The sequence below is a fragment of the Dreissena polymorpha genome, chromosome 9 (assembly GCF_020536995.1).
Source record: "Dreissena polymorpha isolate Duluth1 chromosome 9, UMN_Dpol_1.0, whole genome shotgun sequence".
Taxonomy (NCBI): Eukaryota; Metazoa; Mollusca; class Bivalvia; order Myida; family Dreissenidae; genus Dreissena; species Dreissena polymorpha.
In genome coordinates, this window is record NC_068363.1 from 104,133,347 (window position 1) to 104,421,704 (window position 288,358).

Consider the following 288,358-nt stretch of genomic DNA (forward strand, 5'->3'; position numbering starts at 1 on the left):
TTCAGATATTGCTTTTATATTCGGTATGCATCTGTATCTGGACAACACCTTTCCATGCGCATACTTTTTTTGACACCCGTGACGTTGACCTTGAACTTGGGGTCAGTTTTCAGGTTTCGAAATCTGCGACCGCGATTCGAAAAAGGCTTATAACTACTGTGTCCCTTCATATATTGCTTTAATATTTGGTCTGCATGTGATCTGGACAACACCTTTCAATGCGCATAAATTGTTTGACCCCCTGTGACCTTGACATTGAACTTGAGGTCAGCGTTCAGGTTTCGAAATCTGCGACCGCGATTCGAAAAAGGCTCATACCTGATGTGTTCCTACAGATATTGCTTTCATGTTTGGTGATCATGCGTATCTGGACAAAACATTTCCATGCGCATGAAATTTTTGAGCTTGGTGTCCGCGTTCAGGTTCTAAATCTGCGACCGAATTCAAAAAATCTCATAACGTATGTCTCCCTTCAGATATTACTTTCATATTTGGTACGCATGTGTATCTTGACAAGACCTTTCCATGCGCATAAAATGTTTTACTCATCATTTTTCATAACTATTGCTCTGCTCTCTGTCTCTCTCTCTCTCTGTATATATATATATATATATATTAGCATATGTTGTATAACATGTCTGAACTTTATTGCTTTATACAATCACTGTGTTGTATGATCATATACATATTTACATTATATGTATGATATTGAATAAAAAAATAAAATGTTTTACACCTGTGACCTTGACCTTGAACTTAGGGTCCGCGTTTAGATTTTGCAATCTATTATGTGGTTAACTCCGCCGTCTGTCCGTCCGTCCTGGCCACTATCTCCTCCAACACTATTAGCACTACAACATTGAAACTCACACACATGGTAGCTATGAGCATACCGTATGTGCCACAGTGCACTATTTGTAATTTTAATCTGACCCCTGGGTCAAAAGTTATGGGGTTTGGGGTGGGGCCGGGATAGATATTTTCAATCATTTTTTGTAGGTTATTTAACATTAACTTCTTCATTTCTACACCCATTTACTTCAAATTTTGATTGATACTGAACATCTCTTATGACAATACGGTCAATCTAAACTATGCATGACTCCATTACCAGCCCTGGGGCACCTCTGGGTCATACCTTCGGCGTGGGGATACGCGTCGGCCTCTGCCGCGCCATTTCTAGTTGAATGTGTATGTATTCTTTAAACATTATCAATATTGTTTTGCTAAACAGTACTAGACGCTGCTGATAATAAGTAGTCGGAGGCATTACACAACATATTAACACGAAACGATCGCGAGGATGACAATGCAGTGCAGAGATATATGTCGCCACTTTTTTTTAAGCCAAACATTAATCGCTTATTCTTTCCAAATATAATACACACTTGGAAACAACACTATATTAATCCATTCTGTGTTGAACAATATGTTTGGAATTTATTAAATCTAGATTATTACTGATTTAAAACAACGCGGTGTTGTAACTTCTGATTGACACGACATCTTAAAAATAAGTCATGTCTTAAAAAAGAATAACATGCGTATTGAAACGAAAGTCCTGAATCTGCCGTTGTATAACTGTATTTAGTACTTGTATATTCTAATGGGGTTGTACATTACCGTTTATTTGTAATATTGACTGTTTTAAAGGTGACGGTGCGTACTTAAAACCCTCAACAAACACTGTCGACCGAGGCTTTAGGATTTTTGCCCAGGATTGACAAAACGCACTGTCATCCCTAAGTAAACCAATATAATAATAACATTATTATCAAATATTATTATTATTATTATCATCACCTGTACGGAAGGATGGATAATTTTTGGCACATGTTACATAGTATGGTTCACATAAAACAAAACAATATGGATAATTGATAAAGCACTGTGCATTTATTGTAAATAAGTAAAAGAGGTAATCAACTTATATGATTAAAAGAACCATGGCATGCTTCCTATACAAAATATGACACTCACGTGATATGTTATGAATAAATACACAATCTTAAATATACCTCAGATATATTTATAAAGAAATCACAGTATCAGATCGTTTCAAGATAGACATGTACATGAATATAGCAAGTCTCGTTTAAACAGACTATAGTTGGGCTAAGAGCTATAACACATGATTTAATCCGTGTAAAAAAGGAACACATTGAAGTCAACAATTGATGGCCATTCGTATTCTGTGCAAAACAGGACTAAAATAAACTAGAGATGCTTCTCAGAAAATGGGCGTTGATGGCCATCTTGAAGGACTGAACTTTGTAAATATGCGTCACACTGGTTGATAAACGATACACAAAAATTGGCACATGGGAAGATGACGTACTTGAAGCCTGTTTCTTTGACCCTGATTAGAGTGAAACCCCCTCTGTGGCTAAGTCTTGTGTTGTATTCAGTTAAGATCAACTGAATACAACATGTAAACGTTTAAAGTTTTAATTATGTTAATACACGTAACAATTCGACATTTTTAGTTCATGTATTATAAATATAAAGCTATAACCATTATATATACAAATGGATTTTATTTATTCGTGATTAAAACGATCCTATGCATGAAATTGAATTGACACATGATTATTTGATCAATATGAATTTGTTAAATATCTTAAGACATATCCGTCCTATAACATGCATACGAATGAACAAAATTTAAATACAATGCATAAAACCTCCAAAAATACCACAAGAAACAAACACATGATAATCATCGTGCAGCCAACACTATAAGATTGTCTTAAGATGAACAATACAAAATGGGTATGGGTGTTAATACACAACTAATAGCTCGGGTACAGCTCGTAAACTATAATAAACTGTTTTCAGTAAAGGAGACCAATAAGTTAATAACATTCACACCATTGACAAAACACACGAAATTTATATAACAAAAAATGGTCAACCACACTATGCTAAACATAAACGCATCCTAAATGCTTTTACACCACTGGTAACCTACAAAACTCGCATCCAGGTATATCAAACATGCTATGACTTTAGGATATCATCGTCATCGGACTTCTTCGGTTCCTCGGTGCTAAGTGGTTTGAAGTCGGGTGTCCGTTTGAAGTCGGGTTTCCGTTCCGGGGTTTCCCCGTCATCGAACTGCGACCCCATTAGGCAGGTTCTGGCCTTCATTAGCGAAGCGTTGGAAGCAAGGATGTTGTCGTAAAGCAACCCTCCCAGAACCCCTCCCGTGATCGGTCCGACCCAGTAGATCTGAAATAGAGAGGGGGCCGTGGGATATGTTGGTTATCTTATTGGTCGGAGCGATTGGATTGTTTTTGTTTTGCTTATTTACGAAATTGCGTTTAGGTTATCGCCATAAAAGGAATTTCTTTGAACCCATGTAAGCCTAGTGGACTCTCCCATCATTCTAAATTGGATCAATTTATTTCCAAAATTAGGGATGTCTAGTATATTTATTTCTATATTTAGAATATTTCTTACAGAAATTCCTTTAAGCAAACAGCGCAGACCCAGATGAGACGCCGCATCATGCTGCGTCTCATCTGGGTCTATGCTGTTTGCCAAGACCTTTTTTCTAGACGCTAGGCATAAATGGGTTAAACGCGATACTCGACAGTACGAAGATGATAACGCGAAATAAGGATACTTCGATAACGAAAACGCGACTGCTTAATGATGATAATGCGACGTGAGACAGAACGATGGTGATAACGCGATATAATGTCGCCGGAAGGGATTTTGTTAATTTACTTGTACCTTGTAGTACACTGCTATAAACGCATGCACGCAAATATTCATTACATTTTTTATTACTTTGCTTGCACTCTTTACTTATGTTAATCAGATCGTATTAAAGAGCGACTTGGACATTCAGATACCCCAATACATTAGTATGAACGAATAATCGGCAATGTCAGAATAATTTTTTATCGACAAAGTGACGGGAGTTATAATTTTTGTTGCGATAAAATATGTTTTAGCAAAATTGTGCTATATATATTACTGTTGTATTTCGGTTGCTTACCCAGTGGCTAGTCCAGATATTCATGACAACGGCTGGTCCCAGGCTTCTGGCGGGATTCATACTGGCCCCGGTAAATTCAACCTGTAATCAGGAACCAGAATGTGTGCATACATTAATTGATTCTACAATTTTAACCCATTCATGCCGTCTAGAAAAAAAGGCCTTAGCAAACAGCGTGGACCCAGATGAGACGCCGCATGATGCGGCGTCTCATCTGGGCCTGCGCTGTTTGCCTACAAGAATTTCCGTAAGAAATATACTAAATATATAGATATATATGTATACAAGACATACCTACTTTTGGCAATAAATTGGCCCAATTTACAAGAATGTTAGAGTCCACTAGGCATAAATGGGTTAAGTATTCATACTGTGCGCCAATGTACAGACGGAATGACGTTTACCATTTCTAAATCCATACGCCTTTCGACAGGGGATAATTGATGAACAAATAATTATTTATTTCGGAACTTTTGTTAAATGAAAATAAAGATAATGCTGTTGCTACCGATGCTGCTACTGATGATGATACTCATGATAATTGGCGGTGCACAGATTGCGTTATTGATGATTTGACAATTAACGAAAATATGATTATAAAAAATAGATTTCCAAACGAACTTTTGAGCTTTAATAAACCCTTTAGTATCGATATTCAACTGAAGATGTATTATTAGAAATAGGAGGACATTTACCCGTAGTTTATTTGTCGAATAAAATGAACAAATAACATGCTTTAATTAAACGATTGAAGTTACGTCCCTTTTACTGCAAAACTATTGATAAGTGACATCATCGTATTGCTTTAAGGTAGCGCACCTCTAATGATTTCCCGCGATTTCTTCGAAGGTTGAAGAGCCTACTATTAGGTGCCGTAGCCTAGTGGTTACGGCGATAGACTATAAATCTTTTGGGATATTCCCGCGCAGGTTCGAATCCTGCCGACGACGTATACTTTTTTGCGACGCGTTTTATTTATTTTCTTACGTAATTTGATTTAATTTGGCATATAAGCTATATTTATTGTTAAATATGTTGCAATTTTTATGCACATTCTTCAATTATTAAAATTAAAACAACGTTATGGCGAAATTGGGTGATTTACTGTTGAAAATACGAACCAGGCATGTTGCATTTTTATTTTTATTTCAAAAAGTAAACGGTAAATCTGTCTAGTTCTTGGTATTTTTGCTGTATATAGTGTTTCTATAAAAAACTAAGTTTAAAATATGACTTAAATGATACTATTTTGAATTTTATGACACTTTGTTTTTAACCGACCCAATTTTTACTTGGCTGAAATCACTTACATTTCATGGCGCTCTTCAATAGATAAAAAATTGTAAAAAATAAATGTCTGTAAAAGAATACTTATTTCATCTTGTTTAAACTTTAAACACCTTTACAGCATCTGTACACACCAACTGCATGCCCATATTTGGAAATTTGAATGAATTATGGAACTTTTATATACCCCAGGGATGAAAATAAACTGGACAAAAGCCGAGCGTGGGGGTGGTTTTGAAAAAATCGGTATATTTTTTTAAAAAGCATGGAAAGCCTACCTACAAATTTGCATGTAGTTCAGTGAAATGATGCTGATTAAGAAAATAATTAATTAGATTATGTTTGGATATGTGCCCATTAGAGGTGCGCTACCTTAAAACCAACGTTATTATGATTTTATGTAGCCGAGAGAGAGATACCTGATCGATAAAGAATGAACATTATAGATTATAATGTTTGAAAAAAGACATGTTATTGTAGCAAGTGTCATAAAATGCCAATGATAGGTTAGAATGTCAAATGCATATTTACTTTTAGGATTTCTTATAACCATTCCAGGTTGGCCATTTAGGTATATATATATGCTAATTTCTTACGCTTGACTAAATATCGAAGCCATTGTCACAGGTAACGACTCACTATCTTTAAACTCGATTATCAACTAACTTTATTTGCATAAGCACACAGAGTTGCAATGTAGTTAAATAAGTAATTGTACAAGTAAAGTAAGGACATTAGGCCATTTACCTTTTCGAATTGGACATTACTAGGCAATTAAACCCCGGTCGAATAAACTTGTAAACGAGAAAAATTTAAAATGATCAGTTGAAGCAAAAGGTAAAAAAATTCGCTTTTACTTAACCATGATGGTTTGAGTATTGTTTAACTAAAAACACGGCCTTTCAGTTGCAGTTACAATGTTTAGTTATCGGTATAGAATTTCGCCCTAATAATGAGAAGTAGCTTTTTAACGTTTCAAAATGCTGATTAACCTACAGGTGACCTACGATCGTTTGATCGTTCTGATAATGTCATAAATGATAAATCATTGGTCATGACATAAATGCATTTATTAAAAACAGGCTCTATATTTGTGAGGTTGTTCTGTTTTTTCAGCCTTGTGGCATAAGTAACCACATGATCATAGTGCCATTATATCTATGACTATTCGTATACATGCATGTGTACAGGGTTCACATAAATATAACTGCACTGACCGCAAAAAGGTGACCGATGGCGACGGCAAAGCCAATGGTGAGCGGGAAACTTCCGCCGAGGTCCGTCCTTTTGCTGTCACATACAGCGAACACCGTCAGTATCAGCACCATGGTAATAAGTAGCTCAATTCCGAGACCTTGAGCCTCGGTAACCCCTGTATTCAAGGTCGTGGTCCCAAGACCGCCAACTTGTACCGCGGGAGTAACCGCCTTCAGGATGCCGGCGCCGGAAATCGCACCTAAGCTCTGAGCGACCACAAACAGTATTGCTCGGACGAGACTTATTTTCCTTGTGACAAGCATGGCACATGTGACGGCCGGGTTAATGTGGCCGCCGCTGATGTGGCCAATGATCCATACGCTGGTGGCGACGCAGAGTCCGAAGGACAGGGAGATCTGAACAATGTCAACATGGTCCGCTGTCCAGCCTTGCACTGTAGAACCAATACCCGCGAGCACGAGTATGAAAGTACCAACGAATTCCGCGAAAACCGCCTTCCAAAATAGCAAGGAACGCACGTCGTCCAAACTTGTCTTCATTCTTCACAGTACTATACACTTGACTGACAATGTATATCAGATCTATAAGGTAACAATGTATATCGTCCGTTTCTTTTTTTACTATTGTGATTACTGAGCAGAGAGACACTGTCTTCTCTGACATACAAATTGTCCCATTCAAAAGGTCTTCAGACCGTCCAGTACGAATGCACGATGACCATCTACTTCAAAGGCAGTATCTGCAAATAAATAAACTAAAATAAGCTATGATTTCAAATTATTTATTTGCAATACCCTTCACATGCTATTACCGTTTTTATAGCGATTATAATTAGGATGAAAATAATGTTGGTCATATTTAAATCCATCAGTCAAATTATATACTTATAGACATCTAGTCAAATCTAAATGTATTCATTTTATATACAAGTACATAACATTATATATTACATGCTAGCAAATCGAAATTTACTGGTTTTTAAAGTTAACTATTCATGGTTTACGTTTTATATAATATGCATTTGAAATACAAGATTACGTTTTTGCTTTAGTAACATGAAGATACGCCACATTTTTAATAAAGAACTAAAGAAATATTTAATATTATTAATATATTAATTATTGTCAACGCTATTTGTTAATGTTGTTTCGCGAATTTCTAACACGGAAAAGTAAAACTGTACAAATGAGAAAAAAACATATAGCGACAAAAAGGTTCTTTATCTTTGTGAAATGCGATATAAAGGTCTGATGTGAAAGGTAAGTTTGTTTAATGAGTTTTCGATATGGCATGCGGACACTTAGGTTAAGCCTACACTTTCAACACTAAGATAGTAAAGACGTTTCTATCATGTTATCGGACGACTAAACCCTTTCCCTCTCAACAGCAAAGTGAAAATGGCTATGTGCAAATATCATAAAACCTGAACAGCCTGCGAGGAACTCGCAGTCTGTGCAGGTGTTATGCTGTTTGCTGCTCATCAGAATGTAAGAGTTGGGGATGAAGCCTTAAAAACTTGAATGTAGTAAGAAAGGTCTTTAATTGAATTTAATTTTCTAATGGACTACAAGTGCGTCAAAATCCGTATCTAAGTGGTAAATGGTTAAACTACCCCAAGTACATAACCTATAAACATTTAGTTTAACTTGTGTTTGACAATGGATTGCTTAAGTTTATTATTTGAATGGTTCGTTTTGAAATACATGTAGTCCTTTTCACGACCATGTTAATGAGGAAATATACGACACATGTTTTCAATTTGCGTATATTTAAAGGGATTTGAAAAGAAGATACACTCTTAATAGAGACGGTAAAATGATAATCAAAAAGGTAAACACCATATTCAAGAAGATATAAATGTACATCATTAAAGAGAAGGTACACGTGCTAATGAAGAGGGTTGTCATAATAAAAAGGTAAACACTATGATAAAGAAGACACTCCTCATTATACAGAAGGTACGACTCATGGCTTCGAAAGCGCTTATCCAACTAAACAGAATAGACATCATAATCACGAAAGCACTCATCATAAAGAAGAAATCACCCATCATAATGAAGAAAATACATCAAATTTAATAAACAGTTGGCATACGACAGCTGAGGGGTTATATAAACAATAAGGAACGCCTAACGAGATTCCCTTTAAGTATCCATCCGGATCACTCACCTTTCCGTTTTCGTATATCACAAACTTAAACAAACACCAATTTATGAAATATGACGTGTATCAATCCCACTGTAAATTTGTTTTACATAAACCGAGATCGATAAAATATTTACTCACTTAAACCGGTAAAGATTTTACCAACGGTATTGTTATACGGTGACTAAGGTAATACACTAAAGATCAAAGTATTTAAGGTGGTCATGTATTCACAAACATCGGTCATTGATTCAAAAACCAGAATAAACTAGTTCATGGCTAAGGGTGAGGCAAATCAGTCAACAATGGAATTTGGTATTGATATGTATACTTGCATTTTGACGTGGTAACACAATTTTTAGAATAGTTTTAATGCAAAGATTTGTAAATAAATATTTTATTTTGTTTTGATAAATCTTTGGTTTATGTTTTAAATACCCCCTGCGACCATCAAGTGTTTATATAATAATGTTGATATAAATGTCAAATAGCTTTCCTTTAAAGGGGCATTTTCACGTTTGGGTAAATTGACGAAATTGAAAAAAGTTGTTTCAGATTAGCAAATTTTCGTTTTAGTTATGATATTTGTGAGGAAACAGTAATACTGAACATTTACCATGCTCTAAAATAGCCATTATATGCATCTTTTGACGATTTAAAAACATGAAAATAATAAAGCGTTGCAACGCGAAACGAATAAGGAGAGTTCTGTTGCTGTCGTAATATTTTGTGAAACTACGAGGATTGCTTACATTAAGCATAAAATACCTCTGACATTGTATCAGGAACGATAGCCGAGTGGTCTAAGTAGTTTTTACTCCACGACTTCAGGGGTCAGTGGTTCGAGCCCTGCTGAGGGTACCTTTTTTCTTTTTTTTTTAAATTTTATTCTTGAATTTTGACTGAAGCTTTTTAGATCCAATGTTTACATTTATCAATATAAAGCATTTAATTACAAACTTCAAGACATGCCAAAAACTGTGAAAAGGCCCCTTTAAATGTATTGACCAAAACATCATTGCAACATATTTAACTGTTCGAGGGACAAATATATGTATTCATGCATGAAGTTAACAATATTTTGCGTGTTTGCCTTGTGTGTTTGTGTGAAGCTGCACGAAGATGCGCCACCAATTACAGTCTATAAACCTGAACCTTTAACCTTTTGACCCTTTGAAATAATAAAAACGTTTACAAAGCCAACATTAAGTGACAGCCGTGCTTAAGTTTGACCATACGACCTTAAACATCCGACAGCACGTATACACGGCATTTACACCTGTTTCATCATGTTCGTTATTTGTCAAACAACGCTGAACGAGTGACTTATTAAATCAGAAACGTATAACAACATTATCTACGACTCTGGTTAAACAAGCGTACTATACTTGTCAACCCAAACTTGCTCCAAACGTAATTTGCTGGTTCCATTAATGAGTATTTTTGTTTAACACTATTACTATATAAATATTGAATTTAATAACCGAAAAACTTAACGTACATACATAGAAGATCGACGCTTTATTTCTGTACAACTATTTGTATTTGTAGCCATATTCTGATATGTAGTATATTTAGTAGATCTAAATAGCTTGATAAGTTGATATCCATATATTTGTTATATACCATTCCTTATACATGCGTACGAATCACCTATATTCCTTTTGTATAAACTATGCCGCTTTGTCTTTATTTTGAAAATAATTTCTTTCTGCAAATAAACTACTTTATAAGGTATGGTAAAACTAATGAATACAAATTATTATGATAATGAAGTTTTATTTATTTAAGGAGGAATAGGCATATACCGATAAATTCGACACAATCAATACTTATATAGACGCCAAGCAACAAGCCATTACCAAAATAATTAACTACACATGACGAATTACGTACCGGTGAATATAGTATAGTTATAACACAAATACTGATATGAAACTCATTAAAATCAAGAGTATATATTACAAAATATTAAATGTTTTTTTTAACGTAACCATTACCTTTTGATCGTATTAATTCCCCGTATTTAACACCCAAGTGTACTGAATTTAATCGTGTTACATGTATATGAAATGTAACTCCTTCCTCTTAGCGGCATACCGGTATGTACCGATTTAAACATGTTTACGGTTAGGGTTAAAGGTTGTACCCTGTGATTTCCTGAGTGTTCTCTTAAATAAAATCTGCAAACCTAATGAAATATTTTCATTGATACAGACAAATGTTTTCTGGCCCAACTATTATCTCAAATAAATAGGAACGCTAGATAGGCTCTACTTTTTTTCGTTGGCCGTTTAACCCATTTATGCCTAGCGTCTAGAAAAAAGGCCATGGCAAACAGCGTAGACCCAGATGAGACGCCGCATGATGCGGCGTCTCATCAGGGTCTGCGCTGTTTGCTTAAAGGAATTTCTGAAAGAAATGTTCTAAATATAGAAATACATATGCTAGACATCCCTAATTTTGGAAATAAATTGATCCAATATAGAAGGATGGAAGAGTCCACTGGGCATAAAATGGTTAACAATACATTGTTATTTCTCACTTCAATACGGTCAAGGATATGCCTTGACATGCGTAAATCGTCTGAATACATTTTAAACATTATTATTTTAATCTTTATTTTTAGTTAATTGTAAGTTTATTGCGCGAATATAAACAAATGTTGCGCACAAAATCGAAAACCTATTCGTTAAATAAGGAAGTATTATCGAATAAAGCACGAATACTCAATAGTTATTTAGAAAATATGATAGAATGTAGCACAGTTATTCGAATACTCAATAGTTATTTAGAAAATATGATAGAATGTAGCACAGTTATTCGAATACTCAATAGTTACTTAGAAAATATGATAGGATGTAGCAATCAAAGCGCTGAAGGCTCCCGCAGTTATTAGCTATTGTGTAACCACAGGGCATTGTAGTGTCAACCTTGAGTGCATACTCAACACTTCGGTCTTCAAAACCAAAGAACGACCGCATTGCGTTGCAGAGAAACATGTATATCGTGAAACGAAACTCACTTTTGTTGTGACTTGTACTATGAGTACATCCTCATATCGTGACGTGAGTTCCATTATCATTATCATAGTCATCGTCGTTATCATCGTCGTCGTAGTCATAATTCAACATCATCAGAAAAAATCACCATCATCATTTATTAAAATACGGATTGGCATCAAAGTGTGGTGCAACAGGACATAATTGAATAAGTGTGTTTTTCAATGCATATAAAACAGCAACAAAGGACACGAAATTGCAAATGGTTGTACATTGCACTTTATTAAAGATTTATTGCAGATCTATAAAGTGGCATGATTCATAAGACACCACGTTTTTAAATTGCGTTAAAAAGTTGTTGTATTTATGTTGTTTTTTTTATTTCGTGATGTAAATACCGGTAATAGTTTTTCTAGAAATGAATAAGGTCAGAGATGATGATGCATTTGTTTGAATAGTATTTCGGTTTGATAAAACATGCGTTTTTTTACAGATGGACAATTTGACGACTTAACCCTTTTGTACTGAGCACGTGATTGCGATGTCCATATATAGTGATGAATGACCTGTTGTTGATTTCCTAAGTAGATTTCAGTTCGCGCATGCCGTGATTGAATATAAGCATCTAATTTACAGTTGGAGTAAAATATTACAAAATGTTAACTATATTTTAAAAAGTTTTTGAATGATTATACTTTTTGAGTTTTTATGTTGCTTAAATACAATTGATCTGCTGCTTGTGCAGCTGAAATTTCCCTTATTTTGCTTGAAGTCATTGTTTTGAACGATTTCGAAAAAATTTACTATGAAATAAAACGCTATTAATTCCGTTTACAAAAATGCATCAAAAACACTAGCGATGCTGAATAATCTGTGAATAGTAAGTTCCAGTTCCTTATAAACCTCTAAGATCCGCACAGAGAGTTGGCTAATATTAACCGTAAAGCGATATGAACAGGGGGTGGGTGAGGTAAATGGGAGGTAATTGCTGACAATAGTTGGGCTATATATGATCTATGTATAACATGACATTCTTAATTAATTATTTCCTGTGCAGCGACCAAAATACCACGTGGTTATGACGTAGAATAGTACACCATTTTAATTATGAATACATGTATGCTTCCGCGACAAGTATAAAAACTAATTGGTTTTTATAAAAAAAATTAATTACAAATGAGTGTTTTTCTATTTAGGACGAGTTCACACTTATTATGTAACGTATTATTTCCAGTGTATGTCAATTTGTGAATGAATGTGGTTGAATAACTGCAATCTCAACTACTACTTTGTGTGTAGAATCGTAGTTATTTCTTGCTTCGGTCCCATTTTCTGGTAACTAACAACCAATAATAAAACAAGAGCTGTTTTCGTAGGATGACATGTGCCCCCGATAAACGCGTTGATAGAAGTTATGAGCAGTTTTCGAAACTTAAACGCATTTTTCGAAACCTAAACGCGGATACAAAGTTCAAGGTCAAGGTCAAAGGGGTCAAAATTTGTGTGCGTATGAAAATGCCTTGTCCATATACACATGCGTACCAAATATGAATGTCACATCTGAAGCGACATAGAAGTTATGAGCATTTTTCGAAACCTAAACGCAAAGTGTGACGGACAGACAGACGGACAGATGGGCGGATAATGCGATCACAATATGCCCTCCTTTGGGGCATAACAATTAAGGTTATGCATACACAGTATTGGTCTGTCGGGTGAAACATACACCTGTTTTATTTTGAATAATTTCATATTTATAATGTACACTGTATGACACACAATCTGGTATATCCTTTGTTTCTATTTCATGTGGCCCAAATCAGCATTTATCACGATGAACTGATAATGATAAGGAGCATGAACATCTTAAATGTTTCATAATACCCATATACACCGACTTCGTTCAAGTACGTTTTGAAAAAATGTGACTAAACGGGCTCGAGCTGTGTGAGAACGGAATGATCGTAGTAGCAACGTGTTACGAACTGTCTTCGATCTTTGTGGACGGCCCGGAACGGGGTCGAACGGTAGAGGTGTTTCAGAACCTCAAGCCTACTCAAAATTTTCTTCCGATCACCCGTTTTACAATTAAACGTAGTAACAACGTACTGGAAACGGAATGGACGTACTAAGAACGGATAGTTCGTACTAAGGTCGCGTTAGCAACGAGTCAGAACGTAGTGCGATCGGACCGAAATTACCTGTACGATGCTACACCAATCGAGTCCGTTTCTAGTACGTCAAAGCCTTCTCAGACCCCGTCCGCACTACGTTTCAAGTACGATAATGTTTCGTGTAAATAAATAGAAACTAAAAGATAAGTTCTTACAACGTTTGCAACACGTTCTATAAGTTCTCAGTAAGTTCTACGTTGTACTCGTTTTAAGGAGTTCGCAGTGGGTTCCAAGTACGTTGTACTCGTTCAATGCAGTTGTTACAACGTTTAAAACGTAAATACAATACGTTCAGACAATGTGCATATAAATAAAGGTAGTTGTCTCAAAATTCATCATTTGTGATATTAAGTTGAAACAATCTTGGAGCTGTTTTTCAGTTGAGATATTGATTTGTATTTTTTTAATTGCGACAGCCTTTTAGCCGCACTGCTTATTCGGCGGCATTATTTCTTTGGCGGCATTACACATGTACGTCTGGTCGGCTCAATGCGTGAAACATAAATGAGAACTAGCACGAATGTAATCGGTTTTATAATCGCCGTGCAGAACGTGTCTGCAACTACGTCATAAACGTACTAAGAACGTAGTAGAGCGGAGTGAGAACTGCTTATGAACGAGTTACCACTGCACAGAGAATAAAGAAGAACTGCGTACGAACGTGATCGAACTGGCTCGGTCTGACTGGAAAAAAGGTTTACCAACGGGGACAATGGAAAAATTGACCCAATTTGAACTGGATAAAGACGGACTGGCAACGGGATAGGGCGTGATAGGAACGAGCTGCACTTAGCGCGCACTTAGTAGGAACGTCATTCAATCATATTGTAGATTTGTTTCTGACCAAAACTACACGTTCAGGTAAGTTCACATCCCGTTCTGCGTTTTCTTCAGAACGTGGTCGAACTGTCTAAGAACGTGCTTGGTGTATGGGCTCCTTAAATGTTTTTCGGCGAAACACCTTTAATACTACTCCTGTGACTACTGATGCGAATCTGCGTGTACGTGTTCGTTGAAACGTAAAATTGTTTATGAAAAATGATTCATCCAATGCGAAATAAAATCTTCCACAACTAATGCGATTAACGCACGATTGTCCTTATATTTGTATGTTTACGTATACATACAGTCATCTGTATTGTACTTGTTTTGTTACTTCCTGTATTTATTACTAAATTCAACTTTCACTTAAAAAGTAAACCTCGCTCACTTCTATTGTATGGACCGGAAACATGTATTTAAATCGTTATTTAAAATATTTGACATTGTGTGTACAATATGTACCAAAGTTCAATTGTATTGTATTACCATACGTTCAATAAAAATTCAATAAATGTTCTAGAAATACAGTACAGAGTTTGTTTGAATAATTGCTTTTGAAGGGGCATGTCGACGTGGTAGCATCGAAAGACAGAAGCATAAGTGTTTTACCACTGTTAACACATTCATCACTGCCCCAGATAATTATTTCGGAAATAGGGTTTTCACCCACTGATTTTGAAAAATAGGGTGATTTCATTCTTGGAATAGGGTGAAATGAGTTATAAGATGCATACAGTAAAACCATCGCTGCTTTACTTCTGTTGAAGCTGCACACAATTGTATTGATTCAATAAAACTGTAAACTAATATAATTAACTTTAATAAACTGATGTTTCATAACATCTTTAATCCTTGAAACTGTCAATAAAGTTTAAACTTAAAAAAAATCGATAACAGGAATGATTCGGCACTTATTGGCTCTTGCTTTCTTGGTTCGAAAAAGTTAGCGATCGACTGATATTATGGCGCAACAATTGCTGACGTCTTTCTCTTAGACATTTTTATTACGCATCGTATTAGAAACTGAAAGTACAGACACTTAACAAATACATGCACAATGAACGACGGATTAAGTCAGATTGAAAACGCATGTATGTCGTCGTAAATAATTTGGTCAGCCGCTTTATTTAACTATGAAATCTAGTCCGCAGAGCGTTTGAATAGCTTTGACTGTTTTATTGCTCCGTCATCCAGGCGCTTGCTGAATAAAAGCGTCGCCGCGTAACAAAAATAATCACAAAAAATACCGAAAATGAGCAAAGTATTTTCGATCAAAGCTATTGTATTGTACGCATCAAATAAGACGAATGTGCGTAAAAGGCAAATCGGGTGCGTTTTCAATACGCATGATATTGTATTTCTTTGCGTTTTTAAACATTTTAATAGGGTGAAAGACGCAGATACGCAGCTTATCTGGGGCACTGATTCATTAATTACTATTTCAAAACAAGACCCCTGCGAGATTCGAACCTTTGGCCTCCCACTCCGTCGGCTACCGTTCCTCTTACTTTTGGAGACAATCTTGTTATAAACATTAGCATAAGCTATAAGCAGATACTACCGTGTATAAAAATCGCATAAAAAATGCTCTTTTTTGTTTTTTTGCTATCAACGAAATAAAACGAGCATCATCATGTAGCGATGGTTATCGGTGTTTTTTACTGGTTGGTAAATGTTGAAATGTAAAAAGGCGAACTGTTAATTTCGAAGTCACAGGTTCGATCGCCGCTACATCTTACCGATTAATTGGACATTATACATATGTACCGTGCTTCTCACATGGCAAAAACCGTACATGATTGCCCTTACAAAGCTTTTCTTGTCGATGACAAAATGGGAGACAATTCATGCCGACTCGATACAAATAACGAGAGAGATTATTCAGTGTTCTTCATGAATCAATTAATCGGATGTGGTCACGAATACTTAGCAAGAATAATTAAGCATCCATTCGTTTATAATATCATCAGAATATCTACCTTATGACAACACACGGAAAAAAGGCAAAATAAGCTGTCATCGTTGGAAACCCTTTAATTTAACAAGTCATCATTTCTCTGGTTATAACTGGATCAATCGAGTTAAACCCAAGAAGTAGAACACTCATTGTGAGTAAGACTACTCGGCGTATTAAATTACTTATCGTTGTTAAATACCTCAAGTAAGAGCTGATTAACGTTCTAAATAACCCGCTTGTTTGATTTGGTTACAGGGGTTTTTCTGTCTATTTTGGGGAAAAGAGTCTGACCAAATTGGGAATTTTTTATCGACAAAATTGGCCATTTTGGGAATTTGTGCTTCGATGAAACGGCTCATTTGGGGAAAAAAATGTGAATTTATCATGCTTAAACAATGCAGTGGTTTAACAAATAAATTTGTTTTTATTTGTTACTTTGTCTTCTTTATATAAACAGATGCAGTATTGGGCATGTTCAACGTTTATTCAAGTACTGCAGTTTTGTTTTTCAGTTACAGTTACACTCTGAGATAAGAACTGTACAGTCAAAACCTTATAGCAGATATGCTTGACCAAAACAAACACTGGTTAGTCACACAAGTTATCAGACACTTCATTCTTAAAAAAAAAAAAAAAAAAAAAAAAAACAACATTTTTTTGGGGGGGAAATTGGGATTTTTTTTATAATTTCGGTTTGGGATCGGGTCCGTTTGCTTTAGGAGTGCCTCTGTTTTCCGGAGGCGCAGACAGTGCTGAAAAACCCCTGGGTTATATTTATAAATTTTTATTGAATTGGAGTCTAAAATTTAACGCAGAATTTATGAAAAGGCAGCGGTCATACACAAACCCAATTTTAAAATCGATTATTTCTATAAAAATGCAAATAGTACGCGAAGAACCGTGCAATAATATGGGCAGTCTTCACTCACACTGTTCGAATAAAGGAAAATGATGTTCTATTTTTCAGAGATGTTGACACTATGATTTGTGATATAAAGTGTGTCAAGGACATGGTGCACATCCCTTTGTTCTAACGGAACTTTAGTGTTGCTTTAATTCATAGCTTTAGTTGTCTGTTTTCAAGTATTTTGTTGAAACGAATGGTTTAATGGGAAGTACAAACGTAAAAGCGAAATATTCATTTTGTGTATACAAATTTGCTTTGTTCATTTTCACTTATAGTGTACATTCAACGATTATCACGTTGTGAGATATATATGTCCTTAAAGCAAAATGCAACCAACTCATACTTCTAGATAAAATATGAAAGGTATTTAAAAGGCTTTTGAAATTAAGTGCATTGAAGCATTTCTACCTCAATTAATATCTTCGATAAGTGTGATCTTTATGATTGCAAAGAAGTATTTAATTTTTGAATGACGTCACTCACTAGAAAGAACTAGTTCTGTAACCTCTAACACATCGACTATGAATCGTTAATTGCGATTTACACGATTGAACTTGCATTTTAAGTGCATACTTTATTAGGACTGTAAGTCAAACATTCAGAACAGAACAGGACAATAGCTTATTTCTTTCAGAAAAAAAATTCCTAAACTTCCAAAGAACGATTTAAATTTAAAAAAAATAAAAATGAATAAATTCTTGTTTGAAGAGTCGTATAGAGATATTTGTACAATTTATAATGACAGGATTGAAACGCTAGTTTTAATTATTATTTTTCTGATGGATAAATAACTTGGGGCCATTTATAAACACGTGATCGATTTTTAAATGAAAATCAAATAAAACAAATTATATGTGTGTACTGTAGTACTGCTATAAGTGCAGATAATCTCCACGTTTTTAAATTATAACGCACATGATCTATATGGCATACTTACAAGACTATACATGCCGGATGTAAATACATATTTATTGTGAAGAATATATTTGACATAAATCCTTATATATAATTATATTGGACAGGTCAATTCAGTATTTTGTTTAAAAGCCACCATGCAGTAATAAGAAAAGGTATTGCTCTGTCAGTCACTGGAGCAGAAAACAAGTGATATGAGCTTGATTTTGTCAAAATCCAATTACTGTTTGCTTTTTCATAAGAGCCGTGCTCTGTGGAAAGGTTTTTTATGCATGTGCGTAAAGTGCCGTCCTAGATTAGCCTAAGCAGTCCGCACAGGCAAATCAGGGACGACACTTTCCGCCTAAACTGGATTTTTGCAAAGAAGAGACTTTCCGTAAACGAAAAATACCATACAAGCGGAAAGTGTCGTCCCTGATTAGCCTGTGCGGACTGCACAGGCTAATCTGGGACGACACTTAACGCACTTGCTTTAAACCCCCTTTTTACAGAGCACGTCCCATATATAATTGAACTATACATGACAGCTTTATTCATCAAATAATATACATTTTGCAAACGTTTAGTGAATGCAAAATTACTATATACATGTTAATCTAAGACCGCCTTTATCTTGCGTTTTGACGTCAATGATTGTTTCCTTTAAATCATTAATTGTATTATTAGACAAACGATTATCACTTGCTGACATATAAATGATTTAGTGGCGTTCATGCCGAATAGCATTAGTTAAAAAGAAGCTATTTATTTCATTGTTTAATTTATTATATGCATCAATCACGGCTGGTTTTTATGCGTATATTCATTTTTCTTAGCATGCATTTTCTAAGTTTTACGAGATCTATTCACGAATACACGTATCATCCGTTTCCATGTATAGTATTGGTGACATCAGTGGTGATATGAGATAAATCAATCATAAACGTAGTGTTGACCATTTCTATTGTTGTCATAGCAGCACATGAGTCGCGCTATGTGCAAAGGGGGCTAAATCATGTGCCGTTTTTACAGGCTTATCTGGGCCCATTCTTTCCGATATTTTTTGTTTAAAGACATTCTCTTCTTAGCAAAATTTCAGTTTAAGAGGAAAGTTTCGCCTATGATTATCCTGTGCGGAATGCACATGCATATCTGGAATGAAACTTAAAGCACATGTATTAAACCCCTTTTTCACAGAGCGAGGCTCATATGTTCCTATTTTAAACGCAATTTGTTTATTTATTCCCATTTTAAAGATAAATTCAAATTTCAGGTGATGAAAATGTTCGTAGATAAATAATGTCTGTCGAGCTAAATCGTACTTAGTAATACGTCAAGATAAACTATGCAAGTAAGGTAATTAAATTGCATTCACAATTTATTTCCTTCAAGCATTTCTGCATACAAATGTAAATTTAATTGTGTTCTATATGATCGTAAATACGTATGTAACACAAAATTGACGTCATAAACTAGACACAACTATTTACATAACCACCAACACATTGGCTATGAATCGTTATTACCACTGCATATATTGTATATATTAAGACTGTTTGTCGAACATTTAGAAAAATGAGAAACTTCCAAAGATGGATTATAGTTTCAAGTTAAAAGGGTTTTTTTAATTCCAAGATCACTTTTGACCATTTACATACAAGTCAAACAAATATAAGTTGAGGGCATCAGTACAATACAAATACTACCATTATATATATATATATATATATATATATATATATATATATATATATATATATATATATATATATATATATAACTATAATTATATTATACGTTTACGACCGCTTTTATCCGGCGTTTTGTCGTACCGGTAATTTTTTTCCCTTTGAATTTTAACCTGCGTTCCACGCACACGTACACAAATCTTACAATTCTGACAGAGTCATTATTTAGAAGTGTATAAATCACATAGCATAATATATGTAATAACGTAAATGTAAATAACGTAATTGTTTAATTAATTATATGCAGCACACCATGTATATTACTTTTTACTCTTATACAAATATTTTGTGTCTATTATTTTGTCCTATTTTACGAGTGCAGACGACATAAATTGCAGACGATATGCTCCTTTTTGTCCTTCTGGTGTTGACTGGTGATTCTTAAAAGAAGAAAAAAATATTTTTGCTCATCCGGCAAATGTTGTGTATCTTCATTTTGCCAGAGATACCATATAGTTAGTTATATTGAAGGATCAACATGCTCTCGTCTCTGTCTTATCTTGGTGTTCTGAAAAGTTTATTGTTCATATCCTCGTTTGATTCAAACACAGAACGTATCTGACATTTCCATGACAACACTTGTATTGGTGACGTCAGTAATGATGTGAGGAAAATCTAACTCTGAGGTTCAGTTTCCCATATTTGTTGTTGTCACGTACAACATAAGCAAAAAAGTATCATTACATCAATCAATAATTAAACAAGTATGCGTTAATTCATACGTAATGAATAAATGACAAATACAATATAATTTTTTAAAGACAATGTTGTGTTGTGGAACAACTCATTTTCATATTTTATTTCAAAGGTAATCTAACGAAAGCTTGCTTTAATTAAGTATCCTTCAGTTTCATTGATTAAATAGACATTATTACTTAAGCATGTAGGGATTGTTCCGATGAAAACGTGAAACTGAGTATAATTATCAGATTCTTCTGTCTCATTCCGCGGGGAAATCGATTTCCCTGAATTCGTTTCTATTAACTGAAGTTTCAAGTACAAGTTGTATTAATTGCGCAATTGCATACTGATGTCGTAGTACCATTTTGAAATAACAAATTGCAAAGTCGTGTTGGCAATGGCTCTGAACTTGCATCAATATGAGAAATAAAAATAAAATATCGCAGCCTGGTCAGGGGCTATGCTGCCTGCTGTAAAGACACGCAATGTTTCGCTGTCTCATTAGCGATTGCGCAGGCTGATCTGGAGCTACGCTAGCCACACATGGCATAAGACTCACTTTCGCATGACGCGGGTCGTTAAATAAAAAACATTATATTCTGCATAGGTATTGCTAGAGGGCAATGCGATACATTGATATCATGAAAAATACATTTGACATTGGTCTGCTCTTCATCCGGATAACTCCGCTAATGTTTAGTTTTGTTAATATATTTAAATGCAAATGCTTTTACAAAGGCCATTGATCAGTGTTCCCAGCAAATGTTACTTGTGAAATACATGTTAATATTAAATAAACATTTACATGAAGATACTATCATGTTCATTTAGACACATGACACCGGTATTGTATGGTGAATCTGCCCAAGATCGATGTACACATGCCACGCTCGTTGACAAATGTATATGTTAAAGGCATCAACATATTAATGCTTCAAGCAATATGCAAATCGTTTTAGGAAGAAAGAAATCATTTTTTTAAAATCTCAATAAACTCTATGAAAATAGGCACAATAGAGCAAAATCCTTTTGCAATGTTTTAGTGGATGGAATCAAAGTGAAACATGTATAACAGCAACATGATTAGAATCAGTAACGAACATTTAAAATTAAACAAAAATGATCGAATACACGTTTTGAAATATCTAAAGTCGTTTAATTTTCAGAGTATTAAGGTTGACTCACACGTATTATATATTTTTTCAATAGATAATTTTGCACTTGATAATATTGCAAATGGATTCATAAACATGCATACCAATTATGGAACCATGAAACATTTCCAGCCATCATGTAGACGTTCTTTATTATAGAAAACAATGAAAGTTCAGTTGCACCATCAGGAGATAAAATAACTTTATCACGATGTCCTTTATGCATGACCAGTTGCATAAGAGTCCTGGTATAAACACATACAAACAGGGTTCAACGCCTTGGAACGGTCAATGCAAAGCTTTAGGGATTCAACGGAGCTCCGAACCATACAATTTGCACATAGCTGGCATTTTGTTCGCACTTTGTATTGCCATTATACAAATGAGCACTGCCGATGCGGGTACGATTAAGATTAATAACACACAGTCTTTTTATGAATAAATAATGCATTAAAAGGCTTTTGGGGGATTGCATACTATAATATTTTAATGCCATGAAAAGGCCATTGCATAAGCGCGCTTTATTTTCTATAGTACATGGACATTTAACATCAGCGCTATGCATATTTATACGTTACTTCAACATGAGATAGCATATTACCATCTGTCTGTGATGGTTTCCATGTTAATTCGAACGATAGCCAAGCTAGAGCCAACCATCAAATAGCTCCGTAAGAGCCGAGTGGGACTTTTTCTTACCTCGACCTGTAAACGGCACTGCTCGTGCATTCCGCACTGATTCATAGTAAAAGCCTCTTCAACCAGCTTTCAAGTAGAAAATCATTTTTCACTATTGTGTTCTATTGCTTCGTGCATTATATATGCACTGTATGTAAGAATAAAAATAGGGCATATGGCCTCCGCCTGTATTATGCCTGAGTCCTCCCTGTGGCATACCAACCCGGACATATGCCCTGCTGGTAATTTTGGGATTATGGGAATTAGTCCTAAAAGCCAATGATATAAGTGGGGATCTTAAGTAATCATTAACAATTTTAATCTTAAAATACAGTTTGTATAAAAGTATACTTTAATATTTAAATTGATTAAGGAAACTTTGTCGTTTAACGCTGATAACAATATGCGAATGACCCATTTGGGAGTCAGTTTCCGGGTTTGGAAATTGTTAGGTGGCGCACACGTACACGTTGCCACAAGTACCCCGCTGCTGATTATGTTATTGAAATGATAAGTTGCACGAGATGCGGCGTTCAACACATGCATATGCCCCAATGGATTCCTTGTTAATTTTGATCCATTGGCCCATCATTTAAGTTAGTCTACGCCCAAAATATGTCAATGTCAAGGTCAACATGTTGTCAGATAAGGTGAGTGTGCTGATGATTGGTAGGAAGTACCAAAGCTTTTCAGTAAGTAGCATTGACGTTAAATGAAAGGTCAATTTTAATTAAAAAAGAATTTTGAAATTCGGAATTAGTCCATGTCAAAAGTAGGTCAATGTCATGCTCTCATATGGTCAGGTGGTGTGTGTTTAAAACCGACTGACGGAAGTATGGGTCAATATTTGACTCCCGGCATCAGTGGAAGAGGCCATAACGCGCTCTTAACCTTTTAATGCACGTAAAATTGTACGTACAACTGCATATCATGCTTGCAAGTAATAATAGTGTACATTTCATACAGATAGTACATATTGAACAAGTTTGTGTCTACGACGAGGTAGACCTACGTTGTGAATCCAGCATACCACCTCTCCTTCGTTGCGGCGTTGGGACGGTGAAGGGTGAAGAGTGCATAAAAACGAGATTACGTAAACTGGTGATAGTTTCCAAAGAATTCTAACAAACAGAAAAGCAAACGCTTTTATGACATGCTACTTAAAAAAACACCGTTTTTAATCTGTCACATTAAAAACACGTACAATCAACGCGTCTGTTTTGATTAACTACCTTTGTGCGTATATAAACTACCGGTATTCATATTGTTCGCTTTGAGTGAAGATTGCATGTCTGACAATACGTCTTCAGGACTTAGCTTGAATTTTCTGGTTTATGAGACATTTACGCAGTTGGGAAGTTAAAGACATAATAACGTGGCGATGAACGCCCTGGACGTTCAATACATTTCTGTATTATACGACGCTGACATTTGCACGCTAGCGATGAGGCGATAATGGCGAAACTAAAATCACTTCCTTTGTATATTAAACTGCCTTATTTTGCAAGCCCATCAAATTGTAAGGTGAACATGACACTACGTAACACGGAAATATTATTTTGTGATGTTTACACATCGTTTCATTGTGTCCATGCATGGTGTTGATATAAGTGATCGTTATTATGTGATTTACCTAGGTCAAAATGTCATGTGTACATGTATTTAATCATTCGTCTTTATCATCAAGCAATGGCTGTATGTCATAAAGTTAAATGTGTATGCTATTTATGTGTTTGTATTGTTATGCAATGTAAGTATGTCATAATAAGATGTGTTAATGATATTCAGTGATGTCTCTATGACATTATGTGATGTGCCTATGTAAATATGCGATGTGTCTATACCATAATGTGATATGCCTGCGTCATTATGGGATGTGTCTCTGTCATTATGCACGAGTCTATGTTTTGTATGCGATATGTCTTTGTCATTATGCATGTGTTTATATCATTATTTGATGTTCCAATGTTATTTATATGACGTTTCTATATTATTATGTGATATGTCTATGTCATTATGTGTGGTGCCCATGCCATTATGTGACGTGTCTATGCCATTATGTGATGTATCTATATCATTAGGTGATATGTCTATGTCACTATGTATGTGTCCATGTCATTATTTGATGTGTCTTTGTAATTATGTTATGTGTCTATATTATTATGTTATATGTCTATGTTATTTTATATATGTCTATATCATTATGTGATATATCCATGTCATTATGTGATGTGTCTGCGTCATTATGTGATGTGTCTACATTATTATGTGATATGCCTATGATATTATGTATATGTCTATATCATTATGTGATATATTTTTTTCATTATGTAATGTGTCTGTGCCATTTTGTGCTGTGTCTATGTCAGTATGTGCAATGCTCATGTCATTATGTTATGTGTCAATGTCATAATGTGCTGTGTCCATTTCATTATGTATGTGTCTTCATCATTATGCGATATGTCTATGTCATTATGTGATATGTCTTCGTCAGCATGTAATGTGTCCATGTCATTATGTGATGTGTATATGCTATTATGTGATGTGTCTTTATCATTATGTGATATATCCTTGTCATAAAAAAGTTGTGTCCATGTCATTATGTGATGTGTCTATGTCATTATGTGTTGTGTCCTTGTCATTATGTGATGTATTCATATCATTATTCGATGTGTCTGTGTCATTATGTGTTGCGTCCATGTCAAGATGTGTTGTGTCCATGTCATTATGTGATGTGTCTATGTCATTATGTGATGTGTCCATACAATTATGTGATGTGTCTATGTCAGTAAGTGTTGTTTCCTTGTCATTATGTGATGTATTCATATCATTATGTGATGTGTCTATGTCATTATGTGTTGCGTCCATGTTATGATGTGTTTTGTCCTTGTCATTATGTGATGTATCCATGTCATTATGTGATGTGTCTATGTCATTATGTGATGTGTCCATACAATTATGTGATGTGTCAATGTCATTATGTGTTGTGTCCCTGTCATTTTATGATGTGTCTATGCCATTAGGTGCTGAGTCCATGTCACTATGTGATGTGTCTATATACAGTCGAAACTGACCTAACGGCCACCTAAATTTACCGGTCACCTGCAGACAACGGTCAGACTGGAATCCCCCTGACGAAAAACACTCTATATTACACTTGAATTAAACGGCCACCTGTCCATAACGGCCAACGGCCACTATATTCCACTCCGAAATTCATGTTTAACCTGAAATCAACGGTCACGCGTCAGTCGTCTTGAGTCGCGAAAATTAAAAACACACCACATCATTTGTCCGTCTATTTTGCGGTTAAAGCGTCTGAAAGCGGGTATTGTCTTTGATGTTATAAAAGCAGCCCGCTGCGAGTAAACAGATAAAAAGGTGTTGAGACGGTTTGTTTTCCGGGGATAATTGTGGGGGTATCTTCAAAAGAAAATATGTCAGAGTTTGTGACACATTAAAAGTTATTATCGCCTATCAAATGACCGCTAATTAGTACATGGTTCTTTCAACGGTACAATTACACCGTACTATCGGTATATGACAGCAAATCCGCTTTTTAGACTTGTACGGGATGACGTTAACAGCACGTGACAAACTTTATTTATCGAATGAACGAGATGCATGAGTAAACAATTATACCAGCGTTGATTAAAGTCATTGCTTTAGTTTAACAAGATGAAATTAAATCAATCTATAAGATATTATTCTGTATTATTCAATGTACACACGTAAGTTATTTCTGTTATTATGCTGAGTTAATGGCAATGAGCCTTTGTTTTACACTGTATGCAATCGACTGGGTGGGGTAACGACGTAGCAATACTACCAACTTACAAACCAAACCATCTTAAAATTGTGATCCGAATTCAACGGTCTACTGTGGACAACGGTCACTTTGGTCATTTCCCTTGACTGACCGTTGATCTCAGGTTTGACTGTACTCATGTGCTTAGTCTACATTATAAGTGATATGTCTTTTTCATTATTTATGTGTCCATGTCATTATGCGATGCGTCTATGTCATCCTGGGATGTGTCCATGTCATAATGTGATGTGTCTTTGCCATTATGTGATGTGCCCATGTCAGTATGTGATGTGTCTATGTAATTATGTGCTGTGTCTATGTAATAATGTGATGTATAGATATGATAATGCAACATGTCTATGTCAATATATGTGGTGTCCATGACATTATGTGATGCATCCATGTCATTATGTGATTTGTCTGTGTCATTATTTGCTGTGTCTATGTTCTGTTTTCATGTAATTATGTTCTGTGTTCATGTCATTATGTGACGTGTTCATGTCATTATGTGATGTGTTTATGTCAGTATGGACTGTGCCCATGTCATTATGTGATGTGCCCATGTCATTATGTGATGTGTCTATGTCATTATGCGATGTGTCTATGTCATTATGTGATATATCCATGCCATTATGGGATGAGTCTGTGTCAGTATGTGTTGTGTCTATGTCAGTTTGTGCTGTGTTCATGTCATTATGTGATGTGTTAGTCAGTATGGGCTGTTCCCATGTCATTATTTGATGTGCCCATGTCATTATGCGATGTGTCTATGTCATTATGCGATGTGTCTATGTCATTATGCGATGTGTCTATGTCATTATGTGATATATCCATGCCATTATGGGATGCGTCTGTGTCAGTATGTGCTGTGTCTATGTCAGTATGTGCTCTGTTCATGTCATTATGTGATGTGTTTATGTCAGTATGGGCTGTGCCCATGTCATTATGTGATGTGCCCATGTCATTATGTGATGTGTCTATGTCATTATGCGATGTGTCTATGTCATTATGTGATATATCCATGCCATTATGGGATGAGTCTGTGTCAGTATGTGTTGTGTCTATGTTAGTATGTGCTGTGTTCATGTCATTATGTGATGTGTTAGTCAGTATGGGCTGTGCCCATGTCATCATGTGATGTGTCTATGGCATTATGTGATATGCTTATATAATGTGATATATCCATGTCATTATGTGATGTTTCTATCTCACTATCCACGTTTACGATTAGTTAACTACCTGATAATAAACTGACTGCTGAAACCATATAGAAAGTTAAATGTCGACAAAACATGTTCAACGTTCATGTAACTAGTTACATTTCCTTGGCAACGTCACTGACTTCTAAAAGCTTAGAATGAAATGGAATGGATTAATGAGAAATGTAGGATCGAAATAACACAACAATATTGTAGACATGACTACAGTGAGAAATATAGTATAGAAGTAACACAACAATATCATAGGACCGAATACAGGGTGCAAGGTAGAAGCAAAGACAGTAACACAGCAATATGAGCCGCGTTCTGAGAAAACTGGGCATAATGCTTATGCGTAAAGTGTCATCCCAGATTAGCCTGTGTAGTCCGCACAGGCTAATCGAGGACGACATTTTCCGCTTTTATGATATTTTTCGTTTAAATGAAGTCATTTCTAGCAAAAATCCAATTCAAGCGGAAAGTGCGTTTACACTTTACGCACATGCATTATGCCACGTTTCCTCAGAACACTACTCATATAATCTCGATTCAAATTGTTCACAGTAACAACTGCATCACGCTGGGCGTCATTGTAGTCTGGTGATGAACAATCTGCAGGCAGTCGAGGATTCGAATCCGTGACCTCTACATATAAGGACGACGGTCTTCCGCGTATGTTGATCGCGTCGCTTACAAAGCTGTTTACCAATGCAGCACAAGTTCGGTACTGCGACAGACCAGAAGAAAAACTGATTTGCTTTTCTCCCGCTGATGTTTCTTTGGTTACATGATCTATATAACGATAACGTTATATCCCCAGCAATTGTAAATATAACTTACAGTAACTTACATCATGAAATGTTAAATTCATATCGCCTTAAAAGTGTTTTAATAAGCCCAGCCTGTCAATCGCCAGCATTTCCCATCAACGGGTTCTGATCGTTTCATTTCAAGTTGCATTTTGCTTGCACGATAAATTATAATTTCGTGCATGTAAATCAGGTAATATCATAGCTGACACATGTTGACTGATTGACTTGACTTAAACGTATATTTTTTTTTTAGAAAATGGAACTAATATGAGTTGATGTAAAACAGATGATTGTGAACGATTGGTCTTATTTTCACGGTGATTGATGCGCTTATAAAAATTGATGCTATTTTCGCACAAAGTCCTTTCTATTTGAATTTGTTGTTTATAAAATAATCAATGCATACCTCGTTACTTCAAAATGATAAATGTAACTGGTAATTTCATGTGAATTTGAAAACATGCAAAGTATCGGGGACGTTGCGGGGGTACAGTGAAAGTTGAAGTTTATAACTACTGTCTCCACTATAACCACCTTGCCCTAACGTATGTATGCCCGTCTGGATGTACGTCGCCCCTCAGTGACATTGACCCTCCAAAATTGTCATCACTACCAGCCATCGTTTTTTAGTCGGGACAATAAGCAATCACTGTTTAAAATGTAAGAATATTACTTCCACTTAATATGTTTGTCGTATTAAAAACATAATTATATTCAATTTCTTAGGCAGGGATCATTGTTTTATTTGTATCTCGCAGCGAAGTATGAAAACATAATTCGGAGAATGACTAAAAATCATTGCCGGAGTATGTCCGGAAATGCATATATCCGGGAAAGCGAATCTTCAATGGGGTGGGGGCGAATTTCCACAAATGATAAAAATTTTGAGAGGACATGTGTCCGGAAGGGCGTGCGTCCGATTTGGCATCTGACAGGGAATCTGTCCGGCATAAAATTTTCGAAGAATATACTTTATCACACAGCGCGGTCCTTATTATACAGTGCGGTCTTTTATTGTACAGTGCGGTCCTTTATTATACAGTGCGGTCCTTTATTATACAGTGCGGTCTTTTATCATACAGCGCGGTCCTTATTATACAGTGCGGTCCTTTATTATACAGTGCGGTCCTTTAGTATACAGCGCGGTCCTTTATTATACAGTGCGGTCCTTTATTATACAGTGCGGTCCTTTATTGTACAGTGCGGTCCTTTATTATACAGTACGGTTCTTTATTATGCGGTGCGGTCCTTTTTTATACAGTGCGGTCCTTTATTATACAGTGCGGTCCTTTATTATACAGTGCGGTCCTTTATCATACAGTACGGTTCTTTATTATACAGTGCGGTCCTTTTTTGTACAGTGCGGTTCTTTATTATACATGGCGGTTCTTTATTATGCGGTGCGGTCCTTTTTTATACAGTGCGGTCCTTTATTATACAGTGCGGTCCTTTATTATACAGTGCGGTCCTTTATCATACAGTACGGTTCTTTATTATACAGTGCGGTCCTTTTTTGTACAGTGCGGTTCTTTATTATACATGGCGGTCCTTTATTATACAGTGCGGTCCTTTATTATACAGTGCGGTTCTTTATTTTACAGTACGGTTTCTTATTATGCGGTGCGGTCCATTATTATACAGTGCGGTCGTTTATTATACAGTACGGTTCCTTATTATACAGTGCGGTCCTTATTATGCAGTGCGGTCGTTTATTACACAGTGCGGTCCTTAGTCCTGTATTAGTGGCATGGAGCCAATAACCGAATAGTGAGACCCGAAATAAATGCACTGAGACCAGACACACACGAGTTTAACACACGTACAGACAGGAATAAAATTGCGGTCAAAGCAAACAGGCACGACTGTCTAATAGGAAATGAACTTGTATTTCATGTACTGTATTTTATTTCCCTGTTTTGCATTTCTTCTTGATGACAAGGTTTCGAATAATGGGGAAACTATCTTTACAAATGCAGAACTGTGCGTCATCCATGTCTGTAATACCTGTACATCGGAGACGGTTAAAACATAGTTTTCATATTAAAACAAGAACTTTGAGATACATTACAAGCTGTCACATACGTGCATCTGTTATATGCATTATCAATAGATGAATAGTATTAAAACGAACGCGTAAGGTCTATGCTCGTTGTGCACATACTGTGGTCAAAATATGCGAGAAACTTGCCTCCAGACCCGCCTGTGCAATATGACCCATTTTCGCATGCATTTGCTCATATTAAAGCAGCGTTAAGATATTGCACGACTATGGCTGCCCTGCTGAGTATGAAATGAAACATTCCATCTGTTACCTTAAAATAAAACAGCATACGCGTCGACGCAAAAGACAAAATACATTATTTAAGAATGATATTTTCTAGTATTGTCGTATGTGTGATGGAAAAGACTTTGAGTGATGCCATAATAGTCATTTACACCCGGAACTTTAGTACCGACATTATTGTTGCCACGGTACAAGCTGGGTAAATTGAATACGAGAATACAAGATGACAACCTCTTAGCAGCGTATTCTTTGTTGTTAAGTATCTTATTTAAGTAACCAATGTCAAGGATGTCAATTCAATGTAGGAACCATTGTCAGGGTTTTCAAAAGTGTGTATGAACCAATGCCCGGATACCAAGTCAAACACGTATCTGTTATATTAGGTGTACATCGGTGTAACAAATTAAGACTTATTTTTGCCTGGTATGAAGCAACGTTGACTAATCATGGTCAAGTCTAAGGCCCAGTCTCACTATGATGCCGGTGGAGCCGCGGTGCGTGATACGGGATCTACCGGGATGAACAGGGGCTCCATCGGGAACGACCGGGATGAACCGGGGACAACCGGGGCTCCACCGGGTAAGTATTAAAATGTTTAACACCTCCGGAATGAACCGGGAGTCATCGGGAAGGACCGGCAACGACCGGCGCGGAACCGGGAACAACCGGGACGGCACCGTAGCTTCACTGGGGCCCATACAGATCTACGGCAACGCCCCAATTGTCGCCGGTGTTGCCCAGGTGGAGCCCCGGTGAATACTGACAGAGTCCCGGTATAGCTACGGCACATCGGTAAACCGGCGCTCTGCCGGGACGCCACCGGCATTCACCGGGGCTACGCCTGGGCATAACCGTCGACGATCGCGATTAAACCGGGGCGTTGTCGTAGCTCTGACGGGGTCTTATGCCGGTATAGCCCCGATGAGTGCCTGCGGAGTTACGGTAGACCGGTGCTCTGCCGGAACGCTGTCGGGACGCTTCCGGCTTTCACCGGGGCTCCACCTGGGCATTACCGGCGACAACCTGGGCTCTGCCGGGGCTTCACCGGAATTAACCGTAGCTAGTCCGAGGTTGACCGGGACTCTGCCGGGTTGTTGACCGGCTTCAACCGGGAGGCACTGGGAAATAGTGTGACCGCGTTAAAAAAATTCGACGACTCATCCGGGTTCTCGCCGGTCAACCGGCGTTAGCTAAACGGGAAGGGCCGGGGCTCTACCGGCAATAGTGAGACTTGGTCTTTACACCGAATCGCACTTCTAACGCAAAGCTTATAATTCTAATTTCTCAAACACGACTCAATATATGAACTTTTTATACAAATGGCATTGAAATAAATATTAGTGAAAATGGAAGTCTGCGAAAAATATTAACTGTCTTGTTCCATACTACTCTTTTCTGAGAACAAACTGAGCGAAAGCATGTATGTGTTATAATATTTGATTTAAAACCGTGTGCTTGCAATATGAAGATTTCAGAATTGTAAATCGTAAAAGCAGTCGTGTAGTTCAAAACAAGCTGGTAATGCACGAACACGGAACGTCTGCGATGCCATCAAAATGATCCTAATAAAATATTATTAAAAGAAATAATATGACTAGTTTAACGTGGGCGTTAAGCCAAGAAATTAAACTCGTTGTAGCCTACGGGAACTAGAATGGACCACCGTATTCGGGAATGGATTAACATTCCTCTGTGAGCAATCTAATGTTATGAGGACTCGATATGATACAAATATAAGTCGGTCATTGGAACATTGAGTATACATGATATTAAGTGATTGTTCGTTTCATGATAATACATCAAACGAGAAAAAAATCAGATAGTTGTAGTAGTAATAGTGGTGGTAACAGTATTAGTAGTAGAAGTGGTATGAGCAGTGGTAGTAGTAATAGCAGAAGTAGTGAAGTAGTTGTAATAGTAGTAGTAGTAGCAGTAGCAGTAGTAGCAGTAGTAGCGGAAGTCGTAGTAGTAGTATTAGTATAGTAGTAGTAGGAGTAGTAGTAGTAGTAGTAGTAGTAGAAGTAGTAGTAGTAGTAGTAGTAGTAGTAGTAGCAGCAGCAGCAGCAGCAGTAGTAGTAGTAGTAGTAGCAGCAGCAGCAGCAGTAGTAGTAGTAGTAGTAGTAGTAGTAGTAGTAGAAGTAGTAGTAGAAGAAGTAGTAGAAGTAGTAGTAGTAGTAGTAGTAGTAGTAGTAGTAGTAGTAGTAGTAGTAGTAGCAGCAGTAGTAGTAGTAGTAGTAGTAGCAGTAGCAGTAGCAATAGCAGTAGCAGAAATAGTAGTAGTAGTAGTAGTAGTAGTAGTAGTAGTAGTAGTAGTAGTAGTAGTAGTAGAAGTAGTAGTAGTAGTAGTAGCAGCAGCAGCAACAGCAGCAGCAGCAGCAGTAGCAGTAGCAGCAGCAAGAGCAACAGAAGCAGTAGCAGTAGCAGCAGCAGCAGCGGCAGCAGAAGCGGCAGTAGAAGTGGTAGTAGTGGTAGTAGTGGTAGTGGTGGTAGTGGTGGTAGTGGTGGTAGCGGTGGTGGCGGTGGTGGCGGGGGTGGCGGTGGTGGCGTTGGTGGCGGCGGTGGTGGCGGCGGTGGCGGCGGTGGTGGTGGTGGCGGCGGTGGTGGCGGTGGCGGCGGCGGCGTTGGTGGCGGCGGTAGTTGCGGTGGTGGCGGTAGTAGTGGAAGTAGTGGTAGTTGTGGTAGTAGTGGTACTAGTAGTAGTTGTAGTAGTAGTAGTAGTAGTAGAAGAAGTAGTAGTAGTAGTAGTAGTAGTAGTAGTAGTAGTAGTAGTAGTAGTAGTAGTAGTAGTAGTAGTAGTAGTAGTAGTAGCAGCAGTAGCAGTGGTAGCGGAAGTCGTAGTATTAGTAGTGTTTACAGTAGTAGTGGTAGTAGAAGTGGAAGCAGCAGCAGAAGAGTTGCAGCAGCAGTAGCAGTAGAAGAAGCAGTAGTGGTAGCAGCAGCAGTAGTTGTGATGGTGGTAGTGGTCGTGGTAAGATCGTAGCATGATCGAAAACTATGAGTGTCTGCGCGTCCTTTGTTCTCTTGTTTAGTAAAGCTTAACTCACATGTGAACCATCGACCGAGTTAAACCTTTGTAACGAAATATGGGCATACAATTGGTGCCTAGGTCGATATCCTTTTATTCCGGGCTCAATTAAACCTTTAAATTGACTGGTATTCGGTTTCAGCAGAGGTTATTCACCGGATCGTGCCACCAATCGGGTAAAAGAACTCACTGGGGTACATTATTTGAGTCAGTGTTCGCCTCTGGTCTAAGGTCGAAGCATACCTAATGGCTATTATGTGTACGTGAGAAGAGATACGGCATGTAATTTAAGGCGGGTATGTGTTTTATGAAAATTTAACATTACTTGCTAAATGTCTAAAGGGGAAAGCGACAACACGTCTCCTCTTTGATGTAATATCAAGTCCCCACTATAGGCTGCTTTTTGTATTGGTTAAAGATATTTGCGTATCGGCATGCTGATATCGTCAACGTATGTGTACCTTATCCAATTATAACTATATCATTCTACACAGGTATGCAGGGTTTGAAACAGGACAAACATAAATCGCTCAATCAGCTGACAAAAACGATTTCAGATTACGATAAGCAATTATCTTGTAGATAGTAACGTTGTGTGGAATACCCCATGGGGCGCGCATCAATTCTTCAAACTAAAATTCCGGCCATATATTCCTCAAAACTAAAAATCAATCTATGATTAATGACATATACTTTCTGCTTGATTTATGTATTTATTCTCACATAGTAAATATATAAATGGCAATCACAATAAATAACGAATGATAAGCACAATAAATATCGGCGTCCAATTAATGAAACAAAAATAAAATGTAACAACCGCAAATAAAACAATTTGCATACATGTATAAAATGTTGAAAATCGATTTAATGATCATCTATGTAAAATAAAACACAATTATTCACATATAAAACATACGTTTAAAACATAAAACATATTTTTAAACATAAACAATGAACATGGATATGTGATTAAGCGACATACTATAAAGTCGACTTAGGTACAACTAGGCATAATAACGTATACTAAAATGTCATCATTCAAAAGATGATACATTCACGTCAAATCCCAAATGTATTGGGGTTGACAGGCTACCAATGTATTTTACAAAATACGACACGCCTCATTTTTAAAATGAAATATACTGCGTTCATACTTATTTAATTGTACAACAATATTGAAAAAAGTACACATTAACAATAGTTAATGTTATTTACCATAGATTTTTTTATAATTTTGTTATAAAAATATGTTATATCCTTTCTTAAAGGAAATGTGTTTTGTGCTCAGATTGAGCATACACTCAATAGAGAAAGTACAGTTTTGTATCACATTCTATTAATGAGTGATGCGCAATACAGTGATATTACATAGCAATAAGTATATGTTACCATTTCGTAATATGTTCACTCATAATCAGTCATCCATTGAACATTCAACGCATGTTATGGTTTCTGCTTTCACGAAAGATATAAACATACTAAAGGTGACACATTATTAAATGCAGAATCGCAAAAAGTAAAAATAAAAGGATTGAGGTCACAGAGTTAATTGATTTGTAAATAGGCTTTTGAAAGGCTATGACATGAAATAAAATATTGAAATAATTCTTGAATGAACAAGATACAATGCTGTAAAATACAATCTTGATACACATTGTCGATTTCTGTTTAAATAAAGGTAGACAATTTTCAAACGGTGTTTGTCATAGCTTCAGCCTCGAACTCGTCTTCAATCACCCGAACTTTGGGTTTCACAGCCGGGTATTTCCCGTCGTCGAACTGTGATGACATCATGCAGTCTCTTGCCTTCCTTAGTGACGCGTTGGAAGCGAGGACATTGTCGTACAGAAGACCGGCAATTATTCCGCCTGTTATTGGTCCAAGCCAGTACACCTGAAATATTAATTACTCAAATCAATAATACGATCGATTGTAGGTCAACTTGTTGGAATACAATGGTATTATATAGCTTTTCCTAACTCGCAGATTTGTGAGTATTGGTAAAAAAGCGTTTAACTACATCGTTAAAACTCTGACAAGATCGGGGAAGATCGATCGTTATTGGCGACCATTATCAAAACTCGATTTACAAAGTGAGAATTATACATATTAAGTTTTTATTGTTCTATAGATAACCTACATTTGGCGAGGTTAAACAAAGCGACGCCTGAAAAATATTTAAGCGCTGACTAGTTTAACGTGGTTTATTTCTAATCTACGCAATACATCCATTATCTATTCTACTTTTGGTGATACATTACTTAAGACAATGTAATTACGTACGGTCTAGTTTGAATAATAACAGTTAAATAAACGTAATACCGGTAAAAGTGCGGAGCATAACCATTAAAGGTCATCAATTATGCAAACGGGGACATAAAAATATGCATAGACTTTTCTCTTGGTTTTATGGAGAGTCGTTTGCAACGCAAATTATTTGACCGACCTGTAAGTTACTGGCGAGGACAAATGAACAATTTTATTGATTAAATATACCACGTATTAACAAAAGCCGTTAATTGCACGTGCAATGCTATGTTGAAGATTAAAATATTGGAAGATAGAACTTTCTATGGTTATATTGATCCACTCTAATTTGAAAAGCTTTTCAATCAGCAGATAGAACAAATAAAATTCGTATTTATTATCCCATAATAGGTGCAATGATCTAGTTGCTTCGCTCAAGGCGCAAAACGAATATGGGACGCCCCTGTATCTCGTTTTATCACCCGTGACCCAAATAAGACTACACAAACTCATAAACACAGTGTGCGGCCGTTTCGGCCGTCATACCTACCCAGTGGTCAGTCCAGATGTCCATGATGACAGCTGGTCCCAGGCTCCTTGCGGGGTTCATGCTGGACCCGCAATACTCGACCTGTAACAGAACACAATGGCGATGCTCAAATTGTGTAACGTCATCACGAAACATTGCTATGTTAACAAAGTTATCGAGCTTTACATAAGCGAATGCACAGTCCTTACGTTCCTGTGTGTGTGTTGCAACTAAGCCTCATGAACCGCCATCATCATAACAGTACATGTATTTCTATTTAATTAGTACACAGTACAATTTTTCCTATTTATACAGTACATGTATTACCGGTACTATATATTGTACCTCACATGAGTGCCGTTAATGTATATGGTGGTTTCAGTTGTGTAAAACACAAAAGATGCAATCTGCAGTAAATGGACAAGTCACTATACTCTTACATGGGCCGCGCGTGCTTAATCTTGACCGAATGGCGTAACTACCAGGTCATAGGGCCCTCCGATGTTTGTTTTTCTTTAATGTGTATTTTTTTAGCAGCAGATCTTAATTTATTTGACCGACCGATTTCGACCAGATACCTATATTGATCTCACTGAAAATCATTGGGCTTACTGGACAATCTATCTCTTGTTATGTGTTTGTTCAATATACATTAAATATTCAAAATCTCGAAGTAAGTAAACTGTGAACCATCTCTCAGGGTGAACTAACCGTTATCAGATTGCCTAACGCAAACAAGATACTACACATACCACGAATGGCATGAAAAGGGTACGTGGTACACGCAAATAGCGCCTTTGTTTGACTAAATGCACATTCAGGGGAGTGATAAATTGTTTCAAAAAGTTGCTAGCGAAAACCGATTAAAGTGATTTCTATATCAAAAGTTATCTCATTAAAATCAAATTTGAACCACCTAAATATTTCATACGCAGCTGTCAAATCCGTAGAGTTGATTTGGTTTTTATTTTTAAGTATAGTTAATACGAATGGGAAAACTACATCGTTTTATACAAGTTCCAACAGTTTCAGAAATCAATGAGAATCTGTTCCAATGCCGTTAAAACAAAATCCACCAAATGTTTGGCTATCCGAGTCATAGGGACCGACAAAAGCATTGTACATGCATGATTTGTTATACTTAAAGGTAAATGAAAGCCGAAACATAAAGCAGGTTACGATATGTTCTTACCGCCCAAAGATGTCCGACGGTGACGGCAAAGCCAATTGTTAGCGGGAAACTGCCGCCAAGGTCTGTCCTCTTGCTATCACAGGCGGCGAACACCGTCAGCACCAGCACCATGGTTATTATAAGCTCGATTCCGAAACCTTGAGCAGGAGTAACCCCGGTGTTGAGGGTGGTCGTTCCCAAGCCGCCAACCACGGCGGATGGCGTAAGCGCCTTCAGAATTCCGGCGCCAGCGATGGAGCCAAGGCATTGGGCGATTATGAAAAGGATGGCGCGAATGAGACTGATACGCCTCGTTATGAGCATGGCACATGTGACGGCTGGGTTAATGTGGCCACCGCTTATGTGGCCAATGATCCATACGCTGGTGGCGACGCAGAGGCCGAATGATAAGGAAATCTGTACAATGTCCAGTGGATCGTCCTTCCATCCTTGGACACACGACCCTACAGCCGTAATGACTAGTATAAAAGTTCCAACAAACTCGGCGAAAACCGCCTTCCAAAAGTACAATGAACGGATATCTTCAAGACTTGTTCTCATTCTTATTTTAGCGCAAAACGACGTATCTTCTTCAGAGAGTCTAGAAGCATTAGCATCAGCGCTTTTTTTTCCAGACATAGGGATCCAGACTAGATCGTCGTCGTCACGGTCTCGGCCTCTGTTGTTCTTGATCAGAGGATAATCCTCGGGCAGTGTCCGAGTGGTCAGCTGGTAGGCTTCGTTGTCCTTGGTCAGCGCATAATCCTCGGGCAGTGTCCGAGTGGTCAGCAAGTAAGCGTCCGAGTCCGGCCGAGAGGTAGTGGTCAGTAGGTAGGTCTCGAGGGTGTCGCTACTTTCAGACGCCCGTAGCTGCAAGAACACCGAAAAAAAGAGTAAAAATACACTAGTTATTTTAGCTCGATTGCATCGAAAGCCGAATGCTTATTGAAACGCTATTGACTCCGCGTCCTGTGTAGAACCAGTACTGATTCTACCCATCAAAATAAGAGACAATTTCTTTAGGTCGTAAGGCGTGACAAAAATATACATTTGTAATGTTGGCTTAGAGATAACGTGGTTCGACAGTAATTACAAAATTAATCATATGTTGGAATTTATGGAATTTACATAATTCCTCAACCCAAAACGCCAGAAACAGCGTAACAACCATAGGGATGTTTAATATAATATTAAAACTTAAAGCTGCTTTATTTGCTTGATTGAATCGTACATTGTATGAAAGACCAGTTTTTGTTCAAGAGTTACATAAAAGAAAACTATGCCAAAATAACCGTAATCCATTAAGTATAGTACATGTGCACGTTCAATTCCTATCAATCTTAATGAAGGAATAAATAAGTTACAAAGAACAAAGAATCGTTTGAAGACCTGACATACAAAATGGACATAGTTTTAGGTGTTTATGAGTTTCAGGCTTGAAACATACACCGACAATCAGTAATATATTTTACATAGTCATATTCAGAACTGGTACTTGCTTTATTTTCTAATTTGTGTTGCTATAAAGATGTGTGTATCCCTTTAGGCTTTAACATATGACCACCGCGTGCTATCAACCTTTTATGTGCCGCGAAGCAAATTTTATTGAAAATGCTCCGCTTCTTTTACGAAAATTTAAATCTGCAACATCACTATCACAAATGAAATTTAATACAGGGTACACAAAGAACCTTAGCGTTTTTCACGCATCGTCAACTCGTTTTAAACGTAAACCTTTTGCACGTTTGAATGCCTTATTATCAAGTCGGAATGCCAATGTTAATTTTGCACCTGAAGCCCTGCGATTGAATGCAAGGTTGTTCACGGTTGATTTCCCCGTATCGTCGTTTAAAAAATACATAATTAATCTTCAATATTATACACAGAGCCGTTCTAAGCGACATGTAAATATCCCCTCCCTTTAAGACTTTATTTGAAACGTCATCATGCGAAGGTATTTCAATATTATATTTTTGTTATGAAATACTGTTTAAAAGCAGTTATATCGGGTACTGTATACTAGTTATGTCCGTAACGTGTCAATTTTCACAATTATAAGTACCGGGTAAGTACATATTTAAAATAAACATGAACAACACCCCTTCCATCCGTATTCCACGTAATCGTAAAACGATACACTCAAAGGAGTGTCAAGATCTTTGTATAATAACGCCCATAACCTCCATTATTATTTAATAATTATTATTATTATGTAATACGATAAATAAAAATACAGGTTAATCTCGAGAGAAATAAAACACAATAAATCTGACAAATATAAACAGAGACAGACTTATATTGTTTATAAATGATATTCCTATATTACATACCATGTCATACAATACAAAAACAAAACTCTGAATTCTCTTAAATTTAAATAAAATATTTTGTATTTAAATTAAAAGAGAGAGAAATAATTTTAACATTTTAATAAATGTTATTTAAACAAATAGTTAACGTATTACCCTGAGCTCGCCCACTATATTATTCAAACATCATTTTCACTGCATGTACTCATTTTCACTGTATGTATTTTCGCACGCTATTGGTAACTGACAGGTATTGAACACTTGTACTCATTGTCACAGCCGCACAGTACCGGTTTCAACCGGTTGTTTGCATTTAAGTCGATTTGCCAGCTGATCTCAGGTGAGTATGAAATTATCATGAATCACGTGACTATTAAAATGTGGTCATTTTGTCCTATTTAAAATTGATAAAATGCGGGTAAGTCGAATATTTTCACTCACTAGCTGCGGTATTTTATCTATGTGAATGACAACGCTTGATAACGCGGCCACTTCGAGTGCATTGTGTATTTGACCCTTGACTGAAATACCTCGCTACCTATGTATATCTCGTCTTTATGTCCTAATTTTAACTTATGGGGACATTAAGGCAAACACATGAAATAATAATAATTTATCTTGAATAAATATACATACTAAACAGAATATTCTTTGTTCATCAATAGATACAGCGAAATAAATTAGTTATACGTGCATGAAAATTAAAGATTAATTTACATCGAGATATTGTTATTGGAGCTTTTTTCAACCGTTTTACGAAAAACATGTACGTTTTTTGCGAGTTGCACATTTAAGTTATCATACTTGCTCTTTTGTTGAAACACATTACACGCATGACTTAATACATTTTCATTCAGTTCAGACTTTTTAGCACTTTCTCAATAGTCAAGACTATCTTACTCTTTCCCACAGCAAAATTAGCTATTTCCCCCAATATACTTACACGAAAAATCCCAATAAAAAATACTTTTGATAAATCAATTGTTAATGTTACTTTTTCATGTATTTTTTTAAATAAAATAAACAATTGACAAATAATTATCCGTTGAGATAAATATTCATATGAAGTCGACCTTTACACAAATTGTCAGTTTTCCGCATTAGACAGTATTCACAGCACTAAATTCAAAGTCTTAGCACATAACTTGTCCCCTAATTTGTGACAAAATGCCTGCATCGTTAACTAAGTACTTCTTAGTGGAATAATTATTTTACCGTACAAGGCTTTTGCTCCGCCAGGCAAAAATGACAACATAAAATACAAACTGTATAACTTTTTTGTCTTGTACATATTAACCTAAGCAAATGATATGTCTAAAGTGCATGTCATAAATTTAAGTATATGCATTTTTCGCAACGACGGAAACATACTGCAGATGTGCATTACATTAATTGTAAAATAATTAAATTATTCTTATTCTAGATTCTTCGTCAATGCTTAAGTATGACGCAATACATAACTCAAATTTACGAGAACTTTCGCTTCCAAAACATACCTTTATGGAAGGCGCCAGTTGTGTTTGCGTTCAGAAACGGAATGTGGTCCTTATTGGGATAAAAGCTTCAATCGCAACGAAGTTAGTGCAAAAGGTACTAACGTTAAATATTGAATCGGTAGAGATGTTTTGCATAAAGAGGTTACGTCGAACGTCACAATGACGCAGTTTGCCAATCAAAAAACGGAACTTACGTTAACTATGAGATCGGCAAAGACGTTACATACAATTAATCGTTATTAAATCGCATTTTACGAAAAACGTTTCCTGTCATGTTGACTAATTTAAAAAACAAGCTCACTGTATCTTAAATATACAATGTGAATGAGTACGAGGATGTCATTCAGAATTCAATAGCAGGTCAACATGCTGACCCATTTTGCAAACTTTGACACTAATTTATCGAGGAAATAATGTCTGAAGGTTACATTTAATGTAATTAAAACTAAACTTTCTGTATTAAAACTTTCAATTGTAAACTTATCCATCAGGCAAAACGATAACCACGAAAACAATCGGTATCATAAATTAGAACTGTAAAGTTGATGCTGAATTAGCTATTCAAGCATGCCCAATAATAACAACGCTAAGCATGTATGCTGATTCTGATGTCATGTAATAATAGACCGGTACATGCCGTTGAATGGGAAAGAAGAATGGAACGTGGATTAATTCATAGTATCGATAATATTAATACTGAAATATACTATGTTTTTGTGGGTATGATACAGCTCCGAAATAGCCAAATGTAGACTTCATACCCAAATGTACTTATGCAAACAGTGTTAAAAGACCGGACAAATATCTTCTTTGTGTTTTTGTGGATTAATTCATAGTATCGATAATATTAATACTGAAATATACTATGTTTTTGTGGGTATGATACAGCTCCGAAATAGCCAAATGTAGACTTCATACCCAAATGTACTTTTGCAAACAGTGTTAAAAGACCGGACAAATATCTTCTTTGTGTTTTTGTTGGCAATAAACATTTTATCATGAATTAATGAAACAAATGAGCTGATAAATGACCTCTACATACATTAATGTATACCAGACTTTGAGTATTCGAATTTCAAAAACGAAATAAGCTATTTAAAGCGAGAATATACGTTTTTATCTGTGTAAAATTGTAATATATTGATAAAAATATGTTACAATAACACAAAATAGGCACGAAAAATTATACATTGAAGACGAATTTCATAAAACGCAGCAAAGACACATTAGCGCCCCGAGCCGATTGTGACGAAGACATTTCGTACATATTTTCCTACAATATCATAAGCATTCGTCTTTTTATTAGGATCGGAGTTAGTTTTCGAGTTTTCGAGTGTCGTATGAATAGATATCGTTGCAGGAAATTAAAATGATCCGTAAAACTAAATTTAGATTCACATCGTACATGCATAATATACATGCTGGCGAATTTGACTGTACAGACATTTTGATTTTAGAATAAAATATCTCGCTGGTTCTTCTTAACTTTTATTATCCCCACGCTTTTTGAAAAAAAGGTGGGGATATTGTGGTTATCTCCGCCGTCCGTCCGTCCGTCTGTCCGTCCGTCCTGGCCACTATCTCCTCCTACACTAAAAGCACTAGAACCTTGAAACTTACACACATGGTAGCTATGAGCATATGTGCGACCCTGCACTATTTGGAATTTTGATCTGACCCCTGGGTCAAAAGTTATAGCGGTTGGGGTGGGGCCGCGTCAGAAATTATCACTCATTTTTTTAGGTTATTTTACATTTACTTCTTTATTTCTACACCGATTCACTTCAAATTGATACTGGACCTCTCTTATGACAATACGGTCAATCTCAACCATGCATGGCCCCATTCCCAACCCTGGGGCGCCCCGCCCACATAGGCCACACCCACCAAAAATTTCCATTTACTATAATTTTTTCATTTCTACACGGATTCACTTCAAATTGATACTGAACTTTTGTTATGACATTAGGGTCAATCTCAACTATGCATGGCCCCAATCCCAACCCTGGGGCGCCGCCCACATAGGCCACACCCACCAAAAAATTCCATTTACTATAATTTTTTCATTTCTACACGGATTCACTTCAAATTGATACTGAACTTCTCTTATGACATTAGGGTCAATCTCAACTATGCATGGCCCCATAACCAACCCTGGGGCCCCGCCCACATAGACCACACCCACCCAAAATTGCCTTTACTATAATTTCTTCATTTCTACACCGATTCACTTCAAATTGATATTGAACTTCTCTTATGACAATACAGTCAATCTCAACTATGCATGGCCCCATTACCAACCCTGGGGCGCCCCGCCCACATAGACCACACCCACCCAAAATTGCCTTTTACTATAATTTCTTCATTTCTACACCGATTCACTTCAAATTGATACTGAACCTCTCTTATGACAATACGGTCAATCTCAACTATGCATGGCCCCATTACCAACCTTGGGCCCCGCCCACATAGACCACACCCACCCAAAATTGCCTTTTACTATAATTTCTTCTTTTCTACACCGATTCACTTCAAATTGATACTGAACTTCTCTTATGACAATACGGTCAATCTCAACTATGCATGGCACAATTACCAACCCTGGGGCGCCCTGCCCACATATGTCACACCCACCCAAAATTGCCTTTTACTATAACTTCTTCATTTCTACACCAATTCACTTCTAATTGATGATGAACTTCTCTTATGACAATACGGTCAATCTCAGCTATAAATGGCCCCATTACCAACCCTGGGGCACACCTAGGTCAAACATTCGGCGTGGGGATACGCGTCGGCCTCTGCCGCGCCATTTCTAGTTTTAATTTATATTGAAATATATGAATAATAAATTTTTACACATTTATTTATAAATTCATAAATATTTGAGAAAAGTGTATAATCTCGCTTTAAGAAAATACAATTTTGTATGAAATATGACGACACAAGAAGTAATTTGTACCTTAGTGTTCTACAAAGTTTCTCCAACGGAAAGCACAAGCTGTCATCAATAGTTTTAAATCGTTTATGAAACACTGAACAAGGTGCTCTTTATAGCAACCAACTCTTTTCGAGTCACCATTTTACTCCATGAATTTTCGTGGAACCAGGTAACGAAAAAATGAACAAAGTACGACACAGGCAGCGCGAAAGCTGTCCTGAAAATGTTAGGTTTCTGTCCAAGAACTACCTTTTTATAACGGGAATTGAAGTACCGGATCAATCCAGCTATGGATATTAATCGATCCGTCGGCTGCGCAAAGCAGTCTCCTTGCCATTTTTATATCGTTTTTAGTGTGATATTGGGATTTGTGCATAGTAACTCTCTTCTACCAGGTGAGATTGCGTTCCGATAATTTATGAAAATCCAATACAACGTGTCGCGACTTACCTGAGTTTTCTAACATGGCTGGGGTTGGCTTAAAACCGTCACTGATTCTGGGAAAAGTGCATATTAAAGAGAGCTGTTGCCTGACGACTGACATTCGTGCATATTTTAAAACTTAATTGCTCGTTTTGAGAAGCAAAGAGGCTGGTTATGAGCGTTAAATGATCAATAACTCCCTGAAATATTAATAGGTTCATACTTTCGTACAGCTTTGACGCTGTAAGGTGCACATTTATGTCTACATAACTAGAATATAATCAATATTGCTTCAAAGTTATATTTAAACCTTGTTCTGAGAAAACTGGGATTAATGCATGTGCGTAAAGTGTCGTCCCAGATTAGCCTGTGCAGTCCGCACAGGCTAATCAGTGAGGACACTTTCCGCCTAAACTTGATTTTCGGTAAGGTGGGACTTCCTTTAAACTTAAAATACCATAAAAGCGGAAAGTGTCGTCCCTGATTAGCCTGTGCGAACTGCACAGGCTAATCTTGGACGACACTTTACGCACATAGTCTGCAAATACACATTTTAAATGGGCGAACATTTGAATGAAAAGATGCTTTTTATTAAAAAAACTATTCACTTGAAAATGCTATTGGTTAAATTACACATGCAATACACAGTTACGATACTTTGAGACAACAGACGTATTGTTGATATATTTTTTTTATACAAACATATTCAAGCAGCAAACAACGCGCTGTTAACGATTGCGTACAACCATTGTTTCCTCGTTTGCGTCAATTCTTGCAAAACAACTTAGCTCTTAACTTGATTAATACATAAATACAAAGAAACCCACCAATTTCGTCAGATATGCGTCAGTTGAATTCGTCTTAATTTGCATGCCTCGCTAATTATAAGCCACACTGCATTAATTCAACATTTACTTATAACGGCCTAGTTACCGTAGCATAACCGTTAAGATTGGATACACAAATGGTATGTCTGAAATACCAGCGGATCATATGAATTTTTCGGTAGTCAAAATGACATGGGTACATTCAAACACTTAGGACACGAAGTTGATCATATTCGGTATTTGTCGAAGGATTGCTCGGTTACCCAATGGGGTCGACACAAAGTGTGCTCGGGCTACACAATTATGTATGGCTCGTTAAGCAAATAATTTAAAGATAAAATTAATTAAATGTTTGGTGTAACTCAGGTGATCAAAAATCGCCGCGTGAAAAAAAATGTTGAAGGAATTACAGTATAGACAAATCGTAACTAATACACAATTACTACGATGGAGTCTGTCGTCAACAATAGTAGTTAAACTTTGAACCCGTTTATATGAAAGTCGGATTGTCAAAAAAGTATTTACCGAACTGTCTTTTATAATTCATTTACCACGTTTCTGCACGGGTATTTAAATTAGTTTATAAACACGTAAAACTGTTAAATCGGTACCTTGTACGTGATCGTGAGATATTTAACAACAGGAACTACCCGTTCCTGTATCGATATTCGATCAGCTGATGAAATCAATGCGGATTTCTATACCAAAAATCTATTTGAATACATGCTATTTAACAGTATACTTAGTGCTAACCGTTTATTGATAATGACGTTTTTGAATGTCCTGAATTCAAACAGGAAAATTCCACCCCAGACAGCTGATCGTTGGCCAACACAATACCAGAAGGTCGTGCCGATTGTTCTATTCAAAGACATTCATGGAGGTCATTGTATGATGCAATATTCAAACTTTTTTATTTACACACGTTTTAAGTCTTTTTGGAATACCATTTTTAATATTGGTCATTGTTTGATGCAACATTCCAACTGTTTTATATTGGAATACAAGATATTAGCCACTAATACGAAATAAAATTTGTCCGCTACAAATTATAATTTATTGTTACATAAAAAATGAAGACGTAAAACAATATCATTTACCGGTAAAGACCGTTCATAATGAGCAAACTCAATCGAATTTGGTTAACCCATTTGTGCCTAGTGGACCCTCCCATTCTTCTAAATTGGATCAATTTATTTCCAATATTAGGGATGTCTAGTATATTTATTTCTATATTTAGAATATTTCTTACAGAAATTCCTTTAAGCAAACATCGCAGACCCTGATGAGACGCCACATCATGTGGCGTCTCATCAGGGTCTACGCTGTTTGCAAAGGCCTTTTTTCTAGACGCTAGGCATAAATGGGTTAATTGGGACAACCCTTCTCTTCCCAATAAGTTGGTGTCGATGTCTTACTCAAACATGCAAAAAATAATATTTATATAAAACGATATGTACGCATCCAAACAGGGAGAACAGAGTCATAAGAGATCATTATACACGCCCTCTAATTCACTCTTACGAATCGGCGGAAGCAGCCACAATGTGAGGATTGTGTAACAACGGTTTCTTCTTACTTATAACAAAATCTATTATGATGAGCTTTCACCCCTGACGAATTTTTTAATTCCAGTGTGTTATATAAATGTACAACAAACTTCAACGGTGCCTTTCACTTCCAGTGTGTGATAGAATAGATACAAATCTGAACGGTATCGTTTGCTTCCAGTATGTTCTTGAATATATTACAATCTGTCAACGGTACCTTTCGTTTCCAAAATGTTCTATGTAAAAATATAGTATGATAAATCCAACAAAAACACATATTTTTCTTTCCTTTTTATCAACGTTGCGGCGTACGCCTTCATCAGGATAATACAAATAATAACAGAAAGCGGATGTTATGTTATAACAATCTGCCAACGGTACCTTTCGCTCCCAGTATCTTCAAGAAGTATAAAACAATCTTTAAAAAAAGTACTTTCGCTCCATTATGTTCTAGACAATTAACAATTTGTCAAAGCTACTTATCGCGTGTGATATGTTATACAAATCGAAAAATATGTCAATGTTTGGAAATTTACACGTGTTTGCTTTCGAAGGTATGTTTACCGTCGGCGCAATTAAAGATTGATTAAATAGTGTGTATTTTGTATGTGTTTTTTGCATTTTCTCTACGCTTATTGTAGTAGGCCGGCCCTTTTGAACTTGATTACGACTACAAACGTTGCCCACAAAATGCAACTTTCGGTAGGTAGAGTAAACATGATATGTCTATCTTTGTATTTCGTATATGGTGCATTAGTTTCTTTCATGTTCTAATCTTAGTCTAATCGTCGCTCTACAGTGCAAATTTATGTTAGTTATGTATAACCCGATAAATGAACTATCACGATTGTATTACACCAACTACTAAATATAGAAAAGAATTTTCGCAAAACATAAAAGAAACGAAACATAAGACACTTACACTCAATTTAACAAGACAGACATTATAGAACAATCAGAATAGTGTTCTATTTACTGATTTCATTTAAAGCATGAAGTCTTTTACTTCTTCGTTTACTACCAACCCTGAAACAATATCGCTGTTCTGCTGATCTATTTGTTTCGTATTTGTGCTGAGGCAAAAAAAGTCATTATTTCCACTTATATCACCAAGATAGAAGGGTCTATAGGTCGGTTATTTTTTTTGTCGATAAGTTTTTTTCCGAACGATTCCCAATATAATAAGAAGTATGCAATCACGTGCAGAAATCTTCAAAATATATATTTAACATTCAATTATAATTTTATTATATTTAGCGACTATGATTGACTGTAATCAATATAACTCTAAATATCTCAACTTTGCATTACATTTCAACTTGTACATTACGATTATTTTCATAAATGACAAAAAGTACTTTATATCACAACTTCAATCCAAGGACATGGTAAACTTTTTGGTTTAAGCGTATGTTTACACCCACATAACAGTATTTTCACGGCTGTTATTGTGTTCGCATGGCTGTTATTCTCATCAGTGGTAACCAGCATTTGAAACACCTAACTTCCCATAGTTTGCGGACAAGTTAATACAGGTTTGCGCTGACACAACGAAATACCATACTAATCGGATCGTGAAAAGCAGACATTTTTAATGGTTTGAACTTAATCTAGTACTTCACATTGAGCGAATATGGTTTACTTTAATAAACATGCTATATGTTTTCAATACCCAAGAAAATATAAAATGTTATACAAATCTTCATAAAATAAAAAGGAATCATAAAGCGGAGATTTTTAATGAAATTTACTTTTAAGAAAACATGGCGCATGTTTTTACAGGAGCAATTCAAATGTTTAGCTCCATCTCTTCAATATCTTTTTAAACTAAAATGAGAAAAAAAACGGGAACATTCATGAAAGTTTTCAGAAGAATAGTTAGATATATATAATTTTGTAGAACACGCTTTCTCTTAATGTAATCAAAAACAAACCTCGCCGTTTTCTAGGACGGTAACACATATTTGGGTTATTTCTTTAAATAGTTTACCCGTATACGGTACTGTACTTCTAAATCACCTTATTACACGAAACACGATAAACGCTTCAACTATACTTTTGAAGCACGAAGATTTGACATTTGAAATTTAATGTTAACCAGTGACCGGTAATTAAAAAATAAAATAAAATAAGACAAGGGACAAAATTGTCACAAAACCAGGTTTTCATTGTGAAAAGAAAATCTGATAAAGGGAGAAAACTCAAACTGAACTTTTGAAATGAACAAACAAAATTAACCCCCTTTGTAAGTTTGTTTTTAAAAAAATCTATTTTTAGTCGTGGCGACCTTGACATTGGAGATATTGACGTGATTCTTTCGTGCGACACACCGTCCAATGATGGTGAACAAATGTGCCAAATGATTTTAAAATCTCACAATGAATGACATAGTTATGGCCAGGACAAGCTCATTTATGGCCATTTTTGACCTTTGAACTCAAAGTGTGACCTTGACCTTGGAGATATCGACGTAATTATTTCGCGCGACACACCGTCCAATGATGGTAAACAAATGTACCAAATGATTTTAAAATCTGACAATGAACGACATAGTTATGGCCCGGACAAGCTTGTTCCGCCCGCCCGCCAGCCAGCCAGCCAGCCCGCATTCGCCAATCTAATAACCAGTTTTTTCCTTCGGAAAACCTGGTTAAAAAAGAAACGTAACACTCCAACTTATTGTTCGTGCTAAAAAATAAGGTCGGTGTGATTGGATACAGTTGATAACAAATAGAATTTTAACATACAGGTAACGTTTTAGTGGTTCTTTCCTCAAGCATGAAAATCACATTTAACTCACACGCCGTTACGACAACAACCAGTTAAATCTGGTTTTGAAAATAAGGCGTCATCCTGTTCATCGAATTGTTGATAAGATCAAAGACATAAAATCATTGAGCGCGGAATACTTATTTTATTACGTGGGTGTTGTTTTTTCCCGATAAAATATGCTCCTTTTACTACTTGCGATCAATTCAAAACGTAATAGCAATGTGACAAATAATTTCAAATTACATTCTTTCTTTTTAATCGGCCCAATGCATCTAACTTTAAAATGTTAAACACGTAACAACGTTTTTGAAACATGATTATTAACAACGTTAACTACACTATTAACCCATGTTTGCCTAGTGGACTCTCCCATCCTTCTAAATTGGATCAATATACTTCCAAAATTAGGGATGTCTAGTTTATTTCAATATTTAGAATATTTCTTACAGAAATTTCTTGAAGTTAACAGCGCAAACCCTGATGAGACGCCGCATCATGCGGCGTCTCACCTGGGTCTACGCTGTTTGCCAAGACTTTTTTCTAGACGCTAGGCATAAATGGGTTAATTTTCTTTTTCCCGAAAACCAAAAAAACAGTATATCGTTTATATAACTTCAATTTAACCCAAATAAGTACTTCGTAGTTTTATATAACCATTTTACATCTCGTGTACATTCGTACTCAAAATCAGAGACGTAGATAATTTACGTTTGTCAAAATGTTAAACAAAAATAATAATAAAGATTCCATTTCATTAAGCGTTGCTCTAACTAATTTCGTATAAACAAACTCTTTATCATCATGTAAGGAAACTAAATACAAGGGACACAATTGTCACAAAACCAGGTTTTCATTGTGAAAAAAAAATCTGATAAAGGGAGAAAACTCAAACTGAACTTTTGAAATGACCAAAAAAAATTAACCCCCTTTGTAAGTTTTTTTTTTTAAAATCTATTTTTAGTCGTGGCGACCTTGACATTGGAGATATTGACGTGATTCTTTCGTGGGACACACCGTCCCATGATGGTGAACAAATGTGCCAAATGATTTTAAAATTTCACAATGAATGACATAGTTATGGCCAGGACAAGCTCATTTATGGCCATTTTTGACCTTTGAACTCAAAGTGTGACCTTGACCTTGGAGATATCGACGTAATTATTTCGCGCGACACACCGTCCAATGATGGTGAACAAATGTGCCAAATGATTTTAAAATCTGACGATGAACGACATAGTTATGGCTCGGACAAGCTCATTTATGGCCATTTTTGACCTTTGAACTCAAAGTGTGACCTTGGCCTTGGAGATATCGACGTAATTATTTCGCGCAACACACCGTCCAATGATGGTGAACAAATGTGCCAAATGATTTTAAAATCTGACAATGAACGACATAGTTATGGCCCGGACAAGCTTATTCCGCCAGCCCGCCAGCCAGCCAGCCAGCCAGCCAGCCCGCCCGCATTCGCCAATCTAATAACCAGTTTTTTCCTTCGGAAAACCTGGTTAAAATTATAATAATTCGTATAAAACGACAAATATATGTATCACAATTAAGATCTATAAAGTTCTAATATCACGAACCTGTTAACGAAGACCGGATATTCGACGTTTTTCAATCTGGCCACGAGTGGCCAGTAAAAATGATCTACTCATTTAAACAATTTTATTTAACCGCGTCTTAAAATCAAACACTTTATAATAACTATTGCTGTTTTATTTGAATGTCAAATAATGAAATGTGTTTTTTTTTCAATTTAAGATATAATATAGAGCATCTGAAATAACACCCGACTATCACTCCGCACCGTTGTATGTACAATCATCGAATATTTGTTATACCGAACGCGCAACTTACGATTTCGAATTTTGCCAACCACAAAAATGTACATGTACTTACTAAAAATACTCGTATGACAAACGTCATGAAATGAGTACGCATCCGAAACGAGAAGGACAAAGAACTATTACAAAATACACGCAACCATGAATTGAGTGTTCCAGTTCGATCCGGACCGACAGGTAGTTTCCTTGTCAACCGATGCCAATCCCCGTATTGAATACATGTTTATACACATGTCCATACCGGAGATATATATCTTCCCGCTAATTTAATGTTTTGGATTGACAGTAGGCTTATTTGGGAGGAAAACAGGTAGTAAAAAGAAATGTGAGCATACATATCTTTATCGTATTTTTAGTATCTCGCCAGCATTTTATTACGTTATTTCCACTTTGTATTGTTGAAACGAATTACTTAAATATCACGTAGTGTTTTCGATATTAAAGAATTCGTGATTGTCAATATATTATTGACTTATGTTAAGTACCGGTATTGGTGCTGAATAATTCAACCTTTATGATACGCCGTAAACTTGTGTTATGCCTGTATAGAGCGTCAATATAGAAGTAGATAAAACATTGTTTGATCTTCATAAGAGGTTGAACCGACCACAGAGATAGTAAAACTTTGCCAAATATTGGCATACATAGAGTTATAGATTAACCCGAAATTTCAGTAGTTACGCCTGCATTATGGAACAATTTTATCAGTTGTAGTATTTAAAACTTAAGGTTAAATTTCAAAATTTATCAAATGTTCAACCACCCTGGTTGTACAGTGTTTCATATCTCTTGGGGGATCAATTATTACCAACAGATCAATGATTTTACTGTGAATTTATTTTAGATGATTCATTGATATACGTGAGTTACTTATGCGTGTTATTGGAATAATAATGTCGGTGTGTATTATAAATTATTGAACATGTGATGCACACGACTCTCTTTATGAATGACAACGTCGTCATGCAGACGTATCGTTATATTTTGAGCGCATGCGCATAGCAGTACTTTCGAGTACATTTCATTCATAACGATTTAACTATTACAGATATTGCCGCGCGCGAGAAAGTTTCCCGGGCACTTCTTTCAATAAGTTTAAATTATAACACATCTTAAAAACGCATCTTAAAATCCCCGATAGTATTTCACCCAATTGGTGCAAAAAGGTACCATGTGGCATTGAAATTAGAAGGCATATAGCTCCTTTTTGCAACAAATGGGCGATTTATCGACTTGGGACCGCACTTATCCACATACCATGATACCATGCGAACAAATATAAAACATATTATTCTCTCGGTTTGATAACTCGTTTGGGTCGGCCATCACACCTTTTTTATCAGACATCGTGTTCTTTTATCTCACTGCTATTTCTGCATTTTACTTTATTTAGCAGGCCACCAATGAGCATAAAAGGAAAGAAATTCCAACAAGCAAGAAAAAATAATGAAATAAATACACAGCGCCTTACCTGACCACCGGACGTCCCACTGTCCTTCATGATTTCCGTCTTTTTAGGCGTTTTCAAGCTTTTAAATTACCAAATGGTCACAAAAATGTCCCTCACTGTCACCTGCAATAATATTATCATCCGTTGACACTAGGTCAAAAAGAACTCATATTGGGTAATAAAATAATTGATGAAATTACAGCCATAAAGTTGCCATGTGAAGCTAATAAGAAATGTATTGTGCAATTTTAAAATCCCAAGCACAACTCCAAAATATTAAACGCATACCTTCAACTTACTAAGTTGCTTACAAAGAAGCGTGTATTCAGTGTAGGTTGAAAATTACACCCAATCTAGTTTAAAATAGGCACTTCTATATACACCAAATAAGCTCTACGGTTTACCTATATGCAATCGTCTTATGACAAAAGTATAGAGTAACGCGCGGTAAGAACACAATACTTATTCAAAAATGCCGTCCAAGCTAGTTAATACTAGACGAAATCAATCAATAGAACAGTCTATTACACGTCCATGTACACACACACACAGCTGTCAAATCTGGTATCGCAATCGATTTGACCTTTACCTGACAAAAGCGATTGTCCCCTCGGCTGGTTTCGAGCACAGCTCATGAATCCCTACTGCAATCACTAACCACGTGATCATGATCGATTCAACTATTATTTTAATGATCTAGGGTTTCAATTAGTTATTTTCTATTTTCTCTGTCATATTTTGACTAAGCGATATTTAAAATGACCAGGCATGCCAAAATACACTGAAAACAGATTAACGCTTTTCAGGCGACCTAATGAAACCAGGCTTAAACCATTATAGATTGGCTGTCACTCACTGTGAGCAACAAAACCACATATACAGAAGAATTGATGTTAATCGCGGATAAACTGAAATGATGTTTTGTGGGCACATTTTAAGATCAAGTTAGTTGATTAACATGTTGTTTCAATTAACAACCATTAAGCAATATTTTGCCATATACACATTTAGTTAAACGACAATGTACATATAAAAGGTAAGATATACGGGCAGGAAGAGGAAGAATGATGTTAATCTTTTATATATAAATCGTTTTTAACTAATTTGGGCTAATTATGGTCTCGTCATTAACTAGGACGACATGCTTCAACGAACAATTAAGTAATTTGAGTTAAGATCACAGAGTAATTGAGTTGCAATCGGATGCGTGTGATTCTTTAGTCTTTTATGACCCATAAGATCAGAACGATAATATGATCCTTGTATTACATAATCCTTATTATCTCTATGATCCATGCGATCCATTATATCATCATTATGATCCATATGAGCCTCATGGTCCCTATTATTCCTATAACCCCGATGATCATTGACCCTATTATTCCTATGACCCCGATGGTCATTGACCCTATTATTCCTATGACCCCGATGATCATTGACCCTATTATTCCTATGACCCCGATGGTCATTGACCCTTTTATTCCTATGACCCCGATGGTCATTGACCCTATTATTCCTATGACCCCGATGGTCATTGACCCTATTATTCCTATGACCCCGATGGTCATTGACCCTATTATTCCTATGACCCCGATGGTCATTAACCCTATTATTCCTATGACCCCGATGGTCATTGACCCTATCATTCCTATGACCCCGATGGTCATTGACCCCATTATTCATATGACCCCGATGGTCATTGACCCTATTATTCATATAACCCCGATGGTCATTGACCCTATTATTCATTTGACCCCGATGGTCATTGACCCTATTATTCATATGACCCCGATGATCATTGACCCTATTGTTCATATGACCCCGATGGTCATTGACCCCATTATTCATATGACCCCGATGGTCATTGACCCTATTAATCATATGACCCCGATGGTCATTGACCCTATTATTCATCTGACCCCGATGGCCATTGACCCTATTTTTCATATGACCCCGATGATCATTGACCCTATTATTCATATGACCCCGATGATCATTCACCCTATTATTCCTATGACCCCGATGATCATTGACCCTATTATTCCTATGACCCAGATGATCATCGGCCCTATTATTCCTATGACCCCGATGATCATTGACCCTGTTATTATTAATATGACCCCGATGATCATTGACCCTATTATTCCTATGACCCCGATGATCATTGACCCTATTATTCCTATGACCCCGATGATCATTGACCCTTTTATTTCTACGACCCCGATGATCATTGACCCTTTTATTCCTATGACCCCGATGATCATTGACCCTATTATTTATATGACCCCGATGATCATTGACCCTATTATTCCTATGACCCCGATGATCATTGACCCTATTATTCTATGACCCCGATGATCACTTACCCTATTATTCCTATGATCCCGATGATCATTGACCCTATTATTCCTATGACCCAGTTGATCATTGACCCATATTATTCCTATGATCCCGATGATCATTGACCCTATTATTCCTATGACCCAGATGATTATCGGCCCTATTATTCCTATGACCCCGATGATCATTGACCCTATTATTTCTATGACCCCGATGATCCTTATCAGCCCTGAGGTTCATATGATCCTAATGATCCTAACACCTAAGATCCTCATGATTCTTATTAAACATATGGTTGCTTTTCTAAACCTGGATGGACCAAATCACATTCGTGTTTAAACCGTACACATACCCTGTTTTTGGCCAATCACATGATTTTAAACACATAAACATGTGAACGATGAGGATATTACATCACTTTTCTTAACATAAATCTAAATAAGAGCTGTCTCCATAGGATGACATATGCCTCCGATAAACGCTTTGATAGAAATTATGAGCATTTTTCGAAACCTAAACGCATTTTTCGAAACCTAAACGCGGACCCTAAGTTCAAGGTCAAGGTCAAAGAGGTCACAATTTGTGTGCGCATGGAAATGCCTTGTCCATATACACATGCATACTAAATATGACTGTTACATCTGAAGCGTCATAGAAGTTGAGCATTTTTTGAAACCTAAACGCAAAGTGTGAGGGACAGACAGACAGACGGACAGACAGACAGACGGACAGTGCGATCACTTTATGCCCTCCTTCGGGGGCATAAAAAGACGTTGTTAAACAACGCGCAATTACACAATTGTAGTTGAAACACAGACCAGCATAGTTCGTTTGTATATATACTAATATGATTTCATGTAATAATGCAACATAAATACAATTTGTTTATCGCTGTAATGTATGCAAATTGAAAGTAATCTACAGTTTAGGTGCGCGTATGTTAATCATCCGAAAATGTACAGAAACATACAATCACAACCCATTTGGAAACGTCGGGACCTTAATAAGTTGTACCATGGTGACTTTTAGAAAGCAAACCGATGTTTGTATGCCTGTTTGGCGAAAAATGTCCACCACATTGAATTCATTGAGATTCTTATTACATCAAATGATTGCGTTCAACATATACTAGTTGTTGTTTGCACAAACACATTGGCTTCTTACGAATCCAATAGATGTTGGTTATTTTTCCAAAAGAGATGGAATCAATGCCAAGGAGGCTGCACTAAGGACAGAAGGTGGTGCCAATGCACGATATATGAAACTTAAGCTAACGAATGCGTGTTATTTACAATGTTGGCGCACGCCACATGTTTTTATACACAAAATCCATAAATCTTTCTTGTTTCAACCACCTATTAACTCCGCACGTTGATGTTGGTAATTACCATTAATCATATTTTATCTTTATATAAGCAACGACATCGATATATCGATAATGTTATCTTAAAACATGTTCGGCAATCTTAAACAAATCCGTACCTCGAAACCATTCCAAACCAAACATTGGCGTGACCATAAATTAGAATGTTTTTACTATTATATTGCGAATGGCAATGTGGGGGGGGGGGGTGAACACATATAAAAGTACTTGCCTTTTGAATACAATTACCGGTACGATCTAATCATGCTAATGCTATACCTGAATCAGAAACCGGAAATTTCGACAATGTGAAACGATATGATACCATATCGTTTGTGCGTGGACCGGACGTGTATATTTTTAATTCTTCTATTATATTTCGACATTTTTTAACCGAAGGTGCAACTTGTTATTCTTTCACATTCTTTGCCTACAACAAGCAAATTGAAAAGCATTAAATTTCAATGAAGCGTGAAATACGTGGGATGATTCACGCATACAAATGCCGTCAATTGCATGTATCTATGCCCTTGAAGGCAGATGAAGGCTTGAATGGATGTTTTTTAAATACCGACCGAAGAACCTAAAGCTGTCAATAATACACGGCGTTTTCATATTAATAAAATTATGAAAACACCTTAGAATTTCATACCTGCTTTAATTTACTTTCAGTACACAGACTGTCAGCTATTGATCGGCTTCAAAAGATCGAGATGAGCACAGCGATTTGCGAATATAGGAAAATTATTGTCACAACATGAGATTAAATCTGGTTTGTCGTTTCCATTGTGCAATCTGTATATGAGGTACGTTATCTTTTTGTGTTTAAATGTTTCAGAAGACCTCAGTGAAAGTGTGCTGTTGTTATAAAAAATTGAACACGCATATGTATGTATCTCTACGACTGACTGTACAAACAACTATGTATATTAACCTTTTGAAAGTAATGTATATAAAACAATATTTAAAAAAAAAATATCCAGAAAAATGACCAGTTTAAGATTAATTTTCCAACAATTTTAACCCATTTATGCCTAGCGTCTAGAAAAAAAGGTCTGGGCAAACAGCGTAGACCCAGATGAGACGCCGCATGATGCGGCGTCTCAGCAGGGTCTGCGCTGTTTGCTTTATGGGATTTCTGTAAGAAATATTCTAAATATAGAAATACATATATTAACATCTCTAATTTTGGAAATAAATTGATCCAATTTAGAAGGATGGGAGAGTCCACTAGGCATAAATGGGTTAAACCAATTGATTGAAATATGCAATCACTCGCTAGCATATTCCGTAATAGGTCGTCTCAGTCTTAGATATACAAGTCATGGCCGGTCAATCTCCATCAATGACACGATAACTTCTAATTAAAATAGACCCTGCTTTAAAATCGAACACAATATTTCGTCCATATCTTCAGTGAGAACAAAATTGTCATTACTTAGAATTCAAACATACGTTTGAACGCATATGCTTGTTATGTTGTTTTTCAAGTGCAAACTGAATTCAAATTCCGGCGTCACCAACAACTTCAGGCAGCATTCCGGTGTCAACATTGAGTAACGAAAGTGGCTTCCTATACCCATTATTATTTCGCATTGTAAGCGATAGCATATACGCGTTTGCGCTCCTATCTACAACTGGTTTTTCATAACACATAACCACCCCCGGAAACCCGATATGCTGTGAGAAGTTGGATGTGCTAGGAGAAGTTGCCGATATATTTCGATGAATTTCGGTAGGGTAAGCAAATCCAGTTCTATAATTGTTTAAAGGCATTTTTGAATTAAAATATATTTTTGTGTATGCAAAGGAGGTATTACCATGTATGTTAGAAAAATCCTGGTTATTAATATTCAGGACTTATTGAGATATGGCTATTTAAAGTCGACAATGCAGGGATTTGTATCATATTTAGCACTTTATTTACAAATTTCTTTAAAGGTATGCCAGTGAAAAAGTTTTTACACCGACAATCATATTAACCAATGTCCCCGAGTAACATATCCGCCAGGGTTTCTTAAAAAATTCGTATTGGTGGAAAAAATCGACTTTACATTCAAAATGTTGATGAAAAATGATATGACATGGTGCTGTACAAAGATGTCGAGATATGACGTGAGTGCTGTTCATTTTTAAACTTAAAAGCTCACTATTACAGCTGATTTATGCCCACTGTGATGCATTGTAGATCATTTCATTGAAATTTGAGGTTTTATAATTATATCCGTTCTGATGCTAAGTTATTTGTATCTTTTTTTATTGTTTGAAAATAATTGTAAATGTAAAGCAATTGACTCATACAGGTAAAAATATACGTCCGGTAGGCAATCTAAACATTTATAATAATATTTTCTGCCTATAGTTCCAATTATGGGTAGACTTTCATAAATGTGAACTAAATTTGGATCTATTATAAACGACTTCAAGTTGACAGCTTTGCAAACATCTCCGACAATGCACGCGTGTAAATGTTTGTTTCTTTTCGTACTTTTGGTAATGATAATATGCAAAATGTAAAAAATTATTTTCAAAACCCAATCCGCGCCTCCTCTTTATGTGTATTTGCATAGATAACACGCATTTTTCATTTGATGAAGCCCAAGCCTTGAAGAAATATACCTTTAAAGAAATTTGTAAATAAAGTGCTAAATATGATACAAATCCCTGCATCGTCGACTTTAAATAGCCATAATTCAATATATCCTGAATATTAATAACCAGGATTTTTCTAACATACATGGTAATACCTCCTTTGCATACACAAAAATATGCTTTAATTCAAAAATGCCTTTAAACAATTATAGAACTGGATTTACTTACCCTACCGAAATTCATCGAAATATATCGGCAACTTCTCCTAGCACATCCAACTTCTCACAGCATATCGGGTTTCCGGAGGTGATAACATCATTTGACCTGATGTCTTTTTTAACCTATTTATTTAAGCTAGATTGCATAACAACACTAAGCTTATATGAAACGCTCTCGAGTCCGTTTCCTTGGTGTCTATGGGGGAGATCTAAGGAACGCTCCCACAGTGGGGATCGAACCCGTGACCTCCCGGTCGCTAGACCTAATGTCTTTGTTGTCTGTTCATCTTCTTTCATGGGATATATTATTATTAAGACAGGAAAACACAGGATGACGAGCAGTCAGACGCAGGAAATACCAATGACACGGAGTTTTTCCAATATATTTCATTAATAAATGGTTTGTATATCGGCGATTTATCAATTTGGTTGATATATGTAAAGTGTTTTTTGCATTGTTTACATTTATTGTCTAAATTTTTTTCCATATTGTCAAGAAGTAGTTGTTATCTGTCAGGCACCCAACAAAGGGACCGTATGAACGAAGAATTGAATTCGAATGGCCTTATTGTCAGCGAGCGACATGTAATGCGACGTCTACTCTGGTCACATCGGCCACTTTCGTTGACGAGCGGATTTCCGAAATATACCGAAGAGTTACAGGCGCGAAGTCATTAACGCGGATTGTAATAAGAGAGCGTCCACGCTTGAAATGGTTTGTAATAGGATTGAACACGAAATATGACCTGAAAACATCGCCTTTGTTGGTATCGCAACGTTGAACTTTGATTCACCCAACCAAGCCTAGTACGGATTTACACAATCTTATAGGGTCATTTGATTCACGGATAATCATACATAGACTATTATTATAGTATAGGGAGGAATACAATCCATACATTTACAATGACAGTTTCAAACATTGGCAAATCATTATTGGTATGTCTTATCGCGAAGTCTGGGCATGTAAGTGATCCTTACGCTTTGAAACACAAGAAAAAGGTACTATCATTGTAAACAAAATGACTTACTACCAAAACACTTGAACAAAGGTACACGAAAAAATGAGATACACTACAAAACACGATAAAATGAGATACAAAAAGAAAAACAGTCAATACATTCTGGTGTTTCAATTACACATTAACAACAATCACAAAAGAATCATAAATAACAATCACATATAATCTTAAATAGTTTTGTTTATTGTTTTGGCACTTGAAAAAAATATTATTTTAGTAAAATATGAAAAATGTCTAACAAAGGTGATCGCCATTTAACTTTCTAGAGAGGTAATTGCTAGTAACACGCTGTATTAAACATGGCAATGACCTGAAGGCATATGTACATATAGGTATCTAGAATAAATTATCCTCGTACAATTTACAAACTTACAAGCCTCGGTATTGTTTAAAAACATATATATTAGAAAGTGTACAGTGAAACATTTACATACCTGTGGCGTTCAGGTCTGGTCAGGTTCAGTAACTCGTCCGTAGAACACCGTTTAAAAGTAGTATTTGTTTAAATGTTAATTCAAAAATATGGTTTTAGTTATAAAGTAACTCTTATTATTTTAATTAAGCAATATCAATCAATATATTTGTCCACACGTGATATAAAAACTAAAATATCCACCAATCAGAATGCAATACTGTGAGAACAAATTGAGTCCAAATGACGTCTGTTTACCAAATTTTTGAATAAGAGAGCGCACGTATTTATAACCGGCCGGTAAAATCCGGTTGAATGTCGGTATACCTGCGGCGCTTTATTTTCACTGTGTAAGAACCACAACCCTTACCAAAATAAAGTAAAATGACAAATTTGTACATATGGCCTTGATGTTATACGTATATGGGCCGGAATAATAAAAAAAACCGCGTATTAACTAAGATTAAGTAGTTTTTATTTTAGCGTTATTTCTGCAATGTTGACCTTAATTTAAATCTGTTTAGTTTAAAGATCTTCACATAAATCTGTTTAGTTCGAAGACATGCGCTGTTTATTAAATTTATTATGTTTTATCGTCTTCCTTATTTGAGGACGCTGTTTAACTCTGCATATACGCGAGTACACGTGTGTATACAACCCATACACGGACCGTACTAGTTTGTAGATTTTGAACTACGAAAAAAAATTCTAAAACGATAGGACAGGTAGGTAACCTTTTTGAGCGCTTATAAATGATTTCCGATTGAAACAAATCTTCCAAATATATTTGTATCATAATTATTTTCTTTTACATATAACCGTTTTATTTTGCAAATATGCCCGAATGTGGCACACAATGGTCCGAAAACTCAACATGAACTATCTAAAAATTATAGTCTGTCGGGTAAGTGGAAACAACTTTTTAGACGTACTTCGGCGACCGCGCAACGCATTATAGCAGTCTTTTTTGTTCGACGCACATCTGTGTCGTTTCCTAATCCAAATGCTTAAATCACTAAAAGGCCAATGCTATGTGTACGACTCCTTAATTAGGCTAAAATATGTCGTTTGTCCCCACTCACAACTCCAAAAAAATATGATAGCTCGGTCTTATATCGTCAGCCTTTTTTATTATTCTCAAGTCACTTTCCAGTTTTATAGTACATGTATAATAAATGACAGAAATCTTTCGAAATCTTTTTGCAACACATGTTTCTTCATAATGATGTAGACTTACTGTTTCGATTATATTCATTGAATTAAGAAAAAGAGTTCGAACATTCAACCTGGGATACCACATAAAAGTAGGGTCGACAACGAAAATTAAAACAGCTGAACATGTGCATTTTGACCACCTCCTGACATTGGCGCCACAACCTTGGCTTTGGCTCCATCTCTTTTGAAAACAATACAAATTATATATTACATCGACAATATGCACGTGTTTTGTGCATGCAACAACTTGTACATGTTCAAAGCAATTGTTTGATGTCGTTGGCGAGATTTCATTGGTTGAAAATTAGCTCGTCACAAAGGCAAAATACATTTGCTTTGAAAAACTCCCCAATGACACAACTTATAAAGGTCCCCACGTTTCCAAATAGGTTGTAATTTTATGTTTTTGTACATTTATAGATGATTTAACCTTTGCTGGATCGCACAACATTGCCCAGTAAAAAAAGCGAGATGTGATGAAATAACCTATACAACTTACTCACCCTGTAGAATTATCCGTGACTGTTTCAAAACATCCGGTCCTTTCCACCTCGGATAAAGCATTGGCTCATTTATTAATGATTCACAAAAAGAGGTGGCGCCCGTGATTAACGACCGTGTATACAATATTTTCAAAATATATAGAAATACTACTTTTCATAATATAAAACATAAAGAAAGAAAAAAGAATCCCCCCAATATCTGGTAGTATTTTCTTGTGATGGCAGCGATCGTATGTGCGAGCATGGAACGACAACTCTGCATGGGAGATTGGGCAACATATTGTTGGTTATAATTATATGATGGTAATAGTGATGATGCTGAGGAGTATGATCAAGAGAGGTTTATAGGAGGAGTAGGTGTTGCTGATCCATTTCGTTTTAATACTCAGTTATTATCCCCCGCCAAAGATAGACTTTGCGTTGTCCGTCCGTACGTCTGTCAGTCCGTCCGTTTGTCTGTCACAAAACATTGAAGGGCTCTACCTTAGAAACTAAATAAGATAACAATATGAAACTTCTTAAGTGTATACAACGTAGATATCAATAAGAAGACGCGACATGCACAAGAACCATAACTTTACATTTTCTTTTATAAGTTATTGTCCTTTTTATTTGATGTAACTTTTTAAGGATATATCTCAGATGCCACGCACGACTTCAACACGAAACTTCATGGGTGTATTGATATTAATAATGAGCAGTGTCTTGTCTAAGAACCATAACCCTTCACTTTATTAAATAAGAATGATTGCTCTGTTTTGTTTTGGTATGATGGAACTTTTCAGGGGTATATTTCTGATATAATATTACAACATGAAATTTCATGGATGTGTAGAAATCAATGGGGAAAAAGTTCCATGCACAAGAACCATAACCCTACAATCTACCAACTAAGAGTCATTTTCCTTTGTTGTTTTTTTGTATGACGTAACTATTCAAGGCAATAACTCAGATACGTTACAAGACTTCACAATGAAACTTCATGGATGTATAATGATATCAATGAGATGAAATGCTATGCATAACAACAATTACCATACACTTAGATATTTTCCTGATTATACCGTTTATCAAGGGATTTGCACCCATCAAAAAGCACAATGTATTTTGCGGAGGATATTCATTCAACGAATTAGCTTGTTTGAAATATAAGTATAAGGCAAAAACAAAATGCCTATTTTTACAAATGTATATGCAGTTACATACTTTCGTTTCGTTATCTGGCTCATGTTCACGCTGTTTCCAATTTTCATATTCAATGAAAGAGAGTATATCAGCAATATTAAAACAAATCAACACATCACCATGTATATATCTACATGGTTTGCATGCATGTGCCCCCGTATATGCGTTTTAAAAAACGCATCTATGACTCTGGGGAAGTGTATGCGGCGACGTGCTTATGTGGCTGATATATACTGATAGGAAAGATCTAGGATCTAACACCGACATATCACTGTGTTGACCATACCTATTTTTTCCCGAATGTAATTTTGTTTTAGCCAATTGTTTAGAATAACTGTTTTTAATCATAGTCTATTTTGAAATTGAACATTGCTACATAACTAGTATTTGGACTTCCCTATGGTATTTAACATTGCTGTGAAGCAGAAGGACCAGATATGGAAGCAGCAACATTCTTTATCTTAACAGAACTGTCGGCAGAGATTTTTTCGTCAGCGTAAGCGTCTGTAACGTTTGTATATGTCTTACGTGGTGGGCAGACCTTATGTTCGATATTACAATCACGACAAATTACTAGTAAGGCATACATGGTGTTTTTTTTCTGCCACCATTTTAAGAGGGAGCTTACAGATATACCCGTCCGTCCGTCCTTCCATCCGCACGTGCGTCGTTCGGATCTCAGTGCCCCGCGCTTCTCAAAGTATCGCTGCTGTAGTGAAGACACTTTACCAACACGTTAGCCATAATGTGAACTTATGCAAGTCAATAGTTTGGTCCAGTCTTTTTCTAAATTATCGGGGTTTCAGCAACATTCATTTTTACATTTGGTCGCACGTCACTCAAAGAGTATTGGTGCAATATTATGCTTCACATAAATGTTTACTAGCAGGTGCAACTGCGCACTTACATAATTTGGGTTGGTCTGTTTTGACAAAACCAGAGTTATTGCCACTTTTTGCGACACATATATTTTTTTAAAACTAGTTAGCGTAAAGAAAAAAGAACTATTGTAACAATAGGGATGACACTGAGCAAACATATTAATCAACATGCCAACTAGCGCACATTTTTACAGTCAAATTAATCAGCATGTCATCTAGCGCACCTGCATATTTTTGTTAACTTTTCATGATACACATACGTGGATTTCCAAAAGTGAAATGGGTAGGGGAGGGGAATACGTATCACATGTTGAGTATAATATGGTTTGAATAGATTCTGACATGTTCGTTACAGGTGCTTATAAAGTGAACTAAAGAATACATATCATAACATAACTTTTGATAATATTTTTAAACACGTTTGCAACTGCAAGTTTTCAACAATGAAATGCTGCGCGCAAGAACCAGACCGTCATATCCACAGATCTAGTAATGATTTATGGTCAATGTACCATCTGGTGCTTTCTGTTTCTACTAAAACTACTGCAACGTCTGCGCCAATTTAAAGGGAAGTTCGCAGATTTTTACTTTTGTGTAAGTTCGGCATGAACTTCTTTATATTTATAATTTATTTTGCTCCTACTAGTTATTCGTTTAATGCTTTTAATAACAAATCATCGTTAAGTCACAAAATATAAGTACAACAAAAAAACAACAACACACAAACATTCCAAATTATTCATTCGTTTCGTGTTTGTAACGCTTTCTAATTTTTGAAATATTTAAGAGATTTGCTCAAACACTGAAATGCATTGTCAGTTAAATTCCATGTCGAAATTGCCATTTCGCTTTATGAGTTTCAGTGTTATTGGTTGTCCATGTTTGTCCTTGACAGTCCGGGAACACATGTCATACCCTGAGCCATTACGGACCACGACGGTAGTTGAACGGTTGTCTCTAGACCCTTCGCGGCGAAATTTCCGGTACATATTGATTTTAACGCTACCACCACGGATAAGCACGGATCTACTAAGGAGGCGGCTCCGGTGAAAACACGCTGACTATGACGTAAGAACTCCGCATAACACGGGCGAGTCCAGATAAACAGGGTGCTGATAAATACCTTCACGATGTTATCACGGCGAAAACACAGGGTATCACGAAGGAATACTGAATAGTACGGACAACGGCGTATGTTCAAATAACTACGGGAAATTTGAAAATCGATTCACCTTTTTGTGTGCTACCGACGATGCCACATGGGCAATTACGACCGTGGACATTTTGATGTCAATGAAATGCCAACTTGTTCTGCAAAAAAGCTCGGGATGAAAACAGTTACCTGATTGCTAAAGCGAATCTTCGACAGTGAAATAGAAAACTCGCAATAAAGAGAGTATCTTCATTTGGTAAATGGAATAAAAAGGAGAACCATCTGGGTCAGAAAATTGCTCATCTGAAGGACGAACTGAAGAAATAAGATGCCAAGAACTTTTTTAATTTCCTTCGCATGGGCTATCAGACATTGAAAGAGAAAGAGATCCTGACACGCACGAATACAGAAGCAAGCCGAAAGAGTCCAACTACAGGAAGCCTTATGACAGCTGGCATTAAGTTTGCAGTAGTGTTGCGATACCTATCATCAGAAGACAGCTACCACTCGTTACTTCCGGGTCTCACACAACACCATCTCCAAGATCATCCGCCAGGTCTACGATGCAATACTTGTAGAATTTTCTGATAAACTAATTTCCTGTTTTGTAAGGCCAGATGAGTGAAATAACATCACCAAGCAGTTGGTGACCGATGTCAGCTGTGAAGGTAAATTGGAAGGGAAGCTCATCGCCATACCACGTCCTCAACATGGTGGTTCCTTGTACTAAATGCACAACGGTTACCATTCTATAATCATGATGGCATTGGTGTTGGACCTACGTTATGAACCTTGACCGAACGACGGCGAACGAACGCCGTTCTAAATTGCTGAGTATGAAGCTTTCGACTTGAAGAAAAGGCTCATGAAACCTTTCCTAAAGCATCCCCGAGAGAGTCTTTAACTACCAACTGTCCAGGGGACGACGGATTGTGGAAATTTGGGATTCCTGCTCATCGCTTTCGATGTTTGCACCATGCAATTTTGCAGTCTCCATAGACATTGACGTCGATTGTGGAGTCGTGCATATGCTAACACAATCTTCTGGGACTGCGAAATTTAAATGAGCACGTGAGTGTAGCAGACCAGGAGGAAAACAATCACAACATCATACCGGGACAATAGCGCAACGACAACCCGCTCATAGATGGGGTATCAGAGCTGTCTTTAAACGTGATTACAAAGGCAGCAAATAACCAAATTCGAATGTCTTTGTCATGTTTTGTATTCTTTCGTGTTCTTCGCGTACAATAGATGGTTTTATTGGAGCCAATCGACCATGTCGAACTCTTGTTCCTTTTAAAGGACAAGGGACGTCTTTTTGGGTCAGTTTGTGTGGGTGGCGCTAATGCTTGTAGATCTACTTGTGAACGTCATGGCGATCTTGATCTTACGGAATCCGGATAGTGTCATCTATAATCTCGCCCTTCTTTCATCAAAGGCGACTTTCATCAAAGGCGACACTCGACACACGAAGCGATACACGATAATTTGCGTGAAAGTCGCGGCGACGCACGATATTTTGCGCGAGAGTCGCGGCGACGCACGATATTTTGCGCGATACACGAAGCGACGCGAGAGAATGTACCACGAAATGTCGTCCTTGTGTCGGTAGCCCAAAAGGCGATATATAATGTTAAATATATCGTGCTTCGCCGCGACTGTCGCGCAAAATATCGTGCGTTGCCGCGACTGTCGTGCAAACATATCGTGCGTCGCCGCGACTGGCGCGCAAAATATCGTGTATCGCTTCGTGTGTCGTGTCTCGCGTTTAAAGGGCGACGCACGAAACAAGAAGCGACGCACGATATATTGCGCGACAGTCGCGGCGACGCACGATTTTTTATTATTCAAATATCGCGCATATTATCCGAATCTCGTTTATCGCGGTCTAATTTCAGACCGCGACACACGACGCTTCGTGCGATACTCGATATTTTGCGCGACAGTCGCGGCGACACGCGATATGTGTACTGTTCAAATATCGCTGTAATAAATCGCCTGTAGACTGTCGCGTTTTCAAAAAATTAGAATGCGACAGTCACCCTTTTATATGCGATATCTCGCCCTTTGAACACGACCGTCGCACTTTACGAACACGACCGTCGTCCTTTATGAACGATTCGAACATTAACCTAAAACACTATTTCTCATTTGTCCATTACAATGTTCAGAGCCTATATACTTCCCGAGCTGGATATCCATTATACTGAATTGAACGATTTCGACATTCTTGCCTTCACTGAAACGTGGATTATTGATGATATTCCGAGTAAAGAACTTTTGATGAACTCTTTCAAAGTTCCCGAACGCAAAGACCGTCAGGATAGACATGGGGGTGTAGCGGAATATATCAAAGAAAACCTTTTTCATAGGCGGCGACATGATTTAGAAACAATTGGTGTTGAATGTATTTGGATTAAAATTACTGTCTCGAACCGCCTCTGCTGTTTGGAGCTTTTTATAGACCCCCTAATACCACAACCCAACAACATTCCGCTCTTTAAGACTCAATACACCTAGCTTTCGATACTGGTATTCAAGACATTATTATAACTGGCGATTTTAACCTGAATGCCAATGCCACGACATCAGCATCTAAGCTTAGGTCCATATGTGATCAGTTCTCACTTACACAAGTAATTTCTGAAAACACGCACTTTACAGAATCTTCGGCAAGCTTAATTGATCTCATAATAACATCAAACCCAAACAGCATTCTTTCTGGTGGTGTTGCTGACCCATTTCTAACCCAAACGACAATATATCACTGTCCTGTTTATGCTCTATTAAAACTTCATAAAAATCAACAACGTACTCAAGACACGTCTGGCTCTTTGACAAAGGCGATTTTTCTAAACTGCGTGATGATATTTCCAATTTTGATTGGGACTCGTTACAAAACGAAAGTATTGACATCTATGCAAAAAACATAACTGACAACATAATTAAATTATTTAGTAAATGTATACCCAACAAAGATGTCCTCATTCGTAATAATGACCCACCCTGGCTAGATAATAATATACGGCGTTATATTCGGAAAAGAAAACGGGCTTATCGTAAAGCAAAAAATATTAATACATCATTTTTGTGGCAAAAGTTTAGAACTATTAGAAACAAAACGACACAAGTTATAAAATCCTCGAAAGGAAATTAGTTTAACAAACTTACCGAAACATTAAAAAAAGCAGCAATAGTTCCAAAAATTAGTGGGTCACATTAAAATTCTTCATTAAATCCTCAGGGAACTCCCGAAATACCACCAATCCAATATGGCAACAAAATAAATGATGATGCATTCGACAAAGCAAATATTTTTTAACAATGTTTTTACATCCCAGTCAAGTATTGACCACTAACAAATACCAACATTACCGAGAGTCACAACCAGAACCCAATCAAGCCTCAGTCAACTTATTCTTGAACCATATGAAGTAGAACTAGTTTTAAAGGGATTGCCTCTAGGAAAAGCTTCTGGTCCTGATGGACTAAATAATCGATTGCTCCGTGAATTGTCCTTAGAATTGTCTGGTCCTCTGAGAACGCTCTTTAACTATTCTCTTCGCACGGGATCCTTCCCGTCAATCTGGAAAGAGGCCAATGTTTGTCCACCTGTTAAATCCTGCGATCCAATTCATGTCAATAACAACCGTCCAATACCTTTACTAAATACAATCGGAAAAGCCTTCGAAAGAATAGTTTTCAAGCATACGTTCAACTACTTGAATGACTACAATATCCTAACGCCGTACCAATTGTTTTTTTTACCTGGCGATTCAACAACAAAATAATTAACGTATCTTTATAACATGTTTGCCAAAGCTGTTGATTCGGGGAAAGACGCCAGAGTAGTATTTTGCCACATATCAAAAGCTTTTAATAGAGTGTGGCATGACGGCCTAATTTGTAAACTAAACGAAATTGGAATATCTAACATTATGCTTACTTGGTTTAAATCGTATCTTTCCAACCGTAGACAACGAATTGTCCTACCAGGTTCCTGTTCTCAGTGGAATGTCGTATCTGCCGGTGTCCCCCAGGGCTCTATACTAGGTCCCTTGTTATTCCTTATCTACACCAATGACATTGTTAATGACATATATGCAAACATTAGTTTATTTGCTGATGATAACTTACTTTCAATCATTGTCGAAAATCCAACTCTTGCCGCAAACACTCTGAACGATGATCTCCAAAAAATATCCGTCTGGGCGTCTAAATGGCTAGTAAATTTCAATCCGAACAAAACAGAAACGTTGCTTATGTCTAGAAGCACACACGGCCATTCTGACAAAAAAAATAAATTGGTCAACCCACATTAATTATATTAGGAATATCGGACTTTTTTTAAAAAAAGTTCAAGCAAATATGTCAAATTATATATCATTTTAAAGGTATTTTAATTTGCAGTACAATGCTTTTTATTTCAGATTGGACCATGTATAACATAGTTATTAGCTTTAGAAGTCGCATATTTCTGACGAAGTCCGACAGCATTCCATTCTTTACTATTTTAGGCAAAATATCACAAATTACAGATTAACCTGTTAGCTTTTCAACATATATGTATACATTTTTAATATAACTTCTTAACAAAATCACTAAAAAGCTACATATTAGCGGGAAGGAATATGATTTGTGTGGTTTGACATGTTAAAGGGATCTTTTCACGCTTTGGTAAATTGACAAAATTGAAAAAAGTTGTTTCAGATTCGCAAATTTTCGTTTTAGTTATGATATTTTCGAGGAAACAGTAATACTGAACATTTACCATGCTCTAATATAGCCATTATATGCATCTTTTGGCGATTATAAAACCTAAAAATTATAAAGCGTTGCAACGCGAAACGATTGAATAATTTGGAGAGTTCTGTTTTTGTCGTTAAATTGTGTATTACTACGAAGATTGCTTATATAAGGTATAAAATACATGTAGCATGTGTACTCGGCGGAATAGCTCAGTAGGCTAAAGCGTTTTTACTTCAGGACTCTGGCAGGACTCCAGGGGTTACTGGTTCGAAACCTGCTCCGGGCAATGTTCTTTTCCTTTTTTTAATTTTATTCTTGATTTTTTACTGGAGCTTTTACGATCTAATGTTGACATTTATCAATATAAAGCATTAAATGAATAAGTTAAAAAATGCCAAAATCTGTGAAAAGGCCCCTTTAACAAAAGCCGTTAATTGCACGTGCAATGCTATGTTGAAGATTAAAATATTGGAAGATAGAACTTTCTATGGTTATATTGATCCACTCTGATTTGAAAAGCTTTTCAATCAGCAGATAGAACAAATAAAATTCGTATTTATTTTTCCCATAATAGGTGCAATGATCTAGTTGCTTCGCTCAAGGCGCAAAACGAATATGGGACGCCCCTGTATCTCGTTTTATCACCCGTGACCCAAATAAGACTACACAAACTCATAAACACAGTGTGCGGCCGTTTCGGCCGTCATACCTACCCAGTGGTCAGTCCAGATGTCCATGATGACAGCTGGTCCCAGGCTCCTTGCGGGGTTCATGCTGGACCCGCAATACTCGACCTGTAACAGAACACAATGGCGATGCTCAAATTGTGTAACGTCATCACGAAACATTGCTATGTTAACAAAGTTATCGAGCTTTACATAAGCGAATGCACAGTCCTTACGTTCCTGTGTGTGTGTTGCAACTAAGCCTCATGAACCGCCATCATCATAACAGTACATGTATTTCTATTTAATTAGTACACAGTACAATACGATTATAAAACCTAAAAATTATAAAGCGTTGCAACGCGAAACGATTGAATAATTTGGAGAGTTCTGTTTTTGTCGTTAAATTGTGTATTACTACGAAGATTGCTTATATAAGGTATAAAATACATGTAGCATGTGTACTCGGCGGAATAGCTCAGTAGGCTAAAGCGTTTTTACTTCAGGACTCTGGCAGGACTCCAGGGGTTACTGGTTCGAAACCTGCTCCGGGCAATGTTCTTTTCCTTTTTTTAATTTTATTCTTGATTTTTTACTGGAGCTTTTACGATCTAATGTTGACATTTATCAATATAAAGCATTAAATGAATAAGTTAAAAAATGCCAAAATCTGTGAAAAGGCCCCTTTAATAATGACATCATGAGCACTTGCGCTTAATATTTGTAAAACATGTTGTTTGCTGTTTGTGTTGCATTTTGTGTTTAAAATATATTACATCTTGGTATCAAATTGTTTGTTTTGTTGAATCTTAATAGAATTTATTAAAAATGATTACTTTATAGTTGATTCTGAGTAGTATGACCTGTCTCCTATCATCGACTGATATAAGAACTTCCTGTTGAACTGATATAAAAGAATATAATAGGCAGTGTTATATCAGGCAGATATCAATGCAGCGGTATGATAAAATTTGATTGCGGTACACAATACTTATTCTGGATTTTAGTCATTCAACATTAAATGTATCGACGATTTCCTGGGCTGACATGAATCAATTTACCGCATGAGCAATGTCATGATATAAACGTTAACATGTAATGGTCCATCACATCTGCGTTGAATAATCACCAAATATTTATTAATGTAAACGTTTTTCAGAGTTAATATTTCTGTTCCAAATGTTAAAATGTGTAATCATTTTCAACCTTAAAAAATATGTAACTGTCATGTGCCTAGTTAGACTGTGTCTAAGTCCTCGTATGACTTCAATCTTAATCCATGCTAATTTATATTAGAATGTGCATGCATTTATGTGATACATGCGAAAAGAGGTATTCCATGAAGTGTCAAATGTGCAGCAAAATTAGTTAATGCAACAATAATGTGTGTTTATTTCGTCTGATTGTATACATGATAGCAGATAATTTAGTTTCACTAAGCATTCGTGTTTTTTATTAAGGCCTTTAGCAGGGAAAATCCCCGTGTTTTATTGATTAAGTGTTGAATCATTTCATTCCATTGCTGTAAACAATTTCGCGATTTATGTTCAATAATTGTTTGCTTTCCAATACGCATTTGCATAGCCGATTGTCCCGCGGAACTGCTGTTGTAAATATATTGTACAATCATGTCCATTTAATATATCGCAAAAGAGGCTCGGTAGTCAAAAATCGATGGCATTGATAAATATAGTTTACTACTTGAAGTGATTATATATATTCTTGGAATATGCTGATATGAAGAAATGTACAGTTTTGTTTATGATACGTTTATTTTAGAATTGTTGCTCATTTTTAGAGTTGATAAATATATTTTGTACTGACTATCTATTAATAGATATGTTTTAATGGCTATGGGGATGTTATTCATATGTAATGTAACAGCAAAATGCATACAATAATATGTATTTTATTGAATTTTAAAGTCATTATTTTGAAAAAAGAAGTTCATAATCTGCCATTATGAATCATGTACTTGAAAAATTTCAACAAATTAACATTCCCTTTTTGAGTTAAACATGTTTTGTTAAATATTTCTTGCACTAATCTGTAAATGTACAGATTGATAATCTGTAAATTCACAGATAATCTGTCAAAAGGCCACTTTCTTAGAGTTAAACATGTAATACAGGCTGTATATAGGTTTATCATAAAAATAAAATCTCGCTGCGTTAAATAAACACATAAATTTGCTGAAGAAATGAAATTTTGCAGGGTCGCGAAAATATGTGACAACTTGCCGGCCGGATAGAGTCACCATATTAAAAGCGGGTGAGCAAAAATGAGCTTGTCTTTTCATGAACTTTTTAAACACATTTGGGTTCATAAAAGATCAAAGTAATGTACTATATAACTTCTATGCACTTCTACAGACGTACAACTGGAGAAGCTTCCAAATATGGTCTTTTTCGTAAAATGACAAATTTTAGAATTTTTGCAAAAGTCAACAACATGTGGTATCAATGGAAAGAGCATGATCTCCCCTGCAAATTCGCATATTCGGCTTGAAAATATATGTAAATCTTGGCCAATGACAAACACTTTTACATACCCACTGATCACATGATTTTCCAAATGGCCGCTCCCATGGACAAATTTTTTCCAAATGTCGGTCAGCTTTAAGAGCTGTTTGCAGAAAGTGTTCGCTTTATTAGAGCATTCAAATATGAAAAATAGGCATTTCAATCTTTCTTTTACATCGGTGTTGAATTTCAAGAAAATTCCTTTCATTTTAATTTATTTACAAACTGTTTTATAAATCTCGTATTTACATTGCGTCAGAAGGTAAAGCCAGTATAGCCGAAAACATCGACGTCGCTAATTATATAAAAGAAGTGTTGGAAAGGAATAAACGTAATGAGAAAACTTAAATTTAAACTAGATAGTCAATCCCTTGAAACTATTTACATCTCGCTTATTCGCCCAATTCTCGAATACGGTTACATCCTATTCGACGACTGCACACAGGACAATAAGTACGAGCTCGAAAAAAATCTACACGAAGCAGCAATTATTGCTACTGGCACAACAAAACTAGTATCTATTGAAATACATCAATCATAAATCGGATGGGAATCTCTAGAATCTAGGCGAAATAAACACAAACTCATTATGTTTTACAAAATGAAAAATTCGCATGTTTCTGATAACCTTGCTGACCTTGTCCCGCTTACAGTAGGTCAGTCTGTCCCTTACTCTTTAAGAAATAGTAGCGACATTCAAAACGTCAACTTCCGAACACCAATATAATATAAGAACACATTTTTACCCTCAACGATCGGCAGTTTCAATTCCTTTCCAAATCATATTCAAAATGCCCCATCTCTTGCCGCGTTAAAAAATATGTTAAATACTAACACTTAACATTCCGGTAGTCCAAAACATTTTTACCATGGGCCGCGAAATCTTCAATTTTTTCATACACGTCTTCGCACCAATTGTCATTCTCTTGCTGCCTGCTCATCTTTTTAGCAAAAACATTATTGACTCGCCTAACTGCATTTCCTGTGACGAAATTGGAGACTGCAACCACATTTTAGCTCACCTGAGCACAACGTGCTCATGGTGAGCTTTTGTGATCGCCTTTTGTCCGTCGTCTGTCGTGCGTCAACATTTTGCCTTGTGAACACTCTAGAGGCCACATTTATTGTCCGATCATCATAAAACTTAATCAAAACATTTGTCCCATTGATACCTCGACCGAGTTCGAAACTGGGTTATGCTGGGTCAAAAACTAGGTCACTAGGTCAAAAAAAAGAAAAACCCTGTGAACACTGTTGAAGTCACATTTGATGCCCAATCTACATGTTACTTTGTCAAAATGTTTGTATAAATGATATGTTGGTTGAGTTCAAAAATGGTCCCGGTCCGTTGAAAAACATGGCCGCCAGGGGGCGGGGCAGTATTCCTTATACGGCTATAGAGAAACCTGGTGAACACTCTAGAAGTCACAATTTTTTCCCAATCATCATGAAACTTGATCAAAACATTGGTTTCATTGATATCTCGAACGAGTTCAAAAATGGTCCAGATCGGTGAAAAAACATGGCCGCCAGGGCGCGGGGCATTTTTCCTTATATGGCTTTAGTAAAACCTTGTTAACACTCTAGGGGCCACATTTATTGTCCAATGCTCATGAAATATGGTCAGAAGATTTGTCTTATTGATATCTTGGATGAGTTAGAAAATGGTTACGTTTGCTTGAAAAACATGGCTGCCAAGGGGCGGTGCATTTTTTCCTTATATGGCTATATATGACTATAGTAAAAATCGTGTTAACACTCTAGAGGCCACGTTTATAGTCCGATCTTCATGAAACTCGGTCAGAAGATTAATCTCAATAATATCTTGGACGAGTTCAAAAATGATGCCGGTTGGTTGAAAAACATGGCCACCACAGAGTCGGGGCATTTTTCCTAATATGGCTATAGTAAAACCCTGTTAGCACTCAAGGGGTCACTTTTTTCCGATCATCATGAAACTTGGTCAGAAGATTTGTCCCAATGATATATTGGATGAGTTCGCAAATGGTTTTGGTTGCTTTAAAAACATGGCCACCAGGGGCGGGGCATTTTTCCTTTTATGGCTATATACGGCTTTAGTAAAACCTTGTAAACACTCTAGAGGCCACATTTATTGTCAAATCTTGATGAAATTTGGTCAGAAGATTGGTCTCAATGATATCTTGGATGAGTTCGAAAATAATTATGTTTGCTTGATAATATCTTTTAAGAGTTCAAAAATGATGCCGGTTGGTTAAAAAACATGGCTGTCAGGGGGCGGGCATTTTTCCTTTTATGTCTATAGTAAAACCTTGTTTTAAACTCTAGAGGCAACATTTATTTTCCGATCTTCATGAAACTTAGTCAGAAGATTTGTCCCAATAATATCTTGTTATCTCAGGTGAGCGACTTTGGGCCTTTCGGGCCCTCTTGTTTCTTTCATTGGGAAAAATACCGTGTAGAACGAGCTCAGCTTATAAATAGTTTATCGCAGATATGCTCTCCATCATTATACGTGTTTCTGTTTGGCGATCCTTCGCTTTCTGTCGATGAAAATTGTATCATTTTTAACCATGTTCAGCGCTCCATAAAATCAACCAAGAGATTCTAGCCGCCATCCATTTTCTTCTCTCTGCCACTTTTCTTCTCCATAAAGTTCTACATGACCTCTTATTACTTCGAGATCAATACTATTGTTTTGTTTATGTTTCCTCCCCCCCCCCCCTCAGTTTCTATTTCTTTTCCCCTGTAAAATTGCTTATGTTTCTTTCCGTCAATGTTAGTGGACTTGTATAAACCTTGCATTCTGTATTATGTTTTTTATTTATTTTGTATTGTCAATTTACAACGACGTCATGTCATAATGGCATGCGTATAATATATATAATTTATCGGGAGAGGGCTCCAATAAGGTTCGCCTTTCAGCCCAATCTTATGTCAATGTCATGTAACTTATGAATATGTTACTATGTCGTAATAAATAAGTTTAAACCAAATATCGCGTGTCGCGCAAAATATCGAGTATCGCGTCGTGTGTCGCGGTCTGAAATTAGAACGCGATACACGAGGTTCGGATAATATGGGTGATATTTGAATAATAAAATATCGTGCATCGCCGCGACAGATCGCGCAAAATATCGTGCGCCGCTTGGTGTTTCGTGCGTCGCCCTTTGAACGCGAGACACGACACACGAAGCGATACTCGATATTTTGCGCGACAGTCACGGCGACGCACTATATTTTGCACCGTCGCGGCGACGCACGATTTTTTTTGCGCGACAGTCGTGACGACGCACGATATTTTGCACTTTCGCGGCGACGCACGATATATTTAACACGATATATCGCCTTCTGGGCTACCTACACAAGGGCTATATTTCGTGGTACATTCTCGCTAGTCGCTTCGTGTATCGCGAAAAATTTCGTGCGTAGCCGCGACTGTCGCGCAAAATATCGTGTATCGCTTCGTGTGTCGCCCATGATGAAAGAAGGGCGAGATTATAGATGGCATTTTCCGGATTCCGTATGATCTGGACCTCGAGCCTGTTCTTCCATGTTGCTGCTGTACTGTATCGGGAGCAGATTCTACTCTTGACGATCTTTTTTGAACTGGAAGGCCCACTTTGAAAATAAGTTTCATTTTGGCAGGTATTTTGACGGTTTAGCAAAGAACATTTGTTACAATTTCGAGATTCGATTGCAGAATTATTGAATCAACGCAAATTAACCTGCTTTTACAGAAGTTATCGTCGGTCCAGGTTAGACCCTGTGTTGGGATGTAGTAGTAGTGGCTCTCCCGGGGCTGTCCGTGTGGGACTGTTGTGTGTTGCTGTCGGGTTCGGCCGTGTTGGTACGGGCTGGTCCATGTGGATGCCGTGTTGTCACCGGGTTGATCGTCTTTAGGCGATTGTCGATGCTCAAAAAAAATCCAAAAGTCCACGGATCGTGCCGGATCTTAATCCGGGGGAGGATCCAGGATTGTCGTATCAGTACGTGCTTATATGGAGCTTTAGCAAAATATCGCTTATGCCATAATAACGTTGATTGATTGCAATAGTACACATCACCATTCAGGAAAAGATCGATGTTGTGTTTGCTGCGAACGGAGGTAAAAGGTCAAGTAAAAACATGTTTCATAAATTTGCTAATTGACTCTGCGATTGTTTGTTTTATTTCGCATAAACGTGATCGAACAATTCTTTACGAATGATTGGCTGGATAAATGTAGTCTCAATTGTAAGGTTATATGAAAAACAGCCTGTATGAAATGTATACAAACATGTGCAAGCGTATTTTCAAAACAATGAATATATTTCGCATATTAAATCATATGAATTGGGTGGTTATACGTTTTGTTATGTGTAGATGTCTCGGATTATAATATAGTTTAAACGGTTATCAAAATTATAAATAATGAGAACAGCAAACAAGTACGCATACTATGGAGGGATTATTCAATATTAAAATCTAAACAAAATATCGTGATTAATAAGGTAATATAGATCGTCTTACAACATCGCACCATTATAATAACTTTTTAACATATACATCAGGACGTTCGCGAACAACAGTTCTGTTCATTTAACGAGATAACAAATGCTTCCTTCTACTATTGCACTAAAATTTGATATATTAACTTCTTCATCATCGAAAAATAGCACCGTCCGTTTTTGATCCACGCCATCAATTCTAACCGATTCGTCTAGCCCATCATGAACTGCGTCCGGTTCGTCTTCGCCTGTGCCGTACTGACCTGGGTCCGTTTCGACGTTGTCGTTTCGTACTTCACTGGTTTCGAGCCGACTACATATATCCAGAAAAACCTCCGCCTTATCATAACCACATATTATAACGTTCCCCTTTCTCGCGTATTTCCCAGGATATATTTCGGCAGAATCTGTTTCCTTAATGAAAATATCTGTCAAGCCGAGTTTTTCTACCTCTATAAGAAGAGTTTCCAAATTTAGTCTCGTTGGATGTATTGCACTGATTACGAACAACTCACACTTCCGGTTTTCTTTCCAATTCTTCAAATCTTTCTTGGCAACTCGCGACGTGATCGTACGTGTCTCTTTATTGTATACTTTAAGGGTGTTGTCCCAGTCGAAAACAACTCTGCTTCCTTCGGGAATAAGATCTCCCCCAATCTGGCTACATGTTCTTGTCTCCATCTTAGCTGTTGATAATAAATTCTATTGCTCAGAGCGAATAAAATAAATCCAGTGATGTGGAAACTTCGTTGACGAGAAAATACGAGTTTCCACGTGTTGCACAAATTCCTCCAATCATTTGCTCTTCGAAGTTAACGTTCACGTCGATATCATGCAGCAGTAGTTAAAGTTAAAACTTCGGATTAACGATTATTCGAAATAAACATTTGACCGAAGACTTTTTTGATTCTGTAAAAAAAAACGTTGTGGAATTCGCATGGTTTGGTTACACGCTTACTGAAAAGCGTTAACTAGTCAGATAGCAATAGATTTCCACTTGTAACAAACGGAGGAATAAACGATTTTTTTTTCTTGTTTCTATTTTTGTCTAATTACACAACATATAAAATATAACGAATATCACAAATGATCAGACATACATACATATGAATACATTTTCGGAAATGAATTAACATTTTTTTAAACTAATACGCGATGTCTCTCTGAACACCGGCGTACGCGTAGACGACAAAGGTGTAATTATCGGCTTTTGACGCGCCACGACAAAGGTGTGAAATTACGCTCAGTATTTTGCAGTTTTTACTTCGGATTAAAGATTGATAATTAGGTGCGAAGCATAGTGTTGGGACCGACTGAATCACTTCGAATTAACGATTTTTTCGGTTTAACAAAGTTCGGATTAACAATGAAATTTTACATTAAACAAAGAAGAACCAAACTCGGGACCCGAAAAATACTTCGAAATAACGGTGACTTCGGATTATCGGTGTTCGAAATAACGGTGTTGAAGTGTACTTATATCGTCTGCGTATCCAGGGTGGGTAATTCAGCCGAGTCGCGAGTGGTGCTCGTCCACATTTGTGTAATCAATGCTGTTTAGAAATAGCAAAGATCTATCAATAATGTTTATTGATAGATCTTTGGATATAGGAAATGTGTTATTTGTTTTTTTATTTCATTTTATGATCAATGCCGATATCGACCCATCGATCTTTAAACAGTCCATCAATATCTAAGTATACGATCTAATTAATATTATCGACTTTTTACCGTATTAATTTGTCAAGCATATCAATTCCTAGTCTGGATTACCTGCCCCTGTCACTTTGTATTATTGTACGACGGGAACAGAATAATCAATTCCTACAGAATAGGCGTAGGTTGACAACCATGGGTGAAAAAAGATCACAGCCAACTTAGGGGAGACCATACGAATAAGTGAAACACACAGTAACACCCCTTGCATGTTTTATGTTTGGAAATGTTATTTTCAAAATTGACGTGTGTTTCATTACAATTTCTATTATCAAACGTTGTATACGAATAATTAGAATAACTGTTTTAAAATCCTGAAGCTATACAATAATGTAAATTATGAGTTCGACCGAGAAACAAGAAAACAATAAAAGTGCCGGCACTGACACAAATACATGTACAACAGCCACTCAAACCAAATTAAGACGGTTCATTTTAAATCCAACACCTTTCAGCCTTATTAGAACAACTATTAATATTGCACAAAACGTAAACAGAATCCACCACGGATTTCCCTTAAACGCTGTGCGTAATGACAGCTCCTTCGTGTTTTCATAGACTCTGGTTCCATCTTCACCCCACGAAACCCGATACCTTGTGAGCCGTGTAATACCATAGGGGACAGTGCTGTGTATTTTGGCATGAACTTACATAGGGAAAGAAAATTAGAAAAAATAACATTTTCAAAGTCGAATTTGAAACAACTGTGTATTAAAATTGATAACAAAGGTATTGGCCTACATGAAGAAAAATCCTGACAAATTTTCTTAAAAAATGAGCGAAATGTGGCTCCCTTTAGTAGAAGATCATGCAAAACGGGCCATGTTCAGACATTTAGGGGAGAACAACTGCTTTAATTTGCAAGCCGCTACAATAATTAAAGGATTTATACATACTTTCACATGTCTGCCATAACCTCTCAGAAGGGTTTCTCCAGAAAACTATTTCTTGTGCAGAAATTTGCGTTTTAAATGACCATGTTGGGAAAACATGGATACCATCTGGGGAAGACCAGGAAACCTTATGTGAGCAGTGACTTTAAAATTCTTTTTCGTGACGAAAAAACCCTAATTTTCAACCATTTTGTTGCAATTTCTTTGCTTTGCATAGGCCTATAGTAAGTGTATGTGGGCACATATACATGTACATACAAATGTACTTGTAATGCTTTTTAAAACATTCTATGATATTCTTTGCCTTTCATCCAACATCATTTCAGAAACTTGCATCCTTTGTCTGATATATAATGTGGTTATGCAATGTCCACTTTAGATATGTAAAGCTGATAAAGCTGTAATATGAGCTTTTATTAGTCCCATATTGGTTGGCAACTTGCATTGTTACATCTGCAAGTGGGATAGACAGGAATAGTTGCTTTTGCACAGTGTTCCATTTCATCCTCTTAATATATCACATGCATTTAGCAAGTTGCTTAGTGCTTTCTGGTGGTGTATTATTAATAACTTAGCAAACTTCTTCTCAAGAAGGTCATACATCTATCTATCTATCTATCTATACTGTCTAACTCCCCTTGCGGGTATTATTGACAGGATATATTTCTTGACATCTTCTGTACAGAGACCCGATCTGACTTTTAATCTTCCAGCTGGTGTTATTTTGTGCTTAAACAAAAGTAAGATGTAATCAATAGTCATGAAGTGAAGCAAATTTAATTCATTATACTTTATCTATTGGCAACATAGACATCACATTTCACTATTACAGCGACAGACAATGATTGTAGAGAATTTCCAGATAGGTAATTTCTACACAACCAAATGTAATTTTATTATAGACACATTTAGGAATAAAATATCTACCAAAATATGCATTATTACTACACTGAGCGTATATTGACAGGAGTTGAATCGAGTATTTGACCCTTACTGTAGTAAATTCAATTTATACAAAAACTAATCATCCGATTTTATTGGTTTATACGTTATCTTGTTGCTTATTAATTCCTCTTAAAAATTTATAACTTTTAGTATATTTCCGTTGTTATTAATGGATTTATAGCGCGTTAAACACAAACAATAAACATGTTATGTTTTACCCCCGCGCGTTTAACCGTGTCGTAACTTAGTCACCTGACCGGTAGCTATCGATTAGCGTACATCGAAGCGCCGAGGTTATACATTTTGATGTACCCACTCACGTCTTTTTTAAAATTATAGTTTCATTTCTCGGCCGATTTTAACCATTAGAAAGCCTACGTTTTGTAGTTTTCAGATATATAAATATATATGAAGTTTTTTCTTCTGATTTGCGCAGCCCGGCGAGTTATAACTTTAACTTTTGCAAATATCATACCGTTTTAAAATCTAGATTTACGGTTAACATGTTCGTACTGTACACCGATTTGTAGCGTTTATATTTGGAGTTCAGTTTTTGAAACTACATCTTGCTTAGGAGAAAAGAATTCTGTATACGACATAAAAAATGGTTTAGAAATGAAAATAAATAAGGAATGAAGGCATGAGAAAGTAACGCGCGATCCTAACGCTCCGAACGTTTGGAGTTTTAGAATCTAGGTTGACATGTTCGTACTTCATACCGATTTGTAGCATTCATATTTGGAGTTCAGTTTTAAACATTACATCTTGCTAAGGAGAATAGAATTATGTATACGATAGCAAAAAAATGGTTAAAAAATGAAAGTAAGTAAGGAATGAAGACAGAAGAAAGTAGTGCGCGGTCTTAACGCACCGAACTGATGCTACGGTCATGGCGCTTATGCTTTTGTTTAAATAACGGTCATTTAATTTCCTTTGACATGATGATTATTTTTCTTATGCAATACATTGAAATACATTGTTCTAGAAACTTATGAATTAAGCTAATTATTATTGAAGCTTAATAAATTAACGATTACAGCTCTTGTTTATAACACAGACGGGGTGTTAATTTTATGATGAGACAGCGTAACAAGAGCTGAAATCGTTAATTTATTAATCTCATTAATAATTAGCTTTATTGATATGTTTCGTGAACAAAATATTTCAATATATTCCATAAAAAATATAATAATCATGACAAAGGAAATTAAATGGCCGGTATCTAAACAAAAGCATACCGAAATCGCCAAGACCGTAGCATCAGTTCTCTGCGTTAGGACCGCGCGATACTTTCGTACGCCTTCATTCCTTACTTACTTTCATTTTTAAAACCATTTTTTTCTTTCCTATACAGAATTCTATTAACATAAGCAAAATGTGAATTTTTTAAACTGAACTCCAAATGTAAACGCTACAAATCGGTATAAAGTACGAACATGTCAACCGTAAATCTAGATTCTATTTAAAACGGTGTGATATTTGCAAAAGTTAAAGTTATAACTCGCCGGGCTACCCAAATCAGAAGAAAAACATAATATAAAAAATACTTCTATATCTGAAAACTACGTAACGTAGGCTTTTCTAATGATACATAATTCGTCAAAATCGGCCGAGAAATGAAAGTATAATTAACAAGAAACCGTCGAAGACGGGTGATGCTCCCCAAAGGTTGTTTTTTTTTGTCACAAAATATTGCACTATATATTCAGATAAAAGGAAACGTTTTGAGGGCACAGTAGTTGGGGGACAAAAATTTCTTTATAGAAAATTTCAAAGGGCCATAACTCTGTGAAAAATCATCCGACCAGAACCCGCTGATAATATGCACATCTCCTCTTGGTAGTGAAGCTTCCCATAAAGTTTCATTGAATTCCGGTCATAAGTTGCTGAGAAATACTCAAATAGCCCGGACAAAACTTGTGCACGGACGAACACACGGACGGACAGACGAAGCGGCGACTAAGCCTCCCCCAAAATAAAAAGACGTGAGTGGGTACATCAGAATGTATAACCTCGGCGCTTCGATGTACGCTAATAGATAGCTCCCGGTCACGTGACTATGTTACGACAAGATATTTGCCGATACGGTACCGTTTCGTATCCGTCTCATCTAGAGTCCGTGATTACCCGATTGAATTTCTCATTCAACCATAAGAAAACATTGACGAAATTCATTTATTAAATTAAACTGTAAACAAAATAACACAGGAACTTCGAAACGTCATGGTAGCCAAACTTCGAAACGTCATGGTAGCCAATGTTACTTTCGTTTTCGTTTGAAAATATGTTGTTGTTTTTTGTAATTATTTTGTACATTTAACAATACAAAGTACAGTTGATTTAAAGAATAACACTTACCTTGCTCACAGACAAGTTTAATCCAAATAATATTAATAGCATCAAGCTAAAATCGGTATCAACATCATCACGTGTTGAACTCTAGTTTGTGGCTATAAACTCGCCATGGCAAAATTCGTTAAAAGGGGAGTAACAAGTCCGCTCATTGAAATTAAAAGGTCAAAATCAACAATTTGTTTGATAGACAATTCCTTCCATGGCCAGTATGTGCCGATTTTTATGTTACTTAAATACGCTAAACAGTAAAATCACAGAAAACATTAGGCAATTTAAACAAAATTACTGTAAGCGCAAGTTTAGCGACGTCATTGCAAATGAGTTTTTCTCATTACGACGCTTGCCGAATACCGAAAGTCTCAGAACACGCCACATAAATATTATACATGCAACCCCCATATACACTTATTAAGACATCATTTTATGTACCGAACCAATTAATTTATGTGACAAAGCAGTGAAGTCTTCCTTTATATTTTCCAAAATAGTGGTGGTAAAAAGAAATAAAACTCGAGAATGTTGAAAATGCACTATTGATAATATATAAGGCATTAAAAGTACATTTGTATGCATATTTGCTCACATACACTTACTATAGGCCTCTGCAAGCAAAGAAATTGCAACAAAATGGCTGAAAATTAGTTTTTTTGTCACGAAAAAGAATTATAAAGTCACTGCTCACATAAGGTTTTCTGGTCTTGCCCAGATGGTATCCATGTTTTCCCAACATGGTCATTAAAAACGCAAATTTCTCCACAAGAAATAGTTTTTTGGAGAAACTCTGCTGAGAGGTTATGGCAGATATGTGAAAGTTTGTATAAATCCTTTAATTATTGTAGTGGCTTGCAAATAATGCAGTTTTTCTCCCCTAAATGCCTGAACATGGCCCATTTTGCCCGATCTTCTACTTCAGGGAGCCACATTTCGCTCATTTTGTAAGAAAATTTGTCAGGATTTTTTCTACATGTAGGCCAACACCTTTGTTATCAATGTTAATACACAGTTGTTTCAAATTCGACTTTGAAAATTTTAATTTTTCCAATTTACTTTCCCTATGTAATTCGTGCCAAAATACACAGCACTGTCCCCTATGGTATTACACGGCTCACAAGGTATCGGGTTTCCTGGTGTGATCTTGGGTTTAATCAATCTTAATGGGTTAGGTGAGTATATGTCCGAATGCGATTAAGTAAAAATACACGGATGACCTTAAATGGGGATAAAAAACACGTGGGCATGTTCTATCCCACCAACGGTTGAGCCAATGCCCAGATAAGCGTGTGTGCTGCATTTCTTGGTTATAAATTTATAATGCACTATATTTACAGTCAAACTACTATTTTATAATAAGTATTTACCAAACGTGTATATAGTATTTCCTAAATGATTCATAAACATGTATGACGAGCGTTTATAAACACTAAGCTAGTATTATTTTTTAATAAAAAGGGAAACTTTAAAGTAAAGTCGGGATACTTCTCGGGCGCGGCAAAATACGTAGAGCTCAGTCAAACAATAAAAGCATGCCGGTTAAACGATGGTTTTGCAGAATCTTTTGAAGAATTTCAGCCAAATAGTTCATACAATGACAGCGCAAAGTACGTTTACCCATTTATGCCTAGTGGACTCTCCCATCCTTCTAAATTGGATCAATTTATTTCCGAAATTAGGAATGCCTAGTATATTTATTTCTATATTTAGAATATTTCTTACAGAAATGTATTTAAGCAAAAAGCCCAGACCCTGGTGAGACGCCGCATCATGCGGCGTCTCATCAGGGTCTACGCTGTTTGCCAAGGCCTTTTTTCTATACGCTAGGCATAAATGGGTTAAATGAAATAATATAAGTCCGAGTCCCACCTTAGCACGGTAAGACACGGCAGTCCTGGATCGCCTCGGATCAAGATCCGGAACGCTCCGGGACGATCGGTAAACTTTTTGGAATTTGTGAGCGTCAATGGTCTTCCAAAGACCACCAGCCGGCGACAAAACGGTATCCGCACGAACCAACCCGTACCAACACTGACAGCACCGGCAGCAACACGCAATAAACACGGCGCTTAACGGACTGTCTCGGAACAACACGGCAGACATACAAATACGCCGGATACACACGGACCAACACGTCTTCTATACGGACAATCCCGGACCAGCACGAACTAACATGGCAGCAATACGGACCAAGCACGATTTTCCCCGGACCGACAATAATTTATGTTGAATAAGTTTGATTTTTGGTAATTCCAAAAAATTGACAGAGGATTCCATAAATTCGGTTGTCCGGTTAACGCTTTAGTTGGTACACGCGCTTAATTCTCACCATGGCGATTCGGATTGAATACATGTTCCTACGTCAGTTGTATTTTGTTGTCACCGTACCGGACAGGTGGGGTTTCCTCCGGATACCCCCAACAGCACATGACCAAAGTAAAATTTAAATCTTTCAGTAAGAAAATAGCTGGTTATTTCAGGCATGATTTAAACTTTGTCCAATATTTCGTGAGCAAAGTAAATTAAGTAGTAGGAGTGCTTGGATACACTCCGGATACTCACATAATGCAGCCTCGGGAATTCTGAAATACACTCACACACACAAAAAACACACACACGCACGCACGCACGCACGCAGGCACGCACGCACGCACGCATGCACGCACACAAACACACATTCTACGATCGGATCTCGAATCAGTAACCTCCTTTTTCGTGTAAAAAGCTAAAACGTCAAAATGTCAGCCAAAATGAAACGTACGTTAAAAGTGGGCTTTTCCGTTCCAAAACGTTCGTTACGAGCACCATATCCGCTCCCGATGAAGAACAACAAAAACACGAAGACTTAAGCTCGAGGTCCAGGCCAAGATCGCCATCAGATTCACAAGTAGATCTACAAGTATCAGCACCACCCACGCAAACTGACGCTAAAAAGGGGGAAGTTAATCGGGCTCTGCTGACCTGATCAAATTCCCACGCCTTAAGTGATGAACTTACCCCATTCAACACACTAACCACTTATTTTCTGTTTAATGAATACCATGTAAGTACAACGTGTTTCGCTGAAATTTGTTCCCGGACGTTAGATGACGCACACGGACGATCAATGCATAGAAATCAGTGTTTACACACGGTCTGGACAGAATGTAAACACACCGTTAAGAACTTTATTTTTGCAAATATCTCAAGTTATTGAAATACATTTGCACAATCTTTAGTGCATAAACGACAGTTCTTGCAGTTGGTGCCGAAGGTATTTTAAGGTATAAGAATAAATTATTGAATACGTCTGAAATCGTTGACATAATTTCAAGTTGCGTGAAACATTGCCGTGTACAATGAATGCAGTAGATACCTAATTTTTGAACAAGAACACAGGCTTATCAAATAAAGTATTTCCGATGTATTTTAAATTGTCATAAGCAGCATAAAAATCTATCTTTAATGCCCTAGTTGAAATTCTTAAGAAAATAATTTTAAAACGTTATATGAAATAAAGCACCACTTACCGTCGCGCACACATCCATTAAAGTTAAAAGGGGAATCCCAAAATGCCACGTGATCCTGCACCCTCGATATGACTGTTCACTGACCCTATTCGATAGCTTCACGGACCGTCCCGGATAATCCCGTATTCAGTCATCGTCCCGGATAAACACGGCAACTTTGAACTCATCAAAACGTCCTTGTTGGCTTCCAATGGCCTTCCCGGACGTTCCATGACCTACAAAAAACGACGGCGTCTATCTGGGATTGGGGTTTCACGACATTTCAACCAGCGCACACCAACTTCATTTCACTTCAAACATTAAATACATAACATTTTGTTTGTGAAATGCTTAACATAATAAGTGTGGATTATTGCTTATTTAGCAACAAAAACGTGGATGGAGAATGGTGTTCAATAACATTCACGATTTATATAAATTCGAGGTTGAATCGAACGTAACGGTATTTCCGGCTGCGTGTTGGATTGATCACAAGAATCTGAACGAACAAAAAAGAATCGAACCGACAAACCGCTGGTTATTGCCACAGGAATCACTTGTGCTATCGCGTCGTTTAATTCCTACAAATCGGATCTCTGGAACGTTGTATATTTCAGCACTCATCAACATTTGGCAAGGAATTCATTAAACAAACCATGTGCGGTTGTTTAAGTATTCCTTGAATTGTATCAAGACGCTAAACCGTTGGTTATTGCCGCTCTAAACAAACACTTGGCATGAAGTAATTTCTTAAATAACCATGTTTACCATCTGCCCATCGATTTGATTTAAGACGTAAGATAATATTAAACAATATACAGTAAGGTAAAGATAACCATGCTTTACGAAATAAAAATCAATATTTCTTTTAAATATGTATTAACATTTGATCCAAAACATTTTTGATTTCATTGACAACCAACATGTCAACCCCAACAGCTGCAAAGAATTTTGTTTAAACATATTTTGATTTCATAACGTGTATACAACGTGTTACAAACCTCTTCAGTTTATAGGATTGGAACGTTAGCTAAGCTAGTAGGGTTCCTTTCCCGTTTAATATATTTACAAGCATAATGACGGTAATTCCATATTAAAAACAAAACAATTAACTAGAAATGGCGTGGCAGAGGCGTCGACGCGTATCCCCACGCCGCATATTTGACCCAGGGGCGCCCCAGGGTTGGTAATGGCGCCATGCATAGTTGAGATTGAATGTATTGTCATAAGAGATTTTCAGTATTAATTTAAATAAATCGGTGTAGAAATGAAGAAGTTATTGTAAAATAACCTAAAAATGAGTGAAAATCTCTGACCCGGCCCCACTCAAACCCCCATAACTTTTGACCCAGGGGTCAGATCAAAATTCCTGATAGTGCACTGTCGCACATATGCTCATAGCTACCATGTGTGTACGTTTCAAGGTTTTAGTGCTAATTGTGTAGGAGAAGATAGTGGCCAGACGGACGGACAGACAGACGGCAGAGAAAACCACATAATAGCTCAAATCGAGTCAACGAAATTACTTATAAAAAATGTTTGAACATAAAGAATCGATAGCTATACCATGTTTAACCTTCGTGAGTCTTCGAAAAACTATGGACTGCATCAAACACAGCAACATTATCTATAAGTGAAAGATTATATCATCTCCATACAGTAATGTACGTGCGCAGTGATACACCTGTGTATTGGTCTATATTTCTCACTATAAATTTAATCTTTAGTTGTTTGTAATGAACAGATCAGCAGAAAGTAAGTACTGTCTTCTATTTTTCCGCATTGACAATGGCGATAGAACCAGATTTCCATCATATACATGTTTATTAAGAGAGCTGTTACAGTAAGTTCTTAGACGTGTGTGCAGCACTTGTTGCCTTCACTTACCATTATAAAACAATGGATTACTACGAGGTTTGGTGAGATCAATTACCATTTTAAATATGATATGATATCAACAAACTTTGTTTCGCCCGGGAGTGATTTTTTTAGAATTGTTGCATTGCAATCGAACTATAGCAAAAATGATATCTGGTTTATTATATTATATATCTAAATCATTTTGTAAGAAAATCTTAACTGCATTTCAACTTGCAAACGCATGAGTATGTATTGATTATATACATCAACATTCCTTGCGAATGTATTCAAAACAAATCCTTTCGCACTTGGTCACACAAATAAAATTTCGCCCTGAGGCGAAACTCAGATTAATTACATTCGGATCCGATGACGAAAGAAGTATGGACAGAGTAGCTTCCCTTTTGACAGTTCGTGACTTCTGGATTTAGAATCTAGCGTTTTATCGCTCAGTGATTTCTTCTCTGACTAGAGTAACAACACAAGATAAACGTGGAAAATGGCGTGCCCAGTTAAACTGTTTGTATTTTTTGTTTTGAATTGCCTGCTGTCACTGTATGGAAGCGTCTCTGGAAATAACGCGAGTGAAATAGAGTCGTTCGGTGCTGAAGTAAACACCTCTCACAACTTACCATTTTTGATCAAAGAACGTGAAGAAAAACTGATGTCATTCACGCTGAGGAACTACAGAGGCGAGGTTTTTAGGATTGTTCCAGTGTCTGATAATATCGACATTGCAGATGTAAGAGCAAATATGACAGACACTTTGGAGCCATTTTCTAGCATGAATTTCACTGCCAAGGTCAAAGGCAACTTTCTCGGACGTGTAGTGATGAAATTGTTCATCAATACCACCCCGGTTACTGAGGAAGATATGTACGACCTGGCAAATTCTGAGGGAAAAGAAAGTGGCATGGAATGGTATGAACTGCCGGAGAAGTATGACATCACAGTGAGTCGAGATGAGAGTGCCCTCAGTCATTCGTTTACAGGGATCATTATCATACTGGTGTGTCTGGCTAATGTGGCAATGGGCTGCAAGACAGAGTTGGCTGTGGTGAAAGAAGTCCTACAGAAACCCATCGGACCTCTCACTGGAATGTTCTCACAATTTGTTCTAATGCCGTTGGTATGTGTCCTCCTATCCCATACTCTCATAGTATCGTGCCTTTAACGAAAAACCTTCAAGAAGTGCTGGAAAGTTAATGTTTTTTCGATTGTTAGAAGTACTTTAACGATATATATTGTTTATGCCTCCATTTTATGTATGTAGACTCAGAATAACTTTTGAAGATCATGTCAGATAAATTATTGTCTTATAAGGTTAAACAATTTATCAGATTATCAACCAATAATCAGTCAATCCAAATTCTTTGTTTATATTTTGCTTTTAATCTTTTTTTTCAAATGAAACTTGTGATGTTTAGTTTAAGCTTACCCTCCTTCTGCATTTTTATGGTAGCAGTACATGTGCACTAATCCACTGATACCTTTTACACTCGTTTCTTTCTAGATAGCTCTAGGGGTGATCTTTGCCTTTGAGTTTGATCCTGCCAATGCTCTGGGATTCTTTGCCCTGTCCTGTGCTCCGGGTGGAGCAGCCAGCAATGCTTACTCCTATCTGCTAGCTGGGGATGTCTCTCTAAGCGTTACCATGACTTTGTGCAGTACACTGCTCTCTCTAGGTAAAACTTTGTTTTTATACTGTTGTACATAATTTATGATTTTTGTAACTTACCAGCTGAGTCCTCAATACATGTAAAACTGAAGAGAATCCTGTTTGCTCAAAAATGTGAAAAATCTATCAGAAGGTCAGACATCTGAGTTATTTTAAACAAAAGTGTCTGATAAAATTAAAAAAAATTGCAACTGATTAATGTTGTATAATCTTCAATCTTTTTAAAATTGTGCTTTGAAGGCATTCTAAATAAAAAGACAAAAAAAATAGCTGTGGTCCATTTCAATGCATTTAGATTTTGGTTAAAGTAGGGCGCACACACTTTCACTCCTCTGAAAAGACAAGCAATTTGCAAATTCTAACAAATAAGTTCTTAAAAGATGCCAAACTCTGAAACTATGGGTTGAATGCATTTCAATATCTTGTTCATTTAATGTTTTACACATCAGAAAGTACAATAATCTTAAACCCAACAAAACAGGACAAATACTCCTTGTTTAACAAAGGGCGAGTACATATCACACCAGGACGAGTTGAAGTTCTGTTATCACATGTGCATGATTACCTTTAAATATATTTTTCGTGCCCTGGTTTAAGAAACTATTTTAAATCAATGGAAACTTAATATTTAAAATGTTGACTTAGTTCATCAGTAAATTATTATATACCAAACACCATGAAATGCAGGATTTCATTAGAAGAAGATTCTTTCATTGACAGGTATGATACCGCTGTGGCTGTTCACGGTGGGCAGCAAGATGTTGTACCACACCACCCTGGAAATTCCCTACATGAGCATTTGTACTTCCCTGATCGGCCTGCTCATTCCAGTGGCCATCGGCATGCTGCTCCAGTGGCGCAAACCAAACTGGGCAAAGTACGTCGTCAAGGCTATCCGTCCCTTCATGATTATTTTCTTCATCTTCATTTTCACCGTTGGCGTGTACGCCAATCTCTACATCTTTACCCTGATGCGAAACAAGCCAGAGATTCTTCTAGCGGGCGCTCTTGTTCCGTACATGGGGTTTGTCTTTGGAGGCTTGACGGCTATCGTAACCAGACAGAGCTGGCGCAACATTCGAACCATCGCCATTGAGACGGGGATCCAGAACACAGGCATAGCGATAGTGCTACTGAAGGTCTCTTTGCCCCCACCTGACAACGATATCAGCATTGTGGCACCAATTGCAGCAGCCATCTTCACACCCATACCAATGGTTGCTGCTATCATTGGCTATGAGATCTACAAGCGCTGCTACAAGAAGAAGCATGTGGCGTATCTCGATGATCATGAGGGAGAGAGCGAGAATGAGATTGTCAAGGATACGACTGAGCATCACTACGTTGAGTTGAAGGAGAACAACAATGTTCATGTTGGTATTTAGTAAAGCCAGGATGTATTTCCACATATGCCATAATTACCAGTATAGTGTCTACACTATTCAGTGTTTAATTTTAAATGTTATGAATATTTTATATTTGTAGTACAGTTAATTACTAAATGTCATACAAAAAGTAACATACAGGAAAGCCTTTTTAAATTTTATTGCATCATTTATTTTTAAATATTTTTGCGAATCGTAACTGAAAAACTGTGTATATGCTTTTCACATGGTAAATGGGCAATAGAAGTACTTACACATATTATTTGCTGGTGTTGTTGTTATGGTAATTTATGAACACACTTTTTGTTGCTCTGTTTTTGAAGTGCTTTACTTCTTACTAAAAGATAAAATCTATATGTTATTCTAACTACTTGGTATTATTGAATATATTATGTGAAATTTATGGGTTCTGTTAACTTAATAATAATATTTGGTTGTTTTAGAGTCTTAGTCAACTTGATGAATATTAAAATTCTTAATATATTCTTTAATAGTCCCTAATAAAACTCATGCCTGTGAATAACTAAACATGTAATAGTTTATTAAAATGATTGTAATGGCATGTTCAATTTTGTTGTCGGTATACTACTCAATTAGTATGTATTCGCTCTGTCCCAGCTGTTGAATGTTAATTATGATGCAAGACTGCTTAAGCACAGGTTACATTTGTGATTAGCATAATAAACAATTCTTTTACTGTGTACTTACCATGTTAATAACAGCATTTGAATACATTGAAATTAGAATGTCTTTGCTGTTGAACCATTTTTTTTCAGTGCTTTCTATTTGGATCGAAAGCCTGTCTTCAAAATGTAAATTTAATATTATCATTAACAGCTTAAAAGTGTGTTCCTGTTGGTATTGCTTACTGTTAAGATATTTGTGTGTTATGATTGTATTAGTTTATATATGTCAGAAAATGTATTATTTAATGAGAAAAGAATTTAAAAGTAATTTTTTTAAACATTGAATTATTATTTATGGCCTCACCTGTCTGATGGTTTCTCTTGAGCATATATGACTAACTAATGGAAGCGTGATAAAGTTAAAAAGACATTTACTGGACATGATAAACCTAACATGATGGATAAGTTTATTATTAAGTAAAAGACCCTAAAATATTGGACTGTAATTTGCAAATTTAAAAAAACATATGGATAATCATTTTTAAAATTTAAGTTGAAAACCAGGGAGTGAAATAAGATATGCCCTACATAGTTATCTGGAGCTCTGGCCTCCTTTTAAATAACATACTGTCTGAATTTATGGGCATAATAGAGTTGTATTATTTTGTTTCTTGATTATTTTGTATCTTAATCTCTCGGAGTAAATCATTATAATAAGTAGATATTTAAATGAAATTTGTCATGTTCGAACAACATAATTGTGTAACCATAACTTGAACAAAAACTTCTGGTATTCAGAACATGCCCTTGTCTGACATGTGAGACAAACAAAATGTACCAATGAGCCTTGCTGACAGATACATAACCATTGTAACTTTTACTAAATTAAAATTGATAGGCCTTAACTGGATTTTACAAGCTTTTGCTTGTCTACAAGTTAATGTGTGGTTAGTTTTAGTGCATCGCTACTTATTTTGTGGTAAAATAAGTAAGAAATTAAATCAGTAATAATAAGCAGCTAAGTTTGATTTCTTAGATTACTACAATATAACTGTCTTGACAGTAATCTGACATTACATTTAGGTTGAAGCATTTCCTACAGTGTTATCACAGATTTGTTGTAGGTGTCATTGTGTAATACAATTGAGTGACTTGTGAAGCATGTTAAGAATTTCTCAAATGTAATTATTATTACAACTTGCTATATATTACGACATACAGCGTCCAGGAGGGAAGGTATTTGTCATTACCACGACAAGAAGCTCTAGTTTGTTACATACAATATTTGAAAAGACAAAGTATCACCTTTAATGAATGTTTTTGTCAATGTTAGTTACTGTGGATTCAGCCATGTACATGCAATATGTTTTAGTTTAAAATAAGTTTATTCCTGATAGTGAAATACAGTTTACTCTAAAAGTAGAAGAGAAATGACACACATTTTCACAGCTATGTCATAATATCATGATGTGTGTATTTCATGTATCATGAATTCAAAAAGTATTGTCATGCTTTTTACACAACATTACCATCAACCAATATTTGTTCAAGTTATTCCTTTATTTTCTATCCTTATTTTTATGGTAGGAACTGCTTTATTTACATGAAATATTTTCAATCTGTTTTGGAATTTTCTTTTTTTATTGCATTTATTACAAACAGCTGCGTCTATTTGTGTTCCTGTATTTTTCATGTATATTTGAAAGTGATAAGCTTTTTAAACTTTAATCAAAAGCATTTTTATCTATCTAGTCATAACCTTAATGTGTAAAATTGTGGATGTGTGTTCAGTCGAAACATCAGGTTTATGTGATTATATTGAAATGATTAATTTTACTGAAATAATATGCTTACAAAATGATGACTGCTGTTTAGAAATAAATAATTTCACATTTCAACATGTTCTAACAGACTAACACCTTTAATCCATCATCATCAATGACTGCAAACAGATAAATCTGCCCTTCAGTATGACTATCATTGATTTATGTCTATATAATATATCATATCCCTTTCCCACTTAGATACATATTTTGACGTGTTTGTAGTTCCTTAGAAGGTTAAATTTAATTACAGACTTCTTTCTAGATTAAAGTTTTAAAGGCTTCATTTCCAACCTTTAGATACTGATGAGCAGCAAGCAACATAAAACCTGAACAGACTGTGAGTTACTAACAGGCTGTAATGGTTTTATGCTGTTTGCACATAGCCATTTTCACTTAGCCTTTGAGTGGGAAAGGGATATCAGTATCAATAAATTATTCCAGATAATGTTGTCAAAGCAATGGTCATTTACAACACTTATCTCTAGCTGTATACTTGCATTTATTCATATGAGCAGTGTTCTGAGAAAACTGGGCTTAATGGATGTGCGTAAAGTGTCGTCCCAGATTAGCCTGTGAAGTCCGCACAGGCTAATCAGGGACGGCACTTTACGCTTATATGACATTTTTCGTTTAAATGAAGTCTCTTCTTAGGCTAGCAAAAATCCAATTTAGGCGAAAAGTGCCGTCCCTGATTAGCTTGTGCACAGGCTAATCTGGGACGACACTTTACGCACATGCATTATGCCTAGTTTTCTCAGAACACAACTCATATGACAACAAAGTCTACTAGTCGGTTGACATTAAGTGATTTCATTGAAGTGTAAAATTAAAGCTATAAGAGGTTTTAACAAGGCTAGCATAATAATTCATTGTCAGCTTTATCTGTTATAAAAACAATTTCTGCTGGTCGTGATGTTTTGCATCAATGATCTTATATAAGTTATTAAGATATTCGGTTTACTACATGTACAATGTCTGTGTGTACATCACGCTTTTAAATAAACTTGTAAAATGCCTGCGGGCAAACTTAAACGATACAGTCGCAATATTTACTGTGTTTAAAGGGAAACCATGTTTTATGTTTATATTCTTATGCACGTTTAGGCCTGTGATTTTATTCCATGATCATAAGAATGTAATTGACAGTATAGTAGAAGGCCCTCCATAGTTTGTTGGACACTGAATTGCCTTTCCCTCATTAATATTTTTTTATATCTGTTCTTTTGTTCTGTCCAACAGGTTTACTTGTAGCATCTTTTATATTCTATGAAATAGCATTCCCATTTGTTGATAATTTATAAATTATTTTTTATCAAATCAATGAAAACAGATTTTCAGATTGCATTTAGGACCGATCAAATATGATGAACTTGTTTACAATATTTGCCTTGTGGTTAAGAAATCTATTAAAATATTTATTAACTTGGCACAGGGTGCTTTTTATTGCAATGTTACAAAAGCTTTTAACAACGATAATGGCCAGATGCCCTTTATTTACCTTAAGTGCTTCAGCACTAATTGACTTGTACACAACAGGGTTAGATTTTACCTGTATTTACAAATCGTCAATTGTGTGCTGTATCTTAATTTCTATAGTTCAACTTTACAGGCCTATGTTTCATGTTGAATTGTGAGGGTTGGAAAGGAAACTAGTGGCGATATATTTGAGGGTTGCTGGGAGAACTAGGCTTCATGCATGTGTGACAGGTTTTGTGAGTGTCCTCCCAAGTAAGGCTAAGCTGGGGCGATACTTTGTGTTTTTATTGAAATGTTTTGTTTAAAGGATGTTAATTCTTAACAAAAATCAATCTAGGCGGAAAGTATCATCCCTGATTAGCCTTTTCAGACTGCACTTGCTTATCTGGGACGACACTGTACTCACACGCATGAAGGCCCGTTTTCCAGAGCAAGGCTCAAATATATGATTGGTGTATAAATAGTGCATGTTTTTACCTGTAATGGCATCTTCAGCATCTTGCGCATTTACATGCAGCGGATTTACATCATGCACATTTTATTATTTTAGAAGTTGCACAGAATGATAGAATCATTATGACTAGGATTTTATACATTAAATCAACAGAACCTATTGGTCATTGAAAAAAGCAATAGCAGATACAGTATTTTTATGTTAAAATTATTGTACTGATTTAAAAGTGAATAATTGTGTGCTTTGAATAGGTGCTTGTTTTTTGTTTCTGTTTTGATGTTGAGATTTTAAAGTTATGTTAAGTATATGCTGTTGTGGTGTTGGTGCTGTTGTTTTTATCAAACCTGACCATTTTCATTTTAGAATCACTAAACTGTTAAGATTAATAGGACTTGTCCACAGATTGGCAAAATGACAAAAAATTAAACAGGCAAAATACCACTATTGACAAAGAAAAATGGTGGTATTTCAAGCAATGTTTTGTTTTTGGATTATCAACAATCAAAATAATAACATCATTTTAAAAAAATGGCCTTTAAAAAAATATGAAAACTGGTGAACAAGTCTCTTTAATATATGTATGTTTGATAATTTTGTTTGTAATTTATGGTTTATAATCATCCAAAGCTGCTTGAATCAGTGAAATATTCAATAACAATAAGCTATGATAAATAAGCTACACAAATAGATATCATTCAAAATAAATTCTGTCAATACATGTATCTTTACTTTTTGTTCTTATAGTATGCATATATAGTTTATATAGATAGTTCATTCATGTGGAGAGAATATTTAACAAATGTATTGGTCGCTGTGGTGTAATGGATAAGGCATACGCCTAGCGACCATGAGGTCACGGGTTTGATACCACTGTGGGAGCCTTCTTTAGATCTCCTCCAAATACACCAAGTACTAGTTCTAGGCCCAGAAAGCAGAATTGGTAGTGTTTCAATAAGCCTGAGGCTTTCAATGCAATCAAGCTAAAATGAATAGTTTGAAACTAACATGTATTGAACCAATCTGCAAACTCTTCATCTTACTTTGACACAATTTATTATGTCTTAAAGGCTATAAAATAGATTCACAGATGATTGACCATTTCATAGTGTTAAAGATCTAAACACATAATATTATATAAACATCATAAGTAATGGGATTAATGCAGGCAAGTATGAATACAACAAGTGTAACTGTTGTTAACCATTATAATAGTTATCCAATTAATACCAAATACCTATATTAACATGGTAAACAGAATTTAGTGAAACATGAATGCTTTCGTCTTGTAAAAAGTTTGTGGTTGATTCAGGGGAATGCACATAACATTGAAACTTCAAAACAGAATACTTGAATTACAGTTTTGGAAGAAAACATCTTGCGCAGGTTACACATTTTCTTTGAAAGAAACAAGACAAGGAATCTTATCAGGAACCATTTGTAGGTTTTCTGTCTTCATTCAAAGTCAACAACTTGTTGTATTGCACATTAATTGTTGTATTGCACATCAAGAGAGAACCTGCTGTTAAGGTTGCCTCCTCTAAATCCTCAAAGCATAGATTGATGGATGTTGAATAGCAGGATATATCCAACTTAAACAAGTGGGAACAGATATCAGAAATGAGCATTTAAGAATATTTGATCTGTGTCATGCAAAATGGGTCTTATACCTTATGATATTGTGAAACCTTGTGACTAAATAGCTGACAGTGAAGCTCCTGACCAGAATGTGCCATTCAGCAGGCTGGTCTGGAGCTATGCTGGCAGTATATGGCATAAGACCCATTTTTGAACAAGGCATGGAACATTTAAGGTTTGTGGCACAACACAGGCTTTCACATAGGTTCCCAATGAAAGTCAATACAACCAGTAACTCGTCAAGAATGATAATCTTACTTGCTGAATTATTGTTGTAAATAATTTGTTTATATACAAGGTATTACATGTAATTGAATGAAGGTTTAAATAATCAATATAAAATATTTCTACGTGCATAAGGACATTTCTCTGTAATCTCTACTTAATAAACAGGCTATCTGTTGATATATGTGAACGATAAAATAATACATCACTCTTAGGTTACAACTTCCTTTTAACTCAATGAGTAGGTACATGTTGCTTAATGTATGTTAACATGTAAGGATATTTAAAACTTTTTGGACAATTTGTTCCATGTTCTTTAATTAGAAGTTTCAAAATAATAAGCAGGAAATTTGAAGGGAAATTTTACGAGACACTTTTTCCTGAATTTATATCAAAACAAAGTGGACTCGTTACATCAAAAAAGCTGTACATTAATTTGTCAATGTTATGAATTTTCAAACACTGACACGCCCAATAAGACTGTGCCATTATTGCGTCTGAACCACCTCAAACCTTGACCTTTGAGGAATATAACCGGTCTTTTCGGTCCATACTTCGAAGTTGAAATGCCTTGTTTACACTTAATTTAAAACAAAACAAAGAAACCGTCGGAGACGGGTGATGCTTCCCAAAGTTTTTTTTGTCACAATATTGCACTATATATTCAGATAAAAGGAAACATCTTGAGGGCACAGTAGTTGGGGGGACAATAATTTTTTTATAGAAAATTTCAAAGGGCCATAACTGTGTAAAATCATCCGACCAGAACCCGCTGATAATATGCACATCTCCTGTTGGTAGTGAAGCTTCCCATAAAGTTTCATTGAATTCCTTGTCATTAGTTGCTGAGAAATAGCCCGGACAAGAATTGCACTATATGTACAGTTAATGGAAAATTTCAAAGGGCCATAACTCTGTGAAAAATCATCCGACCAGAATTGGCTGATAATTTGCACATCTCCTCTTGATAGTGAAGCTTCCCATAAAGTTTCATTGGATTCCGGTCATTAATTGCTGAGAAATAGCCTGGACAAAAATTGTGCACGGACGGACGGACACACGGAGGGACAGACGAAGCGGCGACTATATGCTCCCCACAAATTTTTTTGGGGGAGCATAAAAATCGCTTCCCCAAAAGAAATTAGTCAAGGTCTGTAATCCACAGAAAATATCACAGTTCCGTGACAGGTTTCCTAAAATGAATTCAGAAACTAACATTTGAGTCTCACTGTCTGTTTTAAAGCTGCAAAACATTTTCATGTTGTAGACGATCATTACAAAATCTCTGGGAAGACAAGCAGTTTTACCATTTCTTCAAATAAGTATGTTGAAAATTGTATTGTTCAATTTATCTTGAACTCGCAAACAAATAACTTGATACAGCAGTCTTAAACTATGAATATCATGTATTATGCTTATTACCGCTTTTAAAAACTTAACTATTTACAATGGCCAAAATTAAACTTAAGCGAGCCCCTAGTAGGATTCAACTTTACATCAGCAAACATTACTGACTACAAAATCTTCATGTACATTAAATTTTAAACAATCTTACAACTACTGCTGATTCCCCACCCCCTTCTCTGCAAAGTGACCCAAAGAAGGCTTTTTATTACTATAACAAATGAAAACAAACGACAAAATTGTCACAAAACCAGGTTTTCAATTTGAAAAAAAGTCTGATCAAGGGAGACAACTCAAACTGAACTGATTGTTCAAAGTAACCCTCCTTGTTTCAAAATAAATCTATTTTTAGTCATGGCGACCTTGACCTTGGAGATATTGACATAATTCTTTTGTGCTACACACCGTCCACTGATTGTGAACAAATGTGCCAAATGATTTTAAAATCCCACAATGAACGACATAGTTATGGCCCAGACAAGCTCATTTAAGGCCATTTTTGACCTTTGAACTCAAAGTGTGACCTTGACCTTGGAGATATCAACGTTATTCTTTCGCACGACACACCGTCTAATGATGGTAAACAAATGTGCCAAATGATTTAAAAATCTCACAATGAACGACAAAGTTATGGCCCGGACAAGCTTGTTCCGCATGCCTGCCGACATTCGCCAATCTAATAACCAGTTTTTTCCTTCGGAAAACCTGGTTAAATATATTTTAGTGATCCTTTTATTAAAATGATACGCATAAGTTAAGCAACCAAGGATTAAAACTATAATGTCTTAATAACTGCAGCAATTTCAACATTACAATTTAACTGCCCTGTTTTAATGCTTATGTATTACATAATACATGTTTTCCTGTGCTTGAATGAAATATAACAACTTATAAACAACAACAACAACACCAACAACTTTAAACATTTGTTTTCTTTTTTCCTGATCAATATACACATACAAGTATGAATATGTGGCTCTGGTGTGAAATTTAGACTGAAACTAAGGATACATTTTAATTCTTCAACCAGCACAATCATTTCTACCTGCATAAAGACATTGCAGCACAAAATAATATAAACATGACATCAGCATTCACAATGTTATTAGCTGAAGATGAACAACATACCCATGTATGACATGATTAATCAAGTACAAATAGATGTTCAAAGATATTGAAAATCTGATGTTCATGGACAGCATTAGTCAAGTTATTTGAAGGAGCTCCAGAATTCATTCTAACCTTGGTCATTTTGTTCGAGCTAGGGGTCTGTTAATAATACACAACAAGATGTGTATAACTGTACAGGCAATCAATACCCCATATTTCAATTGACCAGTCGCCAACTCCGCCCACATTTTGTCGATCAGCCAATCAGATATCGATTTTTCACACACCCCTCAGCAACGCTTATCTGGCCCCCATTTTGTCCGACAAACAAAGCGTGTTGTACATATGGAATGGACATAATTTTTTCAGAGTTTACACAGATTTTATATCAAATGCATGATCATTACTGTTCGATCATTATTCAAAATTGTAAGTGCTATACATACTTTATAAAAGGTTATTATTTTATCTTTATTTCTTGAACATATGAACGAGTAATGAGAAAACAAACACAATAAATAGTTTAACCACACCAGGTGTGTGTTCTATAAAACGTGTTATACCGTATTGATGCACAATATTATTAAGCAGTTTGGGCAACATAATAATTGCCACACGTGCTTATTAATCTCAGCGTAATTGTTGATGATTAATAAATAACAGTATGTTGCGTGGATCTCAGAATGAAGGAACATTAAGGCATTGTTAGGAACTGTACACAAGAAAAGAAAACTATTTAATTACTTAAATGATTTCCAATTATATATTTATTTTCTGTGGATCATAAACAAGGGAAATCATTATAAATTGTTAACTTAAATATTGTTTTAACTAAAGTAAAAACAACAAAAAGGTGATTTCAACGCGGCTTAGCCAGCTTAAAGCGACTTCAAGTGTAAAATGTACGGCTTATAATACAACAACAACATTTCTAATACAACATATATTGATATGGGGAGAAATGTGAAAATTGCAATTAAAATATAAGGGCCATCTTGTTATAAATAAGCAAATGCATAATATGCTAAATGTTTTCAATTCGAATGTTCGTGAACAGCACCGTAATACCAACATTTCATTTTTTGATAGTGAAATGTAACAGGTTCGCATTAAACATAAATAAAATAAAATGCATATTAGACTATCTGTTAATGAAACCACGAAATTAGGCCTGTATTAAATTATGGTTACAATCAAAATTTAATTTATATCCAAATAACAAAAATCGGTGTCTTTTTAAAAATAACTCAATAGCACAAAGATCTTAACATTTTTAATAAACAAAAAACCCATCATGATATGGATATGTCATTTGCATTTAATAAAAATATTTTCAAAATTATATATGAATAGCCACCGGGTTCACTGTGAGACGGTTGAATACAAGTTCAAAATCAATATGAAATAAATGCTCATTTTTACAACGGATTTTTCATCACCTCCCTATATAATATATATAAGAAACGTTTCTGATAGTCAGTCTGCCGTTAACTCATTTATTTTGATTACGCCATTTCTCTCTAAAGTTTTTATGATTGTATTAACGTTTTACAAAGCAGTTTAGGTTAGTGTGCGGCTTTAATAATTTATTTTATAGAAAAGAGCATAATACATCATTACAAATATAGAATTTCCCTCACGTAATCCGCTATAATTGCGATCTGCTTGTCGGAGTTTTCTAATCACTAGACCACGTGACTATGTGGGCGGAGCGATCGATAATTTGGCGACTGGTCAATTGAGTTCCTTTTCATATCATAATCAAATCAATGTATCACTTTTGTTAACTTGAGATTTTTTTATTGTATAAATTTGAATACAATCTTCAATTGTATCATCTTTTACTTGTTGAAGACCCAAGTCGTAAGTTCCGTTCTATTTCATATTGTCTCTGGTCTGTTCTCTGTAGGAAATTCATTCTCTCTATGTAACTGAAAGAAGAAATCACCACAGATCTGATGAAGGGCTTAATATTAACATATGGCTAAAGCAAACATATGGTGGTGGCTGGGCCATAGTCATTGATGCTAACTCAAATAATTGCATGTTGAGTGTAACACAGAAAAACAAGAGCACCGCCTTGCGGGTGCAGACCGCTCATCTATTTTCTTTTTAAAGGTGAAGGGACTCTCATTTTCAATCACAAAGGAGGGAGGAGTGGAGTGACGAGGGGTGTATAGTGTGGGGTTGTGGACATTTATTACATTATCTTCCAAAAAAGCGAAAAAGAAAATAAAAAATAAAAAAAATCGGGGGGGGGGGGGGGGGGGGGGGGGGAGAAATTTTCAATTTTCTGACTCTTGAGAAAATTATGTCATGCGTCACATTTGACCCGGGGGAATATACCGACTTGCGTCAACGAGATTTAAAGTTGTTAAGACTAAGCGATAATTGGCTCAGGGCGGAGTATCTCATTTAGTAGACGCTAATCGTTAACGCCCATTTCCAATCATCGAAGCACAAGTCCACCCAGAAGGCAGAGTTATGTTAATTGAGAAATGTAATATTGACCAATTAAAACACTGCTGGTTCGATGACGCGTGTATTAACTTTCCATTATTTATCATAGCGTTTGTCATCAGCTGTTTGCGGAAAAGACGTGTATTAAACCCACCTAGTTGTAATAATCCAACTCCCAGGTATTGACCCTCTGAGCTGTACATATGTACTCATAAAAGCTCAGAGTATTTAAGAAGAACTATAAACCCACCAAAACAGAATGGACTCATCCACGTCAGTTTTAATAATATTCAATATAAAATAATAACATCCATATCCACAGTACACTGTAAAGCATATTTTGAGATATTTCCAGAGTATGTCTGAATGTATTTCCAAAGCTGAATCACTGTTTTACTTCATGTTTGCTCAATTCAAAGGCGCGCAAAAGTTATGCTGTCATATGTACTGTCTACAACGTCAAATTACACGCTTTGCATCAAAGTTGCTAAAAATAACTATATCCGATATAACTGACCTTGTGGCAAAGTGACAATTTTTGCATGTGCTAATTGATTACAAAATACATGTAGGCGTAATAATTGACCGTTTGAGAAGGCATAGAAAACGGCGTGTTTGTCGCATGTCTTCAGTGAAGATGGCACATGAAATAATTAAAGGGTGTCAGAATTTTTGATGGGATTAAATACGGAGGCACCTTTATCGGTGAGTAGAAATAATTTCCTTTTATAGTTTACCGATTTATACCGATATACCGGTAGTTTACCGATTTTATAATTTATATAGGCTGTTGTTTTAAGGTGCCACCCGTATGTTTTTTTTTGTGATAGCCAGCGGAAATGTTTTTTTAACATTTTGTATTTCATTCTTAATTTAAACGCGAAACGGTCAAACAAAGTTATTGGATCCCAGAATCTGTTATTCCATCCTAGAATGTGCTGCGCAGGTTTCAGGACATGTGCAAGAGAAGAAAGTGATAGTTTGCTGGTTTTATGCTAGTTGTGTGTGTGTGCAGTCATAGTGTTATTACCTTTTCTTTACTAGGACACCCATTTGAGATCACTCTTTAAATGCATGAATGATTTATTTATTTCCTCAAATGATTGTTAGTTTGTAGGACATATGGCATATTGTTTTGCTGTATACATGAAGTAAATGTTGTATTAGAATACATATTTTGTATGTAATCTTTGAGATGTTTTGTAGGACATACGACATATTGCTCTCTGAGAAGTTGTGCAAGATATGACATATTACTCTTTGAGATGTTGTTTAGAACATATGACATATTACTCTGCTTTATACATGAAATAAATGTTGTATTAGAATACATGTTATGTATTTATTAATCATTGAGATATTGTGATAAAATGCATAGTGTTGTAGTGACAGTACAATGTAAGAAATAAATGTTAACATATCTTTTAATTTGTTGCTTTTTATATATTATACCTCAGTAATTTGCTTAAATTGCAAAAAAATCATTGACTCTCCTGCGTTATTATTAGGACTCTTAGAAGTTTGATTTTGACTCTTGAAAATATGGTCCCAAGAGTCCTTGACTCTTGAGATTTGAGGTCTAAGGAAAGCCCTGGCTTTGATACTGTAGGAATAAAGTGGACCTAAACACAAAACTTAATCAAATTTTCAATTTTCTAAGTATAAAAAGGGCACATAATTCTGTCAAAATGCCAGTCAGAGTTACATTACTTTGCCTGCACAGTCCCCTTATGATAGTTAGTAAGTGTTGCAAGTATGAAAGCAATAGCTTTGATGCTTAAGGAATAAAATGGACCTAAACACAAAACTTAACCAAAATTGTCAATTTTCTAAGTATAAAAAGGGCACATTATTCTGTCAAAATGCATGCCAGAGTTATCTAACTTTGCCTGCCCAGTCCCCTCATGATAGTAAGTAAGTGTACCAAGTTTGAATGCAATAGCATTGATACTTACTGAGAAAAGTGGAACTAAACGCAAAACTTCACCAAAATTTTCAATTTTTTAAGTATAAAAAGGGCACATAATTCTGTCAAAATGCACGCCAGAGTTATCTAACTTTGCCTGCTCAGTCCCCTCATGATAGTAAGTAAGTGTACCAAGTTTGAATGCAATAGCATTGATACTTTCTGAGAAAAGTGGATCTAAACGCAAAACTTAACCGGACGCCGACGCCAACGCCAACACCGACGCCAAGGTGATGACAATAGCTCATAATTTTTTTTCAAAAAATAGATGAGCTAAAAACGGCTTCTGATTACATAATTATTTATTATTATTTATTTTCAATGGTTTGTAATCAACATGCAAAGTTTAATCCTAGAAGACATGTACTTGCAAACATGGCATATAAACCAACCAAATTAATATGGCCGTGCATGGACATTTTCCTCAGAGAAACATAGGAAGGGCCTGTCAGACACATGCATGTTAGATACATTGTTTGAATTGTGTCAGACATTTTGTAAATATGTCAGAAAGGCGTGCTTGTTAATGTGAACTTTTCAAATTGTTAGTCAGACACGGTGTCTGACACTGTCAAAATGTAAGATTTGTATAATTGCCTGACAGCTTTTGCAAATCTGTGGGACATGCATAACAGATGATGCACCAAAGCTATTTTATTAAGAAGTCAAATCAAAGAAACACGTTTTGCAAAAAGGGACCAACATTTACAAATATTAAGTCTCAATGGAAATCTGGATATATTGTATATACATTCTTCAGTTATACAATTCAAGGGAAGCAACTCAAAAATTCAATAACTGTTATACAATTCAAGGGAAGCAACTCAAAAATTTAATAACTTCCCAGCACATAGTTTAGCCTACACATAATTTTCAAGCTAAAAGTACAGTTTTGCTAAATTCAAGAAAGTTTTGCAAAATTCCCATAAAACATTGTAATCTACAATGTAAATGATAAAAAGAAGAAGAAACTTGGAAAGCAAGGGAAATTCAACTTTCATACCAAATTGAATGATCACAGTTTGAAGAAATAATAATCAAATAACAGGTGTTTATTTGATATTTTTTTTTCACAAATATGACTTTTACTACAACACTGCATTGTTCCAGGAATAGAAGCTATACCCATCACAAAGTTCATGGGAATATATCTCAGATATAATTAGACCACTGCATGTAAACATTGTCTTTCACATGTTATCTCCATGGTGATGACATGTTTGCTTTATTTTATCTAGATTGCTTTGCAATTTGTTTGCTTGATAAACGGCTTGCTTTACATATTTTAACATTTTATGATGCCCATGGCTGAGTTTAAGGGGACATAAATCATGAATAAGTGCAAACCCACAATCTTGAAACTGAGTCTTGCACGTCTTCTTCGTTCATGGTTACATATTTGAAGTTTCAAATAAATCGGTTGAAACATAGAATTAGTTTGATCCACAAACTTACGACATTGTATGGTGACAGACGGAAAGAAAATATTTACAGCCAGGACCCCTCTTAACACAACAGCTAGTCTCGTACAGTACCTTTGTTTTCCTCTGTTGTGAATTTTGAGCTCTTCATCTATGCCTTCTTTCTGCTTGAATGATTCCCAATCGAGCTTGGATTTTTCCTGAAAAGAAAGAAAGAAATAGTTAACAAAAAGGGATCTTTTTTGTTTACCAGCTTTTTATTATTTTTATTTATAATATATAAGAAAAACTTATATTTGATATATTTGGTACATGGATATATTTGTAGCAGAAAAATATAACAAGAAGCTAAATTTGTTAACTTAGCACTTTTAAGTACTTTATAAAAGGGGCCTCTTCACGTTTTGGTAAATTTACAAAATTAAATGAAGTTGCTTCAGATGCGCAAATTTTCGTTTTAGTTATGATATTTGTGAGGACACAGTAATACTGAACATTTACCATGCTCTAAAATATCCATTATATGCATCTTTTGACGATTTGAAAACCTGAAAATTATAAAGCGTTGCAACTTGAAACGCTTGAATAATTTGGAAAGTTCTGTTGCTTTCGTTATATTTTGTGAAAATACGGGATTGCTTATATTAAGTAAAAAATACGAGCGCTAATAGCATGAGCACAGATGGTCGAGTGGTCTAAGCGGGAGACTTTTACATCCAGGATTCCAGGGGTCAGTGGTTCAGTCCAGTTGGGGGTTACTTTTTTTTCTTTTTTTAATTGTATTCTTGCTTTTTTACTGGAGATTTTTAGGTCAAATGTTTAAATTTATCAATATAAAGCATTTAATGACACACTTCAATACATGCCAAAATCTGTGAAAAGGGCCCTTTAAAATATATAAACATATATAAATAAAAAAATATATACATATATACTTTTTATTAGTATCTATTATAAAACTATATTTTTAGTAAAATTGTAATGCTAAGTCATGTGCTATTAAGATGCATTAATACTGACGTAAGCACACACAATTTACACAAAGCACAAAGTCAATAAACCCTTTAAGTTACTTAAAGCTTCAAAAGATAATCAGTAAGCACTTCAACAGATATCTGTCCCTTACCAGTGTCCCCATCTTGGGCGGCTTGTTGATCTTAGCCAGCACCCCTCCCAGGCCCCCTGCAGATGGACGCTTCAATCCCCTGCAAAATAATGATACACAAAGCTTCTGGTATGTGGGTATGTTACTGATAATTTGACACCCGTTTTGAGAAGACTGGACTTAATGCATGTGCAGCAAGTGTCATCCTAGATAAGTCTGTTCAGTCATCAAGGATGACACTTTCTGCCTTAACTGGATTTTAGTTTAAAACGAAAAATTCCACAAAAGGGTAAAGTGATGTCCCTCTTTAGCCTGCTCATACAGCAGAGGCTTATCTAGGCCACACTTTACCCAAATGCATTAAGTCCAGTTTTCTGTAAACAAAGCTCTTTAATCTGATTACCTGACACCTGACAGTCACAAAACCTAACTTGAACTCGATTAGTCAGATATATAAATTATGATAAGAGCAAACATGCCAAAAATATGACTTAACATTTATTTTATGGCTACTAAGATCTTAATTCATTTCGGTAAGCAGACAACTGCCCTAAGCAAAGAGCAAGCAGTCTCCTAAAATTGATGTTTGGCTTTAGGATGGATGCAGATAATTGTTACACAGTTAATATTGTTGTTAATGTACAAAGGGTTTGCTCCATGGTTGAACTGTACAACACAATAAAGGACTTTGTTTGCTTTTATATTTATTTTCCACAATCTGATATTGGTGTTTCATGAATAAAACAGTATCCAAAATAAAATTGGTTAAGTAATTGTACAGAAGCTGTATTCAAATTGTAAGACTCTCAAATCATTTTAAACCAACTAAACACAGCGACCAAAATCTCAAATACTATTGCAACAAGAAACCATCGGAGACGCGTGATGCTCCCAAAGGTTTTTTTTGTCACAATATTGCACTATATATTCAGATAAAAGGAAACGTCTAGTAGTTGGGGGGACAAGAATTGCACTATATGAACAGTTAATGGAAAAATTCAAAGGGCCATAACTCTGTGAAAAATCATCCGACCAGAACCGGGACGGACACACGCACAGACAGACGAAGCGGCGACTATATGCTCCCCCCAATTTTTTTGGGGGGGGGAGCATAATAAATCAATATACTGAATTACATAATTTAGTCTGCTTTTACAGGATAAGCTTAGGCTCACTTAACAAAATACTCACATGTGCAAAAAATGCTTGTTAAAATATAATAAGATTTAAATGAACATCAGATGTTAAATACAAAATATGACCACAAATAGTAAGTTTAACCAATGAAATTTGGTATGTAAGACATTTTTCAGATAACCGATTTAAGAATAATCAGGAAATCAGGACCAGATGCTTAGCTATTAACTTCATGTGACCATTTGTACTGACCCTGAGGCGGCCGTGGGTGAGTCTGTGGAGGAAGCACCGGCCACGCCCTCCTGCTTCTTGCGTAACTCAGCCTGCGCCTCCTTTGAGTTCACATCAAGCTCCTTGGTCACCCTGAACAAATAAGTTTTTATAAAATACTCATAGATTTAACCAAAAAAAAGCAAACTTAACCTTCGTTAATCTACCCATTAAAAAGTGAAGGCAACGCAGTAAACTGTCTACCAAATTAGCCGCGTTATGCAAAATATGCACCCAGCAAAGCTCCTGACCAGCCTGCATAATAGTGCATTCTGGTCCGGAACTTAGCTCAAACAAGTTTTGTGACAGACGGACAGACAGACTTACAGACAACGCTAATTCAATATCCCCCTGCATTTCCCAGGGGATAATGAGAAAATATGCATATCAGATTTAAACTTATGAATACATAACTTTGACCAATCAGTACACACTAACATGAGTATAAAACTTATAGTAAGTAAACTGTCTATGATTGAGACATGCGTATATGTACAACGGAAAAGACTGAATGTTGAATTACAACAAAAAAACTGGCGATATGAGCTGTTAGTTACCAAACAACTACACAAAAATGGATAAATATAAAATTGTCACCATACTGGACTGTTTCCCCTGCAAAGTCATAGACCTTGGTCACAGTGATGGTGGATTTAGCAGGGGCAGTTGAGGCCTGAGGGGCACTGGACATGGGCTTCCCACCAGGGGAGACGAAGGGATCAGGCTTGCTGGGGGTGGGGGCCTGGAATTGACACTGGACATAAATAAGTTGTCAAAATGACCACAGGGCTTTTTTGCCGTCTTTGTGAAGTGGCTTTGGCCCACTCCTTTTTATAAAAAATAAGTAACAAACTGTTATAATTGTTAAAAGTTGAGTGGCGATTTTTTTATATTGTTAAAATTTGAGTAGCTAACTTATCAAATTTTTGAAAAAAGTCATTTTCTATGAAGGACAAAAAGCCCTGGACTACAAATGATGTTGACAAGGTCAACCAATTAACATTTTTGTTAGCTAATTACCATAATACCGTTATATTGCTGAAAGGGGCATATTGACAGCTACTTGGGTATAATAGCTAATAAAATATTTTTACATTATAAGGCATATTTATTAATTAACATGTTTACACACTGGTCTTCTTTTATTAAACAAACTATAAACTATTGTTTTCATTTTTTTAACAGTAGTTAGCTACTATTACAGTTTCATTTGCTAAAAAAAAATTAGCAGTAGCAGCAAAATTGATGTAATGTGCATGAAGTAAAGCTCTGCAAATGTGCAATTCATAAAAATGTAACTGTACTGAAGCGTGGGACAAGTTCATAAAATGTAGGATTTTTGTAATTGTAGATTTGAAAAATTGAAATCATGCTAAAAATATGTTTCAAAAAAACAATAATTCACTAAGAAATTAACTTGTGATAAATATGATGTCCTATAAATTAACGTCTTCATTTACAATACAATTGCTATAGCTTTTGAATTTTTATGTTTATGAGTCAGCCAATGCTATGTTTAAGAAAGTTCAGAGTCACTGCTTCATTAGTCTCTAAAAGCAGCAGGAAGTCTACATTTGCTTTTGACCCAACTGACAATATAAGTCTACCTTGGACATGATGTTAGCTAAGGATCCCCCAGGCGCTAGTTCTGGCTTCTTCTCAGGTCTCTTGCCCACGTCAGACATAAAACTGGACCACAGGTCGTCTGCACGCTTCTTTGCATGCTCCTCTTTCTTGGCCTGTTCATAAGCATTATACATACTGTTTAATTACACTGCTGCTAATGGGATTGTTTACCCTCGGGACTTCGGTTAAAAACCATTGCCCGAGCACATTGCTTAACATAGAACTCTGCATATAAAGGGCGAAAAAGGCCATAAAATGGACAGCCTGATTTTACTGGGCTGTACCATTGATATAAATAGAAAACTTTGCATTGTTGGTGCGGTGCCTTAATAAAAATCTATTGGTTTAACAATATCTATACTTATTTAAGAAGCGTTATAAGAAAAAACGCAGTACTTTACACTGGCTGGGCCTAACGCTGTTAAAAAGCGGCGTTTTTATTGGATGATACACTTATAAAACAATGGCGCTGATTGGCCGAAATTTCTTATTAAGGATTGCAAGTAGGTCAATACGTTTATAAATAGAATTTTCCCACGGCGGACGTTGCACTTTAACAAAAAGTAAACAATAATAGTTTATATGCAGAAAATATAAATGAAAGAAAAGGATGAATAAATCCAAAAGAACTTGGACTTGTTTTATAGTTATAAATTACTATGTTTATGTTATGTTACTGTACTTCTTATTATTTATTATTATTTATATGATGTTGTTATTGTATGTTATTGTTTGTTTTGTTTTTTAAGGAGGAGAGAGAGAAAGAATAGCCCAATTTTTATAAGTAAAGATGGTGGAAACACACATACTGTTGTATGTGGCATCATCATTACTAGACCCACTGTTCAGTATATACTGCAATGGGTTTGTTGGAGTCTTTAGACTTTGTGATCTGTGTTTTAAATGTTAGAATCCAAATAGGATTATTTTAATATAATTCTTATAAAAAAGGAATACACAGATGTGTAATATGTTTGAGAAACAAAATAATAATACTTGAGGGTTTTCCAGATCACAAAGTGGTTGAACATTGCCACTATATATTTACATACAAAGTCAAGTACCATTATTATGTGTATATTTAAGGTTTAAACGAAATGCCACACAAAAGATCTAATCGTTGGAGAGATATGTTTATATCTATGAACATTAATTAGTAGGGATGCCAGAGCCTGATTTAACAGCTCTCAAATGTAAAGTGAAGTTGCATGTGTACATGCAATTATATGTAAAAGAAAGGGAATAAGACAATATTTGATAACACATAGGGAGTATAACTCTCAATTATATATTAATGTTGCAATTGAGTATTGAGTTATTAAAAAAGTAATAAGTATAAATTTATGTATGTGGCTCAATGTTAAACACTTGCAGACAGGGAAATATAGCCGTATTGCTCCAACATAAGACCCTGTCTGTATGGAACTTAAGGAGGATTGGGCTATGGAGAAGAGAAGTCCCCCCAGAGTGGCATTAAAAACAATATTTAAAAGTGGGTTTAGTAAAAAAAAAAACTTATATGTTAAGGGTAATAACTTACGTGTCTCCAAACGATCGCCTTTATAGGGCCACATTAAAATTAAAGGTAAGACAATGTGCTTTACAGTTAAAAATGAGACAAAAACAGCTAAATTTGTACAAAAGGTACATTATTTACAATATGAAAAATAGTTTGTATACTATTGAAGGAAAATTGGTAAAGGTAAGATGTAAAATGGTAAAAAGACCAAATATTACCTAGATGCATTAAAACAAACCCAAAAATCTCTAATCCAAGCAATATTATTAATATATTTGTGATAACAATGGAGGAAAAAGTACTAAAGTACCTTGTTTGGTATGTAAAATGACAATTAGACAGAAAAACCGTGGCAATTTGCTATATAAAATAGCAATTTTAACATGAATTAGTGCAATACAGAGTAAAATGGTGTAGGAATAGCAGTATTGAGGAAAAAATTAAGGCAATTTGCTATATAAGATAGCAGTTTTACACAAAAATAAGGAAATTTGCTACACAAAATAGCAGTTATAACAAGATTTAATGTACTACAAGGTACAAAATTAGCAGTATCAGCAAAGTCGACAATACTTTGTCCTGGATAGGGCTAAATAAGTGTTTATCATGGTATAAGGCCCTGCACCGTGCACTCCAGTCCGACATGGTTCTTCGAGTTTGAAGGGGAAAGGGTGGGGTGTCAAAGGGGAAGAGAGGGGGTGCAATGCAGCCAACAATCCCAGGTTACTGGACAGCTTCGTCCTTTCTTGTATTAAGAAATGCCATAAGATATGATTATATTAAAAAACTGAAAAATGTAAATGGTGGACTAACGTCATACTCTCATAAAAAATGTATTAAAATAAAGAAGACCAGGTCAATGCCATTGGCCTGATTTAGAAAGGTCGGGGTAGAACAATAAACCCATTAAAAACTAAAATAAAAGTTGTGTAAAAGAGACACAAATCCAACACAATTACTAGATTACATCAGTTTTGTGCAAAGATTACACAGTTTAAAAAGAAAAACAGCCACACAACTGAATAATTAGTTGGGTGTTGGCTGCTCTCCCTCCCCCGATGACCTAGATTTTGTCAGTTATCTGACCATCCAGAAGGTATTTGGGGAGGGCAGAGAAGACCGGGCCCCTAGCTGCTCCCTTTGGGTCTAGCACGTTGGAAAGGTAAAAAACTAGTCCATGGGAGTGCAATGCAGCTTCGAGGGGGTCCCTCTGCGCCTTATGGTTAGGACAGTGCAGCAGCATGTGGGGCGCAGTGAGAGGTTCCTGGCACCTAGGACATGCGGGGTCTATACCGAGGACATACTTTCCTGCGCCACCGGGTAATAGGGTGGTTCCCATCCTCAGGCGCGTGATGGCTCTGTCAACCACAATGCTTGCTGAGTATCTGTCAGGCGGCCTGAGGGTTTTCGCAGGTCTGGTAAAAGTATGTCGACAGGAAGACAAATTGTCGGTCCGGAGATTCCACTCACCCATTACAAATTTCTTTGTCAGGGAGTAGATCTCAGTAGGTGCCAGGGGTTTCCCAGCATCTACGGCCCCCCTCAAGAGGCCCTCTTTGGCCCCCCCTGTCATTCCCACTGATGTTGACATGTGCTGGACACCATACTAATGTGACCTTTAAAGATTAATCTAGGCACTGTTGATGAAGTTTCAAAATGCTAGCTAAAATATCAGGCCTAGATCTGCTATTTCTGTTTTTTATGGACTCAAGAGATGACATTGAGTCTGATAAAATAGCAGTTTTAGTAGGTTTATTGACCAATATCCAGCACAGAGAGAATTTAATTGCCAAAAGTTCTGCTGTAAAAATAAAGAGATTGTTGCTGAGCCTGTGCGTTTTACTAATGTTTTTTTAAGGAATTACAAGTTGGCTACCAAACCAGAGTTAGGGCATTTGGAGCCGTCAGTGTAGATTTTTAGATGCTCAGCATACATATTATCTATAAGAGAGAGAGCTTCTGACTTGATGAGTTGTGGCAAGTCATATTTCGTTATTTTATTAGAGAGTGATAAGTCAACATCAATGGGTCCAAGCGTCCAGGGGGGGGGTCTTGGAGGGCCTCAGGTCTGCTACATGTACCTTGTCGAGACCGGCATCATCAACCAGGGTCCTAATACTCGCACCAAAAGGTAGGGCGACATGCTTACGCTTAAGTATTTTCCCCTTGATGAAGGTGCAAGTCCCGACAAGTTTGTTAACGGGGTTTGAACCATGCCGAGACTTAGCCCTGGCCCAGAAATTGAGGGACTGTTGTTTTCTACGCAAGTAAAGAGGTAGCACACCGGCCTCCTCCTCGAGCAGTGCACCCGGTGTACAGTTTAGGGCTCTCAGAGCTATCCTAAGGGCCTTGTGTTGAATGGCATCAACCATTTTTAGGGCGTTTGGCTTTGCACATGCATAGATTTGGGCTCCATAATCTAGCTTTGGACGTATAAGGGACTTGTAGAGAGTTAAGAGGCTACTTTTATCTGATCCGAAACCTGTGCCTCTTAACATTCTCATTAAATTTAGGTCCCTTTCGCACCTTTCTGCCAAATATTTGAAGTGGTGAGTAAAAGTTAACTGTTTATCTAGGTACATACCTAGAAATTTCACCCTTTTTTCAAAGATAATTTTGGTGCCGCCTAAATTTAAGTCCAAAGAGTGCTGAAATTGGTCGCCAAATAGTACTCCTACTGTTTTGGTTGGAGAAATTTTGAATCCCCATTCAATTGCCCATTTCCATATGGAGTCCAAGCCTGCTTGAGCCCTCTTTTGCAGGCGTAACATGTTAGACCCCTTTAACCAAGTGCCTGAGTCATCGGCAAACTGGGAGATAACCATTCCTGAGTCTTTTACGGCATCAGGTAGACCGTTTACGATGAGGGAGAACAGAGTTGGGGATATTACGGACCCCTGAGGGGTTCCGCGGTCAGTTATGGCTACCTCTTATAACTCCCCATCGACCCTGACCTGGATTTTACGGCCCTCTAGGAAAGCTCTGAGGTAGCGGAAACTGTATCCAGTGATTCCATAGTCAGCTAGCTTTTTTAATATGCCAAAGGTCCATGTTAAATCAAAGGCGGCCTGAAGGTCCAAAAAAATTGCTAATACTGATTGTCCTTGATTTTTTGCAGAAAGAATATCATGTTGTAATCTAGCTAGCTGATCAAGAGTAGATCGCTCCTTCCTAAAGCCAGACTGGAAGGGGTTTAGTATATTATTTGATTCCAATAAGTGTTCTAATCTATTTTTGACCATTATTTCTAATAATTTACCTGCATGTGATGTTAAACTTATTGGACGATATGAGTTTGGATCATTTTTGTCTTTACCGGGTCTAGGAATTGGAATCACTGTGGCCTGCTTCCACTCGGGTGGTATCTTGCCTGTCCTATACACCTGATTGAATAGGTTAAGCCAGATTTTCAGAGTTATGGCTGGCATATTTTTAAACATTAAATATGCTATTTTGTCAGGCCCGGTGGCGGTGTTGCTCCTGCTGTTAATGGCACTTAATAATTCTGTAATAGTGAATGGTAAATTGAGAGGCATGCTGTTATCCCCAGGCTCATTTAAAATATTTTGGTGCTCAGTCTCAAACCGCTTTTGATAATTCAAAGTTTCAACGGGAAGGTTTGAGTCACTGGAGACAGATTGGAAATGTTGTACCAAAAATTGAGCCTTTTCCCTTGGGGTAGTGGCAATTTCGCCATTGTATTTAAGTAGCGGTACAGGGGTGAATGAATTTCCTTTAATTCTGTGTATTTTTTGCCAAAAATCCTTAGTATTTTTCGTATTAATGATAGCTGAATCACAGAATTCTTTCCAATTTTGAGTTTTTGCGTCCAAAATAACCCGCTTTGCCTGATTTTTGAGGGACCTATAATTAAGAAGATTATGCTCAGCGGGGTTCTTTCTAAGAATTTTTACGGGCCTGTACCGCATTGGAGCATGCCTCATTCCACCACGGGACCCTATTTCTGGCCTTAACCTTGCAGGAGGAGACCGGTATGCTACATTCCGCTATGGACAGTATCTTGCTAGTTAAGTTATTACAAAACAGATTAGGGTCCTGGGAGTGAACATCTGCAATTAATTACACTTGTTTTGATTGATGTACGTATTGTTTAATTACACTTGTTTTGATTGGTGTACATATTGTTTAATTACACTTGCTTTGATTGGTGTACATATTTAAACAATTACACTTGTTTTGATTGGTGTACATATTGTTTAATTACACTTGTTTTGATTGGTGTACATATTGTTTAATTACACTTGCTTTGATTGGTGTACATATTTAAACAATTACACTTGTTTTGATTGGTGTACATATTGTTTAATTACACTTGTTTTGATTGGTGTACATATTGTTTAATTACACTTGCTTTGATTGGTGTACATATTTAAACAATTACACTTGTTTTGATTGGTGTACGTATTGTTTAATTTCACTTGTTTTGATTGGTGTACATATTGTTTAATTACACTTGTTTTAATTGGTGTACATACTGTTTAATTACACTTGTTTTGTTTGGCGTTTATTGGCTATTATTGGATTTGTTATTATAAAAAGGAACATATTAATTGTTCTAAATATAGACAATATGGCAGAGATTGGCTCTGTACTATTGGGTCTGCTCATTATGATACATTAGCACAGTTGGTTTAACTGGCACCTTGTACTATGTATTAACATAACAGTTGGTGCAGTCTGTCACATTGGTATCATGTATTAACATTTTAATGGGCATGGTCTGTCTAATTGGCATCATTTATACTTTTATTAACATATATATTGGCACAATCAGTCAAACTGGGACAATGTATTACTCATAATTACTCTAAGTTAAAAATTTAGATATGAACAATATTTTTAACAAGAGATGTGTTTGTCAGAAACAAAATGCGCCACTTTCATTAAAATTTTTTATATATCCCTTTAAAAAATATTACTTCCTGTGTGAAAATGTACTGTACCTGCTTAATGATAAATAGAAATTATCTTTCTTTTAAGCTTATTACTTCCCTTGGATTTGTTTTTTTTTACCTATGACCTTGACGCTATCTTCAATATTGCAAAAGTTATGGCTTATGTTAAAGTTTTCGGACGGACGGACAGACGGATGGACTGACTGACAGTTCAACTGCTATATGCCACCCTACCCGGGGCATAAAAATTTAGGTATCGAAAATGTAGAGACTCACTAACAATATTGAACTGACAATCAGATACAGGTTTGCAATATGTCTAATGTCCATGTATTAACAACTTATATCACGTGCTTGTAAAATACCATGCCTTAGGTAAAAGCGAATTTTACATATATTTACACCTAAAAATAATTGTGCATGCTTTATTTGTGTACAGAAAATTACTAGGAGGCTCTTTTATTGTCAACGTGTTCAAAGATGATCAAGTAAGAACCTGTAATTGATGACAAAAAAAAAATCTGCTAACTATTAATTATGTGTTTGTTAGCCAGATGTTGTCTAACACCTTCAATGTTCGTATGATTAGTATATGTCATACTTATTTTTCTGGAACAATTGTTTATTACCAGTATAAATGGTTGTTTACCCCATTACACAATTGTTATGATCCATCGCCCTAAGGCATTCACCTTAATCAGTTAATAAAAAAGCATGATGGATGTAACACCAGATAAGCAAAAACATGGAAAAAAAATCTGGAAAAATAGTGCTGTAAAATGTAAAGCTCAAACATTTAGAGTAATTAATTATTGTTGAAAACTCCTTTGTCTGAAAATTTAGCGTAACAAACAAAAAATAATTATTTAGGCAAAAAAAGGGAGAAAACTTAAATATGGTACAACAGGCACCATATCATTCAGATCAGTGGTCAATATATAACACCAGGTATTGGTATTCATTTTTTAGCATCAAAACTAAAAACGATAATGAATATTTTTTTTAAATATATACCAGTACATGTCTACATTATAAAATGCTTTTTTTCAGTTGCCATCAATTATTCATAAAACTGTCTGCAGCCAACCCACCTCACCCTCCGCAATAATCTGCTGCTGCAGCTCCACATTCTTGTCTTCAACCACTCCAACCTCCTCTTGCTCATCCTCTAATTTTATTCCACCTCTTCGCTTTCTGAAATGCAATTTTTCAAAAGGATATACTCAAATTAATAATGGTGTCAACCATGTGAATGGTATTATCTACAGTGCTATCAAAATCTTTCAAAAATCTCAGATTACTGGTTCTCATAAGAGGATAGACTCAATAATGTCCCTTAAAACTTGGTAAAGTTTTACTCAAATTTCCCCTTTTGAAAACAAAATAAAAACAAGATGTGTTTGTGAAACACAATGTTCCCCTATATGATGTTTAAATTGACCCTGAAGGATGACCTTGACCCCTATATGATGTTTGACCTTGAAGGATGACCTTGACCTTGACCCTTCACTACTCAAAATGTGCAGCTCCATGAGATACACATGCATTTCAAATATAAAATTGCTAGCTTCAATATTGCAGAAGTGACATTACATGAGCAATTTTGATCCATATATTTGACCTTGAAGGATAACTTTGACCTTGACCTTTTACCACTTAAAATGTGCAGCTCCATGCGATACACATGCATGCCAAATATCAAGTTGCTATCTTCAATATTGCAAAAGTATTAATAAAATAAGCGATTTGGGCCACATATATTTGACCTCTGACCTTGAAGGATGACCTTGACCTTTCACCACTTAAAATGTGCAGCTCCATGAGATACACATGCATGCCAAATATCAAGTTGCTATCTTCAATAATGCAAAAGTACTCATAAAATGAGCGATTTTGGCCACATAAATTTGACATCTGACCTTGAAGGATGACCTTGACCATGACCTTTCACCACTCAAAATGTGCAGCTCCATGAGATACACATGCATGCCAAATATCAAGTTGCTATCTTGAATATTGAAATACTGCAAAAGTGTACATTAAATGAGCGATTTTGACCCATATATTTGACCTTTGACCTTGAAGGATGACCTTGACCTTTCACCACTCAAAATGTGCAGCTCCATGCGATACATATGCATGCCAAATATCAAGTTGCTATCTTCAATATTGCAAAAGTTATTGCAAATGTTAAAGTTGGCGCAAACCAACCAACCAACCAACAGACCAACAGACAGGGCAAAAACAATATGTCCCCCACTACTATAGTGGGGAACATAATAATTGAAACAAGAAATGTGTTCGTCAGAAACACTATGTCCCCTTCTGCGCCGCTTTGATTTAGTATTTTTGACCTTTGACCTTGAAGGATACCTTGACCATGACCTTTTACCACTCAAAATGTGCAGCTCCATGAGATACACATGCATGCCAAATATGAAGTTGCTATATTCAATATAGCAAAAGTTATTGCAAAATGTTTAAGTTGGCACAAACAAACCAACAGACAGACCAACAGACAGGGCAAATACAATATGTCCCCCACTATAGTGGTGGGGGACATAAAAATCAGCAGGAACAATATCGATAAGCAGATATATGTGACAAACAATATCTTTTTAGAGTTTATTTATCCGTGTGTAATTTTAAAGTCAACATTGTACATCCTTACCTTACAGGTGAAGTCTTTTTCTTGGGTGATTTTCTCTTCCGCTTGCCAGAAGCTGCTGGTTCACCATCATCTCTCAAGGCATCAAAGTTTTCCTCGTCACCTGAATTCTCTTCCTCTGACACAGCTTCCCCTTCTGTGTTGGGGGACAAAAGCGATACAGGTATTCATGGGTAATAAGAGCAGAAACAGGATCCTTTGGGTGCAATATTGAATACTATGAGCGGTAGCTCATAGTATTTTAAATATGGCACAACTTTCAACCTTAAGTTTAAATTCAAACTTTATCAGACAAGTGGATTTTAAAAGCCTGATAAAAAAAATGTGCATATATACATGTACTGGTAGGCTAGACAAAAAATATTCAACGCAAATAGTCTTCAAAATGTAGACATTATAATTGTAAGTCGGCCTTTACTGGGTTAAAAATTGCAGTAAAATGTGGGTAATCACTCGTCCAAATTCGCACTAGTCCGACAGAAACAGAAAACAGAAAATGAGTTCCACTTTCATTTTCAATATTTGTAAACAAAGTTTTGAGCCGCTTATATCAACTGCCACCTATGTCTTTTAACACATTGCATACACGTTCTGCACAATCAGTCGATAATTGGATTACTACACATAAAGCACATGGTTTTGTTGTACCCGGATTACTATTATGTAAAATGAATTTTTGCGTTGCGTTTGGGACACAGAGAGTAATGGCAAAACAGGAATGCGAATCTGAGGTAACTGTGATTGACGTATTTGTCAACTGGCTTTTTGTTGAATAACCTGGCACTTAATTGCTGGTGGTTCAGGTTTGCTTCCTCTTTCACATGGATATATGCAGTGTTTTTTTTTTCAGTTTTGGAGGAAGGGGGTCGGGTCCCCTGAGAGGGGGAAAATTCGCGGGTAAATGGGGAAAAGGGGAACATTTCTATGCTTAGCTAGTAACAGTACAAAATCAAGTTTTAACACTATAATTCACCATACAGAGGGAGAAAAACATAATCAAAACCCTTTTATTCATTAACATGTTATGTTCATGTTCAAAGTTCAACATTTCTGGGCTTTTCAGCGAATTTATCAATTATTCTGGTGACCTCCTCGTCACCAAGTTAAAACAGATTTGTCAATTTTTTTACGATAGCTTTTGTTGTTGTGCGACATGTTGGAATACGTATGGTTTGCGGTAGATGTCGTAAAGCAAAAGTCGTGATAGTGAACTACGTACGGTTTGCGGTAAAGGCTAAAATAAAGTAAACATGCGGATGCAGTTCAGGAAAATTGTAGTAAATTCGTAACGAAAGACGTATTGAAATGAGGTATTGATTAAAATTGAATAACACTTCCGAGAGGAGAATTTTAAAAATATTTGGGGGAAAATATATACTCTAAACATGGGGGAATGGGGCCGAATAACGCCGAATTGTTCATCCCCAAAAAACCACTGATATGGGATACAGTTCTGCTAATTTTTTACCTAAACTTAATGTAAATATTTATAATTGTGATTTGATTGAAATCCAAGTGTGAATTTTATTCTTATTTCAGAATCCTAAAAAGGCTGGCTCAGATGACGAGGAAGCTGACTTGGACGAGGATGAAATTAATAAGAGAGTTGTACTGTATTCTAAAGATTGAATAAATAAATGCTTCTTTGGATGTTTTATGTTTATCTGCAATTTTAACAAAAATGTTTGGGCTGGTAAAATCTGACTTGGGATTGTACAAATTCCCATATTACTAGCCCGACTTGCTTACAAGTAGATTTAAATCTGAATTTCAATGACTGCGGTATTAAATGCATGTGGGTATTTTGAAGTTTAGGAGGACCTTTCCGAGACGGAGGCTTTGTTACTAAAAGATTGTTCAATATTGATGTGGTTGTGTTTTTTGGGTGGGAGCCCAAGTACCGAAGCATGTGTCCGGTATGGTGACCAACAACCAATCTCACATGCTACCAGGAACACGAACCCGGGACGCCTAGATGAGAAGCGAGTGTACCAACCACTGCGCTGTGGGTGATGAAACCATCTAAAAATGTACTTATTTCCCTGACAATAGGGTTCTTTCTGTAATTATTATACTTTTTGCGTTTGCAACTCTGTCGCTTATCCGATATATATATCCGAAAACAGTTCACTAAATTGAAAAAAAAATACTGGATGATTTGCTCTGCCCAAACAATACCTGAAGGCACATAATCTTCATCATCAGTGGAATCAGGCAAATCCTCCTCGTCTGACATTTCGTATGTCTGGAAAATGAATTTTTGAAGAAACAAATGCTCACGTAAAGTGAAACAAAAAGGTGCGGCGTTGTAAGAAATTATTTTGTTGTCAAATTAGCTTTAAAAAACAACAACAAGTTTTAGCAGTTATCGGTATATTTTCTTGATTTACCATTGGTTTTAGTTTCCATATATTTTGTTAATTTATTAAAATTCATAGTTCAAAGGTAAGTTAAGAATGTGACGTTCTCTATGTAAGATGGTACAGTAGTGTGTTTTTGACGTACACTGTGAAAAACTTATTCAACTGCAAATTTTAAGATATTTAACACAGCACACGGATTTCATTATAACTCTTAAAATCACTAATTCATACTAAGTGTCACAATTTGACATTTTTTATATGTCAGTTTTTAGCTATATTGAATTTGCATGCGCCGTTCTTTCGATAAAGTACACGCAAACGTATAATTGTCATCGCCCATGCGCAGACTTTTCCGTCTGTCCTATCTTTGTCACAGGTGGTTTGTCATTGTGTCGTCTGCTGTTGTTGAGTGAATCAGAATACTTTGGATTAATACATTAAACAATGTATATCTACGAAGTTGGCCAAGGCTATCCAACTACCGCACATGCTTTCGTGTGAGCACTGTTTAACGTTTACGTCCAATCGTTTTTTATGTGTTATGTTCGAATGAAAGAAAGATTGAGAGAAAGATTCTCATTGGGTTGTTCGTTCACCATTTTCTTCCTTCCCCGCCAAATTCCTTTGTCCCTCACAACCCTTCAGAACTTTCATAAGTTTATGTTAAGAGGGTTAGAGAAATAGACTCTAGTGCTTTTTATAATTACTATAAAGCATAGTTATAATAATTAATTAAGAGGACACTGCGGTAAGCTATTTTATATTATTCTTTATATTATTAATGTATATGCATTGTTTTCCGCAGCGCGTCCCATTAAGTTTCATTGTGATATTGATACGCTAATCTTTGTATTGTGTGTTAATGTTAGATGTTTTATATATTTCTAAATCGATGTTATATCTTTATTAAGGCCCGTTTTATACAGTACAAAATAATATCATTAAGAACCTACACCAGGACTTTGTTGCCCTTATAAAACATCCCTGTGACACTAAGCAATGTGTCCTCTGCTACTCAACGAGTTTTGGTTTTAATGCTTCCAAACTTCAGAAAATATTTAGCAGTATATTGAATTATTTCAGGTTAAGTTTGAGAATGTCACTCTTTTTTTCCTAGTTCTTCTTGAATGCTCTGAACTTTTATGAGTACATACGTACAGCTCGGAGGGTCAATAGCTGGGAGTTGTATGTATTATTGCAACTATCTCTTTCTAGTTCTTCTTGAATGCACCAACAGCAGGCGATCTCACCGTCACTCACCCATTACAATCAACCTAGATGCCGCTTGCCGGCTACGTTCCCCCAAAATATCAATTGGAATGGTGCAAATACAGCTGTTTTATTGCTCAATGGCAGGCTACTTTGACATTATAACTGGCTACTAAAATTTGTCTGGAGAACACTGCTTACACGATAGTCAGATTGTCAGGATAAGCAAAATATTAGTCCAGACAACTCAAACAATAATCTGCTAGTCTGACAGACAAGGGAAGGAATGTGTGATTGTCTCTTTCTCCATTAATTTGTCTGGAATTGATCTACCAATACTATTAATGTTGACATACATGTACAAACGTTAAAGCGCGAAGTATTTTGATACTTACCAGTACTGTATCCTCTATTCTGTTTTGTTAACAAAGGAGATAAATCACATAGTTTAATTTACAACACTGTTGCCTTAAGTTACCTTATATTGTGTTTAAAAATGTCATTCTTGCTTGCATTTTATTTATTTACTTCAGATTGTTCAAAAACATTGTTAACAGTTGACACATATTCTGCAGTAAGTCAGTTTTGTTTGTTTCTAACTTAATATGTCCAATAATTTGGCTGTTAAACTTGTAATGTCTAATAGTACTTGTGGCATTATTGTGATGTACCATAGAGTAAATTGATGGTTTTCAGTGTCCCTCATTTTGAATCCTTTGGTTGTGTTAATTATACTGACTGATTTAGGAATAACATTAGGTTACAGTCTTCTAGTTGTGCTATGCTACTAGGTATTGTACCAGAAAGGCCGTTTACCAAAAAGGCCTTCCCAAAAAGGCCGCACCAAAAAGGCCGCATAAGTGAACCAAAAAGGCCTCATAGTATACCAGAAAGGCCATGCATTATTTTGTATTATCATTTAATAGTTATGCTGAATGTAATTGTCAAATATATTAAATAATCATAACTTTTATATTAGTCTACTTAAAAAACCAATAATTTTATAATAAAAGTCGGTAAAAATATCGCGAATTACACACGTATCGCATACAGTATGAATTGTTCGTTAGTCACAATATTTTTCCTTGAGTAATAGATGTTTCAGTTTTTTAATAATAAAGCCGTAAATTGTATAATCAAAGTCGGCATAATTATCGCCAATTAGCACGTAGGAATTATCCGTTTAAGAAAATTTTATTTTTCTCTGAACTTTCTATTTGCATCTAAAAGTGTAACAAATGAGTAATGAAGGTGTTGTAAACTTACGTTGCGGCCTAATATATACAAGATCCAGAATTATTGAGAAATATATAACCCGTTCATGTGTCAAAGCTGTCTATAGTAGTTGCTTTGTTTTATTCATTATATTGGAAAGTATACCAGACTTTATTTGGCGTTTGAAATACAGTGTTTTTTAATCGTGTAAATTATACGAATTTCTTCACGAGTATTAATTTATTGTGTGTTGATATTGTGTGAGTGTTGTGGTATGAGCATTGTTATAATCGTATAACATAGTCAATGTCGTCAAAAAGTAGCATACACAATATATAGTGTACAACTTATTCTTGATTACTATATAAAACAATAAAATAGATAAAATAAAATATACCCAACGGATTAGTGACTGCTAAAAGACAAATATTTAATATATTAAGCATATATAATTTAGTACATAATATATCATAATATATTATTAATTTCCTCTTAAACTATTTGTTTTGCAATTTTAAAATATAAGAAGTTGAAAGAATTTGCATGTACAAAAAAATACTCGCTAATCAGACCGGGTATCCAAGTGTCAAGGGTCATTCACAGTTTGCGGCATCTGTTTTGATAACGGATTAGTAGAACGCCCACATATGGTGTAAAATGACACTTATTGGCACCTATTGATGATTACTTGCGCATTTAAAATAGTTTCTTAACTTTTGCCGATATAAAACTAGCTACATTAAATTCGAAAGACTTAAACCGAAAGAAATAAAAATGCTTTATTCTATGTGATATTATTAAAAATTATAACTGATTGTCTATTTTATTACGCATTTCATTTGCATTAAAAATATATATTAAGCAAAGTTTATAATGTCTTTTTTATTAGCCGACTGCATTAGAATGTCAAATTTGTTTAACGTTGGCCACCTTTGAAAATATTGTTTTAAATGTTCCTTTCTAATTTCTCTATCTAGAGGACAAACAAGTAAAAAGTGACACTCGTTTGCTATAGCGTGTCCGTTGCAAAACTTACATTTGCTATTTTCGCGTAGTTTCTTATTTTAACGACCGCTTTCGATCTCTAATTTATGTGACAAGTATATGAGGCGATAAATTCACCACCTCCGAGTTAAAGGTGTGAATGTAGATACAACTTGTGCTATTTGCATGCATGGTGTACAAAATCCTTGTTCCTTTTTAAGGTTTTCTTCGAAGAGGTTCTGACCTGTTTAACCATGATGTTAACATGTATGACAGTTGACATCAGCCATGGCAGAAGAAGATTTCAAATCTGATGAGCTGGATTCTATATTTAATGTGATAGGGTTGAAACCCAGCGACCCTTTGAACAGTTTTGGAGGTAAAAGTAACATGTGAATTAGGTGATTTCATGATTAAGGTAACATTTTAGTGTATAATATTCCATTGTTATTTAATTTGGATTTCTTAATAACTTTCATGTTATATAAATTAAATTGTCTGGAGGCATGGGTACATAATTACTAAATCTGAAGAATGACACTCCATCTTGTTAAAAAAATATATCATATGGTTAAAAATCTGTGTCTCAGATAAGCAACCTTTCACCTTTGTAAGGCTTTTATTTTAGGTTAAATTTTATCCCAGTCTTTTTTTACAGGGGGTTAAATTGAAACCATGAATATGAACCAACTTCAAAATTTCAGCCATGAAAGTTCCATCATGTAGGAGTGAACAAAACAAAACATAATCAAACAATTAATTGATATATTTAAACATTAAATTCTAACTGAATTATTTACCATATACAAGGCAGCTTATTACAAAGAACAGACATCTACATGTACCTGTAATCCAAAATTTATTCTGATTTTTGAAATACTGAACAAAATTACGCAGTCCAGTTAAAACAATTGCCACAAAACGAATAAGCAAAAGTTCCAAATCAGAAGTCAGAAAGTTCACACTTCCAGTTTTTCAAAAGGTGATGCCAGCCTTACCTTCCTTATATGACCTCTTGTTGTATTGTAGAAATATGGTACCAGGTGTTTCTTTGGGCGCTGTTTTCCTCCATGTTTGTACACATTATCGCTACTCTGATTGCCTTTTGTCGTCTGCGGAAGCACAAGCTGGGCAGATGGATTCCCCTCGTCATATTTCTGGTTGGAGTGATCTCCCCATTGACACTTGGAGTCGTAAATAGTAAGTGCAACCTAACCCATTATCATAATTGAGCTTGTGGAAAGGGGGTTTAATGCATGTGCATAAAATTAAAGTGTCCACCCAGCCTGTGCAGTCCGCACAGGCTAATAAGGGATGACACTTTCTGCCTCAATTGGATTTTCATTAAGAAGAGTCCATTTAACGAAAAATAAAATAAATTTTGCGGATTGCACAGGCTAATCTGGGACGACACTTTACACACATGCATTAAACCCTGTTTTTACAGAGAGTTGATTGATTGTTAAGAATTCATTGAAAACAGATAAAAAGTTGAGGAATTATAAATGATGAATTTAAAAGCTTTAATTAAAATTTAGAACAGTTTTAAGCAAGTTTCTAAAGTAAGAGCGATGTAACTTTTAAATGCTTAATGTTTTCTAGGCAAAAACTAATTCATTTACATTTGTACATTTTTAGAAGCACCAATAATCGTATGTTCAGTGTTGATCTGTTAAGATAAAAAATGGTCACCAGGTCTGCATGTACTTACAGTGCTGTTTTTTTCGAACAAAATTATGTTCTCATGCCCCCATATGTGTAAGGCATTAAGCACATTGAACCCGGTTTAAGGAATTAATGTGCAAAAGGCGCTTCGAATCCGGGTTCAAAGTCTCCTAACTATATAGTTAACTGTTAAACCGTGGTTTAAGACAATAATGTGCACTTCGCTTGCCATAATTATACCTCAATTTTATTTCTTAAAAATGCAACAAAGTATATAACTACAATTTATATGATTTTTCCAAAAATGGCCAGGAAAAGGCCTGATGTGTCAATATTTTGTTGAAAAAAATCCCAATTTTGTCCATTTTGTTGATAAAACATACCCAAATTTGCCATTTTATGGATTTAAAAAATCCCAAAAGGCTAGGAAAATCTCTGGAGTGGTTTAAGTGTTAGACTTTTACTCCAAGGTTCAGTGGTTCGAGCCCAGTTGAGAATACCTTTCTTTTCTTTCTTTAATTTATTCATGTTTTTTGCTGTATCTTTTTAGTTCAAATGTTTACATTTATTAATTTTAAGCATTTAATGACAAACTTCAATATATGCCAAAATCTGTGAAAGGTCACTTTAAAGCTGAATGACCTCATTATGTAGATAAGTGTGGAGAAAGGAATTTTGGCGGTTACCAGTTTTAACAGAATGAGTTAACACCGCGTAAATTGCTTGCTAGATTTTGTTTAACTTTTACAGCTAAAGGACTTAAAATTGTAAATGAACCTTAAGAAAGAAAGGTTTAATGCAACCAGTTTTGGCCGAGTTATGGCCCTGGGTCGTTTAAAAAAAACAAACTTTTTCCACTTCAGATATCTTCCGCAAAGTATTGTGTTTCAAACTCTTATTAATTAGTTTGGTTGATTTTCCACAAACTGTTACAGCCAAAGAACTGTCATGTACAGGCAATTGTAAAGGAAGGAATTTCGGCTGAATATTTTTTTTTTTTTTCACTGATTATGTGCAGATTGTTTCTTTTTTTTCAAGTTTTGTGTATGTACTGAAATACATTTTTGGTGGAAGCATTTCCTTTTAATCTGACTAGTCTTTGGGTCATCAGAGTTTGTAAAATCTTGGTTATCGTTATGTCTTTATATATCTTTATTCCCAAATTAATACGATGTATTAATTTATTTTATTTTAGGTGCGGCCATAGCTGGGTTCTATCGCGCCTCAGACGTAGAAATGGCCCCATTTTATGCCCTCTTATGGGGGCTTGGGCAGACAATTATAGGGATCATATTCTCATTTACCAGAGTGCTGGCTACATTATGATCACATTCATACATAAACAGGACATGGAGAGGTTTTATTACCAGAACAGCTGTGAACTATTGCTTGAAAAAGTGACAAATATAACATTAACCCTTTGCATGCTGGGATATGTATTGTCTGCTGCTGAATTTCTAAAATTAGCATTTTCTTCAATTAGAGCTATTTAAAAAAAATACTATCAGAATAGCAAACAGTTTGGATCTTAATGAGACGCCACGTTCTGTGGCATCTCATCTGGATCCCAACTGTTTGCAAAGGCCTTCAAAATTTGGTTCCAGCACTGAAAGAGTTAAAAATTCTCATAGCAAGTGTAAAGAAATGGCAGAAAAATTTAAAGGGGCCTTTTCACAGATTTTGGCATTTTTTAAACTTATTCATTAAATGCTTTATATTGATAAATGTAAACATTGGATCATAAAAGCTCCAGTAAAAAATCAAGAAAAAAAATAAAAAAAGGAAAAGAACATTGCCCGGAGCAGGTTTCGAACCAGTGACCCCTGGAGTCCTGCTAGAGTCCTGAAGTAAAAACGCTTTAGCCTACTGAGCTATTCCGCCGAGTACACATTGTTGATGTATTTTATACCATATATAAGCAACCTTCGTAGTTTCACAAAATTTAACGACAAAAACAGAACTCTCCAAATTATTCGATCGTTTCGCGTTGCAACGCTTTATAATTTTTAGGTTTTAAAATCGTAAAAAGATGCATATAATGGTTATATTAGAGCATGGTTAATGTTCAGTATTACTGTTTCCTCACAAATATCATAACTAAAACGAAAACTTACGAATCTGAAACAACTTTTTTCAATTTTGTCAATTTACCAAAGCGTGAAAAGATCCCTTTAAAGCGCATTCCAAACATCAGGTTTAGTAGATGAACAGAAAAGTGTTTTAGAATTAATGCTATGTGCCAGAATCTCTGTTCAGCCAAGATGATCAGGTCTGATATCAGAACTGAATGTCCACAATATGAAGCCTTTGTAAGGTGTGATTAAAGTATGACTAAACATACATAGTGATACAGACTAATACACTATTAATACTCACAGTTAATACGATGGAACATTTGTCAGAGTTGATTTTTATTGGAGGTTTCCACTTTGGCAATAATAAATTCTGAGATTGTTTTGTCTACAGGCAATAATATGAATTCATGTTCTGTAAGTGGCAATGTACACAGAAAGCATGAGACTTGATCAGCCAAACTGATTTTCAGAATTGCTGGATGTATCGGAGGTTGGCATGTTGTGTTATTTAATGTGGAAAGGGCAGCTTTAATATGAACATAGTCGGGCAAAAAATTGGTCTTATAATGATAAATGTAGCCAACGTAGCTCCAGACCAGCCTGTGTGTTAGAACAGTGGGGTCAGGAACTTTCTTTTTCAGTATGTTGTCATGCAAGGCTTTGTGGTGTCATTAGAGAATTGCATAGCTGGTTTGAAGCTACACTAGCCACAGATGGCAAGAGACCCATTTTTGCATGACGCGGCTCACATAATGTGCAATAATAAATAAAGGTAAATTTTTGTGAGACAGTACAAGATACTGCTGACTTGTTTATTAATGAACAATAAATGTTTCTTTGCAAATAAGCAGTGATGATACTCTTGACCTTTGTCGCATGATATCTGTTCAAGAATTCCTTGGTAAAGATATGAGATTGTGTCACTCAATTACATTCTTATAGGAGCCTTGTTCTGGGAAAATGGTGTTTTATGTATGTGCCTAAAGGGTCGTACTTCACTACCCGATGAGCCCGTGCAGTCCGCACATGCATTAAGCCTCCTTTTTCAAAAGCGCATCTCAAATAAGAATTTAGCACTTAAACAAAGAGTATTTGTCAGGGATTTCAATGTTGTTGTGTTTTTTTTTTAAATCGGGCAACAACATTTAATGACCCTGTGTTTTTAAATTTTTCGGAGTCAAAGAAGGTTTACTGTGGTGGTGACGGATGAATATTGCGTTAAAAAGTATGTATTCATTTTGAAAAAAAGCAACATACAAATACCATGTATAGTGGTGGTCTATATTTATTTTTGCATGTTTGTGACATGGTTTGCAAAGTCTTTGTAAATGTTAAAGTCAAATCATATAAAAAAAACGTCATAATTATGATACTTATTACATTTTGAAGTTTGTTCCTTTATACCATATGCATCATAATAGGGGTAAAAAATAATCAATTTGTTTGAGAAAAAAGTGTGAAAGTTACAAAATGCTTGTTTGTAAACAAGGTTACATTAATACGTATAAGTTTTATTTTATAAGTTTGCATACAAATTGGTAAATTCTTATAAAATTGACCTGTTTTTTCCGAGACATTAAATAAACCAAATGAAAAATAAATAAAGAACATAATTTAATTGAATTTAATAACTCATTTGTTTCAGTTGTTTTATATGCTTATGCATGAATGCACACAACCTATCATGTAATATCAAGGTTTTTGTTTAAGTTGAAGTTATTTATAAAGCCAAAAAATGTTGTTTGTTTCTGCTATAAACATCTTAAAAAATAATTGCTTGTTTTTGTTTTCTTTGACATACACAGGCTATCCTACTTGAATAAGAATATGCAATGTCAAGCAGAATTATTCTCTATTTAACACACACTAGATAATTGTGGTAGGGTTGGTTGTGTAAGTTATAACAACTAACTTTTTTAACCGTTACTGTCATTTTGCGGTGTGAATGTTTTGATTTCGCATCAAACTCATGAATACCACATGGAATTGTAACGTTTTCCGTTTTAAATAATGATTGCAGTTCAAAAATATTGCTTAAAAATACTCGGGATTGAGCATTTCAGTTTATTTGTTATATAAGGCTGCAAAGTAAAATCGGTATTGATAACCTGCCTGACTTGCCGATATGTATATATTTGTAATTTTATTTCATTTTATATTCATCATATTTAAGATGTTATGTTTTGCTGCAAATGTGTAAGTGAACAGTTCCATGACTAATAACAATCCCTGTGTTAATGACATCAGCGCAGGCAATAAGGAAACGCCACTTTAAAACCATGTTTTTATGGGTTCGTATAACTCATGTTGTCATAGAAAGATGAAGCTCATAAGCATAACAGTTTATATTACTATGCAATTCGAAAAACAAATGCAATAATATCCATGTATGAAAACACTAGTGAAAGTCAAGTCCTTAAAACAGGTTTATGTTATGGAACGTCTCAAGTACAAAATGATTGTTATACAATAAATGCTCATGTTGTGTTATTCTCAAATCATTAATGTGTATGTAAATCATAATACATACTTAACTATGTTAACTAGATTTTAATTATGATTCACAGTTAGTTCCAGCTTTAATGGGTCTAGTAAGTTATTAGGCATTAGTACTGTGATTCCCTCTGTGACCTTTAATGAGTCTAGTAAGTTATTAGGCATTATAGTGCTGTGATTCCCTCTGTGACCTTTAATGAGTCTAGTAAGTTATTAGGCATTATAGTGCTGTGATTCCCTCTGTGACCTTTAATGAGTCTAGTAAGTTATTAGGCATTAGTGCTGTGATTCCCTCTGTGACCTTTAATGAGTCTAGTAAGTTATTAGGCATAAGTGCTGTGATTCCCTCTTTGACCTTTAATGAGTCTAGTAAGTTATTAGGCATTAGTGCTGTGATTCCCTCTGTGACCTTTAATGAGTCTAGTAAGTTATTAGGCATTAGTACTGTGATTCCCTCTGTGACCTTTAATGAGTCTAGTAAGTTATTAGGCATTATAGTGCTGTGATTCCCTCTGTGACCTTTAATGATACTAGTAAGTTATTAGGCATTAGTGCTGTGATTCCCTCTGTGACCTTTAATGAGTCTAGTAAGTTATTAAGCATTAGTGCTGTGATTCCCTCTGTGACCTTTAATGAGTCTAGTAAGTTATTAGGCATTAGTGCTGTGATTCCCTCTGTGACCTTTAATGAGTCTAGTAAGTTATTAGGCATTAGTGCTGTGATTCCCTCTGTGACCTTTAATGAGTCTAGTAAGTTATTAGGCATTAGTGCTGTGATTCCCTCTGTGACCTTTAATGATACTAGTAAGTTATTAGGCATTAGTGCTGTGATTCCCTCTGTGACCTTTAATGAGTCTAGTAAGTTATTAGGCATTAGTGCTGTGATTCCCTCTGTGACCTTTAATGAGTCTAGTAAGTTATTAGGCATTAGTGCTGTGATTCCCTCTGTGACCTTTAATGATACTAGTAAGTTATTAGGCATTAGTGCTGTGATTCCCTCTGTGACCTTTAATGAGTCTAGTAAGTTATTAGGCATTAGTGCTGTGATTCCCTCTGTGACCTTTAATGAGTCTAGTAAGTTATTAGGCATTAGTGCTGTGATTCCCTCTGTGACCTTATCAAATGCAGGCGTGGAAGGACCTTAAAACTTTGAAATATACACTCAGCGTCCGTGGGCATGTGATCATTGCAATTTGTGTAAATGTGTATATCTTAATCGTTTCTTACATGTATGCGTGATGGAGGCCACTTAAACCATGTTTTAACACGGAATTACCTGAATCAGTTGAAACAAGAGATATCTTTAAAAAAATTACTGCCTTGATGTTAATTGGAATTCGTTTTTGAAAGTGATTGCCAATAAAATTCTAAGAGTTATGACTAATGTCGCGATTGTTTTACTGACTTATTCTTTATTCAAACATGCAAATGAAGTTTATCAAAGCGCTGATGGCACTGAAGTTGTTCGCTCTTTGAATGTATATAGGATTACTTTCACATGACATGGATTTCGACTTTTTAATGTTTTAGCTTCAATGAGTCAATACTTTTCAATCGTGTACTTAATTCCGATTTCAATTGTTCATAATAATGTAGCAGGGTTCGGTGCAATATGAGCTAGCTGCTATAGCGACGCGGTAGAGTGTCTGCCTGATTAGGAACCCAGACGTCCTGGGTTCGATCCCTTGTATGGCCTGGGAATTTTCTGGTTGGGTTAGATTGGCGCCCAACGTTAAAAAAACTACATGTGTGTCACACATCCCTCAGACGTGGCATGAGGAAATTCATGGAAGAATTTCTCAAATTAAGGGGGTGTACGTGTGTATGTAGCAAGGTTCGGTATATAAGGAGAACTTATACTGCCTTGCTATACGAGGTAGCTTTTATAGCGACGCGGTAGAGTGTCTGCCTGATTAGGCACCGGGAGATCCCGGATTCAATTCCCAGTGTGGCTTGGGTTGTTTCTTGCTGGGTTACAATAAAATACTACATGTACTGAGTTGCACGTCTTTCGTAAGTTAAAGCACCGGGTCTGTTGTAAAGTGCACGCTTTTCATGCATGGAACGCGACAGACGACATCAACAATTTATCGCTGCGAATTTTTTGGAAAGTGAGCGGCATTTAAACCCTAATACAAGTAATCAGGGGTATAAAACGGCGAAAAATAACTGTCTCGGCATGGACGTCGCCATCTTGTTTGTCACGTTATTATCCCCTATCTTACGTTTTTACTTAAAAATTTGTTCAGAGAATCAACGAGTACTAATGTGACAAAGTTGGCAAATCAACATAATACATCGGTATATGGTCTTTATGTTGACTTTTTTCTTGTTTCAAATCTTGATTTTAAGTTGCAAATGAAAAAATATTTTACATGCAATACGTTTCTTGCAGGCCTACCAATAAATTCATTTTTCGCGCAGTGGTAGTAAAACTAAATTAGGCAGCGATGTTGGCATTTCCACTTTATAACCGTATGTTATTCTAATCAAAGAGCCGATACCTCCACGTTCTAGAGAAAATAGTGTGCGTCCTTTATGCCAACCTCCACGCAGATATTTAATAACTGGAACCAGCCTAGCAGAATTTAATCCATGCCTTCATAACCAACCACGTGATGATAACCGAGCCACGTAGTACAATAAATCTTCCGTTGTTTTTCTTACTTTTCTTAATTAAGGTAATTAATTTTTCACAATACACCTAAACTTACACACTACTTTCAATTTATTAAAGAAAATGATACTACTTTTCATAATATAATACTTAAACAAAAAATTATAAAATCCTACCTAATCTGGTAGGATTTTCATGTGATGACAGTGAGCATGCAACGTGGCTATTGCCTTTATGCAACAACAATTATCAACCATTCTTCCGGATAATAATTGGACATGTTTTGAAGAAAAGACAGTACGTTTTCTGTTTTGCTTACTGTGGGTATTTTTAATAAATGCGAACATTCCAGTTATTTATCTGGGCCTACTGGTGTGAAATTTCTATATCATTTAATTTGGCTTCGAACAAATGTCGGGATGAAAAAACCCTCCCGCAACGACATCGCCGCCGACTAAAATATTCTGAATCTTCATACGCCTTTGACAAAGTGTCCCACATGTTAAACTCGTTAGGTAAGTATTTTGACTTCATTCATTCATTTATGCATTCATTTATTCATAACTCACCTGAGGACGAAGCTTTTGGGGTCACCAATCTACCGGTATGTTCGGCTTCGGTGCACATATGAATATGAAGGGCACATCCAATCGGGAATCCTCGGACAATTCCGCCATAACGGCGATCGTCTCTCGGGTGTATAGCATATAGTATAGAAGCAGCAATAATGGGTGATTAACTCAAATTTGACTCAATCAACAATTGAGTCAAATCAATCAAACTTTCAAAGTTGTTTGCACAGGTAAATAGTACCCATTCATACTGCTATGAATGAATGGACCATAACACCTACACAATATATAGGTGGTACGTAAAGTTTCAAAGTGGTACATAAAAGGACTGGTACATAATCTGTAACATTGGTCACAAAATATAACAAAAACAGTCGATTTAATTTTTTGAATTAACTCACCGTCAATACTGGCATTTTTTAATTTTAACAAGTTTGTAAGTATGTTATGGGAATTCACAGATCTACATAAAATTATTACTTATAAAGAATGTAATCTTGAAACAGACGAGCTAAAAAACACACATTTTAATTTCTCCTCTTTACGAGGCGTTTGAACAGAGGGGGGCGCCATCTTGTTTTCAAAAATAGTTCCAAATCCAATATGACGACCGCCTTCGTACATCAGAGAGACGGTGTGGTGTAGCCCACTGACCGATGCGTTCAGATTGGGGGCACATCAAGCGTCATACCTTTTAAACTCGTATGCTATTAGCACCATCAAACTGACAGGGTATAATGGGTGTCATTGTATTCAATATAGATATGACACAAATAACGGTACCAATAGATATTACACGTCAATCAAATGAGGATTGATACAATAAATATTGTTTACAAAGATATTGTATACGGATGAAGGATTCTTATTAAAAATCAGATATTATGATAAAATTAGTTACCATATGTATGCGTTTAAAAATTTTAATCTCAAGTTTTTAATCTATTACGGGAATTATTTTGCGTTTGCTTCAAACACGAGTCGAGAAGGCCACAGGTACAAACGGTCTATGGACGCTTAATTACCGGTTAACGTTAGCAGAAGGATATGATTTCCGTTAGCGAATTTGTAAAAATATATAATAAATGTGTATAAATTATACTCAGACGTTAAACGTTTTTTTTTCCGAGCGAGTATCATACGTTGTCAAGTATAAGGCGTGTGGAAGAGTGCAACGATACACTACGGAGCATGTAACAAATATGTGGTGCTATATTATTCGATAGCGCGCAATATGATTGTGAATAAATTCTACTGAGATATGCAACATTGTATTTCTTTGAGCGAGAGTCAACCTTTGTCAAGTTAAAGTTATGTGAAGGAGCTATACAATGCGCTTCAGAGCAAAAACAACACATGCGCCATGTCTATTTGGAGTTATATGTGCCGAAACCATGAATCGTGCACTTTTTGGAAATAATTGAACAGCGTTTATGGCAATATATGTGTATAAATTATACTAAAACGCGCAACGTTGTCTGTCCCCTAGCGGGTATAATCCATTGTCAAGTCTGAGGCATGTGATTGAGTGCAACAATACACAACGGGGCATTAGCAGAATATGTGCAACATCTTGTGGTGTTATATTTTCCGATAGCGCAATGTGCAATATCTAGTTGGAGTTACATGACCAACGATGTGCAACGATGTCTTACCCTCTGCCAGTATTTACCACTGTAAAGTTAAAGGCTTGTAAATAACTCACACAACACGCCTCGGCGCAAAAACAACGCACGTGTAATATCTATTTGGAGTACTATTGTCAATTGCACGGGTGAAAGGCACAGAATGTGCATAATCTAGTTGGGATTTCCTGACAAGGGTGTATCGGACATATGCTAGGCGTGTGATTCCGTAAAATATTTCATTTCGGACCATTCACACCACCTGTGCTCTATCGGACTGGACTTGATTTTTTCCATAGTACAGAAAGTGCTATATCTATTTTGAGTTCTATTTATCCTCAAACGCGCAACGGTGTCTGTCCACGAGCGGGTACAAACAATCGTGCAGTCTGAGGCATGTGAATGAGTGCAACAATACGCTGCGGGGCATTAACAGAATATGGGCAACATCTTTTTGGTGTTATATGTTGCGATATATATAGCGCGCAATGTGCAATATCTAGTTGGAATTACATAACCATGGTGCAAAGGCAATGCATATGTACATATTTTGCTTCGATGTCCAACGATGTCTTGCTCTCTGCCAGTATTTACCACTGTAAAGTTAAAGGCTTGTAAATAACTCACACAACACGCCTTGGCGCTAAAACAACGCACGTGTTATATCTATTTGGAGTACTATTTTAAATTGCACGGGTGAATGGCACAGAATGTGCATAATCTAGTTGGGATTTCCTGGCCAGGGTGTATCGGACATATGCTAGGCGTGTGATTCCGTAAAATATTTCATTTCGGACTATTAACATCACCTGTGCTCTATCGGATTGGACTTGATTGTTTCCATAGAACAGAAAGTGCTATATCTATTTTGAGTTCTATTTATCCTCAAACGCGCAACGGTGTCTGTCCACGAGCGGGTATAAACCATCGTGCAGTCTGAGGCATGTGAATGAGTGCAACAATACGCTGCGGGGCATTAACAGAATATGGGCAACATCTTTTTTGGTGTTATATGTTGCGGTATATATAGCGCGCAATGTGCAATATCTAGTTGGAATTACATAACCATGGTGCAAAGGCAATGCATATGTACACATTTTGCTTCGATGTCCAACGATGTCTTGCTCTCTGCCAGTATTTACCACTATTAATTTAAAGGCTTGTAAATAACTCACACAACACGCCTCGGTGCAAAAACAACGCACGTGTTATATCTATTTGGAGTACTATTTTCAATTGCACGGGTGAAAGGCACAGAATGTGCATAATCTAGTTGGGATTTCCTGACCAGGGTGTATCGGACATATGCTAGGCGTGTGATTCCGTAAAATATTTCATTTCGGACCATTCACACCACCTGTGATCTATCGGATTGGACTTGATTTTTTCCATAGTACAGAAAGTGCTATATCTATTTTGAGTTCTATTTATCCTCAAACGCGCAACGGTGTCTGTCCACGAGCGGGTATAAACCATCATGCAGTCTGAGGCATGTGAATGAGTGCAACAATACGCTGCGGGGCATTAACAGAATATGGGCAACATCTTTTTGGTGTTATATGTTGCGATATATATAGCGCGCAATGTGCAATATCTAGTTGGAATTTCATAACCATGGTGCAAAGGCAATGCATATGTACATATTTTGCTTCGATGTCCAACGATGTCTTGCTCTCTGCCAGTATTTACCACTGTAAAGTTAAAGGCTTGTAAATAACTCACAAAACACGCCTTGGCGCAAAAACAACGCACGTGTAATATCTATTTGGAGTACTATTTTCAATTGCGCGGGTGAATGGCACAGAATGTGCATAATCTAGTTGGGATTTCCTGACCAGGGTGTTCGGACATATGCTAGGCGTGTGATTCCGTAAAATATTTCATTTCGGACCATTCACATCACCTGTGCTCTACCGGATTGGACTTGATTGTTTCCATAGTACAGAAAGTGCTATATCTATTTTGAGTTCTATTTATCCTCAAACGCGCAACGGTGTCTGTCCACGAGCGGGTATAAACCATCGTGCAGTCTGAGGCATGTGAATAAGTGCAACAATACGCTGCGGGGCATTAACAGAATATGGGCAACATCTTTTTTGGTGTTATATGCTGCGGTATATATAGCGCGCAATGTGCAATATCTAGTTGGAATTACATGACCATGGTGCAAAGGCAATGCATATGTACACATTTTGCTTCGATGTCCAACGATGTCTTGCTCTCTGCCAGTATTTACCACTGTTAATTTAAAGGCTTGTAAATAACTCACACAACACGCCTCGGTGAAAAAACAACGCACGTGTTATATCTATTTGGAGTACTATTTTCAATTGCACGGGTGAATGGCAAAGGATGTGCATAATCTAGTTGGGATTTCCTGACCAGGGTGTATCGGACATATGCTAGGCGTGTGATTCCGTAAAATATTTCATTTCGGACCATTCACACCACCTGTGCTCTATCGGATTGGACTTGATTTTTTCCATAGTACAGAAAGTGCTATATCTATTTTGAGTTCTATTTATCCTCAAACGCGCAACGGTGTCTGTCCACGAGCGGGTATAAACCATCATGCAGTCTGAGGCATGTGAATGAGTGCAGCAATACGCTGCGGGGCATTAACAGAATATGGGCAACATCTTTTTGGTGTTATATGTTGCGATATATATAGCGCGCAATGTGCAATATCTAGTTGGAATTACATAACCATGGTGCAAAGGCAATGCATATGTACATATTTTGCTTCGATGTCCAACGATGTCTTGCTCTCTGCCAGTATTTACCACTGTAAAGTTAAAGGCTTGTAAATAACTCACACAACACGCCTTGGCGCAAAAACAACGCACGTGTAATATCTATTTGGAGTACTATTTTCAATTGCACGGGTGAATGGCACAGAATGTGCATAATCTAGTTGGGATTTCCTGGCCAGGGTGTTCGGACATATGCTAGGAGTGTGATTCCGTAAAATATTTCATTTCGGACCATTCACATCACCTGTGCTCTACCGGATTGGACTTGATTGTTTCCATAGTACATAAAGTGCTATATCTATTTTGAGTTCTATTTATCCTCAAACGCGCAACGGTGTCTGTCCACGAGCGGGTATAAACCATCGTGCAGTCTGAGGCATGTGAATAAGTGCAACAATACGCTGCGGGGCATTAACAGAATATGGGCAACATCTTTTTTGGTGTTATATGTTGCGGTATATGTAGCGCGCAATGTGCAATATCTAGTTGGAATTACATGACCATGGTGCAAAGGCAATGCATATGTACACATTTTGCTTCGATGTCCAACGATGTCTTGCTCTCTGCCAGTATTTACCACTGTTGATTTAAAGGCTTGTAAATAACTCACATAACACGCCTCGGTGCAAAAACAACGCACGTGCAATATCTATTTGGAGTACTATTTTCAATTGCACGGGTGAATGGCACAGAATGTGCATAATCTAGTTGGGATTTCCTGGCCAGGGTGTATCGGACATATGCTAGGCGTGTGATTCCGTAAAATATTTCATTTCGGACCATTCACACCACCTGTGCTCTATCGGATTGGACTTGATTTTTTCCATTGTACAGACAGTGCTATATCTATTTTGAGTTCTATTTATCCTCAAACGCGCAACGGTGTCTGTCCACGAGCGGGTATAAACCATCATGCAGTCTGAGGCATGTGAATGAGTGCAGCAATACGCTGCGGGGCATTAACAGAATATGGGCAACATCTTTTTGGTGTTATATGTTGCGATATATATAGCGCGCAATGTGCAATATCTAGTTGGAATTACATAACCATGGTGCAAAGGCAATGCATATGTACATATTTTGCTTCGATGTCCAACGATGTCTTGCTCTCTGCCAGTAGTTACCACTGTAAAGTTAAAGGCTTGTAAATAACTCACACAACACGCCTTGGCGCAAAAACAACGCACGTGTAATATCTATTTGGAGTACTATTTTCAATTGCGCGGGTGAATGGCACAGAATGTGCATAATCTAGTTGGGATTTCCTGACCAGGGTGTATCGGACATATGCTAGGCGTGTGATTCCGTAAAATATTTCATTTCGGACCATTCACACCACCTGTGCTCTATCGGATTGGACTTGATTGTTTCCATAGTACAGAAAGTGCTATATCTATTTTGAGTTCTATTTATCCTCAAACGCGCAACGGTGTCTGTCCACGAGCGGGTACAAACAATCGTGCAGTCTGAGGCATGTGAATAAGTGCAACAATACGCTGCGGGGCATTAACAGAATATGGGCAACATCTTTTTTGGTGTTATATGTTGCGGTATATGTAGCGCGCAATGTGCAATATCTAGTTGGAATTACATGACCATGGTGCAAAGGCAATGCATATGTACACATTTTGCTTCGATGTCCAACGATGTCTTGCTCTCTGCCAGTATTTACCACTGTTAATTTAAAGGCTTGTAAATAACTCACATAACACGCCTCGGTGCAAAAACAACGCACGTGTTATATCTATTTGGAGTACTATTTTCAATTGCACGGGTGAATGGCACAGAATGTGCATAATCTAGTTGGGATTTCCTGGCCAGGGTGTATCGGACATATGCTAGGCGTGTGATTCCGTAAAATATTTCATTTCGGACCATTCACACCACCTGTGCTCTACCGGAATGGACTTGATTGTTTCCATAGTACAGAAAGTGCTATATCTATTTTGAGTTCTATTTATCCTCAAACGCGCAACGGTGTCTGTCCACGAGCGAGTATAAACCATCGTGCAGTCTGAGGCATGTGAATGAGTGCAACAATACGCTGCGGGGCATTAACAGAAAATGGGCAACATCTTTTTGGTGTTATGGATACTATGAAACTCTTATTACAGAGTTGGTGGGTGGCTGACCTGTGATATGATGCGTCTCTCTGTTCCATTTCCGGCCTCTCCTGCACTTGGTGCGAACACCGAGTTATCCATGACAGGGTCACTGAATAACACGGAATGAGCACCATGGATAGCGTCACTCACTTTGCAATTAACACTGCCTATTTCACTCACTACACTCTTTGTTGACTCATTCGACCCACCAGAAATACCCTTGTTTTTTGCAATACCCTTGTTTTTGGCAGCTATCTTCTGTTCATTTTTAGTTGGTCGCGTTAGCGGCTGAATGAATTTACAGACCATGTTTTGCAATCTGTATGTGCTTGGAAGCCTAAGCTACGCTAACGCTAAGAAGCGCAACTCACTATGCTAGGAACGATTACCGCTGCCTATCTGCACTGCAGACGACATATGCTAAGGAGCGTCTGTTCTACTAAACTGCAGTGACTGTATTTACCAGCTTGTAAGATGTAATTGGCCAGTCTTGTGGTTATCATTGAAATCTGTACATATCGGCTGCTTTCAGGGAAAACGGTGCTTAATGCATGTAAAACAAGATTAGCCTGTGCACACTGATGAGCCTGTGGAAAGCGCACAAGCTAATCAAGGACGACAACAGCGAACTATTTCAGTGCCTTCGGCGCTTTGATTTGGTCCATTGCTACTACTAGAGTTGTTACTACTGTTTTTACGTTTTTGTGCTTTTCCCATGGACTGTTCTGTAAAATAAGCTGATAATTGCAATACGCTTGTTTGAATCTAGAGGTGTGTAAGTGTAAAAATTATACGCAATGTGCGACGTTGCCTCTCCCAGGGCGAGTATGATGATTCGTGAATGAGTGCGATCAGAAAATACAACATATCACAATTAATTACATTAAGATGAAAAAAAAACGATACACGGATGCCTGGCACCGCAACATAAGTAATTTGAAAATCAAGTTAAGAATGACGATATCACTGCGTGAACCAAAAACATTGTAATAACTTTTTTTCATTGAATTGTCAACGTTATAAAAATACTTTTTTTATCTTGATATCAGCACCTCGATTATCACATGCGACACACAATACTACTGTGGTTGTTATTTATATCAAGGAGCATTAAAATACGACCATGTATAGCGACGCTATATGGTGAACAAAAACCACTTTGATGATGACATTTAATTTTACATCGATTTTTGTCAAAGTTCAAAAGCAACGTTTATCTGTATCATCATGCGTCTTTCACGAGACATATTATTTACGTGTGGGTATTACTCTCGCCAAGTATTATTAAAATCCCGACCATGTATGGTGTTTTTTTGCGGACATGAACCCCGGTGTTGATTCGGACTTATTAGTTATGTTTGTCACAGTGCAAAAACACCATTGGACCTTGATCTTCAGGACTTGACAGAACAGAACAGAACAGTTAATGGAGTAAATCAAGGCCTCCGGCCCATAATACATAGCATAATGACATAATGCAATACAATTTAAGAGTTGTGCCCATGATATATAACACAATAACATCAAAATTAATTATAGTTTCAAAAGTTGTGTAATTTTAAATTTCAAAAGTCGAATGGCAGGCTTGTCGGATCACCTCAGACATAAGACCCGTTTTCGCAATACGTGGCTCAGTTTTAAAAGCACGCCCAATAACATGACAACAGTATTGGTATAAATGAAAAAGAAATGTCTTGATAACAATTACAAAGATTATGAAATAAAAGAAGACATCAGCATTACGAGTCTTTTACGCGACAACCATTTATATTGTGTATAGTGAAGTTATTTAGCGTTCACGAACAACTGAAAAACTTAGAATTTTTTATTGTTTTTTGTGAAAGTTCAATAGCACCGTTTGAGCTTCACATCAGCACCTTGAGCCTTTTGCGCATCACATCATACTTGTGGCTATTAGTTATGACAAGTATTATAAAAATCCAAACATTAGCAAAGTTATTTAGTGGAAACAAAACACTGTGATGATCACATTGTTACATTGTTTTTTTTTTGTCAAAGTTCCAAAGCACCTTTTTACCTTGACCTTGACATCAGCATCTCGAGTCTTTCACGTGACATATCAAACAACATGTATTGTGTTTTTTTCTTATGCCAATTGTCATTAAAATGGACCATGCACGGCAAAATGATTTATTGGACACCAAACACTGGTATTTACATTGATTATTGTCAAAGTTATATAGCACCGTTTGACCTTAACATCTGGCTGTTGAGTATTTCACATATACTCTTGTGGTTAATACTCATGCCAAGTAATATTTTAATCCGACCATACATAGCAAAATAATTGAGCGGACACGAAACCTTTGCATTTTTTAGAACATAGTTTATTAAACAATCCATCCAGAAAGCCAAAAGCCCAAGTGGACAAATCAAGCATACATGATACAGTGTTTCCACAATACACAGTTTATGTTTATACAAAATAAAGTTATGCAAAGAAATAAAATCGTTTGGTTACAACGGTGCACACATGAATTATTATACATTATGAGTTATTATACATTACACTAGAACATAAATAATTATCGAAAGTATACATGTAATTAAATATATCCTAAGTGCGTCAGAGTGTATGAGGCTAATAAACTCAATTTAATGCAATATAAAAACAAGGGCTGTTTGTAAAACATGCATGCCCCCCATATGGACTGTCCGTTGTAGTGGCAGCCATTGTGTGTATATGATTTTTGTCACTGTGACCTTGACCTTTGACCTAGTGACCTAAAAATCAATAGGGGTCATCTGCGAGTAAAGATCAATGTTCCTATGAAGTTTCATGATCCTAGGCCCAAGCGTTATTGAGTTATCATCCGGAAACCACCTGGTGTACGGACCGACCGACCAACAGACCGACCGACATGAGCAAAGCAATATACCCCCTCTTCTTCGAAGAGGGGCATAAATATAGGTATAATTATATTAATAACCATTGATAGTATATATGTAATTGAATAGGTCGTATTACATCATTTGTAATGGAGCTTAATTATGACAACAAAATATCAAATAAGCATATTGTACATATATTGGGTCTTCACATGACAATTGTCACAATAATAACACGTTTTACTTACCCCGCGTAACAAATTTCGTTTCACGTGATAGCAAACAGTATTTAACTAAATATCAATTATGCTTTTTTCATGCTTGTATCAATTTCATAAGAATTAGCCCTTGCTTGCTACCTTTGCGAAACAAAAATATAGGCAGCTCAAAGGCTCTGCACATAGTACAATATATTATTTAATGAAACTGATATTATGACATTATGAAAAGGTGTCTGTAGTTAAACAAACACGAGAAACAAAATGTTTTAACTGGTTGCGTTTGATATTAAAAACAAGCATTTCATAAACCATAAACAGACCACCTACGCAATAAAAAATGTAGATGGTCAAAAGGTCATGTAATATGCTCTATGAAAATATAGATGTTACAAGTACAGTATTTAATGTGACATAATAGTTGTAAATCAGTGCATAACAGTTCTAAAAATGCAGCCATATTGTCGTAGAATACATCTAGGAACAGACACGATACTATAATATAACCTTCATTAAAAAGATAATAATGGCAATTGATTAAATACATTCAAACACAGTTTTGACAGTCCATTAAAGGCGACCGTTAAAACACAAAGACAGATTAAACAAGATGCGTTTGTGAAACACAATGTCCCCCTATATGATGTTTGACCTTGTAGGATGACCTTGACCTTGTGAAGGATGACCTTGACCTTGACCTTTCACCACTCAAAATGTGCAGCTCCATGAGATACACATGCATGCCAAATATCAAGTTGCTATCTTCAATATTGCAAAAGTATTCATAAAATAAGCGATTTGGGCCACATATATTTGACCTCTGACCTTCAAGGATGACCTTGACCTCGACATTTCACCACTCAAAATGTGCAGCTCCATGAGATGCACATGCATGCCAAATATCAAGTTGCTATCTTCAATATTGCAAAAGTATTTATAAAATAAGCGATTTGGGCCACATATATTTGTCCTCTGACCTTGAAGGATGACCTTGACCTTTCACCACTCAAAATGTGCAGCTTCATGAGATACACATGCATGCCAAATATGAAGTTGCTATCTTCAATATAGTTAAAGTTATTGCAAAATAATAAAGTTGGCGCAAACAGACAGACAGACCAACAGACCAACAGACCAACAGACAGGGCAAATACAATATGTCCCCCACTACTATAGTGGGGGACATAAAAACACGTGAATAAAAACACGTTACATATGCGGAACTATCCCAACAATTAATATGCAGTACATAATAAATGCAATTAAAGTTACAACAAGATATATACCTTACTTTACAGTTTCTAGTGTTAAACAAAAACAATAATGCAAAATGCTTGAATATAGTAAGTGGATTAAGCAGACACGTTATAAAATAGTTATGAATGAACTTTACAGATAATTGAACAAAACTTGTTTTAAATCACATGATAACAGTGTATATTGCTTTTCACTCGCGTTATAACCGTTAAGGTGAAACCTTAATTGTATTTTGAAGGAGCATAGAATATAACAGTGTGCATCCAAACCACATAAAATTTAAGTAGCAACGGCACTATTACAAATTATAGTTGAAAGTGTATGAAAATTAAAATATAAACATAATTCTAATTTCGAAATATAACAATAATTATACTTTGTAATATACACAACTATACAACCATTGTTTCATTTAACTGTCATTAATAACAGATACTTACAAATGTTATATGTAAGAGTTTTCAATATACCTAATATGTCAGACTGCCTATTTGGAACACAAAAATAGAATCACACATAATAAAATGTAGTATTTAATTGAATCTCTGTACAAACGAGACAGTAACATGTCATGTCCAAAAGAAATAGAGCATCAGTTACAACCTTTAAAAGAACAGATATTCATTCTACCCAGATACATTCTTAGACATTATTACTACTGAAAAATATTAAGAAATAGATATAAACAAGAGCACCGCCTTGCGGGTGCAGACCGCTCATCTATTTTCTTTTTAAAGGTGAAGGGACTCTCATTTTCAATCACAAAGGAGGGAGGGGTGGAGTGAAGAGGGGTGTATAGCATGGGAATGTGGACATTTATGACATTATTTTCAAAAAAAGGGGAAAAAAAATGCGAAAAAAAATAAAATCGGGGGGGGGGGGGGGGGGTGGGGGGGGGGGGGAGGGGGTTTAACCATTAAAATAAAATGAAATTTTGGGTGGAGGTGGGGTGGTATAGTGTGAGGGTGTGGTGGTCAATTCGGGTAGGGGGTAGGATTCAAGGTAAAATTCAACTTGCCAGGTACAGTCACCTCATGATAGCATGAAAGTATTTGAAGTTTGAAAGCAATAGCCTTGATAGTTAAGAAGTAAAGTGGATCGAAACACAAAATTTAACCATATATTCAAAGTTACTAAGTCAAAAAAGGGCCATAATTCCATAAAAATGACAACCAGAGTTATGCAACTTGTCCTTTTACTGTACCCTTATGATAGTTTGCAAGTGTTCCAAGTATGAAAGCAATATCTATGATACTTTAGGGGTTAAGTGGACCAAAACACAAAACTTAACCAAATTTTCAATTTTCTAAGTATAAAGGGCCCATAATTCTGCCCAAATGCCAGTTAGAGTTACATAACTTTGCCTGCACAGTCCCCTTATGATAGTTAGTAAGTGTTGCAAGTATGAAAGCAATAGCTTTGATACTTACAGAATAAAATGGACCTAAACACAAAACTTAACCAAAATTTTCAATTTTCTAAGTATAAAAAGGGCACATAATTCTGTCAAAATGCACGCCAGAGTTATCTAACTTTGCCTGCCCAGTCCCCTCATGATAGTAAGTAAGTGTTCCAAGTTTGAATGCAATAGCATTGATACTTTCTGAGAAAAGTGGACCTAAACGCAAAACTTAACCAAAATTTTCAATTTTCTAAGTATAAAAAGGGCACATAATTCTGTCAAATTGCACGCCAGAGTTATCTAACTTTGCCTGCCCAGTCCTCTCATGGTGGTAAGTAAGTGTACCAAGTTTGAATGCAATAGAATTGATACTTTCTGAGAAAAGTGGACCTAAACGCAAAACTTAACCGGACGCCAACGCAAAGGTGATGACAATAGCTCATAATTTTTTTTCAAAAAATAGATGAGCTAAAAATACTTATCACAAGGGAAGAACATATGAAGTTGATTTAATAGTAACCATATCATGCCTATTTGAAACAAAACAAGGAAAACAATTGTCAGAAAACCAAGTTGTCAATTACAAAAAAGTATGATAAAAGGTGATATGGGATTTACAATTAATATTTAATTAAAACAAGCCGTCAGAGATGGGTGAAGCTCCCCAAAGTTTTTTTGGTCACAATATTGCACTATATATTCAGATAAAAGGAAACATCTTGAGTGGCATAACTTTGGACAAAATAATAGGATGGATGGTTTAGCAACTTAACAATTTCAAAGGGCCATAAGTCTCTAAATAAATCATCTAACCAGAACCCACAAATAACACGCGCATCTCTTCAAGGCAGTTAAGCTTCCCATAAAACTTCATTGAATTCAAGTCATTAGTTGGGGATAAATAGCCCAGACAAGAATTGCACTATATGTACAGTATATTGAAAATTTCAAAGGGCCATAACTCTGTGAAAAATCATCCGACCATAACTTGCTGATAATATGCACATGTCCTGTTGGTAGTGAAGCTTCCCATAAAGTTTCATTCAATTGCAGACATTAGTTGCTGAGAAATAGCCCAAACAAAAATGCACAATATGTACAGTTAATGGAAAATTTCAATGGGCCATAACTCTGTGAAAAATCATCCGACCATAACTGGCTAATAACATGCACATCTCCTCTTGGTAGTGAAGCTTCCCATAAAGTTTCATTGAATTCCCGTAATAAGTTACTGAGAAAAAGCTCAGACAAGAATTTTTTAGAGGAGCATAAAAATGATTCAAATATGAAATTTCTTTGTGTTATATACCTCATTATAAACTTCCTATTTTAAAACAAATCAATAGGCAACCGTGAGGCAAACACGAAGGTATTATAAAATGACAGCATATTTTTTATTGAAGTTTCTCTCTGTGAAGACAACAGACTATGAATTATTGCATATGGTTTCTTAGTCTGATTTTTGTTATCCCTGAATTATTAAAAAAAACACATTTAGTTCTGATCACCTTTGAATAAGATGCATTTTTAATTTGAGAAGACATGCTTCGCACAATTATAAGGCAACTTTTAAACAAATGCAAAGCACAAGATACACGTCGTTATAAACTTGTGTGTTTAAATTGTACACTCTGGTCAAACTTTATGTTCAAATAATTATTTTTATCAATTTTACAAGTCTAAACTAGGTTTTTTTGTTATAAAAGCAAATGTAAAGAATGCTTCATTAATTTGTAATGCAATGAAGACTAGTTTTCTCATGAAATATCACATATACCTAAAGCTACCGTATAGGGAGAAATAATTACTTTTGACAACTTTCAAATTCGAATAAATGACAATTGAATGTTATTAAACAATGTTTCTGAAACAAGTTATGTAATAATTTTAAAACAATTTGCAAAGAGATATCATATTAATTCATCAATTTTACCAAAAAAAAAATACCTTGACCTTACACAACTCAAAGTGTGTAGCTCCTTGAGATGCACATGCATGCTATATATGAAGTTGCTACCTTTAATATTAAAGGTACTTTAATAAAGTTATTGCAAATGTTAAGGTTTGCACAAACAAACAAACCAACAGACAGGGCATTATGTAAATTAAATTAAATAAATTGTATTTTTTTAAAGAAAAATTGTGCTTCCAATGCTGGATGCATATTTCCTCATCAACTGTGTCCGCTTTGACTCACCTGAAAAATATATTAAGATGCATATTAAATATTGGATCTGTCATCTTTACACATATACTCTAAGCTGGTTTTCTAAAAGTTTCTAAGATAATTCTTAAACAAATTGTTCTAAGATTTAAAGTTTTAATTTACTCTTCTTTTCATGAATCTTCAACACAATATGAAATTCAAAATCCATGCATATTTGTATGATTGTTTCAAATGATCATGATATACTCATATTTACTTCCTTTATTTACTAAGGACTTATAGAAAAGCAAGAATTGAAATTACCATAACACAGATGAAATATTTGTTATCAAGGACACGTTTTTAACAGTAACTCTTATTGCTGTTGCTTCGCGATTGTATAATCAATTGAGTCTTACTGACTAGACAGTGTTTTCTCAAGCCCTTTTCAATCTAAGTATGCTGCCTAAGATAGTTCACTGCTCTTTGCTCGGATAACTTTTTCTGCATTTTTGGATATATTTATGTTTACAATTAATTCACATAAATAGAGTACCCTGGCTGTTGCTACATGATCGACCACTGGGTCAGTGTCTCCCCCCTTCCAACTCCATGGCAGAGGCAGGGTTGTTTGCCAGCTGGTCCGAGTTCTGCAAAATGATCATGATGAACTCATATTTACTTCTTTTATGTTCTTGTATTCTTATTTTCTCTACCGTAAATGACAGCTGCAATCTCATTCCTAAGGTGCTTATTCACTCATGTTATCCTAGTATTTTAATGTAGTAGATGGAATATCATGTGAATGGATCTTAAATGAGAAAGGACTTATAGAAAAGAAAGAATTGAAATTACCATAATACCCATAAAAGATTTGAAAGCAATAGCACACTTTTAACAGTCACTCTGATTCCTTTTGCTTCGCGATTGTATAATCAATTGTGTCTTACTGACTAGACAGTGTTTTCTCAAGCCATTTTCAATCTAAGTCACCTGCTGCCTAAAATAGTTCACTGCTCTTTGATCGGATAACTTTTTCTGCATTTTTGGATATATTTATGTTTACAATTAGTTCACATAAATAGAGTACCCTAGTTGTTGCCACATGATCGACTACTGGGTCAGTGTCTCGCCCTTCCAACTCCATGGCAGAGGCAGGGGTGTTTGCGAGCTGGTCTGAGTTCTGCAAAATGATCAGGATATACTCATATTTACTTCCTTTATGTTTTTGTATTCTCATTTTCTCTACCATAAATGACAGCTGCAATCTCATTACTCCTGTGATTATTCACTTGTTTTCCTAATATTTTAATGTTGGAGATGAAATATCATGTGAATGGGAAATCAGATCAGAAAGGAATTATAGAAAAGCAACAACAGAAATTATCCTAACTTTGAGTAAAGATTTGTTAGCAAAGGCACGTTTTTAACAGTGACTCTTATTGCTTTTGCTAAGAGATTGTATAATCAAGTGTTTCTTACTGACTAGACAGTGTTTCCTCAAACCCTTTCCATTCTGAGTCCTTTGCCTAAGATATTCCACTGCTCTTTCATCGGATAACTTTTTCTGCATTTTTTAAACATATTTATTTTTATAACTAATTCACATCAATATAGTAAGGTGGCTGTTACCTCATGTTCGACTGATGGGCTACTTGCTATCTCTTCTAGATGACCTTCAATGAATTCTAGAAAAGTAAGTTAACAATTTGAATAAATAAATATGCTTTAAAAGTATTTGCAGCAATTAAGTTAGTCATTCATGTGTCCAAACATATTATTTCTATGGCTTTTCAAACAAGGCATGCAAACAAGGGCTGTTTGTAAAACACGCATGCCCCTCGAATGGGCTGTCAGTTATAGTGGCAGCCATTGTGTGAATATGTTAGAAACTATTTTAATGCTTCAGGTCAATGTGACCTTGACCTAGTGACCTGAAAATCAATAGGGGTTATCTGCCAATCATGATCAATGTACCTATGAAGTTACATGATCCTTGGCCTAAGCATTCTTGAGTTATCATCCGGAAACAATTTTACTGTTTCTAGTCAATGTGACCTTGACCTTTGAAGAAGTGACCTGAAAATCAATAGGGGACATGTGCCAGTCATAATCATTGTACCAATAATGTATCATGATCCTAGGTTTACGCGTTATTGAGTTAACATCCGGAAACCATTTGGTGGACGGACCGACCGACAGACCTACATGCGCAAAACAGTATAACCCCTGGGGGCATCCAAAGTGCAATATAAATTCATTTACATATACATGTTCACACTGTACATGCAAACCAGCAGATTCTGTAGTGTGTGAGTTCCAATTCCACAGGGACAGTATTGGAATTTTGTGTGTGTGTTTCATTTCTTTGACTTAACAATTTCATCAATTATCATAAGTGCATAGCAAAACACTTTAGTAAATTTTAGTCTTGACTCTTGATGATTTACATTCTACTTCATTTTTATTTAAAGTGCCCTGGGGATTTTTTTTAATACTTATTCAAACACCTATCTTACAGGATTATTATTATAATGGGGTATCATTTTAAATAAATCATTAAAGCGGGTATATACGATTTTTATATGTGCTGAATTGTAAAATATTGATACAAATATGTTATAATAACACACAATATGTAAGAAAAATGATACATTTAAGACGAATAGTAGTAGAAGTAGTAGTAGTAGTAGTAGTAGTAGTAGTAGTAGTAGTAGTGGTAGTAGAAGTAGTAGTAGTAGTAGTAGTAGTAGTAGTAGTGGTAAAAGTAGTAGTAGTGACAGTAGTAGTAGAAGGTGGTGGTGGTGGTGGTAGTGGTGGTACTAGTAGTAGTAGTAGTAGTAGTAGTAGTAGTAGTAGTAGTAGTAGTAGTAGTAGTGGTAGTGGTAGTAGTAGTAGAAGTAGTAGTAGTAGTAGTAGTAGTAGTAGTAGTAGTAGTAGTAGTAGTAGTAGTAGTAATAGTAGCAGTAGCAGTAGCAGAAGCAGTAGCAGCATTACAAGACCAATACTTAAGAATGATCAAATGGGAAAAGGTAACCTACACTGGCAGTAAATATGGGGCTCATTTACAGGTCAGATTTGGAATCTCTGCTGTAAAATGAGATTTTGAATGAATTAAAGGGAGGTAAATCTGTAATAAAAAGAACATGCATAAACCGTAGTTGTTTCCCTTGTTTGAACCATGCTAAATCCTTACAAGTTTGGAAATAATTGGATGAAAAATTTGGACTTTATTGCATAAACACCATTTTCTCAATTCAAGGGGAGGTAATTCTGTACTTCATGGACCAATAATGCTCATTTTTTGTAGGGTTCGTGTCCTCATCGATATAAAGACACTGTGCAAATTTGGAAAGGATCGGACAAAAAATGTGGAAGATTTTTTAAAGTTTTCACAAAATAGGCAAAAACGAATAAACATGCAAAGTTCAACGAGCTCCTGCGGCCATGTTTTTTGACGAATCAAATTTCTTTGAACAACTTTTTCAAGGGAGCCTTCAAAGGTCATCCATGTGAAATTTTTTGAAAATTTGATGAGCGGTTTCTGACAAGAAGATTTTTTAAGGTTTTTACCATATATGGTCATGGCGGCCATCTTGGTTATGTGATCAATTTTTTTTAACAATTCTTTTGTCCCATGACCTAGGGATGCTCCACATGAAATTTAGTTGAAATTGGCTCAATGGTGTAGTAGAAGAAGATGTTTACAAATTGTTTACAGACAGACAGACGGACGGACGGACGCCGGACGCTGAGTGATCACAATAGCTCACCTCGAGCTATCGCTCAGGTGAGCTAATAAAAAATATAATCATATTGCAATGATTTGTTTCTTATTTGTAAAGCCATTTTCTATCATTTTCCTTATTGAACATTTTTTTTTTCATAATCCAGTAAAAAAAGCAATGGAAAGTAATTCACTTAAGAAAGCATAAAAAGAACTTTTCTGGATAAAAAACACTGGTAAGTTATAATAACGGTTTGCTTTTCTTTGGTTTTAAATCAAAACATATAAAACATATATATCATTTTGGTGGAAAAGTGATAAATGATAAAATGGTGGAAAAGTGATAAATGATAAAATATATACAGTGTTTCGTTTTTGTTGGAAATAAAATTATTTACCCCCTTCAGAAAGCAGTCTTCTGGCTATTTGTCTCCGTTCTTCTAGTAGTTGTGTTTTGCTGAGCACAAACTCTAGGGATTGATTCTGCAGGTAGCATTCTGCTTACTAAAGTTGTTAATATCATTATATTTACTGAGAGGTAGCATTGGGCAGAAAAAAACACAACTGTTTCAACCAATTAAGTGGGTTTGAAAATTAATTTACCAAGGCAATCCAAGTAATACTTAGGCACGCACAAACATTTTATGAACATACATATTAATTACAAGTTTCATGTAGTTCCATACAATAGTTACTGAGCAACAGCTATGGAAAGCAAAAAAAAGTTATGAAATTCCTTACTTTCAATCAATGAAGAGGATAACTATGGCTTTACCAAGTTGATGCAGATTCCTAACGTTCAATCAATGAAGAGGATAACTATGGCTTTACCAAGTTGATGCAGATTCCTTAATTTCAATCAATGAAGAGGATAACTATGGCTTTACCAAGTTGATGCAGATTCCTTACTTTCAATCAATGAAGAGGATAACTATGGCTTTACCAAGTTGATGCAGATTCCTTACTTTCAATCAATGAAGAGGATAACTATGGCTTACCAAGTTGATGCAGATAAATTGAATGCGTGTACCAATGCAACATGATAATAGAAAATAATTTTTAAGGTTCATTACAAGAAAAAGTTAAGAAACAGCTGTGGACAGAAAAGTGTCACAGATGGACAAAAAGACAAACAACGCTTAAAGAAAAAAAATCATTGGGAAGTACAAATAACAGATTCCATTACCTTTAAAACGTAGACACCGCAAGATATTGAATCTGACTGTTTTGCATGACGTGGGCAGAGTATGTTCCAATGTATTGGTCCGCCCATATCAATGCTGGATAAGCGCCGAATGTGCACAAATTTACTGTTCAAAAGCAAAAAGTAAAAAAACAACATCATCAAATCACCATAAATGATACATTATGAGTACAAATATTATTTGCTAAATTTTTGGAATGAATAAGGAATGAAATTCCCTAGCTGGTAATGGAGACATATTTTTTGCGCTGTCCAGAGTGATGTCAGGATGTCTGGTTAGATGTTCCTTGCATCTTGTCAGCACTTATTCTCATAAAACACTTAAAGGATTAAAAAGAAACTTAGAAGGAGTGTTCATTACCAAGCCTTGGTTTGCATATTGGCAGATTTGTCAATTAAGTCAAGTTCACAAGGTTAAAAACATAATTACCTTGCCAGTGCTTCTTTGCATAAATCAATGAAGGATTTTAATGTTACTTGGTCAGATTTATTAATAGCTAGCTTGGTTCTGCATACTGTGAGGATTTTTATTTGGGTCAAGGTTAGAAGGTTAAAACATGGATTTATTGTACTTCAAACAAGAGCAAACAAAAGCATAAAGTAAAGAAATGTTTCCCTTGTCCACGCCTCTTCTCGTAAACAAACCAATGCAGGAATATTAATGAAACTTGCTAAGTGCTAGTACTTAGCCTAAATGTAAATTATCAGGATTTTTAGTTAGGTTAATGTCAGGGTCACATGGTTAAACAAGAAGAGTGTTTTTAGAAACACTATGTCCCCTATTGCGCCGCTTTGAAGCTATATATTTGACCTTTGACCTTAAAGGATGACCTTGACCTTTCACCACTCAAAATGTGCATCTCCATGAGATACACATGCATGCATGCAAAATATCAAGCTGCTATCTTCAATATTGCAAAAGTTATGGCAAATTTTAAAGTTTGACGCAAACATACACTCAAACCAACAAACAAACCTACAGACAGATAGACTTACAGACAGGGAAGAAACAATATGTCCCCCACTATAGTGGTGGGGGACATAAAAAAGTTCTTGGTAGCAATTATTCCCATAAACCACTGAAAGGTGTCAATCAAACTTAGAAGGAATTACGCTTATGCTACATATTGTCAGGAAGTCTAATTTCGGTAACGGACATGACACCAAAACCTCCACAATCTGATCAGTGTAAACTTTTTATATAAATGATGATTATTTGCAAGTTAAATATTTACATAGCATTTTACAGTCTGTGATATTTTCTAATTTAGTATATGAAGTTAAATGTATCTAACCTGTTTAATTAAATAATGTACACATTTACATCCATTGTTGCAGGATCTGTTGCTGGGAAACATTCTGCTCCCCCATCGGATTTATGTACAAAACTTTGTTGTCTTTCGGTTGCACAACCTGAAGAAAATAAAAGAGGCCCCCAGAGGGCCTTGGGGTGCTAACCTGAATAATATGCGATCTTAATAATTAGTCCCACTGGCAGGAATCTTGAAAATTTAACCTATTTAGAAAAATTTTAAAGTTTTTTTATATGTACATGCATAAAAATAATTTGACTGCTCCAGGTTGGGGATATTTTTTTGAACAAGAAAAATAAATTTAGCAATCAAGATGAAAATACTATAAATTGTTCATGCCAAAAACCTTTTATCTATGCCTTATGTTTTCAGAGAAGGTTTTTTTAAGTTTTTACTAACTACATACTTTCTTGTATGAACACAATGGCCCAGCAGGACAGGGCAAATTTTAACCTGTGTGCCTAAATTTGAACAATATTGGCAGATGTCCACTTGGCAATGTTGTATGCACAATATTTATCCTATATGCCTTGTGGTTTAAGAGAAGACTATTTGTGAAGTTTTTTTAGTATATACATGTAGGGCAAACATATTGGGCCCCAGGGTGGGCCTAACTTTTGGCCCCAAGCCTGTAATCTCAACAATCTTTGTAGAAGCCCACTATACGAATGCCAAAAATGTAAGCTCTATGCCATGTGTTTTGAGTGAAGATTTTTGAAGGGTTTACTGTTCACATAGAGGAAAAACAGATTCATCACAGGACAGGGCAAATTTTGGCCCCAGCTCTGTTATGGAATCAATTTTTGTAGAGGCCCAGTAGACAATGTTTCATGCCATTTATACATGTATCCAAGTTAAAAATTGGACAACCGTGATATTTCGCAAGTAAATTGAGAATCATTTTCACTTACTATAAGAGACCAGTGGAATCCACCCTCATTGACTGCACCAACCAGATGATCATACTCCAGTATCTGCACCTTTGCATAGAAAATACACTTAAGACAAGAGCAACGCTCGGCGGCAGGTTCAGTCTTGAATAAATGAAAGCTTGTCAGAATTATTTTTAAATCACAAAGACCTTGACCTTTGACCTAGTGACCTTTAAATTGAGTGTGGTGTGTAGAACACATCAAAGTGCATCTACATATAAAGTTTCAAAGTTGTAAGTGAAGCACTTTCATTTTAGAGCCAAAGTAAAGGTTTTAGCACGACACAGACGTCGGACAGCACGAGCTGGCTATGACAATATCTCGAGTTTTCTCTGAAAACAGCCGAACTTATAATACTCAATCAATTTATTCTTGAAAATAACAATATACATGTAGACTTCTTTTAATCAATGCTTTATAAACTTTTATTCATTGAGACCATCAAACAACTCCTAATAAATACCAAGTAAATGCACAGATTTAACATGAATCTTCATGCAGTTATGACCATATTTCATAATATTTAAAAATATTTCAATGCTTAAAAGTTTTTACATGTTCCAGCAACTGTCACAAAATCTCAGCCCTTTAATTTCAGGTGAGCTAAAATATGGTTTCCATCATATTGGTCAATGCAAAGGGTTATTTCTTAATAACGTTAATGTGCTGTCATTTTAATGTAAATGTTTAAATGTTCACGGAAATGCCTCAAAGTTAAGGTATTAAGATTTTATTATTGAACATGCTACATACCTCGCTTAAATACCTGTGTTTATCAGGGTCTTGTCCCAAAAATATGGCAGTCCATACTGTACTTGCTACATGGAGAACACTGCCATCCAAAGGCAAACACAGCAGATGTAAAAATGCATCCATTATCTAAAATTAAGTATTTAAGACATGCCATAATTAAACAATCATTTTAACACATGAAGTCAGAACAACCAGATACACTGTTATCATGACAACAAAGTTTGTGTGTTCATTGAAATGTTTTCCATTTATGTGTTGGCATTGTATATTTGTTTATATGTTTTCAATTAATTGGTTATTAAAATATATTCAATAAACTCAAGCCAAGCCATCAATTTTTCTGTTCAAGTTAGAAACAAGTACACATCAGTGAACAATGAAATAATAATAAGAACACCATGAACAATTTAGAAGCAAGACATGGATTAAATAATCATTGGTACAACTATCTGTGTAAACAACAAACTATAAAACACCATTTACTCTACATTATTAGAAGGAGACTATTATTTTCTGAATGCAAAATTAAATATATAAGGAAAATAAATATTATAGGTATTAATGTTCAAACAGGTCACACAATTTTACGGCAGTTAAATTGTAAGAACATTTGGTTTGATAAAAAGGTCACGAGGTCCGGTAATATTAGAATCATTTCCAAATTTGCCAAATTATTATCGGAAAAATCCGAGGACCGACAGTATTTCGGAAAGACTGCAATAGCAGAAACAACACATGTTCTTTAAACCCATTATGTCTTTCGCGTCTCTGTTCTTAACGATCAATGGCACTGACATCTTCATATAAATATTTGATGCAAATGTGCCAAAAATATACATATGTGGTATGTAATTTGCAAAAGTAGCATGATTTTGTAGTAAGTGGGAAAAGATTGAAGTGATAGAAAGTCCTGAATTATTTTTGATGTAGGACGAACCTAGTCATGATGGTGTTGAGGAGCGATTGTGTGAAAAAATTATGCAAGAAACATGTAAATAATGATTTCAAGATAAATGAGATTTTCAAGTCTGCTTGCAAATTTTTAGCAAAGGCAAATTGACAGACAATACTTCAGTATGTTTTTTGGTAAACGTACAGCTTAATTAAAAAATGTTCACATAGTCAGTATAACGAATCGATATGCATGACAATGTTCTGTGCAAGTGAATTTCATATAAACTTAATGTTTTAAATCTATAGCCAGTGGCCAACGTTAATGATTCCGACAACACTAATTTGCATGTACATGTAACCCTTTTGGCTTTATCATCGTGAACTCACTTTTGAAGCGAGTCAACAGCATCTTGAAACCCATAGAGAAAGTGTAAACAATAAGCTAGGTGCGGTATTTAACAGGCACAAAAATTCGATTCGAAATATTAAAACACCTGTAGACTGGGGTGACCCACGTCTTGCCAAAATAAGGGCACCATATAACACACTATGCATCTGCGGAAGTGCAGGTCAACAGAACAGGAACTTCAAAATGCTGGAGGGGTGTAAACAAATAAGCAAGGTGCAGCATTTAACAGGCACATATCTTCGAATACCAAAATGACCATAAAAAAACACTGGAATCGCACTGTTAAAAATACCTGTAGACTTCGGTGACCCACGTCTTGCCAAAAAAACAAAACGTTCGCACGTTTTGATTTCTTCCTCTCTGATGTAATTGTCGGCGTCAATAAAATAGGGAAATTTTAACACCGCCATTTTTTACAACAGACTAAGTTATCTCCCTTCGTGGGCGGAGTTAACACCGCACTACTTTTGAGAATACTCTTTGGCTGATTAATTTATTTGGAATACAGCGTTACCGGGGTATAATTCATACTAGTGAACAGTGAACGCACAATGGACGATGTTAATTTATACTATTTTCCAGGATCGTACTATTCTCTGAATGTAAGACTATTTCGTTAACACATTTAGTGATTTTCCTAAGTTATACCAGCGATTTTAATGGTTATGAAAACAAAGGTGCGGTCGAATGCCCACTTTTGCTATGCCGTAACACTTAAATTTTAATGATAAATGTAACATGCGTAACAAATTAACACCGGGTTCGAGGACGGTAAACTTTTAATGTTGGGGTTACAGATCTAGAGTCATGTCAGATTTGTATTGTGTTTTCTAGTAAATCAAACGGGTTTATATTCATATCAATCCCTCTTCGTTAATAGTCATTTGATATTACAATCCTTTCCGACTTGCTTTAACTTTTATTCTGGTCCGCAGCTATTGAAGTATAGCCATTCTAAGATTGACATTTAACGGCTTTCGTCAGAGACCTGTTTTCGAAGCAAAGATTCGTCTTAATAAAGGTCATGAGGGCAATCATATCGGAAGCATCTTAGACCTTGAGCTGCATTATGACCCTGCTCCCCCCAGGGGAAATTTTCAAGGTTATGTTTTTCTTAACCCTCTAGGTTGTTGGCATTCCCTTGCAAAAGTTTGCAAAATTCTGTAGGGGCTTTACAGAGTTATGGGACTTTGAAACGCATACCCTTTATTTTGCCCTTTTACTCTATTCTATTTGTAATACTGCTTCTATTTATTATTTAAAAGCAGTTTTCTTGCTAAATAAAGAGTGTCCCAGCCTATTCTATCGAATTAAGACGTTGTGAAAGAGAAATCTACTTACAAAGTGTATCTTTGATACACTCAATTGTAAATATCAACATTTTTATGAAGAGTTATGCCCCTTTTTTGGATCCGTTCATTTTATTGACATTCTACGGACGAAATCAAAGTTTTGACGTTCAAAATGTCATGAAAAGGTAAGTGGAATTTTATTTCTAAATTCGTTTATCACTTTTGTTAAGTCATAAAGACATCTTAATGTAGTGTTCCAATATAAGTAAAAATTAAATCGAATTATGATTGTCTTTCACCAAGTAATTACTGCTGGGAATGCAAGTAAATTTATCATACCTCAGGCTGGTGTTGATACCTTTTATCAATTGGCTCTACTAATTTGTTTCAATGGTTATTATTATGTTAACATTTATATAGCTCTCTCTGTATATGTTTATCCAAGAAAATGTCATCCCTTTATCTCCTTGAAATAATACAGACAACAGAATCCCTAGCAATTTTCATTTGAACTTACTGTGAATAAGAGAGGAACAAAATATTATGTGCAAAAGGAAACACCGTTTTATTTGGACAATAATGTGAGTCTTTTGTGGAATTATTAAAATAAAATACTATTAGAAAAATGTATAATAGATAATTTAACAGTCTTATATATATAAATAATATTGTTTGGTAAATTATATACAGTAAGAACAGAAATTCTACTAGGATTAGTGAAATAATCGCTACATGTACTATTTTATTCTTTCGTACAGCTTTTAATTAAGTAAATTTTCAATATAATAAATCTATGTTTCTATATATATATATATTGTGTCTTTTTAATGAAGTGCAATTGTATTCAAGTAGTACTAGTACTAGTGACTGTTAATTGGTAGACATTCTCATAATTGTCTATTTTCAGAAACTTATTATGGGAAAGCCAATTAACCTTAAACAATCAAAGAACTTGAAATCTAGCCAAAAGATACATGATGGGAAAATATGTATTGTTCATTTTGAAAGTACAGTAAAGGAAGAAGTACATGCACTGACAGATTTTGTTTTCAAAAACTTGTATACAAAGATGTAGCAAAAACAAGATCAACATACATATCCTCAAAACAAAGACTAGAACACTTGACTAGTAATCTGCCCGAAAAATTGGATTTTGAAAAACATGGAATACACAGACGATGTTACCAGTTGTTCACCAATCTTAGTCATGTTACAAAGCGGGTAAATTCATTACCGGATTATGATGACAATCAGCCCTCTACATCAAAGTACAGGCGTATATCCTTAGATGCTACCAGTAGCTCCGTTCTGTTTCCAGTGGATAGTTGCATTTTTTTGTGACAAAAGTATTATCAAAGTTAAGGGCTGCAAACAAAATTTAACGAAATGTGTTACAAAATGTGCCGAAGAATCAATTAAGCTAGCTGCGATTCAAAAGTCTGATAAGCGGATGCTTTGAAAAGTTCAGGATCATGACCTTATTGCGCGTGAAGCAATGTACCATAATGCCTGCAGAAGAAATTATACAAGATCTGGGACTTGTCATAAAAGTCACGAAGGCTCAGAAGCAAGCATTAACTAATCTGTGCACACCGAAGCTTTCAAGTACATATGTTATTATGTTGAAGAGCATATCGTTCTAGGACATAATGTGGAACGGCTCACAATGATAAAGGAAAGATACCTCAGCTACATTCTCGAACACCACCCTTCTGTATTCAATGACAAATATAAAACCTATAAACTCAAAGACAAACTGTCAAAGCATTTTCAGAAACAAATCGGATTCTGGCAGCCTGAATCTTCAAACACAACATCAGAACTAGTATATGGGGCTGATGTAGAGGGAAGGGCGTTAGAAAAGGCTTTTGAACTTGCTGCATCTGACGAAAGACGACTTTATGAAAGTGCGATGATACTACGCAGATATATTCTTGAATCTCGCCAGAATTCATGTTCTATGCCAGGCCACCATCAGCCAAATGGTTACTTTCAGGAGAACTGCATCCTTCAACAGAGGTTGTCAACTTCTTTGTGTCGGTTATATCAGCCAAGTCAAGTATGAAGGCAAATCGTGTTAGCACCAAATGTCAACGATATGCAAGGTCCTTTGCTGAAGATTTATGTTATGCAGTTAGCAATGGTGAATGGTTGATGCCAACACATATCCTCCTGCCATGACTGTCCGTCAGCTTACAGGAAATGCAGAAATTATAACACTTTTGAACCGCTATGGTCATGCTCAATCATACACACGGACAATGGAGCTTGAAACAGCTATTCTGGAACAATATTACCCCAAAACATATCAACTGAAAACAATACTGTTTTGCATTTTTGCTGGGATAACTTCGATCTGAATGAAGAAACACCATCTGGTGCTGGTACAACACATTCCACGCATGGCATTGTGTTGCAAGAGACCTCAGACTCATTCGAAGAAGCCAATGATGAGCCATCTCAGGTACCAAGGACAAAAGATAGAACAGTTATCTGTGTGGGCGAGGTGTGTTCACTGCAGTGCGTGTCCAAGGACTCTGCGAACATGTGTCAAATAAGTTAATAAAAGCCCCTCATCAGTTTGTAAATTTTGCGAGTTTCTTTTTCTGGGTAGCAGCAATCACTATTCGTAACGCTTGATCTACTAGTTTTCATATAATTTTAAAGGAATATTTGTTCTGAACTGGAATAAATGTGTATATAGGAATCTTTTTATATGCTTTGGAATCTTTCAGAATTTCTGTCGAGTGTTCTGCAAATTAAATACCAGTAACACAGGTGGTTAGCGTGTGGCTATGATATTAAATAACTTTTCTGAAAAAAAAATCACTATCAAATATATATATAGTGATTTTTTTTCAGAAAAGTTAATTTTTCGTTATAATATGATTATTTATCATTCAAAATGATGTTTACACTAATTATTATCATAGCCACCCGCTTACCACCTGTGATCAGTAACGTAAAATCATTACCATATTCCCGGCGCTTACTTAACACAGATATGATGGCTTAAATACCTTCGGGTATTGATTCTCCAAGGCTCTCGCGGCCGTAGCCTCGCAAATTGTATATGTTTTATTATATACAGTATTTTACACGTACCTAGGGATCTCTGTTACATATTGTTATAATAAATAACTTTGTAAAACACACACATTTATATCAGCAAATAACTATATACATGCGTTCTATGCCAACAATTATAAGAACGCCTAAACGTTGTATTTTATTCAGGTCATCTTAGCTCTTCTTGAGAAGGGTATTCCGTACAAGGGTCACATAGTGAACATTCACGGTGGAGACCAGTCACATGAATGGTTCCTCCGTTTGAACCCCAAAGGCGAGGTTCCGGTTATGAAAGTTGGGGATACAGCATACTCAGAGTCCGAACACATAATTGACGTCATTGATGAGATGTTTAAATGCGGTGAGTTTTTGTCTTTCTTTTAAAGCAGAAATGTTGCTGCGGCTTCACACTCCAAGGACCGGAGGCTCGACCCCCCGCCTTTAAACATAATCTGCTCATTCGTCTTATGCATGATCTCTGGGATCATGAAATTGTTCAGCTGCAAGCAAGACACTGAAGCTAAACACAACTTTGTGCTAGTTGTGTTCAATCCATGTGAGCATACGTGATTATAACTCTTGGCAATAAGAGAAAGAGGGTTGCCTTTGGTTTGTTTCTTTTTGCTATTAATTGCAACCAAACCAACACGCGTCTTCGAGTGTAAGACCACATAAAAGAGCATCCGGGTGCACTTTCACTAAATGCGTACTATCACGACCGTTTATAACGGGCACCACCACCTTTTTTCGATGCATTAATAAATTAGCCAACGCTATTTCCGAGGTTGCGATAAGGATCGAATGTTTTTAAATTTCACGGATAATTCTTCAGGGTGAGTAGAATTTATATGTTTTTTTTCAACATATTAAGAATTATTTTAATCATCGGACAATGTAGTGCAATTCAGCGAAGGAGTATTTATCTTAAAATTCTACAAAAACATACAATCACAGCCCCATTTGGAACGTGAGGACCTTTATAAGTTGTGGCATGGTGGAGTTTTTGAATGCTAATCAATGTCTTTTTCCTGTGTGACGAGCAAATTTCCACCCGATGAATTCGCTTAAGACATCAAACGATTGCGTTCAACAAATACTAGTAACTGTATGCAAAACAAATTGGCTTCTAGCAGATCTAATAGATAATTTTGTATTGTTTCAAAAGAGATGGAGCCTATGCCAAGGAGGTGGCGCTAAGAACAGGAGATGGTGCCCATGCACGATATATGAGTCATCAAATGACTTACATTTGATAGATAATGTTCCGTTTTTATATTTCTTTTTAATTTGCAACATAAATACGTAAACCTAAATCTATACAGAGCATACACCTTCTATAAAAACAAGATGTAAATATGTAACTAAATAATTAATCATCTCAATTAAGTAGTCAGCAACCTGAATAAAACATAGTGTACGATATAAACCAAAAATATGCAGTACTCAATACATCCACAAACTAAATTTTAAACATTCTCATTTTTTTTCTACAACACGTGTTTATACAGTAAGATAATTCATGAAATAATTTGTAGATGTTAATTCTGCTTGAAACGATGATTTTTGTCTCCTAGTCCAAACGGTTAATTCACTAAAAGATGTCAATGAATCTTAATTAGGCTTAAATATGTCGTTTGGTCCCACTTACTTCTCCAAAAATTAGGATAGCTCGGTCTTTAATCCTTTACCTTTTGTATTATTCTCAAGTTACTTTCCAGTTTTATAGTATATTCAGTGACAGAAAACTTTAAAATATTTTTGCAATACATGTTTCTTCATAATTATATAGACTTTACTTATTTTTTTTTATATTTCATTATTATAGAATTAATAAAAAATATCAAACGCTCAACTTGAAATACCAAACAAAAAGTGTATGGTCGGCACCGAAAATTAAGATAGTTAAAATGTGCATTGGCGCCACCTCCTTTCATTAGCGCCACCGACATGGCATCGGCTCCATCTGATTTGAAGAAAGCAAAATCTATCTATTAGATCGACAAGAAGCCAATGTTTATGTGCATGCAAAAACTTGTACATTTAATTAGGTTGACATTTGCTCGTCACACTTGCAAAATACTCCGATTTTCATTTAAAAACGACACCATGCCACAACATAGGTCATCACGTTTTCAAATGGGTTGTTGTGAAATGTTTCCGTACATGTGTGAATGAATAAATCTTCGCTGAATCGAACTAGATCGGTCGATTTTTATAATAATGCGAAATATGTTGAAATGAAAACCATGTACAACCTACTCACCCTGTATAATTATCCGTGAAATCTCAAAACATCCGTCTTAAGCTCTATCTCGGAAGTCGCATTGTCTAATTTATGAATGCATCGCAAAAAGAGGTGGCGCCCATGATTAACGATCGTGACATACATTTGCATAGGTAGTTTCGGATCCGTGCTCATATGTGAACGCAACCCAATGATCGCCGATATGACCCGTCTTACCTATCAATATCATAACTTCGCAAGCCTCGTTTTGACTGATACATTTAACGTTGCGATAATCGTTGCCAATGAAAAATATTCTCGCACCAACCTCCGCGCTGAGATACACTGTTTCCAAGCATATTTCTATCGCACACAATGCGACATTACACACCAACTGATCATAGTGGTTTTTAATAAAAATTAATATTGAATGATTCAGATTCTTTATATTTTATTTATTTTACGTTTTTACCCGCATAAAAAGTTGAATTTCGTACAAAAATACCAAGTATTTAGTTAAAATGAGAAAAGCTCACAACATAGAACTCCTTCAATATCTGGAAGAATTTTACTTGTAAATGCTTTTTTTATTATCTCGAATATGGATTATACTCTGCGAGGAGTTTGTCTAGTTAGGTAGAGCAGTATTTGAGATATTTTTCCAGGACCCAAGCTTGTTTTGGAAGTAGATACTCGACTCGGTAGCGAGGTAAGGGAGACTCGGAAGCTGCTACATGACCTTCCAATAGATGTCATAACGTTTGGCGTTTTGGCAAACCGAAAGTTCCAAACATCGGACAATTTACCACAGGCGCTTCAAAGCCGCTTCACCCGAGAAAGCATAGGTAATAAATATATGGTGAAAATTTATATATATATATATATATATATATATATATATATATATATATATATATATATATATATATATATATATATATATATATGTACATTAATGGGGACTTAAGCTATGTATTCGCTGAGGGTGACCATAGCTATATATACACAATTGATGACCTAAACTATGTAAACACTGTTGATGACCTTAGATATATACACTTTTGTTGCGGATCTAAGCCATATTAACACACATTCGGACCTTCGATATATAGCGGGTATATACAATAATGGTGACCATAGCTATATAAACACTAATTGTGACCTAAGCTATGTTTTTACTTTTGGTGACCTTAGCCATATATACCGGTACACTATTAGTAGTCTTAGCTTTATGTACACTCGGAGTGATCTAAGCTATATATACACTTTTGTTGACTTACGCTAAACATTGTCTATTGGTGACCTCATCTACATATACACTAGATAACTATATGTGCACAAATGATTAAGCATTTCCTGTTTGCCAGATTCTCATAAAGCGCATATCAATTTCATACTTCCCCTCGTGTTTCGTAGCGACATGACGTCATACATTCACGTCCATATTGTCAGCTATATATGCGTGAATTAATAGTTGATTAGTCGAACATTCAACTATCTTTAAATAGTGTTTTAAGAAATTCTATTGTACAGAAATCAGCCATATATTCTTGTTCCAAAGCCTATTTTACTAGGGAAGCGGACAACGACAACGAGCGAGGCCTGGGTCGGGTTAGGGTTAAGGTTAACCCTAACCCAAATCCGATCCCTAACCGTAACCCTACCCCTTACCCTAACCCTCTAACCTCCCCCACCATGTGCACTACAATACCAGGCCTCGCTCGTTTTCGTTGTCCGCTTCCCTTTTTAATACTGCATCTTGTGTTTTGAACGAAAAAAAGGCGTCGTGATTGATTATGCCCTTGCCAAGAGTTATTAAGTCATTTTAACGTTCGAATTATTTATCTTGTTTTCACGACATATTCAGTCGATATCACGATTATTTGGTTCTCAAAAAATGTTTGGAGCGGATTAAATTCAGCATGTGCTTATCAAATGAATGTCACTGTGGCGTTATCTTTATATATTGGGGAACATTAGTTTAAACGACTCATGTGTTTTACCACAGTGATGCAGCGCATGTGCATCAAAAAGCTATCGTATGTTTTTGCATGTCGGGGTTATTTGTATTCATAGAAACCTGAATTTAATGATAACTTTTCTCCAAAGATACAAAGTTTTCTGCAACTATCTCCGAGTACCGAAAGCAGATACAAACCTGCTCGCCGGATGTGCGAACGAGCGTGGAAGGTAAACTCGCGAAACTGGAGCAGAGACGAACGAACATTCTGGATGATAAGGTCGTTGCGCGAATCCTGGATGAACTCGAAGGAATTTTTGATCGGATTGAAAGCATATTAAAATTGAATGCAAAGGGTAATCTCTCATAAAGTATTTATATACACTAATTAATGTTTTAGCACAAAAGATTGACTGTTAATGCTATAAATGAATAGTAAATATATAATATGTAATACTGTGAAACCATTATTATTCGTCAGACATTAATTTTCGTCTTTTTCGTCCTTCGACCGATGGACGAATTCAAGATCCTAACGAACAATCATGTCCCATATTTGAAACAAATAAGACTGAATTACCGTAGGCATGAGGCATTTAAATCCAGCGTAATCCACGCATATACACAGGGCTCGAAATTAACACCCGCACACTCGCAAAATCCGAGAAAAAAAGATTGCAGGGTAAGTTATAAGCCACTGGTATTTTTTGCAAGTAAAGAAATAGTGAAAAAAACGCGTTATATTGCTAAATGCGTTCGACGGCGTGAACGCTAAACCGTAGTTCAATTTTTTGAACGTCCGAATACCCATATGCGGAAGCGCGCACCTTGTTTGTAGACTGGTATACTTATAGTACAGATACCCGGATGGTATTGATACAAAGAACATTAAACAGTCGACTATTCACAATCAAGTTAAATCCGGTTTTGACACAATGGGTTGTACATTATACAGTGTACTGACAACTGACATTTCCTGTAAAACGCGAATGCAATAAGGCTGTATCGAATGCGTCGACTTCGTTTAGGTATAATAGTGTTGATTAGCGCTAAACGTTAACAACTTTATTACCCATTGTGTGCATTGTGTTTTCAGGAGTGTAATGCGCTTTTATTACAAATTAATAAAGAACATATTGATTTGTGTTTGGTTGTCCGTGATTGTAATGGAAAAAGACTAATTGGCAATTGGCTTCGATGTTTAAATCACTCGTTAACGGTTATTCAGTCCCACTTATCCGCTAATCATAACAAAGAACGTGACAATGACATTTAATAATAAGGGACAGTTACTATCACCTGAAATAACAGACTTGTTAATTGGCATATGCCAAACAAGGCCCACCTCCTGCAAGTGACTACCAAGTGTCACCCCTCTTTCCCCAGCACGATTTTTTCGCAACCGCGTATTACATGTATTACAAACATTACATACAAATCGGACGCTTTTTTTTTCAAAACCAGAAATGGACGAATTTAAGTGCTGACGAAATAGTCATTTTTTAAAAAAAGGACGAAATTTCGTGCTGACGAAAATAAATGGTTTCACAGTAGTTAAGAACATAATACATCAAACAAGGTAATGATCGAGAATATACATATACAATATTAGTTTAGATTGAACAAATGAAACTATGTAAGCGGGTATATTTTCAATGTAAACGTGCATTTCCTCTTTATAATGTGGCACATGATCTCATGATAATAGTTTTGCAGTATTACAAACTTAGATTAAATGGTCATATTCTTTATTATATTATTGTTATTGTCTTAACGATATGTGTACGTTGATAACCAACACTTGATAGTTACAGTTTGATGATTTTTTAGAGTGTTTAAGACCCGCTTCCACTTTTTAGAGCGGGGGAGGGGGGATTTAAATTTTCAATTGTCCGTCGGTTCTACCATCTTTCATTTTGTTCGTTAAAATTATAGTTATGATCTTGTTAAGGTAACAAAGAAGACGTATTCCACTTTAGTGTAGTTGTGTGACGAATAGGCATTGTTGGAGCGTCCCTATCCACGCACACAAGTCTAAATGTATATACTTATATTTTTTCAGGCATATTAACTGGTCAAGACGACTGGTTGTTTGGACCTGAAATGACAGCAGCCGACTTGGCTCTCATCTGTCTTCTGATCCGACTTCAGATGATTGGCATTTTGTCTCGTTACGTCAATCGAACGGTCCGACCGGAACTGCTCCGATATTTTAATCGAATAGACACCAGGGCCTCGATACTAAAACTGAGGGAAATAATGGCGTCAGTCAAATACGTGTACATGAGGCGCGCAATTAAGAAATACGGGGTTATGGTTTTAAAAATTGGGACCGTTGTCGGTATTGGTTATGTTTGTTATCTTGGTTACAAGGCATTGAGCAAAATGGAAAAAGTCCTTGCTAAAAATTAATTTAATTTTTGGTATTTATTTACTCATTTGAAAAAACTGTAATGATTTTTCTTTTGAATTTGCAATTAACTGCATAGGTATACACGTATTATAAACTACAAGAACAAAACTCCATGTTGTTGAAACCTTGAGCACGTCTTATTTTACCAGGCAATTTTTACTTATCGATTTATCTTAATAATTTTGCAATATAACAACACTATGTTGATTGTCAGTGATGTGCAAAGCAAACCCTTTGAAGAACTTGGATAGTTATATCGTTTAAAAAAATCGAACATCTCAGTTCCGCTGCGAAACTCACAGCGTCGTTATTGGGTTTGCATCATTGTTTTAGCTTTGTGTACTGTGTGAAATTGTACACATACTGTCTGTTATTGCAAAACATGATAAAGTTTGTCATTACTACACATAATACATATTGGTTAGTGTTAGATCCTGATCTTACTACGTTAACAATAACCTGGTAGGAGATTGCTGTTTTGTTTGTGACAAAGCTCGCGTATAAACGGTTTTATAATGACTATCACGTAACGTATCATGAGAAAATGGGTATTTGTATGTTTTAGCAATTTCGAGCGTCTAATTCGCTTCAACTGTGGACTCGAATCGTAGATAGCCCACTCTCTATAACACATATGTATTTATTGCAGCCCGATTTTTGTATTATCAAATGGTAATCGGCAAGTTTCAGTTACCACTTAACATATATTTAACAGAAATGATACGTCGACTTTTTAACAATCATAGCAACACTCTGTGGCCATCTCATTTATTATTTGCAACATTGAAAACTGTTTTAACATCACGTGTTATGTTTTATAGAATTTCAAAACAAATTTTACAAAGAAAATCAGTTCACGTGCATATATGGGTTTATGTATGAAAACGGTGACCTTATTTACAACAATACTTATTTTCTTAGCGTACAATAAGTAAATGAGCAATAATCATACACACACAAAGAACTTTTAAGCCGCTACATTGCAATTTCTCACCATTAGATGTCCAACGTTAATTATTTGCTTTCGTTTGATACATTTCAATCTTATCAATTAAGAACAAAATCAAATCAATGCATGAGCTTAAGCAAAGAACATGTGCTTTATACGCAACACGTCGATACCAAAGATGATCATTTTTGTGTAAGATATATTGATAAAAAGTCAAATGCATGACTAAGTTTCAAATCAAAGCAAGTGTATTCTGCTAAATTTGAAGTTAAATCTCACATAACGAATTTTACAGTCAGGAAGTGGTAAGGGGCTCATACGCGACACATTAATTTGAAATTGCCTGATGACTGAAGTAGTTCCAGAAACGATGCATACTGCCAAAAGTTGACATTTGTTCGAGGGACATGGACATGACACGCAACCACCGGCTCGACATTGTTATATAGGTTAATTATTTTGAAAAATGCACGATATATCTTGCACGATGAATCTCTAAGTTACAGTCCGGACGAGATTAGCTGTGAGTGAATAATGTCAGATTTGAACATTGACTTTTAAGTGTTACCTTAACTTTTGATCTTGGGCCAGGGAACTTACAAGGACGAGACACGCCGTATCATCATTCCATTGACAGCTACGGAACACGTATTAATACATACATTTGCATCGACTATTGCTACAGCTGTATCGTGTTTTCTGCAAGCGTGCTCAACAAAATTGGATAGTATCATCTTATGTTGGCAATGCATCGGCTCGTTTTAAGCCCTTGTCATAATTCAACGACTTGGTATTGATCTCATGGACCACGTAGAAAACTCCTGCTATCGCAATTTGAGTGCCACTTATAATTTATACAAGTAAGAGGAGTCATAACTGGTTTTCACTTATTTTATTTTCTGAATTAAATTTAAATGATGAGACCTGGCGAACGTGTTTTACAATATATTTAGTTGGACGTTAATAACTTTACTAATCTTAAAGGGAAACACATCCAAATTGTAAGTCTACCTTTTATGAAATTGTATTGTGTGCGCGCGCGTGTATGTTTTTTTCTCGTGAAAACAGTTTAGTAAATTCAAAAGTGAAACTCCAGTCGCATATTTTATTCTTAGTACGTACAGTTATTGTAAAAGTTACTGCCAACAGGTAACCTACACGCAAATTTCAGGTTACATCAACTGTGTGATGGAATGGCAGATGGCAAAGTGCAGCCAGAACTGAAGCCTGCTACACGAGGCAAGACACTGGGCGATGAAGGTCGATCTCAAACAGAAACTCGTATTCCCAGATGTTGTTAAAACAAACCTACGACCTGACATAGTCATCTGGTCAACAGCTTCAAAGAAGATGATACTCAATGAACTGACTGTCCCTTGGGAAGAAAGAACTGATGGGGCAAGCGGTCAAAGTACCAAGAACTGGCAGATATGTGCAGGGAGAGAGGGTTCACCACCTGGATCTTTCCTGTATAAGTAGGATATAGGGGATTCCCTGCACAATCCGTTTGGAAAGCGCAAGGAGCTTTGGGCATCAGAGGCAGGGCTAGGAAAAGCTCCGTACGGTCCCTTGGTAAGGCGGCAGAGATGGCATCCAGTTGGCCCTGGCTACGACGCAATTAAAAAACATGGAATCCATCAAAGATGAGCAGTGCTTGATCAACACTGCCACCGCTCCATCAAGAGGGTGTTCTGAGATAAGGGGCGAAACATCTGATGACTGATGGGAACTCGGATAAAGACGTCTGTGTTACGCAGTAATTACTGTATCACCCAACATATGTATTTTATAGAAGCTCTGAATATGTAAGGCAGTAGAGGTTTTGACGAGTAAGTTTTTTATATCATTGAAACGCCAAGATTTAACGGATGCGTGTATGTTTGAGGTTAGCGCATTGAAAAACAACGATTATAAGGATTCTACTAAGATAGCCAACTAAGTAACGGACTGACACAAATGCTGTTTCTTACATCATTTGCATAGGTTATATATAGGCAGTGTACATCGAGATAATAGAACACCCATGGAGTGGAAGGATTCAAACTGAATCAAGAATACGACATTTATAACAAAAGAATAATTCACAATTTAATAAAATAAATATAAGTCAACGTTCAAATTCGAGCAGTAAAATCTATCGCTGAAAAACTTAGGTCGACTTTTATTGGTAAAAGAAGACGTAAAGAGAAGCAATCGCAAGTAGCGTAACTCTTGGAAAAGAATATGTTTAGAACTGAAACCCAGATGTCAGTAGGGATATCTTTAGTGTTTTCAGTGTGTTGGACAAAGAGTAATATTTATATTGTGTGAGCTATATGCATAAACAACTTTTGTACTTGAGGTTTACTTGCAAACGTAGATACAAGCATCGAACAAGATAACACATATTTAAGTGTTGTTTTACTATGAAAGTAAAACGTCTGGTTGTGTTACACAAATAATTGATACATTGTTTTCACAAAACTACCCAGACGTTTTGTTTTGTTAAAATATCACCTTCCCTGGAAACGGGACCTCTGTAAGGAACAGCTTAAACGCGAACACTGTTCCACACATGCTTCCTTTTTAATCTACAATAACTTTAGTTTCAAGTCTCTTAAAATGAACCTTGAATATGATTTTAGAAGCGAATCTGACCAAGATTGAATGCAAGATCATGAATGTATATCGTTAGTTTTATTATGAAATGACACCAAATCTCTATGTCTGAACCAATTTTCTACAAGTAATCGTATAGTTTAAGAATTCAGTATTATACTTTCATCGACAATGATTCCCAAATCAAAATCAAATTGCATAATTTGATTAAACATTCTGGACAGATGGCTGTGCAATTTCGAATTTGGCTGTTAAAAATATGGAGTAGAATTTCTTGATAAATGCTGCAATTCACTCCCATGGTGTCTGTGTTATGTCTCTTGAAATATAATAATAAGTGTTTCCTGTTGAAGATGAGTCGTTTCACCTAGAATATATCTCATTATAATAACCACTGACTTTGCCCTCCCCCCTCTTCTTGATACCGCCTAGTATGTATGTAAACGTTATCTTGTTAGTCATTTTATTTGCCATATTTATCTTGGTGGTAATAACTATTTATTTGAGCTCGTTTACTTTCCGTTGTTAGAAGACTGGGCGGAAGTGCTGTTGTTGTTTGAGCGATATAGTAAGACTTCCACTTCTGTTATGTGAATCGATCCAGACTATGTCGTCCTACTATCAGCTTAAATTAGTATACGATAATTCACAATACAGCAAAAACAAGTGTTCTTAATAACATTTAAGAAATTTGTTACTTTTTAAATTCCTTACAAAATATTAATATGGGACTCAAAGCTGCGTTGGTCATTAAACTTATTTTGGTGACTAAGATTATTACTTTAAAAAAATATTCTGACAAGCTTTCGCAGCCGAGCGTGACACCCGTTATACGGTGCTCTTGTTTTTATTACACTGCTGATTGTTGTTTCGTAAAGTCATGTAACTTCCACTCGTGTTGCATCGACTTTTTCCTGACGCATCCGAGAAATAGATCTTTTTACCGTTGTGGAGATATGTTGGCTTGATACATCAAAAGCGTGACCCGTCCCACGTTAAACGGCGTAATTCGACGTTCGTTAACTAGCACCCAACATAATGCCGAAATGCTGATCAATGAGCATTGTCAACGTTCATATGTTGTGTCTTTGGACATATTGTATCAACAGTTTGCATTTCCAATATAATATCACCAATATATTACCTACCTTGGCAAACGAATATGCAGCCTTCTCAAATTAATCCAAACCGGAAGTTAAACTGGATTGGAACCCCTTTCGTGATATTAACACTTAAAATTTGATCAGTTCGAGGAATAGAATCGAATAAAGACAATAGAATATTAACGCAATACGGCTATCAGGCTATGTAGTACTAGCTCAAATTAATATATTCTAAATATGTTTTCTGAAATTATGGAAACGTTGATGTTTAATAATATTAATACTTATTTTGTTTTAATTCGCTAGATTTATTTGTAATAACGATGTTTTCAATAGTAAAAGCCTGTTATCATTTAAAAATATTTGTACTATAATCATTATAATTTTTCCCTCATTATGTTTGCGAAGAATATCAACGCAATACTGAAGTTGGGATAATTAGTCACCTTCAATGATATTTGAATTTAAGTTTACATTTCACTATATTATTTGTTACAATAGCATCGCCGGCATTATTTAAAGGGGCCTTTTTACGGATTTTGGCATGTTTTGAAGTTTGTCATTAAATGCTTTATATTGATAAATGTAAACATTGGATCTAAAAAGCTCCAGTAAAAATTCAAGAATAAAATTAAAAAAAGAAAAAAAAGGTGAACATCAGCAGGGCTCGAACCACTGACCCCTGGAGTCCTGAAGTAAAAACGACTTAGACCACTCGGCCATCCTTCCTGATACAATATTAGATGTATTTAATACTTTAAAATCAATCCTCGTAGTTTCACAAAAATAACGACAACAACAGAACTCTACAACTTATTAATTCGTTTCGCGTTGCAACGCTTTATAATTTTCAGGTTTTTAAATCGTCAAAAGATGGCTATTTTAGAGCATGGTTAATTTTCATTATTACTGTTTCCTCACAAAAATATCATAACTAAAACGAAAATTTGCGAATCTGAAACAACTTTTTTCAATTTTTTTAATTTACCCAAACGTGAAAAGGCCCCTTTAAGCCTCGTCACCGAACATTGATCTTATGCCAGACCAGCCTGTGCATCCGCTATCTTGAATCTACCCTGTCCGTTTATAAGACCACAAAACCCGGCTTGACTAAAAAGCGGTCAGGGTAGCTGCTACGCTGGTCGAACATAGCATAAGATAAATTGTTTTTGTAACAGTATAGTCACTTGATATTGTAAGATCAGTGTCATTTAAAATACAGAATAAATTCCACGGGTAATTGTGATCATCGGCGAACGCACTTAATGTGGTGAAGTACTGTTATGTATTTTCGCATTATTATTAAATTTTTTGAAAATCTTAGCCTGTTTTTGCCACCCAATTATGTTCAAAAAGCAGTCCTTTATAAAATAAATTCACTGGAATGTAAAATTACAGTTTGTAGACATAGTTTATACAGAGCGAAATATTCCCTTTTACATGTTTACGCAAAATCAGTTTGAAAATAATATTAACCTAGTTAATACTTTTAATATTTAAATTACATCAATCGGTAATTTAAGCAATGCGGTTGGTTATAATATGATAAATTGTATTGTATTTTGTACCAATAGGACCATAAAGACCATTGATGCTCACCTTTATTGACGGTGAAATTGCTTAGAGCTGTATTGTTGTTCGGTAGTTTTTCAACATGCGCGAACTCAATGGAGATATCAAAACAACTATAAATTCGGAGTTTGTTTAAAAAGCAGATTTGAGTTTGGACTAGTGATTTGATCACCTCCATCCCTAATGAAACAAGTAAGACTATAGTTCGGCACAGTGTCATAAAGGTTGGGCTATACATGTTACCTCTATAGCATTAACAAATATGGTCATATGGTTCTTACATATTAGCTAGACCCTTTAGATACCGCCCGAAGCAGCCCAACCTTAATCAATATTTCATTAATTCAGACCACACAGATTCTGATAGGGCAACATTGAGCGTAAACAAGTTATATAAAGACACACGAATTGTAACACACGACGGACAAACGTCATAAACATCATAAACTTCACGTGAGAGACTTTAAATAGGGTGAAATAAAATGCAATAACACGTTTATGCAATCAACTTTAAGTTAATTATTTGATTCATAACAGTAAGTCATATTGAAATGAAGATGCTACTTCCCCCAGCAATATACTTTAAACTGATTAATATTTATCAAGGCCAAAAAGTTTCGTGTTAATGACAAATGTTTATGCTTAGGAAATACTTGACCAAACCATTGAATATACATGAATAAAACAAAATATGAACTATGTTATAACTAGCGGCAGCATATGGAGAGAAATATTAGCAGTAATATGGCATTAATGGCAGTGCTGTTGATATTATCCATACAAGAACTATTGAGACTGATGTATGGTTCAAAGACACTCTTAGCTAAGCATAAATCAAAGAGGATAACTCTAAGTTAGAGGCAATATTGACCTCATTTATCTTTATCTATAAAAGATTTCTTATACAAGCAGCCAATACGCACATTTGCTCTTCAAGTGTTTAAACAGCACATTAGGAAAATTATCTCAAAACGAGACATACCTATTTCAACAAGATTAGGTTTATAATAAATGCCACTGTCCACATATACAATGTATTATAGATAAATATATTGTGAATATTGATGCAATTAATTATTGATGCAATCACAAAACTTACATTTTGACGAACACAATGGCATACATATTTAAGGAGGCTTGTCCCGTTGCCTGTTTGTGCATATATAACTGCTAAATTGTTTGTGTAATAAAACGGGTAAATACCTATGACAAACATTTATTAATGTCACCAGTGTCATGTTTGTGTTCGACTTTGGTAATGTTATCAATTAATAAAGTGTTTAAACAAATTCAGAACTCCACCAAAAAGCTTTGATTATGAAATTAAACGACTTCATCACAATATATCATATCTAATACGCATATAAATTTTATTAAATCTAATTATGAAGTGTTGGGACCAACATAATAGCGGTCAGTTAATTTATGAAAGTTTTCTGATTGCATTAATAATTCATTGGTACCCAATATTTACATCAAAATTATATTATTAAGCTGTGAATAGATTGATATAATATTATATTTTGTATTACGAAATTAACCGATTTATTACAAAACAAAATGCTATTCCTGAGACACGTGCATTTGTTTTGGGTCACGGGGATCTTATATCTAAGAGCTTATATCTAGGTTTGTTGTAGCTGCAAAACTGTTAGAAAACCACTTTGTATAAGATGATATATTTCTTTTGTTCTTCTCCAGCGATAGTTATTCACCTTTTGAAAAATGCGTTAAATAAACTTTCCAGAAGGCGATAATCCTTAATTCATTTTGATAAATTGTTAATTGTTATGTATTCTTTTACGTGTTGTTTCACGAGGCTGTGTCTCTCGTTGGATTCGAATATACGTAACTATTTGAACTGATTCATGTTCTCATTACACATATGTGCGTAATATCCGTTATAAGCATTAAAATGCCTGGACAAAAACCATGATGGTTTTGATGTTCTATATATGACAAGGGGCTGCGGTTCGAAACCTGTTTGAATCGAATATAATAGTAAAATATAAATGTCGATGCTAGTTTGTAAATGCTAAAAAGGACCAATATGCTGCTATCTGCTATTATTATTGTTCTAAAGTGGTCCATGTAGCTTCCATCTTCGGTAAACCAGTGTTGACTCATTGCCTTTACTACATTTATTATGATGATATAGCGTTATGTACTTACATAGGTGAGATTCGACGTTGTTTTGCTGCATTCACTTGATTAAGTTTTATTATTGAATACATATGCATTTCAAAATGTCACACATTTCCAAAAGTGTACAGTGATTCTTAAGAGTTATAACATGATAGAATGTCTGATTTATTCATTAATTTACATGTGAAATGTCTTTCTAGACAGAAGAATATGCACAAATAAAAGTAGCAATAATCAAGGCAAACATTAAACTATCAGCAGAATTCCTGCTTGAGTGATTGTCAAGTCCTTTGGTTACGTCGTCTTCGTGTATCGTTAAGTCGAACGTTTTGGGCGTGGCAGTGTTACACCACATAGCGGTAGTGTTATTTCTAGTGACAATCAAGTTAACAAGAGCTGGGTCGGAGATAGTTGATGATGGCAAAATTGACATACATCCAGTATGGCTGTTCTCATCGTCGGGACATTTTCTTATAACGCTTTCCACAACTATCTTTGCGTCTGCAAATAAGTGATAAATAATAGCAGAAAGCAAAATATATACAAACATATAGCATCAACTGCCTTCTATGAGCACCAAAATATGAATACATGATGTGATTCAGATACATCACTATACTTTTAAATCATGTATGGCAAACATTTTGTTTACTCAATACGTGTAATGATGTTTTCAAGTTTCAAGAACCTATTATTTAATAAATAAATACATCACGTATGTCTTAATATTTATTTGTGAAAATATAACTGAGAATTCTGAACTAATGAAAACTTCGTGCATTACTTACCAATACGTAATTGGTTACCGCAGAGCGAGGAAAAGAATCATTTAATGGAATGTATAAACGATTTGATTGTCAGCATTTTAGTTCCTCAATCTTAAAGCAATTCACTTTAATTATGAATGGAAACTATTTAAAGTAAATCAAATATTAATTGTACCATTTGCTTTTCCGGTTTCAGATTTTTAAGTTATTTACTATCAAAGTGTACATACAACAAGTGAACCTTCTAGCGTAAAAAATTTTGACCCCGGAGACATGATTTGAAAATTCGTTGGAGAGGACCACTGTTCGGCGTTGCAAACAAAATGTTTAAACTTCTACCAGTGCAATTTGCGAAACCACTTCTTAAGTTATGACTTTAAAAGTTGTTGAGTACGTTTACTAAATTGTCCTTTAAATGCTCTTAAGTTGTTTAGCTTTATATCTATTTCAGTAACAGTGATCATAACCTCATGACTGGCACGAACAGCAATTATAATAATGCAAATAAACTTTGAAAATGTCGATATATATATATATATATATATATATATATATATATATATATATATATATATATATATATTCCTGTTTTGTGCAAATTTTTCTTATTTGATACGTGTAAAAAAACAACATAACAATAGCTTAGGCCAGCATTTTTTATTATCTGTTTTACGGGAGCGACCGACCCTATTTTTGGACAAATACAATTAAAAATAAAAGTCACATTCGTTTTTATTATCACACGCTATTAGCCAATCGGTGAGTATTTAACAAATGATTTTCATATTGCATTTCCGAAATGGCGGACATTAACATCAACGAGACAAATGTAGCATATTTTAAAATCAAATTAATTAAAAACGGAGCAGAAACAATTTCAATTAGAAAAGATAATCTTCAGAACACCATTGTTGACATCATGCCCGTATTATGTGATGCGAAGTTCAAAATAATAATGGGTTTTTGCAGATGATGCAGAGGTGTCACCATCGATAACTTTCAGTGTGTTAAAAGGTTTTGGGTAGGTTTAATAAATATGCGTATTTATTAAAATGCATATCCTGTAATATTTTAATAGATAAAAATCAACATCCCGAAAATGTCCAAGAATTACTTCTTTACGTTTCTTTATAATGAACATAAGGACTGAACCACTGGTACTTGCATCAATAATCCCATTCCCCACCCACCCATATATATATTCTTTATTTAGAAAAAAAGTATGCAACACAGCTTTTGAAGAAAATAACATTGGTTCCCGATGTCCGTATGTCCGTCAAAGTTACAAGAAAGTTTAATTTATTTTTCTTGACATTATTTTTCAAAAATGAGTTATTATTTAGCCGAAATGTTCTATCAAATGTCAAGAATGTTTTCATACTGCAAGATTTGTACTGCAAGGAATGCAAATAAATTTATCACACCTCAGGCTCTGTTGATAAATGTGCTCAATCGGCTCTATGTATTTGTTCCAAGGGTTATTATTATCTTCACATTTATATAGCTTTCTCTGCTTATTATATATCCAAAACATGTTATTGTTGTTTCTCCTTAAAATAATACAGACAACGAAGTCCATAGAAATTTTCATTTGAACTTAAACTGTGAATAAGAGAGGAACAAAATAATATGTGCAAAACTTTACGCTATTTTATTTTGACAATACTGTGAGTCTTTTAAGAAATTATTAAAATAAAATACTATTTTAAAATATACAATTACATAGTTCATAAGTTGTGTTCTATATATAATTGATCTTGCGAGTAAGTTATATACAGTCAGCAGAGTAATTCTTCTAGAAGAATTTAAATCCTTGCTACATGTGCTATTTAATTCTTTATACGGCTTTCACTTAAGAAAATGTTCAATGAAATAAATCTAGGTTTCTAGGTATATTGTGTCTTTTACCGTAATATTTTGTTGGGGCTAATGTGAAGCAAATGGACATGATACAAAACCTACGAAGATTACCGCCATACAATGCTACATACAAAATAATTATCACTTAACCCATGCGTTTTGAGAGCATAATATTGTTTAACTCTTTATTATATAAGTAAATATTAAGCATGTGAAACAAGGACGGGTTATTTTTAACTCCTACTGTATGATTTGATCACACCTAGAAGAAGAAAACACTAACATGTTACACACCAAATATTGAACGCCTGACCCTTGCGGTGTTTGTGTTGTTAGGGATTATCAAAGACATTAATCTATATAAATTAGTTGACCCCTGAAGCGCAAACAGTTTTGACCACGGAGACATGCTTTGAGGAAACTTACCAAATAAACACTATATGGTTGGCATGCAACGCAACAAACAAAAGGGCCTTGCGGTTTCAGAGAATGATTATATTATTTATATTTATAAGCAAAACAGTAAACCCCAGGGAGGGCAAATTTTCTGCATGATTTGAAATTTTTTCAAAGAGAACCTCATAACGATGTTACACACCAAATATTGTAGTCATGCCTCTTGTGTTCACTTTACATATATAAACACTATAATTCTCTCTGAAAATAAAATGAAATTCAGCACATGTTTTTATAAGTCTATAACTCACGGTTTCTTAAATGAAATATTCACATTTTATGTACTAGAACTTTCACTACACAAAGTTTCGATCAAGATCAATGCAAGCGCAGTCTGATCAGGGTCCAAAGTGTTCGCTTAACATGTTTAGAAGTACTGACTGAATGACAATTATGTTGAGCAGTTTGGATCCTGATCAGACTGCTCTTTTGGAGCCAAAATGGCCGCAATCGCCCTAAGGTACAATTTCCTGTTATGTGGCACATTTTTTCTCATGATTACAAATTATCATGATATAAAGCAAGTCTGTTGTATATTGAATAGTATTTTTAGTGTGCATATTCCACCCATGGATGAAAGTTAAAAAGTTGGTTGTTATTTAAAGCTATTTAACAATTTTAAAAGATTTCAATTCTTTTTTATTTAAGTCAAATGCATGCTATATTTGTTATAAACATACATATGATTAACACTCAACAAAAGTTTAACGATCACTATATTACACTACACACCTGGCATGGTTAATGGTCTCTATTGAAGCAACATAGTATAATACATGCGAAAGATGCTTTTACATATAAATATATATAAAAATATGTTTACTTTTATTATAAAAAGCTTCTACAACAGTGTAATAAGATATATAAAACACTTAAAGGTTAATGCAAGTATACATAAGGTTAAATTGGCTTAATTTTAAATTTTCAAAAAAAAAATCGGTTTAGACAGTTTTATTTTTATTTTATTGGTAGACTGCTCACTTTTCATGATTTTATTTTTATTTTTATTTATCCCCTCCGACTTAATTTTTTTGAAAAATTTCCCGTAAAACAAATAAAAAAATTGCTGGCCTTATAACTGAAAATATGGTTCAAGTAATTAAGTCGACGAAAGGCTTTTTTCTTACCTGGGTTCGTTTGGCTTACGAATAGTTCCACATGGAAAAAAAACACTAGCACAAGCTAAATGGCACAACACGTCGAGCGGCGCTTTATTTTCAGCGGTATTATAATTAGGATGGTGGTCTCTCTCTATTATTTCTTGTATGCCGGTCACGCCCTCCGCTTTAACTACCGAGTGTCCGCATGCTGGGCAATCTGGAAAAATATCTCGACATGTTTTGGAAATACAATATTTGTAGCGGTCACAAGTAATTTTAACAAAAACACAAATTTTATTCACTTCAACAACCGGAGCTTTTGAGAGAAAAAGCATACGCTCATCAAGTGGGTCATTCAAGTTGTAGACTTGACGACTTTATTTTAAGCTCTGTGTAAGTAATATGCATATTAAAAAGATAATCGTTGAAAAGCGTTACACACGGCAAAATTATGTTATATTATTTTTCTATGTGAAAGTATCTCTTCAAAAGTAGATGTATTCAATTATTTATATGTAATTGTTCAAGTATTACATTTTAATACTCTTTGCAAATTAAGAGTCATCTCATATTGTTCTGGCATTCTCACATTAAGCAATGCTAGTATATAACTGATGTACTGTATACAATGACATGTATTGTTGACGCATGTAAATTTGTTTTTTTTTCTGTTCATATTGTTGTGACGATGAGCTGTAAATGCTTAAGTCGAAATAAACATTCTGTTATGCTCTGTTTTGGCATTCCGCTAATTTAAATGTTATATATATATATATATATATACACAGCATTTTTCCAAGACAATTGTTTGGATAATTGACATATGGCCAGACTGGGAATAAGTTGTAATATATTTCTATAATTAGTATCTCTAAAAGACAAATGACAATAATTAAAAGAAATATAAGTATCGTCAATATTTTTAGATATGTCTAGTAGAAGAAGTTGTAAAAGTAGTTGTAGAAGTAGTTGTAGTTGATGTTTTATTAATGGTAGTAATAAAGGTAGAAATATAATTAGTTATATTTGTGGTTTTATTAGAGGTAGAAGTAATATAAGAAGAAGCAGTAGCAGTAATAGAAGTAGTAGTAGAGTATGTCATTTTGAGTGAAATGAACGCACTCTTGTTAAAGTATCGGTAGATTGTGTGGTGTGAAGCTTACGGAAGGTTCCAGACAGCAAATAAGTTTCCATCCATCATTTTGTGATACCCATCGATTTCAAATTTAATCTATGTTGTTATAGTTTTGCATAAGTACTGAAAGTTGGTCGCACAGTATGACTAGACGTTAGACATATGGTCTTTAAATAGCTTAACAGAGTGTTTTCGATACTGAACAATAAAGTTTGGGTTTGAGAAATTTCGTGTTAAATGATATGCAAACACATCATACTTGTGTTCGAAGTAAAATCAACATAAATTCACGAACTTTTGTATTTCGTTCCAATTATAAATACAATGTAATGTTTAATCGAAGAGAAATGCAATAAACACACTTCAATATAAAAAGCAAAATGTATCACACAAAATCGCAATATGTGATCAATGTTATCTAAAGCATAAACATTATTTTAAGCCAAAAATGTCCAGGTTTTCTTTATCCCACGACGCTCTTACACGTCTGGACCTAATGCGCGTGTAGTTGTTTTGTACTGCACGTGCAAAAAGACATATGCAAATATTATATATTTGTGTTCACATATTTATTTCTCTTTTACCTTATTAATAAGTATTGTTTTTAAATTAATTGTTAAGTATTTATTAAAAACATTAATGCGAAATAAATATGTTCGTGCTGGTCAATCGATAAGCGATGTATTTGAATAAAGGTTAGTTCCATACGTTTAACACATGTATAGTACACATATCACATCACAGAAAACTAACGTTTGCTCCTCTGAAATCAAATCCTTGTTACACTATTTTTATTTTAATATCTAAAACAAGTTAACATAAACAAGCCACGACATTAAACCATGTGTAGCATACGGGATCATTCAACAAAGCAATGTCCCAAATACTATTGAGGACGAATATTTATTAAGAGCATTTTCAGACGCCATAAAGTGAGTTTAAAGTTTGCTGAACTGTAATTGTGAACAAATGTCCCTGGCGAATTATTTTTGTACAGGAAGGTTAATTAAAAGAAAACATATTTAATAGGAATGCTAGGACTTTTAAGTTCAATATACAGAAAAACTGAAATAATATATTGTACAATTTACAACGTTATTTTCTACAGTTTTCTTACGTTTGATCTCCCTTTTGTCGATAATTGCATCGTTTATAAGTAAATCCAAACGTTAAAACAATCGTATTGTTTAAAGCCCACAAACCATATAAAAACGCTGGTAACACTGAATTTTAATTCCTTTTTATATCAGCAAAATATGGCTCTTGCACACTTATGAAATTCTTTGTTTTTCAGGTAATTTAAAACTACAGGCACGTCCCTAAATGTGTTACATATTAACAACAATGCACATGAAATAAAGTAATAAGGTACGTTAATGATAAATAACCAACAATTAATTTAATAACAAATGTGTTGCTAGTTCAGTTGGTTTATGCACTAACAATACAAACACTGATAAAAAAATTCAATAAATTAATACATACGATATGTTTCATTTGGTAAATACGGCCATGTTTCCCGCTGTGTCATGCAATGCCCAACAAGTAGTCCAATGAAGAAAATTAATAATGATAACTTCATCTTGGCGAACTTCTTGACTGGACTGAAAATTTTTGGAGGATCCTTTTTATACGGATTGTTGAATACATCCATCCACAAACAAGTGCGCATGTCAAAGTTTCTGTTTCACAATACCCAGCCCCACTGAGCCTTTTACCGAGAAGAGCCGTGTGTATTAAGTATCAGGGAGATATCTCCACGTTTTGTCAATTAACTTGATAAATGAGAACCTGTGAAACTGTCTGAAATGTGATAAAAAAATTGTGTACTCAGCGTCATGTTTTATTTATTCGTAGTTTACTGGTAGTTTAACAACGATAACTGTTATGTGCGTGTGCGCAGTTTCAATCAGGGATTACACAAGTCTTTAATGAGCAATATATTTCTTTATTAGACAATGTTTGCTGTTGTTTTTCTTAAACCGGATACCTTGACGGTCAATTAGAAGACATGAAGTCTTTTCAGCAAATTTATCAAATAAACTTGAAACTAAATTATTCGAAGAATGTATACGATATTGCGGACTACGGTTGTAGCTGATATATTAAATGTCATTTAAGGATTTCGTTATCTTGACAGTCCAATTTGGTTATGTTTTCAAAAACATTAAATGGAATGTAATTGTTTGTTCAAGTAATCGTCTAGGGATTTTCAGTTTCAGTTTCGTAAGATAGTTCAAACTTCAAACCAGAACATGATTGATATACTTATATAAATTTTTCTCTTAAGCATTACCTCTTGTCATATAACATATAGAAACAAACCTGAACGTAAACACCAACTGAGGTAACTTCTGAATCCAAACGTTTAAAAGCATTCAATCTTAATCAATATATGAATGCTTGCAGTGCAGTAGAAAAAAAAATGGATGTAATATCAGTAATATATAAGACCACTCACGAACTATAGCCCCCTGTCTATTACATCTGGTAATGAACGTACTAACCGTCTCGTTGTATTTTTTGAAAATATATGCTTTACTCAAAAGATACACGAAAATGCGGGTACAACCGAAGACAAATACAACATTCCTTTGAATAACACGATTTAGACGGGTTTCTTTCGTCATTTTAAAACTCATGTAAACAAAGTAAATATTAGTAAGCTAAGCATTTACATGTAAGATTATTTTGTCAAAAATAAGACAGAAATAGGGTAAAATGGATCTAGGGCCCTTTTTGTGTATCAGCTATTAAAGAAAGAAGCATCTGGTACAAAGGATATATATATAAGACCAGATACGAGAACTGCCACTTTCAGTTTTAATTTAATAATAAGAAATAGCAAAGAAATGGCAAAGCCCTCTGAGAATCATACGACATTTTAGTGATCAGCATAGTCCATTTTTAGCACGACCAGGCCATATACAACACTATATAAATAAAAAAACAACATATTAGCTCGATATTTAAAAACGACTTTTAATATGGAAGTACGTATGGTGAGTGCCCAATACAACATGTATGTTCTGATCATTATGTAAATGTATTTTATCGCCAAGCTGATACTGTTTTCCCTAATTAACCGATACTATATATTTCTTTTTCACGAGTGTTATTCAACTTGAGTGTGTATTTTGTATATCACCGTATGGAAGTCTATGACTACATATTGGCCATAATAAAATATGGGGAGGAGTCTAACGGCCGAATCTTGGCTCTAAATAAAGGACACGAAACAACCGTATAGTTGGCTGTAAATAATTTAATACGTTGGTTTTGAAACCTGTTAATTCCATAATAAACTTGGAAATATATGGAAAGTCGATAACAAAGTTACAACGTAGGGATATATCTAATTTGAATTATTTTTATTTCAATGAAAAAATAAAATGTTTAATCAACTGTATAAGTGATCTATTCGTATTTCCTCACACTGTAGACTATTGTTCGCGCTACACAAGTACATCCCTAAACATATGATAAACAAGGAAGAGCTTTTCACGTTAACACATTTTGAGGAAGTATGTTCCTATGTTAAGACGATGTAAATAATAAGACGTTGTGTTCAGGTTTGTTCCTTTAATTCAGCTAACAATACCATAATAATAGGATATGACGTTACTTAAAAACAACGTTACATAATTTGGCGCGACGTAACGTTAATGCGCCAAAACCGCGACATTCTGAAGGCCTCAAAATGATTAAGCAACGTGTATCAATAAGTCTGATCAAAATGTAAATATAACAAAAATACTTGAAGTACAAATTATTAGTCAAAATAATTATCTCAGTTACTCTCAAAGTATCAATTAATCACCTAAACCCCAGAATAGATTGCACTGTCGTTAAAAGTTCACTTTGTATAACAAATGTATCAATCACATGTTAAGGACATTGTTTATCAACTGTTTATCGCGCTACTTCTCACATGTTTAAAAACAATGTTCATCACTAGTTTTTCTCGGTTTCGCTTCCACATAGCACTTCTAACGGATAGAGTATTACGATTGGCCTGGTTGTTTGTCCATTACACGTGCGTATTTTGGCGGCACATGTTAACCCGTTATTTCCGGTAAGCAGCTTTTCAACAACTGCGAGTTTCCAACGTATCCTCGGGAAGTCATCTTGGATTTGTACCACGTCGCCTACTCGAATGCTCTGCGTGTTGTTGCCGGTCGCCCTATTGTTTTCACGAAGACCCGTTAGGTAATCGAACTTCCACCTCTTTTGGAACTGACTTATGATGTGAGCTTGTAACTTAGCTATTTTGTTGATCTCGGAATGGTCTAGATTTGAAATCTACACCAGTGACTGTGAAGGGTGGGGCATTTTGTACTCTCATCTTTGGAAGCAAGGGCGAATCGGGCGTTCCATAAGATTTTCCAGACGTTTTCATGCAGGTGGTGCATTTTTGTAGTACTGATTTAACGCATTGACGTATTGCCGGGATCCAAAACATTTGCCTCAAATGCGTAACTGTTACGTTTGTTTCGGCATGGTGTTGATTTTCATGGACGTGTTCTACTATCAGTCGTGTTACAAGATGTCGCCTTGGCAACAGGAACGGAAATGTTGTCTGGTCATCCAACGGTGCATTATGTAATCGTCCGCCACATCGGACAAATCCCTCAGCGTCATGGAAAAGTCGTAACTGTTTCACTTGGGTAAGTCGTGCTAATGACGAGGATCTCATGTTGTGTATTTCTTCCTGAAACGCTGTAGCTTGGCAGTTTTGAATCTCCGCTGCATGGAGTTCACGCACTGTTAACGATCCTTGGTATCTTTCTGTTTTTAGGGATCTGTAGTTCTTCACAAATCTAAGCACGTTTGCAAGTACTCTCAATAATTTTTGTAACGGTTGTACCGGTTCACGTCTATGATTAAGTGTAAACCATGTTGAGGACTAGATCTATTGTGTACCGTGGTCACAAGTGTTGTTTTACAAGTCGTCTGCATATCTGAAGTCGTCTGCTTGTATGCCGCTGCTTGTTCTTGTTGGTCCCAATGTGGCCACTTCTGTTCATCAGCTATCCACATCGGTCCGCTATTCCATAAGGTATTATTCATGAACTGTGACGCTGGAATTCCACGGGTAAGTAGATCTGCAGGATTGTCGTACGTTGGGCAGTTTTTCCAGTTGTATGTCGCAGATAGGTCATTTATTTTTCTTACTCTGTTTGAAATAAATCGTTTTAGTGGTTTATTTGTTTTCAGCCAATGTAGCAAGATTTGGCTGTCGCACCAGAAGACAACATCTTTGGTAGAGAGGATTCCTTGTATGTATGCAGCAAGACGAGCGCCAATCAAAGCTGCTATTAGTTCTAATTGCGGAAGTGTGAGCGTTTTCAATGGAGCAACTGTATTATTTGCCAAAACTAATGATGATTCTCCCCCTTTACGTTGGTATTCCACTGCTCCGTTAGCTTGGATTCTGGCATCGACAAATACGTGCATTATGGGTGTATCGTCTGCTTCATGGTGGGAGGTATGTTTGTCGTCTGCATGATGAAAATATCGTCGGGGAAAGGAAATTGTAGTCACTTCGTTGAAATATTCTGCGAGTGATTTCCATTTCTCTTGAACATAGCTCGAAAGTGGGATGTCCCAATCAATTTTCTCTGTCCATATCTCTTGCATCAAAATCTTGGCTCGCACGGTCACTGGGCTCAGCAGTCCAAGAGGTTTATATATCCGAGAGGAGTATTGAAGGATGGATCTCTTAGTAGCGTTCTCTAGGGTAGGTATATCGCGTGATGCATGTGACAAATCATCTGAAACTGCATGCCAATGCATACCCAGGACTTTGGTGATTGTGTCGCTGTCAAGGCAACCTTCAGCTTCAGCGAGTTCTCTAAGACGGGGACTATTTGAGATTCATGACGGCAGGTTGAACCCGGCTGTAGTCATCAAATCAAATACTTCCCGGAAGTATGTTAATGTTGCCATCTCGTGCGCAAAGCTCGACAAAACATTGTCTACATACAGGTCTCTTTTCAAGGTGTCTGCGGCATTGACATGGGAATTCATCTGTACATGTTTCAGAAGGACGACATTCAGTATAAATGAGGAACAATTTGCGCCAAACAGTACAGCTTTAAACCTGTAGGTAATTAATGGGCTTTCAGGGTCGTTGGGGTTACTTAGCTAGAAAAATATCGTCGAATCTCGGTCGTTTTTGTGTAATCTCACGTTCAAAAACGCTTTCTCTATATCTGTGACTACGGCGTACTGGTGTGATCGAATTCTCAGGAGTATAGCTTTCAAGTCATTGATGATAGGTGGGGTAGATTCAAGGCAGTTGATTAGGCTCGGGTATTCACGTGCTTGTCGACAGCTGCAGTCGTTACTAATCGGATGGGTGTAGTGAGGGAATCTTTCTTGATGCATGGTGGGGTATATAATTGACATGCTGGGACGGTTGGGAATCTTCTGCGACCTTCTCTATAAAGCCTCGTCTCTCCTGCTTTTCTTTAATTTGTCCGTACTTCTGTAAGATGAAGGGGTTTTCACTGAGACGCTTTATAGTGGATAAAGTCCTTGTCTTCGTGACACCGTAGTTGTTTGGTAACGATGGGTGATCCTGTTTCCATGGTAATTTTGCACAGTACTCGCCATCGGAAAACGATATGAAGTTGTCTTGGTTATTTTGAAAATATTCAATGGCTGTTTCATCTTTCTCGGCTGCGTTGATTCCAATACTCTCTAAATTCCAGAACCGTTCAATCGCCATTTCTTCAGATTTGTTGGACTGGGTTATCATGACATTTAGGACAGTGTTGATTGGTCTATTTGGATAATTGCTGTGTAAGAGGCCAGAAAGAAGATATCCGAGCTTGGACTTTACTGCTATAGGCCCGTCTCCGCGTATAACGTCATCTTCTACCACGCTCCAGTAATGGTCTGCTCCGATTAATAGAGAAATCTCAAAATTACAGCCGACTGTAATAGGGTGGGCAAGTTTCAATCCTCGCAAATAGGGCAAGTTGGACGCAGCTTTTCGTAATCTATTGCTCATGGTTGTGGCAATGAGTGGGACAATCAGGACTTTTCTTCCTTTCCTCTAAGTAGATGGTAGGTAGATGGTAGTGCTCTCTATGTGCTGTACTTGATTCGCTGTGCTTCCAAACGAAGATATGCTCATTTCTTCTGATGTATCAAGGACGATGTTCAATTTCTCGGCCAGCTCTTTGGTTATAAATGATCTTTGGGCACCTTTATCAAACAGAATGTTAGCTTCAGCATCGTTGAAATTAGAACTTACTCTGGCTTGCGCTGTTCAATAAAACTCCAGTCTGTACTTTTGTAGTAATGTGTAGATTTGAAGCATCATGGAAGTGGTTTTCGGACTTGGAATTGTGGGACGCAGATTCGGACTTCCGGTCACATATGCTCGTATAATATTTTCGATTGCATTTACGGCATCTTCCGTTTTACTGAGCAACAAAATGGGTTCCAAGACAATTAAAACACAGTTGTTTCTCTTTGACTATCTTCCGCCTTCCGTCTACGCTTGTGATCTTTTTACATTCCGTTGTAGAATGGCTGTCTTCGCAAAATACACATTTCACCTCATCTTTTCGTGTCCGTGTAGAATCGACCGCGTTGCAAGGTCTCTGATTTCCGTTCATCTTTTTAGGCTTCGTACCGGTATAAAATGAGGCTGTAGCGTCAAATGTGTACACTCCACTGCTATGTCCCTGTGGCATTCTCGCTTCTATAATATTGATTTATATACTTATCGCCCTTCTAAGATCACTTAGAATCCAATTTGCATCTCCATGATCACGAACCTAATTGCGTCGTATTTCTACCGGTTGCTATCCTATAATAACTGGTACTAACAATATCCCGTATGTGTCCTGGCTCTATCTTAGCGATTCAAGCACACGGATATACGCCTCCATCTTATCTTGGAAAATTCTCAAGCTCTGTTAGTTGTTACTGGGCGATGGTGTTTCTAACAATCCTTGCATATACGCATTTATAATCTTGTGAGTTTTACCGAACCTTTGCCTGAGTCAATCTCTCTATATATATCCCGTTGGTAAGTGAAAATCCCTCGATCGTCCGCGTGGCGCTACCCTCCAACTGTGACTTCAAATAACCAGACTTCTGGACGTTGGACAAGTTGATATTAAAATGGACCGAGGACTAAAAGGAATTCCAGAAAGACTGCCACTGTAGAATATCACCGTTGAATGTGGGTAAGGGCAATTTAGGTAATCTATGAAATTGGGAAGAATTTGAACTTATACCTGTCATATGAACGGTATCGACTGGATTATGTAATGTGTATTTCTGATCTCCAGTGTAGTTGGTGTATCGTCGGGATTAAATGTCTGTTGAATTTCCAACCTCGTATCCGCTTGGTCACGCTGTGCATCTAAGGGATGAAATGTCGTCTGTTGACCTCCTATACCCGTATCCCCTCGATCACGCTGCGTATCCATGGGGTGAAATGTCGACTGCTGACTCCCTATGCTCGTATCACGTTGATCACGCTGTGCTGAGGGACGAAATGTCGTCTGTTGACCTCCTACACCCGTATCCTCTCGACCACGCCTAGTATCCATGGGATGAAATGTCGGCTGCTGACTCCTTAAGCTCGTTTCCCGTTGATCACGCTCGGCGATAAGTTTGTCTAATTTCATGCGTAAATACATCATGTAAATGTCTGTTTCCACAATGTCATCTTCAATTCCTTCAGTTTCCGTGTTTGATAAGATTGTTTCGTTAAGAGTCTCTAGCATTTCCACTTTTGTATCCAAATTTTTCAGAAGTCAGTTGAATTCTATCAACGTTCTATTCTCTTTCTTTTCTTCGATTGTTTCCAGCAAAATAGCGATTGCGCGTTTAGTGCCTCCACTATTTGATCGTAATTTTTGTAAATACATCGAATGTCTAGTGTAATAATCACGGCACCATAATATAAAGACGTTGTAAGTGATAAGACCTTGTGTTCAGGTTCGTTCATTTAATTCAACTAACAATAACATAATAATAGGCTATGACGTTACTTAAAAAACAATGTAACAAAACATTGCGCGACGTTACGTTAACGCGCCAAAAACGCGACACCCTATTAGTCAAGTAAACACTTATTTAGTTAAATAAAGATCAGGTATATGTTAGAAGCAAGTCGTCGTCAACTGATTGGTCGATTAGTGTGTGTCCAAATATTTGCATCTGTTCCTTTGTAACATGTCCGTCAATACAAAAAATATACTAAAGATAAAATTTCCGAGAACAGTGCCTAACGGTCATAAACTTGACAGCAACTGCTTGAAATTTTATGGATGATATGCTGTCAGAAAGTTTTTTTTCCTGACTGTATATACAGAGATTTCTAGATCTAAATGCATGTAACATTCATGTCAGTTAGTAACAACATTTAAAGATCATTCAGTAACCTTTCTTCATGAAAAACATCTTTGCTTTTTAATGTTTAGGATTTTCAAACTGTAAATGAACATAATGATTAGGGCACATACAGATGAAATTAGATAACCTGAAAAAAGAGAAATTGAAAGCTTGATCATGTTTTATTTATAAATGCATGTACTTAGTTAACATTTGAAAACATGAATTGTTTTGCCATGGATTATGGCTGAAAAAAGCGTGCGTGCTTAATCCCAGGTATGTACATATGTTATTTTTACCATCAAGGCATCAGAGAGTAATCATGATCTTTGTTATTAAGTGATTATAATATAAACTAACCCACCAAAGAAACTTGAGTTTTGACTGGGAATATACTAACTGGTAGATACGAAAACATGCCACATGTGGATCTCGTAACTGTCTTCATTCAATTAAACTGTGCATGAAATGCTAAACGATCAAACACAAAATTAAAAATTGTAAGATATTGCTGTCTTTGCCTTGAGGTCATGTTTCAAGATCACCATTGGATTGCTTTAAATGAATATTGGGCTCCGATTGCCATATTTACGGCGATATCAAAAGAGATCATTGCGTACGCTTTCCTCCTCCAGGCCCGTCCCACATGAGACGGGAAGTATATTTGTCGTCAACTGTAGATATACCGTTCTACATAAAACAGTCTGCCCCTATGCATAAATAAATAAAGCATTGTCCAAAATGTGACGATCATTTCATTTCATCATATTTTTATGTTTATGTTATTCGTGCAAGTTCATTTGTTTACATCCGATAACCTATGTTCGGTTTTCATGTATTCTACAACCAGATTTGCTTAAACTCCTTTTAAGATCTTTTCATCGTTTTGTTTTGTTCTACAATTTGTAAATTGTCATAAAATAAGTAGGTAAATGACATCGTATAGATATGATATTTACCTCATACGGATGCAATTGTGTTCGGTTTTCATGTATTCTACAACCAGATTTGCTTAAAATCCTTTTAAGATCTTTTCATCGTTTTGTTTTGTTCTACAATTTGTCAATTGTCATAAAATAAGTAAGTAAATGACATCGTATAGATATGATATTTACCTCATACGGATGCAATAGTCATTTTAGTTTCGTTATGTTTGTAGCTGTATATGTGATGTTTTTACTTATTATATGTGGAATAGGTTTAATTTGAGAATGGATCTGTAAATATAAATCCCCGGCAACATGAATACCACATTGCCACAATAATAACCTAATATCAAGTCTTAAAGGTGAACGAGAAAAAAGGTCATCGTGAACTTTAACGCGCTTAAACTTAATAAAACGGTATTGGCATTAGATGAAATCGGCTGGTAGCTCAAAATAGATTTAGGAACGTTATCTCAGGTAATCCTTTTCATCGCAAACACATTTTTTCGGTATTTGGATGACGGGTTAGACTTATTCAACCATAAGACATGCCTATTTTAATGACATTTTTATAAAACGTTGCACGTCTTTTATCGTATGCGATTAGTGTTGTTTAAGATGAGTAGTCAAGGAGCCTATTGAATACATGTTCTTTGATGTGATAGTATGAGATACAGACTGTCAAAATATTGCATTTGTTTAAACACAGTACTGATATCAAAATTTGTTTTAGACTTGTAATAGTTTGAAGTTTCAGTCTATGTAAGTTAAAAAAGCTCTTATTGATTTCTGTGTTATAGCCCGATCCGGGCACCTGCTCACATGCACATCTTAAGGCCGAATTTATCAGACTATTTACGTAAAAAATGATCTCGTTACATATTTCAGTTCAGACACAGTATCGGAAAGTCTATTGAGAACTGTGTACTCAAAACTTGCAGACTCATGATGCAACTCTCTGGAATGACCAGTTTGAACTGATGCGACTGCAAACTGTTGCATGTCTGTCCTTTTATGATGAAGTGATCGTTCATTTTTAGGAGCATATCGAATACCGGTAATAATGGATTCGTATAGTCGTCAAGAGGAAAAGCGCCGATTTCGTTTGCACTTGGTTATGACGACATCCGCGTGTTACCACTTCTCCCGTTGTTTCTGTTGCAAAATAAATATACCCGAAATGCATTGGCGTAACAGTATCACATTATTATCCGGGTCTTTAGTTGTTTGTTACATACGAAATGGGAGAGACGACTGGCGGCCTTCTGTCATTACAGAGACCGAATCGTCAGCCCCGAAACGTTGATCGGATCGAAACTGTCAGCTGAAGTCTGTTTATGTTTTAGGTCTGACTGGGAGGTAATTATTATGTTAGGAGTTCCACAGTTGTGCTATTTCTTATATTTCTTTCGAGTAACAGCGCGAAATTTATCTGAGTTAAGAAATTTACTACAAATCTCAAACCACTAGAGCTTGCCATGATCATTGGATAATCTAAACACAAATTACAGCTATTGTAGTTCGGTCTTTTCATTGCTAAAACAGGATGTACGATTAGCAAACTGAACTTTAATGTTATATGTGTTGTAAATGTAGTGTCTTACCAAGATTTACATTCATATAACCGTTGGCCGTAAATTGCTTGTCAAAACATCTCATGGACCACGTGATTGATTTCCCAACCGACAATAACTTTTTGGGGGGGGGGACCGGTATACATGCATCATTCACTTAAACTTCATGTGCAAACATAAAAGCAGCCGGTTATGTACACGTTAGTACTTCGTGCTGATTATTACAAACGTATAATTATGATTCAGAAACATTATAAAGAGTGCAAGTCATAAGTATAAGGCAGACAACAATTGCCTATACAATACAGTGCAAACCATAGAGTACGACATAACACACACACACAAAACGAGTTCATGATTTGTCACGACCTTAAACGGTCATTGCAAAGCAAACGGCGCTAAACCCCGTTGATTGGCGCGCAGAACCTAACTAAACCCAAACTTATCACTTGTTTCAATATATATTAGCTAGCTTGTCGATTAGCCACGAATTGTTAGAACGCAAATAATACCGTTTTTTGACCTCAATGCTGAGAAATACAGCTTAAAACACACACACACACAACACTTTATGGGAAAAGGCAGGCAAACTGATACTAATTTCTAAGAATAACATTAGATACATTGTCTTATTAACGACTTATATAAAATCGAAATAAATAAATGTATGCATAATTCGAAATGCCTTTTGTTGTTCTAAAGCCTGAATGATCCAGTTGCAGATCACTCTATTTAGTTCATAAATATTTGCACAAATTATATTTTATTGAAATTAAAAATATTGAAAATTAATTTAAAAATACGATACTATATGATGAAATTCATTAAGATCACCGAGTGTGCAGATAAGATAAAAACTATATCGTTTCAGTTGGACATGTCACTGACAAAAGTACTTAACATATCAGTAAAAATACCATTTGGAGTTCATTCTCATGTTGTGCACTTGGTCACTCGCCACACCTTAAGGACACAAAGGACAATGAAGTCGCATTAAATTTACTTCATGCGAATGCAATTGTAATTTCACTTTTTTAAATGTATAAGCGACGATTTAACTTATTGTCTGTGAAATTGTTTAAATAGCATATATGAAGCGTAGTAAGTGGTACCCAGATCTGCTTATCGCCTAAAATCATTGATCAATTTCTCAAAGTGTACGAGATAAGAGGCTCACATTTTCTCATAAACGCGCAATAACACGTTCACAGTGACTTTATGGACATTAAATATAATAAGCTGCTAGATCAAAGTTTATCTACGGTACTCCTTAGCAACATTATCAATCGTTATTTGTTTATCGGTTTTTTTGTGATAAAACTATCAAACAGGCATATTTTATGAAACTTCACGAATGTCTTAAATGTGTTTTATCATATTTCCTGTTTGTTTCAGATGAATCTTATCAAATATTTAGTGTCAATATGTGTTTTATTATCCTATGATACAGACCCTTGTCTAAACATTTCTTGGATTTTGATAAATAACTTCATTCATGACATCTTTTGTTACCTGTATTAGTAATGCAAATAAGGATTTATTAGGCGAATTAAAAAACTATCCACGTTTAACATTCGCAGTTATCAACGGGTTTACGTTTTTTATCTCCATAAAACACTACGACTTTGTTCTCGTAGTTTTGACACTAAACCTAAAACGTAACACTTAAGAAATTTCATGATTTATATGAAAGTGGTGATTATTATATATTTGCTTTTTTAATGTCTTATTATCATTGTGCCTAGCATATCCGGAGATAAAAGAAAATGCAATCAATATTAAATTGTGTTCGTAATAAAAATCCAGCGTGGGCATCACCATGCATTTTCATTAGGAGATCGATGGTTATCTTATGGCACCTACTACTGTTGAATTTGCTTCAGTGAAATTGGTCAAAGAGAGGTCTTCTACAATCTCTTTCGTTGAGTCATGCTTTTATATTTGTTGTTAGCAAAGGTAAAGTGCAACCTCCCATGAGTACCGACTGGCTCACATGAAGGGTGCACGGTCTCTACTTGTAGAAGCGTGCACATGGCAATATGAAAATATTAAAATAAAGATAAATAATATCATAAACATAAATATGTTATACAATAACAGCTCATCAATATGAAAATGGTCGGCAAATTGTCGGTATATCATGATGCTGACATGCCCATTCTATTTGAGCACGTTCCTCAAAACAATCCATGAAATACGATCAACTTTTTGATGCAGGGTACGGAATGGGGACATATCATCGGTGAAAGATGTTTGAGGTCGATAAGGTTAGCAGACACGGTCAAGTACAAAGCACTGAGACAGAAGACACGAAACGTAGTAATGATCGTGAAATATCAATGTTTATTGACAGAAACGGAAGGAGAGCATTCTGTTGTGGTCAAAGAGGTAGAAGAAATTGTCATGGCTAAAGCGACTACAAATTACGTCTAAGAAGAAACCCTCACGTGCCAATGAAAAACATATGTAATGTACAATTAATATATACAATTGCGCGTCTTAGTGTCATAATCATCATACACCAACTGATATTACAGGCATTAAATTTTATATGTGCACGTAAGACACTGTTTTCCCAACATTCAACTTTTGTCTCAAAACTATATTTAAATATCTGCATAGAAACATCAAAATGAACCCATTTATATTTATACAAATAATAATAAAACCGGCATTACTAATTTGCGAACTGAAGTTACTATTTACGCTGATAGTCCGGATATAGTGCATATAAGCATTCATTGAATAGATGATTAAGAAATGCATCTTTTGGGGCTAACCATGACACGCTGGGTTTTAAACAGCCCGGTTGATTGCAAACCGACCCTCACAATTACCCAACAATTAAATGTCATTTGTCAACCACAACAAACACATCAGTGTGAGTGTATAACATTTTGTTTTTGCACAGATGTTAAAAAAGGCAGCGTATCGTTTGATCACAAATATTCAAGCATATACTTTTGTAAAAGTACCATTTTATATGTTGAATATTGAAAAATTCACAGAGCAAAAAATATTAGAATCACCCAGGCACAGTCCAACACGCCTTTCACGGCGGAATTTCTGCCAGTTTTACCACCAGCGCCGCGATAAGCGATAACATCTTTTTCATGGATCTGGATCTGAAAGCTCTTTGATCCATCACATACCTCACCCGTCACTTGAGCGCTCGAGTACATGCTCATTCCTGATTGTAAAGCAGCAATGAAGTTGTTTCCAGTTGCGTTCTTAGAGTTTTCGCATATTCCCGGAACCGAAGAGATAACCAGCTTTGCACAACCTCGCTGTACAAGTTCAATTGTATACTCCACCTCTAAAAACCAATCAAAACACCGTCTTTAAATATATTGTATTAAAAATATCAAGGTCATATGGTCATTTGGCACTGTTTCTCATTCTTGACATGTTAAGATATAACAAGATATAATTTTGAACATGTGTGTGTGTGTGTGTCACTAATATGTATTAAATTTATGTTACTAGAAGACCATGATGACCCGAAATCGACCGCCGGAACTCACAGTGTGATACACTTACAGCAAACAGGAGCATTTAACATTTTACTATGTCTATGAAGTATAAAAACTTAACCACGTTGTGTATTTTGAAAACACATGTAAGGTTTGAATACAATTGGTATAAAACCACTTTTTGATGTTGCATATAAATAGTAAACGTTTGGCGTTGAGATTTCAGAAAAAAATTTGCAAGTTATTTTAAACACCACCCACATGAGGTGTGTTCAATTTTGATCCCGGGGACTCAATGTGAAACAACAACAACTATACTAATCAAGTGCTTCATAACAAATATCTTGTCTCTCAGGTTTATAGGTTTGGAAAATATGATTAAATTTATTCTAAAAAAGTTAATCCCGGGGTTCATGCCTAACTTTGACCCTATGTGCATGATAAGAAGAAACTTGGTAGACGACCATCAAATTGTGCAACATAACGCATACTTAACCTCTGTGCATCTCGGGTCTAAAGTAAATGCAATTTTCGCTAAATGCCTGCCAAAGAACCATGATGGTCCTGAATTAGCCGCATACATTCACGTTTAAAGTGTAAAGTGATTTAAGATGGGCTAGATAATAGATTACCACAAAATCGCGGTTTGCATATACAAATTATATAGCCTTTTATGGATAAGACCCTTGTGGAATGCCAGTGTTGATCTTACAATAAAATACTTCAACTGTTGAGTATAAAGGAACAAGATGAACATATTTATAACCCCTGGGAGGGACATATTTTGACCCTAGAACATTGAGTTGAACAAACATGAAAGAAGACCATCATTTGATTTTGCACAAAAATTCGTTACCTTTAAGCCTTAATTAATCTTATGCCTGTGGTGATGATTTATTAGTTCTGCCATTTGTCAATTTTATGAAAATCACTTTGTCAGTAATTATTTTTATGCATAAGTGTATTCAAACATGATATATAGCACTTTAATGAGCGAGCTTGGATAATTAAAAAAACGCTTAATAAGTAATTAAATATATATCATTATATTTTACGGTATTTCACCCATTTAACGACGTAAAGTTAAACATCTCCTACTCATCAGTACATAGACAAATACGTATACCAGTAACTGAAAGTGCCTTATTTGAGTAAGACGTAGTTTAAGAATGGCCATAGACATAAAACCATCATTACAAACGTCAACACATACTATTATGTGGGCTTACCGGGAATCAAACCCGCCGTACTTGGATGCAATTCATTGTCCTAAACCGCGACTTTTCAAGCTCATTTAAACTTCAAAGAATTTGTTTCTTGACTGTCAAACCAAATTTATTATTAACCTGCCGACAGGCTAAGTGCAAACATTAAGAAACTGAAAACAGTGCGTTTTTAATGTGTCAAGTATAATAAGATTTTTCCCTTACAACATGTATCCTTTTTATTTCAATTTAACAATTATTAAACAATACTTTCAATTCATATAACACAACATAATACACTAAAAATGCCGATAGTTACCGGGATTGTCGGTAAGGCCCTTTCCGTTGGATATTGTGTGGACACTGTAACACCGTTCGATGCCGATAGGACATGCTGTTGCGCGAATCTTGTTTTCCGCACAATCGAAGTTTTTTACCTTTTCCACCAAATAATCTTCGTCATGGTTTGGTGGCTGGTTAGATACACCGACAGAATGTTGACACTGGGGGCAGTCTGGAAAGTGCACACATTTGAATATATTTTTTTTAAACCGATTGTCAGTATCCAAATAGTGTGTGTATTCCCAGTAGGATTGTGTTTCAAAATACAAGGCATATGAAAAGCTTATTTTTAATAGTAATCTTCTTTTAGAAGATATAAACATATCAACGGCTACAAATAACATAACATCAATATAACTTGATTACGATACGCAATATCAGCCATATAATACTTGTTTCATACCCAGTGTAACGGCGTTTCCAACAACTCCGAAAATAATTAATATCGCAAATACCATGGTTTCACCTAAACAATAAGTTCAGTTATTGGTCCCATGGATATTAAGGGGGCTTTTTATAACGGCATTCAAGCCCTATCTGTTTCAGTTACCATTGAACAAATATAAATCAAAGCACTAATGGGCACAAATATATAAACGACACGATAGCGGTGAGAAAGTGCTTACTGAAAACCGTTGTATTCTTTTCAGTTTATTACACGGGTGTAAACTATATATCATCGGTTAAAATGCAGCCTAGATTACACTGTCTTTATTTGTTGAATCGTCATTGACTTATGACCACAGTAGCTTTTTTCGTGTAGTACACACATGAGCTTTACTGATCTTTGTTGTGTGATGACGCTACGGCGACTGCTTGACTTTATTGGCTGACTTTACCACGGTTTCACAGTGATGATGCGCTTTATTCAATCATTCATTCATTCAATCCTTTCTGTGCCGTCTGGTGCTTGAGGCGACGGCAAGGGAGCGCCACTTTGGTCTGTCAGCTGCTGTTGCGGGTGCTGTCTGCAGAGTCAGGCCTCTGTTCTTGAGCTCTCGCTCAACGGTTCGGCGCCACGTCTCTTTCGGTCGTCCACGGTTTCATTTCCCCTGTGGCGTCCATCTCAGTGCCACCCTAGGTAGCGAGTCGGGTGGCATTCTGCAGACGTGGCCTAGCCATCTCCATCTCCACAAAGCGATGGTCTCAGCGATGCTGTTTGCGCCAGCTCTTCTACGCAGTTCCATGTTCGTGATCATATTTGGCCAGAATACTTTTATGATCCGTTTTCCAGTCTGGTAGAGTGTTCGCACGTTCCAACATCCAACTCCGATCCATCGCTTTGGCGTAAAGAGTTCCGCTATCGGGTTGGGGACGTCCTTGCGGCTTTGATCCCCATCCTTCATAAGTCCAGTTGCCTGGTCTGCTTCACTCCCGGCGCCATTTGTCGCTTGTTCCCTTGTTGTCGTTTCCGTAGCAAGTATTTTTTCACGGGGTGGGGTTGCTAGCCCCACGCCCATACCTCCCCCTTTTTCAGCGCGGGCTTGGGACCGTCCTTGGCGGAGTTTGATGCGCTTTAACCTGGTTCTTATATATCAAATCTGGTTAACGATATAACTTGAAAGAAACGTTTTGTAAGTACGTTGCAACATAGCGTCTATTGACCGCACATAAGCCATGTCGGGGCTAATTTTGATATTTGATTTATGGAAGGTTTTGTTTGGCAAAACAAAACAAAAGGCACTCACATCTGGATCCTAAAGACAATAGTTAGATATCAAGAATGTAAATTATTAAGAAAGTAAAACGTTTGGGAATTTAGAAAAAAGCGCATTAGTGCTCTATAACTATGTTTAGGTAAGAGTTTTTGAGACAGTGTGAACTGTTAGGGTAACAAGTAACGCATACACAACAAAGTACGGGTCAACAGTGCTGTCTTTATGACTACCTAATTTGTGAGAAAAAAGTATTGCTCGCATATTTATTTTTTATTTATTTTCATCAATTATCTTATTGTATATTTAGAATGTGTATATATTGTCAATAATCAAAAAATGTGTACAGGGATTTTCCATAATGAAATTATATTCTTAGTACGTTAGGTATTCAATATAACAACAATATTCATTTAATATGGTGGTGAATGCAAATTGTCTTTATATTCAGTTCTCATTACCATTTTCATTATACTTTCTATGCTTTCTGAACGTCAAAATAGGGTCATGTTGTTGATATTTTGTCTAAGTTATCTCTATAAAATAAATAGGATGATAAAAAGTGCACACACATCTCGACCCGTGCGTTAAGACACACTCTTTATAAATGTAAATGTCTTGTGTTGATTTAAAACATGCGATTAATTTTGAAAAATGAGTTGCGTCGTAAATTATGCAATAGCGAACAACTTCAGTGCCTTCGGCGCTTTGATATGTATTAGCTGTCGAAAGCAGTCCATATTTTACGGAATCATATAAGAAAATGATAGCCGGTCTATAAACTGCTGAGATACTCTTTTGCATCTTGCGAACCTAGATCTGTCAAATTTATATTCGTCATATGACGAATACTGTGAGTTACAATTACACATTGTGTAAACTTCGCAAAATTTAAACTAAACAACCATTTGACTGTTTTTTGTTTTGAGTGTGTTTCACAGTCCACTCCCGACCTTTTAAGCAAATATATCAGCTTAAATAAACATTCAACATTAATTCGAAATTGCGACAAATAATTTTGGCACCTTATATGAAAAAAAAGTTTAAAAAAGTGTTATCGTGTTTGCTAACGGAAGTTATTGTTTGATCAGGTTATCATTTGAGTCTTTCAGTTTCAGTTTGCAAACGTAACGAAACCGGAATTTAAACACAAAATCACAGGAAATTTGTGTTCTTTCTAAAACAATCATTAATAAGACGCGATTTATACAGCACGAGTTAAAATCAATACGTCACCAGCGACAAAACAATATCGCAATAAAAATATAAATTGATGCTAGATTAACATAGACAAACAGTTTAATTGCGAAGATATGAACTCTGCATGTACTTTTATGTTGAGTTATTTAATAAAACGACTATAATAAGTTATAATGTCCGAATTCAAATCAATTAGTGCATTTATATTTTATCGCCAAACTATTTTACTACATTCTACTGACAATTAAGACTGAGTCGCGAGTGTTATTAAACTATTTTACTTGCTTTTGTAGTGTGCATCAAGTTTAAAAGTCTATGCCAACCACTCGGTTAATATAAAGTATCGTGGTTTAAACCGGCTACATCTCATTACCAGCACCGAATAAAGAAATTGAAACAAATGTGCAGTTGGTTGTAGATAATTTAATGCATTGTTTTGTAAACCCGGTTAATGGTAAATGAAAATACAAATTCCAGTACATTAGATTATTTAATGCACTGTGTGAACCTCACATGAATAGCACCTCATTTAAAGGTTGACCTTTAAAAACAGCTAAACCATTTCAAAACTTACTTGCAAACATGTTGTTTGATATGAGACATTTAAATGCATAGAAAAGGAGCAAGTTGTTCAAAAAGTATAAATCATGTTAATAAAATATATTGTGTCATTTACTGCGTCATTAAGAAATTGCTTAATGGTATCGTGAGCGCGTAATTGGTAGGTATTAAGAACCTAATTGGTCAACATTTCGACCACGAACACAATTTCATATTGTATGTAAATAACCCTACTGAAGTTAATTCATGCAACAGTATTGCTTCAAATATTTGAGCGAATATAATATTATTCTAAAATAACTACAACACTGATTCGCATGATCAAATGGGCTTTGAGTAAATAGATTAATGTTTAAATAAATTCAAGTGGAGTTGTTTACCGGAAAGGAAGCTTTGTTCTGAATTTACAAAACATCCCATAGCCAAACACAGTTTATAATTTGGAATATAGAAAAAAGAAACGAAATAAAATACTTAGAAAACGCTGAAGTTTCATATCGAGCTGACTTTGGAAACAGTCAGATAACATCCCGCCAATGAATTAAGATAAAAAACCAAAAAGAGAACAGAGGGGTATTCGCTTATGGCGATTGGAAGTTTCTAATATTTTGTTTTTCTTTTCATGTGATAAAACGCTCACGTTGCTCATGTCAATCGTCAGTGTGATTGGTGGTTTACATGCATTCATTTATCATCTGCATAGTCAACACATGAGAGCAGTTTAACAAAATGAAGATTGTTTTGTTTGTTTGCTTTTTTGGAATGCATTATGTATTATCCAAGGCAATATGTAATACACTATTTATTTTCATAAACGTAGATTTTAAATCAGAAAATTTGTTAATTTTAAAACATAATGATAGGCAATACCATTGGCATTCTACTAGCTGTCCTTCCCTATTCATGAGTAGAATCATTTGTATTATTTGCATACGATTTATATGAATAATGTTAAACAGTGCAAACAAATTTAAAAAAAAGATTTCGGATTTTAATATAAGATGTTATTCTTTAAAGATTACACATTATGTAAATGTTCAAACACCATCAAACGATATTAATATTCTATAGTGCGTTTCTTTTTGTCCATTTTATCCGAGTTATGCAAGAATATATTTTTTTATTGACCGTGTTTTCAACAAAAGCCTTCGGGTTATTGAAAAACTCTCAAGTCAAGTCAGATCCAGCAGCGCTCTGTGTATGTATTAAAGAAGCGTTGCCAAATCGCTCTGCCCACACCATACCAGACTCGCAACTGCTACCATTGTTCAATTTTTGTACAGTAGGTTGCCTGACTGGCATACAAAACCGAGTAAGTTTGTAAAGATAATTCGTTTGCTGTTTTTTTTTCAAATTTATTAATATAGTGTTTAGAGAGTGTATAACTGATATATGTGTATTCCCTCGCACTCTTGTCTGCCATATCTACTCACGTTACGCAATTTTGTGTACTCTACTCCTTATTAACTGTTGAAAGGACGTCGCTAAAACTTTTCCAGATGTAATCAAATAATATGTATACGTTTGTTAAAGAATGAAAATGTTCACCGATCAGTTTGCAAGAATATGATTCTTTATCTTTTTCCATTATTAAATGTAATAAAAATATTACTTTAAGTGGTAATGGTTGGCGAGCTTGTATACATGTACACAAATGAACAGCAACAATGTAACTATGATCGAAAAGGACTTATTTATATTCGCAAATTATTTTGAGGAAATATGATAAATTAACATGCATTGAGTTAACGTAAAGATTATTTTTGTGTTTGAAAGTAAATCCTGTGCTACTAACTGGAGGATTTCTCCGTCGATACATTGATATTGAGCGAATCAGTGTCTGCATTACGCGTGAATTATTTCATATACTTTTTTGTTTTGTTAAGGAAGGCGATCTTAAATGTAAAAAATATAAAAAATATAAAAACAACAACAGCAAAATTATTAAACGTCATTATGCTGGCGTAAACGCGATCTAAAACAAACTTTGCCCAATGAATATGATACTTCAGATCACATAAACTTAAACTTAACCTGAATCAGTAAGATAGAAAACCCATATAAATGCGGCCTTGTAATGCATAGCAAGGAACCAATTGCTAAAAACTAAAAACGCTTAGAAATCGTTGTTACAAACATTTGCTATACAGTAACTTCTCGAATTAAATAAATTGCTTAATCTCGAATAAATAATTACATCTTGTGTTACATGTCTGAGTGTTAGTTTATACCAATGTTTACGTGCCTAATGTGCGTCCAGCTATGTACTGTGATGCCAATTGAATTGTCAAGCCAGAATGAGATGTTTCAATTTTAACACAAAACACGTTTTCGAATGGTCAGTACTTACAAACTTGTGCTGTATATGAAAATTTACTGTCCCTGCGGTCTTTACATTTTCGAATTCATTTTACAAATTGTTGTAATTATTTTTTTACTAGTTTCGTGCGATTTATCCAACCTGGCGAGTTTTAAATTCTTGTGTTTGAATTCGTCCATTTTTCTGAACTTTTAATTAACTTTTAAAGGAAAGGACGTGTGCTTTTGATTTGTTTTAATGTGCTAAGCATATTCTTGCATTTTATTATGCAATGTTTACCCAATGTTTACCCAAATACGACTTCATTAATATAAACAATTTGCATACAGTTCGAAATATGTTTCCTTTTCAGAATGTCCGATTTGCATCCATTATGCGCACAAAACTTACAATATTCCACAAGACATAGTCTCAAGACTGGGATACAACAACAACAGAACTGACTTCAAATGTGCAACAAACACAAAGGCGACAGCAGAGCATTGTGGACCTCAGATGGTATCATGTTCTAGCAGGTACTACTTATACGAAGGGTTCGGCAGTCAGGCATTCAATGGTAAATACCGCCAACATGTTTTTTGTACATTTATTAAAATATGCAACAGACTAAGTGTGAACTTGAGAATAAATATCAACGAAAGCTTTCTAAGACAATTTCACATAACCACTGTGTAAATACACATCAAACTATAATCAGAATTTATTTTACTTAATGTATAATGAAAGAAGGCTGGAATAAAAACTTTTCAATCAAACCAGGCCTTGAGGTATTTGATGCATTGTTTATCTTCTCCAACTGATGTGAGACTGTTATAAGTACGGTTGAAATTATCGGACGAACAACTTGCACACCTGCATTAGATAGTTTAGATGATTTTTTTTGTCGTAACCATACACACTTTCCACAAAATTAAATAAGAGCTGACTTGAGCATTGACTCGGTTAATTTGAATAAATGTTCGTTGTATTATTATGACGTCGCACTCAATAACATTTTACGATATAGTCAATATTAAAATGTACTGTTCTTGTGCAATTGAAATATCTTTGGTAAGAGTACCAAGGTTGTTAAATATGCGTGATTTTCGAATTATTGTCTTAACTTTGTTCAATAGGTGCAAACGTCATAAGTGAAGTGGTTTTGCGCGATTGCAGCGACATGCCTGCACAGGAATGTTTAAAAATACCAGACCCCCCAGGCGCGAACGGTTTTACAAGTTTCACAGGCTTATCATGTTTTAGTGCCTCATCCAGAGTGTTTAATCTGAAGATTCACGAATATGACATTAACGAAACTGCACGACACATGTACAGCACTGGGACCGTTGCTCTGCCTTCCTACTTCGCATGGATGTACTGTCCTATTCCCCTGCTGAGTCTGCTGATGCTACTGTCAATCTAATAATACAAGTACAACATTGGACGTGAAATAATAAATCAATTATGTAAAATAGTCGTAGAAAAGTAACTAAATGAACCCATTTAACAAATTGACAATTAATTATTTTAAACTAGGAATTCAAAAAAGACAAGTACATAGGCCTAGTCTTATTGTTGTATTATGAAATATGTAACCTTCTTTTATGATTCATAAACAGAAAGAATTGTGTTGTTTGTTGCTTATAACTTCTACAGTTACATGCAACTACGACAACTACCAAGTATGAAAAATAAACTGCATTTAAATTATAGTAACATTAGAAATTTGAACAAACTGTAAAAAGTGCGAGCATTCCACTGAAGATATCAACATATATTGGTACGCCAAATTAGTCCAGTCATCCTATGAAAAAAAAGCACCTAACCATCAACTAATTGCAACAGAAACGGTTTCACGTGCAAAATCATCTATGACGTATAACAGATGACAGGAAAAAAGTCTAGCGAAATATTTCCAGGGCAAACCTGTTAAAACTTCATTTTATTTATGCCCCTCGCGGACGATTTTTTTAAATAAAGTATATTTTCCATTTTCTATTAAAACAACACATTTCGGGCAAACCAGCCAACAAAAACAGTATTCAGTAATACATCAGTTATGAAAACAGTATTTTTTTTTTTATTTCCTAAGTGTATCATGAAGTTTCTTAACATATTTACTCATGTAAATAGTGCATTTATAGGGGTAAACTTACCCCACCCACCCATTAAATACATGTTACTATTAAATCATGCCAATATATTATGGCATGTGGAAATAAAATTTAACCAAGATTGGTTGCACTGTCATTAGCTTAAAATAACGCATCACTTAAGTATTATAATGTTAACACTTAAAATCAAAACACTTCTATTATACCATATTTTACATTCTAGTATAATACAAAGATAACCTGTACGTCTCAAAACTGCTCAAAACTGCATGTACATATAATGATTTTTCTTCTCCAGGTGGAGCTAATATCATATCTATAAGCTTAACCTCTTCTTTCATTTGTACTGCTAAGACAATCTGTAGAGGAGGAATCAACACCTTTGGTCTTACTGCTTGGATAATGGCCTGTCCAAAAGAGGCAATCTTAACATCTGCTTTTTTATCGCTGAAAATTTCTCTAAGAAATGTTTTTAGACTATCCGGAATGTAGTCAATATTTTCCTGTGTAGACATAAGATCAGAGCCAGAGTCAGGGTAAGACAATTTTGTTGCTTTAATATCCTTTATATCAGTTAGCAATAGTTGTGCTGCTGTTTTTATTATTTCAATTTTATAAGCATCAGAATCGCTACTAGACTTTTGGTAAAAGGATTGAAAAATTGATGATGCAGTGTTTCTAAATGTGATTACATTCTGCTTTCCATTTAATTCTGTGATGACAATAGAGGACCCAAAATGCTCTAGTAATCTCTTCTTCATATGAGTTGATGTATCTGAGAGTTCTCCACATAGTTCTACCATTTTGTCAACAAGGTCTTTTAGTGTTATTTGTTCGTCATCATTTTCAATCAGGAACTATGCTTTTTCCTGGAAAGCAAATTCCTGTGCCATGTTCACTGGTCTTCCACACTTCTTTCCTTTTTCATTGCCTGACTGTGGTATATTTTTACCTGTCCTAAAATTTACGCTGCATGACTGATGGTATATAGCAACAGCAGCCGCTAAGTCATGTATAGTTTCCAATCTGCTTTTAATATCTGAACCCTATTTGTCATCCCTATCGATACATATGTGTTCGATGTTCTTTTTAAATTCAACTGTTCTAACAGGGTATACATTATAGCCTCGTTTTCTTCCAACAAATTTGGCACGTTGAGCACAAAATAGACAATTTGTACTGAAGTTAAATCGTTCAGTGTTAGATCGTAACGATGGAGATAATACAGTGTTGGCTTTTTATTTAAGGATAACTTGATTCGAATTGGGTTACAATAATCTTTCCGACAATGTACATATGAACTGTCTGTCCGGGTAGGGAAGTAATATTGTCCAAGCGAACTTTGCTGGCAGCATTTATGCTATCACTCCCTTTCTGGCGTAACTTAACATGATCTTGGTCATCTGCAAGTGATTGGCATCATATCAGGCAGGTATTGCTGAAAGAATATATGAATACATGCTGTTTCAACCATTAGGCAGAACAGTCTTTTGTGACATTCCCAATTGTGACAAAAGGAGCATTTGCTCATAACAAGCAATTCCTTGATTTGACACAATGGATTTTAAAGCCGTCTGCTGCCTGCTGCAGATGCATTCAAAAGCGTTTAATAGAATGAAGGGTTTATATTTTCATACATATTGTGTATTTCAGAATACAAGTAAATGCATTGTTGAACTTTATGTTTATAAAAAAACTATTTTTAAGAAACAACAATTATCGATATTCACGCAATATTGTGTTAATTTTTTTTCAGAAATAACAATAGTTGATATTCACGCAATGTTATTTTTGTACTATGTACAAATGTTCACAGTTCCAGTATGAATCCTGTAGTAAATTTTGTTTTGCACTCATTAATAGTTTGACTGTACTGTGGGGTTAATTTATTTATATGTTTGTCATTGATGCTTTTGAAAAATGAATTATTTAATTTTGCCTTCAACTGCAAGCTGTAAATGTTGAGTATTTACTAGCGTTGCGTGTAGAATGAATGGCTATTACCTTTCCGATGCAGCTGCAGCAGGTTTGGTGCTGATCAGATTGTTTGGCAGTTCCATATTAGCATCTGTAATAGATGAAACAAATTAAAGTCTCTATAACGCTCAAAATCAACCAAAATTTCGTAATCTCTTTCTTAAAATAAAATTAACACCTAAACAATCTGTGTTCCTTATAGCAATAGCCACGATTTCAACGCTAGATGTGGTATGATAACATAGATTTTTGTATATACAAGATGCGCGTTTTTATTTATTTGTGACACAATAAATTCCATTTTAATATATATTCATAATACACACGAACACCATGTTAGTGTTCATGTGCCGTATGAATAGATATCGTTGAAATTAAAATGGAAAAAACAACGAGCGTTTTGTATCTTCAAACATCTATTTTACCAGACCAAATCTGGCGTTAAAATATCGGCAATTGCCATAAGGAGCACTGACGTTTAATTGGTTAAGTTTATTTTACGAAATATTGTACGAAATTTTCGTTGATTTTAAGTTGTAATGTTACTTAACATATATTGAGAAAATAGAGGAAACAGAAATGGAAAAATTAAACTTAAGTTTGATCAAAGCTGTACTTATTTTCCTTCACATGGTATGGCCGATGTTTTTAAACACACTATCTTTTGTTTATATAAATTTACATTATCCTGTAGCATTTTGTCATGGCATATGAATCATTTATAAAAACACTTTTAAATAAATATATATTTATACCTTTTTTCGAAATTCTAAACCCACACCTTTGACATCGTTGATTGTTGATCAAACATCTGTAATAAATCAAACACATGTATTCAAGAAAATAACAGTTTGATATGTGTGTAAGAGAGCAACTTATTTACTATAAACAGCTTTTGATTTTCTGTTGTAATAATACTAAATGAAACATTTATAGCTTAACTCAATATTTCGGATTATATTTTTTTATAGTTTAGAATTGTAAATTTAAGACCATAACTTATTATTTCTATTTTATATATGATAATTATTCATAATGAAATATTGAAATTATTAAAATGATTCAAATATGTGGAAAATTGAAAGCTTTTTTAACATTAGGTAAGAAAATTCTCAACAGTTTCAATCAGTAGAATATTTTTAGAAGTTATAGGGAAAAAGAAGCAATACGAAAACGTTGTGGTACAAATGGCCAAAACAAAAACGTTATGGTAAAATGGCCTTCCGTAGTTTAAAAAAAAATTATTAAAATCTCGATCTTTTCTCTCTTAATTTTCATATTTGTTTGTGTGTTTCAAGCATTCCTTAGATGCCTACATATGTATATTTGTGTAAAATGTGTGTTTGCTGCTGACTTTATTGCATATTTGAAGAAAACTATAAGTTCCTGCATCATCCACGAAAACTAATTACAAAGTGGTACGCAGTCTATTACGTAGCGCATTCTTGTATTACTGACGCATTTGTTAGGAGAAAAACATTAATTTCCAAGATGAAAAGAATAATATTCAACAAAGACATCTTAACTTACCTCCAAAAATGACTTAAATCTAGGATCTTTCATCAAAAGCAGACGATCACATCATATTGCGCGAACGCTTGTATACCGTGCATCTGATCATTTTATCTTCTACGGTGGTAATTTAGGGCCATGAAAATCTGTCATATTAAAAGTCATTTTTCGGTAGTTTGCCCAGGCTAGACTTTGCTAGACTTTTGATATGTTGAAGAGGTGATATTTATCTACAACATTATCGAAAAAATATTTCTGTTGCAATTAGTTGTGGGTACAATTACAGATTGACTGGACTAAATCTTGTCGACCAGTTCTATCTTCAGTACATTTTCGTTGCCACTGTTAAAAAATAATGATTAGCTTCAGACAGAATTGACTGATTTCACCAATACTGGTCAAGGTGTGCTCAGGACGAAGGTTTTAACGCCTGATCTCATACATTTGACCTTTACTTGTGACCTTTATTTTTTACACGGCCCTGTGCTCGAGAATTCGCATATTAATTTCGCTAAAGTGTTTGAAAATCCATACCTTCTAGACAAACATATGCGCTTGACCAATATATCCTGCTGCCTGCCCGCCCGCTCGGGTGTTCAATAACATGACCATATATCAAACGGTTTAATTAAAATAATAATATTGATAATAATAATAAAATTATTATTTATAATACTAATAAAACTAAAAATACTAATAATACTAATAATACTAATAATACTAATAATACTAATAATACTAATAATACTAATAATACTAATACTAATGCTAATACTAATAATAATAATAATAAAACAATAATAATAAATATTATATAACAATTAGATTAATGTAACAAAATATGGATAGATTTCACGAGATCAAAGCTGCCGGATGAGGGATGCTAATTTATTGGCGGGCTTCTGCACAATTAAACCCTCTACTGTTGATTAAAACATTGCTGATGGCACATGATTGGGCTGATGTGCAAATTGATGACCGTATACACAATTGTAAATGCCTTTCGATGTTCTATGCCAGAATGACCCAGTTGCAGATCACTACATCTAGTCCACAAATATATGCACAATCTATATTTTATCGCACTTTAAATGATTGAACATTAATTAAAAAAATACTACACTCTATGATTAAGTTCTTTAAGATCCCAGGTATACTAAGATAAACACTATATCGTTTCATTTAAACATATCACTCACCAAATTATTAAACATAGCTTTAAAATTGGGAACAAGTACAATACGTCGTGTAGTTTCTTGTTATGCATATGAAAAAAATCTTTGTCGCACATTTTCCCGTTCTGCACTTGGTCACTTGCTTTAAAAAAAGGACATGTGGCATTAAATTTTCTTCATGCGAATGCAATTGTAGTTTGTCGTAGTAATATCTGTATATGCGATTTTTAGTAATTGCATGTGAAATAGTTTTACTTGTACACACGTTGCTTTGCAACAGGTAAACCAAATAGCCTTATGGTTTAATATGGCTGATCAAGTTTTCAACGTGCACGAGATAAGAGGCTCGGATTTTCTCATAAATGCGCATAAACATGTTCACTGTTCAAAACTGTACATACATTAAATGTATTCAACTGCTAGATCAAAGTTGATCTCAACAGATTATCTGACGTACTCATCGCCGTTGCAAAATATAACTTGTCATATGGTTATCGAGCTTGACTTCTGATTAGACAGATAAGACTTCTAAGCTGGCCTATTTCATGAAACTCCAAAAGTGGCTTTAATGTGTGTTATTATATGCGCTTTGTTATTTTAGTATGAGTATCTATGGTGCCTATTGACAAGTTATTTTCTATTAGTAATGCAAATAGAAATATCATAGGAAACAAAATCTCAACTAAGCATATAATTTATTTGAATAAGCAATTTGTTAATTTAACCTTTACGGGGGTAACATACCTTTCTCAAAATGTTATTTCATAAATATAATTGAAGACAGCGATATAAAATAAAATCGGTCTATTTACATACAAGAAAAAAAAACATGTTGTGATTTGGAATGTGACGTATGACGTACAAAGAGTATTATACTTAATTATTATAATATTGATGAGTGTTATTTTCAACCGTTTTAACGCGCCTTTAATTATAATTTCGCGATATTTATCGGGCAATTAACTTCAATCTGGAGTACTGATTCTTATTGATGAAAGCACGAGAGCCTTAGCACGGCCGTTAATCACGGGCGCCACCTCTTTTTTTAGATACATTGTTATATGAGCCAATTCTACTGCCGAGGTGGCGCTAGCACCGGATATTTTGAAATGTCACGAATAATTCTACAGAGTGAATAGGTTTTTTTTTTCAACATATTTCGCATTATCTTTTGATCGGTCAATGTAGTGAGATTCTGTGCATATTAATTCATCCACCCATGTACAGAAACATATAATAACAACCTCTTTGGAAACGTGATGACCTTTATAAGTTGTGACATGGTGACATTTAAAAAAAATCGATGTATTTTGCCTGTGTGACGAGCGAATTTACACCCGATGAAATCTCTAACAAAATCAAACCATAGCTATTACATTTATAAGATTTTCCATGCACAACAACATCGGCTTTTTGTAGATCTAATAGATAGTTTGGTGATTTTGACGATGCTGCTTCAGAATCGTCTAAGTTATACCATGGAAAAATTCTTCACAATGGCGAGCTATGTAAAAGACCGAGCCAGTCCGATTGAGATAGTGTCGATTTTCTAATCGGCATATCTCGCTAATTAGCATTGGTAACATTCTCCAGCAGAGTTGTCGTTCATGCCTCAACATAAGGTACGACTAAAATGCGTATATGACTCATATCGGCGGATATGACTGAAAAGTGCGAATATGTACAGATAATGGCTTTTTAAATGTATTTTCCTATATTTTTGTTATATGAAAATCGTTCTGTGACAAAAATACACGTCGCTAATGTGTAATGTTACGATCGAATGAATTTACAAGCGTTTTTCATTGGAATTTTAATTTCAGTAACTCCACATTAATATCCGCGAATATGAACGACCAAGCAGACCACCGCTTTTATTAAATTGCTCTATATTGAGGCAGTCTTAACATATTTATCACATATTGTGAATTTTTAATTCAACAGGTGAGTTGTTTATAACAAAACTGCAAACAACGCATAAATATATCCTATATTCATTCATATTCGCACTTTCCTTCATATCCGCGGATATGCGTCATTCACGCATTTTAGACGGACCGCTGAAGGTCATACAACAATGGCCGCGCCCATGAGATAATGTTCAAACTGGTGTCAAAACTTTCTTACAGCATACATCGGCTTGTTTGGCTTTTTAGAAACTGTCATTTAGGATATATGAGTTATTTATTAACTAAATCTCCGCTAATGTCAACAATGGATTGAATTCGAAGGATACATTCGATGTGAATGCAGGACGTTCTGGACCTTGACAGCTTGACACGGCAAAACTGGTATTTTTAGTTATCAATTTAAGTCACATTTTGCTTTGTAAATTGTATTCGAGCATTTTGCGACTTGATACCCAATATCAGCATATCACATAGGATTTGCAGATCACCAAGCTGTCCTGAAAACATTGATTACAAAGTCTTTACTCATATTACGGGGTTTTATTATTTCTTCTTTCTATTTTACTACAGTCGATTGGTGTATAGCGGCTTTTAGTGGGTAACGGATAGGTTAAAAGTTTCTTGCAAAATACTTTTATTTATGTAAAGATTTATAGTGTTCTATGAATTAAACACAAAATGCCTATCATTGTTCAGTCGATTCATGTTTTAGTTGACGTGTGTCAATGTTTAACTTACAATTGTTTCTTTTTTCGAAAGCAAAACAAGGTCACGTTATGAACGCACCGTTTTTTTGACGAAAGGAAAAGTGAAGACGTATGTTTTTTTTTAATTTTTCAGATTTTTTTTGGTAAACATTATGATGTAATATTGTAGTATAATGTCCTTTCTAAAAGTACGAATGCTCAGAAACCGAATTGATGCGTACCACATAAAATAAGCATGAGAGCTGCAACTTGTGATTTAGTGAATAACGGACATGTGGCGACACATATTCGGGAATGTGGGGATTGCCTCAAACTAAATGAAAACTTAATTGAAGTTGTCCAATACACATGTGGGTAGCGCGTCGCTATGATATTTATTAGTAAAATCATCATTTTGAATGAAAAATAATAAAATTATCACGAAATTTCGATTTCTCTGAAAACATAGTTTTCACTATCAAATATATATAACAAGGTATTCAACTCAAAACGACCCGAATATAGAGTGCATCGCTTTGAACAGCCATTACTTCATCAATTGTGCAGCGATTTCCATGAACTCGGTCTTATTAAACGCAGACATGAAGTTCCTTTTCTGGAAATGTACATATCTTGTAATATGTTTTACAAATGCTGGCTAAAATTTCAAGAAATAACACGATACACATGTAATCCGATAAAGACCTAAGCGATCCGGTAATTGCTGAATCAGTTTACCCTGAAATTTGCGCTGTAAACAAAAAATATTTGTTGGAATTTTAAAACCGCTGGCATGTCCAATAGGAAAGGCATTTGTCTTTCGAGGTTTAAAGGTTTAATTACTGAATGCATGGTGTTTACGTTGAAATGAGACTCGTCCTTAGATATCCGTTATACACCAATCGACTGTATTAAATGTCATTTTTAAGTCAAATGAACTGTGTCACAGTAAAAGAGACATTAAGGCGATTGTGTGGATAGTTTGGATCCAGATCAGCCTGCAGTCGCTTGAAAGCTGTTTGCTTAAAAGCGGTTTACCATTATTTGCATAAGTCAGAGGTTAATTCCGCCACGCCAGGTCAATAAATACGCACAATATCTATGAGTTAGCGGTCGATAGTCGCATAATTTGGTATAAATAATAATAGTAATGTTCAATAAATACGCTCAATATCTGTTAGTTAGCGGTCGATAGTCGGATAATTTGTTATAAATAATAACAATAGTAATGTTCAATGTCAAATATCTCTAAAAGCAACAGGTGCAAGACGTCTTCTGATTGGCTAACACTCAAGGGTCAGTAAAGACTGAACGTCGAATTACAATTTTGTACATCAAAGTACAAAAATGTACTTCGACCTAAATCGTGTACGTCAAAGTTCATTTCTCTTTTTACCTACTAGGTCTTGTTGACTTTCGACCCAAATGGTACGCCATAAATTTGTATTCATACTATTTCCTTCGAGGTACTTATCCGATGTTTGAAGGAAAGGGCCAAGAATGTGCGATTGTGGGTCAAGTTCCCCAGAGGTACTACGTCCCCATACCCCAAATTTTTTCCGTACCAAATTTTTTTCGTACCCAATTTTATTTTCGTACCCAATTTTTTTTCGTTCCAAATTTTTTTTCGTACCCAAATTTTTTTCGTTCCCAATTTTTTTTCGTACCCAATCTTTTTTCGTACTTATTTTTTTTTCGTAACCAATTTTTTTTTGGCATAATTTTTTCTTTCCCAAAATTTGTGTACCAATTTTTTTTTCGTACCTACATACACAATTGTGATGATGTAGATCAACTTAAATTGATGCTTTTATATATCCATCCTCTTTAAAAGTATCGTCACACCAGTACTGTCAGTACTTTGATTTTGCAAAAGAGATGGAGCTAATACCGAGGAGGTGGCGCTAATGAAAGGAGATTGCGCTAATGCACATTTTCAGTTATTTTAATTTTCGGTGCCGACAATACTTTTGAACACAATCAAGATCGTAGTAAGTTTCTAAGTTGCTCACGCGAGTTGTATTTGAAGACAATTGTAAGTTATATTGCTGCAGTTCAAGTGTATACTGACCAGTTGAACCAACGGGCGTGGCAAAATTTAACCTCACAAATAAAGTTGAAAAAATGAATATTGACCAATAAATACCAAATATTAAGCCTCTGGGACTTGTTTTTTTCATTTAAGGCAGGTTTTAGTTTTAATTTGCTAATGACCTTCATAAGCCATGCGACCAAAATGCGTGGTCGTTTTACCACATTGACATACTGTACCTATTTTGAACAGCAGAAATACATTTTCTGATGGCACAGTACGGTGACTATTTTCTTCTATCTCAGAATGCAACACACTATTACGGACTATAACGTATCATTACTATACGTCATAGCCCCGTCATGATTAACCCGTAAAGGATCACACCTTTATGGTAAATGTTTACACTGATGATTTGCATCACAGTTCCGTAAAAGAAAAAGGCTTTCAGAAACAATGTATTCCCGTCAAAACACTGTATTACACTACATGCATAGAAGTTACATTTATCACGTTATTATACGGAACTTGGCTCGAAAAAAGGTTCTAAGACGTTTCCCCGCAATACTTAAGGGTAACTTATTGTATTTCCATATTTTCTGGTCTAGTATTTGTAAATAGGATATAGTGTTATACATATGTGATAATCATATTTAACATATATCATAAGAATATTTGATGTGCTTGACAACATCTGCAGAGATAATTATTTTGTGTATACCATACACCATATGCCTTTTAAATTTATTTTGTTTAATCAAATTACCAAAGAATTTTAATATCTTTCTTTCTTTATAAATCATTTTAACTAACACTATAGTTTAAGCACAGTTGCTTTTTACGCTTGCAAATAAAATACGGTCTTTTGTAGATGGTCATTATACAAATTACACAATTGGATGTTCGTATTTTACATAAAAGTGGCAAATATAATGAGAAAGGCACATAGCAAACTGCCGTTCGTAGAGGAATTTCTACCGTTGGCGCCGGATCTGGGGACCTGGAGCTGGAAGGTCTTCGATCCATCGCATTCCTCACCAGTAACATTTACGTTTGAGACCTGGCTCAGTGCCAATTGCAAAGCAGCAGCAATTTTGTTTGGACTTCCGTTTATCGAGTTTTCACAGATGCCTTTGACCGTCGATTGAACGAGTTTTCCCCATCCCCGTTCTATAATTTCCATTGTATACTTTAGATCTGAAAAATCAGACAACAACATTTCGAAACCCTCATATGTTAGTATGCGTGCAAAAAGTTAAATTGATAGACCTTTTCTGTTTAACTTGCACAACGAACAACTCTTCAATGCATTGCACACAATTCTAAAGAATCATACACCTGCGATACTATTCTATCTAAAAAGCAGATTTAAACACGTTGCTCATTTAACCATTTGTTAAAGTTAAATATCCAATTTTCTATTTAGGCATTAATTCGTCTTTTATCATCTTCAAGTGGATTAAAACGTGAACATTGTTAAGCTGTGGATACAACTCGTTTGTGTGTTCATTTATTTTACCTTTATATATATTTATAAAATGATAATGATTATCTGTTGATACATGTTTATTTTCTGTCATTTATTCGTGTATATGTTCTGTGCTGTATTCTTGACTTGTAAAATATGACGCCAGTCGCTGGAAACATGGAAATTACATGGAATTTCAGCACGTTTGGGGTTATTCTTTACCTTATAGTTTCTGACAAGGTACCCAGTATAAATTTGGACATACAAATAATCCCATATCAGAACACAACGTTCCATCTCCATACCTACCGGAATTGTTTCCGAAGCCCCTTCCGTGGGATACTGAATAGAAACTGAAACACCTATCACCGCTTGAACAAGTTGTTGCGCTAAACTTGTTTTCAGCACAGTCGAAATTTGTCACCTTCTCAAGCGCTTCCTCGTCATCGTGGCCTAGTGGCTGGTTAGATATCAAGCCAACATGGTAACATTGTGGGCAGTCTGGAAAGTTAATACATATATATTCAAAATTACATAGGTAGTAATTTCTTTTGTTGCGTTACAATCTTATGTTGTGGAATAATCAAGACGGATGCCAAAAGTCAAACATTACCATAACTGTTCGGAAAAACATAATATCAGAAATATTTAGATTACATTATGACTTTCGTTTATTGACAGATGCGTCACAAAAAGAAAATTAGACACTGGAAAGAATTCATGTGTGGACATAGTACAATTTATTTATATTACGTCCCTGTCAAAATATAGATTCCTTGTTAATATGTTATGAAGTTCGCCCTAAAAGAATTATACTTTCAGTTACACTTTCTGGACTTAAGATAAATACTATTGTAAAAGTTATAAATGTTGATAGCGCACTAAATTCTGATTTTCTGTCAAAAGGCGTACATCGAAAGATGAAGACCGTTTTCGCTGTGCTATAGTTTCAAAAATTAAAATTTACAATTGAAATAGATCTTACAAACCAAACGAGTCAACATTTGTTGAAATCACAGTCCTATTGGCATGCGTGGATATTAAAACGCCGATTACCTCCCAAAATACTTTCTTGATATACGAATTCAAAAATTACAACATTCAATTACCAGACTGTTATTTAAAACCAGCAATAAATAACACAATTAAGTCAGAAAACTAAGGGATTTCAAAGTGCGTTACTGTTAACAAATTACATGAAATATAGCATACTCTTTATTCTTGAAACATCGTTAGGTCTTTCGGACTGACATGATCAAATTGTATAAACACGATACTAGCACATGCCCGCTTAACACATTTTGACCTCTCTGAACGAGATGCACCTTATCGTATAATTTGCAATAAATGTATAACATACATCATACGCTTTTTGATTTCAAATAAGACACATGCATGCTAGATATTTAAAATTAAAGGCATTGAGCTTTCACAAACATTGCCAACCTATATATGACTAAACTTTTAAAAAGATGAACTTTGTTCTTAGTTTACTATGTATAATCGATTTTAACACAATTATTTTTATGCATCACGAGATAACCTCTTTGGATTGAGTTGCCGTGATACAACAAAAACGTGTCGACCCTAAACTTGTTTGTTGGTATTCCAGGTTGAGCGTTCGATCATGTGTTTATGTTGTCATCAAAACTACCTTTTACATATGAATCAATACATGGACTATATGTTTACATTATGAAGATTTATTTCATTGAACATTCATATTATGTATATAAACGTTGTTTTCATTTAAGAGCATGTCTTCGATAAATTAATATAACCATTACAAGCACACAGAAGATTAACGTAAATTGGAATAAGAAATTATTTTTATTTAGGTAGGAATATATTTTTAGAAAGGTTATTATTCATCATCCTTTGCTGAGATCATATTTTTGGTAAAACCTTTTTTAACGAACATCGTTGGATATTCTATTTTACATGCATGTACATGTATGCAATTATTTGTATTCAACGCGCCATTTTCATATTCATATGTAGCTCTGATATAATAACACTTTAAAATAACGACCGTATAAGCCCAATTAATAAAAAAATTATATCTTGTGCTTTGTTCCAGTTTTTACAAAACTTAAGTTTTCAAAAGATGACAGAATTATAACGTACCATAAAGAATAATAGTAACATATTTACCGCCAGCTGAACAGCTGCCATGCAAAATTCCGAAAACGACAAATATTATTTTCATCTTCATTTTTCAATGCGACATCCGAAATCCTTGTATCGCAAAGGGGTTTTATACCCGCTTCTAGAACTTTATCGCATTGACAAATATAATTAAAGATAAGCTCTCTTTTCAATATGCCATACACAATAGATAAGCTGTTCCCGGGCGAGTATTTTTCGGGTGACTGTCCGAAAAATGTTTTTGTTAACGTGGGAAATACGAAATATGGATGGGTTATAAAATGTATTAGCATTGTCTTAAAATCACAGTTTACGACAACGCTCATGCGCTTTGTTACAAACAAACGCAATATTTCTTTTGAATGCTACGTGTTCTTTCTGTCTTCCGATCCGGTATTAATATGTATGAGTGGTTATATTTAGATGTATGAGCAGTTTCTAGATTATATAACTAACGATTCAATTATTTTTTTCCCGATGGGAGTTACGACTGAACCCGAAATATATAACAACATCCCAATTGACTACCAACATATTCTAAAATCGCAAAATATCGTAACGGAACGTGAAATATATTCTTTCATAAGATCGACTGCAATCGCCACCAAAGAAAATGTAGATTTAAAAAAGTTCTTTGTTATGGTGGTTTGTAAAGACGCATTATTATGATAGGAAATTAGGTATTTCTGGGTTTGTAAATAGTTCAACTAATCATTTGAAATATAAACATACTTCCTTTAAATAATCTTGAAATATTATCGTGATATACATTGAATCTAAAAGAATAACATTGGAGGCGTAAATAATTGATTTTACATCGTACCGCTGCTATTAAAAGGGTAAAGCAAAAAGATAACAATAATGTGAAACAAAATATATTTGACCACATTTTTACGAAGCTGGTATGTTTCAATAATGAAAGTGAACGCTTAGCAAATGATTTACTCTGTACGACCTTATATTTATTAAATGAAAAGTGTCTTTGTACATGCATACTGTGTTGATATGCAAACAATACAATTTTCTTCGGAAATCTACCAAACAAAACACGATGAACATACAATAGGGAAAAATGTAAATGTTATTTCTTCATTTGTTTTTTAGAGATCACTTAACATTACACAATAGCATACTAATTATTCTTATTATCATATATGCATTTGTAAGTTTCTCAATAAAGATCGGGAATGAAAATACGTACGACTGTTCTGATATAGAGATGTCGAAACAATTGCAATAACTAGTGGGCAATATAAAGGGCAGTTGATGGATATATACCTTTGTTTTATAAATATTTTCTCTTCGAGTGACAGGAAGTTTGGTGGTTTCTTATTAGGATGCTTGCCAAATAAAAGGAACAAAAAATCTAAATGTGGGAAAACGAGCAATATACCTGTACAACATGTGTAAAAGGCACTTTTCTACAGTATTGACGCATGTATACATTTTTTTCTGATTTAATTGTGTATTGTTAGTAATATACATGTAATGACAATCCATATTAAGGGTTAAGTTTTTGTTGTATTTAGATATTAACAATGTGAACGTCACTTTATCTTTTGTGGAGATCAGTTAAACAAACAATGATATAGGAAAATGAAAGTTGGATTGAGCAATCAAGATATATAACAAATATGAAATACTACTTAATCCAATATACACAAACGATAATGGTATGCTTTATTAAAGCATTATTGATGTTCAATATCAGGTTTTTGCTTGATAGACATGCATGTCTGTAGGCGACACCTACTGTCACAGTTTTTGTGTGTGTAAAGTTTGTTTTGGCATTTTGCAAATACACAATGGTTAGCTCAGTTGGTAAAGCCCGATAACGTTATATGTGTGGGTTTTGGTCATGAAATTATTCTACCTTCCATTACAATTGAAAATCTGAATCAAACAAGGTAGTTGTCAGTTGCTGGAAAGGTAAATGCAGTGCGGGTAAACCATGTAACCCATAACAAGAATGAGAAGGTAACTTAAGTGACAGCCAGAATATGACCAACTGATGAAAAAAAGCGAACAATACAAACAATTCAAAATTATTTTGCATTGTGTCTTTATAAAATGGTTCTACTACAAATCAGTGGCGTGGGCCCTTATGAGCTCATGTTGTTTTTGAGCACCTAAGTTGAGGAACACTCAATGAAAGTAACATTTCAAATAGCATAAGTATTGGCCTTATCGTTTTTAAGGAGACACGTTAATATCAAACAGATAATCACAGGGTCATCATTTGAACAAGTTGAGTAACAAACTACTTCTTGATTGTTTAATCTACGCTATTAAAGGAGCCTTTGAATAGATTATGGCATGTATTGAAGTTTGTCATTAAATGCTTTATATTGATTAATGTAAACATCGGATCTTAAAGTGATATTAGACGCATCTAACGGTGTATCACAACCGTTGTTTATTTTTGGTGTTTTCACTTCATATACACTTATATTTGTTAATGCAGCATCAACATACAAAATCAATATCCCGGAAAGAGATTTAATAATGCATTTGAATATCAACCGCTGTTTCGTTTTGACAACTGACGATAGAAATGATTCGATGTACGATGTGAATCTAAATTTAGTTTTAGTGCAAATTCGTTCATACGACACAAAGACACAATTTTCATTTACGGATCATTTTAATTTCATGCAACGATATCTATTGATACGACACATGATTCTAATAAAAAGACAGTTCCGCTAGGCTTAGAGGACTGGGACAGTCATGTAAAATAGCGAATATAATATTTTTTTTTATTAACAACTGGTAGCAAGATGAGTTGCAGATAATTGGCCAGTTACCACATTTTAACTAGCTCTTATGAACTGTTAATTCATTTCAGCTCAATTCAACAGTGAAAAATGCGTCTAATATAACTTTTAATGCTCTGGTAAAACAGAAGAATAAAATTAGAGAAAAAAACTAAAATGTGCTCCAACCACTGACCTCTGGATTAAATGTCTATCGCGTAGACCACTCGATTTTCCGTGCTCATACAATAAGCGATGTTTTTTGTACTTTATATAAGCAATATGCAAAGTATCCCAAAATATAACGACAACAACAGAACTCTCCAAATTATTCAATCGTTTCGCGTTGCAACGCTTAATAGTTTTCAGGTTTTTGAATCGTTTAAAGATGCATATAATGGATATGTAAGAGCATGGTTAATTTTCAGTTCTACTGTTTCTCCACAAATATCATAACTACAACGTAAATTTGCGAATCTGAGACAATTTGTTTTTAATTTTGTCATTTTACCAAAACGTGAAAAGGCCCCTTAAAAATATTGAACCTCTAAACACTGTCGTTGTCAACGTTTTTAATGTATCCCTGTATAAGGTCTATAAATACTGCGATATCAAAAAGAACGACAAGGCCGCAAACTTGTAAAACATGTAAAATTGCATGGTAGGAATCACAAAACGCAAACAACAAAACAGTATTTTAATCGTCGAACAAGCCATTTATAAAATATCAAAGTGCTTGACAACGGTCAGTGCTTAAAAATGCTTATTGTCATCAAAAACCTTGCTTAAGGGTAAAAACTTCTTGAAATTGGCTAAAATAATGTTTACTAATAATGCTCACGACAAAAAGTGTTAAAAACACATTTTCCCAATCTGTCCCCTACAGTTATCATATAAGAACGTCAAAATTACTCACCTGACCTAAGAAGATAACAAATATTCAGGTAATTTTTTCTCATTTGGGAAAATGACATTGGGAATGTAAGCGTCTAATTACTTTACAAAGCTAAAAAGTGTTATAGCTTTATTATGGAATTAGATATTAAAAGCATTAAATCTTTATTTTAACTGAAAATCCAATTTCATATTAAATTACTCATAAATCTGCAAGCCAAATCGATATTCTGGTTATTTGGATTAGATGTAGAGGGGAAACACTTAGCTAATGTGAATATGACCTCTTATCAGCTTCAAAATCAGCCCAAAATTGATTATCATAGACACCGTATAAATGTCAGCATGTTGAAATTTGTTTTAGTATAAACATTGTTCCAAAGTATGAATGGACACTAAAATGAGTTTTGTAAAAACGCATACTGATTTTAATTAAGCGATTTTCTTATAAAGTACATACTTTATAACCAATATAATTATGGATCTGATGCCTTATTTAAGCTCAACAAAATGAGTTGTATTACAAATTAGGCTTGACTTTATGTGTTTGACCTTGAATAAAGCTTAGAAAATTCTTGGCTTTTGTTAAAACATTTTTGTTATGACACTGTAAAGTATGTTATGATATTATTCCCGGAAAATTTTAACGTTTCCGATCACTTCAAACAGTTTAAACCCTCAGTGCTTTTCAATGACCGTTCAAAGACAAAGAACCCATCTTTAAGCGGGATTTTAGAATATATTATTATTATTCGTATTTTTTCGTACCGTAAAGGCAATATGCCATTTGCGTTATTTAAAAGACTAGCGGGCAGGTATGTCTTCACTGACAATATCTCTAGCATTTCCATGTTTCTTTATAAGTGTAGTATGCTGCATTATTGTTGGATATTGATTTCTTGTCAAAACGTTCTATCCTCCAAATGCAGATAGAGTTTTATATGGTCATATTGGTAACTACATAAACTATCCGGAGCAAGCTGCATTCTGTTTGTTTTTTATTTTTATCAAATCGATCAGAAGTGTCTATTAATTTATTGAAATTATAAAAAAATTCCTATATAAAGCTTTGTACATATTAAAGGGACCGTCAACCGAGATCGACGAAAAAAGAAAATTTTTTAATACCGTATTTTTTATAATTATTAGTTTATATTGATTAAAACATCACGACTGGTATAAAACATAACTTGAAAAACAGTTTATATGTTCAGTATATTCGGAAATAAAATTTCGCGATGTGAAATTGAAAGTACATCGCGAAAATTGGTGACATAACGATATACACACTATAAATAACGCAAATAGATTGATCATTATATATATATATATTCATATCTATATATATAATATACAATTCACTACGCATGGCATGCACAATTTGCATTTCTAGGTTTACCACGTGACGATGATAAATCTACTTGCGTTATTTATAGTTAACTGGTAGTTACCTGGTACCTGTACACAGTAAAATTTATGACCGAATACACTAAAATATGAAAACTTAACAACTTTTGTCAAGTAATGTTATATACCAGTCGTAATATTTTAAATATAAACTAAATATACACTAATAATAAAAAAAACGGTTTTATGTTAAAACTTTTCTTTTTTGGTCAATCGCCATTGACGGTCCCTTTAAATAAATAAGAAAAGTTAGGTCTCTATCAACTTTATATTCAAAATGTAAGAAAGCGTATGATAGAAGTTGTATATTCATCTTAATAGAGGAAATGGGATAAATGTAATTTTTTCTCGTTTTCAAACACTAAATAGAGCGAGTTCGCATTAACTTGTTGAATTAGGCAAGTACAACTTGTATTTGTCAGACATTTACATAAAACGTTCAAAGCATATAAGATACATATGTAAGAAATACATGAGTTTTGATAACTTTAGTAACAGGCCGTTATCCAAGCTAGTCGTTTATGTACAGTATACAGTATAAATCACCAAAATAAGCGTTAACATCTTATATGTTTGTTATGATTCGTACCTCGTATGTAACGTTTGTATTGATCTTTTATTATACTTAGTATGATTGTCTGGTACTGCGTCTCGCTCATTCCGTACGAAGAACATATACATGTATAGCAACATTTGTGTTATAACGGCAGTCACATGCCATTGACGACATAACATAACATGTAATAAACTTTCATTGCAGCATTGAGTGTTTATACGAATACGTTCTAATAAAGTGAATATATTATACTTATTACTCATCTTAGTGTCACTAGACACAGAATGGAGAGTTGTTTGGCAAGAAAATGAAAACAATATATACAATGAAGTAACACAAATTATGAAAGCGTGGACATTTATAAAAAGTGTTGCGCACCCTGTTTATTCTCTCACTATGATACACGAGCCACTTTGCTGGTGCAAACTAAACGTCCACTTGATGTGATTATTATTTGATGCAATTTATTTATTGGTTATGTACGATAAATGTATGAATCGAAAATAAAACACCAACCGTTATAATTAATATAGAAGGAATATTCATTATAAAATGACCTTGACCTATCAGCTAGTGACATAGATTATGGAGGCGGCACTTCGTCTTTACATGTTGCTGATGTCTCGCCAATGTCTGCCGAAATCAATTGGGGCGCAAACAGGTTATTGATTCAAAAGATTATTTTTTCTAGCATGTCTATAAAAATATTATGCGGACATTTGAAGTGTCGTGTTTGACAGTTTGCATTTTGATAAGAGGATCATTGTTCCAATTTATCTCCCAATCCAACATGCACAAGTATTTTATCAGTTTGAAACGGTAATATTTTAAAACTGTATCGATGTATAAAACATGGACAGTTTTCAAGTTTCGGCTGTGATTTTTAAATCTAAACAAGCGAAACGTCATTTGCAGTCAGAATGACCCAGTGGAAGCGAATCAGATTTTGTTAAAAATTTATTGACAATAAAAATATATAAATTTTAATATAATAGATTTTATTGAAATTACTTGCAACTCACTTATATCGATACACGTCATTTTAAAATCATAATTTCAATCAAAACAATATCTTTTATAAACGACATTTTTACCGACCAAAACTTTAAACGCCCCATTGAAACCGATGAAACAAGTCTATAATTTAACTCTATTTATGGATGCTTCTCCTCTGTATGATAACGGGTAGATTTGCAATGCTGCGTGTCTCGTTATGATGATAACCGTAACCACTTGCGAATTAAACTGTAGTTTCATTATATAACTATATGAATGTTCGATGTATGGTGATGCAAATCGAGCAGTAACAGAGCGTGTTTATTATGTTTGTTTTAAACATCAGTCGTAATACTTTAATTTACACAAAACATTTTTTAAAGTTACATATATGAAAAACATTCTTATGGTACATTACTAGAAACATAATTAAAAGAAACATTCTTGTCAGCTAGTCTTTTTTAAATGCATATGATTTTGTGCCTATACAGTTTTTAACTACATACAATACGAAAGAAAACATGAACGCATGAATAAAGCAGGGGTCACCGCCTTGGAACGGTCAATTCAAAGCATTGTGGGATTAAACCGGTTGGAAAGCACCAAAACCACACACTAATTCCAGAATTATTCATAAACACAGAAGTGGTTATTTCCAATACAAAAATTGCACGAGTTTACACGTAGAATGTACATGCGATAAACGATTCAAACTTAAATCCATTGAATCAATGTCTTCGCAATCGGTTTCATTGTGTGCACGTGTTTGTAAACAGCAATGCGTAGCAAAACACTTCCAGATATTAATACATGTCTCGTCTGTCTGATCAATTTTCGAAGCGATGAAAATGATTACTTTCCGTATCCCTTAACAAATACAAAATGGAACACGTTTAGTTAACTTATTAAAAAGGTATTCCGCTTCTTCTTCATAGTTCTGGTTAACATTACTTAAAATGTCGATTTTAATATTAAAATTATAGTAAAACACATAGCAAAGTTGACCAGGCTTTGGCAGTTGGCAAACAGTAACCATACACAATGCCCAATAGTGCTTTTTATGAACTGACCAAAAATAATGAATTGTTTGATAGATGAAGAATGGTGTCACCCATATAGTATACTTTCGACGAAATACACATTTTAACACACCTTTTAAAAACTGTTTCGTGACACAATGTAGAGATTATCGTCAATTTAGAATTCATTTTGGGAAATGATAATATCGATGTATTTCGCGGTTTTTTAACATTTTACCTATTTGCAGTATCAAACGAAAAAAAAGAAAAAAAACTGGCTGGTGCCTTTTTGATTAAAACACTCCTTTTTATACTTAAGCAATAAAGAGTATAGTAAGTAACAATTAAAAAAAATTCTTAGGCTGGTCAGACTGTAATTAGTATTATTTTGTAATGGATTAACATTACTTTATTTGTTTAATTGCTTATACATTAACTAATACCTTGTTGCATATTACTGTACCAGCAATATTAAACGGTTGCGGGAAAATTTAAATGACTCGATCAAACAAAAAAATCGTTGATTCATAACTACGGAAATCGGATAGCGCCATCTTTAATCTCGCTCTTCTTTCATCAAGGGCGACATAGCGATACACAATATTTTAGGCGACAGTCTCGGCGACGCACGATATTTTGCGCGACAGGCGCGGCGACGCAATATATATTTTACACCATATATCGCCCTTGTGTAGGTAGCCGAAAAGGCGAAATATCGTGTTAAATATATCGTTCGTCGGCGCGACATTTGCGCAAAATATCATGTGTCGCCGCGACTGTCGCGCAAAATATCTTGCGTCGTCGCGACTGTCGCGCAAAATGTCCCGTATCGCTTCGTGTATCGTGTCGCGCGTTGAAAGGGCGACGCACGAAACACGCAGCGACGCACGATATTTTGCGCGACAGTCGCGCGTTGAAAGGGCGACGCACGAAACACGCAGCGACGCACGATATTTTGCGCGACAGTCGCGGCGACGCACGATATTCAATCATTCCAATTTCGCCCATTTCATCCGAATCTCGTATATCGCGGTGTAATTTCAGACCGCGACACACGACGCACGTAGTGATACTCGATATTTTGCGCGACAGATATTTGTACTGTTCAAATATCGCTGTAATGACATCGCCTGTCGACTGTCGCGTTTTCAAAAAAATAGAATGCTACAGTCGTCTTTTTATATGATATATCTCGCCCTTTGAACACGACCGTCGCACTTTACGAACGCGACCGTCGCCCTTTGTGACTCACGACTAATGGGGTTGTTTACCCTCGGGAATTCGGTTAGAAACCATTGCCCGAGCACACTGCTTTACATAAAACTCTACGTTAAAAAGCCGAAAACGGCTATAATATGGTCAGCCCAATTTTACTGGGCTGTACCATTTATAATACAACCATACCTTGCAGTGTTGATGCGGTGCTTCAATAAAAATCTATTGGTTAAAAAGTATCTGTACTTTTCTATTCAATAGCGTTAAAAACGCAGTACTCGATAAACTTAATGGACAATGTCTTGCATAAAGCTGTTAGAAAGCGGCGTTTTCATTGGTTGACAGTATTTAAAAGCCTGGCTCTGATTGGTTATCTCTTTCACGTCCGCGCAAACGCAAGTAGGTCAATCCGTTTTGAGATGTAAAATTCACACAAAGAACGACCTTGACATGGCGTCTGCTCTTTGCACGGACGTGAACGAGATAACCAATCATATTGTATGGCATCTGCTCTTTTGCACTTGTTAAATGTAAACAAAGCAGAATTTCATTAGGATATTTAGATATATAGTGGCAATGTTGAACCACTTTGTGATCTGAAAAAAACAACAACACTACAATATTAATAATTTTTGCATATATAATACATATCACACTTTCGTGTAATCTTTTCTATTCCTAGAAATATTGAATTAAAAGTATTATTATGTTAATTTAAACAATAAAACCACAGATCACAAAGTCTAAAGACTCCAACAAACCCATTGCAGTATATCAGTGGGTCTAGTAATTACAGTGGGTCTAGTAATGATGATGCCACATACAACAGTATGTGTGTTTTCACCATCTTTACTTATAAAAATTGGGCTATTCTTTCTCTATCTCCTCCTTAAAAAACAAAACAAACAATAACATACAATAAAAATATTATATTAATAATAATAATTAATAAGAAGTACAGTAACATAACATAAACATAGTAATTTATAACTATAAAACAAGTCCAAGTTCTTTTGGATTTATTCATCCTTTTCTTTCATTTTTATATTTCCTACATAGAAAAAAATACTGTTTACTTTTTGTAAAGTGCAATATCAAGGTCGTCCGCCGTGGGAAAATTCTATTTTTAAACGGATTGACCTACTTGTAATTCTTAATAAGAAATTTCGGCCAATCAGCGCCATCGTTTTAAAAGTCTTTCAACGAATAAAAACTTAAAATTTTTAAACTACTAGATTTTTATTAAAGCACCGCACCAACACTGCAAAGTTTTATATTTGTATCAATTGTACAGCCCAGTAAAATCGGGCTGTCCATTTTATGGCCGTTTTCGACCTTTTAAATGCAGAGTTTTAATGTTAAGCAGTGTGCTCGGGCAATGATTTATTAACCGAAGTCCCGAGGGTAAACAACCCCATTTGTCAGTCAGTTTCATTAGGAAATGTATGAAACAAGAAGGAATAATTACATCCATTACTACTTGAATCTATTTGAATCTAATATGATTGGTATCTGTTATTTAACTACTATGAAGATGTTATATTATTAATATAATTGCTATTATTATTATTATATGTATGTTGTTTGTGTTGAAAAGAGAGAGAAGGAGGAGAAAAGCCCAATTTTTATAAGTAAAGATGATGAAAAACACATGCTGTTGTATGTGGCATCATCTTTACTAGACCCACTGTTCAGTATATATATATTGCAATGGGTTTGTTGGAGTCTTTAGACTTTGTGATCTGTGTTTTTCAATGTTAAAATCAATATAGAATTACTTTAATTTTATGTTTCTAGGAAAGAAAAGAAATACACAGAAGTGTAATAAGTTGGAAATAAGCAAAAACTAATAATATTTTAGGATTTTACAGATCACAAAGTGGTTTAACATTGCCACTATGTATTAGATCTATGAGTAGTTGGAATTTGTTGTTCAAGTTATATGTTGTACAAAGAACTCTTAGAGATGCGAAGATATAAAGATTAACAAACATTCATTAATAGGGAAAGAAAAGCCTGATTTAATAGCTCTAATAGGAAAAGGGGGATTTGCATGTAAACATGCAATTATATAGAAATATAACAACAAAATTGTATTTGTTAATTGTAATTTGGTTCTAAATTATATTCTGTATTGTAGTTGGTGTGTATTCGTAAATGTGGCAAAATGTTGAATACTTGCAGACAGGGAATATAGTCGTAATGCTTACATAAGACCCTGTCTGTATGGAACTTAAGGAGTATTGGGCTATGAAGAAGAAACGTTCCCCCACAGTGGCGTTAAGGCAATATTTAAAAGAAAGTCAATAGTAATATTAGTATATTACAGTTAATTACTTACTTGTCGCCAAAAACGGTTACCTGTATAGGGCCGCGTAAGAATTATAAGGTAAAACAATGTATTTCACAGTTAAAAATTAAACAAGACAAAGATATTTCTATATAAAAGTAAACTATGTACATTATGTACAAAGCTGCAAGCATTTATTAATAGGTAAAATATATGATGCCACCCTAGAGGGTTTAAAGAGGGAGAGTTTGCGAGTGTAGACTGGTGTGTGTGGGGCCAGCCAGCAGGGGTATTACTACTGGGAAGGGTACAAAGGAGGTAATTGTGGAGGTGAAGTTTTATGATGGTTGTGTCCCCTAGAACAGAAGGAGTGCACGGTAAATGGAAATTACAAATGGAAAATAATGGATAAAAATTTAAGACAATATGATGTTGTTATATTGAAATAATCAGTAAAATGGAATTGGTTAAAGAAATACCAAGTCATATTAAGATGCAGGAAAAAATCCCGCAAGATGCCTTACTCTAACCTATAATACTAAATATATAGGGGATGAAGCAGAGTAAAAATGGTACAAAAGTACCTCATTTGATATAAAAAACAAAGTAACAATTTTAATAGAAGTTAAGGTAAACAAACAAACAGTAAAGTACAGATGAACCTTATATACTATAATACTTAATATAGCAATTTAAAAAAAAATTAAAGTACCAAAGAGATGGTAATGCCCTTTAAAGGGCGAAAATGGGTTTTGCAAGGTGTGTGACCCTGCACCGTGCACTCCTGTCTGACATGGCTCTTCGAGTTTGAAGGAGAAGGGGGTGTCAGAGGGGAAGGGAGGGGGTGCAATGCAGCCGACATACCCACAAAGTTGTGTCGAAATGACACAAATCCAACACACTAACAATGACTACAGTAGACTTGTACAAAAATAACACGGTTTAAAACAAATCAGTCACATGACTGAATAATAGGGAGGGTGTTGACTGCTCTCCCTCCCCCAATGACCTAGATCTTGTCAGTTTTCTAACAGTCTAGACGGTATTTGGCGAGAGCAGAGAAGACCGGGCCCCTAGCTGCTCCATTGGGGTCTAGCACGTTGGAAAGGTTTAAAACTAGTCCATGGGAGTTCAATGCAGCTTCGAGGTGGTCCCTCTGCGCCTTATGGTTTTGGCAGTGAAGCAGCATGTGGGGCGCAGTGAAAGGTTCCTGACACCTAGGACATGCAGGGTCAACAACGAGGACATACTTTCCCGCGCCACCGGGTAATAGGGTGGTTCCCATCCTCAGGCGCGTGATGGCTCTGCCAAGCACAATGCTTGCTGAGTATCTGTCAGGCGGCCTGAGGGTTTTCACGGATCTGATTAAAGTACGTCGACGGGAGGCCAAATTGTCAGTCCAGAGATTCCACTGACCCAGACAAATTTCTATGCCAGGGAGTAGATCTCAGTAGGCGCCAGGGGTTCCCCAGCATCTACGGCCCCCATCAAGAGGCCCTCCTTAGCCCCCCTGCCAGCCTGTTCGTCCCCACTGATGTTGACATGTGCTGGACACCATACTAACGTGACCTTTAAAGATTTGTCTAGGCACTGTTGATGAAGTTTAAAAATGCTAGTTAAAATATCAGGCCTAGGTCTGATATTTCTGTTTTTATAGACTCAGGAGATGACATTGAGTCTGATAAAATAGCAGTTTTAGTAGGTTTATTGACCAATATGCAGCACAAAGAGTATTTAATTGCCAAAAGTTCTGCTGAGAAAATAGAGAGATTGTTGCTGAACCTGTGCGTTTTGGTAATATTGTTTGAAGGAATTACAAAAGAGTTGGCTACCAAACCAGAGTTAGGGCATTTGGAGCCGTCTGTATAGATTTTTAGATGCTCAGCATACTTATTATCTATGAGTGAGAGAGCTTCTGACGTGATGAGTTGTGGCAAGTCAGTTTTCGTTATTTTATTAGAGAGTGATAGGTCAACATCAATGGGTCCAAGCGTCCAGGTGGGGGGGGGGGGTCTTGGAGGGCCTCAGGTCTGCTACAGGTACCTTGTCGAGGCCGGCATCTTCAACAAGGGTCCTTATACTCGCACCAAATGGTAGGGCGACATGCTTACGCTTAAGTATTTTCCCCTTGATGAAGGTGCCAGTCCCGACAAGTTGGTTTACAGGGTTTGAGCCATGCCGAGACTTAGCCCTGACCCAGAAGTTAAGGGACTGTTGGTTTTTGCGCAAGTCAAGGGGTAGCATACCGGCCTCCTCTTCAAGCAGTGCACCCGGTGTACAGTTTAGGGCTCTCAGAGCTATCCTTAGGGCCTTGTGTTGAATGGCATCAACCTTTTTCAGGGCGTTTGGCTTTGCACATGCATAGATCTGGGCTCCATAATCTAGCTTTGGACGTATGAGGGACTTATAGGGAGTTAAGAGGCTATTTTTATCTGATCTGAAACCTGTGCCTCTTAACATTCTCATTAAGTTTAGGTCCCTTACGCCCTTTCTTCCAAATATTTGAAATGGTGAGTAAAGGTTGACTGTTTATCTAGGTACATACCTAGAAATTTCACCACTTTTTCAAAAATAATTTTGGTGCCGCCTAAATTTAAGTCCAAAGAGTGCTGAATTTGGTCGCCAAATAATACTCCTACTGTTTTTGTTGGAGAAATTTTAAATCCCCATTCAATAGACCATTTCCATATGGAGTCTAAGCCTGTTTGAGCCCTCTTCTGCAGGCGTAACATGTTAGACCCCTTTAACCAAGTGCCTGAATCGTCGGCAAACTGGGAGATAACCATTCCTGAGTCTTTTACGGCATCAGGTAGGCCGTTTACGATGAGGGAAAACAGAGTTGAGGATATTACGGACTCCTGGGGATGCCGCGGTCGGTTATGGCTTCCTCTGATAACTCCCCATCGACCCTGACCTGGATTTTGCGACCCTCTAGGAAAACTCTCAGGTAGTGAAAACAGTATCAAGTGATTCCATAGTCAGCTAGCTTTTTTTAATATGCCAAAGGTCCATGTTAAATTAAAGGCGGCCTGAAGGTAAAAAAAAAAATTGCTAGTACTGATTGCCCTTGATTTTTTGCAGAAAGAATATCATGTTGTAGTCTAGCTAGCTGATCAAGAGTGGAACGCCCCTTCCTAAAGCCAGACTGGAAGGTGTTTAGTATGTTTTTAGATTCCAATAAGTATTCTAATTTGTTTTTGACTATTATTTCTAGTAATTTGCCTGCGTGTTAAACTTATTGGACGATATGAGTTTGGATCGTTTTTGTCCCTACCGGGTTTAGGAATAGGAACCACTGTGGCCTGCTTCCACTCGGGTGGTACTGTGCCTGTTCTATACACTTGATTGAATAGGTTAAGCCATATTTTAAGAGTTATAGTTGGCATATTTTTAAATATTAAATATGCTTTTTTGTCAGGCCCCGTGGCAGTATTGCTCCTGGTGTTAATGGCGCTTAATAATTCAGTTAAAGTAAAAGGTAAATTAAGAGACGTGCTGTTGTCCCCAGGCTCATTTTAAATATGTTGGTGCTCCGTCTCAAACCGCTTTTGATAGTTCAAAGTTTCAACGGGAAGGTTTGAGTCACTGGAGACAGATTGGAAGTGCTGTACCAAAAATTGAGCCTTTTTCCTCGAGTTAGTGGCAAATACGCCTTTGTATTGAAGTAGCGGTACAGGAATTAAAGATTTTCCTTTAATTCTGTGAATGTTTTGCGAAAAATCCCTAGTATTTTTCTTATTAATAATTGCTGAATGACAGAATTCTTTCCAATTTTGAGATTTTGCGTCCAAAATGACCCGCTTTGCTTGATTTTTCAGGGACCTAAAATTAAGAAGATTATGCTCAGCGGGGTTCTTTTTAAGAATTTTTTTATGCTTTTTTACGATCCTGTACCACCTTGGAGCACGCCTCATTCCACCACGGGACCGTATTTCTGGCCTTAACCTTGCCAGAGAAGACCGGTATGCTACATTTCGCTATGGACAGTATCTTTCTTAACATGTTACAAAACTGATTGGAGTCCTGAGAGTGTACATCTGCAAGGGAGAGATCTGAACAGAGGTCCCTAAACTGAGCCCAGTTAGCTTTTTCCAAAAGAAACTTTTGCTCTCATGAGCATTGAGCATCAGGTCCCTGTGCAATATAGTTGTGCAGGGTAACCTGTTGTGGGAGGTGATCCGATCCGATTGTATCATGAACGGTTGCCCATGCAGACGCACTGGCTATCCTGGCATTAACAGCAGTAAGGTCAATGTGAGAGTTTACACCAGTGGGGTTCAGTCTGCTTGGAGAACCGTCATTGAGCAGTATAAGGTCTTGCTCGTCCATTCATTTTATAACCGCCCGACCTTCTGCATCTGAGTTGTTGGAACCCTAAGCAGGGTGATGTGAATTAAAGTCCCCTGTGAATATTACATCATAGGGTCCTTTAATGGTCCTTAATTCCCTAAAGAGGCCGTTCAAAGTTTCAAGATCACATCCTCTTAAGTAAATATTTACCAAGATAAGGGACCGGTTCTTATCAATAACCAATTTAATTGCTAATGCCTCAATGGGTTATGAAGGTTTCGGTAAATGACAAGTTCGGTAAATTGATTTATATAGTAAATGCCGTGAAGGTTTCGGTAAATTGGTATAAATAGGGATTATCATGATCGTTTTGTATTTTATATATGTTTTTAAACAATTGGTTGATAAAAACCTTAATTAAAGCGTATCAGATAAAAAAAAAATAATGATCAGGGCCCTCAATCTGTCAAATCCATGGCCGAAATTCGGCCGCATCCCCCCCCCTGAAAAGTATACTTTTTTCCCCTTTTGGGGCACATAAGGTATAATTCTTAAAATAATCTAGATATGTATGTTTAGATCGTGAACATGCTTTAACACTGGTGGCCGAGTTTTTACATACATGACCAGGACCAGTAACTTTCAAACTGTGAAATAAACAAACGTTTTCCTTCTTTAATCATGTTTACAAAAAAATACTGGTGGTGACATCAAAGGATGTTTATTTGTGGTAAAAATAACATTATTGTGTAATTGGGTAATTATACAATTATCATGTCATTTTTTCAAATAAGAAATCAAAGAGAGGATGAAGAAAAGGTTTTCATGGGTTATCGAGTAATTAAGGTAAGTGTTGTTGCTCAATTGTTAAAGTGTGTATATATGCAGGTGATTTCTTTTACTGTATCATACAATCATGGCTGAACATCCGTGTATTTTCTGCAATATTGAGGTCACTTCTCATGCGCACGCTATTGCATGTGATGCATGTGGAAGATGGAGTCACCGTAGACACACCGGTAAGTCTTAGTTTTTTTTGTGATAACAGAGATACATTAAAATTGTGAATTTGCATTTCTTTTGTGGTCGCCTGTAATGTCTTTATTTAAAACTGATTATAAGTAATGCCGAAGATTATTTTAATTAACGTTAATGAACAGATAATGGTTGTAAATATAAAATCATATTATGTTATAACTTTGCTTTATTTATTTTCAGAAATTACCCATCAGCAGTGGTGAGTTACAGATAGAGTGATTATGTATTGGCTGCAGGAACCCTCCTCTGAATACCACAGCAGAGGGCGACGAACCACCACCACCACTTGAGACCCGGTCTCGCCACTCAAAAATATTGCGCAAGAGGACATAAGACACGGGGGTTACACTACCATACCATATGTGTCATTCGATCTAACTCAACAGTACGATCATTTAATTGTACTGTGTCATAAATGTATCTCATTTTTATTAGAAATGAACTTAAATTAAATCAGCATGCGGAAAATCTTAATGATAATAACGTGTCGTATTAATATTGTACTGTGTCATAAATGTATCTTATTAATATGTGACTACCCCCTCATTTTTAGATGGGCGCTTTAGCGCCCGTCTAAAGTGCTTAGTGTGAAATTCAGGTCGATACGACTAGGTATGATTAACCCAATACCCGCTTGCGTATCCGCGCAAGAAAGAGTTGTATAATTTATGCACGAGGTTTGAGTTCTCCAATTATGTGTATTCACAAATGGCAACATTATATTAATATCGTGTTACATTCAATATTTTCGAACGGTGTTTTATAGAAAAGAATCAATAAACAATGATCGTATTGTACGTGTCGCGGAGGAGATTGTTTATGAATGATTAAAATAGTCCACTTTCTGCTGCGTGTGCGTGACGTAGTATTTTCTCTCAGCTCATTCATAAATCTGAGGCTGGCGATAAACAAAGGGGAGTCCGTGTGAGAATAACGCAGTAGTATAAGGTTTCGCTTGTTTATATTCACAGGTCTCAATTAATAATACGTTGACCACGAGTTCAACAATTATTACAGGGATACGATAGACAACATAAAAAAATGTTTCATTATCGCTGAAACTGTTAAAAAAACATTTAAATATAACAATAATATTCTCTAAAAAATGTAGTCTAGCTGTTTTGAAATAAGGTTTGGAATTTTGTTTTCTAAATAACTTAATTCAAAACAACAGTTTAATTATAGTGTTTTTTACTTGTTAGTCGCATATTTACCGCATTATAATGTGTGTTATAATAGGCAAACCATACATTAGTAAAATTCAATCTGCCTTCGCACATAGAAGGAATGGGTCAATTAGGTGCTGCGTTTCCTTTGCTTACTTCAGTTAGAGGTCAATTATTTAAGTAATAGCAATCACAAGGCTCCGACTTCAAAGGAATTGCGGAGCTTTCTTACATAATAAAAGTCGTAGTCGCATGGTATTTGCGTTTTGCGTCCTATTTGGTCACGTGGTTCTTTTTCCCGGTTGTTTTGGCATTCATGATATATGAGGCTATTAATAGATGCGTCTGTCGATAAACAAAGGAAAGTTTACGGGTTATAACAACGCAATAGGTTACGCTCTCGCATACAACTCAATGACGTAGTACAGGTCGTAAAATGAGAGATTCGGGAAAAAGTTGACGCTTATTTATATCAAAGACCCATATTATCTATAGGTCTTTGTTTATATTTTCAATTTATAAAACGTTGAACATAAGTTCAACAATAACTTCAGCGATATGATAGACAAAAAAAAGTTTCATAATTGCTAAACCCGAATATAACAAACAATTTATAATAATAATACGAATGCAATAGCAGAAGGTTAGTAGAAGGTTAAGCTTGTTTATATTCACAGTTCTCAATACATAGACAGTTGAATATGAGTTCATGAATTACTACAGGCATACTATAGGCAACCTCGAAAATGCTTTTTAATCGCTTAAACCGAAAACAACCTAATATATTATATTAAATATATTTATAACAATAAATGTCTTTTAAAAATGTAGTCGGCGTATACGCTGACTTTGAAATAAAGTTAGCAATTTACTTTTCTAAATAATTAAATACAATTAAACAAAAGTTTAACTATTGTGTTGTGTTTTTCACTTGTAAGCTGCATATTCACCGCATGAAATGTGTGTTAGCATTGTCAAACCACACATTAGTATGAGTAAAATAAAAAATATACTACGGGAGAGCACTTCATATGTGTCCTCATATGCCTTGTTATGAGTATCTTTCTTCACTATCGAAATATATCGTATGTTTATATTTGATTTAAACGCAGTTTTCTTTCGACACATTTAAATCACACGTCAATAGCGCCGTCATGCGAAAATGGGTCTTATGCGTTTCGGCAAGCGTTTGTTAAACCCAACATGTGCTTTTGCGCAGTCAGGCCATAGGCGACGCTGTTCGCTTTAAAATCACTCAATATGTTATGTTTCTCCTTAACAAAAACGGAGTGATAGCAGAGTGGGCTATTTATATGATGGGCGCATATGGAATAAGACCCATTTTCACATGACGAGGGTCATTACAAATCTCATTGTGAATTGAAAATGCCACATTTAAGAACAATGCTTTTTGATACAAAATTGAATTGAAAATAGCAAACTTGTTAATAATGGCAGCCTATCCACACATTAAGGAATGATTTCCAGACGTGCTGACCAAGTACGGCAAACTTTGTGGTATGATAATTAAACGATTTTCTCTTATCGTGACACTATACTATTTCGCTAATGATTGTTTTCTCATCTTGGAGGCGAAAGTGAAATTCTGCGAGATGGATTGTAACGCGTAATTGTAACAGGGCCACAATTTGTGTCGTTTGAGCATACAGAGAGTAGTCCGGAATTCCTTACACTGAACAGTGCTACATCCTTTGAATTGAGCACATACGCAGTGATGTAGCAAAAATTCAGAGGTTGTATCTCGAATCAGCTTATTAAATATTCGAAAATATTCATGCGTGTCTGTTGGCGTTATGTAAAAGTCACTAAGATGAAAACTGAAACAGCTACGCCTAAAAGCGCATGAGTGCTCTATACCTATGTTTATGTTAGCGTTGTTGACACCGTGTGAACTGCTCGGGTAATAAGTAAAGCATTAACAGCAATGTTTATATACTTTTATTCCTCCATATACAAGATACGAAGATTGTTGTATATTTTGAATTTGTATATGGTGTCAAAAATCAAAAGTTTTGTACACGGAACTTTCATTATGAATTTATATTCTTGGTGAGATAGTCATTTGATATTAGAAAAAAATATTCCTTTAATATGATGGTGACTGCAAATTTTCTTTATATTAAGTTATCATTACCATTTTCATCATACTTTCTATGCTTTCAGAACTTCCAAAAAGCATGTTGTTTTTATTTTGTCTTAGTTATTTCTATGAAATAATAAGGATGATAAAAAATGCACACAAAACTCGACCCGTGCGCTATGACACACACTTTATAAAGTTGAATGGCGTGTGTTCATTTCAAACTTGCGATTGATTTTCAAAAATGAATTGCGTGTTAAATTATGCAATAGCGAACATCTTCAGTGCCTTCAGCGCTTTGATTTTAAATGCCATGAAATATTCAAATATGTCATATATATATATATTACAAAGTCAATCAGTTATTATTTTTTATTCAACGGATTTGTTCAGGCTAAAAAATGATATCAGTTATTTTGGCCGTAAAACCCATTGTTCCAGTACAGTAGCCAGGTGCCTGTGTATTAAGTTGATAAGATAGTGATCATCACAGCAGCTTGCTATTACACAGTGTATTCATTCTGCTGGCGTTGTGTTAGATGTCATTTTTATCAGTTTTCAATTATGTGTATCTCTTCGCTTAACTCAACATTCAATGGCACGCGCACTTAACATAATTATAAAACATAACGCGTATCATTATATTACTTTTTATTAATTACGTACACGTATTAGATTTTATATAATTTTTTTTCTTGTGTTTTTCTCAACCAGAAAGAAATAATAAAACATGTAATATAAAATTCAACATTTGGCTCTTACAAGAGGTGGCCTCCACGTGGCAAAAGCTTTGGTTTCATATTCATTATGTTGGCAAACTACCCCATGTTTATATATTGAGAAATTGAGTGTTTATCGGTGGTCTAAAATACTATGGCGCTTTATATTTAAACTGAAATCATTTTTATTAAATCATATTTTACAAGAAACTTTTTTAAATAGCATTAAACTTAATTGAAGATCTTACATTGATTCCGCCATAAATCATTATTTATTATTACTATTATGTTATTTAAATAAAAGCACCAATTATAAAAAAAAAAAACAGTATTGCGTTATTTAAATCGTAAATTTACCTACAATTTCCTAACAGAATTCGTTTTTCAGAGGTAGCTCATTCATTTCCCTTAATTCTTTACCGTAGCAGGGGTGGCGAAATCAAATGTCCGAGTTGCCCGAGTCGTACATTTGCTTGTCTGGGCAACTGTTTTTTTTCAATTAAGTTTGTTAAAAGTCGGGTCCAGGTATACAAAAAATACATTGTATTAAAGCTGTAATTAAGTTTTACAAAACCGGATGTTAACATGCGATTACATTGTCAGTGCTATTTGCGGAGCAATCAAGCTAAAATGCGGGCACTCTCCTGCGCAGTGATCTCCCTTATTCTATAAGAGACCAGGAGCATGCCGCATTTTAAACATTCGGCCCGACTGTTAGACAGTGTACAGACTGGTTTCTTTATTTTTACAATCAGACGGAAATAAAAAGTATCAAAGTAAGATAATCAAAACACGGTCTACCTTATTATTTAAGATGACTTTAATGGTAAATAGGAACATTTAGTTTTTTTAAATCTTCAACAACGGAGCAGAAACCCGAAGCTTTGAGCAGTCCACCTCCCAAAAAAAACTAAGAAAGATAATGATAAAAAATATGATCTAAGTATACGCACCAGAACTTTTCAAGAAACTTGGCTCACAGATTTTCAATGGTTACCAGTTGATTATAATCAAATTGCTACCAGTAGCGGCGCAGAGACTCAGTCTGATGAGGTCGACATATTGGATTAGTTTAATTTGTTAAGATTACGATGCACTTATGTTCAACACATGTTTTAACACTAGCTTTTCAAAATTAAAAGTTTAAGAAAGTCTTTATATTGTTTATAATATACTGCTATACTGAATGTACTATAAATACTATAAACAAAACTAGCAAATCATACTCATTTTGGTATATTCCACATTGTTTAACATTAATCAATAAATGCGTTTATAATTTATATAAACATTAACGGACAAGTGTAGTTCAGCAACGGACAAGTTAAATTTTCTAAATGGTTGTCCGTGAACTAGTATAGTTTTTTGAGATTTCGCCACCCCTGCGTAGGCATAGCATTAATTACTCAACTCAAAATTAATCCACAGTTTGCAAATAAATGCCCCTAATGTTATTGTAAGCCAATAATAGGTGTCATTAACACCTCGTTGTAGGTATACCACCTCTATAAAAACCAATTTACCGAACCCTCCACGGCATTTACCATATAAATCAATTTACCGAACTTGTCATTTACCGAAACATCTAGCACCCGCCTCAATAGCCGTGCTACCATCCGGTTTTAATTAATTGTTCACTCCCAGGTATTCGTAATTAATAGTATGTCTAATATAAATGGCAAGACCACCAGCAATATGGTGGTTTAAAATACCAAAATTTTTAACTTCACAGTAAAAGCCAGGAATTGGCTTAATATTATTGTTGGAAAATCTAGTTTCCTGCACCCGATTGTATAAACAGTTAAACCGGCGGTTAACCACATACCGGCGGTTAAAAGTCGGTAACTTGTTGGTTACTGGTCGGTAAGCGTTTGTATAAAATTATAAATTTTTAAATTGGGTAAGTTATACCGATCGGTTAAAACCCAGTTAAAACATACCCTGCTTCTCTAGTTAACTGGTTCCCCGTTGAATATAACCGTTGACTATAATATACAACAGGTACAGGCTAATGTATCGGCGATTTTAATTGGATAACGCGAAGACCAATCGGAACGTTGTTTATTACTGTCGGGAATTCATGACGTTAACGTTTATCCGCTAACATGCACGCGACGTCATGTATACTATCGACGTCACTTTTCATGTTGTATATTAAACAACTTCGTATGAACGTCTAATAAAATGTCGAAACTAACGCAACTGTTTTCGTATTTTGCAGTTTTTTAAAACCATACGATCATCATACGCAATAATAACGAGCTTTTATTCTTACCTGTCAGCTGTCAAAAAGTTCGGGAAATGTTTTGTTTCCGGTTTGGAAATGGTACACGGATTATTTCCCCTGAACCTCGTATAATCTCGCGATATATTAACCGGTCCAAATTTGGACCGGTAAAATTAGCCTGTACCGATCCCTATATAGAGAGTAACGATAGATAAGGGGAGGTAACCAATCTACTTCTCTCGGTGGGTAAGAACAAGTAACCGAGAGGTAACTTACACAAAATGGCCGAGTCGCGCGACATTATATAAGCTAACCATCGACAACCTTGAACATTTCGACGCGTAAACAGACGATTGCAGCGACTGACACTTTATTTGACTTAATTTACAGGGCAATACGTTTTCCGACTTCGGACGACGAATTTCAGGACGCGCAGAACGTGTTTTTTTATATAATGTTATGGATATGCCGTGTGTGATCCGATGCATCAATGGCGCCCATGTTAAAATCATTTCTCCGAAAACAGTGAACGACAAAAGTAAAAACAAAAACCAAAACACGTTCGAACTAGTATCTTACCTTACTAATCCTTTAAAAGTCCACGAATAATCCATTTAACTCAATAATTGACGATTTTGCATCTAGGGTCTTTAATAATTATGTTAGCATAGTTAAATAAAGACCCTTATGCCACCCTATTACTATTTTCAAAAGAGTTTATGAGCTCGATAAACTTTCTCTTTCGTCACACGCTACGTCATGTACTCTACATTACTGCTGTTCAAATGAACCGGAGCAGTTTAACAAATATTAGCCGTTGGTAAACTCGGTTACATTTGCAGATTTCTGCATACAAGCATATGTTTAAACTTACACAATGTTTTATTTGTCTATGGTAAATGCCCTTATTGTACACGAAAATAATTAAATATATAAGTAAACAAAGAATGAAAAACATTCCATTACACAACAGATAAATGAGTCGTTAATACCCGTGTAAAAAATGGGACATTCCGAATTCCAGTGTGGTGCTATTTTTATCATTTTATACTTTACACAGCTCTATGCCTAACATGAATAAAATCGGAAAGCAAATATTGCAGATTATTTTTATATATTGTGCCATATTTGTATAGCTTGTTGTACATTCTAAAAATGTCAAAAGTATATGCACGGATTATACACAATGCACATTGCACGAAAAAAGGAAAATGTGATAAAATGACAATTGAAATGCGTCGATATACAGTGCATGTACGTGTGAAATAAGTCGCGTTTAAAATAAATCGTCAAAAAGACTCGCACTTTTCTTAATTTCAATATGCAATATTGGACTACAGACAGAGTGATTTTCGGATGTAATTTTAAGTTAATGATATACTCAGCGCTGTGCTTTGAATGTGTAAACATCGTTATTTGGCGAAAGATATTATTTTATAACGCAGTCATATGAAAACGGGTTGTAAGCAAATATAGAAGAATAGGCTAGCATGTTACGACGACCATGAATATGTTACATCATTTAAAAAACAAGAAAATTAGGCGTCTTTGCAAGAACTCTCTCGCAGTTGGAAGCACCAGGGATTCCGCTAAATGAGAAAAATCCCGACATCATATTGTTTTCCCTGGTCTGTGACATATGTTTGTAAACATTTTGAAAAATTTGATGAACTCATAGTTAAAATGTACATTTTATTTTATTGTAAAAGCATTTGTAAATGAATTTGATAAAAAAATACATGACGCTGTTTATTTTTTTTGTTAACGAAATCGAAGCGTGACACTTCGCGCGAAAATTACGTCATTAGAAAATGCATTGTGGGAATGTTTTGGTTAAATTTACTGTTGGTTAAATTCCACAATGCGGTTTAGTTACTTTGCGGTATTTCATGTTTATACAATCGAGTTACCTTGACGGTTACTAAACCTGAAAAACCGCAAACTTACCAAGGTTTAAAAGTTACCGAGCGGTAACTTTAACCAGCGTTTATACAATTGGGTGCTGGAGACATAATATTTGTATATTAGGGTTACTGTCAGGAAAATGTTTCAGCTCTGTATGTTTGTTGGTGGTAAGACCACCAACATTAAAAGAAATGATTTGCAGATTACTGTCCATATTGGAGTGAAATTATCTTGCGTTTAAACTAATTGAGGTTATGGTATGGAGATTTAACTCCTAATTTATGACCAGCACAGGCCCCTTTGAGTTTCGCGGGGGTCCTGGCCAGCCGGGCAGGTTTCTTGTTATCAGAGGGGAGACCGCTGACCGGAGGGGGGGGGGGGGGCATCCGGGGCGTGCTATTTTTGGACGATCCCCAGTTCTAGAATGGGTTTTATTAGATAGAGATTTGTCAGGAGGGGGGGGGGGGAAACCTTTATAAGAGATTCTCTGCAATTTTTGAACCGAGAATCAATTTTATTATAAATGTAGGAAATAACACGACACCCAGGCGACGGCCTATTTCGATCCTTTAATATATCAGCTATCAGGCGTCAGCTCGCTGAGATGAATGTTCCTATTTGTGTGACCTGTTGCTGGAGGATCCTTGATTTTGATGAATGAGTCCCCAGCAAACTAGTTACGTCTGCTGGTGTTAACGGTAGGGGAGCTCATTGGGGATGTCTGGGTGTCGACCATTCTGGGACGTTTAGGGGGGACACTAACTTGGGGCTCCTCCTCTATTTCGCAGACGCCAGTGCACCGACACCACAGAGTCGTGCCCCGTGACATCGTGTTGTCTGAAAGTGTAGTGTCACTACAAGTAGTGTCACTAGCACCATCAGACAACGGGGAGGACGGGGAAGACCCCCTGGTAGCCAGAGGAGGGCGCCTCTGTGTAGGTGGATCCCCCTGAATAGGCGATACAGGGGGGGGGGTGCGAATTTCCGGTGTGTGGTTGGAGACCGGTTCCACAGGTTTAACCTTGGGGGGGGGGTCCTATTTATGGGTTGAGGGGGGGGGAGTACTCTTACCCGCTAACGCCTTAACCATGGGGCATGTCCTCCCGGCTTGGGGCGAGATAGTACCGGAAGAGGCATGTTTAGGTGAGAAAGCGGAACCGGTTGTGATGGTGGTGTTTTGCGCCCTTTATGAACGCGGCCGTCGCCCTTTTATAGGCGATATCTCGGCAAACGTAAGGCACACGCGGCGACTTTAGACGCATACGAATACAATATATTTGTTCATGTTGATTCGAAAACAAATTGAATTACTGACTCATATTAATTCGTATGAAGATGAATAGACTCCTAAATTTAAGCAGTTTATGGTGTCTGTGGTTTTTTGTGTTATGTTTTTGGACGGGGTGTGGCATTTACGTACGTACCCCCACTGTAATGTGTATTTTCCTAAAAAAATGCTTAACATTGTTAAATATCATTTTACCGTTGTTCAAACACGCATGATCCAGAATCCTTAACGAATATAAGTAATCAGTTTTTTTAAAGGACACACCTCACCACTTTCCTATTGTAATGATACGGCATTCTGGATTTTACCAAGAGCCGTAACATCACAAGACAAATCTTGTTACGGTCGCCGTGGTGTAATGGATATGGTGTCCGCCTTGCGATTGGGAGGTCACGGGTTCGATCCCCACCGTGGGAGCGTTCTTTAGATCTTCCCCAAAGACACCAAGTACTGGTTCTAGGCCCAGGAAACGGACTCGAGAGCGTTTATATAAGCCTAAGGCTTTCGACGCAATCGAGCTAAAATAAATATGTTTAAACTAAATTTTGTTTGTGTATATGGTAATTTCATGGTGTCTCCACACCATCAACGTCATGCATCGATTATATTGACCAAGCTTTTCATTGGAAAGACTTCGTCACGGACGAGTCCTTCCTATGTCGGCGTCGTACCTTTCAAATAAGACATTTTTTTTAAACTACCGAACGGGCCGATTTATACCATGATTCTTGCTCAAGGGCAGCACGAATCTAATGTTCACTATTAGCAGCATGTCTGATAAAACATAATCATTTTGTTATTATGCTTTATTTTTTATGACATTTATTTCAGAAATCTTCATTAGAATATGGATGGTTTATTTTCCATGTTCATTTTAATAAAGTCATGTGTAACTTATTTTTTTCCCTCCTGATTTGAGAAGGTAACACATGTCGGCACCGCACATTCACATTTGTCTCAACCAGATGAAGTTTAGATCGATTGGAAGATCCTACTGACAACAAGCAGGTCATAAAAAGTACGAGACTGATTGAGTTAATGCTTTTAATATGAGTCGTGTTCTGAGAACACTGGACATAATACATGTGCGTAAGTGTCGTCCCAGATTAGCATGTGCAGTCCCCACAGGCTAATCGGGGACGACACTTTCCGCCTAAATTGGAGACTTAATATAAACGAAAAGTGTCATACAATGTCCGTTAAATCAACACATGCTTCTAGATAAGGCGTTTAATTACTTAAAAACAAGTCACAATTTGTGATAAAGTCGCTGTAGTCAAAATTGAGACAGGATAACGTTGGTAATTACCAGTTGCATTAGTAATTTTAGTGGTAACACTATATTTGAGTAACTCGTTTGTATGATTTATATGTGCTTTGCAATTGTAACATTTCATTTCCATGCATTTATCGATTGTATTGTTATTTTTTATTTTCGATCTTGATATGCTTGGCTGCATGTAGTTGTGAAAGCGAAATGCAGCTCGATATTCAAACGCAATGCAAATCAACGATGTTGTAGGTCTGATTCTAAAATATAACCGATCTATCAGACATGTTCAAGATAATATATGGCGATGATCAATGTCCAACATTTTAAAAATGATATATACCACGCTAAACTATTTATTTATATGTTTGTTACCCACAAATAAGAGCCATGCGCACTTGTTTGGTAAAAATAAAAAAAAGGCCAACATGTATATGTTTTAAAATTGTTGGTACATAATTAAACTGATGGCGGAAGGTGGCTACTGGCACGATGAATCAGGACCTGAATATGTAATACGTCGCAGCGGGATTTACAGTCAACATTCTCAGGTTTGTCCTTGCTTAAGAATTGTATAGCATTTCCTGAATTCCAATGGTGCATAAACCGTCGGGAAAACTTCTTGTTATTAAAATAAAAAGGAAACGGAGTTTATGCGTTAATCAAAATCAACGATAATTATTTCGCCAAATAGTTCGTAAAATAACAATAACCATTAAAAACCATAGTAGTAGTAGGAATAGTAGTAGTAGGAGTATTAAAAGTATTAGAAGTAGTAGTAGCAGTAGCAGTAGCAGTAGCAGTAGCAGCAGCAGCAGTAGTAGTAGTAGTAGTAGTAGTAGTAGAAGTAGTAGATGGCAATATGGACATTATGCACGTCATTTTATTTTGTTTCTACGTTAAAAATTCTGGTTGCTATGACAACAAATAGACTAGAAATACTGCTGAAAATGGTGGTTTTCTGGATCCTGTGATAACTTTTAAAGTTCTTAATATTTGTTCATGACACTTGCAACATTTATAGATGGCAATACGGACATTATGCACGTCATTTCATTTCGTTCCTACGTCAAAACAATTTGGTTGCTATGGCAACCAAAGAAATTAAAAAGTCTGAAAAAAGTGGAATTTCGGACAATGGTGGAGCCGGTAGGGGACAATATTGCTTGACAATACTTATTATCATTATTATTATTATAAGTAGTAGTAGTAGTAGTAGTAGTAGTAGTAGTAGTAGAAGTAGTAGTAGTAGTAGTAGTAGTAGTAGTAGTAGTAGTAGTAGTAGTAGTAGTAGTAGTAGAAGTAGTAGTAGTAGTAGTAGTAGTAGTAGAAGTAGTAGTAGTAGTAGTAGTAGAAGTAGAAGTAGTAGTAGTAGTAGTAGTAGTAGTAGTAGTAGAAGTAGTAGTAGTAGTAGTAGTAGTAGTAGTAGCAGTAGTAGTAGTAGTAGTAGTAGTAGTAGTTGTTGTAGTAGTAGTGGTAGTATTAGTAGTAGTAGTATTAGTACCAGTAGTAGTAGTAGTAGTAGTAATAGTAGTATTAGTAGTAGTAGTAGTAGTAGTAGTTGTAGTAGTTGTAGTAGTAGTAGTAGTAGTAGTAGTAGTAGTAGTAGTAGTAGTAGTAGTAGTAGTAGTAGTAGTAGTAGTAGTAGTAGTAGTAGTAGTAGTAGTAGTAGTAGTAGTAGTAGCAGTAGTAGTAGTAGTAGTTGTTGTAGTAGTAGTTGTTGTAGTAGTAGTAGTAGTAGTAGTAGTAGTAGAAAATTGGTAGTAGTATTAGTAGTAGTATTAGTAGTAATAGTGGTAGTAGTAGTAGTAGTAGTAGTAGCAGTAGTAGTAGTAGTAGTAGTAGTAGTAGTAGTAGTAGTAGTAGTAGTAGTAGTAGTAGTAACAGCAGCAGCAGCAGCAGAATCAATAACACAGCAGCAGCAGCACCAGTAGCAGCACCAGTAGTAGTAGAAGTAGTTGTAGTAGTAGAAGTAGAAGTAGTAGTAGTAGAAGAAGTCATCGTCGTCGTCGTAGTCATAGTCGGTGTCGTCGTCGTAAAAGTACTAGTAAAAGTAGTCGTAATTGCAGATGCAGTAGCTGCAGCAGCAATGGTAGTAGAATTAGTTGCTGTAGTTGTAGTAGTTATGTACTGTTGTAGTAGTGGTAGTTTTAGTAGTAAAAGAAGTAGTTGTAACAGTAGTGGTACTAGAAATATCATTAGTAGTTTTAGGCTTTTCTACGAATGATGTTCATTTTTATTATGTTTTGCTTGCAATTCAACATAAATTTCCGACATTTTATATTTATTTAAGAGGCAATTTCAGGTTTAGTGGGTAAATGTTTCAGTAGAGACATGCAATGCGATGACCTGGCTGGGATTCGGGCGTCACATCAGACAGACACGGAGAGACGCTTATATGGAGAATGATAGGCTGATAAATGCACGGAATCTTGCTGGGGTAAAGCTTATCACTACGGGTAGCGGAGCAGAGGGGCTGACAAGCTTCTATAAGAGTGACTGGGACAGTATGTTTGTAAAAGGGGATGTCATGTGTTTAGAAGACGGTTTGCCAGGTGATATGTTACCAAGGCAGACTACTTTGTTTACATTAAACACCGGTAGCTGCTACCACGTTACTAAAGCGACGTGGTACAGCGTTTTGCCACAATCTGCGCGATGCCCTGTATAACGATTACAATGGACGCTCTTTTCTAATCAGTGACTTGGATGTTAATGTTCATAATAGGGCCACACTTGCGCCAGACGAGGTTCGTCATTCACGTGCAGGACCATCACTACCGTCGTCATTTGGCGCATACCGTCTAGACAGAGTACCTTCGTTTGTCTGTGACTGCCCTAGCATACTTCAGAGATGGGCTGAACGATGTCGTAATTGGCCACCACCGGATATCGTGCAGAAAGTTGTATCATTGAGAGCATTCGTCACTCTAGTTGGATATAAAGGGATTGAAAACAAACATGTCGAGTGGAGAATAGGCTTTAATACGGGGGAAAATGAACTTGTGAGCATTCTTAATAACAATCAAGTCTACATATATGTTATATTAAACATGGTTGTTAAGGATATATTAAAACCAATCAAAAAGGAAATTACATCATATACCGTAAAAAACTTAGTTTTGTGGCTTGCAGAGAACAATCATCAAGAATTGTTTACTGAAAGGAATTTGTTTCACTGGCTTTGTGAAGGATTGAGAAAACTAAGAACTGCTTTATCAACGAAAAACCTTTCATATTATATGATACCAGAGATAAACCTAATGAAAGTATGTGGTATGAATGAAAAACAACAGCGAACATGGGTGGCAACAATTTCCGACATGATCAACGAAGCTCCAATACTATTACTCATAATGCCGAAGATAAGGCAAGCAATATTTTCTCACCCTGTTTCTTTGTTCTGGTACGGCAATAGGCGATTAGAGATTGAACTGTTGATGCTGAAGTACAGGAACAGACGCGAACAGTGCAAGGGTGTGGATGGTGTTGTTAAACTTAATGAATCAGATAGTATTCAGAACTCGATAATCATACGTATGAACCATATCGTGAGAGAGATTCGTCAGAGGATGATTGAGGAAGGAAGTTGCGTGAATGATCTGAAGGAGATTATTGAAAGGATACTAATGTAATTTAACTATTGCTTGATTTATTGAATTTCCTAATGCACGTCTTTTATTAAGTACATATACCTCTACATTTGATTGTTAACTGATTTTGATGTAGTTTGGTGTCATGATATATGTGGGTGGTTTAAATATGTGTATATGTTTGCATTATTAAATTAGTTGTACAAATTTCCCAAATTAAAACATTTTCAAATGGACCGCATTTAGTGTATGTGTATATTGTCGATTCCATTGACTTAGCTAATGCCTTAAATGTATATCTGTAATTTTGTATTGTTGTGTATTGTTGTTAGCTTACGATAGAACAATAGCACAAATATTTTAAAACATATTTATTATGCAAATTAAAGTTGCATATTGACGATATTCACCTTAAATGCAGACATGTATTGTAACCATGCATATTTTCTCTTTTCAAGCAGAATTAATAACAAAGTAAATTTGATGAAGATTTTTATGAATACGTATACACAATATTCTTAAACTTACTTTTTCAATGCCCGACTACAGTTGAATTCGAAATTAACATTTTTTTTAATCAGAACGTCCACTTGAATGTTGAATGATTAGAAACGCACACTGAGATGTACGTGTTATGTTAAACAAATGCTATGCATTATTGGCTATTGTGTTCATTTGTTTGTTCGTTGTTATGTCAAGAAAGCTAACATTTCAGAATGTTAAATTTTTTGTTCATAATGCAAAAAAAATCACATAAAGATTTTGATGCTTTTATTACTGTAAGCATTTGTTCAATAACACAAATGTGAACAAGAAATATCGGACAGTATATAATTTAAAAATGTAATATTAAATATTCATACAAATAAACAGCGTAAGAGTCGACTTCATTACTTGAAAACGTGTTTACGAAATACGTCAGAAACATAGAACATTGCCGGTTATTAGGAACTTTATGATGCATTTCATGTCTTGTGCGCATGAGCGGCGGTAAATGAGTCTAATCTGCACAATGGTGATTTCATGCAATTGTACCTTCTCAGTATCTTGCACTATTCTGCATTTTACACGGAAATGGACTTCAATTGTGTTAAATGTATTATTAAAAGCCGGAACCACGGGGTCTTAACCCAATGTGTATGTAAATAATGAATGTAAACTAAGCCCAGTGACATATGTGATGAATTATTCTGATTGACTAATTTCTTTGCAGATACGATCATGCCTTATATTGCTTTACTTTAGTCGCAATATGCATCATTACATGGTGCCCCTTTCATGCTTTTCATTAATTGTTTTCTTGTAATGTCTTATCATAAGGTGAATGTTTTGCCGCTGGATGAATGGCTATGCCTGTGATCATGCCATGAAGATGATCGATGCTTCTAAGTTGTGTGGAGCATGTCTCAGTTTGATCATGTCTGTTTTCGGCGCGGTCAATTGCTCTGTTGAAATTTAGGGTCAAGGTAAGACGAAATGCTATCCTGGCAATTCGTGAATTTATGGGCAGCGTGTTGGTAGACAGGACAGTCTGCAGGGTAAATGATGGCATCGGACTTTTTCTTTCTCTGTGTAGAATAACAAGATATGCAACATGAAATGTTTATAACTCATAGAGTGTACGTAGTGACGTTTTTAGTCAAAAACATATCATGTTTCGGCATATTTTCATTTTAAATACTGTTAACATCGAAAACAATGTGCAAACAAATCATTCACATTTCACGTGCTAATGCAATGTAATGAGTTTTTTTAAAAAGGAAGACGACAACATTACATTTACCGAATGATAATTCAGTGGTTACTTGACCTCCTTTATTTATGTCGACTTCGTGTATCGTCAAGTTGAACGTTTTTGACGTGATAGTGGTACAGGTTTTTGTTTAGGCGTTTCAGGGTTACAACTCCATTCATCAATGTTTTATTTAGTTAAGCTCAGATTGAAGGAATTTTGACTTCTCTGGGTTGTCATAAAATTGGTTCATGCCCCGTTGTATTGTCATAATTGTCACGGCAACCGCGATTAACCACTTCAATAATTACCTTTGCTCTGAAAACATGCAACAATCAAACTGGCTAAACACATTCTCTATCAATTTATTAAACAACAAGGTTGAAAGTTTTTTATGTTGGGTTTCCTGTAAAACACATTATACGCACATAGCTATCTGATAAACAAATACCTCTCACAAAAACGGTGTTTCATCGATATTTCTCAATAAACCGATAAAAATAATAGGACCAAACCACGTTTTTTAAAGGGAGACAATATGACACCTTTGACGAAGATCTTTCTATAGAGGTATGGCAAATTTCTTAACTCAACTGTTTTATATTTACAAGGCTTTCGAAGTACAACTCGATATAGTCACTTAAACAATCAAAGCGCTGAAGGCACTGAAGTTGTTCGCTATTGCATAATCTTAGACGCAACTCTGTTTTCAAAATTATGTTATAGCTTATTATATCGCAAATTTGAAATAAACACAACCCAATCAAATATAAAAAGTGTGTCTTAAAGCACAGGTCGAGATGTGTGTGCACTGTTTATCCTCATATTTATGTTATAGAGATAACTTAAACAAAATAACAACAATATGTCTCGTTTTTCACAATTGGTTGCTGCACTGGTAACCATCTTTAGAATTTTGTTTCCTTGCTAAAGAATAGCAAGCCTATAATCATGAACATGTTGTGTTATGTGTATCTGATACTGTATCTATTTACTTTGAATTATTGGGCAACAATTTTGCCAACATGACAGACGTTTAATGCAGCATTAAGCCCCGTTTTCCCTGAAAGCAGCGCACATATACAGATTTCAATGATAAACTGGCGAATGTCGTCGCACAAGCTGTTATAAACACTAGACTGGCCGATATCCAATCTCCACGCAGATTTTTCGTTCCTTGCTCTCACATACACATCTGCGTAAGGCTCAGCATGCCATTTTGTCTACCAAATAGCTAAAACCGAACAAACGCATTCAATGTATATTTTAGTGGATATTTAAGATCGCATGCATTAAATTAAGTAATATGACTTTTAAATTTACGATAAATCGTGCAAAAACTTGTGAGTATTAATGCAACTCTTTGGAACTATTTTATTGCCCATTTACACAGATGGAATCATTCCACGCATTCACAAATGTAAACAATTGTACATATTTTTTATTGAGTGACGTTAGGCATTGCTTCGACGTATTTATGTATGTTGGTTTCTTAACATAAAAAAAAACCTATCAATTTTATAATAATGAATTATATAAGAATTGTATAATTATATACTGATATAAGATATCATGGTATGAGATGGTTTTCTTTTTAGCAGTAAATGCAATGTAACCGTCGAGCAAGAGATTGTTTAGTATACTGTAACCTCAATGATGAACGCTTGGAATGATCATGACATGAATGAGACGCTTTCATATCAGTAGTCCGTTCTGAGCCCAACACAGAGGTGAATGTTATGTAACCGTCGTGCAAGAGATTGGCCGATATCGTTGAACAAGCTCTTAAACCTATTGTTTACATAAAGGCTGTCTACTGCAGTGTACCAGTGGTTAAGTATAAACAGGCAGTTGTTATCGTTACTAGCGTAGTGACTTGCAGTTGTCGTTCCTAGCGTAGTCTAAAGCAGACTGACTTTAATGTTCACAACTAAAAAGAACACAATAATTGTCTCGCCTCATGGCACATACGTTTTTCAAAAGAGCAAGTTTGGTGAAGTTGTTTTTGCAGTCACGTGATATAATGACGCGAAACATATTTGATGATTGATATAGTTGGTAGTTTAAGAGGTTTATGCAACAGTTTTACAGTTTACGGTTTATACAATAGAAAATTGTCCAGTATGTTTAACATAAATGTTATGTATATAACAAACGAGTGGTCAAGTGACTAGTAAATTGTATAAAAAATAAAGTACATGTTTATATAGAAACACAAATGAAGCGAGAGGTCTATCGTGATAAATCTACATAAAATGGTTATGATCGAATGTGCTCTGATTTTCTAAGGATAAACCAAATATAGATACAACAAGTTTCTCAGTTTAAAGGCTGTGTTTATGTTCATAAATAATGAAACATTGTCATTAGTTCGAAACTGTTCGGATTTCATTCATTCAACACATTGAAACTTATTTTGCTTTTTCCAATAGTAGTTATCAATGTACAACTTTCTTATTTCTGCATATACAGTCCACTCTCGTTATCTCGAAGTCGGCGGGAACAAGAAAAAATATCGAGATAACGAGAGTTCGAGATATCCGATTAGGCGTTTTCAAAGAAAACATGAGACGAAAATTTACCTTGTTTTAACACCGAAATACCTGCTAAGTGGTCAAATTAAAGCCGTCACCGTGTGGCATAATATTCTCTACCTGATATATACGCGTTTTTACGAGGTACGATTAATTTTGCTATTCAAATGCTTAAAATGACGTTTTAAGTTTTACATAATTGCATGAACACATGCGGTTATAATTTTTCTAAACTGTCGAGTAAACATCCGGTAATGTTGCTATTTAAAGTTATGATGCAATTGACGTCCAAACAAGACGAGGGTTTTCCATCTGAACATGCGTAAATCACGTTCCGGAATACTGAACTGTACATGCATATTTTGTTGTTTGAAATGCTAAGTTCAATCGATTATTACTACATGATCAAATAAAAATGAAAAGCCATTTTGAGTCTTGTCTTAATTATATTTTTTACTCAACATCCCCAGATCTACATACAGGCTGTGTATTAATTGCAGTTAATTGATGTTAAAGTGACAGTTAAAGTGACAGGCCTTACTCAAGTGTTAAGGGCTAACGACATTACACACGTGTGATCATTGATGCAATTAACGGATCAATTTCCTACCGCACAGTATCGTGAGCAGCCGGGCGAAGCGGGGCGGTGAAGAATCAAAGAAATTTGTTCTCACCTTTTGCCGACACTGGAACAGTTATTCGCACTTCGAGATAAACCACAGTAAATACATGTAAAATCGGGACTCGGGACAAAATTTTATATCGAGATATCGAATTATTCGACATAACGAAAATCGAGATATGCGATGTTTATTTATATAGATAAAGAAGGAAAAAAGTTGGGACATTGAACTTACTTCGACATATCGAGAATATCGAGATATCCGATGTCGAGATAACGAGAGTGGACTGTAGTTTACATTCAATTACAAAGTGATACTCATCTTCGAGCATATGACAATTATTACAATGTCCCTCCTCATAAGGAATTGGATGTAGTTTGTGCCATCTCCAGGCCTCAACTTTTAGTCGACGTGTAGATACACGAAGACTTCTTAAGACACATCTAAACTGGTTTGGTTTTATACTTGTAAAAAACGATTGCATTTTAAAATCACAAAAGTTACATAGATCCAGACGAATTATTAAGCTCATATTGCCAGTTTTGTTGAAATTGGTCATGTAATCGCAACATAGACATTTAACATTTAACAAAGACAAAAATATCTTATCATCGCAAACATTTTGATATAACAGTGCATATTGAATCCAAGTGATTGCATAAGACAACATACGTAATTATCCCAGTTTTTAACATTTGGCCTACTTTCCATTTCTCTACACATAGTGCTGTACATACATTTAACATATGAATAGTCCTCTGTCCTGACCATTTTAACTAATATCTAACTAAATTTACAGCTCAAATCGTACGGAGAAAAGTTTTCAGAGTTCACCATCAACACAATTATTTTGAGTTTGTATCTTGACATTGATAATTCTTTTACAAAATGTTTAATGATTTATTTCTAGCATAGGAGCTTCGTTTAGCCCCCACACCTTAGACCCGTAATGCAAAAAAGGTAATAAGAGCTTATCAAATAAGTCAAATTTACATTTAACAAACATAGTAGGGTATTTAAGAATACATGCTTTTAGTTTATAAGTTGCCTTTGATGCCTGACTTGCCAAGGTTTCAAAAGTTGATGTAAAAGTTCCTCCGGTGGTAAAAACAATAACTAAATAAGTAAAATTATTGATAATTTCGAATAGTTCATCTTTATTACTGACAATTTCCAATAGTTCATCTTTATAAAAGAATTGTAATGTTTTTCTGATTCTTCCACCTTTTTCAACAATCATTATTTTTGTTTTCGAAGAAGTTGCATTTCCATCTATCACATTTCAGTTCTGATAATAACAAACCCTTTTCAACTCGTCCTCAGTTTCTGCCGTAATAACAATATCATCCGCATAAAGTTGTAAAAGTAATTCCAACATACCTAAATCTATGCCATTAAAGGCATGCAACATAAAGTATCCTCCTACATCATTTTTTTAAAAATACATCAGAAATAGAAAGGGTGAGATTGACTCCCTTTGATCCCAACAAAGCATACGAATTCTTCTTTACTTATTACATTTCCCATCTTTAATCTTGATTTTACATTCATATACATAGCTTTAATTGTCCCCTAACGGTGAAACCAGAGGGGACTTATGGTTTGCGCTCTGTGTGTGAGTCTGTGAGTCTGTCACACTTTTCTGGATCCTGCGATAACTTTAAAAGTTCTTCATATTTTGCATGAAACTTGAAACATGGACAGAGGACAAAATGGAGATTATGCACGTCATTTCATTGTGTTCCTACGTCAAGAATTATGGTTGCTATGGCAACAAATAGACTAGAGATATTGCTGAAAATGGTGGATTTTCACCGGTAGGGGACCATATTGCTTGACAATAGTCTTGTTATACTGAGCATGTTACCTCTTATACCAAATTTGATAAGTTTGAACCAAATAATATCCCTTACAAAAAAGTCGAACGCTTTTGTGAAGTCCAAATCAGCAATGTATACATTCTTATTTATCTGTAACAAATGGTTTATTACATAGAGGATATTTGTTGGATTCGGTGGATTATCGATTTTAATTCACGAATGATTATAGAAAATAATATTTTCACGAGTGGCGCAGCCTTTGAATTAAGTGAATTACAATCAATATTCCAACGAATTCAACAAATTTTCTTTTTATTTTATGCTATTTTTCACAGTTTATATACATTGTTAGAGAGTTTAACTAAAGAAGTTCGCTGGGATAATGACGTTATTTCGTCAAACAAATGACGTAATTTCACAGTAAACAGTGAAAATTATGGATAATTTTCACTGATAATTTTCACTGTTTGAAACAGTGAAATTATCAGTTTTAATTCACTGATATTTCTCTATAAACCACCGGAAAGCATAAAATAAACCATGGAGAATACAAATAGTATCAACAGTTGCCACGTTTTCTTTTAAAACAAGCCTTCTCTTCTATATGTACATGATATGTTTCAGCCCAAACATTTAAACTGCTATTTATCAATTTTGTAAACAATTTATCAAACGTGCTAAGCAGTGTTATACCCATATAATTATTTATTTTATCTTTTTCTCCCTTTTAATGTGAAGGAAAACTCCAACCCTCAGATCAAGAATTAGGGAATTGCCCCTTAAAAAGGAGAATGTTAAACGATGCACATAACACAATTACAAATTTATCAGGGTAAATACCATAGTTAAACAATTCACTCAACATATAATCAAGCCCAGCTTCCTCCCAATATTAAATTGTTAACGCACATAAATGATTTCACAACGAGCAAATGGCAAATTTAAGTCTTCATCGTTCCTCAAAAACTTGTAATTATGTTGCTCTGGTCTCTTTCCTACCATTGAGTAATTAAATGGTAATTAAATTGAATGCGTTTTAATTCCCTTTTATTATTGTTTAATTTGAGTTACAATGCCATGAGGTTAAATTTTATTTACATTTAAATGTATCATGCATATTGCTGGGCCAAGTGTGAGGTTAACGCTCTAAAACCGGTTCAAACCCCCAATGCTTTGCATTTACCGTTCCAGGCGGTGACCCCAGCTTTATTTTTATATGTGTTTATGTTGTTTTGTATTGTGATGTTTTGTATTATTCTGTACTGTTTTGACAATTGGTCACTTGCCTTAAATAAAGGACCAGCTAATTGTATATAATTAGAATTCAATACTGCTCCAGCAGCTGGAGTTTCACTTCTTTATATTCAAACAAACAGCCTAATGTCCATTTCATATATATCTATCATTTAAATACAAAATGTCTTCGTCTGGCGGATAAAACTGTGAATCATGCTCATAAACAGATCAAAAAAACAAAAACATCTTGCATGATGGACATTTTTCGCCTTTGTTGACAGCATTTTCCTTCACGTTTTCCAATATAACTTAGTTTTTGACAACTTCGCCTTTTCTAACTCAAAACATTCTTTTTCATCATATAAACATTTATTTTTTCTAACAACAATTTTTTTGTACATATTTGTCTTGCCATATAAATCAACCACTGATAGCACACTGAGCAATTTTCAATATTAATACATCCAGATAATCATAGCTACAAATAAATATATAATAAAGTGCAACCTATCCAACACAAATCTATGTGATATGTGTAGTGAACATATTGAAACAATAGAACTTCTTTTCTGGGAGTGTAAATATATTCAATCGCAATGGAATTAATAGACAACCTTTCTACAGAAACAACAATTAAATGTTAAACTATCCCTCTTAGACATCAGTTTTGGGGTAAATACCTTCAAAATACAAGAGGCTAATAACGCTTTGAATTACATTCTTATATTAATTAAATATTCATTTTCCGCATGAAATACTAAAAACAAACACCTTCAATGAACTGATTTGTCAATTATTTAAAAATGAAGATTCAAATTGAAAAAGAAATAGCCATCAACAACGATACTATTCATATATCTGAACATAAATTGAAACACATTAAACTTTCATAAACAAGTCCAGTTTGCTTTCTACCCACTTTATGCAAATCATATTTATCTATAATTATTCTGTTGTATTTTTTTTAACACCTATCACAAACAACCAAAGAAAAATACATATAAACGTTTTTTAATCAAAAGGAAAACACAAGATAAAAAAGTATATATTAGCATATCTTGAATAACATGTTTGCACATTATGGCTGCTACGTAGTATCACTTTGTTTTATGAACATGTACACATTGTTTGTCTTATATTGAGTTTAATCAAAGCCTTTGTACAAACTCCAAGATTCGGTCATTATTTTTCTATTACTATCAGAGGGCTTATTTATATAAATATTTAATTGTGTGTAGAGGCAATGTTTCAAACTTTTACATTCATCATAAAAACATTCTTATTTCAAGTGCCCTTATCATATTTATCAAAACATTTTTTCTTAAACAATGATGAGCATACATTTTCAATAATATTACAAAGATAATATGTTTTATCCAAATCCTCCCTTGAATTATATAACTCAATCTTACAGTAAATGTCATAAAGCATGTGCATAACATGTTCCACATTTAACGAGTCTATATAGTCCTTTTTAAATTCATCATTTCACACATACTTAACGGACAACTTTTTACATGACTCTCCTCAGGTATTACATTATTAACAATAATAACAATGGTCCAATATATTTTATTTATATCGTAAAACCGGAACAATTAACGCAAAAACTCGAATACAACACCAAATCTATATTATTTAAATTAAAAACTAGAAATATATTAATTACACCAAGAAACATGGTCATGCTATATAACGAGAATTTCAACTATTTCGCAATAATTCGCAATAATTGATTTATCTTTGCATGTAAGTCAACCTACCACAAAGTTCGAGCAAAATACGTCCATCCAAACTAAAATGAATGGAAAAAAACTGTTTTATTTTTTAAGTAACAGTGACATTGGCTTCAAACTCGATCTTATGATAGTCAAGCAGGTAAGCAACATTCGCAAAACATTACAGCGAAAAACATCAATAACAAACTAGAATTTCCATTTTTAGTACTGGAAACCTTTATATTAACTTCATTGGCGTAAAACGCAGTTCTAATGCTGGTCAGCACATAGGTTACATACGCAAACAATTTAAGCACAATTCCTCCATCCAAAATTGAAGTAATTAGTTAAAACCGTTTTTACATTTGAAGTAATAATGACCTAAACCCTACGTTAGGTCAGAATAAAGGCTACCTACACACGATATCATCACAATAGCTCCGTCCAAACTCAAGTACTGAGCGGAAACCGTTTCGTTTCCTTTTTTTTTACAGTAGTCGGAATCGTTATTCTTGCGTTAACGCTGTTTTCACGGTATTTTAATTGCATCCCCTAAGTAGTGCTTACAGGTCAGAATGTGTTACCAAAATTCCATTTGCTATCAGAAAACAGTTTTAACCTGTTATCATGACCAATATTTTTGTAAGTTGTTTGTTGTTATCCATCAGATACACCAATATCACGATATTTCTATTTACATATTCAGTATTACAGGTAATTTCCAACGTGCTTACACTCTTTCTGTTCCTATTAGTGATATATGTTTAATTCAAATTTATTGGCAGTCAGAGTCATATTTCAAATTTACAACAGCAAGGTAAGTGATTTTAATGTAAATCGTGCGGTACGTATAATGTAAAATCTGGTTTTTATTTTATTAGTATAGCATCCTATTTCTGCTGCAGGAATTCATAAACTTTCACAATATTTTTAATTTTTAATTTCTCACTAACCCCAGATAACTCAAATTACCAAGTAAGGCATGTAGTTATATTGCCATTTTTTGACTTGACATTAATGTACTTACAAAGTAAACAAATCGGTGGATGCCGACAGAATGAATATGTACCCAGATCGATGTAGCCCAAATAGAAAAAATAGTGCAACACGAGGAGAGTGATGTCTACCGAGGCTGAATACAGGCAATGGACAATCTGTATGGTTCCCTTAAATAATTCCAATCATATTTCTGAAACGCTCGATGTTTTTTCACCAACAGCTCTTGTTTTGTCTTTGCTTTAAATACTAAGACTTTTAAAGCATTCGTACTTTTTATTTTCTTCAGTGCCGTTCTCTGTGTTAAAAATCATTCGACTTGGGGCTAATGTTTTATGTTTTATGTGAAAATATTAGACTATATAAGTGTTTTAAGAACAACTAAAATTTTAAACACTATAAAAAAGTGATAATTCATATTATGATTACTTTTCCTTTCCATTAGGATCGCGAGTTCAGCAAAAAAGTGTGAAGGCACTAATTCGGTCATTTGAAATTCGCGCAGGTAAATGTTTATTTGAAATTGCAAGCATTATACAATTCTTTGTCATGTCTACAATATGTATTTAAGTATGTATAGTAACAAAAGAATTCCAAAACAGAATCAGAAACCGCAGAAAGAAGTAGCAGTGGTCGTCATAGAAGATGATGTAGCAATAGACACAACTGTTTTATTTTGATATAAATATACGCACAAAAACAATATTGATGTATATTTGACTTTTAAAATGTGACAAATGAAAGTAAAATGTCAATCGTCATGTTTTTATCATTTCAGGAAAATATAATAGCAGTCAATACAATTTTACCATCGGCAATGTATTCTACAAAAATATTTGATTTACAATGTCTTCTATTCAGGAATGAACAATTATTCACTGTTAAAGCTACATTATGGTTTAACAAGCGAGGCTCAATAAGGTACACATAGAAAATCAATTGTGTTACACAATCTTCGTGCTAAATGTAAAATACTTCAATATATTGTTTCAATACAGTATGTCTGCTTATGATTTAGTTGATTAAAAGTATCGTTTACACCATGAGTAATTATATAAATCAAATGTATAAATTGAATTTAAAGCAGTTTACAAAAAGTTGAGATAAATATAAAACTTAAACTTAAACTATTTTATTTATTAAAAAATATCACTCGATAGTTACTTATTATATTCTGACTTCAATACAACCAATTTATACTTCATGTAACGTAAAGCGAATGCCTTTCAAAATGCTTCAACGTTTTACCAAACATTTGCATAGTTATGTTCTTAATAAATTGTATTATTTTTTATGTTGTTAGATATGCTAAATTGGTTAACTATTAAGACACATTTCAACCAATGTCTGAACAAACATATTTGGAAATAATGTCATTTACCATTGGTGTTTTCTTGACCTCATACAGAATCATTATTGTTGTACATATTTTAATAATTCCATTGTCCTTTTATATAACCTATTTTGTGTAACTTTTCAAATGTTCGTTGTTTTATCACTCTGTACAATATTAGCAAATATTCTGTCCTTTTTATAAGAAGAGTTTATAATGCATAATGAATTTATCATGGATTATCATCGACTCCTGGCTTTCTAACATTCACTAAGAGTATGTGACGCAAACTTTTTTTGCAATTTCCATATGTTTGTAGAGTATGTTCCCTACTGCTAAGGTCCGTTGGGTTCTAATATAAAACAGTTGCAGTTAATACACATTATTGGGATGTTCAGTATATGTTATATTTTATACATCGTTATAATATCATTATTATATAAATAAATGTTTATGATTTTGAATAAAACCATTTTGAATTTTGTATGTTTATAATGCCAAAAAAATTGTGACCGATTTCGGCTTTATCGTTTTGTTTTGTCGGCGTTTATGAAGGGAGCGAACACGCGGACACGCACGAACGACACATACAGGCGGAAACATGATAATAATGAGGTGAACCTTTTTGTGCATCTAATAAGAGCACCAACAAGACAAACGTTACCCTTTCATTTGTGTGCATGCTGGATCCTATCATGTGTCTTTAACAGTTACCAACCAGTCAACACTGAAGAACGAAAAAAATACGCGCTAAAACGACTATTGTCGTCATTTTGTGTTTGAGTATTGTCTTTTGGTGCCATATTAACCCGCCAACCGGGAAACACTTAAGAAGGTCACTTTTAAGAGTCCCATCTTGTTTGTGCGAATATTCGTCTTTTTGGGCGACCGTCAAACCTTCCATAACCATATAGCAGAAAACTACCGCCATACAAGACACACTGCATTCATAGTCGGAATAAAAACTAATAAAAACAGCATCGAGACAACAAAATGAACTTAAACTCTGCTGTTATGCACGACATGAAATTATTTTATTTGTATTTTGCTCTTATTGTTTAATCTATTCACACATAATTAAAGATATAGAGGATATTTGTTGGATTCGGTGGATTATCGAATTAAATTCACAAGTGATCATAGAAAATAATATTTTCACGAGTGGCGCAGCCACATGAAGTTTCATGGGCGACCAAATCTGGAGGAAACTTGATCCGAATGTAAATATTGACATCAACTCGATTTCAAGATCAAAGTGGAATCAGGAAAACGTTTTCGAAAATAAGATCAACGGGTCTTATCTTAAACAAGCTGGTTACCACGCTAGATGCCCTATGTATAGCTCAATCTTCATTAAACATTGTCAAATTGTTCATTTTGAAAAAAATCCAGGCAATATTTGAAGCTTGGTCATATCGAATTAAAATCCTAGGGTACCAGGTCTAGCCTTCGAGAATGGACGCTCAGGTAAGCGCTTAAGAGCCATCGTGTTTGTGTTGTAAACATATTTCAAAGCGCTGAAGGCAATGAAGCTGTTTGCTATGCCATAATCTTAGACGCAACTCAGTTTTCAAAATTATGTCTTATAGCTTTTGATATCGCAAGTTTGACATTAACACAACCCATTCAAATTTATAAAGAGTGTGTCTATAAGACCAGGTCGAGATGTGGGTGCACTGTTTGTCCTCATATTTATGTTATAGAGATAACTTAGACAAAATAACAACAATATGTCTCATTTCCAAGGCCTAATTGATCCACAGTCGCCAATTTGTATTCTATGTTTAATTGGTTTGATTTGTTTCAAGCTTTGAAAAAGCTAGTTGCCCTGCTTTTTAGCCCAACTATTACCAACTTTTGAAATTGACTTTCCTGGGCTTTAATCTACTGGCCCAAGGCCAACAGGCAACCACTAAACCTGTTAGTCCTTCATGATGTAAGATCTGACAGTGTATTCAATTCATTAAATTTGCAAGTCTTAAGACATTAAAGGGACCATTTCGCGTTTTGGTAAATTGAGCAAAAAATTAAACGATTTAATAATTTGGAGAGTTCCGTTGTTGTCGTTATATATTTTAATACTATGAGGATTGGTTATATAAAGTATAAAATACATCTCTCATTGTATGAGCACGGATGGCCGAGTGGCCAATGTCGTCGCATAAGCTGTTAAACACTATTGATTACATACACACACTAACTTTCTGCAGTGTACCAGTGGTAGAGTATAAACAGGCTAATCAGTGTGCACAGACAGATGCGGTGTTTATCGTTTTTAGCGTAGTTGCCCTTGTTATTAAAAGATCGATACTGCGAAATCACGATGCGATGTCGCAATTCCACAACGCAATATTAAGAGAATAAAGATGCGAAATCGTTATATTAATATCGCTTTCTCGCATTGTGTTTTCGAAATTTCGACCTTCTAATTAACAAGGCGAAGAACGAGAGATCATGATGCGAAAAAACGATTCTACGATAAGAGATCGCAATATTTATTCCTCATCGTTATATCTCGTTCTCGCGTCAAGATTTCGTTCGTGCTCTCGCTCTTGTAATCCAGAGGTCAATACTGCGAAACATAGAATTGGCCTAACGGAACACCGTATGCAAAAGCTTTATTTAGTGCTACTATAGTTTTTCCCCAATTGTTACGAATATGTCAATGAAATTCGTTTTAGAAATAAAGTTAACCTGTGTCATACTAAGCACAAAAACATATGAAAAAAGTACACGCCATGCCGCGATGTCTTAATACTCTCAAAGAAAAAGACAATTGTGTATTGAGCGTGTAATATCGCCTTATTTCGAACATTTCCGTCCTTCCGAACACTCTTTTCAGTGTGAGTGAAAACCTACGACAATTAAAGAAAACAAGAAATAAGATGTCCTTTATTCATTAAAGTAACAAGTACGGTATGACGCGATATCTCTACACAATGCATGTGCGTTCACAGACACGCATTGTTTACGTTCGATTGGTCATTGTCGGCTCGGGTACTCTTACATGTACCCCGGGTAAACGTAAGTAGTATAAAAGTAGGGCTTTCGCGGCCATCTTTGATGGTTTTATACCGCCATATTGGACGTTCCAACGTTCTGATTGGTTGTAATGGAGTGAGATCGGCTTTCTGATTGGTTGATAGGTTTGGCGGCCATCTTGGTGGTTTACAACCATCGGTTTTGGGTGGTTTGATATATGATGAGTAAGAATGTTGGTGGTTTGACGCCATCTTGACGGTTTCACTTCCGTCGGTTTTTAGCGGTTTCATATGAGTAAGAATGTTGGTGGTTTGGCGGCCATCTTGACGGTTTCCGTCGGTTTAAAATATAATACGTGAGCATTTTAGCGGGCGGTTAGAATAATTGCCGCTATATTGACGATTTTACTTGTGTCGGTTTGAAATATGATAAGTGAGCATTTTAGCTGTCTCACTACCATCGGTTTAACATTTCATGAGCGAGCATTTTGGCGGTTTGAATGATTGCCGCTATATTGACGATTTAAGTCGGTTTAATGTAGGATGGATCCCCCATATTGATGCGTTATAATAAGATCGTTAAGGTACAAGTATGCACGGTTTAATAGTGCCGTTGGATTAGGTGGTTTATCTTTTCATCCATTTGTTTAATTTTTGTGGACGTTTGTGGGTACAAAACGTGCGTGTATTTTCGTATAGAATAATGGCACAGTAACTGTTTTCTGAAGATACACTATCTTATTTTAAGCAATATAGTTTTGAAAACATAACCTCGTCCCCGCTGTGTAAAGAAGTAATTTGTACATTTGACAATAACTTTACCTTAGTTTTGAAAAAGAGACGATCTCGAGTAAAACTGGTTTTTAAAAAAGGAAAAAACAAGTAAATTTTACCAACGACAATGTTTGAAACGTTGTGTAATTTAAAAGAAAGTGTTGAACAACTGATTTCATTTTAGAGGGACAGTCACCATTAATGCATTTCAAGAACTCGAGTTCAAATTTGAACACCTCACATTTTATGAAGATAGACTTAAAACATTTGATCTATGGTCACCTCAAATTCAACCGAACAAGTTTCAGTTATCATCAGCTGGCTTTTATTACACAGGTAAAAACGATACAGTAGAATGTTATTCGTGTGCAGTGCGATTACACCAATGGGGGAAAGAAGATGATCCATTGGAAGAACACAAACAACATTCACCAAAATGTTTATTTTTAAAAATAATTGGACAATTAAAAACCAGCAAATCAATTGAATCTTCATGGAATCCATGGAAACCATCGGTTCACTCAGACGTGCTTCAAAATGGCGGCGTGCATTTTGGCGGTTGCGTGGTCTGAAAAAAATAGAAAATAAAATTCGTTAGACATAAAGCTATATAAAAAAATCCTCAAGTTATGTGTTTCATTCCCACTTCAACAAGTGACAGAAGCACATAGTGAATATGGCTTGTTCATCATCTCAAGATTTTAAGCCAAGTTGTGAAGATGGACATTGTGTTTTATCATTAAACAATGAAATGGGGAAAGAAGAGAATAACATAACTGAGGGGGTGGAATTTTCATCATCCCCTCAATTAGACATCTCAACTTCAGCGAGTGTCATGATGATGCTTTCCTACTTTGACTTTTTATACGCAAAAGCTTTACGTGAAGTCAAAACAATGACTGTTCGAAAGAACTGTTATGGTTGTCAAACCAATCACCCTTCACAGAGAGAACATGAGTGCCTCATGATATGTGATGATGAGGAGTATCAACTTGAATTTTATTTCGAGGATATGCTGAAAGAAGTCGATGAAAATGCCATAATACGTTCTTGGGAAGAAATGATGGCCATTTCGAATATTACCCCAGAGATGGTTTTCCTTCACAAACGAGTTAAAGAGAGCAAAGACTTTCTAGCCATAATGAAAACGGATCAATGGAAAGCCAAGATGAAAAAAATGGTGCTTACAGTTACACAGATAGAAGACAGATTGTTTCGCTGTAACTGATTTAAAAACACAGTAATTCAACGTTATTATTCAGTCAAGGATTGATCTTCTAGTAGAAATGGAGTGTTCAGATAATATTGATGGGAATGTATCTTTTGTGTATGATTTAAACAATGTAAATATCCAGAACGAACTTTTACAAAAAGCAAAAAACGTGAAGTGTAGAACTGCCATGATGAAAAGGATAACTTTACTAACACTTGTTGCTGCTGGTATTATCCCCGGGTATGTTCTTCTAGGCCATGATGTCGTTCAATGCACTCCACAGCAATGGAAGCCTTCTGAAATGAACACAACACCATTGGTTTTATTGTATCGAACGGAACAATTTTCGTTAGAAAATAATGTGTTTTTGTCATTTTGTAAAATAAGTAACCAAACATATATAGACATACGACATTTTTGCAAACGGAAATGCTACAGTTTTTGGTGTAACCCTTAATATTTCTCAATGTAATACTTTGAAAAGCTTGTTACCTTAGATTGATGACATGTTTTGTAAATGTTTGATATTTTGTAATGTTATTATGTTTATAATATTACATTTGTACAGTATAAGGGAACATATTCTTTTATTTGATTGCTAATGTAAGGGGGGATACTCCTCCAGTCGTGTTGAATGTAGGGGGGACAATTGAGAGAGTTGAAAAGCACATGTTTGTAAACAAAGAAAACTCATCAGTGTTTTATCACATTTAACAAATAAAAGTATGTACTGTACATGTTTTGTAATGAGATCACTATGTGTATAAAATAAATATTTATGTATTCATGTTGCTCATTTTTAAAGTTGTTTTCGTATAGTGCACACTGTCAATGTTTATAAATAAACAAGCAATATTGATTTACCATGGATAAATTACAAAAGGAGCGTATTCTTTCAGAATACTATTTTAATGCTAAGCAGCCCGGCAGTTATGTAGGTGCTGTGAAATTACAACACATATTGAGAAAAAAATACCCAGGCGAGTTTACTTTGAATTTCATCAACAAATGGTTGAATAATGAAGATTCCTATGCGTTTTAAAAACAAGTGAGACATTCTTATAAAACACCACCTGTACAAGTGGCAGGTCTAAATGATCAAGCTGATATGGACCTTATGTCAGTGGAAAACATTTCAAAGCATAACGATGGAGTTAAGTTTTTACTCATAGTGATAGACATATTTTCCCGTTTTTTACTGGTTCGAGCACTTAGGAATAAAAAAACACAAACCGTTTTATCAGCCATAAAAGACGTTTTACATCACAGAAAATTCAACAAAATACGAACAGATAAGGGATCAGAATTTATTAACCAAGATATAAAGAAGTTCATGAAGAAACAGAATATTTATCTTTTTAACACTCATAGCAATAAAAAAGCAAATTATGCCGAAAGGGTTATTAGAACATTAAGAAGTATGATGTTTAGAATGTTACGATATCATCGTAATTATAGGTATATTGAACATTTGCAAGACATTGTGAATAGTTATAACAATAACCCCCATCGTAGCTTATTTGGTTTGTCACCCCATGAAATTACGAAAGGGAATGAGACTCGACTTTGGAAAAAACTGTACTTGAAAGCAAAATAATTTCCAAAAAAACCACCATCATTTAAGTTTAAAATTGGTGATAAATTCGATTAAGTTACACCAAACATCCCTTTAGACGCGCCTATCAACAGCAATACACTACTGAAGTGTTTAAAATTAAAAGCAGAATGTTTAAACAAGGTACACCAATGTATAAAATCATTGACTTAAATAACGAGCCCATTGAAGGATATGTTAAAGAACAAGAGATGATTCTTGTAGATAAAAATGAAGAGAGTTTATTGTATATTGAAAAAATCTTACGAAAGAGAAAAGTCAAGGGAAAATTGAAATATTTTGTTCGTTGGGAAGGTTTTCCAAAATCATTTGATAGTTGGATTGATGCATCTCAAGTACAAGAAAAATAATTAAAAATGGATCAATACATGTTCGTGAGAGACAGTGAAAGTAACCACATTTTTACAGACAATACACCCTATAAATTTAAAATCCAGTTGAAACGTCCACTAAGGTTTGAAGGTCACTGGAAAATAGCTTTATGTGAAATTAGTTTACTACAGTCACAACTTAGTTTAAAAAAGACAGATATTGATGATACTTTATTTATTTATTGTGATTTATGCAAAGACAGTATAGTCGATGGTGGAGAACAGGCACTTTTGAGACGAGTAGATAAAAGTGATCAAAGAAAAAGGTGGATATATGTGTTTGAATCACCATTTTATCTATCATTAAACAAGTCAGAATTTCAAGAAATAGAGTTCAGTATAAAAACTATAAATGGAGAGTATGCCTCATTCATAACTTCACCACTGCACCTCACACTTCATTTTAGACGTTATCCATTTTATTAATGAAAATGAATCAATCTAGACTTTATGTTCCTAATCGACAAAAATGGATTGACTATTTTAAATACAACAAACCTCAGGTTGGGAAGGGATTTGCAACCTCACAAAAGTCTGCTCCAGAAAGTAGTGTCAGCATCAACTCAGTTTCTCCGTCAGAACAGACTGTAAATCAAGCAAAAAGTGAACTGAAACGAGATGGTATAAAAACATCTGAAGTAACATCTCTTGCTCAAAAGTTAGTGAAGCCTTTGGAGGAAAAAAGGTATTAACTACAACTAAAAAAACAAGAAAAAACAATACAAAAGGATATAATGCTGTAAAAAAATATAATAAGAAGACAAGAAAAGGTTTGAAAATAATAGAACATAAATACCCTAAAACGGATAGAAAATTACAGAAACATATTTCAACGTGGGACATATTTGGTAATTAAAAATGTCTTATTTCATGCAAGAGGCATTTTCAAAGGGTATTCCTAACGAATTGTTACTGTTTGATTAACCACCAACACAAGTGGCAGTCAATGATTTCTATTATCAAAAGATTCGACCAATATCTCAAGTATCGGATGACACGCCAATAGAGTTTCAAGTTAGTGGACAAAATTCAATGGACTATCTTGATCTTCAAGGCACTCAGTTGTGTGTGAAATTAAAAGTAATTAATTCAGATGGTAGTAACATAACCAGTACAAAGATTGGACCTGTAAATTTGTTTTTGCAGGCCTTATTTTCAGCTACTGAAGTAACATTACAAAACAAAGCTGTAATATCATCTAATTACAATCCATATACAGCAATGTTTCATGCTTTATTATACAATGGACAAGACACTGTATTTTCACAATTATCCTCTCAGTTGTTTATAAAAGACGATAGTGACCAACCTGGAGACTGTGATCTCACTGGAGCAAACAAAGAGTTGTATGAACGAACAAAATACATTACAGGATCCAAAACTTTAGAGTTACAGGGGCCAATATATAATAGTTTATTTACTATTCAACGATTCTTGTTAAATCAAGTTGATGTGAAACTAAAATTGTATCGTAGCTCACCAGCATTTTGTTTATCCTCTGGAGAGGATGTTCCAAGCTTTAAAGTAAGAATCATAGATATTTACCTTCTAGCAAAGAAAGTCGGAGTCAATCCAGCTATCATCGTTGCCCATTCTGAGATGTTGAAAAGTAGTACAGCCAAGTACCCATTCAATCGACTTGAGTGTCGCTCTCAAACCATTGCAGCTGGAAGTACAGTGTTTACATGGGACAATTTATTTCAAGGACAAAAACCAAACACAATCATTATTTCATTTGTAAAATCAACTGCAGTTTCGGGTGATTACAAATCAAATCCATTTCATTTCTTAAACTGTGATATTAAAAGCATTTGTCTGTACCCTTATGGGGTTCCAGTGTGGGGTAATCCATTAAAATTAAATTTTAATACATTAGAAGGTCAGAGTTTTATGAGAGCGTACACAAATATGTTTTCAACCAACGGACTGTGGAATAAAAATGGTGGTATCGAAATAAATAGAGAGGACTTTGCAAATACATCTACTTTGTTCACATTTCAGTTGGAACCCAAATTCGCAAATGACAGCATGTTTCTATCTCTAATAAAAACAGGACATGTGCGATTAGAGGTTCAGTTTGGGACAGCTTTACCAAGTGCAACGAGTTGTATAGTGTATAGCAGTTCACCAGGTTTTTTCCAAATTAATGCTCAAAGAGACATTATTTCAGAATGAATACATCACAACTGCTGTGTTGTATAAACTGTAGCCCAGTGTTAAAAACATCTATTTTGGGTGTATTTGCTGCTGACCAACTACCAAAAGACTTGAGATTTCCATGTGGATTTAATGCAAATACTGATGATCATTTGAATGACGGGAGACATTGGTGTAGTTTTTACTCTCCAAATTCAACAACAATTGAATATTTTGAAAGTTTTGGTAAATCTATTGACTATTTTAATACTTATTTTAGTAAATATACATCTGTTTTTGATAACATTGTTGTAAATTTTAAACAGTTGCAGAGTGATTATAGTGATTTGTGTGGAATGTATTGTTTGTTTTTGTTATTACAACGTATAAATGGTGTATCTTTTCATGATATAGTATACAGCTTTTCAAATGATTTTGATTATAATGATTCAGTTGTATATAGTTGTATTAGTAATATGTTTCCATATTGTGTAAACAGTGTAAATGTAAATAAACAAATATGTAGACCTTTAATAAAATGTATCTGAAGTTATTTAAATGTGGTTGGTTTTATTTTTTAATTAGTATGTTACATGTAAACCTTCAATTCACACATTATGATGGATACACTCATTAAAATTGAATGCCCTGCAACTTGCATTATTGCCGGATCAAGTGGTAGCGGAAAGTCAACATTTCTTTTGAATGTGTTTAAAAATGCGCAATTTATGTTCACGGAGATTCCAAAAAAGATCATTTATTGCTATTCGACTAATCAACCCTTATTTGATAATATGAAAAAGCAAATAGAAACAATTGAATTTCATGAGAGTTTACCAAGCAAAGAAGACATGGATGTGTGGTCAATGGAATCTGACTTCAAAATTTTAGTCATTGATGATTTAGCTCAAAAAGCATCTGAAAGTGTGGATATAGTCAACTTATTTACCATCTACAGTCACCATAGAAATTTTTCTGTATTTTTCGTGGTTCAGAATCTTTTTACAGGTGGAAAATATTTTTGCACTATAAGTTTAAATAGCCACTATTTTGTATTGTTTAACAATCAACGAGATCAATTACAAATACAAACATTTGCAAAACAAATGTTCCCTGGTGAAACAAATTACTTTATGGATGCATACAGGAAAGCTACAAATAAAAAATATAGTTACTTACTGGTTGATGTAAGTCCACATTCAAATCAGTTATATAAACTACGAACAGAGATATTCCCTCATCAAACTTTGATTGTGTTCCGACCTGAAAAGGAAAATTATGGCAGATAAGCTACAAAAAGAAAATACTTCTTATTTTTTCTTTTAAACACAAGTGAATACCAACAAAAAATACTTATTAAACACTTAACAAAACCTCAAATGAATATTATTATAGAGGTGGTTTACAATGCACTTTTAGGAAATTTAATCATACCTAATGCGAATAAAAAGAGGATGAAAAGATATAGGCATGTCTTTTGCAAGCTGATTTCCAAAGGTATACCACAGAAGAGAAGGAGAGCAATTATCTTAAAATATTTTAAGCAAATTATAACACTCATAAAACCTTGTGAAACATGGCTCAGGAATTAGTGTTGATCCCTAAATCAAAGTATGAACATTTGCTATTTAAAACCGGATACATGGAATGTGGTAATCGATTAAACAAAAATAAAGAACAAGCATCAGAAACAACAGAAAAAAGAGACCTGTCTTCAGTTCAAATTGATGGTAATTCAGAAACAAAACTTACTGTTAAACAAACTTTTGTTCATATTGGAGCAAAATCTATTTAAAAAAGCATAAAACAGTAGAAAAATTACTAAGTTTTTAGAAAAAAGGCAAAAAACTGAAAAAAATAAAATAAGAAAAAAGCAGAAAGTAAAAGGTAATCATACGAATAAAATAAAATGGATTTCTTATATTGTATGAAAATCAACTGCTAACTTTTAATTTTAAATGTATGTTTCCCGCTAAAATTTGATTTTTTTTTCACCAAAAAATTTGGCGGACTTTCTTCAACAATAAATTGGCGGACTTTCTTCAACTATAAAAAGTGATCACAGTCTCCACTTTCTCAGTTTGAGAAAAAATCTTCAGAATGGAAGACATAAATTTTGATGACTTAAACAATGTGTTTCTAGATGAAAGTTCAGAATTTCAAGAAGAATTAAATACTTTGAAAAGAAAATTAAATTGTGATGTGTGTATCAACACAGAAAAACGACAAAAACAGGAATTTAAATGTGAAATTTGTGAAAAAGTTAACAATGTGAAAAGTAGTCTTAATAGACATATATTAACTCACAATAAATTTTTCACTTGTGAATACTGTGATTGTAAATTTAGAAGAAAAGACTGCCTTCAAAAACATAAAAAAAGAAAACATCAGAATGGTGGTAACGAAAAAGGAACAATATCTAAGGACTTACTCTCCCGAAAAAATTCTTCAGCTCAAACTTCACTGATCGATAATGACCACCGCTACGCAATGCGAGAAGACCAGAGTGCTGCAGGTGCCTCTTCTTTGGAAGCTGCTTACACACCGCCATCGTTGAACTCTGCTATAAATGATGCAGTACAGGATTTCACACTACTTCCGAATAATCATGAACAGTATGATTTATTAACATTTTTTGCAAATGCAGATAAGCAAATTCAACATATTTTAAAACTACGACTCCAAAAAGAACCAATCAAGTGGTATTTATCTATTCAAGTGGAACTAATGAAAGATGGACAAAATGGAGAAACTGTAGTTTTTCCATATTTTGTTAGTTGGACTTACACTAGTTTAAACATAGAGACATTTGATTTGGAAAATCTATCTGAGGCATTTCTTAAAATGTTTGAAAGTTTTGAAAAGTATGTAAGAGAAAGCTCTGGGTGGGTGTTAAAGAAAGTATTAAAATTAATCATTCACATCGTAAACTTTTCACCATTAAATGGATCTAGTTTCATGTATAAAATATACAGCGTTTACAGTCTTTGTTAAACATTAGAAATGTGGATCAAAAATGTTTTTTATGGAGCTGTCTCGCTTCCATACATCCCTTGAATTGTCCTTTGGTGAGTACTTATCAGCCATTTGAGAATGAATTAAATATGTCAAATATGAATTATCCAATATCCATTGATCAAATTACTAAATTTGAAAAACAGAACCCATCAATATCTGTCAATGTTTTTGCATATGAGGATAATGATGTTTTACCATTACGTATTACAAAATGTAAGCACAAACAGCATCACATTAATTTGTTGTTATTGCAATCAGAAACTAATACCCACTATGTTCTCATTAAGGACATAAATAGATTTTTGACATATTTTAGAAAAGGCAAAGCCTTATTGTATTTTTGTCAATATTGTCTTCATGGGTTTAAAAATGAAACTTTATTAAAAGATCATATAGAGTATTGTCAGGTTCATGATGCCCAAAAAATTGAATTACTATCAGGAGATAACAGTTTTCTTGAGTTTAAAGACTATGAAAAAACTTTGCGCATTCCTTATGTCATTTATGCAGATTTTGAAACCCTTAATAAACCTTTAGATGTAGACAATGAATTAAGTTGTACTTTAAAAAAACAGCTGTTGGAACCCTGCTCTTTTGGGTATAAAGTGGTATGCACTGACCCTAATTACACTAAGGATACAGTTGTGTATGGAGGTTTTGATGCTTCTAAAAAACTTTTAGAATGTTTACTGCATGAAGCTGAAGAGATAAATAAGCATTTAAAAAACATTAAACCACTGAACTTGACAGATTATGAAGAAAGAATGTTTCAAATGTCTAAACAATGTTGTTTATGCAAAAAAGTATTCATAGATGAAGAGAAATTGGCACGACATCATAATCATACCACTGGAGCATATATAGGTGCCACACATATGAACTGTATCTTGCAATGTAAACAGGTTAACTTTGTCCCAGTTATCTTCCATAATTTGAAAAACTTTGATGGTCATTTGTTATGTCAAAGCATTGGATCATTTAAAGATTACAAATTAAAATGCATTCCACAAACCATGGAAAAGTATATCAGTTTCAGTGTGGGAAAACTAAGATTTATTGATTCTTTTGGATTTTTAAACACATCATTAGAAGGTCTTGTAGATAATCTATCTCAAGAAAGTGTACAGCCATTTAAACATTTCCATAGTGAAATACATGAACATTCAAATCTATTGTTAAGAAAAGGTGTTTATCCCTATGAGTACATGACCTCATGGGAAAAATTTGATGAATCTCAACTTCCTTCAATTGACAAATTTTATTCATCACTAACAAGTGATAACATTTCTCAGGATGATTATAACCATGCCAAACAAGTGTTCAAAGTCCACAATTTAAACAATTTGGGCGAATACCATGATCTTTTCCTAAAAACAGATGTTTTGCTCTTAGCTGATGTTTTTGAGAATTTTCGTGACACATCTCAAAATTGTTATGATCTTGACCCTTGTCATTTTTATACAAGTCCTGGACTTAGTTGGCAAGCTATGTTGAAAATTACCGGTGTGACATTAGAACTGATGACAGACATAAATCAGGTTCTGTTTATTGAAAAGGGCAATCGTGGAGGTATTAGTCAAATTTCAAATAGATATAAAAAAGCAAACAATACCTATTTAGATGATTATGACCCTTCTAAACCAACATCTTATCTTGCTTATTTCGATGTGAATAACTTGTATGGTTACAGCATGTCACAAAAGTTACCTGTCGGATTCTTTAATTTTTTATCTCAAGAAGAAATTGATTGTTTTAATGTACAAACAATACCAGAGGATGGATCCAAGGGATATATTTTGGAAGTTGACCTTGAATACCCTAAAGAATTACATGATAGTCATAATGATTTTTGTCTTGCTCCAGAACGAAAGTTTATACCCAATGAGAAATTGTCACCTTATGCACAAAAAATATTAACAAAATTAAATCCAAAATCAAAACATCAAAGTTTAAATGTAAATGATCAACTACCACCCAGAGCAAAAGTTCAAAAATTACTTACCACTCTAGAAGACAAGAAAGACTACGAACTCCATTATCGAAACCAGCAACTCTATCTCCAGCTGGGAATGAAATTGAAAAAAATTCATAGAATATTAGAATTCCAACAAGATGATTTCATGGCAAAATATGTACAACTCAACACACAGCTGAGACAGCAAGCCAAATCAAGCTTCGAACAGAACTTCTACAATTTGTAGAAGTTCTGTTCGAAGCTTGATTTGGCACAAACTCATGAATAATTCAGTATTTGGTATGTATATTTTAGTTCTTAACTTATAACAATACATTGGTTTAAGTTTAAAAGAAAAAAAAATGTTTTGATAACCTTTTTGTTTTCAGTCAGTAGATATTTTCTTCGATTTTTTTCAAAGAATACTATCAGAATAGCAAACAGTTTGGATCCTGATGAGACGCCACGTTCTGTGGCGTCTCATCTGGATCCAGACTGTTTTCAAAGGCCTTCAAAATTCGGTTCCAGCACTGAAAGAGTTAAAAGTACAATAATCATATACATACCTCCTTTGATGAGTTAACAATGTATTAACCATAAATAACAGTTATTAAAGTTTCAGAGGATTTGTTGATGTTAATATCAACAAGATGGTCGTCGATGAAATGAGCCCCCATGTTAATATTTTATAGGAAAGAGATTGAAGTAACCGAAAGAGAATTTTAGTACTAATGAGCTAAAAGTAAATAGGATAGCATACAGCGATTGCATAAAAATCGATACATGTATTTCAACAATAATAGAAAAAATAATAATACATACTTCTTATTATATTTCAGGTAAAACAATGGAAAATCTTCGAAAGCACGATGCCATCGTTCAGTAGAGTTGGTTCACACAGAAAAAAGATTGAAGAAGGTGGCTGCAAAATCAACCTATAAACTCCATAGAATTTTCTGTGAAGATCTTGTTGGAGTAGAATTAAATCGTCTTAAATTGAAACTTAATAAACCCATATATATTGGAATGACTGTTTTAGATTTATCAAAATATACTATGTATGACTTCTATTATAACCATTTGAAACGACTTTATGGTTCAAAAGTGCAGTTACAAATGACTGATACCGATTCGTTTTTGTTTTATTGTGAAACAAATGATTTGTTTAATGACATGTATGCATATCCCCATTTGTTTGATACTTCTGATTTCCCTAAAGATCATTATCTTTTCAGTAATGTAAATAAAAAGGTAATGGGTAAAATGAAAAGTGAAACAATTAACAAAAGTATATCGGAATATTGTGGTTTGCGTTCAAAAATGTATGCATATCTTTGTGATAACAAAGAAGACAAAAGAGCGACAGTAGTTTCAAAACATGTTGTTAAAAAAGAATTAAGATTACAACAATATAAAAATGTGTTATTTGAAGAGTCCTCGCTATTATCAAACATGCATTCATTTAGAAGTCACAATCATGAAATTTTTCTTGAGAAAATCACTAAAATAGGTTTATCCTGTTTTGATGATAAACGGTATCTACTAGATAATGGAATCGCTAGTTATGCGTATGGTCACTACAAAATACAACAAACATAATACATGTATTATTTATTTATTAATATTGACATGAAAATTGACATGAAAATTGTTCCTTCTGTCTATTAATATTCATTTTCATTGTAGAATCTGTAAATAAACAGAGACTTTATATAATATCAGTTATTGCTATGGCTTTATATAATATCAGTTATTGCCATGATTTGTTGTAATTTGGTGAATATAATCATCTGCTGTATTTGACTATATCAGCAATAAACTATGTTTCTAAATTTGTTAAAGTAGTTTTTATTATAGCAGAAAAATGTATAAATGTAAACACTTACCGCATATGCATAGAACATCTCTGCAGATTCATCCTAAATTAATTATAAAAAAACACGTTGTATATATATATATATATATATATATATATATATATATCAAGTTTATATCAAGAAAACCTTCGATTTGATATAAAGAAAACCTTCGATTTGATATTAAGAAAACATTCGATTTGATAAAAGCAAAACACTTACATCCGAAATCAATTAGAAATGCGATGCTTCTGCATGCGCACTAGCTTCGACAGGTGTTGGTGCTTGCGTTGATGGTGGTAATAGCGCTGGTAGCGCTGGTGTTGATGGTGGTAATAGCGTTGGTGGTAATAGCGCTGGTGACGTCGGTGTTGATGGTGGTAATAGCGCTGGTGGTGTTGGTGTTGATGATGAGTCCTAAAATAAGAATAAACGCAATGTTCACGTTAAATATTAAACTTGTAATATGAATTAATTTAATTTTATTTGAACAAATACAAGAAAGAACCAATATATATATATATATATATGATATTATATGCCTGTAAGTGGGGTACTAATCCCATTAATGCCTACACTTCGTGAATGATTAGAGAAACAAATTTACTCTTTTTATTATCAGCAATGTGCACATACGTAACCTCCCTAAAGAGAGTTACGGATAAAGCTTTATTTTCGCTTAAGGCCGTTGAGGCCTTCACTACTTCTCCGTATGCGTTGCGTTTTTCAGCAAACATGTTTATGGGATTGAAATGAGAATTACCGTTTTATTTATATCGATGTTCATACAAGCCTTTTCTTCAACTACTCATAGAGGGGGTGTATTGTACAAAGTTGAAACCTCTCCCCCAACGCCATTGTTTTAAACCACACGCGATATTTTTCAACCAATCAACACATGATTTCTACAAGCAGGGATTTAAAGTTTAGGTTATTTAGATATAGTTGATAGATTTGGACGTATTAATAGGAGCGCTTGAAATTGATTGACACTTTACATGTTTTGTTATTTTAAAAAGTACACCATTGGTTCTATCAGTACACGTTATAATCATGTTTTACACACCTAATTCAAAACAGTTTTACAAATAGGTGTATTCACTACCTACAACCCAATTCACTTGAAATAAAAGTAAGACCATTTACAATAAAAGTATACTTTTGAGTACAATGAACTAAAAGAATTAGGGAACCAGCGATTATTACCCTTAATGCTCTTATTTGCGTTGAGTTAAATAAATTAACAAACACTCGTCTGATTATGTAGATCTTGTTTGCGCGCAATTTAGATCTTTATTGCGCGCGAAGCATTAAAATGTTTTTACTCACAACAATTATTTTAATTGCATTAAGCTGCATCTATAACGATGATGAAAGCGTAGGCGAATGCCATGGGTATGGTGGCAGGCTGTATTATCTACGGAACCAAAACGTAGTCCGTCTTCAGGTGAATGGATATCTCTCGGGTTTGAACCTGAGAGAGGCACCCAATATTAAGATAATCAAACGGATCAGCCATTCAGTTGCCAACATATTCATGACAACATAAACAATATACAGCTCTACACCCCCAAGGACAAATTATTATGTGCGGTAAGTTATAGATCTAGCGGCTGTTTGTGTGTTATTTTATCACAAAATCTTAGATCTACTGTAGATCTATATTTTTCCATTATAAATTATAACTAATCTCCCTTAATTCTGTTTTCATTTTCATTCATTATTGACAGGTACTTATACATATATATTACTTATAAGTTCAATTAAAGCTATCCTCGAGTCCATTATAAGTTAGGTAAGAAAGTGTGTATAATATTAAGTTTATATTTGTTACAGCCCTTGACGACAACGGAAGCACCGACGACAACGCAGGCACAAACCGCAACTGAGGCTCTTAGTAAGGCCTCAAACACAACAACTCCGCCTCCTACAAGCTTTGTATCATCTGGTAAAGTCATCCATTTAATTATAAACAATTATTGTAAATTATATGCATGCACTTTATATTATCTAAATAATTGGTCATTATAAACATATCCAAACTTTTTAAATGATAAACATATTAATGTTGTTCAATAAAACTGCTACTAAATCAGTAATTTTTAAATAGTGTGTTTAAAGCTATAAGTGTTAATGCTATAAAACCATGGGTTACTCTGATTTAAACAGTTCATGTTTTATTATTCTTTATAGATAACATCACACAAGTGGTTACTCTGATTTAAACATGTCATGTTTTAATATTATTTCTTTTAGATATCATCACGGAAGTGGTTTTCGTAGCTATTGGTATAGCTTTAGTGGTAGGACTGTTGATAGTTGTTGGAGTTGTGGTAGTACGCCCCTCAAGAAAAATAAGAAGCAGAAATGTTGAGAACATAGAGATGTTCCCACTGCCCTCCTACCCACAACCAACGCCGAGGCCACCACCACCGTCGAGGTCACCACAGCCACCACCACCGCCACCACCGCCGCCACCACCGCCACCGCCGCCACCACCGCCACCGCCGCCGCCACCACCGCCGCCACCGCCGCCACCACCACCGCCACCACCGCCGCCACCACCGCCACCACCGCCATCATCACTAAGACGATCACTAAGACCTACAAAGATTGTTACAAGATTGAACTTGTAACAATCTTTGCAGGTCATCGTGACTGTCTTAGAGATGATGGTGGCAGTAAAGAAATGTTTATTTTGTTTTTTGTTGTGTTTTTTTTTCCAGTTGTGATTTGTAAATGTTTTTTCCATTTGTGATTTACAAATGTTTATTATTTTATTGTTTCAGTAGTAATTTAGAAATAGTTATTTTGTTTGTGATGTTTTAATATTTGCAATGTTTTATTATTATGTTTTGCATTGTTTTACTATACTTCTTACATTCATGTTTTTTTCAAAGTTTTACTAATGTTTAATATTTATATATGTATCTTAATTGTTTTACATGTTTTGTTGTTTTAATAAATAAAGTTTTGGAGGGAAAACGCTTTTTTCATAAGTTGTATCAGTAAATGGACTTGGCCTATGTGTTTGGTGAATTCCTTTACTGTTGGAGTTATGTTGGATTCGCGTATTAACTAATTACTACTGACATTAAGATTAAGCCAAGTAATGACTTTGGCAATTTAAGTATTTCCTGTGAAGTTATCCTTACAACTGGTCTTGTGGTGATGCTATCAGAAAATAAATCCTTCTTACTACTTCTAATTAAATTTGCTACCTTGAAATTAAAAACAAAAATAATAACTTAATGTATGACAAATCTAATCGGTCTTCCGGGCTTTTATCATAAAAACCCCGCAACTATCTAAATTAAAGGTTATATTGACCTTTGTTTATAATTGAATAATTCTGTCGGAGCTCAGACACCCCTGTCAAATGCTATTTTGATAATCTCCACGCAATGTGTGAAAGACAACTCGTCTCGTCCGCTTCAATGGATCGTTGTTTAGATTATATACTGTAATGAACTCCGCTTCACTTCTCTTTTGTACTTGAAATTACAAAAATGCGCTCAGTCAAAAGGGGGTTAGTGTAATGATACTTCAAACGCTGACTAACAGATTTAAAAGTATCTTGGTTAAATTAACTATAAATTACACCCCATGATTGTAACGCTTAAGTATGTAAACCACGTGTCAGGTACATTTTGAATGCTATATTTATTTTGAAGTAAAAAAGGAAAATGCTTTCATTTTTAAACTCCTATTCACAATCGCCATTAATATATTTATTACTAGTTTAATAAAACAACTCATGAAGTTTATTGAGTAAAAGACGCGTGCTTATTTATACTAGCGGACTGGCTCGAAAATGCTTCGTTAAATTGATGTACAAGCACTGTACGTGTTCGCTGTTGTAAAATGTCTTTGATAAGCTTCTACGCATTGCGCAGGCTAATCAATATACACAGGCTATTCTTATTTGATATGCATTAAGCCCCGTTTTCATTGAAAGCAGTCAATATGTACAGATTTCAATGATAAACACCAGACTGGCCAATCTCATTTTACAGGCTGTTAAACACTGAGTCATATTTATAAACCCTTTGCTTAGTGTACCAATACACAGCGGTTCATCACGTTATGTTGAGGCATCAACGACAACTCTGCTAGGAGAATGGAATTTATCGTCTGCTGCAACAGGCTTACCATACATAAGCCTTCTTGCCACATACTGATTTACAAAATATGGTCTGTAAAATTAGACTTATCATATTTCAAACCGACACAAGTGAAATCGTCAATATAGCGGCAATCATTCGAACCGCTTAAATGCTCGCTCATGAAATGTTAAACCGAAGGCAGTAAAACAGCTAAAATGCTCACGTATTATATTTTAAACCGACGGAAACCGTCAAGATGGCCGCCAAACCACCAACATTCTTACTCATACGAAACCGCTAAAAACCGACGGAAGTGAATCCGTCAAGATGGCGTCAAACCACCAACATTCTTACTCATCATATATCAAACCACCAAAAACCACCCAAAACCGATGGTTGTAAACCACCAAGATGGCCGCCAAACCTTTAAACCAATCAGAAAGCCGATCTCACTCCATTACAACCAATCAGAACGTTTGAACGTCCAATATGGCGTTATAAAACCATCAAAGATGGCCGCGAAAGCCCTACTTTTATACTACTAACGTACCCGGCCGATATTAGACTGTACCCGAGTTGTATTACCGCCCAAAATCAGATGTTGATTGAGAACTATTGAATCAGTATATAGAAGAAGACTAACATGTGTTAAGTAAGGAAGTCAGTGTAGTACGGAAGAACAGTTCCGTTGACATTGTGAAGTCAGAAATGCGTTGTGGACGCTCTTGTCGCACCTACCGGTGTCAAACCACTCGGTCAAGGTCAACATTGAAAATACCACAAGCGGCCTACACTACAGAACTTGGTTAACAAGTGAATGAAAGTGATGTAACTTCAGTCTTAATATTACCTTTGCTTAGTTTTGACATATTTATTTCTTTTGTCGAGTAAAATATATCAAAATACACAATACAATAGATATCAGAAAAGGATTGAAACGAAAAAAATAATCTTATATAGTTTCTCTTGCTTTTGCTTGATTGATTCCTTAATGGTAAGAAAAATACAAATCCGGCTTAGTATTGATAATCACTGTGTTCTATATTTTGTTATATAACGAATTTATTAATATACGTTCTTTCTCAACATCGGCATCCTAATGTCTGCGAAAGGTGGTGAGTTTAGCGTCTTTAGAACGTCGTAATCTATTTATAGACCGGTAATATATGTTCACATAAGCGTCGTACTCTTTACATTACTAGTCTGGGTTCCTTCCCTTGCAATTGCTTGCTCGGGTCGGCTGATACGACAAAACGCCGAAACACAAAATCGGGGATTTTACCTTATATAAATAAACGTGTATAAGATTAAACTTAGTTGTTGCTCAACAATAAGCCGTTTATTAATACTACAGATAATATTTAAGTACAAGGACGTAACTTAATTAAAAAAATGTGTTATTATGTGCTGGTTTCTGCGTATATTGAGTTAATTGACTGTAAACGATAGTGTTATGATTCGCCCTACTTAAAAATCACCCCATTTTCTTTAATGTTTTGACCCATCAATTTTTGTAGTCGTTATCCGTTATATTTTGTTATGAAAACGTTTTACTTGAGTGTATAATAAGATGTTATTGTGTAATTAGATGATGTATCGCACTCTCAAATGACATCAATTGAGTATTATTGATAACATTAATCTCTAATTATTTATTGAGAAATAATTAAATATTATAAAAAGACGGGGGCTTCCATTCAGCTTTAGCCAAACTCTTACGAAAAAATATTCAAACCATTATTATACGAGGTCAACATCAGATACATTGCTATATTAGCATGCATGGGTTTTGTTTGAGAAAACAAAACGTTGTTCAACCTTTTAACTGGTTTTATTTAGCCCATTAGATAAGTTACTCGTAATATCAAGAGTTGACTACTTTTTGAAACATATGATGTGATTCTTTTAATATTTTTTTTTAAATAAGACATTCGTTTATGCTTTTAGCTGCATAGATTTTTATGGTAGATATCACAATGTGCGACATGATAAAAACACTTGTCTTTTGTGGTAACTAAGACTTAAAGTCAATCTTGTAAACTGATTTTATTCTCAAACGTCCCGTCTGTATAGTGCAACATGTTTGTAAGAAAAACTGCATTATGTATAAAATTTCATTTATTTGACACATATCTATATGTCTTCAACAGCAATGCAGATTGAACAAACTTATTTCGCTAGTTATTAGCAGTTGGTTTTTGGCGGCCTTTATTAAAAATATTGTATTAAAATATTCCAAGATATAGTGTTGACTGGTTTATGAAATGAATAAGTGCAAGCAATCAATTGAATTTCCTCAAGATATTTATCATATTCGCAGTGAACTTAACGTCGCTTTCCACTAACTATGTGAGTCACTGTTTGGCAAAACTTTTAAGTGGATTGTACGGTGGCATAGAGGTGACATACACTCCTCCTTTTTAAAATTGCACTCCTCTTTTTTCTATCTCGTGGCCACGACTTAGTAACTCGTGGCCACGAGTTAGCTATGTCGTGGCCACGAGATAGAAAAAAGAGGAGTGCAAAACTAAATAAAAGAGGAGTGCAATTAAAAAAAGAGCGGTGCAGTAAATAAAGGAAGGGTGCAGTAAACAAAAGAGGAGAGAATTTCGAGATCTCGAGATCCCGACTTAGCTAACTCGTGGCCACGAGTTAGTCAGCCAATCAAATACTATCTTATTCCCTCAAATTAATCGGCCAATGAAAACGTCCCAAAAGCAAGGCTCTGATATAAATACTACTATTAGTACTACTACTACTACTACATATACATTGCAATTTCCTCGTGGGTTGGACATGTCGGTTTTTCGTGGAGTTTAAAACAATATATATACTTCAATAGAAAAAAGTACACGGTTTTGAGTCATAAAGAATCGAGTTTTTGTTACTTTCAAAAGGAATAATAGCTCAGTATTTGGGCCTGTCACGTTGTAATGTTACAAATTGAGATTAATCCATATTAAGATACTATTCATTAGGTGCAGAGCGTTTTGCATTACGCACGCAGTTTCAATATAATTTGATTTGGCATTGTTATGAGGAAAATGGGTTACTATTGTTAAAATATGATTTCAAGTTTAAGAATCAATACAAAAGGAACCGAAAGAAGATGGCAAGCAAATATTTTCGTTTTTCGGTGTAAAATATAATGCATTTGGTAAAATAGTTTCAGTTTAATTTGGCTTGGCAAGCTAATGAGGAAAATAGATAATTCGTAAAACCTGACTGCGTTTTAAGAATACAACAAACATCAATATTAAGAACAATTTTCTTTTTTCTTTTGAGCGACAAAATCGATTTTTCAAAAACGTTTATAAGGATATGTTTTAAATATCGCAACGCAATAGAAATCACTTGACGGATCGACTTCATAACGAAATAAGAAAAATGAAATTGTTATTTATAAACACGTGTGACATTGCTGTTAACAAATGCACGGACGGCATAACGTCAGCCTTGATATTTATAAAGAGCGAAGTGTTATTACACCCTATTAAGCCTTGTGACTGCAATAAAGAGTGATACAAATAAGCTCGGGTATTATAATAAATAAGTCCGAAAACTCGCAACTATGCACATAGAAAATAACTTTATATTTCCTGTCGCAAATTTTTGCCTTCACTGTAAACGCCAGTAAGGTAATTGGATTTAAATGAGGAACGTTTAAGAATTCTAGTTTTTATTATTTACGAAATGCATTTAATAGTATGTGTTATCAAGAAATATACACTTTCAAGAGAAAAAAGTACTTGT

General features: G+C 35.3%; 10 protein-coding genes and 6 long non-coding RNA genes across 38 annotated transcripts; 4 read left to right on the forward strand and 12 right to left on the reverse strand.

Annotated features, from left to right (window-relative positions):
* Window positions 1-2,517: 2,517 nt before the first annotated feature.
* Window positions 2,518-10,795, reverse strand: LOC127845736 (aquaporin-4-like). 3 transcript variants are annotated; one of them, XM_052376843.1, is made up of 4 exons: window positions 10,657-10,795; window positions 6,511-7,250; window positions 4,007-4,087; window positions 2,518-3,231 (listed from the first exon to the last, which is right to left on the reverse strand). In XM_052376843.1, the coding sequence occupies exons 2-4, from the start codon at window positions 7,048-7,050 to the stop codon at window positions 3,001-3,003; spliced, it is 852 nt and encodes a 283-aa protein (XP_052232803.1). In that variant the 5' UTR covers window positions 7,051-7,250; window positions 10,657-10,795; the 3' UTR covers window positions 2,518-3,000. The 3 variants fall into 3 exon arrangements, with proteins under 3 accessions (XP_052232803.1, XP_052232805.1, XP_052232804.1); XM_052376845.1 differs by lacking the exon at window positions 10,657-10,795 and adding an exon at window positions 8,798-8,815; XM_052376844.1 differs by lacking the exon at window positions 10,657-10,795 and adding an exon at window positions 8,681-8,805.
* Window positions 10,796-34,501: 23,706 nt separating this feature from the next.
* LOC127844973 (aquaporin-5-like) lies at window positions 34,502-61,353 on the reverse strand. Of its 3 annotated transcripts, none has more exons than XM_052375575.1 (5): window positions 61,336-61,353; window positions 53,388-53,489; window positions 37,773-38,621; window positions 36,602-36,682; window positions 34,502-35,697 (listed from the first exon to the last, which is right to left on the reverse strand). In XM_052375575.1, the coding sequence occupies exons 2-5, from the start codon at window positions 53,415-53,417 to the stop codon at window positions 35,494-35,496; spliced, it is 1,164 nt and encodes a 387-aa protein (XP_052231535.1). In that variant the 5' UTR covers window positions 53,418-53,489; window positions 61,336-61,353; the 3' UTR covers window positions 34,502-35,493. The 3 variants fall into 3 exon arrangements, with proteins under 3 accessions (XP_052231535.1, XP_052231536.1, XP_052231534.1); XM_052375576.1 differs by lacking the exon at window positions 61,336-61,353 and adding an exon at window positions 53,666-53,684; XM_052375574.1 differs by lacking the exon at window positions 61,336-61,353 and adding an exon at window positions 53,655-53,672.
* Window positions 49,564-51,577, reverse strand: LOC127844974 (uncharacterized). Its single transcript, XR_008032991.1, has 2 exons — window positions 51,345-51,577; window positions 49,564-49,726 (listed from the first exon to the last, which is right to left on the reverse strand). It is a non-coding gene; the product is annotated as an uncharacterized LOC127844974 (long non-coding RNA).
* Window positions 61,354-78,605: 17,252 nt separating the features above from the next.
* On the reverse strand, window positions 78,606-84,688 carry LOC127845832 (uncharacterized). Its single transcript, XM_052376990.1, has 3 exons — window positions 84,571-84,688; window positions 81,271-81,996; window positions 78,606-80,211 (listed from the first exon to the last, which is right to left on the reverse strand). The coding sequence occupies exon 3, from the start codon at window positions 79,337-79,339 to the stop codon at window positions 78,746-78,748; it is 594 nt and encodes a 197-aa protein (XP_052232950.1). The 5' UTR covers window positions 79,340-80,211; window positions 81,271-81,996; window positions 84,571-84,688; the 3' UTR covers window positions 78,606-78,745.
* A 5,606-nt stretch (window positions 84,689-90,294) lies between these two features.
* On the forward strand, window positions 90,295-98,073 carry LOC127844981 (ileal sodium/bile acid cotransporter-like). The gene is made up of 3 exons (XM_052375581.1): window positions 90,295-91,035; window positions 91,420-91,591; window positions 92,305-98,073. Exons 1-3 carry the CDS (start codon window positions 90,406-90,408, stop codon window positions 92,967-92,969), a joined length of 1,467 nt encoding a protein of 488 aa, XP_052231541.1. The 5' UTR covers window positions 90,295-90,405; the 3' UTR covers window positions 92,970-98,073.
* Window positions 98,074-101,529: 3,456 nt separating this feature from the next.
* LOC127844728 (craniofacial development protein 1-like) lies at window positions 101,530-123,127 on the reverse strand. Its single transcript, XM_052375168.1, has 9 exons — window positions 122,992-123,127; window positions 120,817-120,949; window positions 119,237-119,339; window positions 111,692-111,823; window positions 110,687-110,826; window positions 110,067-110,177; window positions 108,699-108,777; window positions 107,687-107,772; window positions 101,530-103,656 (listed from the first exon to the last, which is right to left on the reverse strand). Exons 1-9 carry the CDS (start codon window positions 123,047-123,049, stop codon window positions 103,560-103,562), a joined length of 939 nt encoding a protein of 312 aa, XP_052231128.1. The 5' UTR covers window positions 123,050-123,127; the 3' UTR covers window positions 101,530-103,559.
* Window positions 123,128-123,144: 17 nt separating this feature from the next.
* Window positions 123,145-132,097, forward strand: LOC127844730 (transmembrane protein 170A-like). 3 transcript variants are annotated; one of them, XM_052375174.1, is made up of 4 exons: window positions 123,145-123,258; window positions 126,806-126,963; window positions 127,614-127,784; window positions 129,445-132,097. In XM_052375174.1, the coding sequence occupies exons 2-4, from the start codon at window positions 126,873-126,875 to the stop codon at window positions 129,573-129,575; spliced, it is 393 nt and encodes a 130-aa protein (XP_052231134.1). In that variant the 5' UTR covers window positions 123,145-123,258; window positions 126,806-126,872; the 3' UTR covers window positions 129,576-132,097. The 3 variants fall into 3 exon arrangements, with proteins under 3 accessions (XP_052231134.1, XP_052231135.1, XP_052231136.1); XM_052375175.1 differs by having other exon boundaries at window positions 123,150-123,184; XM_052375176.1 differs by lacking the exon at window positions 123,145-123,258 and adding an exon at window positions 123,540-123,673.
* A 422-nt stretch (window positions 132,098-132,519) lies between these two features.
* On the reverse strand, window positions 132,520-133,934 carry LOC127844729 (uncharacterized). Of its 8 annotated transcripts, XM_052375169.1 has the most exons (6): window positions 133,826-133,928; window positions 133,664-133,771; window positions 133,448-133,609; window positions 133,176-133,229; window positions 133,068-133,121; window positions 132,520-132,901 (listed from the first exon to the last, which is right to left on the reverse strand). In XM_052375169.1, the coding sequence occupies exons 1-6, from the start codon at window positions 133,907-133,909 to the stop codon at window positions 132,875-132,877; spliced, it is 489 nt and encodes a 162-aa protein (XP_052231129.1). In that variant the 5' UTR covers window positions 133,910-133,928; the 3' UTR covers window positions 132,520-132,874. The 8 variants fall into 8 exon arrangements, 4 of the variants coding, with proteins under 4 accessions (XP_052231129.1, XP_052231133.1, XP_052231131.1 ...); XR_008032876.1 differs by lacking the exon at window positions 133,176-133,229 and having other exon boundaries at window positions 133,826-133,934; XR_008032875.1 differs by lacking the exon at window positions 133,068-133,121 and having other exon boundaries at window positions 133,826-133,934.
* Window positions 133,935-144,817: 10,883 nt separating this feature from the next.
* Window positions 144,818-160,112, reverse strand: LOC127844154 (uncharacterized). Of its 5 annotated transcripts, none has more exons than XR_008032588.1 (11): window positions 159,889-160,112; window positions 158,307-158,419; window positions 157,520-157,588; window positions 156,591-156,708; window positions 155,278-155,401; window positions 154,490-154,595; window positions 151,997-152,052; window positions 151,455-151,547; window positions 150,921-151,014; window positions 148,609-150,415; window positions 144,818-148,434 (listed from the first exon to the last, which is right to left on the reverse strand). It is a non-coding gene; the product is annotated as an uncharacterized LOC127844154 (long non-coding RNA). The 5 variants fall into 5 exon arrangements; XR_008032585.1 differs by having other exon boundaries at window positions 156,620-156,708; window positions 158,294-158,419; XR_008032584.1 differs by having other exon boundaries at window positions 158,294-158,419.
* On the forward strand, window positions 160,046-173,969 carry LOC127844153 (ganglioside-induced differentiation-associated protein 1-like). Of its 2 annotated transcripts, XR_008032583.1 has the most exons (6): window positions 160,046-160,198; window positions 164,126-164,318; window positions 166,847-167,026; window positions 168,291-168,497; window positions 170,204-172,363; window positions 172,675-173,969. XR_008032583.1 is itself a non-coding variant. In XM_052374169.1 (5 exons), the coding sequence occupies exons 1-5, from the start codon at window positions 160,148-160,150 to the stop codon at window positions 170,551-170,553; spliced, it is 981 nt and encodes a 326-aa protein (XP_052230129.1). In that variant the 5' UTR covers window positions 160,046-160,147; the 3' UTR covers window positions 170,554-173,969. The 2 variants fall into 2 exon arrangements, 1 of the variants encoding a protein (XP_052230129.1); XM_052374169.1 differs by having other exon boundaries at window positions 170,204-173,969.
* Window positions 173,970-179,070: 5,101 nt separating this feature from the next.
* LOC127846467 (uncharacterized) lies at window positions 179,071-185,981 on the reverse strand. Its single transcript, XR_008033516.1, has 3 exons — window positions 185,725-185,981; window positions 183,132-183,321; window positions 179,071-179,422 (listed from the first exon to the last, which is right to left on the reverse strand). It is a non-coding gene; the product is annotated as an uncharacterized LOC127846467 (long non-coding RNA).
* A 12,444-nt stretch (window positions 185,982-198,425) lies between these two features.
* LOC127845559 (uncharacterized) lies at window positions 198,426-201,693 on the reverse strand. Its single transcript, XM_052376576.1, has 3 exons — window positions 201,526-201,693; window positions 201,100-201,294; window positions 198,426-199,418 (listed from the first exon to the last, which is right to left on the reverse strand). Exons 1-3 carry the CDS (start codon window positions 201,578-201,580, stop codon window positions 199,105-199,107), a joined length of 564 nt encoding a protein of 187 aa, XP_052232536.1. The 5' UTR covers window positions 201,581-201,693; the 3' UTR covers window positions 198,426-199,104.
* Window positions 201,694-205,127: 3,434 nt separating this feature from the next.
* On the forward strand, window positions 205,128-208,465 carry LOC127845024 (uncharacterized). Its single transcript, XR_008033024.1, has 3 exons — window positions 205,128-205,328; window positions 207,211-207,414; window positions 207,974-208,465. It is a non-coding gene; the product is annotated as an uncharacterized LOC127845024 (long non-coding RNA).
* Window positions 208,466-209,734: 1,269 nt separating this feature from the next.
* LOC127845279 (uncharacterized) lies at window positions 209,735-212,661 on the reverse strand. Its single transcript, XR_008033154.1, has 4 exons — window positions 212,459-212,661; window positions 211,684-211,739; window positions 210,956-211,019; window positions 209,735-210,389 (listed from the first exon to the last, which is right to left on the reverse strand). It is a non-coding gene; the product is annotated as an uncharacterized LOC127845279 (long non-coding RNA).
* A 6,043-nt stretch (window positions 212,662-218,704) lies between these two features.
* Window positions 218,705-222,025, reverse strand: LOC127843788 (uncharacterized). Its single transcript, XM_052373593.1, has 3 exons — window positions 221,866-222,025; window positions 220,021-220,212; window positions 218,705-219,440 (listed from the first exon to the last, which is right to left on the reverse strand). The coding sequence occupies exons 1-3, from the start codon at window positions 221,924-221,926 to the stop codon at window positions 219,154-219,156; spliced, it is 540 nt and encodes a 179-aa protein (XP_052229553.1). The 5' UTR covers window positions 221,927-222,025; the 3' UTR covers window positions 218,705-219,153.
* Window positions 222,026-268,763: 46,738 nt separating this feature from the next.
* On the reverse strand, window positions 268,764-279,325 carry LOC127843789 (uncharacterized). 5 transcript variants are annotated; one of them, XR_008032343.1, is made up of 8 exons: window positions 279,210-279,325; window positions 278,692-278,752; window positions 276,103-276,231; window positions 274,851-274,934; window positions 273,081-273,201; window positions 272,034-272,120; window positions 269,763-269,845; window positions 268,764-268,904 (listed from the first exon to the last, which is right to left on the reverse strand). It is a non-coding gene; the product is annotated as an uncharacterized LOC127843789 (long non-coding RNA). The 5 variants fall into 5 exon arrangements; XR_008032340.1 differs by having other exon boundaries at window positions 276,103-276,234; XR_008032341.1 differs by having other exon boundaries at window positions 272,034-272,143; window positions 276,103-276,234.
* Between the last annotated feature and the right edge of the window lie 9,033 nt (window positions 279,326-288,358).

Excerpts from the sequence above, each read along its gene's own strand:
- LOC127845736 (XM_052376843.1), bottom strand. The coding sequence starts at position 7,050 with ATGAAGACAAGTTTGGACGACGTGCGTTCCTTGCTATTTTGGAAGGCG. Across the intron at positions 4,088-6,510 it reads CCATCGGTCACCTTTTTGCG|GTTGAATTTACCGGGGCCAG; the intron begins GTCAGTGCAGTT and ends TCCTGATTACAG. Across the intron at positions 3,232-4,006 it reads ATATCTGGACTAGCCACTGG|ATCTACTGGGTCGGACCGAT; the intron begins GTAAGCAACCGA and ends TCTCTATTTCAG.
- LOC127844973 (XM_052375575.1), bottom strand. The coding sequence starts at position 53,417 with ATGAAGGACAGTGGGACGTCCGGTGGTCAG. Across the intron at positions 38,622-53,387 it reads GTGGGACGTCCGGTGGTCAG|CTACGGGCGTCTGAAAGTAG; the intron begins GTAAGGCGCTGT and ends GTGTTCTTGCAG. Across the intron at positions 36,683-37,772 it reads CCGTCGGACATCTTTGGGCG|GTCGAGTATTGCGGGTCCAG; the intron begins GTAAGAACATAT and ends GTTCTGTTACAG.
- LOC127845832 (XM_052376990.1), bottom strand. The coding sequence starts at position 79,339 with ATGGAGACAAGAACATGTAGCCAGATTGGGGGAGATCTTATTCCCGAA.
- LOC127844981 (XM_052375581.1), top strand. The coding sequence starts at position 90,406 with ATGGCGTGCCCAGTTAAACTGTTTGTATTTTTTGTTTTGAATTGCCTG. Across the intron at positions 91,036-91,419 it reads AATTTGTTCTAATGCCGTTG|ATAGCTCTAGGGGTGATCTT; the intron begins GTATGTGTCCTC and ends GTTTCTTTCTAG. Across the intron at positions 91,592-92,304 it reads CAGTACACTGCTCTCTCTAG|GTATGATACCGCTGTGGCTG; the intron begins GTAAAACTTTGT and ends TTTCATTGACAG.
- LOC127844728 (XM_052375168.1), bottom strand. The coding sequence starts at position 123,049 with ATGTCAGACGAGGAGGATTTGCCTGATTCCACTGATGATGAAGATTAT. Across the intron at positions 111,824-119,236 it reads AGATTATTGCGGAGGGTGAG|GCCAAGAAAGAGGAGCATGC; the intron begins GTGGGTTGGCTG and ends GCTTATGAACAG. Across the intron at positions 103,657-107,686 it reads CACAACAGAGGAAAACAAAG|TTACATAGAGAGAATGAATT; the intron begins GTACTGTACGAG and ends TTCTTCTTTCAG.
- LOC127844730 (XM_052375174.1), top strand. The coding sequence starts at position 126,873 with ATGGCAGAAGAAGATTTCAAATCTGATGAGCTGGATTCTATATTTAAT. Across the intron at positions 126,964-127,613 it reads CCCTTTGAACAGTTTTGGAG|AAATATGGTACCAGGTGTTT; the intron begins GTAAAAGTAACA and ends GTTGTATTGTAG. Across the intron at positions 127,785-129,444 it reads GACACTTGGAGTCGTAAATA|GTGCGGCCATAGCTGGGTTC; the intron begins GTAAGTGCAACC and ends ATTTTATTTTAG.
- LOC127844729 (XM_052375169.1), bottom strand. The coding sequence starts at position 133,909 with ATGCCTAATAACTTACTAGACTCATTAAAGGTCACAGAGGGAATCACA. Across the intron at positions 133,230-133,447 it reads ACTTACTAGACTCATTAAAG|GTCACAGAGGGAATCACAGC; the intron begins GTCACAGAGGGA and ends GACTCATTAAAG. Across the intron at positions 133,122-133,175 it reads ACTTACTAGACTCATTAAAG|GTCACAGAGGGAATCACAGC; the intron begins GTCAAAGAGGGA and ends GACTCATTAAAG.
- LOC127844153 (XM_052374169.1), top strand. The coding sequence starts at position 160,148 with ATGGACGATGTTAATTTATACTATTTTCCAGGATCGTACTATTCTCTG. Across the intron at positions 160,199-164,125 it reads GATCGTACTATTCTCTGAAT|GTCATCTTAGCTCTTCTTGA; the intron begins GTAAGACTATTT and ends TATTTTATTCAG. Across the intron at positions 167,027-168,290 it reads CTTCACCCGAGAAAGCATAG|ATACAAAGTTTTCTGCAACT; the intron begins GTAATAAATATA and ends TTTTCTCCAAAG.
- LOC127845559 (XM_052376576.1), bottom strand. The coding sequence starts at position 201,580 with ATGGTATTTGCGATATTAATTATTTTCGGAGTTGTTGGAAACGCCGTT. Across the intron at positions 201,295-201,525 it reads TGGAAACGCCGTTACACTGG|ACTGCCCCCAGTGTCAACAT; the intron begins GTATGAAACAAG and ends TGCACTTTCCAG. Across the intron at positions 199,419-201,099 it reads GGGCCTTACCGACAATCCCG|AGGTGGAGTATACAATTGAA; the intron begins GTAACTATCGGC and ends ATTGGTTTTTAG.
- LOC127843788 (XM_052373593.1), bottom strand. The coding sequence starts at position 221,926 with ATGAAGATGAAAATAATATTTGTCGTTTTCGGAATTTTGCATGGCAGC. Across the intron at positions 220,213-221,865 it reads TGGCAGCTGTTCAGCTGGCG|ACTGCCCACAATGTTACCAT; the intron begins GTAAATATGTTA and ends TTAACTTTCCAG. Across the intron at positions 219,441-220,020 it reads GGGCTTCGGAAACAATTCCG|ATCTAAAGTATACAATGGAA; the intron begins GTAGGTATGGAG and ends CTGATTTTTCAG.